This window comes from Larus michahellis, chromosome 13 (genome assembly GCF_964199755.1).
Source record: "Larus michahellis chromosome 13, bLarMic1.1, whole genome shotgun sequence".
NCBI classification, from domain to species: Eukaryota; Metazoa; Chordata; class Aves; order Charadriiformes; family Laridae; genus Larus; species Larus michahellis.
Window position 1 is genome coordinate 13,349,978 of NC_133908.1, and position 209,063 is coordinate 13,559,040.

The 209,063-nt window shown below is 54.1% G+C and overlaps 9 protein-coding genes and 1 long non-coding RNA gene across 28 annotated transcripts; 3 read left to right on the forward strand and 7 right to left on the reverse strand.

Annotated features, from left to right (window-relative positions):
• The first annotated feature begins 23,852 nt into the window (after positions 1-23,852).
• On the forward strand, positions 23,853-53,466 carry WSCD2 (WSC domain containing 2). Its single transcript, XM_074605943.1, has 9 exons — positions 23,853-23,989; positions 33,297-34,273; positions 40,185-40,299; positions 41,774-41,958; positions 43,475-43,596; positions 44,651-44,825; positions 45,768-45,932; positions 48,176-48,376; positions 51,342-53,466. The coding sequence occupies exons 2-9, from the start codon at positions 33,898-33,900 to the stop codon at positions 51,692-51,694; spliced, it is 1,692 nt and encodes a 563-aa protein (XP_074462044.1). The 5' UTR covers positions 23,853-23,989; positions 33,297-33,897; the 3' UTR covers positions 51,695-53,466.
• A 4,582-nt stretch (positions 53,467-58,048) lies between these two features.
• CMKLR1 (chemerin chemokine-like receptor 1) lies at positions 58,049-71,632 on the reverse strand. Of its 13 annotated transcripts, none has more exons than XM_074605944.1 (3): positions 71,074-71,632; positions 62,641-62,885; positions 58,049-62,194 (listed from the first exon to the last, which is right to left on the reverse strand). In XM_074605944.1, exon 3 carries the CDS (start codon positions 62,189-62,191, stop codon positions 61,106-61,108), a length of 1,086 nt encoding a protein of 361 aa, XP_074462045.1. In that variant the 5' UTR covers positions 62,192-62,194; positions 62,641-62,885; positions 71,074-71,632; the 3' UTR covers positions 58,049-61,105. The 13 variants fall into 13 exon arrangements, with proteins under 13 accessions (XP_074462045.1, XP_074462048.1, XP_074462055.1 ...); XM_074605947.1 differs by having other exon boundaries at positions 58,049-62,262; positions 71,074-71,617; XM_074605954.1 differs by having other exon boundaries at positions 58,049-62,262; positions 62,641-62,868; positions 71,074-71,601.
• A 32,949-nt stretch (positions 71,633-104,581) lies between these two features.
• On the reverse strand, positions 104,582-105,536 carry LOC141750936 (uncharacterized). Its single transcript, XR_012589823.1, has 3 exons — positions 105,491-105,536; positions 105,323-105,343; positions 104,582-104,853 (listed from the first exon to the last, which is right to left on the reverse strand). It is a non-coding gene; the product is annotated as an uncharacterized LOC141750936 (long non-coding RNA).
• A 770-nt stretch (positions 105,537-106,306) lies between these two features.
• Positions 106,307-110,886, forward strand: FICD (FIC domain protein adenylyltransferase). Its single transcript, XM_074605825.1, has 3 exons — positions 106,307-106,362; positions 106,916-107,257; positions 108,195-110,886. Exons 2-3 carry the CDS (start codon positions 106,966-106,968, stop codon positions 109,268-109,270), a joined length of 1,368 nt encoding a protein of 455 aa, XP_074461926.1. The 5' UTR covers positions 106,307-106,362; positions 106,916-106,965; the 3' UTR covers positions 109,271-110,886.
• A 441-nt stretch (positions 110,887-111,327) lies between these two features.
• On the reverse strand, positions 111,328-129,064 carry SART3 (spliceosome associated factor 3, U4/U6 recycling protein). Of its 4 annotated transcripts, XR_012589693.1 has the most exons (20): positions 128,788-129,064; positions 127,781-127,907; positions 126,597-126,701; positions 125,190-125,374; positions 124,045-124,150; positions 123,184-123,308; positions 122,578-122,733; positions 121,309-121,447; positions 120,795-120,902; positions 120,320-120,397; positions 120,043-120,101; positions 118,792-118,901; positions 118,393-118,505; positions 117,896-117,972; positions 117,314-117,482; positions 116,092-116,543; positions 115,159-115,384; positions 114,652-114,854; positions 113,366-113,553; positions 111,678-112,723 (listed from the first exon to the last, which is right to left on the reverse strand). XR_012589693.1 is itself a non-coding variant. In XM_074605823.1 (19 exons), exons 1-19 carry the CDS (start codon positions 128,962-128,964, stop codon positions 112,543-112,545), a joined length of 2,805 nt encoding a protein of 934 aa, XP_074461924.1. In that variant the 5' UTR covers positions 128,965-129,061; the 3' UTR covers positions 111,328-112,542. The 4 variants fall into 4 exon arrangements, 3 of the variants coding, with proteins under 3 accessions (XP_074461924.1, XP_074461923.1, XP_074461925.1); XM_074605823.1 differs by lacking the exon at positions 114,652-114,854 and having other exon boundaries at positions 111,328-112,723; positions 115,232-115,384; positions 116,092-116,540; positions 128,788-129,061; XM_074605822.1 differs by lacking the exon at positions 114,652-114,854 and having other exon boundaries at positions 111,328-112,723; positions 115,232-115,384; positions 128,788-129,060.
• Positions 129,065-129,267: 203 nt separating this feature from the next.
• On the forward strand, positions 129,268-131,860 carry ISCU (iron-sulfur cluster assembly enzyme). Its single transcript, XM_074605826.1, has 5 exons — positions 129,268-129,642; positions 129,721-129,834; positions 130,084-130,194; positions 130,831-130,909; positions 131,286-131,860. Exons 1-5 carry the CDS (start codon positions 129,559-129,561, stop codon positions 131,381-131,383), a joined length of 486 nt encoding a protein of 161 aa, XP_074461927.1. The 5' UTR covers positions 129,268-129,558; the 3' UTR covers positions 131,384-131,860.
• Positions 131,861-133,485: 1,625 nt separating this feature from the next.
• Positions 133,486-136,764, reverse strand: TMEM119 (transmembrane protein 119). The gene is made up of 2 exons (XM_074606888.1): positions 136,633-136,764; positions 133,486-135,056 (listed from the first exon to the last, which is right to left on the reverse strand). Exon 2 carries the CDS (start codon positions 135,028-135,030, stop codon positions 134,251-134,253), a length of 780 nt encoding a protein of 259 aa, XP_074462989.1. The 5' UTR covers positions 135,031-135,056; positions 136,633-136,764; the 3' UTR covers positions 133,486-134,250.
• Positions 136,765-141,307: 4,543 nt separating this feature from the next.
• Positions 141,308-144,093, reverse strand: SELPLG (selectin P ligand). Its single transcript, XM_074605929.1, has 2 exons — positions 143,628-144,093; positions 141,308-142,801 (listed from the first exon to the last, which is right to left on the reverse strand). The coding sequence occupies exons 1-2, from the start codon at positions 144,091-144,093 to the stop codon at positions 141,525-141,527; spliced, it is 1,743 nt and encodes a 580-aa protein (XP_074462030.1). The 3' UTR covers positions 141,308-141,524.
• Positions 144,094-147,737: 3,644 nt separating this feature from the next.
• On the reverse strand, positions 147,738-207,075 carry CORO1C (coronin 1C). Of its 4 annotated transcripts, XM_074606398.1 has the most exons (12): positions 186,873-187,058; positions 186,273-186,502; positions 174,890-175,089; positions 162,960-163,082; positions 155,644-155,773; positions 153,595-153,776; positions 152,891-153,010; positions 152,146-152,250; positions 150,796-150,941; positions 149,506-149,563; positions 149,169-149,414; positions 147,738-148,271 (listed from the first exon to the last, which is right to left on the reverse strand). In XM_074606398.1, the coding sequence occupies exons 3-12, from the start codon at positions 175,082-175,084 to the stop codon at positions 148,152-148,154; spliced, it is 1,425 nt and encodes a 474-aa protein (XP_074462499.1). In that variant the 5' UTR covers positions 175,085-175,089; positions 186,273-186,502; positions 186,873-187,058; the 3' UTR covers positions 147,738-148,151. The 4 variants fall into 4 exon arrangements, with proteins under 4 accessions (XP_074462499.1, XP_074462496.1, XP_074462497.1 ...); XM_074606395.1 differs by lacking the exons at positions 186,273-186,502; positions 186,873-187,058 and adding an exon at positions 206,652-207,075; XM_074606396.1 differs by lacking the exons at positions 186,273-186,502; positions 186,873-187,058 and adding an exon at positions 192,990-193,158.
• Positions 198,257-201,575, reverse strand: LOC141750736 (uncharacterized). Its single transcript, XM_074606393.1, has 2 exons — positions 200,031-201,575; positions 198,257-198,393 (listed from the first exon to the last, which is right to left on the reverse strand). The coding sequence occupies exons 1-2, from the start codon at positions 201,427-201,429 to the stop codon at positions 198,317-198,319; spliced, it is 1,476 nt and encodes a 491-aa protein (XP_074462494.1). The 5' UTR covers positions 201,430-201,575; the 3' UTR covers positions 198,257-198,316.
• Positions 207,076-209,063: the final 1,988 nt, after the last annotated feature.

Sequence of the window (209,063 nt, forward strand, 5' to 3'; positions counted from 1 at the left end):
CAGCAAAGTATCAGTTTACAACTATTAAGAGAAAAAGAAAATGTTACACAGGAACTAGAACTACTCCAGTCTTCCGCTGCATGCAGCACAACATCCTCTCTTGATGTGGTATCTAATAAAGTGAGACTATTGGAAAAGAAAAAAGAAAAAAAAAAAAAAAAAAAAAATGTGATTTTTTTTTGGCTTCTTTAATTCCCTGTGGGAATGTGAACCCCAGAGCACGGGCGCTGGTAGGGGTGGGCAGTTGTCCTGGTTGTGGGAAATTGTGGTGGGCTTGGGAGCGCTGGAAAGTTAGTTTGGGTTCAGGAGGTTGAGGAGGAGGTTGGGGTGGTGGGGTGCAGCCCCTTCTCTGCAGGGAGAGGGTCCATCCCTACTCTGCTTGGCTCTCCTGGGGATAATGGGGATGACACGGGTGTTGGGGAACCGCGTGGGTCAAAATCCTGGGTGCACCGTGGGCGTCATTCCGTTGTACACAGCCGAGACATCCGTGGGCTCCCGGGTGCAAGCGTGATGGGCGCACGCTGCCAGGGAAGACCACGGCGCACGTGACAGAGGTTGCTCCTTTGCGGCACTTCTGTGTGTCCCCTCGAAAAGCAAACCCACCCAGAAATGAACCTCTGGTGCCCTTCTTCACGTCCCAGCCCTTCTTCCCGGTTTCCCCATGTAGCTGCAGCTCCTGTACCACTGCAGGACAACACCTCCTCTGGCCGCTGCACCACCCGAGCAAAATTTTTCTCCTTTTTCTTTTTTTTTTGGGGGGCATTTTTAGGCTCATTTTCCAGCAGATCATCAGGTGCTGGCCCCAGCGAAGGGCACGCTGGGGTGGTGGGAGCCCCTGGGACGGCAGCGGCTGGTGGTTCCACGGGGGCCGTGCCCCAACCCTGGGCAGGGGGACACGGATGGTGGCCTCGCCTCTCGGGGGACACCCGCAGCCTCCGGGTAGCCGAGCCGTGGAGGGCGGCTGCGTGGCGGGTCCGGCGCCGATGCCCAGAGCCAGCAGCAGATGTCACTGATGCTCCAGGGATGTCACGGGAAGGACGGGCAGGAAGGATGCCCACGGCCGGGGCTGGTGTTCCCTCAAGCACTCTCCATCCTGGTGGTGGGACACCCTCAGTATCACCCATCTTGGTGGTGGTGGGACACCCCCCCCCCCAACACCTTCAGCAGCTCCCATTTTGGTGGTGGCCCCCCCAAACGCGGTCTCCACACAAGCTGTTGCTGAGCCTCGGCGGGTAACAGCCTTGGGGGGGTGGTGGAGCTGCCCCAGCCCCATGGCTGCTCCCACACGCCGCAGATTTCACCCGTGGCTTCCCCAAGGCCAGGCTGGTGGTGGTTCTTCAAGAGACGGCCGTGGGCAGTTAAAGCTCCCTGAGGTGCCTACGCTGGTGAGATGCCACCACAGTGCACTGCAGCTGGCTTGGAAATAATTGCCCAGGAGAGACTTACAGGCCAGGGTCCACCTTCCTCTCCTGAGGTGGTCAGCTTGACTCATCTTGGAGCAAAAAGGTCAAAATGGCACATTAGGTACCACTTTGTGGTAATTAGGTTGTACGTATAAGAGCAGCAGCAGTGACTGGTATAGAAAATTGCCCAGATATTTAAAATTGTCGTGTGGTGCTAACTGTATGTACTGCTCTTAATGAAGACCTTGAGCTGTCCCACCGGTCGGGAGAAGACCTCATGTTCTCATGCACGGTGGCAGGAAAACAACCAGAGGTTAAACATACACAGCAGTGACTGAACTGTCTGAGGTCATCTCCTCTTTGGGGTCAAGCTCCAAGGAAAAGGAGAAAAATCACACTAGCTCCCGGTGAGCTGCAGGATGCGTTGGCACGTCTTCAGAGGACAAGGAGAAGGGACGGCTTGTGAGGACAACGAGCACAAAGCTCTTTGGTTATGTCATGCTGGATGCTAAGAGTCTTGAGGAGAGAAAATGGGTCATTTTCCAGAAAGGGTGAAGCTATATGCGTGCTCCTTCCCGGTAACTGCCAGTGGTGGCATTTTAGGTGGGGTGGGTGGAAGAAGGAGCCGACCACCATGCCTGTAATCACCCGCTGCGCTGATAACAGCAGGGACAATTGCAGCCCCCTTTTTCTGCTGCGAAAGCTTGTTCTCTTCCAAACCTTTAGTGGCAGGAAATAGTTGGGGCTTTGTCCTCTGGAAAAATAGTTCCCAGAGATGTCTAGCAGCCTTAAAATTGAGCTTTAATTTCCTTTTATTAGTGTTTTTCAGCATGAGAGCTTCCCGTTGATTTTTCCTCCCTGCTGCTGCCTGATGTTGGTGCGGCGAGTGGCCAGCAGAGAGGTCCCAGCCAAGATGTCCCAGCAGAGAGGTCCCAGCAGAGAGGCCACCCAGCTATGGCTGAGCACCAGGAGCATCTCCCCTATCCCCTGCAATTAAGATGCCGCCTTGATTAATTGTGGGCGAGGCAGCACCAGCTGTGGTCGGCTGTGAAGTCCTGAATGGAAAGTGCTTCAAAAGAGAGAAAGAGGCATTTTGAGGGAACCCATGGGGATAAGAGAGGGTCCTTTGTTCCCCCTGATTGATATTTCTGCTCCCATTTTCTTCTCAGCCTCTCTGAAAAAGAAGCCCTTGGATTGCAAATTGCGCTTGATCAGGACCATTATTTGCATGTTCTGCTTTTGTAGGTAGCTTTACAGTTTTAATTACATCTCAGAACATCTGAATCGTTCTGCTGTTCCAACCAGTTTCCTTGCGTGCTAATTAGATTTAGACCCTCGGTGCAATCAATAGATTCCCATCTCGGTACTGGCCAAGCCAGTCATGACCAGTAATTTACAGCTCTAGTTGTTCTGAAATCAATACAGATTTGCTCTTCATTGAGAGGGCTGTAAAACACGGGTGACAGCAGGCACGCTAAGCAGTTGACATGGAAGCAGGTCCCTCGCTGGTCTTGGAGAGTGGCCAGTACAATCAGAGAGGAAAAGCTACGGGACTGGCGAGCGGAGCAGACCTCTCCCACTGAACGAGCACCGGGCTGAAGATGTTGACAAAGTGTTGGCCTCTTCCTCCTCTCCTGGAGCAGGAGATGCAAAATATGGCCAAATGGCTCCTCTCCAAGATGCACGTCACTCCAGAAGGTCATGGCAGCACCCAGTGACCCAACCCATGCCAGCATCGTACAGTGCCCTCTTCCAACCTCTCTCCTTGGGGTGTAATTCATAAAAAGAACATGTTATGGAGCTCTCATAACATGTCCTGCATGGTCCCAAGGTGTCAGGAGGGCACTGAGGCTTTCCTGCTGCACTGAGCAGGAGAGAAACCTTCCACAGCTTTCCATCTTCTGTGGAAAAAAAACCCCAAAATGAATAAAAGCAAACTTCTACTATTTAACATTTCACTTAAAAAATAGAGAAGCTCAACTAAATAAATCCCTCTTCTATCCGCTTTCAAGCCCAGCTTTTCAAAAAGCCTGCAGCTAGAAATCTCTTTATCTCGTAGGGAACAGATAACGATGTAATTATGAGCTCAGATCAATGGCTTTCATTCCATCGTTGCTCAGCCTAAAAATAAACTGTTATTCTTTCACTCAGATGCACCGAGCTGGGGCCAGCATCTCCTCTGGGCTACTGGCCCAATGCAGAACCATTTATGAGCGACGTGGGGCTGGAGACAGTCTGCGGTGGGGTCTGCAGAGTCCACAAAGCCTTTCCCTGGGGGAAACTGAGGTTTCGGCTTGTCTCATTTCTGCAGGGTAATGTTGGGCCTCCTGTGGGAGATGCCAACGAAGACGCCTGAGTGATGCTCACCTCCTCCCGGCCTCCTCAAGGGTCATCTCCACATCTCCACCGCGCTGTGGAGCCACGTTTTAGTGGTGGTGTGAGTTTCATCAACTTTCTTGGGAAAGAAAAATCCAGAGAATAAATATCAGCCTTTTTTATTGCATGCTGCATAATAGGAATGTAACTTATTGCCGTTGGAGAGCGGAGTGGTTGGCAGCTACCATAAATCCCCGATTCCAATAGACTCTGCTTGCACTTAAACAAAAGTAACGACGGATGTAGAGGCAAACAACGAGCGTAATTGGGACAGGGAGCGGAGTATTTTGATTAATCACAGCTTGAATATTAACAGGGCGTAATGCTGATTTTCTTGTACAGGCAGAAGCCCCAGAAGGTGCACCTGGCTCCAGCTGACAGCGTCGGAATAATGAAATGTTGGGGTATTTCTGCTAGGCTGGGATGGGGCGGTCTGGCACGGCACCCGCACCGCCGGCACGGGGGAACTGCATCGATGCCAGACTCAACCGTAATCAAATTGCGTACCTGCTAATTGCACGCCCAGCCCGCCTGCCCACCCTGGCCAACGTCACCCGGTTGGGAAGGAAAAGAGGCATTTAATTAGAAAGATGCAGGTCTGATCTTCACAGCACTCCCGCCGTCCCGTGGCTCTGCTGTTTTCCAACCAACGCCATTCGATCAACGCTTGGCTGTCCCGCTGAGCTCATCTCGGCTGCCGGCAGCCACAGCTTTCCCCCGGGGACCGCGTTTCCAATGAGCAGGATTTTCTGTGTGCTCCCGTGGGTGTTTGGGATGGGTCTCCTCCGGGTGGGATGCGGCCCAGCGGGATGGCCGGGAGTTGGAGATGGGATGCTGGGTACCCGAACCCGGCTGTGCCGGCTCCTGAAGTGGTGCTGGAAATGAAGCCACGGCTTTCAGCCCATCTTTCCTAAAAACATCCCTCTGCAAAGGCTGAGGTGGGCTGTCCTTACTCCGTCTTTGCCTTGGTGACACCTTCATTAAGCTAATCAATCCAGATTGAATTATATGACAGCTCAGATTAAAAAACCTCAAAGCTGGGACCAGATTTGGATTAAAACACACGGTTGCAAGTGGGCACGGCTTTGCGGAAAGCAAGCAAGCAAACACATAAGGGAAAAATCATGACTGAGAAGCCTCTGCAAGACTAAAATTGATGCTGCGGCACCGGAGCAGCCCACGGTCCCTGCGGGGGTGGGAAGGGGCTCGCCCCCGCCCCGGTCCCTGCCGTGCTGCTCCAGCCCCTCGCCTCAGGCAGCCGCACTCAGTCACAGGTGGGAAATTGTATCTGACTGTCATCCAGGTGGAGTTAATATTAGCCGGGAACAGTTTATTGCGGAACGTGGGCCCGGCAGGAAGGTTGATGGGAGCTGAGAAGCAGCGGGATGTCACGGAGGCTTTGCCAGGGTGTCACTGCTGCGGAGGGAAACGCAAACCCGTTTTTGCACCCTCAGCAACGTGACGTAGGCGGCACGCCGAGGGCATCTCTCGGGTACGTTTTGGGGATGCTGGGCAATGAGTCAAAGCCCCTCAACCGAGGGCCACGGGCAGAGCCGGCCGCCCGCGGTGCTGCCCCCTCCTCCAGCGGATCCGGCAGTGGGAGCCCAGCGCCTGCCTTCGGAGCTGAATTAAGTAGTTATGGAAACATGGGAACTGCAGTTATCTGCTTTGAGAGAGCCGAGCAGGTTTTCTGAATCCATTAGAGTTGCAGCGATAACTGATTTCTCAGGTTTTCTGGCAGCACTGTGGGGAAAAAAAAAAAAAAACAAAAAATAAAAAACAAACTAGCTCCTTCCAAAAACTGTCAGAGAAAAAAAGACTCGTGTTGATCGGGTCAAAACTGGAAAATAAAAGTGCTGGCACATGAAAAACGAAAAAAAAAAAAAAAATTTACTGTTGAGTCAAAGGGAATTGCCGTTGAGGAGAAGCATTCAGGGTATTTGTAAACATGATGGGCTGAATTTGAGAGAGAAGGAGCCTAAGAAATTCGTGGGTGTCTGTATCAGTCCTCTTTGTTCCCGGGATGAGGGTCAGCATTATTAATTAAGGGCCAGATAGGCAGAGCTGAATAGCTGATCGTTATCTACCTGATAAGGGCCCTGCCATGGAAACCCTGAGTGGCACAGCCGAGATCTCAAGAGCCTCAGCAAATCAGTGTTTTATTCAGCCGGCTAACAAAGAGTATTTTCCTTTTAAAATCCAGTTTATTCAGATATGCACAACTCCTACTCAGCTGTGAAAGGTAGGCGGGATCTCCAGGGGCTGAATTCGGCAGCGTCCCAGCGATGTGCCTTATCTCCAAAGCTCTGCCCGTCCCCAAGGACGGGGTGTTAATGAACCGAGCTCTGCCCTCACCTTGCTGGGGTTCATGCGCAGGCACCGCTTTCCTCCCCAGCCTTTTGCCGCTCCGCCTGTGTTATTTAATGGCCTGGCCTTGCAAACTTGCTGGGATCAAGTCGCTGGAAAGTTTTCAGACAAACAAACCTTTCGTGAGAGCCGGGCAGGAGAACTAGGCAGGGAAACCTGTCCAAGTGAAAGCCATTCTGCCCGTCCAGAGCAAAGTGGATCAAAACACGCTGTATATACTGAATAAACAGTATTTACACCTGAGGCTCCTGAATCCAGCCTGCCCCATGCAGCAGTTTCTAGCAAGTCCTGGACCACCAGTCTTGTTTCCATACATGCAGTGGTTTTAATGTACAAGCTGCTGCATCCCAGGCAGGAGGCTCAGAATTACCCCGAAATAGCCCTTTCCTCACGAGCAGCTCAGAAACATCCTCCCACCCCGCTGCAGAGGCTCTGCTGCCCAAATAAACCACTTCTCGGTGGAGATGCTGCGCTGAGTGATGCAGGGGAGGGGGGGATGCTTGGCAAAGCATGGGCAGCGGAGGGAGCTGGGGCTCGTCTCATGAGGGGGGGTCTCAGGAGAAGCTGGGACCCCGGTTTGCGTCTTCCCTTGCCAGGAAACCTCCCCACACCCAGAGTCTTGGCCTTGCTGTCTTCCCAAAACCAGCATTTCCCCCCAGGCTTGGCCTGTAGGTGGGCTCAAAATGGTCCCCGGATTTGGGGACCTTATTCCTGCCCTGTTTTTCATGACAAGACCTGGATCCACCTTCATTCTAAGGCTGGCCTGGGGGGCAGGTTTTGCAAGGCTGAGCTTGCAGGGTGATGCTCTTACCCTCTGACCTGCTGTGTTGGTCAACGCCGGGGCGTTCTGGTGTACCCTGGGCTGGTCCTCACCTTCCCTCTGCGCCCACCAGGAGAGAAGACGTGTTGGTAAGGACAAAGACAAGTGATGGAGGCAGCGGTGGCACAGGACACCCTTCCCATGCCATCCGTATTGTGTGTGTGCCCTGCGTGCACAAGGAGAAAGAGCTTCCGATGCTCTGGGGCCCCTTCCTTAGCCCTCCTCTTCCTCTCCCGCTCCCTCTGAGCTGCTTGGACACGAGGACCAGAAATAGCGAGCCCCAGCCTGCTCTTTGGTGAAGGGCTTGAGCAGAACCGTCTGGAACAAGGTCTGGGGGGGAAAAAAAAAAAGGAACAACGTTTCCCACAACGGCAGCTTTTTAATATTAGTGAAAACAGAGCCAAGCGTGAATAATTCACAGCGAGACGTGAGCTCAGTTTTCTTATGCAACGGGCAGACAGTTCGGTTTTTACGGCTGTGTTCGCTCAAAGCAGCAAGAGGGTGCGACGGGGGCTTGTACGGGGTCCCGACCACCCGGTGTGGGCTCGCCTCTGCTTGCTGTTGGCTGGACCACCCAAATGATGGCTTCTCTTCCCTGCCTGGGGAAACGCCTCTCCTCCCGGCCACGGAAACAAGTGCGAACTCCTAAAAACCCCAGTGGTCTCCTCATCATGCATCACCTTGACCCACAGGCTGCTCTGGGCTGCGGCCCCGCTGGGTGCAGCTCTCCTTAGAGAGCAGAAGCACAAAGCAAAGCCTGTTAACCCTCTGCCGAATTAAAAGGGAAAACAAAGCGCAGCATGTCCCCCGTGCGGGGGTGCGCTTGGGGGCTCCGGTGCTGAGCCCGCGGCTGCAGGTAACACGTCTCGGCGCGCGTGAAGCTCGTCCTGTGCCGGAGCGGCTCTCCCGGAGACAGAACATTATCGATTGCTTTTGTTTTACAAGCAAAGTCAACGTGATAATATTTGGCAGCAGCATTATCGCTGAAATATGAGCTGCACTTGGGCCTTTTTATATTTAATTGTTTGAAAAACGACACGGGGAAGGCGTTTGCGCCCTGGCAATCTGCATACCTGTCAGATGGCGCTGCCGGCGGCGCGGGGAGATGCTGATCAACAGGCTGGGGACCTGCCAGGCGCCGGGGGGGGGATGCTGCTGGCACCCCACAGCCCATGTGCTGCCCCGCACCTTCCTGGTCCCCAGCATCCCACGGTCCCGCAGCATCCGTGGAGCGAACAGGGGTACTGCAAAGTTTCCCATGTGCTCACGGAAGCGGCTGCTATCCCTGGGACAGTGTGATGGGGACAGTGCAGGGACGTGGGGGCAGGGGGTGCATCGGGGCCACCCATCCGCAGCAACAGCCGCTGGCAGTGGCGGGTGTAACGTTTATTCATCCCAGTTTATCTCCCGTGTCTTCTTTTCCTAATCAACTCGAAACACTTGGCATCATCCTACGTGGGGAGCTCGGGAGAAAGGCGGCGTGCAGAGGGAGGTGGAGCACGCTGGCATTTAATTCCAACAAGGACTTACACCGAAATAGAGTTAAAAATTACTGTCCCGGTGCCAAGCAGCTGCAGTCAAGAGTGTGGGAGAACCGCTGTCGGGGGGATGCTGGTCTGCCCCTGGGGTGTGGGGGGGATGTTCCCGCCAGGGGTACGGTACCCCCAGCCAGGACCTGCTTTCGGAAAGGCGTCTGGTGATGGGGGGAGTGAAAGGTGGCGTAGGTGGTGTGGTGTGGGTCAAGCCCAAAGCTTAATAAAAATCCTCATGTGCGTTTGCAGCCCCGGGGGTGGTGGTGGGGGGTGTGTTCCTCGTCGGAGCGTGCCCGGGGGCTAGCATGTGTCCACCTGCGCTGGAGCACCGGGCTGGCCCATGGCCAGCGCCTCCCGGCACGCGGCAGGACGGGGGCTGCGAGGGCTGTTGGCAGCGGGTTGGTTTTAATCATCAAAGTGCAGGGGAGAGGAGACGTGGTGGGTCACCTTGGCCGTTCAGCCGCCTGTCGCACATCTTTCCTCTCACCGAACCGAAACAGTCCATCTTGTACCGTCTCTGCTGCCCCCCCACCTCGCCCCCAGCGGCACAGCGAGGACCCCACCATCACCCCTACTCACACCCCCGACCCGACAGCTCTCTTCAGCCTCGGCTGCCACCAGCGCTTGAAGAGCAGCTCCCTTCCTCCACTTCATCTTTTTATTTTATTTTTTTTTTTTTTTTGCCCCCGAGATGGCCAATTCACGGTGGTTTTATTACGCTTGTTCGAAAACGCCTTGCCGCATAAATCAGAAACCACCGGTTCTTCTACTGCTCCCCGCTGACCTCCCTGCGCTCGCTCAGCCCTGTCCGGATGGCGGGAAGTCTGCAAAAGTAGGGGGGGGCTAAAACCAGCAGGAGCGCTTGGTGGCCCCCCGAGTTTTGGCAGATATTTGGAGGTGCAGTTTCCCTGGCATCGCCTGCGGTTTGGGGAGCAGCCCTGGCAGGCTGTCCCCATCCACATGCTGTCTCCATGGGTGGGAGGGGGACGATATTCCCAGGGTGACAGCGGAGGTCACAAACAGCTCAGGACCCTCCACAAGTGCAAACCCAGGAGCATTCATCCTACTTTCCAAAGAGTAAAGCAAAATGAGCCAGGAGCATCACCCTGGGCTTCTCCTGGGACAATGGGAATGGCCCGGGGACATGTCCTTGTGCGGAGGAACCGCCTTTTCCTGCAAGGCAGGGCTCCCCCGCCACCTCCAGGGACTCGGGGACGACCAGGGGGCCGGGGATACGTGTGCCCCAACGGGGACCGCTGCCCCTTCCAGGCACTTTAATAGCATTAGGCTGACAAAAATGGTTTTAAAAGCCACTCTTCCCAGCTGCAGCATTTCCAGCTCCGTCAGGCTGTCGTGATGTCCCCCCAGCACTTAAGCAATGGGGTGAATTAGCAGCTCAGGCCGGACGCCGGCAGATGCCTGGATAGATTTTCAGCCTTTTTGTGCCATTCATCATGGGCACATCCCAGTAAATCCCAGGGGATGGCTAAGAGCAGTTCTAGCGGTGCTGGGGCTTGGGGACCCGGCATGTGCCAAGATGCCACCAAGGCCACTTTGAACTTCATGGCTGCCACTTGAAATGTCACAGGAGTGGCAGAAAGCCAGCGCCGGTCCCTCTCCTCCGGGGAGCAGCAGGTCTGGGCTGCTGGGGTGAAGATGGTCTGTGTGGGGTTTGATTTGTGGCTGCTGCTCCTTCCCCTGGGGACCCCGGGGCCACGTGTCAGTCCCTAGATGCTGCAGCCCTTGGGTGATGCTGCTGTCGGCAGCGCTGGTGACAGACCCACGCCTTGCCTGGAGGGGGGACAGGACCTAGACGGGGTGGAAACCCATCACTCTGCTTTAGCACATGGAAAGGTCAGTCCTTGCCCGGTTGGGAATGCGGTGACCTAAAAGCACCCCTCCTTCCGTGCTGATGGATGAGTGAGAGGGAAGGAGGCACACATCTGCACCGGGGGGACTTTTTAAGCATTAGTGTGGAAAGAAGCATTTTTAAGCGTGCCAACTTATTTATGTCTTTTTTTCCTCAGCCTGGAAAGGGACATTTTTAAAGACAGCGATTCATTTATGCCTTTTTTTTTTTTTCCCCCCAGCTATTTATTTATTTTACTTTTTTTTTAGGCAGATACTTACCAGGGCGAGATGCGACTGGTCCCCTGCGCCTATTGCTGCTGAGATCATGACAGCAGTGTCCAGCCGGCAGATCAGGGGTTTCTCCCAGGTCGTGGGGGTGCCAGGGAGCAGCGGGGAGCCCAGGGAGCGGGATGGTGCCAGCCCGGCGGGGCGTGGGGAGGGAGGGAAGGAGACAGGGCGCTGCCGCAGGAGCTCGCCCGAGGAGCAGCTTCCCAGCACAGCCGAGCACTCGGTCCTGCTCACCAGTCCTCACTTGCTCCATCAGCAAATGGGCCCTGCTTGAGCTGAATAATTCAGGCTCTGCAGCGGCTGCCGGTCCCACCGGGCGCGCAGCACTGCCAGAGAATGCCAACGAGGCCAGCGCTGCGGAGCAGCAACAGCAGCCACTGTTTGTGCCCAGAAAGCTGAAAATTGAATCCTTCCCCCCACCCAACCAACGCCACCCTGGCCCCCGGGGCTTGTCCCCTTCCCAGGAGAACCAAACGGCATTTTGAAGCCCCGGGAACCAATTTGTACGGTCTGGGATGCGGCGCTGGCACAGCCAATCTGCTCCTGGCTGCCTACTACAATTGATGTTGTGGCCCCGGGGACACGAGTGATGACACGAGGTGGTTTCAAGACAAGGAGCCACCCAAGGGGCTGGTGGGCAAACAGACCTTGTCTCCAGGTCCTGGTCACTGTGGTCCAAGAGATGCCCTCGATGCTGGAGGAGAACTGAGCCACCCTGGGTTGTCCTTGCAGCATCCTTGCCCTTGGCTTCCTCCTGCTCTCCCGGGGCTCTTCCCAGGTCGGGTCTTTCCTGGGGGGGGATGCGCCGGGCATCCCGTGGTGCAGATGCAGGCGCCGCATCCCTGTGGAGAGGTGGCAGCCGTGGGCGGGCTGGAGAGTTGGCTCCCGGCCTGAGAAGATGAAGCGTGGAGGCTGCAGCTGAAGCAAAGCCGCTCCATGCCCCCCACTTCAAGGTGCCCCCCCATGTAGCAACGCTCCTATGAAGCCGGGGGGTGATGGGCTCACGAACCCTCGCTGCCAGCTCCAGCCATCCCCACAGCGTCAAACAGAGACGGATGCTTCCGAGTCTGATAAGCCATATGCCACAATAAAATGCCTGGTGCCAGGCTGGGATGGAGGAAGACAGAAACCACCCTTGCTCCTCAGCGGGACAAAGATGTGCTGATGGAGCCGGGATCGGGGTCCTGAGTGGCGCCGGGTGCGTTGCACACTGCGGGGTATCAAACGGGAGTGTGACGGTGCCGTGCACCCGCGGCTCGGGCAGCCATCCCTCCTGCAGCCGATTGAGCTGTCGACGTTCCTGCTCCATTTTCTGGATGAACCAGGCTGGGTATGAAATAATTTGCTGAGAATCATTAACCTAATGATGGAGGCTTTGGATAAACGGCTTAGCCTGGTTGTGGGGAAAATGGGCTTAATAACGGCTCTGGAGAGAGATACACCAAAAAAGAAAGTGGAAGGAGCAGTGGTGGGCTGGGGGGGGCACCGAGGGCAGTGCTGGGGTCTGCTACCAGCCCCCCAAACCCAGTGGCTCTCAGTTCCATCCCATCCTTCTCCTTCATCCCGGAGACGGGAGAGGAGCAGGAATGGGGGGTGAGCACCAGAATCCTGCCCAGCCATGGGATTCATGGATAAAATCCCAGGACCACATCCCAGCACTGCTCCAACGCCAATGGGGAAACTAAAAAGCAGCTCCCGGACAACAAATACTGGAGTTTGGGGAAAACTTTGTGCCAAAGAAAACGCGGAAGGTGTTTTTGGCAGAGCTGAGCGGTTTTCCCCGGCAGGTTTCACCTTGCCCTGAGAGCAAGGCTTGTGTGCACCCGGGATGGGGCAGCCCCAGAAAGATAGAATCACCCCAAAAAACAGTGCTGAGGTGTGGGGGAGGCCCTTCTCCCTCCACTGGGTAAATGGATGCTGAAAGCAGGGCCACGGGGACCCCCTCAATGGCACCGGTGGGAGCGGTGAATCCCAGCGGGGCTGCCCTGTGTGTCCTGCGAGTGGCAGTTTGCTGGGAAAAGGTGGTGTTTGGGACATCTGCTTCCTTCCCGATTTGCAGCGAAAACCCAAAAAAGCCCTCCCGTGGAAGAGCAGCAGGGGAAATGGTTTGCTTGGAGCCACCCCCCCTGCCCCGGGAGCACATCCCAGAGCGTGGCGGGTGCCACTGGGTGCCCTCGCCACCTCCCTGACCCAGCGTGACGGCAGTGATGCTGCAACGGGGTGAGAAATCACAGCCACGGCCCCCGCGGTCCTCTGCCCCCCTTCGAGGGAGAGCTTTGATAAAAGCCGCAGTGTCCCTGCTCCCACGCGGGGACCAAACCGAGCCCTCCGTCCCCCTGGGATGCGCAGCACCGCGGCTTTGCACCGTGGGGCACATTTTTGGGGACGCGGCTCCCTGGGGCGAGGGGAGCCTGGGGGATGTGGGTGTCCCCAGGCTTGGGGGGCACCGAGGGTCCCTCTGCTAGCCCCCAAAGGGAGACGTGGGCGAAGGCAGGACCTCAGCAGGCAGCTGCCCGCAGCCCTGGCGCCGACCCCAGCGTCTGCTTTCCATCCCGCCGGCACTAATGGCTCCGTGGTGAATGTGTCAGGGCTGGTTCGGGGACGGTGCCGCAAACACCGGCGGCTCCTGTCTCATCTCACACGGGGAGCTGGGGGCGGGATGGGATGGAGCTGGGAATGCTGATGGGGATGGGATGGAGCTGGGAATGCTGATGGAGCTGGGGGGAGCTGTCGAGCTGGACCCCCGGGATGCTCGGTGCTGGGAGCCGGCAGCATCAGCAAGGCTGCGGGAAGCCCAGCGATGCCGCAGGGAATTCCAATCACATCACGGTGGGAGTTGGCACTGGGCAGAAAGAAGTTTGGGGAGAAATATTCCCATGTATGTACAGAAATCGTGCCAGACAAGCAGGTTTTGACAAGAAGCTGTGAACAGGTAGAGGAAAGAGAAATGCCACCGGCTTTCATCTTTATGTCTTTTTGCAATTTTTGTGTCGGAAGCGGAATTATCTTTCGAGCTGGAAAAGCACCAACCGCTGATAATTAAGCCCAAAATGCATCGGTCTCAACGTTAGATGTCACCCACACACACACATTCAGTCCCCGGCCCTATTATTTTAAATTGATGCAATTATTCATCTTGCAGAGTAATATATTTTTTGTTCTCCGGTGCCCAGCAGACCTTAAAGCAGAACAAATGCTTTAATAAAACCGAGCTGGTGCTTCCTGGAAGCCAGAGCGCCGGGTTATTAAGAAGAGGAGCAGGTTTGGGAATCTTTAATAAATTATTGCCTAATATTTCTTTCTTGCAACATATCTATATGATTAGTAAATGTTTTCTGTTCACTGATTAACTTTGTTTATTTCTTAATTAGGTTTAGCACCGTCTGTCTCGTAGTTACAAAATAATTGTTTGATTAATGTGCTTGAATTTACATTTTCATTAAGCCCCCAAATCAGTTCTGTACCAATTAGCCACACCGTAACATGCAGATCTGGGATATTAGAATGACAATTTTAGCCCATTAAGTAATAACTGTTATATTGATTAGTGATAATGGAGCAGAGGCAGTAAATCCACGTTCGGCTGGGTTACAGCATCCCGGGGGGTGATGCTGGGGGGGTGATGGCTGCACCCAGCAGCACCCACAGGTGCAGCTCGCTTTTGCCACTGGTCGGTGATTAAGTGGCTTTAATTGATTCTTTCAATCTGGGCATCCAGGTGAGGGCGTTAGATTTAGATGCTGAGGTACATTTTCGGTTGATGTTTCAAGTCGGGGTGTGTGTGTGTGTGTGCGCGCGCGCGCGCGTGTGCGTGTGCGTGTTATTTGGGTGAGATGTGCCAAAACGTGAGTGCAGCCCGCCAGCGCCTTCCCGGGAGGCTCTGCTCCGAGTGAGCTGGGACTCTCAATTAGCAATTAGTAATGATGGTGAAATTAACACTTCCCTTTCAATGGCAATGAGCTGCGCCGGATGGGATGGGGATGGGGATGGGGATGGGGATGGGGATAGGGATAGGGATAGGGATAGGGATAGGGATAGGGATAGGGATAGGGATAGGGATAGGGATAGGGATAGGATGGGGATGGGATGAGGAGGGGATGGGGATGGGGATGGGGATGGGGATGGGGATGGGATGGGGATGGGATGAGGAGGGGATGGGGATGGGGATGGGGATAGGGGTGGGATGGGATGGGATTGGATGGGGATAGGGTGGGGATGGGGACTAGGACAGGAGAGCAAAGGGGGATGGGGAAACAGAGTGATGGAATATCAGACGAGGAACGGAAGCAGGAATGGGGATGAGGACAGGCAGGGGCACCAGGAGAGAGAGGGGGATGCTGCCAAGGGGACGGCTTGGCTGCTGACCCCGAAGGAGGTGAGACAACTGCCTGCTTGTGTCAGCCACTGCCAGGGACGTGTCTGGAGATGCTTTTCCACTGGGGAGGAGGAGGAGGTGGGGGACAAACAAACCATTTTTCCAGGGGACATGCCAGCCTGCGAGGATGTGACCCTGGTACAGCTTTATAGCTAGTAACACTCCGGAAGAGCTGGTGTGAGAATGAGTTACTATATTTGCTCTCACCACAACTATGGTGCTTTTTTTTTTGCTTTTTTTTTTTTTTTTTTTTTATGCTGGATTCTGCTCTCAAAAACTAGGACACAGCCATTACACGTGTCTGCTCCAAAGCTACAGTAATCTCCTGCCATCGGTCGGGGCCGGGGAGGCTGAGTGCCGGCAGCCCTGCAGCCGGAGAGCAGAGGGCACGGGTTTGCCGGGTGCCGGAGCGCTCTGTGGGCTCTGGATCCGGCACTGCCGGCAGCCCAGCCGCAATGAGGGGAGGCTGGAGGGGACGGCCACCCCCAGGGAACCCCTCGGACCTCGGCCTGTTTGTAGAGCTGGGGTTTTGCGGGACCCTGCAGCGATGCCACCCGTGCCTGGGGACCACCGGGCCGTGATGGCCACGTGTCCCTTCCTCCCTCCCACCCGCGATGCCACGGCTCTGGCCTTGGCCAGCCGGCTCAGCAGAGGGGCAGGCAGCTCTAAACCAGGGGTTTTTTCCACTGAAAGTAGGTGTGTAGGTAGGAAAGCAAGGCTGTGGCATGAGTCCAGCCCTTACTAGACATTGGGGAGTCACTTGGTGCCATCACTACGGGACTTCTGTCCCTCACACGTGTCTCTCTATATACACATATATAGAATATATACATACTTACAGCTAGGCGTTTCTTTCCCTTACAAGCCCTGTTTACACCAGTTGGTGGGCACTGCTTTGCCCGGGAAGTCCTTTCTCTTTTTCTTCCTTTTTTTTTTTTTTAAACCAGCAATTAATTCCCTCTTGCCGGAGAGGAGAAGCACGTCCAAACGACGGCGTGTGCTCAGCTCATCTGTGACACAGATGTAACACCAACGAGGAAAAGTGAACAGCAGAAAGGAATAATAACGGCAGATGACGGGGGGGGATGCTCGGGCTGTGATGGGCACTTGAAGAAGGTTGGTGTAAAAACAGGGTGGTGAGTGGCTCTGAGCTGTGCCGTGCGTCGGTCCAAAAAAAGCCTTCCAGCCCTAAAACCATGGAGTTTTTGGCTGCCCACAGTGTCCCCATCCCAGGGCTGCAGGTCTCTCATGGGGATGAGGTTTTTTCCATATCTCCAATGGGAATTGCCTGCTGCAATGCCTAGAGCTACTTCCCATGTGGGCTCCAGGGTGGGAGACCTGTGGGACTGGGACCAGGACTGGGATCAATACCAGGACCAGGACCAGGGCTGTGGCTGTGCTGGGTCTCGGGCAGGTCTGGGCAGTCTGCGTTTTACCGGTGGTTAATTTTCGATGTGTCATTGGCTTTCGTCACGCCGGGGAACGGCTGAAAGAGTCATTCTCTTCCGTACAGGAACAAGCAGACCTGGTGTCCGTGGGCTTTATTCTCCCTTTGATGCATTAACACTGGCGGGAATTATCTGCAGAAGTCTCCCAGGCATCATTCGGAGCAGGGCAGCCCTCGCCGAGCTCTGCTCCCAGCCAGGTGCATAGTAGTAGTAGTAATAATAATAATAATAAATAAAATACAATGGCCGCCTTCGGGATAAGGGGAATGGGTCTGGTGGGCACAGGCAAGGCTTGTTACTTTTGCAAGAACGGAGAGGAGAGCCGCACTTCTGCCGAGTGGCTGCTCCATCCCTCTGCCAGCTGTAATTCCCAAAATGGGGCTGGGTAAAGCCCCACGGGAGCCGTCCCCTTGCCTTTGCCCCAGCCCTTGGATGCTCCTTGCCAGCGAGGAGGAGGTCAGAACGAATCGCTCCGCTAGCAGCAATTGCCGATGGTTGCCATGCGGGAGCTGCCGGGGCAGGATGGTGGAACGGGGTGAAAATGTGGATTTTTGAAGATTGTCATGAGTTTCCGTATTCCGAGTGGGGCTCGCCTCACTGTGCCCCATCTTTTCCCCATCCAGCGGCTTCTGGAGTGCAAACCAGACCCAGGGAGGGCAAGGAGCATCTCCGGCTTCTGCTGCTCCGCCGCCGCAGCGCTCGGCACCGCCTGGCACAGCACGGGGGAGCAGCCGCCTCATTTATCAGCCGGCGCTAAATGAAGATGCCGAAATCCTGTTAGCAAAGCCACTCGAAGCGATTCGCCTCCGGAGCCGCTCCTCCGTTGAAGCGTCAGGACGAACCCGTGCGCGCAGATGGTTTCTCCGTTCTTCCCCCGGCGAAACACCTGCGCTGCCGCCCCTGCGGCGGCCCCCGCGTCGCCTCGCCTGACCCACGGTGGAGAAGCCACTGCCACGAGGACTTGGGGACCTGTTCAGCTTGGGGATGCCCCGAACCACCGGCCACCCTTGGGGATGGACCAAAACCACCCCCAAAGCCACGGCCAGGAGCAGCCACGTCCGCAGGCTGAGTCTCAGCGCTTCTGGAGGGGGGGACAAACTGGTCACCGGCAAATTTACAGCCTTGATGTACGCCCTTTCCATCCATAATTGAATATCTGCAGATCTGGCTGCTGCCTGGCCCGGGCTGGCCGCTGCCGTGGGGCGGAGGGCAGAGCATCAACCCTGCCCCTGCCCCAGCCCTTCCCCATATCCATCACTGCCCCCCCGCGAGGCGTTTAATCACGCATGACCCGTGCCAGAGACCCAGCGCTGCCCCAGGACTTGCTGCAGGCATGATTCAACCCTGACGATTTATTTCCCTGCATCCCAGCCGCTCCAGTCCCAGTCATGCTGCTGCCGTCCCCTCTGCGCAGAGCAGATCCCCCGGGGTGGGCGCTGCGGGGGGACCCGGGGCAGGTCCGTGCAGACCCTCCAACGGGCATGAAAATTCCCTCCCTCAAACACTTTTGACCGAAAAGCCAGAGGTTTGTGGGGCAGGAAGGAATTCTCACCCTGGAGAAGCTGCTCGCTGAGGGCCGCAAGAAAGGGTTTGGTGATGCCTGCTATGGCAGCCCCCCCCGGCACCACCGCGGCACAGCCCGGCACCCACGCCTGGGGCTCACCGGGCAGCTTGCAAGCTACCAAATGTGAAAGACAAAACCAGATCCATCCATTAATGGGAAGAAGTTAAAATAAAATCTCTTTTTGAACTTGAAGGGGTGGTGCTGCTCTGGCCTGTGCCGTCGCGCAGGCTGCGGGGACGTGGGCTGCGGTGCTGCTCTCAGGACGTCTCCCCGATACTCATGAAGCCTCGGGACGCCCCCCGGGAGGTATTTTCATCTGCATTTTAGACCGGACCGGCCCAGAAAAATGAAGCGCTGGGCCCAAGGTTGGGGGTGGCAGCCCCATCGACTGCAAAATGCCCCGTCCCGGTGAATTCCTGCACCGCTTCTTGCTTTGTATTTAGGGGACAAACGGCCCTCGCTGGGGATGCTTCGGGGTTGGGCTGCGTGAGGACAGTGCTGCCCCATGGGAGCCCTGTCGTGGTTCCCCCGTGGGGTGCGTCAGCTCAGCCTGTCCCTGAAGGAGGACGGGACGGCTGGTGTCGGCGCCCATCCCGCCGCCCATCCCACCTGGAGAGCCCGGATTCCCACATTTCCTCTCCTCCCTGGCGGCAGAGCTCCCCGGGGAAACCGCCAAAGCTGGCTCCCATTTGCCCAGCGCCTGCGTGGGTGAGATGGGGATGGTGCCCCCCCCCAGCTTCCCCGACTCTGCCCCGGCACTGGGGGGCAGCGGTCACCCCCACAGCCATAGCAGCGCTCGGGGCGGCATCTCCCACCCCCCCGCAGCCCCCCACCCACACCACCCAGATAAGCACTCCCGGGGCTATGGGGCTGTCAGCTCCCTCCCCTTTTCATGGATTGGGGGGACTTGGCAGGATCCGGCCAGAAATGCACGGCCTGCAGAGCCCCGCAATGCGGAGCTGCTGCCCGCACTCTCGCATGTGCCCCGAATCGTCCCCTCCTGCCCCAAACCATCCCCTTCTGCCCCAAAAATGTCCCCTCCTGCCCCAGGCCAGCGTGGCAGCACAGTCGCGGAGCGTTGGCTTTGGATAATTTATTAGTAGGGCAATCTGATTTATGCCCTGCTCCCCCGGGTCCTGCTGACAAATGAGATGTTGTATTTCAGGAGTTTATCCTGGGGAACAAATAAATAAACAAGAGAAATGGAAACCTCATGAATTTTTTTAAAGAGCTTATCAAAATCTTTTTCTTGCCCCTTTTTCCAAAGGGAGAATGGCTGAAAGGGGAAATATCCCCTCCATCTGCATTCTCTGCACTTCTTTTCCCTTCAATCTCTTAATCCTCTTCCTTCCAGCTTTAATCCACACGGTTGCCTCTTTCTTGTTTGGGTTTGCTTTGTTTTGTTTTGGTTTTTTTATTAATTCCTCCCCCTCCCCCCCCTCCAAATAATCAGAAAAACAACACCAAGACGCCAGAGGCGCGTGTCCATCCTCCTGGCCCCGTGGCTGCGGCGAGCGTCCCCAGAAGCCTGGCTCAGCGTTACAACATCCCCCTTCCTTTTTTTCACTTCTCTTACCCTAAAATGACACCATCCCCACCTCCCCCCAAATTTTGCAGCCACGGGGTATTTCTTGAGCTTGCAAACAGCAGGGCTTGGGCAGCCCTCGCTGCCTGCACCGGGAGAGCAGGTCCCTCCTGGGAGACTCACACCACCTTCGCTGGCATCCTAATGAGTTAATTAAGAAAAATCAGGACGAGAGAGGTGCGAGCCCTCAGGGGATGGTTACTGGGAGACGCATTCTCTGGGAGATGCTGGAAATGTTCCCGTCGGTCCCAGGGGAGTGTGGCCACGCAGCTGCTTCCCAGGGGGCCAGGGAGATGTCAGCATCGCGGGGGGGGGGACACCCTCGAGCATCTCCTGGCTGCTGGAGGGGGACCACATTTCGCATGGCTCCCCATGCAAAAAAGGCAGCAGAGCCGCTTCACAATATTTCCCCCCCCACCCCCCGCCCCCAGCTGCCAAGGGCTGCTCCATCCTTTCCAGTGCCCAGGATGGTGTCGGGGATGCGAGCGATGCTCAGGGTGCTGCGGCTCGCACACACCTCCTGCCTCCTGCCCCCCCCGCAGACCCCCAAACTCGCCCCCGCAAGCAGTTAAAAACCGCTGGGGCAACCCGGCCTTGCCCCCATTTCAGCTACTTCGGCTTGCTCCTGCCAAAGTCGTAACGACGGAAAATGTAAATGAAAAAGAAGCGGAGGAAAGGCATCCGCATTGCCAGCAGAAGCACATTAGTTTGCAGCGTTCGTTATTTCTGGGCTCGCGCTCTCTATTTTCCCCCCCACCTTGCTCAGGTTGGCCAAAGCGGAGACAAGCACCGAGAGCACGAGATTTTTCTGAATATTGACTTTTAATCAGCTGCTTCCCGACAAACCAGCCCAGCTCCCCCCGGCATTGAAACCTCCGGGAAAGCGGGGATTGCAGGCACATCTTCCACCCCCTGGGAGGTGGGACCCCCAGGAGGAGCACACTGGGGGGCTCAGTGTGGATATAAAGAAGTAAATGACTCAAATGAGGCTCCTTATCTTGCTGTTCCATGGATGCCACCACCTTAGTAGCCCAGTGCAAGCACCGGCTTCATCCTCGGGAGGAAGGCAGAGCCTTGTGCCACTGGCAGCTAGAGTGCCCCGGGTTTGGGATGCTGCTGCAGCATCACCCACCTGCAGACGCCTTGGGCTTGAGCATCCCCGTCCCAGCTGGATCCCTCCTGCTGCTGCCATGGGGATGCTGGAAACCAGGGGGAGAGAAAACCCTTTCAGCTGCACCCCTGCACACACACCCCCCTCCCCAGGTAAAAAATTGGCTGCTAAAAAGTTGACATTTCAAATCACAAAAGGACCAAAATGTGGCTTCAAAACCCAAACTTGTTTTTCTAGATCCCGGCTCATTAGTGGCTCAGAGCAAGAAGGCAACAAGCGACCCATTTAAATTGTAGATTCTGACCTTTATGCTTAAGATCTTTTCAGACATCCTCCTGTTTACAGCTTTTTTTGTGCTGGCACTTCATAATCCTCAAAATGAGATTTTAGGCAGCTTTTTTTACTATTATAATGCACCGCATCCTCTTCCCCCCCCCCCCCCCACAAGGCCCCGCTGCTGACGAGCCCTCCTGAGACAGCCTGGGTAATTAGAAGTTTCTGAGCAGACCCATAAACGAGGGCTGCAGCCTGCTGCCTTGGTGGGGAGGAGGGGGCAGCTGCTCCAGTGTCCCCACTGCAGTGGGGACCTGGCATTTGCCCCAAGCCCTTATGCAATGAAAGTCACCCTGGTGCCAGGGCACAGAGCGCCCTGGGCTGCGCTCCCCTGGATAAGGCTCTTTGCAGGAACCTCGGCAGCCGCTTCTGGCTCAAAACCCGACGTCCCTGACGTAGGGATTTATTTGGTGACACTGGCACTTGGAAACACTTAAGACCAATGTCAAAAGTCCCCTGGCGATAACCTCGATGCCCTTAGGGTGAAAAACACCCCGTAGAACCTTCTGGTTCAGCATCGCTGGGAGCAGCTCAGGCTGCTGGGTGCGATCTGGATGTTTGCATCAAGGTCAACAAGGAAAATCTAGTTGGTGTTTCAGGAGGGTCCCTGACCGCTCCCGGGGCAAGCCTAGCCCAGAACAAGCGAAATAAAACATTCTTTGAAAGTTATTTTTGCGAGCGCTATTTTAAACCAGTGACTCTAATTTTTCCCCCGCACCCGTCAAAATGGCTGTTGAGCAGCTAATCTGCCAGAGCCGGCCAAATTCTTGTTTCTGGGGCCTGCGTGCGCTGCAAGAACCCACAGGCATGTGCTGGCATTGCTCAGCTGCTTCCCTCCCTGTTCTCCCTCTCCTGCCTGCAGCACCCTCCATGCATATATCTGCTCTCCACGCACACTCCAGCCCCGAGCCCTCCAGGGCACGGGAGGAGCTTTAAAGAGAAGCCAACAAGGTATTTGCAGGAAGCAAACTTTGCTGTGATGGATGCTGGTCCAGGGGGAAGGCCCCGCGCATCCCATTAGGAGACATGGAATTGCAAACACCCCATTGGGCAGCTGCGGAGGAGACAAATCTGTTTTTATAAAATGCAAGAGAGGATTGCTGGTTTTGTGGGGAAAATGGCTCCGTTTGGAAGCAGAGAAAGCCCTCGGGTGGTGGGACCCACCGACCGACCCAGCGTGGGGCTCCCCGGGGAGGGCACTGCCTGGCTGCTGCTGCCGTCCCCAGCCGATGGCAGGTCTCATCTCCCCCCAGTGCCCCCCAGTCCCCTACAGCCTCGGCTGGAGGGAGGGAGCGCTGCCGGGGCGTTTGCATGACCAAACCCAAGAAACCTAGTAGCGGGAGGATAAAAATAGTACAAACGGTTCTTCAGCCCCCAGCCTGGAGCTGAGGCAGCGCTCGCCAGCCTGGTTTCCTATGGAAACGAGCGGCCTCGATCCATGCGCCTGCCTGCGCCTGCCTGCGCCTGCCTGGGGCAGTTTCGGATGGCTCCTTGCACATGGATGCTCTCGCTTCCCACATGGATGCTCTCGCTTCCCGCACGGACCGAGCTGAAGCTGCAGTTTCCCTCGGCGGGGACAGCAGCAGGATCCGTCTCTCCCCTCAGCTGCTGCTTTCCCGAAATTCCTGGCCTCCCCACGGTTGGCTTCGGGAGCAGAAGCTGCCAGTGGGATGCCAGGATGCAGGAACCCCAGGAAATCACAGCTTGGGCACATTGCTCGGGGTCCCCCTGCTCCCCTGGGGTCAGCTGGGTACGTCGCCTGGAAAAATGCCACCCTCTGAGCCTGTACCCCTGTCGGCACAAAGATGCTGGCGGGAGAAGGATCCATGGCCGCTGAAGGTTGCTGTCTTAATCACGTTAAGGCAGGGGTATTTTCTCTAGATCCTTTTTTAATTATCTCCTCCTGACCCAGAGGGACTCGGTGTGTGCCACGGCCTGGAGTGCCGGGAGAGCGGGAGGCAGCCGGGAACACTGCGGAGGCAGCACCGGGCAGGCGACGGAGCTTCCAGCTGCCACCAGCACACCCTAAAAATCTGCCTCCCCCCCTCAGTGCTTAAAATTGCCAAGAGAAGGGGGGGGGCGTGGAATCCTCTCTCACATTAATCACTATACGATCGTAATTTTTCCTATTCCCAGAGTCGGGAAGTTTTCATATTCATGGATATGACACAAATATATATAAAAATAAAAATTTATATATATAAAAAATATGTGCTTTTTTTTTTTTTTTTTTCCTTGCTAGCCCTGTTCAATGAATCTCTGGCTGGACCCTTGTGCCAGGGCTCGGGGCAGCGCTGGGGTCGGGACGGGGTCCCCGTGGCGTGTGGGGGGGGGGCGCTACAGCATCACCCTCCGCCCCCTCAGCATCCCTTGCCCTTGAGCGCACCGGCGGGGCCGGGGCTGGCCGGGAGCCGCTTTTCCGTCACCAACCTCATTCCCAAACAAGAGAAGAAAAAAAAAAAAAAAAAAGAAAAAAAAAGGGGGAAAAAAAACCAAAACGAAGCGGGGAGGCGGGATGAGACGCGGGGGGGGGGGGGGGCGGTTCGGGGGCTGGAGGGAGGCGGGAGGGAAGGGGTTAAGCGGCAGGCAGCGCTGCAGGCCGGCGGATGGAGCGGAGCCGCAGCGGAGCTGGATGGAGACGTTAAGTAACGGCGCCCGGGAGCGGCTCCCGGCAGAACCGAGGGGCAGCCGCCGGGCCGGGCCCCCCCCGCGGCCGGCAGCATGAGCGGAGCCCCGGCGGCGGGGCAGGGCCGGCGGCAAGGGGGCACGGCGGGGGCCGAGACGCAGTGAGACACCCCCCCACACCCCGGTGTGTCCGTCCCCCGTCCCCCCCCCCCCCCCCCCCCCAACCTCCACCGGCCCCGCCGCTCCCGGGGGCGGCCGGCGCATGGAGCGGCGGCGGCGGCCGGGCCGGCGTGGGAGAGCGCCCGGTGCGGGTAGGAAACGGCGGGGATGGAGGGGAGAGGGGGGGTCGGGGGGTTCCGCCGCGAAGTTGGGCTGCGGGGAGGAGGCATCCGCGCTGCGGGAGGCGGGGGACGGGTTAAAACCTGGGGAAATAAAGAAAAAAAAAAAAAAAAGGCGAAAAGCGCAACACATGAAGCGGCGGGGGCGGGGGGACGGGGACGACGGAGAGAGCCCCCAGCCCGGGGCGGGGGGACCCCGGCGGAGGACACCGAGCCGGGGGGCGGGGGGGGGGGTGTCGGCTCGGTGGGGATGTGCGTGGGAAGATGCGGGCTGCGTGTGCGGGGAAGTTCGGGAGGAGATGGGGGGAGCTTGCCGGCGCCCCGGAGGTTAAGGATGCTTTGCGGGAGTTGTTAATAATTCTCGCCTTGGCAGAGATTTTTCGCTCTGGGTTCTGCTGCTTTCCAGAGGGTTGCTCGCTTCGGAGGGGAGCGGGAGGCAGGCGGGGAGAGAGCCCTCCTCCTCCTCCCGAGACTTTGTGCAGGAACATCTCGGCTGGGGAAATGGGGAGAGATGGTAATCCCTCCAAATACACCTCCCCGATTTGTTTTCTTCTTTCGATATCCATGCTGGCAACCTATTGGAATATTTTAATATAAAATAAAAAAAAAAAATAATGCGTGCAGGAAAAGCAGAGGCAGTTGGAGAACCACATGAAGGTTACCTTGAGCTGAGCATTAGAAACCATTTTTTCCGTGAAGGCAGGATTAAATAAAGTTTCTCGGCAATCCGGAGCCGGGAAGTGTATTCTGGCAGCGGGGACCCTGGGGTGTCCCCACCCAGCCTGGCCCCCTCCCACCTGCTCCTTCTCACCCTGCGAGTGCTGTAACCTTCCCCTCTCCAGGGATTTTTCCCGAGTTATCCTTTATAACCGCTGTCCCTTCCCTGGGCTCAGGAAACCACTCGCCTGGCTGGGTGGTGAGTGCCGGCTGGCCCTTGTTCTGTCTGACACCGCTAAGCACAAGGGGCTCCTCCAAGCCGAGTTTCATTAGAAGTTATTATTATTTATTGTATGCACTGCTCGTCACAGGCCTGGCGGGGGGAGCAGTGTGCGGCCAGGGAGAATTCCCCATGGGGTTTTGCTCAGCTTTTGGATGGCTTTCCCAGAGCCCTGTGCCCGTGGAGGCGAGTCCAGCCTTGCGGCAGCAGGGTCTGGCACAGCTCATCCCTGCCCAAATCTCCCCCCTGGCTTTGGGTCCCTTTGCACCGGGTCTCATCGGTATCTCTTTGCAGCCTGGCCGGGCAGATGGGGAAGCTTTGCTTCTTCTAACCTCCCGTCCCCCGAGTCCTCAGTCACCTCGAGCCATGCAGGGACCTGGCTCTGCTTTGGGATAGAAATCTCTGTGCTCCGGTACCTCCTTTGTGATGTGCTGGTCCCCTCTGGAGCCCGGAGCTCAGCCTGGGACAGGGGGACGAGCATGGGGCAGGGGGACCTGCTGCTCAGTGCTGCTCAGTGAGGAGCGAGACATCCGCCTCGCTGCTGGGGACATCCATCACCCCAGTTGGGATGGAAATCTCCGGCGCCTGGGGGGAGCAGGGGCTGGCTCTCACTAGCACAATCCTAGGCCATGTGGGGGGACCCAGGGGAATACATCAGAGGGCCGGGATGCAATCTGCGGAGCCGATTGCTCTCTCTGGATTTGCAGTCTTCATGGGAAAGGCAGATCTCTTCCCAAACTGGGCCTCCGTCTCCCTCGTGCAGCAGGATGCAATGCTGCTGGGTGTGTGGGGAAAGAAAGAAATCAGCCCCCCCCCGCCCCGGGAAAGGAGGCTTTAAACCAAGGGCTGCAAGAAATAATCTTTCTCATTATATTAATTTAAATAGGCTGCAGAAGGCATTGTCTGCTGCTTGAAAAGCTGTTTTTCTTAATTGCCCCAGCGCTGCGTATAATCCCAGATTACCGAGGGCTGAGTGAAGTCTCCATGGCAGAGACCTGCAGGAGCTGAGCGTGGGCTTTACAGGCAAATTAGTTTTGGCTCTTCCCTGTCTGAAAGTCTCGTGGGGATTAATCGTGGACCAAACGAGCCTGGCCCTTCCGCAGCGCCCATGGAAGGTGTTTCAGTAGGGCTGAGCCACCCCCACGGTGGGGGCCACACATCCCAGCTCCCAACGGATGGCCCCCATGGACCTCATCGTGGTCTGTATGGGATTTATGCCGCTATGTGTACCACAAGGGGGGGGTCCTGTAGGTGCTGCTGGTGGGGTGCAGCAGGGTTTCCCCTGGGGCATCTCCCCTTGGCTTGTGGCAGCTGAGTCTCCTCACCTCCCGTGAATCCAAGAGCCAGGACTGGCTCTGCTGCACAAAACCTCAGGATAAAGCCACGCTACTTGGCTGCTCTGGTTTGACCGCGGGGCTGGTTCCTCATTGTTAAGGACAAGGAAGAAAAAACCAGCAGTGTCGCGACTTTCTCTGAAATGAGGAGTCCGTGGGCTCGGGCTGTGGTTCAGGGTTGCTTTGCCACCGTGACAGGGATGGTGCAGGTGTCTGCGCATGCCGAGGTGGCCGGGATGCTCGCAGGGCCAGCAGGTCCCCAGGCTGTGCCCACTGGGGCAGGATAGGGCCCAGCCGGCTGCAGGAGTGGCTGAAGGCTTTGGGGACGATGAGCAGTGCCTCCTCCAGAGCCACATTGCACCTGCAAGAGGCCAACCCTTATATCCTAAACCTCGTCCTCCCTAGCTGCTGGAGGCAGTGGAAGGCAGCATTTGGTCTGGGGGGGCCTTTGCTGAGCCAGCAGCTGGCTGGGATCCGGCTGTGTCTCCCTGGGGGACAGCCCCTGCCTTCTTCCCGCCCTCCTCCTCCTCCTCCTCGCCCAGTTGGGAGCAGCCCCGTGTGAGCGCGCATCCCCCCCGGTGCATGTCTCGGCTCGCTAAGTCTTATTGAAAACCGTAACTGGATTGTGCAGACAGGGCATAAAATACCTAGAACATAATACATATTAAAACTCATTAGGTTAAGCCCATTTACAGATACACAGCGTCGTCTGAATGAAGTTAAATCACCTTTTTCCCAGGGCTTAAGTGTCGGAAGGGTGCCGCGGGCAAGGATGGCGAGAAGGGGGAGAGGGAGCGCAGACCCTGTGGCAGTCCGAGGGGCATCCCTGAGTGTCACCAGGACCTCCCCGGGGTGACTTCTCCCAAATACCGCTGTATGTCACCACCGACACAGGCCTGACACTGTTCACATCCAAAAGGAGCTCCTATTCTGGTCTTGCGAGGAAAAACTTGGGAATAATGGGAAAATAGAGACTTGTCAGCATTGCACGTGGGGATGGGGCTGACGCCCGCAGCAGGGATGCTTGGGGAGGGATGTCGGGGGCTGGCGGGGATGCGGCAGGCGAGGGTTGCACTGGATTATTTGTTTCTATTGCTGAAGGCAAAGACGGCTCCTGCCTGGTCCCCGCTGCCCGCCCTGCGTGTGGCTCTCCAGATGCAATTAGCCACGGTAGCAAATGAGGGAGCTCCCCGCTCCTTCCACAAACAGGTTCCGGCCCTGCCAGAGGAAACCCAAGTACTGGCAGATGGGATAATGCTGATGGAGAGAGTCAGATAAGACACATGCGCTTGGGGTTGTTGCAGATTAATTAAAGTAATAATAATAATAATGCTGTAATACAAGGTGCATTTCAGCAGCTGGGACGGGGATACTGGCTACAATGGCTGCAGCATCTCTGCTGTGCCGGCTCATTTAAATCATCCCACAGATTCCCCGGTATCCTCTGCCTTCCTAAATCTCCGGAATGCACGGCTATTTCCTTCTCTGCCGGTGGCATCGTGGCGTGTGCTTTTTGAAATGATTCATGGCTTAAAACATTTTTCTTTATGAGCTGCTTTCACAGTTGCAAGGGGAATTCATCCTACAAGAGGCTGGAACGGGCTTTGATGTAATTGCATGTGGAGGAACAGGGCGCGAAGCAAAAAAACCAAAACAAAAAAAAAAAAAAACAAAAAAACCCAAAACAACACAAAACCAACCATTTTGGCTCCGCTTGGGCCATAAGCAAAATAACATGGGGAGGCGAGCGGAAGCAAGCGGAGCCCCGCAAGCTCCTGCCTGCTGCAGAGGTGGGATTACCTGGAAATCAGTCGCCTGAAGGCCACTGCGTTTCTTTGCTTTCAGGGGCTGCTGCGCTTTGGCTGGGATGTGATTCGGGAGCCCCTCGGCTGCCCCGTGGCAAATCCCTGCCCCCTGCCACCCGACGGCTGCAGGGTCTGGGTGGGATGCGCATCCCCTGGGCGCGGGTCTGGGGCCTTTGTGGGAGTTTGCAATCCCAGGTAGCTCAACAGCAAACATTCTAATATTTAAAAATGGGGTTAAAGTCGCTTAAATACGCTCGGTTAAATAAAATAGCCCTTCTGGGATGTGCTTCACGCCCTGGGCTTCTCTGGTCGTTTTTGGTGCGTTGACATAACCTGGGGCAGGATCCAGCCCGTCACCCCGGGGCTTATTTATAACTCAGCCCCTCGCAGAAACGGGGCTGGTGCGCGGCAGGTTTTCATCCTCTGGAGAGCGGAGGCGGCGGGAGCGCTAATAGGAGGCTCTGCAATTAGCACGGCCCCGTTTCTGTGGATCTCGAGGCCTTTTACAGACGTTAATCAATTAGTCTGGGGCAAATTTGTCCCCCTGGAGCGAAGGATTTGTGGTATCTCCGGAGCTTGGTGCCTCATTGCCCAGCTGGGCTTGGGGCTGCGGCTTCCCCTTGCCCTGGGCAAGTGCTGAGACTGTTGATAAATCTTCTCCAGAATACTTAAAAATCAGGTTTTGCCCCTAAGTGAGAAAGTCAGCCACCTAATTTCAGTCTAAACCCCTCCATTGATTCCCAGCGAGGAGGAATTTACAAACCTTTGGAAATCCTGCACAGAAATCTATCAGCGGGTGGGCAAGTCTCACTCTGGATTTACAAATCGGGCCAATAAATCCCAAATAGGAGTTTTTTCCTTTGCTTATCTTGGTGGTCTGGCCTATGGAAGGGATGTAAAATCTCCCCAGCGAAGTACATGCCTGGGGAGCATCTCACTGCTGAGGAAGAGGTGCCAGATCCCCAGGGAGAGCCGCGTCCCGGGGCAGGGACGGAGCAGCCACCGCTTGCTGTGACACCCCAAAGCTGCCGAGTCAGCTGTTTTTAAGCACACGTGAACCTTTCCTGCACACCCCTCCCGGCGGAGAGGATGCACTAACCTGTTTCTCAGCAGAGTTAAGAGAGGGAGCAGCTGAATAAATAAACTTGGCTTCAGTTTAAAGGCAGCCGACTGCTCGGTGTGCTCGGCTCGTCCCCGGAAGGGGCGGTCAGTGGGTGCTGGGTGCTCCGGGGGTGATGCATCAGATGGTCCAGACGTGCCCTGCTGCGATGGAAACCTTGATTTTCAACATCCCAGTTTAGCTCAGTTTTGTTCCCAGCAGTAGCGGTATTTAAATTCAGCCCGATGCAGCTCATTTGCTGCTTCTGTTTTTAATTTAAGAGTGAGGAAGGGTGAAAATGCATTTTCATGGGGCTGAAGAAGAAGATGGCAGGTTTGCCCGGCAGCTCGAGTTGCCCAGCTTCTCCCCAGGCAGCGATGCCGGGCTCCCGCTGCAGAACACTCTGAGGGATGGAGGCAGAAAGGCTGGAGGGATGCCAGCACCAAGGGTGCCCGGTGCCCCAGGGTATTCCTGCCGGTGTCACTGGTTGATGCCGTCACCCGCTGCCTGCACCGGGGAGGCGCAAGCGTGTGAATCTGCAGGAGCTGCTCCGCAGTGGCAGCAGTCACCCATTGCTGGCATCCCGTGGAGCCAAGGGCAGGGATGGAGGGGCTTTCTGAGAAGGCACGCGGTCCCCGCACCGAAGTGGGTGGCTTTTGGGTGAGAGCAGGTCCAGGGAGCGTGCCAGGCGCTGGATCTTGTACGCCATGCACTGGGTCCTGCAAAACTCTGCATTTCCAGACCCCAGCCGAGGCTTGTTGGGGAGAAGCTGTGCTGTGCACCCAAGGGTGCTCGGCAGGGTGCAGGACCATGCTGTCCCCCATGGGACCGAGGTGAGTGCCTGTGTCACAGCCCTCCGGCGGGACAGGGGCCCCCCGGGCACCTCGCCCTGTTGTGGTCATTAGACTCCATCCCATCCCTCCGTCTTTTAAAGCCCTATTCTTTCCCTGTCCCTCTGATAAGAAATGCTAATGAGGGGATGAAATTGGATAGTTCGGTCGCCTTCTCCTCCTAATGGAACTCTTGTGTTCGTTAATTTGCTGTTTTTAATGGGCCGATTGTTCTCCTGTGCTGGGGGAGCCACGTGAGCCCTTCAGTGTGTTTTGCCGTGGTCAGATGTGAGGTGGTGCTTGAAGGCAGCTGAACCTTGGCGCTCAATAATTGCAGAGCAATTTGGAGACAAGACCCAAATGTATAATTTATCGGCGCTTCATTCATCCCGGTCCCGAGCGGTGGCGGAGGTGCCTGCGCCGCTCGGCGGAGCCCGCCCGGGACCCGTGTCCACCTCCCCACGCACTGGCTCTGCGTGGGGTGTGTGTCGGGGGAGGGGGGAGAGAAACCTTGCAAATTAATGAGGATTTCCTTGGCCCCGCAGCAAGTAATTGCAGAGCCCCAGACTTGCCGAGCTCTCCTGCTTTCTGCCGGCCTCGGTACTGCTGCCACCGCAGAGGGAGGTGGGCCGGGCGCGGAGCGATGCTCAGACGGACATCCCGCTGCCGGGATGAGGATTTCGGTTCTTGGCAGGAGCGTGGTGAGGTAGGCGAGGAACCAGCTCCCCCCTCCGTTCCCCTCCATCCCAGCTGAACCCGCTGACTGCTTATAATGGTGCGAAGTGCCTGGGAGATGTCGTCCCCCCCTCCCCAACCTGGCTGTGCAGTGCTTTGGCTCTGGGTGCCAAGGGGGGCTGGGGGAGCAGGGAGGGATGTTCCAGCCCCGGCACTGCCAGCCCGGGGGAGCTTTCCAGCCACACAACTCCCCGGGGCTGGATCCATGCCCTGGCACTGGGGCAGAGGCAGAGCCCGAGCCCAGTCGGGCAGCGGGGGGGCAGGATGCGACCCCTGGGGGACACTGGCCGTTGCATGCTGCGCTGGGGATGGGGACCCGTGAGGTCCAGCCGAGGTGGCTGGTCCTTCCACCCCAATGCTGCTGCACCAGGGAGGTGAATCCATCCTTACAACCCGGGGAGGGATGGTGGGGTGCACGGAGCAGCGTTGTGGGGTGTTGCTGCCACCCCCCATCCTGGATGGCCACCAGCAGGGCAGGGACCCCCAGGCAGCCCCCCGATGTCCCAGGCCTCTGTCGATACGGGCAGCATTGGTGCCAGCTCTATTTGCCACACTTGTTGTTTGTAAACCCTAGCCAGCGAGGGAGCCGTAAGCCGAGCACATTATCTCCTCCGGACAATTAGCAGAAGCATTAATGGAATATATGCAAATGTGCAGTAATTGACCTGCGACTCCGCAGTTCATGATGGAGAAGGATGAGCTCCAGATGGCTTAATGATAGTAATTTAAGCCCCTTCTTTATATGCCGTGCTTCCTTGCCATAGCCTGGCAGGACCAAGCCCAGGCAGGGAGGAGGGTGGGTGGCAGCGGGGACACTGGGGACAGCCCTGAGGTGTCCCGTTTGCACCCCAGCAGCGTCCCAAACCGCCCCATATTCTGCGCCTGTATAAAGCCGTGGGAAGGTGGGTTGAACAGCAACTCGTGCTTGTGCCATGAGTTCCCGTGGGCTGCTGGCCAGGGAGCGTGGGAGAGTAGCCAAGCGCCAACAGGTTCGTGGGACCACCGGGCTGGGGGATGCTCGCCCACCTGGCTGTGCCAGGCTGCTGCCTGCACCTTCATCCTGCCACGGAGGTGCCTGCAGATGCAAAAGCCCGAATAGCAAGCAGTCTTCTTGCTCAGCTGCTGCTCCAAGTCTACTCAGCCTTTACTCAGGCTGCGTTGGCCGCAGTCGTGGTCGGGGAGGGGGCGGTTTGGGGGAGCCCGTGGGGCTCATGCCCCACCAGCAGTCTGCCCCACGCAGCCTGCCCAGCCCTGAGCTCCACTAAAGTTCACCCGGCGGAGCCAGAGGTATTTGAATAACCACTCTGGGAACCCAAATTAAAATATTTATGTATAATTCATGCCATATGTTCCACCAATATTTTTCATTTAATCAACTGAAGACAGATGGCAGGAACATAGAGGCCATTAAACTAATGGCACTTTGTCTTTCCATTTATTTTTGTCTCCTTTCCTAAAATAAGACAAATCCGTGACAGGCAGCACACCCCGGGCAGGGGGCCGTCCCCACCACTGCCCTTGTGCCAGCAGGCTGTGGTGGCAAGTGGCATTTCCCACACTGAAGCCAATCCCACCCCGAAGCCAATCCCACCCCATAACCTGGGGTGATGCTGTCCTGGGCAGGGCTGGGGTGAATCCTCCATAGGTGGGGGGTTTGGAGGAGAGAAATCCCCCCCGAGGGAAAAGCCCGTGGCGGGGCTGGAGGGGACCATCCCTTCCCCAGGCTCTGCTGGGGAGAAACCTGGCCGAGAGCCACCAGGGATGGCCTTGGGTAGCTCTGACTATGGCGTTCCGGGGGCAGCACCGTGTTTTCCTGGCTGTCAGGGTGTGAAAAGGGATGGTTGGCCCTTCGGTCCTGGCTGGAGAATAGAGGATGCCCTGGCCTCGGCGTCTGCAGAAGCCTCGCTGGGGGCACGATGGGCTGAAACGCAGCCACGGGGCTCTGTGGGAGAGCCGCGCTGGGGACGACGTGGGGACATCATCCTCCCGTGGGGCCTCCCAGCCCCGTGGGGTGCCCGGGTGCCGGAGCAGCCACTTGCAGTAGCCTCCCAGCCTGCAGCCCACCCGGCTCCCAGGGCTGGCGCTCACTTGCCACGGGCTTTGCTTGGGGCCGGCTGTTGCCTAGGGAGGGTCAGACCGAGGGGTGAAGTGTGTGTGTACGAGTGTGTGCGCGTGTGCGTGCACGAATGTGTGGGGGTGTGTGCGTGCGCACAGCTCATCCTCTTGTGGGTGAAACTGGGTGAAATCAGAAATCCCCCACGTGCCCCAGAGCCGTGCTGTAGCATCTCTCCCGCACGACGAGGCAGCGATGTGTCCCTGTCCCTAACCTCGGGCTGCTGGCGACCAACATCGTTCCCACTGCTCCTGTCTGTCCTGCGTCCCTGTGCCGGGGGGGTTTGGAGGTCGAACTGCCCTTCTAGGGGGCTGAAAGGCGAAGGAGAGCCCAAGCATCCTTCCTCGCCCCGGGGTGGGACGGGGACTGCCATCCTGCCCGCGTCCTGGGATGCTTTCCTAAGCGTGCCTTTCTCTTTGACTTGCAGGTGGAGATTTCTTGCCCGGGGAGTGAGATGAATGGGGCTCCCTTAGACAAAGGGTCCCGGTCAGCATTTCAGGCCCTGAGAGGCGTCCAGGGACTTTTCATTCTTTGTCTGAAAGGGCGACGGTGCCGTTTCCATTAGAGAGATGCTTGCGAGAGCCGGTGCTGCCGAGCGGAAAGGCGAGCGAGAAGAGCTGCGTCAGCTGATCAGCTTTCAAATCACCTTCAAACCCTCGATTTCCTTAACATGATCCCTCCATCAGCCGAGTCTCCGGGGCACGGCCGGGGGGCTTTGCTGGGAGGAGAATAAACCGGTGACCACGGTGACAGCCAGCGCTGGAGAAACCCCTCTGTGCACAGCTCGGGGGGGACTCAAAATCCACCTGCGCTGCCTTCCCCAGCCCTCCTGGACTTCTTAGGGTCGGACAATTTCACGGCTTCACCCTGCAGTTCCCGCTGAGCTTTGGGGGCACCCGTCTGCTCCCCCAGGACACTCCAGGAGCCACCTCCAGTCTTGGGGGGGGAAACCCCCCTTCGTGAGCATCCCTGGGGCCGGAGAGCAGCTCCCCCGCGGCGCCGGCTGCCGGGGAAGGGATGAAGACGCTATGGCCAAATTATTGGTAAAACTCCAGCGGTATTTTCGGCGAAAACCCGTGCGTTTCTTCACGCTGCTGGCTCTCTACCTGGCGGCCGGCAGCTTGGTGTTCCTGCACTCGGGCTTTGCCGGGGAGCCCACGGTGACGGGGACCCAGCGTGGCCCCGGGGCTGCCGAGGGACCAGGGCTGCCCTACCTGGGGGTGATGCAGCTGAGCCGCGGCTTCAAGGCAGCAGCGACGATGCCAGACGGGGGACGGCGGCACGGACCCTGGTTCAAAAGCACGTCCAAGGAACCGGCGGAGAGGGCTAAAGCCGGAGACTACGGCAGCACCCGGAGCCGGGCGCTCAGGGCCAGGAGCGGCCGCGAGAAGGAGGAGGACAGAGGTACGGGCTGGGGACACACATGTCCGGGCGGGGGGTCCCTCCTCTTGGCCTCTCCCAGGGAAAGCCTCGTGCGCTGGGGCAGTGGTCTTCGAGCTGGTTTGGTCGTGTACCCCTACCAGAAACAGATTTCTGAGTACAGACCCCAGTAAATGTGGTTTTATTTATTTATAAACCACATACGCGTGCTACTCGACCACTAAGATTTCCTTCCTGCACCCCAACGGACTGCCCTGCGCATCCCCTGGGGCGTCGCACCCCGCTTCGGAGGCCACTGGTCCAGACGATGTTCCCAGAAAGATCTTCTCCTCCCTCCTTCCCCACCTTCCTGCCTCCCCAGGTGCCAATAACCCACTTCCATTTTTCCATTTTCGCTCTTTCCCACTTGTGCACCCCCAGGCTCCCTGTTGCCCCTTGCTGGGACAGGCGCTTTCGGGGGTGCCGGGCGGGGAGAGGCCGCACCCCATCTTCATCCCATCCTTTGGCTGTGCTGCGGACCAAATTCAGTTTTTATTCTGTTGGCCCCAGTGAATGCCAAAACCTGATTTTTTTTTTTTTTTGGCCTGTTGTTGGCATTGCCGGGGAATTCAGGCAGGGGCTGAAGTGCAGGCAGGGCTGGGGTTTGGCTTTTCAAGCCGGGAGATCCCTGCCTGGGGTGTGCGGTGTATTGTCGAGCGGGACCGTTATTAATGAACAAGGATAAGCGAATGTAGTGGTTCCCATTGATTTTTAAAATGTCATCTATTTATCCTGAAGGCAGCCGTCTGCAGGCGGAGTCGCGCGCTCGCTCTGACTTCGGGTGGCTGAGAGCTGCCCGTCAGGGCTTTTGCATCCCAGGGGTTATTCAGCTCGTCGCCTCCCTCGCTGGCACCCGCGAGCACCCAGTGCCAGCAAACCTCACCCAGCAGCACCCCCCATCCCCTCTCTGCGGCTCCGCAGCCCCCCGCCCCCGGCAAAGGAGCATCTCGCACCTTCTTCAGCTGCTGGGGGAGCCGTTATGGTTTCTTGTCATTAATAAGCAGGCTGGCGCGAAGCAGCAATCGAGCTTATTGCTCCAGCGCCGCGCAGCTGCGGCAGCGGCGTGTTGGGTGCTGCGGTGTCGGGGCAGGAGCTGTAGCGTCGGCCGGTCGAGGAAATTCAGAAGGGAATTGGGAGTGGGAACTGCTGGAGAAGTGTCAGGATGCTGCCGGGCTCCTCTCTCTGCTCGCTCCCCTCTCCTGAGCCCCATGGTGGGTGAAATCTCTGGTGGGGGGATGCACATCTGTGGGACCCCCGGCGCCCATGAAGGCTGCTGTGTGTGGGCCAGCCTGTGCCCCAAAGCCGGGCTTGCTCAGCAGCTGCCCAGGGGGCTTGGCACTGCGATTCCCCGGGGCATCCCGCTGGGAGCCGCAGCTCCCCGGGCCCTTGGTGGAGCAGGGGGTGTGTGGTTTGGGGAGAAGCTGGAACCCCCAACGCCATGGCAAACTGGGAGTTTCACAGGGGGTCACCATGCTGAACCAGGCTTGGTCGCCCCAACCTAGGCTGCTCCCAGGGCACGGGGGCTCCTCCTCGGCCACCGGCCCCACGGCAGGTCTGTGCTCATGTTCACTACGGGCAAGACGCACGGTCCAGGCTTGGAAGCAGGAGGGAAAATGGCTTGTTGCGCTTAAGGGACTTTCTCATGCTAGAATGAGATGAGAGGGGGTTTCCCCGCCGTGCCCGCATGCGGAGGGGTCTCCGGGAGCATTTCTGAGGCGCTTGTGGCCGCATTGCTCCATTAATGTGAATTGACGTTTAGCGAATCCTCACCAGATGGTTCGCGAGCCCAAGCTGTCAGTCACCAGAAAAACCCCAAGCAGCGCTCCTGTCCCCGGCCATATGCAACGCGTCCACCATGATTAACCTTCACCGGCACCACCACCTCCCCGCGCCCGGCTGCGGCAGGGGCTGCGAGGGATGGCGAAGGGATGCCGGACTCGGACATCGCTGGCTTTAGCTGCCCGTAGGTGGTCTGGGAATATCATCTTGCCCCTTTATAATCTCGCGTGGGAAGGCTCGGCGTGGGCAGCGGTTAACGGGAGCCAGCGCAGACCTGGCAGCTGGAGGGGATGCGGTGCCACCGCAGGAGCATCTTGGCAGCTCCCGAGCAGGACGGTGTGGAGAAATTCTCCAGCTTGAGAAATCCCCCAAGCCCGGCGTGCCTGTGGGGCTGGCGGAGCCTCGGGGGATGGGCGCTGAGCACCCACCTCGCTCCCCTGCTCCTCTCCAAAGCACCCGCCGCTTCCCAGCCCGTCTGCCAGGCGCGGGCAGATTTTAATGGTGGTGGTAATTAAGCAGGGGACAGCTTAACAAGGCGGCTGTGGAGGCTCTGCCGCATGAAATCGTCCCAGAGGGAATACTGCTCCTAAAATCAGCCCTGGTTTAGCTAGCGTGATGTGCGGCTCTGGCTCGCTGGGGTGATGTGCATCCTTCTCCTCTTCCTCCTCCTCTCTCTCCTGGCCAAAGCGGCGGAGCCCCAGGGTCAGACCAAAGTGCGGGTCGAGGGCAGCCCCGTCTGCCAGGGAACAGCTTCGGCTCGTCTGCATGCCCGTGCGAAGGCGCATCTCCTGCCTCAAATCTGGGGGTGTTTCGGGAGGGTGAAGCCACGGGGAGCAAGCACCGGCCCCAGCCTGGCAATGCCCGGCATCGCTTCCGCGCTGCCACGTCCACCTCGGGTCCTTTGCTGGGTGTCTCCAGCCATTCCCAGCCGGGGCTGGGCTCCCCCCTGACACACGAGAAGAAATGGGGACCAGCCACCCCAGCCACGCAGCCAAAGACGTCCCTATATCCTCTGACACCGGCGCGGTTGTCCCAGGGGTGGCCGGCATGGGCCCCCCTTCCTGAAGGTGCCACCACCAATATCCATCTGCTCTTTCCCACGCTCACATGGAGCACGTCCCTTGCATTGACAGACCCCGTCGCCGTCGAGCCGTGGGTGCTCTGTGGGGCCGATGGCAGCGGAGGCAGCATCGGGGAGGGGGTGGAGCTGGGAGGGCTCAGTGCCCAAGCTCAGGCTTTTGATCAACCAGCCAGAAAATCAAGGGCAGATATTTGTTTCATGCATCGCCCTGCAGCGCAGCCCTGTGAAAAGACTTCTGTTCTGCCGTTCGCTTGCTAAACGGTGGCAGTGGGCGCCGGGGGAGCGCGGCGAGGGGCTGGGGCTGCTTGAGGATGGACGGACGGATGGGCGGACGGAGGTGTCACCCCCAGAGAGAGCAGCAGTGCCGGCTCCTGGCTCACAGGAGCTGGGATGGCACCGCTCTGGAGAGCGTGGCTGGGGGATTTGCTGGAATGCTCCGTGGGGCGGGGGGGGTCATTAGTGACCCAAAGTGATTTGCTGCAGGGGGGCGGCCCTGAGCGCACCCCGGGGGTTGGGACGGCATTGCAGGGACGTGACTCACTTCCCCATGCAAGCGGGGTCACTAGCTGGGGGTCCCTGCTCGCACCCCGTGTCCCCACCTGATGGGGACCCCAGTGCCAAAGCGGGTTGTGCGGATGTCCTGCACCACGGCTGATTGCTGCGGTGCTCTCTGGGAGACCAAGCTTTACGTTAAGCCTTACATTAAGATGTCAAACATGAATTTGCAATGCCAGCGGCCCCAGTGACCAGCCTAGCTCCTGGAGGAGTGAGACATTTGGGGAATTTAATGACTATTGCTGGGTGGATCTGTGTGTGTCTGTTCACAGACACGTTTGCAGCGTGCTCCGAAATTCCTCTTGGCCCCGTGAGAGCTGCGTGCCGGGGCAGGTCCCCCTCTCACCGCTCCGCACCCTCCTGCAAGCATCTCCCGCTGTTCGCTCCCCCTCCACGTAGTGTCCTCGTATCTCCCTAATTATTCCAGTTGCCTTCCATAATAAGTTGCAGCACGCGTATGTCAAGAGCAATGGATTGAAGGTAACGCGCATCAGTCACCGGCTCTGTGCAAAGGACCGGAGTAATCCCGCACCGGTTAGATCCGTCACGAGCAAAATGAGCTGACCTGCCGCAACCTGCTCAGCGCTGCGGAAATGCCACGTTACGCTGGGAGTAATTGGGAGCGATGAGTTATGACTCTTTGGTGGTTAAAGTTATATCGGGCACGTTTCTTGCAATCTTTCTCCTCCAGCCTCCTGCAGGCTGGCTGGGGGAAGCGGGTTTGCAGCGCTGCGCCGTGTGGGGTGGTGGGGGTCTACGTGTGGGGCACCCCGTCGATGGGGTGGTACTCGGGGAGCTGGTTCAGGGAACCCCCCCAACAGCTGCAAAGTGCAGGCAGGAGGTGAGAAGTGTTATCCCATAGTGTGGTTTGGTATTGGAGCGGCACATGTGGAGATGCTCCCCTATTAGAGGGATAATTTGGTGTGTGATGGAGACACGGAGATGGAAGGAGAGACAGAGGGTGGTGATCACGTATGGGGAGATGCACTTTGCTCGCCTAGAGCTTCACTCTTGACCAGAGCAGGGGAGCCCTCCCCTCCGCTCCTGCCCAGTCCTGTGCTGCTGGATGTCCCAGCGCTTTCCCAAAGCCCTCAGCCGGGGTGCTGGGGCCAGAGCCCTGGGTGGCACAGCTGGAGGGGTGTTTGGTGCTGTGAAAAACAACTGCTTGGCTTGGGAGCCAATGACCCTGAAGGGACAGGAGCATCTCCTTTTGTGTCCCCACGGTGGGACTCTGCAGCAGCAGCTCAAAGCCAGAGGCCAGTGGCCACCGCACGGGCTCCAGGATTTCTCCAGGACAGGGCTGTCCCATCCCAGCATCCTGCAGAAGATGCCCTGAGAGTGGAGCAGATATTTCAGGATAATGAAAAGCAAAAGGTTGCCGTTGCGTTCATTGAGGATGCGCACCTGGAACGGGGAGCGAGGTGACCCAGACCGGTTTTGGATTCCAGTCCAGCTCTGCCATTGCCCCCAGGCTGGTAAGACCCAGCCACTGGTCCTCAGGGCCACCCTCCCATTTCCCTGGGGCACCTGCACCAGGTGGGGTGGCTGACCTGCACGTCCGCTGCCAGAACACGTTAATGGACACCTCGTTAGCTGATTACCAGATGGCTAATCCCACCGGCTCCCGAAACCCCCACCCTCCTCCGGCAGCAGTGGCAGCGAGGATGCTGAGCATCGCTGCACCAGCGCCGCATCCCTGTGTCGATGGCAACACGTCTTCCCCGCAGCAAATGCGCAGGTGGGAGCAGGAGTGGGGCACTAATGAGTGCACTAACGAGGGCACAAATGAGGAGACCGAGTGGGGACAGGGCTCTCGTCCCTACCAAGAGCCCAGCGCCAACACGGAGCATCGCAGTGGGCGCACAGGCAAGGAGATGGCTGTTTGTTTTCATGTTATTGGGAAAGGCTACATTTGTCAAATAAATGATTTCATCGTAACTGTGTATTCAGCTCTATTCCCTGTCTACCAGCATCTTCATTTGCTCTCAGCACAGGCATCAGCCTTTACTTTGCCAAGTGTTAGCGGTCGGCAAATATCCTCTGCCTCGATGTCTGGGACTGGGGAAAATGAGCTGCTGGCTGAAGAAAAATTTTTTTAAAGTGTTATTTCTCCAGTCCTCCCACCCCTGCGCTCCTGGCGGGGCAGACTGAAGGGCATGGGGTATTTTACCACGTAACTCTTCTCTTTTTGGAGCCGCTTTGCTCAGTTTTGAGGCTGGCGGGAAGGAAGAGGATGGAGAGGAGAAGTCCCGGTGCAGAGCCACAGCATCCTTTCTACCCGTAGCATTTTCTGGGCTTTACCTACCTTTCCTTGCAGCTTTTGGAGGGGCGTGTTGTACCCAGAGCATGTGTTTCTAAAGCAAATGAACAGGGCGCATTGCTGAGCATCCCTATTTAGGGAAAAATCAAAAGAGGGGGGTGGGAGTCGGTGGGCTCAGCCCCAGCTGGTTCTTACCCCCCTCTCCTCTGCCCTTCCCCCAGCAAGATACATCGGCTGCTACGTGGACAACACTCGCCGGCGAACGCTGCGTGGCGTGTCCTTCTTTGACTACAAGAAGATGACAGTCTTCCGTTGCCAGGACAACTGTGCCGAACGGTAGGGCGGGAGACGGGCACCGCGTCTTCATCAATTCCCGCACACCGCCAGCGTCTCTGTGCTGTCACCGATCCCTGCCCCGGCTGCTCCCCTCCCCTTCCTCCTGCCTTCCTTCTTTTTTCTTTAGATTTATGTCTTTTTTTTTTGTCTTTTTTGTCTTTTTTTTTTTTTTTTTAATTCACTGGTGTTTTCACCCAGTTTCCTCCCCCGGAAAAAGGTTGTTGGGGAAATGGGCCCCATCCTCCTACAGGGCAGGGGTTGTAAGGGCTCCAATTCGGTGCTGGGGGAGCTTTGAGCGCTTCCATCTGCCCAGGGCTGGCCCCACCGAAGCGTTGTCCCCCACCAAATCACCCTTCTTATACCTTCCCAGCTGTCGAAGTGCATCCATGAGCAGCAGCTGGGGAGACACACGGATCCGTGTTGCAGAAATTGTCTCCTTCCACACGAAGGATGTGCCCCAAACGCGGTCCGTGCTGGCGGGGCGGGCGGCATCGCAGGCAGTTTGCTGCCTCCACACTCCCCCGGAGCCGAAGTCTGTGGGTGCAGCATCCCACGGCACCCGGGGACTGTGCTGCAAAGGTCCATCTCTGGTCGCTGGGGGTCCCCACCCTGGGGCTCATCCTCCTCAACAGGGTGCTCAGTATGATGGAGGCAAGCCGTGAGCTGAGCCGGATGCTGCGGCGCATCCTCGGCGATGCCGATGTGGGGCCGATCCACGCCAGAGCTCCCCTGCAGTGCTGGCAGCCCCATGGCGGGACTTGCTCCTCCGGCACTGCCCCTCTCCAGTGGGTTTCCAGCTCTGCTGGCACTTGGCAAGCACCCACCTGTGCTGCATTCCTCCCCCTTTCTGTACGGAGCAGCACAGCTCTCATGCTCTGAAGATGAGCAAAGTCCCCATCACTTATTCCTGCTGCGCCAACACCTGTTGCATCCTCCCTGCCTGTAAGAAATGTCACTCTCTCCTGCTTTATGATCTCTCTGGCCCATGGAGCCCTTTCCCGAATAGGATAGTGTAGGATAGGATAGAATGGAATGGAATGGAATAGAGTGGAATAAAATAGAATAGAATTGGATGGGATGGGATGGAATGGAATAAGATGGGATGTAATGGGATAGAATAGAATGGAATGGAATAGAATAGAATAGAATAGAATAGAATAGGATGGGATGAAATAGAATAGAATAGGATGGGATGGGATAGAATAGAATAGAATAGAATAGAATAGAATAGAATAGAATAGAATAGAATAGAATAGAATAGAATAGAATAGAATAGAATAGAATAGAATAGAATATTTTCAGTTGGAAGGGACCTCCAATGATCATTTAGTCCAACAAAGCATCCCTGGGATGCACTGCTGCTTCCAATGCTGGGTGTGAGCTGGCAGCAGCGGGGATGGATGGTCCTGCAATACCCCGTGGTGCCGGGGGGATGCGATGGGACATGCAGAAATCCCCGTCTCCCTCTCCCCAGGGGCTACCTCTACGCAGGGCTGGAGTTCGGTGCCGAGTGCTACTGCGGGCACAAGATCCAGGCGTCGAACGCCAGCGAGTCCGAGTGCAACATGGCGTGCAAGGGGGAGAGGAGCAACACCTGCGGTGGCGTCAACCGCCTCTCCATCTACCGCCTGGAGCTGGCCCAGGAGTCCGCCAGGAGGTGTAAGTTGGTGGCATTGATGCAGGTCCCAGTTTGGGAACCCCTTGTGGTGCCGGTACAGGCGAGCCGTGGTGTCCCCGTGCCTCGTAAGCAGTGTCGTGTCTCAAGAGAGGTGGTGTGAAAGCGGGTCAGGTCCGTGGCTGGGGTAGTTTTGCTCCTGCGAACCGCGGGGATCCCCCAGCAGGGATGGCCACTGGCCGGGGCTGGGTGGAATGGGGCCCCCCAGGGACCCGACTGGGAATTCAGGGCATTTTGATAGAATCATAGAATCGTTTATGTTGGAAAAGACCTTTAAGATCATCAAGTCCAACTGTTAACCCAGCACTGCCAGGTCCACCACTAAATATGTCCCTAAGTGCCACATCTACATGTCTTAAATACCTCCAGGGACGGCAACTCCACCACTTCCCTGGGCAGCCTGTTCCAGAGCTTGACAGCCCTTGTGATGAAGAAATTTTTCCTAATATCCAACCTAAACTTCCCCTGGTGCAACTTGAGGCCATTTCCTCTCGTCCTATCACATGCAACTTGTGAGAAGAGACTGACTCCCCCCCGGCTGCCCCCTCCTTTCAGGGAGCTGCAGAGAGCGAGAAGGTCTCCCCTCAGCCTCCTCTTCTCCAGGCTGACCACCCCCAGCTCCCTCAGCCGCTCCTCATCAGACTCGTGCTCCAGACCCCTCACCAGCTCTGTCGCCCTTCCCTGGACCCGCTCCAGCACCTCAATGTCCTTCCTGTAGTGAGGGGCCCAAAACTGAACATGGTATTCGAGTATTTTGAGGGACTTTGGATGAAGACCTCTTTCTTGGTGGCCAGACAGGATTGTTGTGATGTTCAACGTGTGCTGCCGGCAGAGCTGGCTGTGGGATGAAGGATGTGCGGAAACTGCAGGAAGAGCCAAGGAACTTCCGCTCCCCTGTCAGAAGCACTCCTCTGGCTCCCAATTAGCACGATAATTACCCACATTTGCTGCTTTTCTTTCCTTGTCCCCAATGAATGGGAAAGAGGGAGTTCCCACCACCAGGCACCCGGTGGAGCAGCATCCCCAGAGAAGGGCTGAGGGTGCCTGGATACTTCAGCAGTAGGCGAGGACCCGGGATGGGACCTCTTGGGGCACCGATGCCAGGGAAGGGGACCAGGCCAGCCCCGGCCCTGCCCTCCTCGCTGGCTCCATCCCTCCTGCACACCGGCATCACTGAGCTGGTAAAAATAGGGAGGAAAAAATAAGCCTGACGCTGCTGCTGGGGCTTTTGCTCTGATTTTGCACCGTAAGCAGCCGGGCGAGCTTGTTTGCAAACGTGGCTTCACAGCCGGAGGGTGACGAGAGCCGGGGACCAGCAGCCGCTGTGCCGATGGGCGGCTGGAGAGGAGCTGGGTAGGACGGGGATGGGGACGCTGGGGCACGCAGAGGCTCTTGCTCCCGGGCCTGGGGGGCGCAGGGTGGCAGCGGCATCGTTTTTGGGGTGCAGCCCCTGCTCCTCACGGCCGAGCCAGCACCGCTCTCAGCCTCTCTCCCTCGCAGACGGCAGCGCGATATTTCGGGGGTGCTTCCGCCAGCCGGACAACGTCTCCATCGCCCTGCCCGTCAGCCAGCTCATGCTGAACATGTCGGTGGACAAGTGCGTGGACTTCTGCACCGAGAAGGTACCGGGGAGGGGCAAGGGGGTGCAGGTCGAAAGCTTAACCGTCTAAATCATCATCAGAAAGGGTCACGCTGGGTAAATTTTAACCTGATTTAGTGTCATAATTACATGTATCCAAACTGCGAGGGATCAAATTGATCGTGTCTCTGCCACGGGGAGGGACTGGAGGGCAGCTCCCGGCAGGGGCAGCACCCGCTGCCTGCCCTGCCTGCTCCCTGCCGCTTTGCCGCGCCCCCCCCAGCAGGCAGCTGCCTCCCGGGGGGGGATTTGGGCAGGAGAATCACGGGGTCCCACCCTGGTTTAGGGATGCTGCAGTGCAGTTTGCTCCTGGGGCGCGATGCCTATAAGCAGGCAGGGGAAAGGCTGGCAGCTGGGCATTGCTGGAGTATTTATTAATTAAAATTAGGTAAATTATCAGGCGGAGGAAGAAAAGGACCTGCAGGTGGGGACAGTCGTGCCCTGCCTTTGTGACCTCCCCAGCAGAGGATGGTGGGGAATAAACAAGTTAAATACGAGCGTCTGCTCCGTCGCTGGCTCCACTTTCCCATCGCCACTGGGAGAGCTCGGGGCCGGGAGGTGTAAATAACCGGAGCCCCTCGATTAACCCGGCACTGTCGCAGCCTGGTGGTAAATCGCCTGTCAGCTGCTGAATGGGCTTCATAACTCCGGGCTTGGAAACGCCGGTGGGGCTGCCGTGGGGCCGTCTGATGGGTTTTAGTAACCTTGGTGCAGGTGGCAATCTCACAGATGATGTGCTGGAGCTCCGCCAGGAGCCAGCATTGCTGTCTGCACCACCAGGCAGCTTGGCTATGCCACGGGAAAGTTGGGGCTAGGGTGTTTTTGGGTGGCTGCAACAAGCTGCTTATGCGACTGGCTGGAGGGATGCTTCAGCTGGCTGGAAGGATGCTGCAGCCAGCTCGAAGGATGCTGCAAACTGCCCTGAGCTGCACAGTGGGGCCGGGGCAGCGATGACGGGTGTGGGGGACAGGAGAAGTGTCTGCTGCGGGGGCCAGTGCCGGTGCCACCATCTGCTATCCCTCCGCCCGTCCCCGCAGGAGTACCCGCTGTCGGCCCTGGCCGGGACCACCTGCCGCTGCGGCTTCCCCACCACGCTCTTCACCCTGCACGAGCGCGAGGATGAGCAGCTCTGCGCCCAGAAATGCGCCGGTGAGGAGTTCGAGAGCTGCGGCACCGCCGAATACCTCCTCGTCTACCAGACCCAAGTGCAAGGTGAGTGACACCGGGCTCATCCTGCCCACTGCCAGGCAGGGACCCCTCCGACGTGCGTGCCGGCACCGGTTTCCCAACCCCTTCCCGGGAACACCGGCAGAAAGTGTATGCGAGCTCACAGCATCTATTTGGCTTTCATTAAAAATTACCATTTATTTTAATTTCCTGGGAAATCAACCCTCCCCTGAACAAACAGCTTTAATTACTGCCTGACTCAGCTGCAGGGGAGAGCAGTTTGCCATCTGCCTCCAGCAGGATCCCTCCTTGCCGGCGCTTGTCCCTCCTTGTCACCGGCATATTGGTAAGCCAGAGCTTTGCCAGCCAGGGGGAACAGGCTCCGGGGAAAAATATGGGGGGAAAAAAGCGTTGATCAGGAAGAAATTCCCTGGGAGGCTGCGCAGAGAGGGCTCTTCTCTGCAGGTCCCCCACTGCCCTGCAGGTCCCAGCGGTGGGACCAGTGGGGACGGGGAAGCACAGGTCAAGGGGAAACCTGTTGCTGGGAGAGGAAAGGGCTGAATGGAGCAAGTGAGAACTTAAACTCAGGTGGTTTTGCTTCAGAGCAGTTCAGTCTCAACATGATCCCTGCTTCGGCTGGAAGCACTTGTGCGTTCATTGATAGATTGCAGGAGATTTGCATGGCAAATGCACCCGTGTTACTCAGTGTCTCCTAATCCTGCAGGCAGCAAGCGGCCGGTAATGAATGGCAGAGCACCTCCTGCCCTCTTCTTAGGACTTTTTGGGGTGTTTAGGACACTTCGGAGTGTTCAGGACTCTTTGGGGTGTCCCCATGTGGGTGCCTTCCCCTATAGCAGCCGCCTTCTCGCACCCTGCCCCAGCATCTTCCCGGGAGGCAGCAGCACGCCCTAAGGAAGAGAGATACCTCTAGGAAAAGCACGTTACGGTGCCACGGCCCTGACGTGCCTTGGCCGGTTCTCGCTGCAGACAACCGCTGCATGGACAGGAGGTTTCTCCCCACCCGTGCCAAGCAGCTGGTGGCCCTGGCCAGCTTCCCCGGCGCTGGCAACACCTGGGCACGCCACCTGATTGAGTTGGCCACCGGCTTCTACACCGGCAGCTACTACTTCGACGGGTCTCTCTACAACAAAGGTGAGAGGGGGGCTCATTGATGGGGGTGCACCGGTCCCACCTGAGCTGGGAGAAGGTCCTGGTGCCATCCCTCGGGTCTGCAGGAAGGAGAGGGCAGAGCTGGGTACCACTCATGGTGCTCCACGGGATGGTGTGTGCTGGTTCAAAGGGTATCAGAGAGACCCGACGTCGCATGTGTCCTGCCCCTAACCTGCCCATGCTGCCCACTAACCTTGGCCAGGACCAATTTGGGGCAGAACTGGAGATTCTTCATCCCACTGGTGGTTTCTAACCCGCTGTGAGGGTTCCTCCTTTCTAGAGGAGGAACCGGAGCAACTCCAACCCTGGCAAACAAGGCAATTCCTGCATGTTTTGCCCCAAGAAAAGGCCGATGGGGTTTTGTGACCGGATTTCCCCAGGAGCTGGTGTTCACGGGCTTGGCACTCTCATCCCGGGATTGCATAAAGTGAGAAGCAAATGAAAGTCACGGCTGCGTGGTGAGAAGGACTGATGCAGCCTTCCAGCTTCAGGAGTTGGAAGCGGGTGGCACCAGTATCCTGGAGGACAAGTGTCCCCATGTGTTTCCCGTGAAGCTGCGGATAAAAATAGCAACGTGTCAGGGCACCCGGGGAACACCAACACCCGAATGAATGAATATTCGCGGTGCAAAAAAGCACCGATGAGCTCAGAGGGGGATGGAGGAGGGAGCCGATCTCATTTGCCTGTTCTCCTTGGGCTGAAGGGTTTGGTGGAGATCCATCTTCCTCTCCTGGGTGATGCAGGTATTTGCCCAGTAAATATTTGATGGAGGGGGGATGCTGTCGCTCCCAGCTCTTGTGCCCTCCGGGGCAAAGCAGCAGCGCTGTGCCCACCGTATTGGTGCCAGGGCTGGTGGCACATGGGCTTTGGGGACCCCGAATTAAGCAGCGAGTTTCAAGCCAAAAATAAGCTTGAGACAGGCATGAAGCTTTTTCAGGCAGAAGCCACCTCCTCCCAATAACCCACCATATTGCAAGGGCGAGGGAAAAGATCAGTTCTCCCATTTTATAGCTGTTTATAATAGTTTTATTCATAGACCTTGAAGGTTTCTCCTGCTTTTCCTTCCCCTTCTGTGGCTCTGAGAGGAAATCCTCCTTCCCTTCTTGGCCATGGCGGAGCTGGGATCTGTACCCGGGGTACCCACATAGCTGGTGGGGTCTGTCCCCATGGTGCCCCTAAAACCCTGCTTGCACGACACCACAGGCAGCGATGCACCTTTTTTTTTTTCTCCCAAGATTTGCCCAATTCAGCCTTTCAGAGATGGAGATGCTCTGCCCCGGGAGAGGCATCCCAGACTGTATCATCCCCTGGCGCTGGCACCCACCGGGGTGCAGCCGGCGTCACGCGTCCCATGGAGGGGAGCGTCACTGGGTGAAAGCCTTGGCGAGGTTTTGCTCATCCGACCGAGCGCGGGTTTCGTGTTTATTCCGGGCTGAGCGCGTCGGAGGGCCCGGTGGTATCCAGGCAACTGGCAGATTAGCCACCACGTCCCTGCGTCGCACGGCGGGGCTGCCGAAAGCAAATTACACATCTATAATTGCTGTAAAACAGCTACTTACAGCTTATCTCCCCCCTCAGCTCCGCTCCACCGCCGACACGCTGTTCCCGGGCAGTTTGGGTTGTGCTATGCAGGGGCCGGGGGTGCAAAGGGGCTGGGAGCGATGCCAGGCTCAGCCCCGATCCTCCGTGCAGGGGACATGAGGGATGGCGGTCCCCTCTTTGGACCTCCCATGGCATCGCTGCAGCCCCTGGGCTCATCTGCAGCCCCACAAGCACAGGGGTTTTTACCCTTCTTAATTTATTGGGAGGGTTTAAATGCTGTGGCCAGGGAGATTATAGCTATAAAAATATGTTCTTGACCCCACCAATATAAGCGTAAGGTACATTAATGCCGTGTGCAGTTATTTAAGGCCAGTGTGCTGTGCTCTGCCCTGGAGAAAAGCTAGGCTGTGGCAGACCATCTCGCTGAGAAGAGCCGGGCACGGCTCGGTCCCCGTTCCCGCTACCCACCCTCTCCTGCATGAATTTTGCATCATGACTTGACACATAACTCGGGCAAATAAATGATTTCCATCTGCGAGAGGGATGCAAATCCTACTTCAAGTCCCAACTGCTTTTATCCAACTGTATTTTGCCACCTGATGTTCCCCTTTCGTTCCCTTTCCCCCGCTCGCTTTTATTATTTTTATTAACATCGGCACCGGCCGCTTGCTCTGTCCCGGCAGGGTTCAAGGGCGAGCGGGACCACTGGCGAAGTGGGAGGACGATTTGCATCAAAACCCACGAGAGCGGCCAGAAGGAGATCGAATCCTTCGATTCGGCCATCCTGCTCATCCGAAACCCCTACAAGGCCCTGATGGCGGAGTTCAACCGCAAATACGGGGGGCACATCGGCTTCGCGGCTCACGCCCACTGGAAGGGCAAAGGTACGGTGGGCTCAGCTGCCCCTGCCCCGCTCCCACGGGACCCGGCTGGGCGAGCGCCAAGCTGGCCACCAGAGCGATGTCGAAGCCCAGCAGAGCCCAAATCTGGTCCCCATGGAGGAAGCCCAGGCTGTGCCACCCCTTTGGGGTCCCCGTGTTCACCTTCTGGCGTGACCTGCAGCATCTCCTAGCATGGCCGAGGGCTCAGCGAGGGTGGGATGGGACGGGATGGCATGGGATGGGGAAGCAGAGATGCTCTGCTGTTCGATGCTGTGTTGGGCAGCAGCGGAGAGGTGGCAGTGCCCGGGGACACAAGTCCAACAGCAGCCTGGTGCCAGCAGGGAAGGAAAGGGTTGGATGGGCAGGAGCCTGAGGACCCAAACTCTGCCCATTCTTCAGAGCAGCTCTTCAAGGCCAAGGACAACTGGCCTGAACACTTGCCTGGGCAGGCGGAGAGCAAGGAGAGGTTAAAAAATATAACAGGATCCAGGGGACATCTCCACCCATCACCTGGTGGGCGCATGTGTCGCTGTGGGGCTGCAGCATCTCCACGCTGCCACCGAAGCCAGATTCCAGCAGGACCACCCTGCTAGGGGGGCGGGGGGGTCGGGAGAGGATGGGCAGCCCCAGCAGCCCCAGCCCTGGTGCAGGCAACGCCGTGGGGTGGAAACAAACCCCAGAAGTCACTAAGGCAATAGCGCCTTTAGGTTGCCCGGAGAAGCTGTGGCTGCCCCATCCCTGGAGGGGTTCAAGGCCAGGTTGGACGGGGCTTGGAGCAACCTGGGCTGGTGGGAGGTGTCCCTGCCCAGGGCAGGGGGTTGGAACTAGATGATCTTTAGGATCCCTTCCAACCCAAACCATTCTATGATTCTACCTGCAACAGGTCCTTCCCGACGCTGCCGTGTCACTCTCCTGCCTCCTTCCTCCTCCCGGCCGGCAGTGCCACCCCGGTGCTGCCTGTCCTGTGCACCTGGGTTTCTAATTAGCAGGAGGAAGGAGATTTCCTCCAAGCCCTGGTTATCCTGCCTTCCCCAGGGCAGAGGTGCAGGAGAAGGGGCGCAGGCGATGCCCAGGTTGGGGGCAGCCCCTTGCCCCTGTGCCACGCTCGCCCCTGGCCGGCAGCAGGAGCGGTGGCAGCCACCGGCCCATCCCTATGGACAAGGGGGTGGCAGGGTGTTATTCCCGTGCGCCCAGCTGCTCCGGAGACACCACCTTTCCCGCGCACAGGCGTATTGTGGAGGCTTGTTAATTATAGCAATTTACAAATTGCTGTTGTGGAATTGACTTCATTGGAAAGAGTTAAAATATTTAGCTTGATTGAACATCTGCTACCCTTAATTCAGAGTTTATTTAAGGGGAGCTTTTGCTGTTGTGGCTGTTATGTGCCTGGATTTCGTTATCGCCATGTGCTTGCAGCGCCGGAGATGGCCCAACCCTTCTCTCCCCATCCCGTAAAACCAGGGAAGAGAAATGTCCCACTGCTTCCTTGGTGGCTTTTCTCCCTGGGCATGTCCCTGGGCTGGCATCGCCCCCGCCGTGACACGGTACGAGCCTCTTGCTAGATTTTATCCCCATCTGCTGCACCCCCGAAGCACAACTGCGAATTGCAGATAGAGCCGGGAGGGAGAACGCAGGACGATCCCCCGGCTGCACCACGGGAACCCTCCTGAGCTTTCCCGGTCCCAAATCCCCCCCCACGCCTGTCCCACGCCTTGTGCCCCCAACAGGATGGGGGGCCAGGCAGAGGCGACCCTTCCCTCCACCCCAGCACAGTCCAACTTGGACACGCATCGAACTACATCACCAAATTCTTTCCAGAGCATGTACGGTGTAATTAGCTAATAGGTTAATTGTCAGGTTAATTAACCGTTGGAACAACTTGCCTGGAAATATGGAGTTTTTCCATCACTTGAGGACTTCAGTGGGGCTGGGAACGTTGCTGAGAGGATGGGCGCCGGGGAGGGCTTGGAGACCCCTGTTCCGCTGACCCTGTGGGGGGCCTCAGCCCATGGAGGACCCCAGCCGTAGGGCCTGTGGGGGGGCTCAGCCCATGGAGGACCCTGGCTGCGGAGCCTGTTGGGGGGCTCAGCCCATGGAGGACCCCGGCTGTGGAGCCTGGGGGGTCCCTGCGGGACCTTCCGCACCCACCCTCCCTCCCACCAGCCAACGCTCAACCGGGACAGCTCGTTTGTGCCAGGTTTGCAATTAAGCACTCGGGTGCGTGGTTAAATAAGTCATCCAGCGGACAAAAAAATAAGTGATTAAAGGTGAGTAATTAAGACAGGGCGTAGGGGTCCCATCCCCAGCCTTCCCTGCGGAAAGCCCCTTGCCGGGCTGGCTCTCCAAACCCTTTCCTTCTCCCAGGAACTAATTTTGGGGCAATTTTGGGAAAAAGCCGTGCCTTCTCGTAGCCTCGCCCACAGCTGCCAGTACTGGGGGGAAATTTTCCTTCCCCCGCCCCGCCCCTGCCATTCCCAGCCCTGCGTGGAGCCCGCAGAGGCCGCGGGCGCCGTGAAACCCCCGTTTGGTTCCGTGACATTAATTTTTACGATATCCCTGGAGCGGTTCCAAAGCAAAGTTTTATGTGATATGATTACACAAGGTGAATTGTCCTGGATCTGTTTAATGAAACAGATACTGTGTTTAATGATTCTTCGGGGAATTAAATACAGTTAAGCTATTAATCAGGCATTGGTTTCTGGGGGAGGACGTGAGGAAGAGGCAGATACCCAGAGCTTTTATGCATCATAAGATAGATGTGTACGGCACTGCCAGGAGAGTTGTGGCTTGTTATTGATGTTTCATTACCCCTTTTATCACCTGATTTTTATAGGAGGATCAATTAGCAAGAAGGATAATTGAAAGATTTCAGCAGGAGGCGCAGGCGGTGGCCCTGGGATGGGGGGGAATGCAGGGGACGTGGGGGACACGGGGGACACCCACTGACGGTGTCCTCTGCTCCTTCCAGAGTGGCCGGAGTTCGTGGCCAACTATGCGCCGTGGTGGGCGACCCACACCCTCGACTGGCTGCGCTACGGCAAGAAGGTGCTGGTGGTGCACTTCGAGGACCTGAAGCGGGACCTCTTCGTCCAGCTGCAGCGGATGGTGGGGCTGCTGGGCATCGCCGCCTGCGAGGACCGGCTGCTCTGCGTCGAGGGACAGAAGGACGGCAACTTCAAGCGATCCGGCTTGAGAAAATTAGAGTACGACCCTTACACCCCCGAGATGAGGAAGGTGATCAGCGGCTACATCAAAACGGTGGACACGGCTCTGAAACTCCGAAATCTGTCGGGGGTCCCGGATGACTACTACCCGAGATGATGGTGACGATGGCGGGGGGGACTTGACCCTGGGTGGTCTCCCCGGCCTCTGCCTACTTCCACCCAGTGGGTGGCTTTTCTTTTAATTCTCCATCTGCTGCTATTAGCTGTTAATCAACTCCCTGCATGAGCAACGAATGGTCCCCAGCCATCGCTGAGCTTGCTTGGCCGATGCCGATGTGGACCCAGGCGTCACCGCCAAGGGGATGCGGGTGCCCTCCCTGCGCAGGGTCCCTGCTCCATCCCGCTCCTGTTTTCGGCTCCCGCAGCCCTCCCGTGGCACCGCAGTGGGCTATTTGTGCCTGTCCCTCCGGCCTGGCTGGGGGGGACGCTGCTTTGCTCGTGCCGTGCCTGATGCACCCCCCTGGTGCCGGCAACGCTGCCACGGTGCTGCAGGAGCTGAGCTCCCCTGGGGGGGGGTATTCCCAAAGTCCCCTGGCTCCTTGGCCAGCCCTGGAAGGTCCCTGGATGGAGCCCATCAGCCGGAGAGACCAGGGAGGGTTGGCGCCGTGTGGGGGATGCTCCTCTGGATCCCTGTGGAAATCGGGAAGGCTGTGCTGGGGAGAGTGATGCTGTGTCCCCCCCTTGGCTCCACGGGGACCCTCCCTGAGCCTGGAGCCGGGGGGGGGGCGTCTCTGTCCCCCTTGGCTCCATGGGGACGCTCCCTGAGCCTGGTGACCGGGGGGGGGTGTCCCTGGGGTGAGGCTGGTGTCCCCAGCCACAGCAATGTCACTTCTCCAGCCCCGGTGCCTGGGGGGGGGGACCTGTGAGCCCCACCTGGGGGCTGCGGGTGGTGGGACTCACCCCGACGCGTGTGAATGATGCCCGAGAGGGGGACATTGTCCCCGGACAGAGGAGCTTACAGGACCCACGAGCTCGTCCGTGCCTCATTCCAAAAGCTCACGAGCCAGAACAGCCCCCCCAGAAGCAGTTTTGGGGGCTGCGAGCGGGGTCCGTGGGGACCAAATCTCGGGGCTGAGCTTTTAGGTGTGTGTGCCCCCCCCGCAACACACCGGCTGAATATAGTCCCGCAATGGGTCGTCCCCTCGCCGGGGCTCGCACCCTCTCCCGCTGCCTGCCGACGGGCAAGCTGAAACCAAAGGATCTCGGTGCGCGTTGGGAAGATGCCGTTCGCCAGGCTGGCTTTGTGCCGAGCTGCATGCTGTCCCCAGCCGTCCCCCTCCCCGCGCCACCCTCCCAGCCCGGCCCTGGCCCGGCTTTGCCGCAAAAGAGCTTCCCCCCACCCACCCCCGACTTCTCCTTCCAACCTGCAAGTCCCCTTTGGATGTAGGTGCAAAAGCCATATATATTGTACGCAGCCTTTTCTAGAGTTAGGTATTCGACGGTTGGCTTTTAACTCTTGATAGACGTACACGCACAGGTCGAAATCTAGAGACACCGCTCAGTCTATATTCAAAGAGAGAGAAGAAAACTCCCCAGTGGAAAAAGGAGAATTTAAATAAAATATATTTTTCTAATGTGCGTGCGGAGCGGACACGGGGCAGCGCTGCTAGGGTTGGGGGGGGAGGGGGGGCGCTCCTGGTCCCTGTTTCTTTGCACGGAGGTGGGTGAATGTGTTTATAAGGAGCAGCTGCCCCGTTTTTAACTCTTCCCTTGACAAATGGCTGGAGGTTTTCTAGGAGAGGGGGGTGAGCCCCATTCCTGGTGGGAATCGAGCTGACCCCACGCTCACAGCGGCCCGGGGGCTGCCTACCTCGGTCAGAACAAATCCTCAGGTCAATCCAGCTATTAAAGGAGAGGTTTTTTTGTTGCTGTTCTGCCTCCCCGTGTGTTCGTGGGGCTGCCTGAACATCCCGGTACCCACCCCCTCCCCGATCCCAGACCGGGGGCTGGATGTCCCCGGGACACGGGAGCAACACGGGGACACGGGCGGCTCCTCTACCCCCGGCTTTAATCACATGAATGCCATTCCCGCATTTAAACCACCGACAACACAACCAAAGTGGCTCCTTCTTGGGAGTTTTATTACTTTTATAGTGTCCTTAAAGACAGGTTTATTCCCGTCCGTGGTGGGAGCGGGGACAGTTACAGCGGGCTTTATTCCCGTTGCCTCCCGTCCTTCTTCGGCTCTGGAGCAAGAGCGGGCTCGGTGCAATTTATTCCTTTTCTCTTGGCCGATCGCCGCCTTATCTGGAGTTGGTGAAATCCCTTTTTTTTTTTTTAGTAGCGTTGGGTTTGCAGCGATGGAGACGCAGGCCGGGCAGGATTTGTTCTGACAGGCACCGTCTGCGGAAGAGGCAGCGTTCCCTTCCGCCCCTCGGAAGTAATTAAACCCCAAAAGCCAATTAATCTCCGAGATAAAACAATTAAGGGATGACATCGCGTGCAGGCAGCGCGCTCGGGGGCCTGGGCTGCAGCTTGTAAGGCGGCAGGGGAGGCGTGGGGAGCGGGGATGGGGGCTGCCCCCAGCACAGGGACCCCCATCCGCACAGCCCAGGGGACATCGGGGGCCATCGCTGTCTCCACCAAACCCCTTCAAAAGCACGGAGGGAACTCCCTGAGCACCAGCAGTATCAGCTTACCTCTATTTTTCACCCCCCCGCTGTGGCTTTAAGGATCACTGAAGTTTAATGCCTTTATTTCACTGCAATTGTTTGTTGGGGTTTTTTTTTGTTGGTTGGTTGGTTTTTTTTGTTTTTTAGTCATTACCTCCCCGTAAGTAAGTGTGTGCAGCGCATGTGGCTGCCCACACGCACCCCCGGCTTACGAAGGTCCGTGCCTTCGCCTCCATCCCGGCTAACGCAGGAGCAGCGATGGCCCTTCTGCTCTCCCCACGAGCAGAAGCCAAAGGTTTATGGTTTATTTTATTTTTATTTATTAAATGCCGGGCTGTTTATTTTTTTTACCACATGGGGCTGGCATGTAATAATAAAAGTTATATTCCCCCCGGAAAGAGACGCCAGCCATCCTTTCTGCATCGTTTTCATGTGCAAAGCTCTTGACATGTAATAGCCGCCCTGCTGGGCTTCCTCCATCGCGCCATTGTAGCCCGGCTCGTTGGCGAGCACCTGAATGTGCAGGCAGGGGAGGCAACCCTCAGCGTTTCCATGATGATTTTTTTAAAAGCAGCGAATCTTTCCGCTTGATTCAGCCTTGGCGAGCCCAGAGCATCCCTGGGCAGGACCAGCCGGCTCGCATGGCCTGGGGGCCACTGGGGGGGGGGGGGGGGGTTACCTTGACCACCTACCCCCCCAGCTTCCTGCTTTTAAAAAAAAAAAAAAAATCATCTTTTTTTTTCCTGCAATCTCTCATCCCTGGGAGCGTTTTCCTGCCTCCCCGGTCCTGCGCTGGTGGAGGCTGCAGCATCCTCCCTCCCGGGCTGGATGGGTTCCTCAGCCGTTGCCTTAGCAACGACGTCTGCACCAAAACTCCCTGCATTTCCCCCAATTCCGTGTGGGTTTTGCAATCGGCAGGCCGGTCCCTGCGATGGAGGAGATGATGCTGGAGGAGACGATGCCGGAGAGCAGCTCAGGCCCGGGCTCCCTTCCCTGGCCAAGGCAGCGAATGCCCCTCTGGGGCGAATTCAGAGGATTCTGGGCTGATGCAAATGATGTTGTGGGGGCTCAGAGCAGGTCGGAGGGAAGGGGCTCCCCTTCCTCACAAATTAAATCCCATACGAAGTTCATACTGCTGTTTAAATGAGAGGGAAATAACCCGCCCCAACAGCATAATGCAGAAGCCGCAACAGCACTTTCACAAAAGCTCTATAATGTGGGGGAGATGCGAGTTATAAATCTGAGCAGCAGTAATATTCATCCCCTACAAAAGAAGCATGTTTATTTATCGGTTTTACTATTTTCCGTAAAATTTACTGTTGACAATCTGCCTGAATGCAGCAGAGATAATTTAAACATGGCTCCAACCCGCCTGGCATCAAGGAAAGAGAAAGGGGAACATGTTTAATCTTTTTTTTTTTCCTTTTTTTCTTAATTCCAATTGTAAATAAAGGGCGTGATTTATCGGAGAAGGAAAGCACAGCTTTATTTCAGGGCCGTGACAGCTAATTGAGAAAGAACAGTCATTAAGGAGGGTTATGCGTTCCACAGAAATGATTTTGGAATATTCCGGAGTAATTTCCCAGCCGCGCGTGTGAAATGAGACCCAGCCCCAAAGATACGGGGGGAGGCGGCAGCGGGGAGGGGACATGGAGAGGCACAAAGTGGCTTTGGCACGTCAAGAGGATGTGCGGGGCGAGGACTGGTCCTGCCGCAGGCTCCCAGCACTGCGGCACCATCACCGGGATCCGGAGGTGCCGAGCCCCACAGCACATGGGGCACATGGGCCTGTGGGAGATGGGATGGCTGCGGCTGGGGAATGGGGTCCTGGGGTTGGGGAATGGGGTCCTGGGCTGGGAGTGGGAGTCCTGGGCTGGGGGACGGGGTCCCAGGGCTTGACAGGGGGGTCCTGGGCTGGGGTCGGGGTCCTAGGGATGGGGGCTAGAGTCCTAGGGATGGGGATGTGGGTCCTGGGCTGGGGTCGGGGTCCTAGGAATGGGGGCCAGAGTCCTAGGGATGGGAATGCGGGTCCTGGGCTGGGGGTCAGGGTCCCAGGGCTCAGCATGGGGGTCTTGTGCTGGGGGGAGGTCAGTCAGTGTCCCAACTGTCCCTCCTGCTCTTTTCTCCCAGCCATCCCCACCACAAAAATCACAATCCCCACACCACCCTCAATTGCAGGTCTTAATTGGGGGGGGGGTGGCTCTGGATCCCGTTCACCCCTTGACTCTCAGGTGCTAAACCCAGGTGCACTCCCCATTACCGATTTCACCCGCTTTTGCCCCAAAAGGAGCTGCAGACCCCCGCTGGGCAGCTGCCACCCCCTCCCGCTGCTGCGGCTCCCACCGAGCCCCTTCCCCGGACGCTAATTACATTTTTTGCACAGTGCCCTTGAATCGGCCGCGATGTCATTAGCCTCCTGCCGGCATTAATCAAGAGGACGGTGTTAATTCATAGCTAAGGACGTCTCCCAGCCGAGCGGCCAGTCTATCACATCCCCGCAGGAGTGGGATGGACCGGGGTCACCGGGACGCCTCCAGGAACCCACAATTTAATATATTTGGACCTTCCCGTCACCACTGGGGGTTGCAGCCACCACGGCGGGGCGAGCTTCCCTCCCCTGGACGAACAAAATCCCTGGCACTGCAAAAAAACAAAAAAAAAAAAAAGAAGAGCTGAAAGGCTGTATCTTTGCCTGCTCTATGAGGTGCCGGGGGATGCAATTTAGGCAGTAGCAGAGGAATTGGGGCAATACTGAGCTGCATTTCTTTGCCACGCTGCCGAAAGGGAAAGAAAAATCCGCCTGGGGAGGCTCCCGCGCACCGAGAGGTTCTGCTGGAGTTTTATTCTGAGTATTTCTACCCTGTGTCTGTTTTGTATATATGCATTTTTAATGCTCTCTGTTTGATCTGTTTGCTGCCTGCCTCCATGGGCGACATGGGAACAAAGTCACCGATATTCCCCGGGGAGGCTCATCCGATGCCTGGCGGGTTACAGGGCCCAGTGGGCAAAACTTGATTTGTTTTTTTTTGTTTTTTTTTTCCTTCTTTTCCCCATCCTTATCCCAAACCCTGCCGGGATGGGGGGAGCCAGCAGCGGGAGGGGACGGAGCAGCACCACGCTGCTTGTCCCGGGGTGTCCGGGTGGATGTTGGGGTTGTGGGGAGGCAGAGCCCGCTGGGGTGCAGGAGCCGGCCCCCTCCCCGCTGCCCCGTCCCCCCAAACCAGCTCGTGGGGGCTGCTGGGGTGCAGGAGGTGATGGGGGACCATCCTCCGCCGGGCAAGGGGGGGGCAGGTCCCCGGCAGAGACCCAGCTCGGCGCTGGCATTAATAATTCCTCTCTCAAAGCAGGATAACGGAGCATTTGCCAGATTTTATCTGACAGAGAACACGCCAGGATGACATGAAGCCGGAGGCGGGGGGAAGAGGCTGGTGGTGGCTCCGTGCACAGAGTAATGAAGCAGGGGAGGGGGGAGCAGACACCAGCCCCCACCCCCGGGCTCAGCGCCGCATGCGGGCACGGGGGAAAAGATGCCTTTTCAGCTGCCTTTTTTGCACAGATGCTTTTTTTCCCCTCTCCTAAAGAGCCGTTTGGCCTCTTCAGGGACAAACGAAAAGGGGAAATCCACGGAGAGCATCTTTGGAAGACGCTGGCTGCTGGCCGTAAACCCCCAGCCCCGCGTTCCCGTGCCCCCCTGCTCCCGGCTGCTTCTTTCCCGCCATCCGAAATTCAGTGCCAGGGATCAGGAATCCACACTAGGAAGCGGCCGCTTATTGAAAAGCCCTGGGATTCTTCCCTCTCCGTGCGACCAGCTTGAGCGTGTACCGGGGGTATTTGTATGTAAAACAGGTATTTTTATTAAATAGGCAAACACAGCTACAAAGATGAACTCAAATATTAGGTTTCCCGAGCTGTCATTATAATGATGATTTAACCCAAGGTTATGTACCAAGTCATAGCTTTTTTTTTTTTTTTTTTTTTGGAAAGCCGTTTGCGGCTTAATAATAGACGGGCTTGCAAAATCCAGCCAGGAAAATTAGCGAGGAGCATCCCCACTCCAGCGCGGCCTGGGAGCATCACATTGCCGGAGCGAGGGGCAATGGCACTAGGTCCTGGGGGGATAAGGGCTGCCCAGCTCCCCCCCGTCCCACGCTGCCCCCAAACCCATCCTGGTGCAGGGAAAAGCGAGCCCAGATGCATTGGCTGTTCCTGCCCCAGCTCTTCGGCTGCCCCGAACCCCGAGCCCAAAAAGCATCAGACTGCTGGCTCCAGGGTGCTCCCTGTCCCCCCTGTCCCCTAAGCGGGTCCTGGGCTCCTCCTCTGTGTGTCCCCCTCCCTCCTCTCTCCATCTGCCCTGTGCGTCCCGTCTGTCCTGTCCGACTAATAGGAGACCTGCGATCTCTCAGCAGGTAATTAAATAAGTGTAACGTGAGCGAGGGGAGCCACCAAAGCCTTCCTCCCCTGCAGCCTCCTCCCCTGCAGCCTCCTCGCTCACAGCATCTTCCAAGGCTACGGACCGTGCACAGGTTTTGGGGGAAAAACCCCACACGGACGGTCCCGGAAGGTGGCTCGGCACTGGGAGCAGCCATGGCTTGTCGTGCGGCCCAGGGACGGGGCATCGCTCCCCGGGGAAGCATCTGGCACTGCTCAGCCTGCCGGTTCCCAGCCCCCGGGGGGGATGCCTGCTGCTGGGTGCCGGGTGCCCTGCAGCTGCCCCGTGTTATTGAGAGCAGCACCCAACAGGTGGCAGTCACCAATCTGCCATTAATTTGCCTTATAATCCCCATCCCGCCGCTGCGTGCCCCTCAGGCTGGACAGCCTTTATTTTCAGGATAAATCCCCCACCCCTCTGCGCCCCACTTTTAGCAGACCGGATCTGCAGCATCCCCCGCAACACTGGTGAGGACGGGCACCTCCATGCCCCGGTGTGGGGGACAAAAACGCCCCAGCAAACACCATCCGGCAGCACGAAAACTGCAGCCAAACCCACCGGATCCATCGGCAGCCTCATCCCAGGGGCGATGCGGGCAGCACCGGGGGCTGGCAGGGCTGGGCAGGGATGCTGCGGGCAGGGATGCTACAACGTCCCTCTGCACCTGTGTGATGGGAGAGGAGCACCCCGACAGCTTCGCGGGGTGCTCCCCCTCTCTCCCCATCATGCCGACGCTAACGAGGTTATGCAGATCAAGGTGGATCCGCGAGGCAGTGCTGGGGGTGGAGGGGACGCCCGATAATCCGCCTGAAATCCAGCTCCCGCCACAGCGTCCGCTATTATCCACGGCATTCCCGCAGCTCAGGGCTGCGGCTCAATTACCGGGGCTTTGTGATTCGGTTTATATCTGTGTCTGGCAGGATCTGCTGTTGCGAGCCTGTAAATAGCTCCGTACCTTTTCCTAGGAGCTGCCTCTTCACTTTTTTTCACCATCTTTTATTTTTTTAAAAAAGCTATAAATAAATATCTCAGCCTTTGTGGGCACCTGTGAGCAGACTCTCAGTTCACAGTGTGCTGGCCCCTGCATGAAGCTCCCCCCAGCATCGCATGGGCTGAGGTCCCCAGGGACCCCCTGAAATGTCCCTGGTGCCACTGGGGACCGCCCAAACCCAGCTCCAGGGATCGGCTCTGCTCCGGCACCCGGCGCAGGTGGAGGACTCGGTCATTCCTCACTTCCCTGGGAGCGAGAGGCTGTGGGTGACACGGACAAACCAACACATAAATAAGTGTGACACCGGCGTCACAGTCAAGAAGCCCAATTGGTGACGGATCTCCCAAATTAACTGTGCATGAAATTGGACAGAGATGGTGGCTCGCCCCATCCTTCACCTCAGAGATTTGTGTGCGGCAGCAGAGTCTCCCACGGGCGATGGGCTTGCTGGTCAGGAAGAGGGAAAATCTTCCCATAGGACCGACTGACCACACCAGGGAGCAGCCATCAGTGTAGCCAGTCTCTGGGTCCACCTGGATCCAGGAGGGCACAGCAGGCCCTCCCCCAGGACTGTACCCTCCAGCCCATGGACCTGCTCCCTGGTGCCACCCGGGCACTTTGCAAGGACCCTCCGGTACTCACGGTCCCAAGCATCAAACCGATCTCCAAAATGTACCGTGTGAAACGCCCATCAAAGCAGGGCTTGTTCAAAAGATGCCTCAAATGAATTTTTCCCTCTTTTTTTTCCTTCGCCCAGTTTTCCATGTCAGCGACCTTGTGCGCGAGCCCAATTCCCCACTCCGGCAGGTGGCCCTGGGTCTGGATCACTTAGAAGACATGCAAGATTTCCCAGTTCATCAAGGCTGGGCTATTCACACCCCTCTTATGAAGACACTTGCCAGGGCCTCTCTGGGTGCAAAGTGCTCACAAAACAGTTAAGAACATATTGTGCTAGTACCAATATACTTTAGGACTTTAACATGAGTACTATATGCATACATAGGACATAGGAAGAGTGTCACCAGTTTTGCTGTAGCAGGTATCTTCCACGATGAGTGCCCACCCAGCCACCCATCTCGGGAGCCTGGCAGTGGAGGTGCCTTCCCAGACGAGTCCTCTGCCCAGTCTCCCCATAAAGATGTCTCTGGAAACAGCAGGAAGGGCCTTGCCAGGCCAGGCAATGCATAGATTGGACAGGAATGCCCTGAAATGTTTTCTTAAATAGTTTGGTGCAACCATCTTGGCAATCATAAAGACAGATTAAGGGCAGTTGTATCTTCTCCACAGGCACAGAGCGGTGGTCTCCAACACCTGCCAGCCCCCAGCCAGCAAGACCAGTCAAAGAATATGCTATAGGACAGCGTTGGACCATGCTTGTCCCAAACCAAGGGGCACTGCAAGGGTTGCCACCATCACAGCAGTGGGCATGGGCAACAGTGGAGGACTATGGCCCTCCTGCAGGCATCCAGGTTGAGTTTAGAGGACTGTCGTCTCCTTCTCAGTCATTGAAGACATCTTGGAGAAGCTCCTGTGAACTATGCTGGAGTGGCCCGTCTCCTCACTGAGGGCGTTCACCAATCTGGAAAGGATGGTCACCTTAAACTTCTTAAAGTCCTGGCCCATGAAGACGTAGAGGACGGGGTTCATGCAGCTGTTGGAGGCAGCGAGCGCTGTGGTTATGGGGATGCTGATCTCAAACACAGAGCGTGGGATCATGTCGGGCTTTGTTTCCAGGAGGTTCAGAAGGTGGTAGGGACTCCAGCAAAGGAAAAAGGTGACTATAATGCTGACAATGATCTTGAAGGGCTTTTTGGACTTGGCAAGGCGGTTTCGACGCAAGTTGAAGACGATGGCAATGTAGCAGAAAGTGATGATGGTTATGGGAAGGACGTACCCAGCGAGGAACCTGGTGATGTTCACTGTTCGGTGCCTCATTAGTGCCAGGGCTTGATAAGACTTATTCCTGGAGAGGGAAAAGTTGCTAAAACAAATCACAGAGTTGCGGGCTTGTGCCGTGTCTCGGAAGACAAGAGATGGGCAGCTCATAATGATGCCGATGGTCCAGATAATCAAGCAAACTAAATATGCTAGGTTGGTCGACCGATGGTTTTGAGACCAGACAGGAAAAACCACTGACACATAGCGATCAAAGCTGATGGTGGTGAGCAGAAGGACACTGGTGTACATGTTGAGGATCAGGAGGAAAGAGTTCAACTTGCACATGACTGTCCCAAAGATCCAGTTGTACCGCATGGCCGTGTAAGCAATGTTTATGGGCAGGAAGATGTTGAAGAGGAAGTCGGCAACGGCCAGGTTGAGGAACCAGATGGCATTGACCGACTTCTTCATCTTCAGGGTTATGATTGCAATGACGAGGCCATTCCCCAGGATGCCCAACACGCAGGACACAGTGTAGATGACGACGGAGAGGATCCTCGCAACGTCCTTCGGGTCGTGGGACGGGTCTGTCCACATGCTGCCGGTCTCCTCATAGGTGTAATCTGGGTAGTCACTGTAGTTATCCATATCATCCAAGTAATTGGACAAATTGGAAAGTGCCATTATCTGTGAACAAACTACAGCCTGGTCAGTCCCGGGCTCTCCAGCTGGTGGTGTTTCTCTGCGTGTCTCTACTGAGCAAACACATGGTATTAATCACAGGGAGCACAGCCCGCAGGAAGGACACCGGCCCCCCAACCCCTGTGGCCACGAGGGGCCGTGGAGAGAGGGGATGAAGCACGCGGGTATGGGGGATCCCGTGGGGACCCTGTCACTGTCCCCAGAGGCCACCAGCTCCTTATCAGGTTTCCAGCCCCCGACCAAGAGACATCATCTCCCTGAACCACAGGACATGATTCAGTCCCTCGACTCCACCAGGATGTGGCTGTAGCCTCATCCTGTGAAAAATGTCTGTTATCCGCCTACTTCCAGGGGGAAAACTAGGATGATGCTTATTAACAGCTCATTAACAGCTTTTGAGGCCTTCCAATCTGCAAAACATTACGGCTCACCTCTTTTTTTTTTTCTCCCGAGCACCCAGCAAGTCGGGCTGAAAATCCGTCAGGCGGCGGACCAGGCGCCCCACTGATGCCAGCCCCGGTGAAACGGGCGTTGCAGCCTCTCACCTCTCCTCTCCCGGGCGGCGCCGTGCTCCCGGTGCGGCCGGACGCCCGGCAGGACGCGGGGAGAGGCGGCGGTTCAGCGTCCCGGGGCACAACGGCAGCTCCCTCTGCGCAGATCTAGGGACGGGATGGAGCTGTAAATATTAAAGCTGAGATCAAACAAAGGCCATTCGCCCTCGGATGTGGGGTTCAGGGAGGAAACGGAGACTCAGCCGCCGACAGGATTTAACCCTGTGCAGCCTCACCGGGAGGCTGGTGCTGCCCCACGCCCCAGGGGGGCTGTGCTGGCCTGGGGGCCCCCCGTCACGATGCTGATAAAGTCAGGGTCTTGCCGTGGTCCCATCAGCTTTTGGGGTAACCCGGTAAGAAATCCTGTACCATACACTCGGTACAAGCATCCAACACGAGCCAGCATCAGCAGGTACACACAAAGAACCCTGCCATCGAGCCCACGGCAATGTTATTATAAATAAAGACATAGATATGCGTGAGGTGTCTGGACTCTCCTACGGTTATTTCTCTGATTAAATCGGTGCCCTGCATGTTTTAAAATGTTAATTGCGATAACTAACAGCGTCGTTTGCCGTAATCGGAAGCCGGTCTCCACCGTCCATTTAGAGCCCTGCGTTAAATAGGTTCAACCACTCCCCCGTGAACGGTCACGCTGGGTTTAAAGCCAAGAGCCACCAGAGGCAATTAGCAAAGCCCAAGCGTGCCGGAGAGAGCCATGGCAAGAGGGGCGAGATCCGTACGAACCCCAGCACGGGACATTGCATCCGACCTTGTCCTTGCAGGAAGGACGTGGCTCTGCCCATCCAGGCTGGACCCTCCTGTTTTCAGGGAGTTTCAGCTCAAAGGCCCCCCCAGAGCATCACCCTCCCCCCCAGCCCTGCTTTGAAATCCCCCGTGGTGTTTGTGCTCTAACCTATTGTTTCTCCCCGGGCTTTTCCTCCTGTTCCTTCCTGCGATTGCTGCTGCTCCCATCGCTGCAAAGTCCCCGGCCGGGGGCTTAAATCACAGCCCCGTCACCTCCCCGCCTTGCCGAGCTCCAGGAGACGACAAGCAGCCAGAATAAATAAGGTTTCAGCACAAAGCTCGTGAATTAGTTTGAGCTGGAAGGAGGCCTTGCCCCGGCAAAACCTTGATCGCCGAAAGGATGAATTGAAGTTGATGATCCGGTGGAAGTAACAGTATCAGCAGAACTGGCTCTTCGAGCGCTGACGGTTAATGTTCCTGGGTAATGAGCCGTCCTGACCGCTGCCTTCACGGACCAGCGGTTTTCCTGTCATCACCTTCCCAAAGGCAAAGCCGCAGAGAGGTGGGGGAGCCGAGAGCCCCATCTACATCCCAACCCATCCCATCCCATCCCATCCCATCCCCCTCAGCCAGAGAGCCCCAAGGCTCCTGGGACTCGCTCTGCCATTGGCGAAAAAAAAAAAACCAACCAAGAAACACCACCCGTCTGCCGTTCCCACGCTGGTGTCACCCGTGGGGTGAGCGAGGGACCCCCGGGGACAGCCCACCACCACGAGGTCAGCCAGACCCCGTATCGCCGCAGCGCCCGTCACCCCGGGGCGGGCAAGAGGGATCCCTGCAGCTTTACAGGCTCCCCTTCCAACTGCGCCCACCTGTATATTTTTAACGTAAAAATCTCCTCTTTATTATTATTTTTTAATTGCCGAGCCCAGCGAGCGTGATGACATTCAGCTTGACATTTCGGAGCTGTATTTAATGGATTATTTATTTGAATTGTCTGTTTATTTTGCACTCCCCCCCTTTCTTTTTTTCTTTTTTTTTTTTTTTGAAACATTTTCCCTTCTCAAGGCAGACAGAAAAGGCAGGCGATAGAAAAGAACTGCCCCCCCCTCCCGACTTCTGGAGGTTGGGCAGGGGGTGGTCCCGGTCCCCGCTCGGGGCAAGGGTGGCCGGAGAGCAGGAGGAGCATCAGGGCTCTGTTTCCCCGTGGGGTTTGGCAGATGATGGGTTGGTTTCCAGGGCTCCTGCAGAGCTACCACAAAGCCCAAGACAGGGGACAGGCAGCTGCCGAACCCACCGTGAACCTCCTGGGACGGCTCTGGGCACCAGGAGCTGGGAAATCATCCAGGAATTCCCACCTGCCTTCCCAAAACTCTCCCAAAAATGGACAGCCTGAGGGGCAGCTGCGTGAAACCTCCCCGTTTCTCACCGCCAAGAAAACCAAACCCCAAAGTTTGGAGAAAAAAAGCGCCACACAATCATAAGCGTGTTTCAATGCTTCTCTCTGGATTGAAAATACCCGGCTCGAGCCAAAACCACTTTGCTCCCCATTCGGTCTATTCATCTCTGTCCTCCTACCTCAACAAAAATGAGCACAGGATCTACCCAAAATAGCCTTTGAGCCCCGCCAGCCGCCGGCAGCCCCGTCATCCCACAGCTGTATTTGTCTTGGTACCCGGGGAAGGCTGAGTCCGGCCCGTGGGCGCCGGGGTGGGATTCCCGACGGGCGGCTCGCACATCGGCAGCATCCCAGCGCGCACCGGGGGAGGATGAGGTCAGGGATGTTGTTCTTGGGAAGGCAACAGGAAATGGAGAGAACAGCAGAAAATGTTCAAACCCAGCTTTTCTGGGCGAAAGCTTTTCCACGGCCAGGCCAGACGGGCGGAGGACGGATGTGACCGGGGTTACGGGGAAACAGGGGGATGTCAGCCGGATCCGCTGATGCGGCCGTGCCCAGGGAGGACAGGGGATGCTCAGACCCGCCCCGGGCAGCGGGTACCACTCGGGCACGGATGCTGCCCGCGCTCTCAGCTGCCCGCACCAGGCATTTACAGAGACAGGCAGGCTGCCAGCGCTGCCTTCCGCCTCCCCCGACGCCTGAGGGCAACGCTTTTACTGGAGGTACTGATACAGGTTGGGGGGGGGTGGGTGGGTGGAAATCAAATAGAAATCAAATAAAATCAAATAAAATAAGCAGACCAGCTTTTGAGCATGCAAGATCCTGCCTGTGCTGTCAAAGCTCATCACGCTTTTACCCACACGATGCTACAGAAGCGGGGTGGGGCCGGTATGTGCCTGCGGGGGGGATTCCTACAAGCACTCCGCTGGCACTGGGGAAACTGGGGGTGCCCGTGGGTTGGTGCTTGTTCCCCCACAGCACCCACAGATGCTAAAGATGCAAGTGACACTGAGGGACAGGACACATAGACCCCCTCCTCGGCAAGCAAACGGTTGACCAGGGTGGGCTCTGCTTGCCTCTGTCAGCCCCCGTGAGCTGCACCCCTGCCTGCACCTCTGCCTGCAGCCCTGCCTGCAGCTCTGCCTGCAGCCCTGCCTGCACCCCCGCCGGCACGGCTGCTGCCGCCCCCGGGCAGCTGCTCTGCCTTTTTCTCATTTGAGCATCCCCCATCCTCCTCCGTCCCAGCAGTGGTTTCCCAGGTCCCAGCACACCCCAAACCCGAAGCCGCTTCCTGCGGCACGCGTTGGGGGAGCACAGCCTGGCTGCCCACGCAGCCCCGGCACAGCCCCGCGCCGGGAGAGATGGGGATTGCAGGCAGATGTTCGGGGGAAAAGACGTGGTCGCACATCTGAGGAGCTTTGGGAAGGGCACGGGGCAAAGCAGCATCTCGACAGCCCCCTGGACCTGCTGCCAGCGGTCCGCTCTGAGCCCTGCCACAGCCCTGGACTCCCCACCCATGGCAGACACTGGTCCCAGTCCCGTGGGGGCTTGTTGCTCTGGTTGAGCTCGAGTCCCATCCCACAGACTGGATCCTGAGCTCAGCGAGCTCCCATTGCTGTCAGCGAGACTATGCCCTAGGGAAAGATGGATGCTTGCCCCATCCTGAGCTGGCATCTGAGGCCACCCCATCCATCCCACTGGCACCCACATTTTTCCAGCTCGTGGTTACATGGGAGATACATCTCCACCAGGATCCAGCATCCAGCAGCAGCAGCTCCCAGTCCCATGCAGGGAATTGCCAGTGCTTGGCGGGGGGAGCAAGAAAACAAAAGGAGTGGGAAAGCAGCTCTGGGTACCCAGCTCCAGTTCACCCTTATTTGAGCCAGCAATTGCCATGGCAACAGCTGCCACAGGGAAAGATGCTGCATCCCGGTCCCCACAAGGATGCCTGGGGATGGAGCCCCAGCCCTCGCTGTAAATTGGCCACCAGCCACATGGCCATCGAAAGGGAGCTCAGACCACGCCACTGCAAAACCCCGAGCCCCAGCCTGCCCAAAAGCTGTTCCCTGGTCACTGTCCCAGCCCTGCCACCCGTCCCCGAACCCTCTGAGGCTGAGAGGGGACCGGGAAGGAGACAGGGACGCTGGATGCCACGGGAGAGGCAGCAGCGTGCTGAGCATCCACAACAGCCCGACGCCGAGCACAGGGATTCCTGCCAGCGAGGATTCGGGCTGGCAGCCCCACCAAGTCACCGACGGCACGGGACCCCCAAAGCAGAGAGAATGGGCAAAGCCAGTCCCCACGGGAAACTGAGGCACCGAGCTCTGCCCCACGGCTGCTGCAGGACGGCAGGGAAGCCCGAGCCCTACCTGCATCCCCGGCACGCATCCCCGCCACGGAGCGGTCCTCGCCTCCTCGCTCCGCCGGGACCCTCGCGCCCGGCAGCCCTCGGCACCCCCGGCTGCTCCCCACAGCCAAGGCTTCATCCCCCTCCCGTGTGAACAGGGAGGAAAAAAAAAAAAAAAAAAAAAAAAAAAAAGGAATAGCTGGAAAAGGCAGCCTTAAAAAAAGCCAACTGTGCCCAGGGTGGGACGGAATAACAGCGTGAGTCAGTGTTTTTCTGGGCAGAGCCAGCCAGGCTGCGCGGGTCGGGACAGGTCTGGACGGGACGGGTCTCCACGACCTGCCCCCGGCCACAGCGTGGGGACACACCGACGGAGACCGCACCCCAATCCAGCCGGAAACTGGTCTTTAACCTCCAAACTCAAGGCTTTTCCCAGGGCAAAACTCCTGCGGGAGCCTGGCAAGGGAACCTGCCCTTCCCTGGCAGAAGGCGCCCGGGTTGTTAAGAGCCGCCCCGTCAGCAAGAGCCTGGCCCAGCCCTTCGCTCCCGGCCTCTCTGTTCTTGTGGAGGGCTGAGCATCAAACGGGAAAATCTTGGGCGTTCGTACCTACCCAGGCAAAGATTTTCTTTAAAAAGGGCAGTTTGTGTTTCTGTGCTGCTTAAAATGACTTGAGCTGCTTCTGAGATAATAAAAGTACTTTCATCTTCTCTTCTCTCTTGGTTGTTTATTTTTGTTTTTCCCTGATATATAGAGTTTGTTATTAATCCCAGGCTTTCCCGGCACTTTGCAGGCAATAAAAAGGCCGATAAAACTCCCTTTTTCTGAGCATCCTCCCCGCTGCATCCCACCAGCCCCGGCGGGAGGGATAGGGCATGGAACACTGCGATCCCAGGGGATTCGCATCTTGAGGGCTCCAGGACCTGCCTCAGCCCAGCGAGGGTGTCCCTAACCACGGCCCAAGGCTTTATGATGGCTTCTTGGGGACGAAGCCAGCCACACGCCTTGGGGACACCGTATAGAGGGCGAAAGGCGGCAGCTCGCGTGCCACCTGCGGGGGCTGCTCCCAACTGCTCGGAATTTCGAGGGTACAAAGAGGAAGGAAACCAAGCAAAAAAAAATTAAAAAAAAAAAAAAAAAAAAGGAAACTAACTGATCTGTCCCTCCTGCTGCCGGAGGGACGGACGTGACCGTGCAGGGGGAAGGTCAGGGCTGGCAGAAGTCAGCCCCCCGCCCCCCCAAAAAAAAAAAAAAAAGTGGGAAAGTCACCCCGGATCAACAGCAGCATCCTCCAGCTGCGCGCCGCGCTCCCAGCTGCATGCTGATCAGCGCGGCAAAGAAAAGCCCCCCTGTTCTCCCCGTTCCCACCGAGGGGACAGTGCCACGTTGCAAAAACAATCCCCCCCCGCCGCCACCCCCCAATAAATTCACCCCCGGTTCCTCTCCCCTCCCCGCAGCTTTTCCCACACGCAAAGCCACCGCTGGGTTGGGGGGGGGGGGGCGGGGGGGAGGTTCCCATCAGCGCAGGCTGCGAAGCCCAGCTCCAAAAAAAGGTGGGGATTTTATGGAAAATTGGGGAAAAAAAATAAATAAATAGGGGTTTAGGATGGCAGAGGATGCGGGGGGGCGACGGTGACCTCCGGGGGTCCCAACGCGCAGTGCACTGCGCGTTGGGACCCCCGGAGGTCACCGTCGCCCCCCCAATCCTCTGCCATCCCAAACCCAAAAAACCACTTTATAACAACAGGGGAGCAACAAAAAAAACCAAAACCAAACCCTCAACCAGCTGCAAATCCCTTGAGCAAAGCAGTGATTTTTTTTTCAGCCAGCTGCAGCAAAACCCTCCCCCCCAAATATATATATATAAATAAATACATACATATATGTATAAAAAAAGGTATTTACCTGAGATGGGTAAATTCCCATACGTTTGGGGCACGCAGAGGCGGGATCACACACCTCCGCTGCTTCTCCTTCTCCTATAACCTCATTAGGGCTCGCACGCAAACGACCCCGAGGTTACGTCGCTTCGGCATCCGAGCGGAGGGTGCCGCGGATATTTGCTGAGCTTTGGGAGGATGAGGCAAGAAAAAAAAACAAAAAAAAAAACCCAAACAACGCAAGAAACCAGCAGCCGGTGGCATAAACGAGCTGCCGGGCTCGGAGCGGGGATGGGCAGCGCCCGGGAAGGGGGAAGCGATGCTCGGCAGCAGGATGTGGGGACGCGGGACCTTACGTAGAGGCACTTGTCTTGCACGGTTCGGCTGGACACGGAGAGGGGACGGGGCAGCCGGCTGCCCTCGGTGCTGTGTCCCATCCAGCGTGGCCCCCGCGCTGCCCGCAGCCGGCTGGGGAGTCCCACGGGAACCCTCGGGCAGGGTTTGGGAATCCCTCACCAGCTCAAAAAAAAAAGCCGTGGTCTTGCTGGTCTTGGCGAGGGGAAGGACCCCTGCGATCCGGGATGGGGCATCTTCAACCTGGGCTGCCCCACATCCCTGCTCCCCAGGGTATCCATATCCCTGCCCCACTGCCCGGGATGCCCCTGGCCTGGCGCACGCAGGAGAGGGGTAACCCAAACCCGCCCCCAGGGCGCAGGCTACCAAGGGGAGCGTGTCCCCCTCTCCGGCATGCTCGCCAGGTCCTGCGTCTTCCCAGCTGCTTGTCCTGGACCCCACGCACCGAGGTGGGATCCCGCAGCGAGTTCCTGGCGATGACTCCACCTGTCCTGGTTGGCACTGGGACGCGGAGCAGAGCGGCAGCAGCCGAGCACCTGCCCGTCCCCATCCCCGTGCCCATGAGGAGGTGGCGATTGCCTGTGGTGTGCACGGTGCATTCGGCGATGCGGCACGGGCTGAGCCCGGGCAGCCACAAACCTCTGCCCAGAGCCAGGGAAACCCATCCAGAGGGAGATACCCACTAAAAATACAGGCTGGACCGAAACCCCACACCTCGCCGCTGTGCCGGGAGCGTGGCAGAGGTGCAGAGCCCCCACCCGCTCAGCATCACCAACGCCCACGTGTTTTCTGGCTCTTGGCTTGAGTTGTGCCCAAGGGAGAAATCCCAATTTCCCCAGAGCCGGCGGCACCTCAACCGGGAAACTGGCACCCAACTGTGACCAGGGGGACACTGGGTGTTGCCCAGCGAGGAGCGATGCCTTGGGGAGCTTGTGGCCACCACCACGTCCTCTGCAGGTGGGTGCATGAACCTCCCTCACACGTGGCCGAGCTCCCGCAGGAGCTGAGAAAGAGGAATTGGAGCCCGGGCCGATGCCCGCCTTTGCACAACGCAGCGTTGCAACATCCCCAGTGGCTGAATCAGGAGGAAACTTGCTGATGTGCCCGGATCGGCGGGTCCGACCCGGAGAAAGGAGAAGAGACGCAAAAAGGCCAGACGTCTGCATCAGGCAGGGACGCGCCAGCCCGGGGGGCTCGTGACCGGCACACTGGTGTCCTGCTCCCAGGTGCCTGGGGGATCCCCGGGACGGGGCGGCAGCTCCATGGGGAGCTGGGTGCCAGCAGCGATGGGGACGATGCCACGCGTGTGTCATTTGTGGCACGCGGCAGGTCCCCAGAGGGATGCAAACCCTTTGCACCCCAATGCACCCGAGCGAAGCAGTGTCCCCGCGGCAGCAGTAAATCCAGTTTACTCCCAAAATCAATTGAAAAACATGAGAAATGTGTTCCTGGGTTGCGTGGGGCAGGTTGCACGGGCTGGCTCTGCCCCATCGCCCTGCCGGCAGGACCCATCCTGTCCTCTCCCGCAGCAACACACCCCAGTCCCCCCCAGTATCCCCACCTCGAGCCTTCCAGTGACCTTTCCGAGTACCTCATGCGGTGCCACGCTCTCCCGCTGCTCCACGCTGGGGAGGATGAGGTCGGGGTGCCAGGGCCACCCTGTGCCCGGCGAGGAAGAAGCAGTGCCGAAGGCTGAAGGGGAGCGAGCAGGCTCTCATCCCCCCGCCGAGCCCAGCACGGCAGGACCAGGCGCAGGCACAGCGCCGCTCCCCGCCGGCTTTAAGGGCGAAGGGAGGGGGAAGGAGTGGCGGCAGCATCCATCGCCGGGGTTTTCTTGGCAGCACGATGCTCGGCGAGCAACAGCTGGGAGAGGGTGTGACGCCGGGAGCTGGGAACACTGGCCCGGATCCTGCCGCGACCCAGCACGAGGAAGCAACAAGCCGCTTCCCAAGGGGCCTCCTTTCCTGTGCCGTCCCCCCACCCCCAACCCGGCCGGGAGCACGCCGCCCTGACGATGGCTAACGAAGCACAGAGGGCTCCGGAGTGATGCCGGCCCCGGCTGGGGAGCCCAAGGGGAGGCAGGTGGCTGCCAGCCACCCCGCCGTGCTGTCCCCACCCTGGGTCACCCGCTGTCCTCCGCCGCCCTCCCCGCCGCCCCCAACTCCTTCCAAGACGTTGAGTCACTTCCCTTCGTCAAATCTGGCTCCCAAACGCTGCCGCTGCTGCTCGGGGGCTGGTTTCCCCGATGGCTTTCATTACCACCAGGATGCAGCAGCTGCTTCCAGGCGGCACCCCCAGCCTGCTCCGCGGTAGTGGCTCCATCACCCCCCCAGCCCTTTTAACACGGGAAAATAAATTCTTTTGGGGGAGCACAGGGGGGCTGCCAAAGGCACCAGGTTCCCCCAGGCAGGAGGGATGGACAAGGCTGGATGCAGGGATGGGGCTCAGAGGGAGCCTGGTCCCAAACGGGGAGGAGATCAGGAGGTTTTCCGGGGCAGCCCTCAGTTTGGGAGCACTGAGGAGCGCAGCCCCCACCCACGCAGAGCAGGAGGTTCGGATAACCCTGCTCTTGATGTGGCACCGAGAAAATCCCTTCCCTCCCCGCGCAGCCCCCGCGTTCCTCAGCCGTGGCGTTTAAACCAGCTGGGAGAAGAGCCAGCGCAGGGTTCGGAGCCTCGGAAGCACACGGAGGTTTTGGGGTGATGCCCCCACTTCACCCTCCTCCTGCGGCAGGACACGGCCCGGGGAAGGAGCAGGATTCGCCCCATCAGGACACACCAGCACCAGCTCGAGCGACACTGGCGCTGCCCTGGGTTTGCCACCAGCCAGTTCACCCATCTCCCTAGCAGACAGGAAGTTCATACATTAAGGGTAATTAATTAAGGTTAATTAATTATTCTCAGCTGTAAAGACAGCCCGCAAAGCATCCTGTGGACCACGCCAGCAAGGGGGGGTGAAAAATAACCACAAACTAATGTCAAACAGTGTGACTGCAGACCAGCTCCTGGATGCGGCCGAAGAAGATGCGCGGCCCAGGCAGCGCCAGGTGACACGCAGTCCGTGCATGGGACAGGAGCCAGAGGCTCCCAAAAACCACCCCGGGGCATGGCAGGGCTGGGGACGCTCCGCTACCGATGCTCCTGCAGGTGGCCTTGCCAAGGGCCGACCTCGGGGCACAGCGATGCCACACTGCGATGACAGAGGGGTCCTGAGCCGAGACCCAGCGCAGCCTCAGTTTCCCCAGCAAGGCTGAGCTCTGCAGACCCCACAGCACCGGGACGCGAGCCGAGCGATGTCCCTGGGCAGGATCAGTCCATCCCCTTCCCACTGAGTCCTTCCCAGGCACCTGCTGCTTCCACTGGGCAAAGCGGGATGCAGGATCCTGCTCCCAGGCACTTGTTGCTGTGCTTTGCAAGACGGTGAAGTTAAAAACACGCTGACTGGGGCCAAAGTGTCATACCCTGAGTGCCTGCCCTGCGCTGCGGTTTGGGGTTTCCCTCCGAGGTGCTCAGCATCGCCTGCTCAGCAAACCACGGCGAACAGCAGGACAAACACCCCGTTCCCAGGGATGGGGACGGTGCAGAAAGGCCACGGGGAACGGCTCGGGACACGGGGATGGCAGCTCCCGTGGTGATGCCGGGCACCAAAGCCAGAGCCTTTGGCATCGAGCACCTCCCTGGCGAGCACACTGAGTGCCACCCACACCGAGCAAAGCAATTCTAGCTCCAAATTCAGTGTATCGTGAACTGGTGGATTTAGGCTTATTATAACCTCCCAAGTGCCTCCCTGCCGAGCCCGGGGGAAGGACCGAGCCCTGTAGATCCGACCCAGCCCGTACGGACGCTTGCCCTCCTCTGTTCTCCTCCGCGGGTGGTGGGAACCCGCCTGAGTCATCCCAAAGCAGATGTCACACTTAATGTGGAAGAAATCGCATAACGCTTTTCCCTCTCCTAGGGAGCTTTCTCCGTCATCCAGCAGCGCTTTCCCTCGCCCTGCGCAGAGCTGCAGGGAAAACCCACACGAAATGGCTGGGAAGGGACGCGGGCTCAGCTGCGAGGACACGACTTGGGGCTCCCACCGCGTTTCCCAGCCCCGTTTCAGGGCTGGGTTTATCCCCACGGATAAGCATCACCCGCCTTTCCCACGGGCGGGCTGTGGGGAGCTCACTCCTCCCGCCCTTGGCTTCGTGACCCACCGCGGTAACGAGTTACGGCTCCCGTTACTGCCCCGCGATCCAAGTGGAAACGAGAACTCATCGCACAAATAGAAAGCCCACATATACAGGATGTCAAATAGACTGCTCGCTTTCCCCATTCCGCTGATTTGAAACAATCACTGGAAAAAAAAAAAAAAACCAAAAACCAACCCAGTCCCAACCTTGTGCAACTCGGGGCTTATAAATAGCCACGCGGCACGGGAACCCAGCAGGGCTCCGCACAGCCACGGCTGCGCTGGGACGACACTGCCGAAACCCGCCGCGGCCCCAGGGCTGTAAACGGCGCTGCTGGTTGCAGGAGGCACCATGTCCCACCGCGTCCCACCGCCGGGGTGGGCAGGACAGGGCATCCCCGCACCAGGCTGCCAGGTTCGCACACAGAGCTGCTGTTTCAGCCCCAAACCACCCTCTAGGTACCACTGCTCACAGCGCTTCTAGCGTCTTCCAAACCGCCGTTTGACTCCAATTTTGCAGTGTTTCCCCCCCCACCCTGCCCCAGGCTGTGCCTCCCTCTGCAGAGCACAGCCAGGTACTCCAGCCATGCTCGGGAACAGGAGCGGCACACGCAGGAGAGCGACAGACACCCCTGGGCTGGGGTACGGCTCCAGCACTGCCCCATCGCACCCCCCGGCACCCAAAAAAAAAGCCCCTTTGCAAGGCAGGGCTGATGCAGCAGGTTGCAAACGCTCCCGGTGCACAGCTCTGCTGCCAGCTGGACCCTGGCCCATCAACAGCCCCGTGCATCACCTACCACCAACCACCCCAAAATGGGCTGAGCCGCTGCTGTGGGTGCGGGATGACCCCTCATCCCTGGTGAGAGCGGCTGAGCCCGCCGGGATGGCAGGGGGATGACGGACGTGCCTGCGCTGGGCGATTTATTGGCAGTTTCTGATTTGCGCGGGAGCTGTCGAGGGCCACCGAGAGCTCCAGGCGCAGGGATGAGGGATTGCTGGGCGCAGGCACTTTGTTTTAGTGTTAAACACCAGCGTAGGACATCCTTTCCGGTATTATCAAGTCACTTGCTTCTTGCCTTCAAGCCCCCCAGCAGGCGACAGACAGGACGTCACCCAGGTGGGGATTTACAAGGAGATGCAGGTCTTCGCATCAAATCCCGGCTGAGGCCTCAGGCGGTTCCCAGAACATCGGTGCTTGGGATGGTCGGATCCAGCAGTACTCCGGGGTCTGTCTCTCCTCACCAGGAAGAGCTTTTTGTCCCCAAAAGAGCAAGGAAAGATTGGGATGAGTGGGATGCTGATCGCTCAGCAGGAACCGTCAACCAGCCTCACCCCTTTCCCACGGGACACCCTGCCTCTGCCCAGAGCCGTGCGAGACGGGGAGAGAACAAGAGTTTCCTACATCTTTCCACCAAAAAAAAAAAAAAAAATTATTTGGAGCAGTAAAACCCGAGGAGGAGTAACGATTGCCTTTGCAAAGGGAGAGGCAAGGAGCAGCACCAGGCTCCCGCACACAGTGCTTCGTCCCCCGGGGCTCGTTAGGGGCTCAGGGCACTCGAGAAGCTTCGGTGGGAATTGGAGGACATCGCAGCCGAGATGAAAAGCAGGAGATGAAGTGTCCCGAGCATCACAGGGCACCCTGCCCTGGGCTCCCTGCCTGCAGCCACAGCCAGCGCTTCCCCCACCCCGGGGAGCCAGCCCTGCTCCCCCCCCCGCCCCCCCCCGGCCTCCAACAGCTGCCATGGAAGCAATTAGTCTGGTAACGAGCATGTCATCAAAACGCCAGCCAGGCTCACCTCATCTGTCCCCCGGGGCAGAGCTGAAGGCTTTGGCGTGTCCGCACCAGGCATCTGCACAGCTTTAGGCTGCATTTCTCTCTCCTGCAGCTTGATTCATTACAAAACCGTGGGACGGGTTTGGCTTTTGCTTTTTCCCCCCTACAAAGGCCGTGGCTGCCCTGAGGGCAAGCGGTGACAGGGGCAGCGCTGGTGGCCCCGGCTGGCGCGTCCCCAGAGGCAGCAGGGGCTCTCGCCCCACGGCCTCCCGCAGAGCCCTGCTCGGGGGCACATCTCCCACGTGCCAGAGGTGCCTCATCGATCACGGAATGAAATCTTCCTTGGGCACCCACCCCCGCCTGCTTTTGCCCCCCCTCTGCAGGCGCTGCCCTTCCAGCGCTCAGAAACCAGCCCCCGCCACAAAGCGTGACACCTCCAACAGCCCTTGGGTGAGGAGCTGGAGAAACAAACCGAGAGCCTGGGGCTGATATTTGGGGACCATCCCGCTATTCCCAGGCTCTGACATGCAACAGGTTTCCCTGGGAGCCTCCTGGCCCTCTCCAGGCACAGGGATCCCACAGAGGCTCGTTCCTGGAGCTGATGGTCCAGGATGGGGAAATCACCAACAGCACCTGCCCCAGCAAAGCTCCTTGTGTCACGGCCTCACGGGCGCTCAGGGTCCCCGCCGCAGCCCCAGGCGTTGCCTCACGAGCTTTATGTAGAGCCAGAAACTTCAACCCAGCTCCGTTTCACCTCTGCTTTGCGGAGGACATTCCGGGAGGGTCTCTCCTACCTGGTTTCCAATCCAGCATCTCCAAGCTGCCTCCAGCTTGGGGGGAGCCGCGGTGGTCCCAGCCTCTGTCCCCAGCAAAGCCGGTGTGAGCCCCCACCACAGCATCCCCGCAGGGACCGTCCCAGGAGGGCGGCAGCTCCCCCCCAAGCCGAGAACCAAACCCCAGACTAACTTCATCCTAGGGCTAGAGAGAGCCTGCCCCCTTCTTATTAAGGTTGCAGGGTTAATTAGCACATGCTGGGGCTTTCTGGGGCGATCAGTTCCCGAGGGCACAGGGGGGTGAATTACTGCCCGGGCTGCAGCTGAGCTCCGGGGGGGATTTGCCTTCAACCAGCCCCGCCTGGGGAGAATAAACCTATTTAACGCATTTTGGATTTCACACCCCAGCCCCTGGATTTTTAAGGCTGATCTCACAGAAAAGATGCAGATCCTGGGGCATTATCCAAAAAGCCATCGCCCCCGCCCACGGGTTTCTCTGCCTTTCACTGCGGGGAGGCGGGGGGGGACACGCTCTGATGTCTTGTACTGGGGTTGAGCCTGCGTTGCATGGGGTGGGATGAGTGAGAGCCTTCCTCCTCCCTTGCCGGCACTGCCTCCGAGACTGCTCTTGCTCAGTATGGAAGAAGTTAAACTGAAAAAAGTCCGATGAGTTGGTGAAGAAGGAAAGCAAGATGGACAGGTACATATGCCCAGTGCTCCTCTCCGTAGGAGATCAGGATACCTTTAGGAGATCAGGCTAAAAAGTGCCTGAGCACTGGGCAGTGCTGGTTCCTGCAGGAGGATGCTGAGAGGGGCTTTGGAGAGACGCGTTTTGTCCCCGTGGTGGGGGTACGCTGGATATGGCCACGCCTGGGGATGGAGCAGCACAGGGAGAATTCGGGTTGCACATGTAGGTGTTACAGGTCATCACTGAGCAGACGCAACCACAGGGACGGGGCAGCAATGCCAGGTGATCCCACAGTCTGCTCCCAGGGAGGTGTCTCCACACCAGCATCATCCCAGCACAGCACCTACATCATCCCGGCACAGCATCTTAGAATCACAGAATCATAAATGGTTGGGGTGGAAGGGACCTCAAAGCCCACCCAGTGCCACCCCCTGCCCTGGGCAGGGACACCTCCCACCAGCCCAGGTTGCTCCAAGCCCCGTCCAACCTGGCCTTGAACCCCTCCAGGGATGGGGCAGCCACAGCTTCTCTGGGCAACCTGGGCCAGGGGCTCACCACCCTCAGAGTGAAAAATTTCTTCCTGAGATCTCATCTCAATCTCCCCTCTTTCAGTTTAGAACCATTCCCCCCTCATCCTATGGCTCCCTCCCTGATAAAGATCCCTCCCCATCTCTCCTGGAGCCCCTTTAGGGACTGGAAGGGGCTCGAAGGTCTCCCCGGAGCCTTCTCTTCTCCAGGCTGAACCCCCCCTTCATCCACCTTCACCTTCATCCACCCACCCCAGCACCCCGGAGCCACCTCACAGCCCACAGCTGCGCCGCAAGAGCCGGGCGTTTCTCTTTGCTCAGAGCGGCTGGAGAAATAAAATTATTTTTCTTTATCTTCTCAAAATTATTTTTTTTCTTGTCCCAGGACAGCATTTCCCCAGCGGTTCTCTAGTTCACTTGCTGCAAACCCAGCGCCTCCCAGCGATGCTGAGACACCCCCGGGCTCTGAAATACTCTGCCGGGCAGCAGATCGGAGCCCCTTTGCCATTTATTTTCTCCCTCGTGTTTCTAATCTCTGGAAACTCAATGGCGCGGCCGTGAGCTGTGGTAAGGACACAGCGGATCCACCCTTAATAAATCCCGAGCTGCGGGAGATGCTTCAGGATAAACCTTCAGCCGAGGAGACTCGTGAGCCGCTGGGTTTCGGTGTGGTCCCGGCCGGGCGTGTGGCACCGGGGCAGGAGACCTCCATCGCGCCCATCCGCAGGACGAGGTTTTAGGTTAAAAACACAAACATCTCAATGCGACCCTTTTTTTTTTAAAGAGGTTCCTTTAATTCTCCCTGTGGGTTCCTTCCTTTTTTTTTTTTTCTTTTTTTTTTTTTTTTAACAGCACGAGTGAAATTAAGAAACTCCGCGATTAAAACCCCTCACAGCAGAAAGAAAATCCCTCTGCCAGGGAACGGGTCTGGTTCTGGCTGGATTTCATTAAAAAAGGGGAAAAATGAAGTTATTTTCTTTCCCACCAAGGAAAGAGAGGCAGCAGGAGCCGGTGGGTCCTGTGAGCCCTTCATCCCGGCCATGGCCGTACGGATGCAGCGGGGACCGCGGAACGAGGGCATGAAACGAAGGTGGGTGAAGGGGGTGTTCAGTGAGGGACCACGACGACGACGACGATTTCGGCTCCTTTCTGCGAGTTACGCACCCGTTCCTACCCCCGCATCGATTCACCCGAACTCCCCACAGGATCCTCTCCCTGTGTTTTGTTGTACAAGACGAACGGTGAATATAAAATTACATTTTTCACCCCAGGACATCTCTATAAATGTGGAAAAAGCCTTTTCCCATAAGAGACTGAGGGTACGACCCAATCCTTTGGGATTCACGCTCCAAACCAGGTTTCCCCGGGGGGAACCTTTGCAGCCCAGCAAACTCCTCCCTGCTCTCCCCCACCCGGAGGGTGGTTTGGAAACGGAAAGTTGAATTTCCAAGTGCGATGCCGCACCTTCCTTTCACGGCCTTCATCTAATTTTCAGGATTTTTCTCCCCCAGCTGTTCGGCAGAGGCGGGAGGGAAGGGCCCCACGGCTCCCGAGGGGCAGAGCCAGCTGGCACGGGGAATGCCGTGCCCGGTGTGTGCCGTTGTTATCCTTAGCGCAGGTTTAGTGGCCAGGCAGCTTCTGATATCAGCACAGCGCTTCCCCCGCTCTGCTCTCCCAATTCACCCTACAATTGCTAATTTTGCCAGAAATGAGCGTTCTCTCTGGGTGCCGCGTCGCCCTGAAATCCTTTCCTGTGGAAAAATGAGGCGTTTGTCTCTTTTTCTCTGACTCAAAGTCGATTTTCTTTTTTTTTTTAATGCGACATCTTCTGTGGGAAACCACTTCAGGCCAGGTCTTGCTTGCGTCTGCATCTCGGAAGAGGGAAAAAAAAAAACCAACAAAGCCAACCACAAGCTCTGCGTTTGGGAAAGGTGAAGACTCGGGCATTTGCGATTGTGCAGAGCTCAGCCGCCTCCTCCGGCCTTCGGCGGGTGTGAGGATGCGGCTCGGTGCCAGCATCCCCGCCCTCCCCTCAGGTCCCCGCTCGCTTCGTTTGGTGGCACGGTGGCCACCAGCCCCTGGCCCTGGGGGAATTTGGGATGGAGAGGGGTCAAACACAGCCCTGCCAGGGCTCCAGCTGTGGATGCTGAGCATCCCCCTGGGGAGAGGGACGATGCCGACAGGTCTGTCGTGGCTGGCGTTGGCTGTGAAACTGCTGGAGCTTAATACGGGCTCATCTTTCACTCTTCAGCGTCACCCTGCAAACCCTCAGGTTGTCCTTGTCCCGCAGCCGGTGCCCTGTGTGCGGGGACGGCAGCCGCCCGATACAAAACACGGAGGGAGGCGAGCATTCCCGTAATCCCGCGGCAAACACAGAACCATCGGTGTGACACAGCTGATAAACCCCTCGGGAAATACCCAATTATTAAAGCCACCAGTTGGATTTCTCTTAATAACAGCAAAGGGCTTCAACCGCACAAACACCACTGAGAAAACGTACTTTTTTCTTTATGGTTTTTTTTTTTTTTTAATAAATAAATCCAGGTTTCCGTTTAATTGATCACTGCTCCATGGAGCAAGACTTCGCACAAATGTGTTTCGGCGGTCGGCCGACGTTCTCCGACTTTGCCGATGGCCCCGTCCCGCTTCCCAGCGCCGGCAGCGAAGGGTGCTGCTCCGTTCCGGGAAGGCTCAGCATCCCTGCCAGGTCCCGGCTGTTCTCCGAGGGAGCAATGCCATTTTTGGTCTCTTTTTGGCCGGGGGGGGTGGGGGTGGAGGGGGTGGCCTTGGTGCAGGTCCCCGGGGCTGCGCTTCCCCCCCCACCGTTAAAAATAACAGCAAAATACGTTTGATTCCTGAGCCCGTGCCAGAGGTGGGACTATTTCTGGAGCGATGAGAGAGTTGCTCGGCGGTGCAGGGGGAGCTGCTGGGACACCTGCGCCATCGCTGGGGTCCCCCCCCGCCGGCTTCTTCCCGCAGCCGGGCACGGCTCGAGCATCCTGATGTCCAAAGCTCAGCCCCGCGCTGGATGCGGTCCTCCCCCGGCACCGGCACGACGGAGAGAAGCCTGCTCCCCCAACGCACCTGTTATCTGAAAACCATTAAAAAAAAAAAATAAAATAAAAATGTTGGGATATATCGAAAGGGATTAATTAGCGCTGTTGATGGAAGCCAGATCCAGAATTTGCCTTGGAAAGAAAACAAATCAGAGCCCAAAAGCGAGCACGGGGAGGGAAAGCCGTGCCGCAGCGCTGCACGCAAATGTTCCGTGTCACATTACACAGAATTAATGCCTCGGCTTGTCTGCGCAGATGAAAAGGCTTTAACCTAAAGAATCAATTAAGTTTCCTTGCAGACAGCCTAATCTAACCCAGGGGGGACTTTGGGGGGAGCGAAGCCCCTCACCTCTCCTGATGGCAGCCGTAAATCCCTGTCTCCTTACGGCTCTGATCTTCAAAGCAGCAGGAGCCGTTTGCTGCTGCTCCAGCCAGGTGCGGAGTCGGCTCCATCCAGGTGGAAACCGCAGCCTGGAATAAAACCCACCATTTATTGCTAAGGAGATTTAGGGTAAGGAAGAGGAAACCTGTGGCCACCGTCACCTTTGCTGGCTCTGGCTGTCAGTGTCCTCTTCTGGCTCGTGCGCTTCAGCGTCACCCATCTCCTGTCTGTCCAAATGGCTCCAACGTGGTCCATCCCACTGGACCGCCCTGAACCCACTCGGACCCACCCTCCTGGCCGTGTACCCAATGCTGCCTGTCCATCCATCCATCCATCCATCCATCCATCCATCCATCCATCCATCCACCCATCCATCTGTCCGTCCGTCCATCCATCCATCCGTCCATCCCAACAACTCCAATCCTGACCCAACACCACCCATCCATCCATCTGTCCAGACCAGACAGGACCAACAAAACAAATGTGGTACCGCAGCCCCCTTCCCTGCATCCCGGAGGCTCACGTGTCCATTTTCCAGGCTGGAAAACACATCTCTTCCCCCTCTGACTCAGGGTGATGGCTTGAAATATCTTCTATGATCTCAGAGAGCTGCATCCTGTACTGAAGAAGCATCTTCAGGATTGTCCGGAACCGGCCGATCCCGCAGCGCCTGTAAATTTGGCACAGGAATAAGAGGCAAGAGCATTCCCGCAGCTGAGGGATCCGGGGAACCCCAGGGAGTGGGACAGGACGGCCACCAGCAGCGGGACCCCCTGGCACTCACAGCACTTGCTCGTGGAGCAGCGGCATGTAATGAATCATGGATTTTTAATCATGGGGGGAAAAAAAATAATTTCAGCTTTGTTCCCAAATGTGCAGCTCGTCCGGAGCGTGGCACCACCCCGGGAGCTGAGGGATGCCAGGGATGCACCGGGGCTGGGTCAGGAATGACCCTGGGGCTAGAGCAGGGGGCCGGAGGGGGGGTGCGGTGGGGAGCAGGGCCGGCAGCCCCCCCGGGAGCGGGACCGAATCGAGTCACCTCCACGGGCCGGCGATCACCGCCGGGCAGGACGCCATTTCTGGGCCACGGGCACAGGTCACCCAGCCTGTGGTGGCTCCCTGGGACGTGGAGGTGATGGCCGTGGCCTGGCTGGCTCTGCACACACACGTGTAACGAGATGAACAGGTCTCAGCTCAGACCCAGGAGTCTTGCACCCTTACGCGTCTCGCAGCGAGTGGCAGCGAGGTGGGGACATCCCGGATGGCAGCGAGATGGGGATATCCCCGCATCCCAACGGTGATGCTCCTACAAAGCAGGTTTGCCTGCCCGGTGCTGGGCCCCCCAGGGCAATGACGGGGCTGCATGAGCTGGGGGTGGGAAAATGTGAATTTTGGGGTATTAAAGAGGGTGTAAAGCGGGCAGCCAGCACACCTACCCTGCCCATCCACTGCCACGGACAATGCGTGCTCTCGCCAGCAACAGCCAGGCCAAATACGCATCCAGCCTGTGCCGTGATGACAAGGGGGCGTCGCACAAAACATTCATAAATTAACAACTCGCTCAAATACCGGAGAGTTTGTCGATGAGCTAATGGATGTTCCAGTTCGTAACCGCACCGGTGCCACTCTGGGCTCGCCGTCCCTCGCTGGAAGGAGCTCAGCGTCATTTCACCCAACCCCACGTGTGATTTCTCTCCACGTAGGAGACCGATATGAAGGCAAAAGAACCCAGCTTCGACTTTAATAGAAGCAAAAATACCCCTCTGCTAATTTTATCTCTGAGGCAGGCTATTATTAACGTGTCATTATTCTTCAGAAAAATTTGATCCCGCCCGGCCCAAGACACATAAAATCTCTATAAACTCCAGCGCGTGATTTACGGCTTGGCATCAGGGGACTGAAGTAATTCAGTCCTGTCAATTTTGTTCCTATTTAAAGGCGTGCCGCAATTAATGTTTACCCGCTGCGAGACCTGCGCTCAAATGGCATCTGCCAGGTGGGGAAATCACCGTTTATCATTTGACAGAGACGAATCCATCGTAAACGCATCCCCCGGCAGAGCGGGAAAGCCCCCCTGGCACGGGCGAGGACCAAGTCCGGGAGGCGCCGGCAGCGATGCCGACAGGAACGGGCAGCTCCGGCAGCGCCTCCCACTGCCCCCAACTCCGGGGAAGGGACATTTTCAGGTTTTTTTTTCCCCAGTTTCTCCCCGCGTAGGGCCCCCGGCAGCTGAGCAGCAGTGCCGAAGTGCGGGCGTGGGGTGGGCGATGTTGGGATTGCTGCTGCCTTCTCGCTGTCACCTGCCTAATTACATCGGGGACGGGGATAATGGATAACTGCTGGGGGTTTGGGCTCCCTTCGTCCTCCCCCCGCCTCTTTCTGCGATGCCAGGCCGGGGCGGTGGCGGGGAGGCTGCTGCCGCTGCTGCCGCCGAGTTAACTGGGAGCAAGAGGGACAAGGTAATTAAAGCATGATTAGAATCAGGCTATGAGCATCTCCCGCCAGGGAATCAGCGGGGTCGCACGCCGCAGCCCCCGACCGCAACCGGCACCTCGGCTCCTCTCCTGCCCGCCCTCGGCCAAGCGGAGCCACATCCCAGGGGGGACAGGGACCTACGGGGACCCTCGCCACCACCCGTACGGGCTTCACGAGGAGGATGAAGGAAGAGCACCGGAGCCTTCCTCACTGGTCCCCGAAGCCCCAGACTCCCAAAGCCAGAGGCTCGGAGCAGCTCCTCTCCATCCCAGCCGGCAAACCAACAGCTCGAGGCTCCCCGTGCCGAGAGAAACCCATCCTTCCTCCCAGGCCATTCCTGATGATCCTGGTCCCGCCGCCGCTGCCCCAGGATGCTGCCAACCCCGCCAGCAGCGGGGCTGCCCTCACCCTGCCCCACTCCCCCGGTGTAAATCCGCAGCGGCTCTGCTGGGCTCCCGGCACCGCTCCTGCCACAGACTTTTACTCTCAAACCTGCGTGCCTGAAAGGAGGAGCAAGGGAAGACACAGGGGAGCAGCAGGACGATCCTTGCTCGTGTGTTATCCCCCGCAGAAGGGATATTTTCTCTTGGGATTTTTTTTTTTTTTTTCATCGTAAGCAGCAGCTATTTCCCATCCTGCCAACGCCCTGGCCCAGCCGGGAGAGCTTGCCCTCATCCACCCGCTTGTCAAATCCTCACTTTAATTATGTGCCCTGCCAGAGGTCGTCTGCAATTACCCAGCTTTAATTTCCTGCAGCCACGTGTCCTCCGGAGCCTGGGAATCTCCCGGCCGGCAGCCCCGCGCTGGGCGAAGGGCCGCTCGCTGTGTCCTGCTCACACCTCTGCAGCTGGGCAGAAAATTAGCCAAGAGAAAATGTCAGGAGCTGGGCTCTTGGGATGTTTTCCCCCATCCCTCGTCAGAGCCGGCGGAGGTTCCTGCCCACGGATGCAGGGTTGGAAGCGCGAGGTTTGCAGCGGGCAACCTGCTCGCTCTTAATTAACCTGCAGATGCATCTGCATCACATCTTTTATCCGGGATGAGGTGTAATTCCCCGCTGCGTGCCGGTAGGAGCCCATGTAAAACAAACCGCTCTGGCCACATCGGGGACTGGGAGAGAAACTGGCTGCTGCCAAGCGTGGACATGGGATTTTTACGGGATTTTTCCTCCCTTCCTCTGCAGGGAGGGACCTCCAGCTTCCCACTGCATCGCTCGTACCCCACGGCGGGCACGGAGATGATCCAACAAGCCTGACTCCCCCCCTAAATATCACAGCTCGGAAAATGCAATGCCAGCTCCTGGGTTTGCCTGCGAGGAGACCGGTGGGAGGGTGCAGAAAGCAGCAGGAGAGAGAAAAATGGGGTGCCAGGGGCGACAGAGCGGGGCCGGGCGGGCACCGGAGGCAGCTCCATCCCCGCACGGGGCTCCCACCGCAGCCGGCCCCATTGCCCTGGGTGAGGGGCTGCCGGCCCCCCGAGCCCCCCGCTCGCTCCAGCCCCGGCGTGGCAGCGGGGCCGGGCACTTCTGCCATTTATAAGGGCCTGAAAGTGCACCAGGAGAGCCAATCAAGTCGTGCCGATTTGCATATTAATGACATGCCCTAAATAATCCATACCACACCAAACAGAGCTGGTGATAGCTGCTGGAACACCCACAGTATAAACTGTCTATTTAAATTACTTCAATTTTGCCTTTTTTTTTTTTTTGGAAGAAAGGGCTCTAACCTGAGCCCCCCGAGTAATAGGTATTAACCCGCAGCGGTGACTAACACATGAGCTACGTTCACTGTCTCCATCATCAGCTGGGGCAGAAAATGGGAATTCCATGTACGACTTTATTGCTCAGCTTCACAATTGCCCAAAAACATGGCTTATGGGGAATGTACCGTCAAAGAAAGCCAGCCCGCCACACTCAGCCCCGGGGCACCTCTCCGGGCAGGATCGGTCCCCTCGGGGGGCCCAAAGAGCAGGCGGAGCCCGGATGGATGGGGGGCGGTGGGGTGCCCCTGCACCCACCCTCACAGCCTGTGCACATCGGGTGCTGCGCAGGGAGACCCTGCTGTGGGTATATTGAGCTGATTTAAAAGAAAAAATAAATTAAAAAAAACACCAACTTTTATATATATATATATTTAAATGGCTGGAAATGTAGATTGAAAATGTCATTAGAGGTAAGGCAGAGGAGAGCACCCTCCAACACTCCTGCTTAGAGAAAAGGCATTTCATAAACCGAACACCCACCCGAGAGCCAGCGGAGATGCACCGGGCGCCCTCGGGGACAGGCTCTGGCCACGCAGCATCACCACGCTGGACGTGGTGGCCTTGGGCACCAAGATGCCGCTCCCCGGGGGAGCACAGGGCTTATCAGCCACTCACCCCACCGCCACCGCGCTTCCAGAGCCCTCGTCACAAGTTGTAATTGTACTCCTGGTACCCTCAGTGGGGTTTGGGGGTTAAAACTCCACCCCAGAGCATTTGGGATGGGGTCAGCGGAGCCGGCCGGACCCGGGCTGTGGGTCCCCTGTGTCACTGCTGCACCCCATCAGCCTGGGACCACAGGGACGAGCACCCGGCATGCCAGTGAGCCCGAGGCCAGCGCAGGGTGGCAGCCAGGCCATGTCTGTTCTGGCTCTCAAATGCATGAGGAAGGAGGATGCCGGGCAGGAAGGTCTGTCCCTGCATCCCCCCTGCAACGGGGAGCATCCCCTCTGAGAGGGAGCGCACATTTCTGCTTATAAGCAGATTTATTTCAATCACTCCTCACCTCGCCAGACAGCCCGGGCATCGCCAAGGGGATGGATATGGCACTCTCCCGAAGGACGCGGCGTGTTGTGCCATGGCCGCGGTGCCACTCTCATCTCCTGTGGCCAACGATGCACCCAACGCTGCCGAAGCGGCTGCCCCGGCACCACACCGGCGGGCGATGGCGGCTCGGCAAAGGCGTCTGGAAAGTCATCAGCCACATCGCCCCGGCCAGACCCAGCCGCGCTGCCCCCCTCCGCTCCCGGCCTGTCCCCAAACGGCAGGAAATCCTCAGCAAATTGCTGCCGGGGTTTTAGCAATAGGCCACATCAAAGGGACGCAAAGGTATTCTGAAAATAACCATCCCGGGTTATTTTTCTGGATTTTATTTATTTATTATATTTCCCGGATTATTATTCCCGGGATGGGGAAGCGGAGTCAGCAGCAGCAGCAGCGATGCTGCAGAGCAGGACTGTCCCCTCGCGCGAGCCCCCGGCCGCGTCCACGCCGGCGGAGGAAACCAGCTCTGCTGAGCTTGCAGGAACCTCAGCGTTTGCAGCCTGCTGCCTTTCCAGATTTTCCTTTAAATAGCACCAAAACCATCCCGCCCTCCCCCTGTCCTCATGGAGGCAACGACGGTTCCTCCCTCCTGTGGATGTCGTCACTATTAATTATGGACCTTAATAAATAAATCCGCCACGAGCATCACTTCCCTCCCTCCCCAGCTTCCCAGGGGCTGAACTGCGCTCCTTCCCCACGGCTCCGGGCAGCTCGGCTCCGGCTTTGGTGGGAGAAGAGCCGAGCCGAGTGATTCGGATCCCTTGCAAAGCTGGAGGGATCAACCGCCTCCCCCCTCGGCTTTGCTGGAGGGGCCGGCAATTTAATTCTCAGTAATGTAATTAGGTTTGTCTCTGCTTTATGTCCCGTGACATAGAGCCATAATGAAATTTTTTTAAATGCAGTAATTTTACACCAAAAGGTTATTCATACTCCAGCACTCACTCAGAAGAGAAAGTGAAAGGATCAGGCGTGGGCTGCTCTGGTTTTGGGTGGATTTCAGAGCTTTTTGGGCTCTGTCTTCCCCAGCCGGCAGCTCCCGTCTGAGAGCCACGAGGCAGCGGGGATGGCCCGAGCCCAGCAGCCAGGGGAGGTCCCTTCTTCTTAGCCACCTATTTTTTTCATCTCCAGCTCCCTCAGAAATCACCCAGCCACGTCCACGCAATAAAAAAATAAAATAAAAAAAAAAACAACAGAAAGAAGAAAATTTAATAAGATTTCAAATTGCCTTCTCCTGAATTCCAATTGCTTCATATATTGTGTTCATGACAACTCCTACACTTCCCATTTTCCTCTCGTCTTCTCTTCCTATAAGACAAGTTCTTGTGCTAATGAATTCCTGATTTTTTTTTTTATTTACTAAGTGTCGCAGAGGAAATCCTCGTTATTTGTGCCTCGGTCAGGCTGGAGCAGACGCAGCCGGTCGCCGCCGCAGCGCCCGGCCCCGTGGAGTATGAAGCTCACGTACAGCCACTCCGCACGCCGCCACCGAGAAGGATTCAGTAATTGAAAAGACCTTATAAATCAATAGAGCTAAATTGAAAACTCGGGCAGGACTCCACATAATTCACTCGCTCGCCCGTTAAGACTTCTCTTTACTTTTTTGGGGGGAAAAAAGAAAAAAGGGTTGGTAGAGGGGAACCTGGGCTACGCCGGCTCGACGCTGCTTCCCCGGCACGGCTGGCCGGGGAGATGATGTGCGAGCAATTAATCCCACACGGAGATCATCAGAATGTCAGGCGACCTCCGATTTATTCCCGTGTCCTTGGAGGCAGGAACGCCGGCCGCGGGGCCGAGCGACCGCAGTGAGCTGCTTTTGTCGCTAGCAGGGAGCACGAACCGCCGCGGCTCTTTTGAAGCTGCCTTCAAGGAGGAACGACGGGACTGTAATTCCCGAGGGAGAAGGTAAAGCATTTCCCTGGGCATCCCAGCCCCGAGCGCTTTTCCCTTGTGCCGCGGCATCCGCCGCCCCTGGCCCGGCATCTCCCCAGCCCTGACGAACCCCCAGGACCACTGGCCAGCACACGGTGCGGAGTTTTTGGACAATAATTTGCCAGCCATGGAAAACAGCGAGCTAAGGGGATTTAGGGGAAGGGGAACAAGCGGCTGGATGTAATCAGACCCAATTAGCGCATGGATCAATTAAGCAGTGGCAGAGCCCGGCGCTGGAGAGAGGGGCAGGCTGGCAGGAGGAGGAGAGGCGGTGGGATGACGGGCAGGGGACGGGGGGTGGCCCCCGAGCCCCAGCCGCGGGTGCTGCTCGCTCGGAGGAGCCCGGCGCTGACGCCTGGCTCGGCCCCCGTCGCTGCTTCCAGAAACTTTCACCAAGAACGGTTTAAATGAGTCGTTTATCAATGAAATGCGCGATTTCGCCGGGCAAATTAAAATCTGTCCTCTTGTTTAATTAATAGGGCAGCTTTATATTCGACAAATTAGGGAGACTCTTGATGAGCTAATTTGTTAATTAACGGAAGCCTGGAGGCTCTTGTTTCATTAGACATTGCCAAATCCTTTAATCTGACGCGTTGCTCCTCCTTCAGGACCCCCTTCTCCCTCGCACTCGGGTTCAGGCCCCGAAACAGCCCCGGCAGCGATGCTCACCGTGGGAGGGCTCCCGGCACGGCCATGGCTTCCCTGCACTGGGATTTAGGGCACCGGCTCGGCATCAGCGTATTTCTCCCTCCCCTTCCTTCAGGAGGATTTATATCCGCCGTCGAGGAAGAGCGGGAGATCCCTGCAGCCGAGCCGCCGGCTGCTGCTGCCGCCGAACAAAGTCCAAACCTGTCTCCAGGAAAGAAAGACGGGGGGGTGTCGAGGGGGGTGGAAATTGAAAAAAAAAAAAAAAAAAACAAAAAAGGAAAGAAAAGCTTTTGACCCAGTTCAGAGTGAAAATTTCGCTTTGCTTTATTTTTTAAGGCAAAGCTCCCTGCGCGTGGAGTTAATGAGTTGGTTGAGTTTAATAAGCAGGTTACGGTGCAGGGAGGCCGTGCTGCGGACAGGGGGGTGCAAATTAGCGATGCTGCTGCCGGCGGGTGGAGGATGCCGCACTCCTCATCCCGGCAGACCCGACCACCGAGGGTCCCCGCATGCTCCAGGGGACTGGGATTGTGCCAGCGCGGGGGCAGGCTGTGCCCAGCAGTGCCCACCTCGCTGATGGCCAAACCCCACGGCTCGGAGCAGAGTCCAGCCATCGACGTCCAGACCACTGCCACAGGAGCCTTCGGGGCAAATAAACCCTCCAGGTACATCCAAGCTCCTCGGGTCAGCCCTTTCCCCCGCCCAGGGTGACAATAGGCACAGCCACCCCCAGCAACCCCATCCCACTGCTTCCAGTACAGACCAGTAGGATGGTGCTGCAGCTGGGTGAGCACCGCCGACCTGCTCCAAGCGATGCCACGGCAAGAGGAATCACACCAACCCCAGGGAGCCCCAGACAAGCGTGATGGAACCAGAACCTCACCGAGAGCAGGACCAGCAACACCAGTAAGAGCAGCCGTGGTGGGACGCACACCCGCGCTGACCCGTGTGGAAAACCCCACCATGCGCCTTGTGATGAGTATCTCATTACGGCTGCTCATTTATACCGCAAATCCTACTTTACGTTAAAAAACCAGCAGTGCGGGTTCCTGAGCTTGCACGATGGACCATTTTCCCCCAAACCAGATTAACCCAGAGCCCGAAGGAACAGCTCCTTCATTTATTTTTAGATACCGGTGCCTGCTGCACTAGCCGTCACGTTATCAAGTAAATATGGAAAGCCAGATGACTGCCAGCAGAGAGGCACCCAGAGACTCTGTTATCTTTGTTTTTAATAGGCTGTCAGTTCCTGGGATGTATTTGCTTTCAGCCTTTAAAAAGAAACCCCCGCTTCACTTTATACCGCAGAAGTTTGCCAAGTTTCCAGCTTTCCCTGAAACTTATTTCGCTGCAGCAGGCCCGCAATAGGCAGAGAGCGCCTCGGGAGAGGGCACAGCTCGCTCGGACCGAGAAAGCGGCAATAAAAAAAGAAAATCACATTGACTGGCAAATGCCTGCTACAGTTTCCACAAATACTTGGCAAAAAAAAAAAAAACCACCCCGTTGCTGTTCAAGCCAAGCCTGTTTGGGTGCCTTTCGCACAAGGACGCTGATGGTTTGCACTTTGGTACTCCAGCGCTGGCTCCTGCTGCTGGCTACCTGCCGTGGTCAACGAGGATGGGCAAGCTGGAGCTCAAGCTGGGTAAAACCACACTTGGATAGGGAGCTATTTTCATTAATCACCGATTAATTGAGGCTGGAAGGGACCTTGGACACCATCTGGCCCGAGCCCTGCTCAAAGCAGAGCCAGCCTCCCAGTACATCAGGCAGCTCAAGACCTTCTCCAGGTGAGCTCTGGGCATCTCCAAGGATGGAGATCCCACCACCGCTCTGGCCCTCATCCCAAGGGTGATCCCCCCATACCAAAGGGGTTTTGTGTGCAGTGGAGCATCCCTCCTGCCATCTGCCTTGTGCCTTTCACTCCATGCCTCCAAGAAGAGCCTGGCTCCATCTTCTCTACCACCCAGCTCCCGGGGAATGACAGCATCTTCCAGAGGGAGATTTACTGCTGTGCCTGATGGAGCAGGGCACACCATCCCACAGCATCCCGCTCTTCTCCCAGGCCATTGCAGGCTGCCAAACCCAGGGAAGTCCCTCGGGCTTTTCCGCCTGCCCCGATGGGTCCATGGAAACCCCAAGCCCAGCAGCTCTGCCCCTCCATGCAGCTCAAAATGCTCCTCAAATCAAAGGGTTCGCCAAGAAATGGCTGCTCAATCCCCTTGTTTATTCAGTAAAAGAATCACGTGTGTTTGGGGATAAAGTGCCGTCAGTTATTTTTCCCCTCTATTTTCTAACACTCCAGCCTCAGATCAATAAATTAATTCAAAATCATCTAACGAGCACTCAGCCTGTAATTTATTTTTCATAAGTGTTAATCCAATTCCTTCCGAATGATATGCCTTTGGGACCCTCACAAATTAAGAAGCCATTCAAGACACTTCCCCGACATTACTTAGGCAGAAAACAACATTAGACTGAAAATAATAATAATGCCAAGCTCTTTCTAAAGATGGTTTTCAGAGACCCAAAACATGTTTCATTTTATTTGATCCTCTGCTTTCTCTATTTACTGATGCACCCTGGGGCCCATCCCCAAGCAGTTCGCTTCAGCCTTTAATAACCACTATAAAATGAGTCTTGCCAAAAGCCTTGATCTGATGCGGCTTTTACTGTGATCCAAAATAATGCTTATCGGGGGAACGGCTCCTGCATTAGCTGTCGCAGGCCCGTAAAATACACGCCGACTTCAATCCAGGGCTTTCAGTGGGTTTTAACTCCTATTTGCATCGTGGTGATGACTCTCGCTTAGGTTTGGAAGGCGAAGCAGACTCCAGGAAACACGAAGAGCCGATTCCAGGCTATTTTAAGCTTAAAAACAAGAAATACCACAGCTTCTCCAAAGGCTCCAGAAGCCAAGAGCCACCCAAACTCATGGCTTTGTCGGGAAAATCAAAACTGGAATGGGAAAGGGGCAGGAGGGTGGGAGGCCAGCGCAGTTTGAGGCCACGCTTCATCCCCCTCCCTGCCCCCAGGACAGCCAGCCCCACGCAGGGCACGCTGCCAGCTCCGGCTCTGCCAATGCCCCTCTCAACCCCCTGAAGTCATTTTAATCAGAGGCATTTCTCCAGCCTCAGGCTCCAGGCACAGCCCCAGCCCAGCCAAGCTTTCCCCGGCCGAGCGCGTTTTAAGCCGCTCCCCAGTGAAACCCACACGGAGGGGCAGCAGCGAGGGATGCTCCAACGCGGGCTGGTGGCACCCAGGGCACCCCAGCTCTGTTCTCCAGGACTGTCAGGCACGGGTAACTCAGCTGACACGGGGCCAACTCCCTAATTCCTGCTGCAGTGTGACCATCGAACACTTACTAAGGCTGATGCATCTTATGGGGGGATTTCACCCTGGTCCTGCCCTGGGCACCCAGCGAGCACCCCCCTGCCAACACCGAGGGTGCATTTCATAGAATCATGGAATGGTTTGGGTTGGAAGGGACCTCAAAGCCCACCCAGTGCCACCCCCTGCCCTGGGCAGGGACACCTCCCACTAGTCCAGGTTGCTCCAAGCTCCGTCCAACCTGGCCTTGAACCCCTCCAGGGATGGGGCAGCCACAGCTTCTCTGGGCAACCTGTTCCACTGCTCCACCACCCTCACAGCAAAGAATTTCTTCCTAGTATCTCATCTAAATCTCCGCTCTTTCAGTTTAAAACTGTTCCCCCTCATCCTATCGCTCCCCTCCCTGATAAAGATCCCTCCCCATCTCTCCTGTAGGCCCCCTTTAGGGACTGGAATTTCCCACCCTCTGCCATGGCTCCTGACATGTTTCATGCCTCAGCTGCACGGTCCTTCAGAAAAACTTCAATACTGACCCCTTAAAGCGTCTCTCTCTCTTCCCAACACGAAGAGGTACTTCTCAGAGCTGTGTCTTTTTTCCATTTAAGCGGCAGGTCGTGCTGGGAGCGGGAGAGAGGGAAACAGATGCTTTTCCCTCGTGGTTTGCATAATGCATTTCTCCTTCCACTTACTGTCTAACACGGTGCGCTTGGCCTAAAAAAGAGAGGAAAAAAAACAAACCTCGCAGTAATATTTACAAGCTAATTAGGCAGAGGACTGATTTCAACATCATCAGAAAAGAGCCAGTTGGGCTGGAAGGGTTTTTACCGATTTTCCTTGGAAATTAAAACTGCAACAGGCTGCTGCTGGCTACAGCAGGGAGCTGAAGCCGTCCCCGGGGAGCTCAGAGCTGCCAGCTCTGACCCCCTGCCCACCATCACCAACCTCACTGGAAGCGCTGGGGTTTACCTCCAATCCTCTGAAATGACTGCTGAAAGAGGCAGGGGGAACAGCATCTTCTTTCCCCGCAAAAGAACAGGATTTGAATGTCTGTGCCATGGGATTAGAGAAAAATTAAAGCTATGCTTGAAAGAAATAACAATTACCTTTTCTTTATATTTAGCAGCACTCCCTTGTACAAACCCCAGCCAAAATGCCATTTCCAGTAACACAACGAATTTTACAGTACATAAAACTCTGGGCGCCGAGGGGGGAGAAAACGCAGCATGGAATCGCTTGCTCCTTCCACGCGTCGCTTCGTAGCATCGCTATTTTCTGCCTTGCCAGACCTCGGCCCTGCGCCTCCGAGGCTCAGCAAGCCGCGACGGGTCCCAGGAGCGAAGGATGGAGGCATCCGAGGAGGTCTCTCCCCGCCGCCGCTGATTTACCGTGCGGCAGGCGGTGGGAGCGCTCTGTGCCAGCAGATCATCGTCCCCGCCGTCGCCCCCGTTATCCATCAGCCAGCAGCTCGCTTTTAGAGCGCCGGTCCCCTGTCACTCAGGAATTATAGATCTACCCAGCAAAGTCGCAGGGAAATAATTGTTTGTTCGCTGCTCGGCCCTCTGAAACTCAAGGAGAAAATGAGATTTCGCTTGCTTGCTTTAGATCATGGGGTTTTCTTCCCTGCTGGGCTTATTTCAAAATCCCCACTCCTCCCATTCAGCTGCCAAACAAGCGCAGGGAGCTGCCGGCGGCATTGCTGGCGGCATCACAACCAGTGCCCCAGGACCTGGGGGATCAGCCCGATGGCAGGTGGCTGCCGGCACGGCTACGGCTCTGCACCGGGAAAGGCTTCAATGAGCCCAAGGGGGAAATTCCGACCCCGCTTCGGACCAAAAGTTAAGAGATGGTGCCCACACCGAGGTGGATTTGCAGGGCCTCTCAACTTCAAACGTGGATTTAAATAGCACCTGAACAAGAAGCAGACTCCAGACAAATAGAGATGTTCCGCTGGATGCATTTAATCTCATTAACCCAGGAGCTGTTTGTGTGGTTTTGTTCCATCATCGCGGAGCAGGGAACGCAGCCGCAGCAGTGGCGATGCGCAGAAGCCGGCGGGGAAGCTGTATTCAAACACAGCCCAGATTAACCTGCCTGCTTTTACTGCCCCCCCCGCCCCCCGCCAAAAGCAGCAAAACCACTGCAAAATAAATCACCCCGAGCAAATTAGCGTTTCTTCGGAATGAGGCGAGGAGCTCTCAGAAGGGCCGGCTCCTCGAGCAGGCGATGCTCAGCGTGGCCAGGCGGCTGCTTCTGCAGAGCCTGGGTCACAGAGCCGCCCACGGTGGCAACACACAGCCCCACGTGGCTTTGTGAAAAACGCGATTTATCGGCTCTCCTTTGCTCTGCAATTCTTGCCCTGCCAACCTCCTCCTCTCCTCCTGGAGAAGAGCAGAAGCAAGGACAAGGGAAGGAGCTGGAAAAGAGCGCTGATTTCAGAGAAAAGGGGTAGACGGAACGCGCAGGGGCAGCTGCAGGGCTACAGAAAGCAGAGTTTACAGCCCTCTGCCAAAGCCTTTCACCCCCCATCACACCTCCGCCCAGCCCAGTGTAACTGAATTGATTTCTTCAAATCAGCAGCCGCCTGAGCCCAGAGCCTTATTTACGCCAGGGTCTTTGGAGCGACAGCACTAACAAACGCCAGCGGAGAGGATGTGTGCGTGACCCCACCACAGCCCAGGTGACACGAAGGCACAGCCCATCTCTGCTAGAATTTGCTCTGCCTCCACAAAGAAGATTTACCACCCCCTGACTGCCCTGGGCCTTTGCTGATGCCCCCGTGCAGCTCCCCCACCACATCCCTTCGGCCCTACCCCGGCGCGACACAGATGCCAGGGCTCAGACCCCACGTCGCCCGGGAACACTGAGTGACGGAGACGCCTCAAACCTGGGTCTGGCTCCTCGGTCAGCAAAAGGCAGACCTGGGTCCTTGGTGGCATCCCGCAAGGGTTGAGCGCAGCAGGGACAGGACGGAGCTGCCTCTGGACCCTGCTGACACTGAAGAGCAGGCAGGAGCCCTTTGGCTCCAATCTTGGCCATGCTGGGGAGGCTGTTCAGCAGCATCACAGCCTTTGCAAACGGCTCCTGGGCACGAGTCGTGGGCCTGCTGCTTTTCCTGCCCCTGCCTAATTCTTTATCCAGTCTCTAGATGTCTTGCCTGCTAAATAAAAGACACTTTAAAGTAAAAAAAAAAACCAAACAAACCAAAAAAAAGCAAAACCCCAAACCAACCCCAATCTCCATTCCAGATGGTCTGGAGGAAAACTCGTATCATTTGCCAAAAAGCTAGGATTTTGCTTTCTCAGTCCTGAATTTCAAGCTCAGAAAGGTCAGACCTCCCATAGAGACTACTGCAGTGCTCTCTACTCTTTTTTTCTCATCACTAGATTCACAAGGTTTGCAATTCCAGCTCATTACGCAGACCCGAGACTACTGTGCTCTTGTCAAACCCACTCCCTGCTTCTGCTTTCTGCCTCTTTTCAAGCAGAGACCACATACCCGGGGCAGGCGGGGAGGCCAGCTGGGGCAGGACGCTCCACGTCAGCTGGGTTCTGACCCAGCTTCATGGCTGGATGATGAGAGCTTGTCCTCTCACCTCCCCAGGCTGGTGAAGGAGAAGGAGACACATCCCAAGGAGCTGGTTAGCCGAAGTCTGAACGACGCCAAGATCTTTGGTGCAGAACATGAGAAAAGAGCAAGTCCAGTGCTCTCTTGAACTTCAACGTTATTGAATCCTGGTGGTGCTGGAGGGAGCCTGCTGGGATATATCTTGGCCAGTCCAGCCCAGTCCCACCCGTCTGTCTACAGCATCACTGTCCTGGCATCCCACTCCTCTGCTGTCTGGCTCTGATCTCCCCTTCAGCGCATGAACAAACCTGAGCCATTTCGGTCTGCGGAAGAATAACTGCTTGCAAGAGCTCGCTCCAGGGCCACAGCTGGATGGATGCTTCTTGAGACTCAGAATATTTTTCACTTCTCTCCCAACTGGAAATATTCGAGAACCTCCTTTCGGGTGCTCCATCTGCATTCCTGGATCCTCCAAGCACTGCTGGGCTGGAGACCTGGATGAGAAATGACATCTCACAAACACCAAATACTCCTGCCAGATGCTTTTGTCATCTTCTCCCAAAGCCAGGCACCACAAGCACGGCGTACTGGAAGGCCAGTCCACCAGCTCATTTACATTGAAGGAAACAGCTCCTACAAAGCATCTACATCCATCCAGCATTTTCTCCACCCTTAGAATACCAGTAAACAGCCCCGTTAGGTATGAGATAAGTCACTGGTTTGGCTTTAGCAGCTGCTCTGTTCTTTTGACCTCTCGTACATCACTCTTCCCTGCTGCCTCATCCCAGAGCCTCAAAACAGCACTGATGGGGCACGCTCTGATCGCAGGGACAGACTGGGAACGCCACGAGCTGCAGGACCTGCTACTCCAGGGCTCCCCACACCTGAGAAATTGTGTTTGTATTCCCCTGACGTAGACAAGGTCGAAGAGTAATTTCCCCGCCATACCCCGCGCTGGGCACAGCTGGTTTCCCCTCTTAACGCTTCGCACAAGAGGCAAACGAGAAAAGACGGAAGAGAAAGTGAAATAAATAGCGCAGCCCAGTTCTGAAGCCGGCTTCATGCTTTGAGGACAGGCAAAGGCTTAGAAGTAACTTTTGCACAGTCGAGGGGAGCAGGTCACAGAGGCGCTGGCTGGACGGAGCCTGCTGAGGGCTGCCATCGTGTAATCCCAGAGTACGTGGCCGAATGTGCCACGGCAGCAAGGGCTGGGGGAGCTTCTCGTGGCGGATCGCTGCTGGGAAGAGCCCTGCAGAAAGGCACACTGGAAACGCAAGAGATGTTCCTCAACGGCGAGGCAGAAGGCTTGCTGCACGCCCCGGAGGATCCCGAGCTCTGGTGTTAAAGCATTTACAAAAGATTGCAAAGATCTGCTCTAATTGTTCGTCCTGGTGAAATACAGGGAAAATAAACTTTTAGAAATCAAAGGCTAATGCACGAAGCAGATGTGCCAGCAATGATAAGGCAAAGCAAGGCTTTTAGAAACCAAATTTCAGCTTTGCACAGATTAGACATTAGAATGAACTCACTTAATTTCATGCCATATGCAAATCTTTACCAGCTGTCAGCTCTGTAGTCACTAGAGACGAAATGTAATAACTAAGCAAGAACAAAAACGCAGCGAAGATCGGGTTCTGCAGAAGCCCGGTTATTAGCAGATCCGTGCGTTGGGAAGTCGGGGAGCCTGCCCAGCCTGCCACCCACGGCTGGCGAGGCACAGAACCCACATGTCAGCAGGAGCCTCAATTAAACATCTGCAAATAGAGTAACTCTAAAAGATGAGGCTACTACTTACTCCTGACATTCAAGAGTTCCCAGGCGAGCTGCTGTTTTCTGCACAATCTGACCGTCACTGATTTGGTAGCTGGAGTAACGAGTGGCCCAGGTAATCACCAGGCGTCTTCCCAGACCACAGCTCGATGGGCCAGCAAAGGGCCACCTCCATCCTCAGGCTTTTCTCTTCCTCGGTAGCCCTGGATATATGACGCAGACGTGCCATCAGCCAGGAGTCCCTGAATGCAGAACATGGAGAATACATTCCTGTTTCCCTCTAGACCGAAAAGCCCTCAAAGGCTGATCCCCACCAAAGTAGAGAGCATCGTCCTGGCTTGCCCTCGTACTGAGCACACAGCTACGCTGTGCAGCACCGCTGGCCGAACTACGGCTCCGTCCCCAGAGGAGCTGCACTGAATTATGACCCAGCATTGGCCATTTACCGAAACATTCAGCAAGCATCAGCTCCACTGAAGAAATTCCACAGAGCTCTTAGCTCTTGCCTGAAGCCATTTGCCACGGCTGGGAGAACCAGCAATCTTAGAACTGCTTCCAAAATGGACAGACCTCTGAGGAAAGGGAGGCACCTCGCTGCTTCGCATGACGGCACGATGCTGGCCCAGCCAGCAAAAGCAACAGATGTGCCACTGCTTTCAGGACATGAACTGTGTCCAGCTGCCAGCACCGTGGGCTGGGGTTTAGGCTCACCTGGCAGTAGCTGACCGTTAGCTTACAAACAGCAAAAACGTGAGCTGCAGCTTCTGGAGATGGGCAAAAGGCAGGCGAGGGAGGGCAGCGAAGGAGGGCAGCAAGCCGGGGCTCAGCCCATGAGGGGCCGACACTCACTCATTGCTGGAAGAAGGAGGCATGCAGAGGGGCGCAGGCGAGAGACTCGAGTACCAGAAAGCAGGTAACAAGCTGGCTACGAGGCAAGAAACGATAACAGAAGTGCTCCATCAGAAAGGCTTCCTCACCGCTGAGACAGGATGCGGGCTTAGACAAATCACCTGAGCTGTCAGACACAGCAGGAGCCCGTGTGTGTGTGCCCTAGCCATGGTGTATTTATTTCCAGAGCATCTGCATTGCATTCCTGGGAAAAGGTGCAGCTCGGTCCTGCTCCACCAGCACACTGCACCCACATCCCACAGGGCAAGGCCGGGATGGAGCCGGCACCGGAGCATCAGCGCACCGCGCTCAGCTTTTCCCATCCCTTCAGTCATCCCAAGCAGGAGCCCGCTGCAGCCCACCCCAGCGTCGCCCCTTTGGGGAACAGGCAGCCAGCAGGGAGGGCTCAGGGACCGACGGGGTGAGCCCAGCGCAGTGCCTGGCATCGGCAGGGAAGAGCTGCACGCGTACGGCGCAGCAAGGGGCTTCCATGCGCTGCCGAGAGCTTGTGAAAGCGGTGCTTGCCCTACATACCAGCACAGAGAGAGATTTACACGCAGCTCCTGTTCCAGCTCAGCCTCGTCCTGTTGAAAGCCATAAAGCCCAACAGAGGAGATTTAACATTCCATCTCCAAAGTAATTAAATCCAGCCGTATAAAGTGAAATGTTTAACAACTCCAAGTTTTGCAGAGCGCTGGAGGAACCTGATAAAGATGGAGTTACACTGCTGGTAATAAACAGGGGCTGTTCTCTGCACTGTTACCGGCAGGGGGGAAAGGGGAGCCTAAGTTTTAACGTGGAGGAATTTCAGAGGATGCATTTTATTTAGCAGCATGCAGGAAAATTAAGAGAGAGCCATGGAAAGCTGTGAACTACACATGCTCTTTCTTTCTCCGTATTTCCAAGAGGGCTCTCAAGTCAGCATCTGAGCTCTGCTGAGAACAGCACAGATTGCTTTGCAAATCCATTTCTTCCAGCTCTTGCCTTCCTTCTTTCCGAGTGTAGGCGCTGAGATAACATTCAAGCAGAGTTCCTGAGATCAGATCTCCACACAACGTTACTAACGACAGAGGTGCTTTATGATTTACAAAGGATCATCCACCTGCTTGGGTTTGTATTTTTAACAATCAGCACATATAAAGAGCCATTTGAACATCCCAGGCTCCAGGAGCCTTTGGAAACTTAGATTCATGGAGAGGCAAAGTCAGAGCCGCCAGCAGTCACCAAGGTTTCTGCTCCAGAGCACCCACCTCACTTCCTGGGATTTAGGATCTTAAATAGCTCTTAAAAACTGCATTCTGGGAGCATCCCTGTTATCAAGGACTGCTCAGGGCAGTCCCAGCTGAGCAGAGACCCTCACACTGATCAAAAGACTGAAGTGTTGGAAATCAGCCCAGGCCCAGGACACGCTGGCCTCCAGCACCCAGCCCAGGCTGGAGCCGGCTCACTCGCAGCTCCCCCCACCCCGGCACCACTGCCAGGACACACCGCTGCCTCCCCAGCATCCCTGCGCGGCTGCAGTTGCCATGGTGACCGAGCATCATCCCCTCTTCCTGGCACCTTTAAGGAAAAACGTCCCCCTGTTCAGCAGCCACCCGTGACCCTCCATAGCTCACGGCTGTCCCCAGACCACCCTCAGATTCTGCCTCTTCCCCAGACGCATCCTGCGCCCAGGGCTCTGGCGGGCAGCAAAGGACACCCTGGTCCCCCAAACCAAAGCAGGTAGGACGGGGACAGCTGCCTGTGAGGAAGCGCCTCCAGCCTCCTGCAGCTGAACGTCAGCAAGGAAAAAAACAATAAAGGCAAGAGTAATGAGGATCAAGTCATTCCTGGCTATAAACACAGTGTGTTTTTTAAGTGAAGTCCAAGAAGGGAAGAGCTTGAGGGCACCCAAGACTAAAAGAGGATCCCTTGAGCACAGAGAGCCCAAGTGTGGTGCCCATGGCCACCAGGGCCACCACTGCCTTCAGCCCCACTACAGCTGATGGCACAGGCATCTCCCCGAGCACACCCCGGAGACCCCAGCGGTGCCAGCCTCACGCTCCCCACCTGCAGGACAGGCCACCTCCAGCCACGTCTGTCCCGCTGTTGCATTAGCGAGGAGAAGTGCCACCTCCGAGTCTGACAAGCTGTTGCCTTGCCCTCCCAAATCTCTGCAGGGACACCTGCTAAGCTCTGACAGCTGTCAGTACCTTAGCAGGGGGCGAGCTGAGAATCTTGCAAGGTAAAATAGCTCCTTTTGTAATCTGCTCCTACAAAACACCTACCGTCTTGCCTGTTTTAGCCCTCCTTGTCCTAGATTACAAGCCCTGGAGACAGCAAGCGTGCAGAGTTTTAACTATTAAAGGATGCATCTTGCAAATGAGTCCCCAGTAAGCGTGCCTGCTGGAGGAGAGGTCTCTGCTGCGGCACAGACGGCTCTTCGTCCTTCTCTGCCGGGCTGCACTGCGAGCGCTGCCCTGATCCAACTGCTCCTGGGGCACCTGGAAAGGATCGGGAGGTTGTTTTCACCCCCGCGTGGCTATCTGGAGGCTGCTCATCCTTGTGCTGTGTCCTAAGCAGGTTTCTTTGCTCCCTGATATTCAGTCAGAGACCGATTAAGCTCTGTGCAGCACGCCAGGAGGATGGACAGCAGGCGCCTACATAGACTTTGACACTAAATCCCTCTTAACGAGCGTCGCTTTTGTTGCATTTTTAGCTGCACCCCCCCCTTCACTCAGCCAGAGGAGCAGGGAGGTAAAAGCAAGAGATTAGCTGAGCATCTTACCCCAGAAGACCTCATTATACCAAGAGGTCTCCACTGCCTCCTGCAATCAATTAAATGGACTGGAGTTGGGGATACCTGGCACTTCACTGGATCAAAACCCAGAGAGGAGACTGTAGGAGGCAATTTCCCTTCCGTTATTGACATGCAAATCATCGCTGCAGTAGCTCACGGGTTTAATATATTTCCAGATTGCCTGGCGTGGAGTCACATTAGTCAAGTATATGTGGCAGTTGGTCCAAAATGACTCTTATTATAGAGTCAGCATTTCCACCTCAGCTTCAAGGACAGGCTGGAGACGAGCGTGCAGCCACTTGCCTTACCCCTCTCCCAGGTCCCCTCTGAGGCAGGACCCCCACGGAGTCTGGGGACTGCGAGTAAATGACCAAGAAGTCCCTAACGAGGCTTGGTGTTAGAAACAGACCGAGGTCCCCAAGAAATGTCCTCTTTTCAACCTTGGAAACATATATGACTGCGGCTTTCTACAGCGCTCAACTTCCATAAAGCTGATGTTTCTTACTCCAAGGCAGGGCAGCCAGAAAGAACAGGAACTGCCACAAGAAACAATGCGCGCTCTCACAAAATACGCTGGCTTTTTTCCCCAGAGTTTTCAGGTTTGCTCCCTGCTCTCCACAGCTCCCAGCACCATGACTGAGAACTCTTCACAAGTACAGGGAGCCATCCCAAGCGCTGCTGTTTCCACCTCTGTCCCTCCTGGGATCACCATCAGCCCAGCAGCATTCCCCGCTCCCTTTGGACGGTTACTTCTGTGCCCCACTACCTTCCAGACCTTCAAACCAGCAGCAATGTGTGGCTGATTGAAAATCCATGCTGACCACAAGTACAATAATGAAAGAGCTTTTCTTCCATGCAGATGGGACTCCTTATTCCCTTCTTCCCTCTAAATCGCATTCCTCATTATACCCAGACATCACAGAGTGGCTTTGCTTGTGACCTGCTGGTTGAAACAAGCTTACTGGTCTGATGTTAGAATGGCTCTGTCACAGCTTAGCTGAAATAACATCGTCGTGCTCAGCTGCAGTATTGCTTTGAAAGTTCTCCTTTTGTCCATTTATTCCCAGTGCCGCAAACCAATCTGTCTGAGAAGCTCATTCCTCATTATTCGTCAAGAGAGCCAACAAAGCCCTCTGTTCCTGCACCCTCTCAGAGCTTTGTTTTCAGCTATCTATTCAGTCTTCTGTTTGTGCTACTCAATGTTTGCATTAAGAGCTTTAAATCGTTCACTTAGCCTTGAACCCCCTTCACTCAGTGTCTTTGGTTTGCAGCTAGAAGAAGTAATCACCACAGTGCAATCTATCTCTTGCTTTTTGCTTACCCTTCTATTTTCTCTTTAATTAAAAATCCCTTTGGTCCTCCACTTGGATCCGGGACGTGATTTCCATTTGCCTTGCAAACAGCGCAGCTCGGAATGTCAAAACCGTTTTTCACAACAACCTTGCTTTGACCTGGGTGACAGCTTTACCACCAGGCATTTGATCTCTTACTTGCCCATCTGTTCATTGATTAAAATCCCACACTTCAATATGCAATTCTGTCTCTGCTTCCAGCAGCTTCTCCCGACAACAAGACCCTCATAAAGAGAAGGAGCCTTTCCCAAGTGATGCTCCTCAAGCAGATCACTGCCTCCTCGTTGCCTCAGTTTAACCCAACAACTCCAGGGCAACCAGTGGCCAGCAAGCCCCAGTGACACTGCCCAAGAGCACAGGAAATAAGAGAGATTAAACCCGCCTGGAGAGGGACAAGAAGAGACCACCAGCACCCCCAGCACAGCAAGGCTCCTGGGGAATGCTGGACCTGCAGCGCTCCACCTCCAGGCACTCTGCAGCACGGCCTTCAGACTGGAGGCTGGAAGGGGAGGACAGACAAGTCCTCCCTTTTCCAAAGATTTTTTTTTTTTTTTTTCCATTTAACGTGTGGGCCAGGAAAGCCAGATGGAAACAACACTAACATTTCTGCCTTATCACATCTTCCAAGTTGATGTCAGGTAAGACTATCACAAGGATCAACCTAACAGCCACCATCAGCCACGGCAGTGTGGAAGCTTCAGGGAAAGGCAAGGTCTGTGCTGCCAGCCACTGTTACACCTCGTCAGCAACAGATCCCCAAAACCTCCTTAGTGCACAGAAAGGCGATTTTTATCCCAATACAAACAGTTCCAAAAGGAAGCCAGAGCCTTACTCAACCTTAAAATATGTTTTTCATGATCACTGCCTCTAAAAGCAGAAGGTATAAAGGTCCAGGAGAGAGACTGCAGCACACTGGGAGGTTTCTATGGAGCAGTGAAATGAGTCAGTGCCATCTACCGGCTGCTGGGACCCGTCCGCTTCCACATTCACTGTATCCAGCCTCAAACGTTAAGAACCAGCCTCTTGCACGTCTTGTCTTCTCCCATGACACAACCGTAACGCTTCCAGTATCCCTCTGCAACGCCATAAGCAATGACACCATTTCAAACGCAAATCCCCCCTAGAGGTTAAGGGTCCAGATGGGATCCCTTTGGCACAACCGTGGCTCCAGATTCATCCATGTCCAACCATGCTGAGAGCTGCCAGGGAGCCCCAGCGAGCCAGCCCAGGGCTACAGCTCCAGCGTTCCACAGCCCTACTCTCTCCTACCATCTACATTGGGATCTCCCTTCGCTATCCCTGACAAAATCATAAATAATTGTGATGTACGATGTGCTGGCAATGGCAACCCTTGAGCTGGCCCGGGTCCGTGCTGAGGAAGAGCTGTGGAAATGCCAAGTATCAGTAGTAGTGCTGGCATCCCCGAGGGACAGTGTGGCTTCATCGGCTTCTAGCACAGCAGTCACAAAGAAGTACCGCTCCAAGGCTACCAAGAGGCGTCAAAGCTGGGATGAGATGCCAGGCATTCCTGGCTATCAGTGTTGTTCTCCTCTGTTGGATCAGATTTAATTGGTGAACAGATTCTAAATGTGCTTCTCACCATTTTTAAAAGGAAAATACACCATCGGTCTACAATCATCCCGTAATCAGGCTTAGGTGCCATATCACTGGCACTGAGGAAAATACACATTTCTCTCAAAGCTTCCTCTTGAAGGGCAGATAGATTTGCTCATCCTTCAAACGCTAATTATCCCCCAAACTTATCTTCCAGCATTAAAGGGCTCTGGCAGGCTCCAAATGGCTGGAGGACATGGTAATTTTGTGCTGCAGGAATCGCCTTGGGCTCCATTTGCTGCTGAGTGGTCTCAGAGCTGAGGTGCTGTCAGTCTCTTTTTAGGGATGCTGGTTGAAATGAGTTCATCAAGCTGTTTTTGTCAGTCCTGGTAAAATCAATAAACATCTGAGCGAGCTCTGGCACTGAGAGAGCGGTTACTGCCTTTCCCACTGAAAACAAGCAAGAAAAGGGAGACCGTTTCTGGAAACCTTAATGTAACACATCAGCCCAGTTCTCAGCTGTTTGTAGAGGAAGCAGAATGGCGTAGGAGCAGCACAAGGCTAACCTGGATGAGGATGTTGTGCAGAGACAGCATCCATACTATGGGACAGCACGTCCCATACTCTGCTCTTACTTAAGCGGTGGCAGTATGTTCCTTAATCATTCTGGCACAAAGGCAGCTTCTCCTCATTGTTGGAAGTCCACCATGCACAGAGACCACTGAACCAGCAGTTCCTCTGAGAGGTTTGGTTTCAAGACACTGTTCAGGCAAGGGAACCTTGGTGCATTCCCCACAGGCGTGGGAAACACAAGGCTGCGGGGAACAGTATCCGAGGAGAGGACACTGCCTTTTGTTTGCTCAAAACATCAGGATGGATCTCAGAGCCGGCTCCTCTCCGAGGCTTTGCAACGGACAGCCTGTGCAGAGGCATACACACAGGAAGGCATTAGGGCAGGCATATTTTGGGCCTGAATTCCTCTTCCTGAATGCAGTACTTGACTTTTTTTGAACTTCACGTTTAAGAACATTTGTTCACTTTACTAAAATAAACTAAATTTGCTCCTTTTCTCCAGTTCTTGACAACAAACTCAATCCAGTTATCACAAGCAAGTTTTAGACACGTTCTTTACTCCTTCACCCCAGCCACTGCTAGAATGGGAAGTAAAAGCAAAAAGGACAGATGCTGGTAACCACCACCCCTGAAATACCCTAAAGAGAGAGAAGCCATCGCAGCTGAGGAACGCTGTTAAAGTCACTGCTGCACAGAAGCGCAGTGTGCTCCGTCTGCAGAGATGCAATCCAGGCCCATCTCCTTCAGCATTCCCCTGGGCACCTCGTGGGGCACAGCTCCAAACCCTCACAAGCCAAGAGCTCTATTTACCGTACCTGCTTTTTCACTATTGTCAGCTACAAAGAAGAAAAACAGTTTAAATCACCACAATTTATTTCTGACAAACCAGGTTATTTTTCCCCTGCCAGTGATGATTTACTGTGCGAGCGTCTGGCAGAAAACTGTCTATCAGCCTGCTAGATACTGAAATTTGAGTGAGTTACCTGCAATTCCCTAAAACATTCTCTTTTCCTTCAGCTTTTGTCAAATCTCTCCCCATTCCTGGTCTCCAGCAGAGGGAGGGGAGAGGCACCTGCTGCAAAGCACCAATGTACATGTTTTACTGACACGCTCATACCTTAAGGCAAAAGAGAGTATTTTTCCAGAAAGGCCAACAGCTAGGTGACAAGAATGCCTTTATCAGACAGAAAAGGTGTTGCACTGTGCAAATAAACAAGCTGTGAGCGCAGAGGACAGTTTGCTGTGCTCCCCACACCACCTCGCCCCAACAGAGCCCCACTGGTGGAAGCTCCTGGGCCATCCCCAGCCTCTCCACAGAGAAGGCTGCACCGTGCAGGCAGCTGCCATCACCCGGCCCCGCACCCTCAAGCAGCCCAGCCGGGCTGGGCCTCCCCGGAGCCCTGCCCCGCGGCTGAGGGGAGCCATAGGGGCCGCGGCCCCCAGGGTCCCGCCCCGAGGCTGAGGGGAGCCATGGCGGCCTGCTCCCCGCCTAGGCCGCCGCCGTCGCATAGCAACCAGGGGGGCGGGCCCACCGGCTATTTAACAGCTGGGAGCCCGCCCCTCCTCCATATTCCCTTCTCATTGGCTGTCCCTCCTATGATTGGCGTGAGCGCTCACCAGCTCTTACCCTCCACGAGCCTCTCCCGCGCCGGGGGCGCGGCGCTACCCGGAAGACGCCACAGGAAGCCGAGGGCAGGAAGCGGGGGGCGGAACAAAAGAGAGAAGGATCGGCTGCGAGAGCCAATGGGAAACGAGAAGAGGGGCGGCTCAGCCAATGGCGGGGCGCGGAGGGCGGGGTTTAAGGGGGCGGGGCTACTGGAGCCGGCAGCCGGCGGCTCCCGGGGAGGCGGCAGAGGTGATGGGGGAACCCTGGGGCGGGGGGCACCTGGGGGTGAGAGAGGGGACCGGGGGGCGAGGGGGACGCGGGCCTGAGGGGGCCCTGCAGGCGGGGGGAGGCAGAGCCGTGGAGGGAAGGGCGCTGGGGGAGGAGAGGCTGAAGGGGAAGGTGGGGGGTTCTGGGGAGGGATTTCCATGGCGGGAGGACGCGCGGGAGCCTGTGGCTGCGGGGGTTGCAGGGCTGGGAGCGGGGGGAGGAGGAGATGGGCAGCTGGGCCCGTACGGGACAGAGCTCCTCCATCCCCGCAGAGCCCGGTGCCCGTGTGGGCACCAGTGTTTCCTCACGCTGCTGCTGTCACGTTAACCTACAGCAGTTCCCATATGGATTTGTGTTACGCTGAATGGCGCACGCCCCCTGCCCTGAGGTGCTTAGAGGTGGCAGGGAAAGGTGTGTGCCCCTAACAGCTGTGACAGAAACCCAGAGCACGTACACTGAAGTCCACTCAGGTGCCACGTCTCCAGCACACAACCCTGTGACACGGAGCTCTGGCTAAGGCTGTTTGTGTTCCCAGGTGGGAGCAGCGGGAAAGGAGATGTTCCTCGTGTCTGCGCTGGAAGCAGGATGAATCTCGTGTCTATGGCGACAGATCCCGAGTTGAAATGGATAACCCTATGGGCCCGCATCAGGTGGGCGGCCGTGCTAGTGCTCCTGCTGAGCTCGCTGGTGATGCTGCTGCTGCCGCTGGCTGCTGTGGAAGACCAGTGCCACGCAGTGCTCAAAGGGCTCTCCTTCCTGAAGAGTAAACTGGGCACGGGCTCCTCGGGGGTCACCAGATACACAGGACAAACCACTGGCCTAAGCGTGACCTCTAATGGGCTGGAGCTGCTGGTGCTGAAAGGCAAAGCCTCCCCAGGTAAGAGTGTCCCCGGGTGGGCACAGGGGAATAACTAAATTGGCTGTATAATAACAACCTGCACCTGGAGATCCGCACCCTCCACCTGATGATCTCCCATAATGGTAACAAACTCTCCCTGTCCAACTGCAAATTAACGTCTGCTGTAAATGACCCAGAGGTCAGATATGCCAGCAGCAGCCCGACTGCATTCCATTGCCCTGCGCAGCAGAAGGGCGACGCGCTGGCATTTTCTCAGAGCTGTTTTGTCTCTTAGAAGTTTTTCCTCATGCTTTCGGTACACCACTAAGTTCTGTTAAGGTAACTGGAATACGGAGTGGTGTTTTAATACACAGTAATCTGAGATACATGGCATTACTGCTGAAATCCTGGCTACCATAGAACAGCTTTTCCCGCAATGACAGGCTGTGGTCATTGCCTTTATTGTCCAGGACGTTAATTTGGAAAACATTCAAAGGAATCATTACAATTCCAGCACTGTATCTTTGTTCCCATTAAAGCTATTATTACTGGGAAGATGTTTGATAGTTCAGTGAAAAACAGATAGAAGTGGTGTTAGCAGCTGCGGGCTGTGCTTCTAGCAAGAGAACTGGCATTATTGCCAAGAGAATGTATTTAAGACGCTGTGTCCTCCCACACAAAGCCTGGTGGCCAAGGCGAGTGGCTACAGGCCTGTGGCCAGCTTGAGCCACGCTGCTCACAGATCCGGCCTCACCGTGCTTGCTGCCAGGAACAGCTCTGCTGCCGCGTACTCGGCCTGTAAACGTGGCATAAGCCTCTGCGCTTGTAGCCCGGCAAAGGCTGGAATCCAGGTTCTCTGTTACAGCTCTTATAGACTGACTTTGTGTGAATTTTGTATCGGTGAACAGGGATAGTTTCCAGAGGCTCTCAGTAAAATTCCCTCCCTTGTTCCCTAACTGTTATTGTTGCATTTCAGAAGTGAAGTTAGAAGCCAAAGCAGCTCTGAATCAAGCCCTCGAAATGAAGCGCCAAGGAAAGCGGGAGAAGGCCCACAAACTCTTTGTGTACGCCCTCAAAATGGACCCTGATTACGTGGATGCCCTGAACGAATTTGGTATTTTTTCTGAAGAGGAAAAAGACATTCTTCAAGCCGACTATTTATACTCCAAAGCACTAACCATTTCTCCCTGCAACGAGAAGGCCCTGATCAATCGGGACCGGACGCTACCTTTAGTTGAAGAGATAGATCAGAGGTATTTCAGTATTATTGACAGCAAGGTGAAAAAAGTGATGGCGATCCCCAAAGGCAATTCTGCCCTGCGCCGAGTGATGGAGGAGTCCTATTATCACCACATCTACCACACAGTTGCTATCGAAGGGAACACCCTGACGCTGTCCGAAATACGACACATCATTGAGACCAGATACGCTGTCCCTGGAAAAAGCCTGGTGGAGCAGAATGAGGTGATCGGCATGCATGCAGCTTTGAAATACGTCAATACCACACTGGTTTCACGGATAGGCTCCGTAACCATCAGTGACATCTTGGAGATACACCGGAGAGTGCTGGGCTACGCCGACCCGGTGGAGGCAGGGCGGTTCAGGACTACTCAGGTGTTTGTAGGACATCACATCCCACCACATCCCCAGGACGTTGAGAAACAGATGCAGGAGTTTGTGCAGTGGATTAACTCGGAAGATGCCATGAGCTTGCACCCTGTGGAATTTGCTGCGTTAGCCCACTACAAGTTGGTTTACATCCATCCATTTATAGATGGCAACGGAAGGACCTCGCGCCTGTTAATGAACCTCATACTAATGCAGGCAGGGTACCCGCCCATCACAATCCGCAAGGAGCAGCGGGCCGAGTATTATCATGTCTTAGAAGTAGCCAACGAGGGCGACGTGAGGCCTTTCATACGCTTTATCGCCAAGTGTACTGAGACAACTCTGGACATGTTGCTCATTGCCACCACAGAGTACTCCGTGGGCTTACCTGAAGCAGATGGCAGCACTGCTGGATGCAAACAAACTATCCCCGTCAAGACTTGAGGGTTGAGGACACGCAGGAGCCAACGAACGCGTGGGAGAACAGAACGGCAAGCCACTCAGTATTCCTGCTGGGAAATAACTCGACAGGAGGTGTCACTCTTTAGCATTTCATTTATTTAAAGTGTCTTACATTTGATTAAATTAATATAATTTATTTATATACATTATGCCAAGCTGAAATGTGAACTGTTGATGTTGACTGTGCACTATAACTTGCTTGTGCTACTGGAAGGAGGTGGGGAGAGGTGTTGGAGGGGCTCAACAAGCTGAAGTAGAATTTATTTTCTCCTTAAAATTAAGTTTTGAGAAGCTGCTTCAATCACAACCCTTCACATAGTCGGTCAACTGCATAGTCTTACCTTGTCAAGGAGCTGCCAGGCAAGACAAAGTCTTAATTCACTTGTTGCTTTTGTGTTACCTTTTCCCTGTTGTCCAGAAAAACCCCAAAACGCAACCCTCGCAGTAACAGCGCTCTCCCAGCTCTGTTAATCAGACTCTTTCCAGTCAGTTGTACAAGTTTGCCAGCGCTGAGCAGGAAGGAGACTAAACTCCAGTTCAGCAAAGGCATCTCTCCCCTCCCGTTTTGGTTTTCAGTAGCACTTTGCATGTTTACTTTCACTTGCCTTTCCTAGGGTGAGTTTTGTACAAGTGGGAAGTGTTTGGTGTAAGATTACAGATGACGTGACTGGAATAAGAGAAGAATCACTCTCTGACTTACTTCACTGAACTGGAAGGTGCTTTTGCTCTACTCCAGACAGAAGAAACTACCTAGTGCCGGGCCTCAGACCCCACTTAATCAAGCAGGAGCCCTGGGAAACTGCCGCTGTCCTTACACATTTCAGTTCAGGGTTTGAAAAGGGCTTGTTTCTGCAAAGCTGTGGCCACAAAAGGTTATTACACGTAACCATGAGAGAACCTTTATCAGTTGGGCCAGTTCAGTAAGCATGTGTACAGCAAGTTTGCCAAAAACTTAAGTTTCTTCGATCTACACAAGAGAAAACTTTTCTACAGTTAATTACTAGGTCACATTATTACTGTGATAAACCCGTGAAGAATCACACGAGGCCTCTTTGTGCTGCAGTGGCAGTTGTAGCACCTGGAAGCTGCTGCGGAATTCAAAGCAGCACCCTTTATCTTTGCTTTTAAATAAAAGCACCTGCAGCCTAACAGAAAAATAGCTCCCTACACCCCCGCCTGCCGGCCGTGTAACAGCATAATTGACCCCAACACCTTTAAGTTCAGAAAGGTTTGAGTCAATCCAGTTTAAAGTGCTGTTAAGCTTCAACTCTTTGCAAAACAGCATAAAGACTGGCCCAGGCCAGCGTTAAGTTTCATCCCTTCTAACTCTTTGTTACCTGCGAGGTAGTTGTGACACATTTTAAACGGGCAGGCAAGAGCCGGGGAGTTCCCTATGTTCTACAGCGCCACTCCACGCTTACGTACTGATTGCTGCTGACAGGGAAAGGAAAAAAATAAGTGAGGAAGGGTGTTCTGTCCTTACAAAGCATGCTTATTTTTGAAGTGCAAGGTGAGTATGAATGAAATCTGCACTTTAAAGCTCTGGGAAAAAAAATACATGTTATTTTAGTAACAGATTAATAAAGTATTTTAATATTAAAGTCTTTGTTTGGAATAGGCTGTTCTCAAAACGCTTTTCTGTGCAGTAAACTAGGAAGTGTTTACAGCTCAGTTTGTGGAGTAGCAATTTACATCAGCTGTTCACAGTACGCAATGGGGGGCTCTAAAGCCAAGTGAGGTGTAAATCACGGCTGGGGTTGTGTAGTGGCAAGCACCAGCTTCCCCATTCCTACCCACCGAATCAAAGCTTCACATTAAAGCGTTATTAGAATATTTCCAAGCCCCTTTTGAGATACAATCCTGCTGTAGCATCAGAGCAATACTGGACGGGAATCCCAAGCGCCTGGCCCAGAAGAGGCTGCGCACCACGCTGTGAACAAGCCCCAACACAACTTGGTCCCTGGCTGTATGACCACAGCTGCCGCCGTGCCCTGGTTCGAAGCATCGTTTCAAAGGAAAGCCAAGTCAAACCAGCACATAATGTAAGCACTGAAAATAGCGTTTATTTGCAGCAGTGCTTGTGTTGTACAAGTGAACTTGGTGCTAGGATCCCCCCCCTCACATTCAGCCCCCCCCATGTGTGTTGTCTTCCAGGCTTAGCAGCAGGTTTTAGTTGACAAGCAGTAATATTTCTATCCAGCATATTATTTAAAAAGCTCAGGTGATTACTAAAGTGGTTTCAGGATATTCACACTAGATGGAATAGGCTACTTAAAGGTATGTGGCATTACCTCAGTGCACCTAAGGGGCGAGGTACATCAGTATTACCCAGCTGCCGTAGGATAAGTGCAATTCCAAGACCCACATTTAAACAAAAGCAACAGTATTTATAGAAAACCTTTGAGAACTCGAGTTTAATAAACCAAGAAACATCAGCTTGCACTTCACATTTGTACAAAACCATACAGAAACCACCTGCAAAAGACACATGAGCTAGCTAGCAAAAACAACCGAACAAAAAATGGTCCTCAGCAATAGCATGTACAGCTTTTATGGGAAACAAAAATTACCAGATCTGAGTATTATGACACTTAAAAATAATAATTTGAATGTCTTTTACAAATACACAATATAAAAAACAGATCAACTCGAACAGAACATTAACTGAATACATATATATGTATATTTGTGTATATACATATACACACATATGTATAGAAACTCTCCCAATACTAAAATAGGCCATTGTGGTGAAGTTACTAGCATCTGCCACTGGACTCTTAATGGAAGGAGATGAATGTCCCTGCGTGTGTGTTTGGGTGTAAAATGGGTTCGTTGTCAGAGAGAATGACTGCAATCACAATCTGAACTGACCAGTGGAGCTCGACAAGGTTATCACTAAGCTTTCACAATGCATCTCATTCGTTAATGAAAGAGAAATATTTGTAAAGTATTCATAAAACTCGATGTGGCATCCGACCTGTACAGGAAATATTTCCCCCCTCGTTACCCTCAATATGAGGGATCATATAACGCCACTTTACCAGAACATAGTATAACTTTGCTCTTAGAAACAGAGGAAAAAACAACGGGATTTGTACCATCCTACACTGATCTCGATGAATGCAGCAGTCCAGAACAGTATTTACACATGATTGCGACTGGCGTTCTCTCCTTGCTAGCATAAGGACACAACATGGCTTCCATAAAGGCATTTCACATTTTACCAGACCCGCTGATTGCGGACTTCTTGCTCACTTTTTCAGTAGCATCTTGGCAAAATCAGCGTTGGACATCTTTTTAGGCTCCTCAGAGGGGTCGGATGAAGTTGCTGGTGAGTTCTGCACCATCCCATTCTCAGCCTTAGCCATAGGATTACTCTGGCGCTGTAACGCACGAGGCACCATTGAAAGCTGTGTCCTTCCCTTCCCTCGCCTGGAGAACAAAAAGCGACATTTAAAAATAACCCAGTGCTCTTTGAACACACCGTTTTAGCTTGGGGAAAACAAAGAGGACTTTGTTCACTATGAGGAACGCTCATTTAAATGTTATTCCTGTCATTTGTCTCAGTAATAACGAGTGCAAAGCTTTCAATGGGTGCCCTTTGAAACAGGATACCTAACCGCAGAAAGCAACTGCTCGACAGTCCCCAGAAACTGAAGCTTGTGTTTTTCTACAGGGCAGGTACAATACAAGGCCAATGAAACGCTAAGCAGCAGGAGCACTCTAACAGATGAAAGAGCAACCTTAGTGCTCACTGTGAGCAACGGCTGGTGCTCCAGAAGGAGAGGATGTGGAAGTTACAAGTGCTCAGGTGCTAACACCAGATCCACCAGGACGTCTAAAACCTGATACTCTCAGTCACTACAGACCCGTTTCTATTAGTAATGTAAAGAAGAAAAAAAAAAAAAAAAAAATCTGCTTTTCCTCATCAATCTAACAACGCAAATTTTTATGATTCAGCAGCTTTTAAACATTTTCTCATATTCTAGATGCGATTCCTACATTGTAGCATATACAGAAACCCAGTTTTTGCTTGTCAAGCATTGCCAGGCAGTCTCCCCCACTAATACTTACGCTCCATAAACCTGTCGTGGTACCGCAAATTGGGAGGCTCTGCCTGGCTCAGGCTTGTCTGGCAGCTTTCGCAGGGGCGGGTTACTGATGGCCACCTTGATGACGTGTTCCTTAACTGTCAGACCATCCATTTTCAGCACAGCCTGCGAAGCCTGAGCTTCATTTTCATATTCCACATAGGCAAGGCCCTAAATAAGGAAAAGAGGTCACCTACATTAGTTTTAGAGCTTCTTTCTCTGCATGACAGCTTTTGCTAATAATTTAGCCAACTGATAAGAAAACTGCACAGAAAACAGACCTAAACATGGCTGAGTCCCAGTATTCTTCAGCTAAAAACAATTCTTATCTACACAAATCTATAACCTGCACTTCTTGACTCTCATTCACAATGTCCTAATTTGTGGAAGAGATATAAAAAAAAAAAAAAAAAAAGAAGAAAACCAAGATCCCAGTAAAGTAAATATAATGAAGTACTGCATCAGTGGGAAGTCTTCACTTCTAAATATATATTATACATATATCTAGGCCAAATCTGGTATTGGACAGATTTGGATTCATAGTGGAAGAAAAGATAAAACGATCTATGGAGCTAGAACAGGAAGATCCACACAAACTCTCCTGGGATTCTTCACTAGGCTACAACCCGTACCTAAGGAATCAAGTCCCCTAACACAGGGCCATCGCGGCCACCTCGGTTTCAACACCCATCTTAAGCAGCTCTAATAGAACTGACGGGCACCATCTCTAAGGAGACCGGCATCGCTGCCCTGAGAACAGGGACTGGTGACAAAAGCCTTCTTTGCAGGAAGTGAATCCACGTTGACCTCATGAAGTCACAGCTGCTCAACCGCACCGGTAACCAGCTGCTAACTGTTGCTGGCGCACCTTCAGTAACGGGGTCTTATTTCCAGCAAGTGGACAAAAAGGCAACACCCGGCATCTGCTACAGCAGGCTCTTACAGCAAGTATAGTAATTGGGAGGCATCGCCTCCCTATTCTATTATTATTATTATCCTAAGTGACACTCAAACCCTTAAGCTGTATTTTTGGATTATCCAGTTTCACAGGAAAGACACATCAGATTATATGTAATATTCAAAAGTACATTTACTTGTGGTTTAGACAGAATCCCAGCTCAAACTAAGCCAAGAACACGGCTTGCAAGACTTAGGGTGCACATGGAGAGCACTCATTACAAAGCACGCAACAGGAACTGTACTGGAGATGTTGCCAAGAGCTAGAAAACACATTTTAAATATACATGCACACCACCACTAGGATATCACCTGTTAGAAGTGCCCAACATGCAGACATGGCTGAGGCGTCAGGTAGAATTTTGGCAGAGCAGCAGCTAGTTCAGAGTCTCTTATTTAACAAGGAGCCATTTATTCTGGGATGGAAATAATGAGCCCTGCCAGAAAGAGGGGGCTCATTTCTCACTGGCAGATCTATGACTGCAGCAGGTGTTACGAACAATAGCCTCAAGAAACTGAAGAGGGAGGAGGGGAATCAGTTATACCAGGTGAACCCTCTCTTGTCAGTTACTTTAAAAACAAATACTATTTGCAGACTTACTAATAGCTATTTTTATTATACTGAAAGTTCTGTAAACTCTTCCCCTTCATCCCATTTATATCACACATCCTTCTTGTGCAATTTAAGAAGTATTCTGGAAAAATTTCTCTTCCCTTCCTATTTGTTAGCACAAAGGCACACTAGGCTCTATAAATCCAAGCATTTCTACAAGTTTTATTGCAAAGCCAGGTTGGAAACTTTTAAATTACAAAGCTTACTTTTTGTATCCAAACCTCATGAAGATCTTTTTGAAGGGTTTCTTAAAATTAAGAGCACATTAAGGATGTCTACCTTGGGTTTTCCAGCTCGGTTGGTAACCAGCCGAATGTCTTTCACATTCCCATGTGCTTTACACACATCTTCCAGCTCTTCCTTAGTGCAGGAAAATGGCAAACCAGATATAAACAGTTTATGTTTCTCCAGTGTAGTGCTATACCTGAACACCTGAAGAAACGAAAAGGCTGTTAGACAGGAAACCAGTTGGAGAATCCAAAGATTTCAATCTATTACACCTCCAAAAGCTTATCAGAGTACTTCGTATTTGTGTGATAACAAAAGTACTTTCAAGTCATGAGTAGCATCTTGAAAGATATTTGCATATAAACATACAGGCATACCCGAAGGACTTGCAAGTAATTCTAAGAACCGAGACACTTCTAAAAAACTACACCTCATTCACAATGAGAAGGGCCATTGATAATATCTTCTCGCTCAGTTGTCACTATCTGAACCATTAAGTTTTTCTGGACAGTAACTCTGTAATGCAGAAAACCACTAATTATACAACTGATATCTAGTACAGACCATTAACAAGAAGCAGCAGGTTGTGTAATAAATGCCCGCACTGTATGACTCAACCAAAAAAGCACTTTACAGATTGAGATGCTCAACTAGGAATCTGGGTACCTCGCACCATTAACAACCTGCTCAGGTCAGCTTACTCAAGAGCTGCACAAATCTGCTAAGGGCAGAGTAACATAAGATGCAAGAACTCCCAGAAAACACTTTTTACTGCTAAGACATAACATTACCATTCCAAATTAGCCCAACCTGAATTTGTTAGATGCAAGCCCTCTGGAAGCAATGTATTCTGCTAGCTTTCCTATGCAGTCCCACTGCTCAACCTATTACTTGAAAGAATAAAAGTTTACCTTAAAGTCTGGATTCTTGTTCTTGTCAACACATGGAGAAACAAACATTGGTCTTCCCTCCACAACTTTACGATCCAAGCCAAGAGCTTGGAGAGCAGATTTTTCTTCCTTGAATTCTACGTAGCAGTAGCCCCGGAAAGTCCCCTTGTTGCTGAATACTGGACGGATTTCTGCTACCTCCCCACAGCTCTCAAAGAGCTCTTTCAGTTTCACTTCAGGATCTGCCATGGTGTAGGAAAGGTTGCTGACAAAGACGGTGACATTATCTTTACTGCTGTCATGTAAAACTTTGGGGATGTCCTTCCGACTGGTAGATGCTTTTTCCTTTTGGTTTCCTGGGTAATCTGGCTTTTCAGGTCCACTCCTTCCAAACAGTCCGGTTTCTACCTCCATGTCTTCTTCAAGATGTATGCCATCGCCATCCCCCTTGTGTCTCTTGCTGGGCTGCTCTGCTGATTAATCAAATTGAAAGCCTTACTAGAAAAAAATTGCACCATTTCATTTACCACTGAAACTAAGCTGTCCTCCATAACCACTATGGAGTCTGGAAAAGGCACATGAAACCACTAATACAAAAAAATAAAGAGTTCCCCCTCAGGTTTTTAAGAATGAGTAACAACAGATTATTTGACCAGGACAGCAAGTATTTAGACGAATGCAACAGGGATATTTTTCCCCTTTTTCTATCAGTTACAACTACTGACTCATGTTCTTTCTCTATGTCTAATGGGATGATTTTTTTTTTTTCTTTTTAAAGTAAGAAACACGAAAATGTAGGAGCTCTCAAAACTCCCTGGGACAGCAATCTATTAAAATCTGTTACCACCTTCAATGAGTCTGCTACAATGCTGAATAACCCAATTTAGACACATGCCGCAGTGTCATTTGATGACTCAGGAAAATGACTTTTTTTAAACAGTCATTTTTAAATAGTCATTTGAAAATGACTATTCCTCTGAAATAAGAAAAACCTAAAAAAAACCCTACAGAAGTTCTTATAAACATACACTATTTTTGATAAAAACAACATTTAGTCCTGCTTTCACATGATTACCACAAAGATCTCCTAGGAGAAAGAGACCCCAAATAGGCAGCAGCTTTGAAGATACCAACAATGGCACCTTCTCATCTGCCTCTAACCGAAGGGAGGCGACCAATAACCCTGTTGGCCAGAGGTCTGAAGTTTTAATTTGTGGGTTTTGTTGGTTTTATTGTTTTTTACCTTCTTCTTCTTGTCCCCATTCACCTTCATCATCATCATCTGCTTTGCGCTTGTCTCCAATCCTATTTTTTTTAGCCTTTTTGGAAGCTTTCTTTTCCGCCCGAGCCTGCTTTCGTTGTTCAGCTTTCTCCTCCTCTTGCTTTGCCAGAGCGGCTTCTTTCTCAGCAGCCTACAAATATGGAAGATTTTTAAATTTTTTTTTTTTGTTCTAGTGACTGCAGATTGCAGAGCATTCTTGCACGCTGTTTTCTAGAGCGCTGAACCTGGAGGGTTTTCTCCTAAGCCCCATGAAACACAGTGCTAATGGGATCACCATTTAAAGCACATCCCAATTGTTTGCTTTTACAGCTTTCCTGGAGTGCATGTTACTCTTGTACCCATCCAAGGGTCAAAAAGTGAAAGACAAAAAGCATCAAAAGACATTAACCATAATTTTAAACTAAAAATCAACAGTTTTGAGGCTTTAAGACAATTGAGGCTTATCTATGGGAACCAGCACTAGAAATCTGACATTCAGACAAGCGTGACCTTAATACAGGTATTTCCTACAAACTGCTTCGGTAGTTCACAGAAAGTTCTGACCTTTGCTCTTTGTTCATTAACTCGAGCTAATCTGATTTCTGTTTTTTGAACAGCTGCATCCCAGTCTTCCAGTGTTCCTAAAGGATAAAAAAAAGGAAAAAAAGAAAGCCTTGTATTTATCTTTCCCATAATTTGAAAATACAATTCTGGAAAAATAAGAGTCAACGAGTTCATGTAACTTGCTCTTCATATTAACATGAAAATTCAAAATATAACAAGTAGCCTTCAAAGAAAGAGAAAACAAAACCCAAGCAGAGCAGAAACCTCTCATTTACAATACAACACTCCAAAAAGGCACAGAAAAAAACAGTAATTTCAGCAGGCTCCACGTGAAGCCAGAAAAGAAGCAAAGAAAGAAAAAAGAGCTGCTTGTGTATAGTACAGTAGTGAAAAGAAAATAAGCTTTCACCAGAACACAAAACACTGTATCAAAATTCACCCCGTATCACTGTATGCTAACCAGACTGGGTAAAATGAGACGACGTGCCGTTAGTTACCTTCTATTCTCTCCAGCGTGAGCAGCACCTCGCAGACGTGCTCTGGATAGTCACTTGTGCACTGCACGGCTCGATGCAAGGCCTTCCTGCAGTGCTGAGTATCACCGTGAGCTCTGCAGGAGGGAAACATAGCAGTAAGGAGCCAATCCTCCGCATCAAGATTACAAGACAGGACAGTTAACCAGTCTGTGCAAACGCTTTCGCTCCTTCCCCAGTGAGCTTGCACTACACCTTGTTGCTGTAATTGTTCTGAAATACACTGTAGAGCTGCTGTGAGAACCTCAAAACCACACTATAAATCCTAGACGAAGCATACCCATGCTAAGAATCTACGTCTTGTCTCACACAGATGAGGAAATGAAAGTGTTAATTAACTCTTCCAACCAGCCAAGCTCTTACCTTTCTAGGTTGTAATACTCCAGCCACATGTTAGCATATTTGGCATTTCCTTTAGTCATAATGTTGTCCCAGAGTTCTCTGGCTTTCTGCATGTTGTTACATAAGCGGGCCTGAAACAGAGCAACCAAAACACTCAATATAATTTAGGATTATTTGTTCAACACCATTACCTGCCCCTGCCTGCCCCCCATCCCCACAAAAGAAGAAAACACCACAGACGATGCACACAGACCCAGGAAGACACATCTGCTCCTTAAAGCGACTGGAGTAAACACCTAATGCAATCCTACTCCCGAATAATACTTCCCTGCCCACCTCTTATATCAATCTTGGTTTCTGGCTTCCGCATACATTTTGTTTTGGTCATTATAAAAAAAAACAAATTAGATAGTTGCTTATGAACTTTTCCTTTTGTCATTATTTGTCAGTCTACCTAACAGAGCACTGAAACACAAAAGCAGTTCTCAGTCTAAGAAATGCTTAGGAAAGGGAGCAGAGAGAAGTGCTCGGGAAAGGGAGCAGGGGAAGAGAAGTGGGTTAAGACATTCAAGTGAGGTTCACCCGACCTAACTGTAGAGGTACACGAGTACACTACAGAGCTGACTTATTAGAGCTGCCTTAGCATAAGCTGAATTCCACCTGGATCTACCTGCTTTCTCCCTCTAATAAGCGGACAGAAAGCGAAAGTAATTAATTCAGATTCAGGTGGACCACAATACACAAGGCTTTGGCAAGACATCCCATGCATTATGACTGGAGAAATAACAGCGCAAACATAACATGATTTAACCCGATTCATATGAGCCTGTGGCAAAGGAAGGAAAGTAAAACATCCATTCACAGGCTGTGACTAGTTTGAAACTAGTTAGCATAGGCAGCACTAAATTAGGCAGGATTCAAGGCAGTTAGAGACTTAGGTCTTCAGTTCCAAGCCACTGTGGCCAGCCCGCTAACCAACCTACTCACAGATCTCTGTACATTCTGCAGTCACAGCAGTATAAACATCCCAACAGTCCTGACAACTTTTGCAAAGAGAACGCCATTTCTTTCCTGGGATGTCATGCTTCAAGCCTGAAGCTACGCTACGTGCTTGACCAGTCCACGTAGAGCAGGGGAAGAAGAAAGATTTACTCATTGAAGTTACCCAGACAAAATGCCAGAGTACAAGAGGATTGCATTCTGTTGCTGGAATATTAAAACAATCCATTTCCTCTAGTCTAGCAATTTAAACACAGCAGATAGAAACATCACCTCAACTCTTGCCCAGTTCTGCATGATGGTGCAGGATGGATCTCCGCTTTCACTGAATCCTGGGAATAAAAATAAGTACTGTTTGTGAATGGCTCCTGGAAATAAAGTATTTATTAAACAAGTTCTACATTCAAGATTAAATGTCTATCTATAGCTTTCTTAAAATGTTTGAGACACTTGAAGACAAGTTAAATACTGTTAAATACTGTGTGGAGAATTAGTCTTATAAAAATTATTTTGAACACGAGAAAACAATATATTGGATGGTTTAACTTACGCTCTTCCACTTCTTGTTTCAAATACTCCACAGCACGTGCAAATGCAGACCGCAGCTCTTCTAGTTCTTTACTCGAGTCTTCAGAAAAAAAAAAAGAAAGAATTGCCTTAAAATAATAATTTAATTTTCATCTCCCATCCATTAAAACTCTTCCATAACACCCACAATAACTCTACTGGGATGGGAAGCCAAAGTTTATTACTTCAGTAAAATTCACTACACACATAGCAAAAAAACCCATCAAGTACCTAAAATATAAGGCAGGGCATTTTTGCAACAGCACAATCTATTCTGTCAGCAAGGAGCTGCTTTAAACCAATTAGGTTCATATATTTTATAGACACTAACGGCTCAGAAAGTAGATTTTGTGAAAGATATGAAACTACTGCTATATTTTTTAAAAAGTAATACCGCTATTTCAGAGAGGTGCATAGAAAACAGTTTAAATATTTATTCACACATGTATCATATATACCTTGTGTAAAATCCACCCTTCTTCTCAGGTAATCAAGATACGCCTGCCAGATTTCTACATAGTCCGTTGCCTGAATAAAACCTGCGTTCAGAGCTTTTTCAAACATTTCTGAAAGAAACGGGGAAAACACACCCACACAAACATATTTACTTTTCAAATATTGACAAAATTAGCAAGCTACAGTGCATAGCACAAAGAAGTATATACACCTTGCATTTAGAGGAAGACAGGAAAAATACAAGCTATCCTACATATGCCAAACTGGTTTAGGACGCGAATGCAAAAGCCAGTTTAATTCAGTAATGTTCCTGCAATGTTGAAGTAAATTGCTCACTCGGAATTAAAGCTGCTCAACAAAAGCAGCTTTGCCCTAGAAGCACGCCTTGACGCTGTCACGCTAGGATGAAAACAAATGCTACAGCATCCTACAGGTCACCGTTTGTCACACATTATTCAGAGTAGAAAGAGTAGTTCTGTAGCATAAAGAAGTCTTGCCGAGACCATCTTTCTTTACCAGAAATAATGCCATGGTCAACTCTGTGCCTCTCCATCGCCAAAAGGTATCGAATCCACAACCCAACCGTCCAGGGACAGTTTCTAACAGCGCGGTCATGAGCTGACAAGACCAACTCTTTCACTTTCAGCTGCCGGTCCTGAAATAATCATACAAAGTTTTCAGTTCCTATTAGCCAGAGAGCCCATCTAAGACATATGAGCTTACAAAGAGCCAACACCTTAAAACAATACTTCCATTTTATATTTGAAAAGCTAAGAAAAGATGGATTTTAAATTCTGTAGTCCCCAAAACCTTGTGAACACTGTCAGAACAGACAGAATATGCTCAGGAGCAACACAAACAAGAATTCCATGCTGTGTTCAGCCTGCAATACCTAACTGTCTGCTTCCAACCAAGCCAGTTTGGTATTTTCTACCAATGAGATAAATATAATAAAAGCACTGAGTAAATTCCCAACTGTTCTTAGTATGTTTAGAGGAGCGGAGGAAAGGATACAAGAAAGAGGGTGCACATGCAGCCTACTCAAGGGAGGCAGACGCTGTTCCACCCACAACCTGCTGTCTCAAGCTGGTAAGATAAAGACATGATGAAGCAACTCAGCCCAGATAAGTCTCCTGTAGCGATTTACTTAATAGACTGACCTTCTGTCCACAGGAAAACCCTGCCTCTCAAGTTTGGTATGATTTTCCAAGCGCATTAACTAGCCCACATGTAAGTATAGACTAAACATCTGGGTTTGCTTTGGCTTGTTGGTAAATTAGGTGTTCTCTACTGTAAAACATTTAGGAGAGCACTGGCAGCCCTCAAACAAGCCCCGACATTAATTTATCTGTGTCCTGAAAGACAGGCAGGCTCCACAGTGATTCAAACACCACTGAACTGCTTTGCCGACAAAAGCTAGAAGAAAATGAGGGACATCCTCAGAAGCAATGGCTCTGGGTGACTAGCCAGAGACAACGTCAGGGCTTACAGCACAGCTGGTTACATCTAGTCAACTCTTTGCCAGGTAGACTGGGTGTGGGCTTCTAGGCTTGTGCTAATTCTGCAGAGAAGACACATAACTGGGGAAAAAGTGAGCAAATGCTCATTTGATCAATGCACACGCCACCAAAACCAGCAAGAAACCAAAGGTGAGGTGAAGAACAGTTCCTGAAGAAATTAAAGACTAAGGGACAGGACTGAGGTAGAACTTACTGGTTGCTCGTTTATCAGCCACTGAGATTTAAAAAAAATAAAAATCTGCAAACATCTGGGTTTTGTCCTTACCAAATACTGATTGTAGCGTGCCCAAAGATCTGGCACAAGGCAGTTCTCAGCCAAAGCCCTCTCATAGATCAACTGAATGCGAGCTGGATCACCTGCTTTCATTTCAAAATCAATGTAAGCTTGGTATTCTGCTAGCTTTGGTGTTTCAGCACCCAGCTACAAAACAAACAGAGATACAACAAATTAAGATCTTCTGAACAAAGCATGATTCAAACAGTTCAACTGTTACTCAGAGTACGTCTCATGCAAAATTTCACACAAGAGCTTGGCCTGCTAAGTATCAACAGCTTTTGATTTTCATGTATCTCCAAATACCACCCTGGTTCTGAAGCCATTCAGATCCCTTCTTTTTATTCCTCTAACCCAGCATGCTCATCAATGCTGGAAGAAACAGCCAGAGTACTCATGTGCACCTTAGGGTGGCCTGACACTTCCCAGTATACCCAGTTGCGAGGCATCTTACCTCACACTGCTCACAGCCGGAAGTCACCTACCAAGACACAGCTAATTTATCTCTGTGATTAGAAAAATAATATTTGAAAAAAAAGTCACCCCAAAGCAATTTAACTCTTAGTTTTTAAGCAAGGTGTGAGTTAACAGCAGTACCAGTGCCTCTTCATATGGTTTACACTTCTCCAATTGCTGTAGAGCTTTTTTGTAATTCTTTACTATTGTTTCTGGGATCGGATCTTCTGACCATTCCTCATATTCAGCATATGAAGCCTCCATATCTATTAAAACAGATACGAAACCCCATCAATGACATTGGGCTAAATAATCAACATTCAACCTATATTTGATTCTAACACATTTGTATTTCTGTTTACACTTTTGTATCTTAATTGTCACACTACTGCACATTTAGAGGGTTCAGACACTTCATCTCACATAGTGCACTACAGCATAAACTCAGGACAAGTTATATTAAAGCTGCTGATTTTGATTCAGAAAAGTCAGAGTGGCAAGGTTTTCCCAAGCCTTTAAGGAAAAACAATCAACCCAAATTCTCTCAATATGCAAATGGAGAAGTCAAAGAACGGTGTTTAACTTTCTCCTATAAGCAAAGCCACAAGGAAAAAGGACTCAAAGAGTTTAAAAAAAATGAAGCAGATACGGCAGAATTCTAACAATCCAGCTATCAGCATGTACTATTCCTGACCAACCAAGGTTCTTTTGTAGTGATCATCATAGCGGAATTTCAAGTTCCTAATGGTCATGTTTTGTGCTCAAATTATGTACTGAAGAAACAGATAAACCAAGTTTCAATGAGTATGAATATTTCTGAACAAAAGGGATCTGTGCATCATTCAAGAGGCCCTAAAGACAGACAAATGTCATTGATTAACAAATTCACAAGTATTACAGCTGCAGTTTGTGTGGCTCTACCAAAAGAATAATCATGACTAATGCCCGGATCCCCGTAACACAGCTTATCCATGCCATCTCTCCCAGCGCACTGGCTCTTACCTAACAGCGGGATCCCCAGCTGGCGCCTGAACAGCGTGTGGATCTTCTCAAGCTGGCTGCAGAGCATCTGCTGCTGCTCAGGCGATGGAATGCTGCCAGGAGCTGGCTACAAACAAAAGGATTGAAATTTAGTCAATTCCCTCAAGCCTGAGCTGATGAACACGACGGGGTACTGTTTATGGGTTGGGGGTCTGGGCTCCAAATGACTACATGATCCTTGAAGAACGGACACAGCCAACTCGCATTTCAGGTCACTGCTGTGAAAGCTAAAACTTGGAAATTGCTAGACTCAGAAGCTGGATGAATGTGAAAAGCATTCCTCACTGAAAGCTGACACATAGGGAAACGACAACCTGAAAAAACACAAGCTGCATGCGATCGCGCCATTTCACAAACCCACTGGGCTGCCAAGTAGTTTTTCAATAAATGCCTGGTGTGTGCACAGATGATTGAGATCTTCCAGCTTTCTTCCTGTTTGTGAATGAAAGGGTGTTCTGCCATTACTCCTTTGTTAGAGCATTTCATAGAATGGTTTGGGTTGGAAGGGACGTTTAAAGATCATCTAGTTCCAACCCCCTCCCACCCCTGCCATGGACAGGGACATATTTCAACTTCCGTATCTTATGTGGCAAAAGGCAAAAAAAAAAAATTCACGTTCTGGCCATCTTGTAAAGATATCTTTTCTACACATCAAACACTATGCTCCAGGGATAACATACTATCATCCAAAAGTCACAAAAACGGTGAAATAATGACTGAGTTAAAAGATGAAGTAGAAAACAGTCTAGAAATACAAACATGACTGAATATCTGCAAAAATATTTGCTGGCAAGAACACTGTTTCATAAGAAAGGTACTCAATTTAAAGCTAATCTTGTCAGCCCAAGCTGAAGTAGTAGAGTGAAACTTTGCTTCTGGATATGAGATTTTATGACCTTATTTAAGCACAAATCCATTACTTTATCAACTAAATACACAGAATGTTTTTCCCAAACCAAAGGGTCAGTTTCTACAGCTGAAGAGAAACAACTGCATGACATGACAGCCTCTTTTCTCAGAAGAGACTGATGAGGGTGCGGCGCAAGATGGCTTCAGAAACTACACCACAACGTGATTCTCACAAGAGCCCAGGAGACTGGCCTTACCTGTGCCGTTTCCAGTATGGCATTCTCAAACTCGCGGTATGCTTCCCATAAAGCTGTTCCTTTTGTCACATGCAGTCCAACCGCAGTTAATGCTCTCTCAAATATTGAGCGAACTTTCTCAATTCCTCCCTCCTGACCAATGCCACCAATTGAATACTGGGCATATTCCAGCCAAATTTCAGGACCTAAACAAAGTTATAAGAAATAGATGATCTAACCCCCTCAAAAATAAAAAAGGCATTTCTCTGTTTCCCAAACACCTACAAATAGACCAACATATGACAATTTTCTTTACCATCCAACGTAGTTAAGAAAAAATAAAATATTTTATTCTGTGCTCTTGGTTCAGTACCAGCTGCTAGAACTGTCTTCTGAAAGAATTAGCCCTTGTGGTCATTACTGACCCGGATTGACTCCTGTATGCCACCTTAGGTACACAAGCTACATCAGATGCATCAAGACCCGACCCGCCCCCCAGCAGCAACTTGACTTTTCTTGAGCATCTGTGCAGAGCTGGGACCACAAAGCTGTTGCACTCCTACAGAACTCAGATAAAAGTAGGTCCTTCTCTTTCCAGACTCCTACACTTGCCTCTTCAGCAACTGCTTAAGCAGCATAACTATGAAGGAGGAGGATCTGCTAGAAGAGCGTTCGCTGCCTGGCACCTCTCCCACCAACAGCAATATCTGAGCAAATCAGGTTCAGGGACCCCAGCAGAGACCATGCAACCCATGGATGTTAGACTGCACATCTCGGGCTCCAGAAGCCTCTCCAAACCCCAAGTGCAATCCATCCAGCAGATCCAGTTCCCTCTCAGTTCTTCATCTCTCCATTCCTTCTTCCTGAAGGATCACCAACACTCTGCAAGACTCATTATGCCAGTGCTGTAATGAGACATTCTGCAAGGGACTGCCTCGGTCCTACCAAGCCCTCTCTGCTTAGTCAGACTTCATGTTTTCAGCACCTCACCACAATACCCAAAGAGCACGCACTTACTAAAAGTTTTAAGCTACGGCTGCAGGCAGATCTTGAGAAACGGAAAGACAAGACACCAGGTACTTGCCTCACTTTTAATGAGGATGATCAGAGCCTGGTATCGCAGCTTGGGTTACCTAGCCTGAAAGCACTCACTAAGCGAGCGCGATACCTGCTGCTTTTAGAGATTAGACAGGTGCAAAGTATGCGTTTAAAACTTTTTACAACATTCATTTAGAGTACCTTAAAGACTGCAAGAGTACATAAAGCACTGCCTTTGAATGGCCTTTAACTCCAGTGCTTCAGAAAAAACTGAGGATCACTTCACACCTATATTTTTGATCCAATTTCTGCATTGTAACAGAAGAATCTTTCCTAGAAAAAGCCATAATCCGAGTGCAACACATTTTATAGCATGTATTAACAACTTACAGATGTAGTCTTTCACAGCTCTCTCAAACAGCTCATAAACTTTCTCTCGCTCAGAGCTTTCAGAAGCCATTTTTATCTCATCCTTCAACCAGTCCAGCCAAATTTCTGAAAGAAAGGAAGTTTAGAATACATCACCAACATTCAGAAAGAATAAGTTAAATCCACTTGTTGAAATTTTTATGAGAATTTTTAGTAACGGACTTAAAAGCAGGCAGAAGAAAGCAATTTTAGCCTCCACAACTACTCACAATTAATTTAAAAGAAAAGTCTGGTAGAGATCTTTTAAAATTAGTACTAAACAAACACACTTTTACTTAAAGAGAGCAGATGTTGCAAGCAGCAATTTATCAGTACTGTGGGCAGAGGATCAGTATGCACCAGAAACCAAAGACACATCTAGAGGCACACCTTTCCTCACAATTTTACAAAAAACAGTAAACGGCTTTAGAGGCTGCAGGTTTCGACATGCATAGAAGGAAACCTTCCCTTGCCCAGGCTAAAACCACACAGGCAGAACAGCCTCTGCAATATTTACATTACCTCTGTATTATGAATAGAAAAGAAACACTCACTTCAGGGGCTACACACAACTTCCACCAACAGCATTTTTTTTGCTGCTTGCCTGCAAAATTTAACTTTTGACAGGAGTTCATCTGGGCTCTGAGTCACATTCACTGACTAAGTGACTGGAGCCGTTTCAGTGCTGCCACTCCACAGCTGTATGTTACCAGCCCTACAGCAAAGGCAGCACAAGCAAACATACGCCTGTCCCTGGGCTATGTACAGCAGGTCGCATCCTGGCGGCAGCTTCCCCAGCTAACAGATGGGCAGAGCAGAGACTGGAGTAGCTGGGTGCACACAAACAGACCCCCACACCAGTTCCACCCTACCACAGCAGCCTCTGGCAGAAGACAGGTCAGGACAATGCAGTTGCAAGAAACAAGAACTCAAATTCCTGCAACAGGGTCACTACCCTGCATCTGCCAGAGGCCGAGCTCAATGCTGGCCATCAACACTTGCAGCATTCAGAGTTTAAGAAGTCCCACATCTGTTATTTTAGGTTTCTCCGGACCAGAACAACATTGCTGAAGCCTGGCACAAACATATTATTTCACTACTGAAATACGGGTGTTTTACATGGTTAAGCAGTACTGGCTGCAATGCGAGCAGAAGATGCTCTGTACCTTCAGTAAGTGGAAAGAGTTCACTCATCTTCTGACGTGCTCTTCTGAGCTTAACCAACTCTCCCTCCTGGCGCAGCAGCTTTATCAGATCCAAGTGACAGTTATAGTCAAAAGCATTGATTGAAAGCTTTAAAAAAAGATAGCATTTTTTAAAAGCACTGCTGAGTTACAGACATGAACAAATCAGAAAACATTTAGCAGAACAGAACATCACACTGTCTTTTTGGGCATACAAATCTCGTCACATGTCACACAGCCAAGACAACACCTACCTCTCCTGCACAGAGTTGCACCAAACTTCACTATTGTTTGCAAAATGCTTTCAGGTCACAAGCAGACATTTATAAAAAACTCGTCCAAGTTTAACATAGCTTTGAACTTAAGCTCAGGGCTTAGCCTACAGCTCTAAGATCTAAAGGTTACTGCTCAGCAGCACAAGCGCCAGCAGCAGGAGCACAGCAGCGACCAGCTACAGAAACCCCCGAGGGCGAAATGTGAAGAAAACCTCCTTCAACGGAGCCAAACGTGTTTTAATTTCTCTGAAGAAGAAACGCCTCTCCTCTCCAATTTCCCTCTCAAAAAAAAAAAAAAAAAACAAAACCCAAAAGGCCTAGTTGCCATTTCAGACTCCAAACATTCACGTCTTGACAGTTCCCTGCATCAAACTACACGAGCAGCCATGGATTTTTTCCCCATTACCACCGCAGCCGCTCCGGCAGACGCTCACCCAATGGAAGACCCCCATGAAAGCCGGATCTCACCCCACTCCGAGGATTCCCGGAGAAAAAGCCTCGGTTCTCCGGGACGAGGCTTCCCCATAGCACCGGGGCCGCTCCCGCGGGGCGCCCGGGGCCGGCACGTCTCTCACAGCACCGCAGGCGGACCACCGGCGCGGGGCCCGGCCTCCAGCAGCGCTTCCCCTAGGCCGGGAGCCGGGACCGGGCAGAGGCCGCAGTGCTGCCCCGCCACCCCCTCCCCACGCCACCGCCAGCCCAGGCGGGCCCCACCTGCTCCTCCAGACGCTGGATCTCGGCCTCATTCTCCTTCTCCTCGTCTTCACCGTCGCCAGACGAGTCTGAGTCCCCCTCATCCTCTGAGTCTCCCCCCGACTCGGGGTCACCCTCCGGCAACCGCTTCTCCTCCTCCGCCGCCACGGCAGCCGCCTCGGCTCCCGCCGCCGCCATCTTATGCAGCTCCCTTCGCAGCCAAGCCGCGCTCCGCCGCCTGCCGGGGCTGCCCCCGCCGCGCCTGTCCCGCCGCCGCGCCCTGCCGCCAGGCGAGCGCTGCGAGGACGGAAACGAGCCGCCTCACGCACGATCTCGCCCTCGGCCGCGCGGCGGGGCCGCGCTGCGGTGAGGCACACCGGGGCCGAAGCCCTTGTCTTCTCAGCCGAGACGCCGGCGAAGCCGTGGGCACCCCGGGGCCTAGCTGCCAGAGGGCCTCCGAGGAGGGCCGGGGCGCGCGCGGCGCCGCCCGCCCACCATATTGAGTGTGGCCGCCGCGGCCCGCACATGCGCTGGGTGTCGCGATAAAAGCGGGAACAGCGTTTATCGATCGTTTTAGCGACAGCGCAGGGTTGCTTTATTTTCGATTTCCACCCCCCCCCCCGGCAAGCGGCTTTCAGCGGTCGCCCCCTTTGCGCGGCGCACCCAGCCGCGGCCTGGGTACAACGTGGGGCCTGTGGCAGCGCGGGGGCGGAGGCGGGGCCGGGGGCGGGGCCTTCCCGCGCGAGGCTATAAAAGGGCAGTGAGGGGCCGCGCGCCCCCACCAGGCTCAAGATGGCGGCGCTGAGGGCGGCGGGGGCAGCGCTGCTGCGGCCCGGGCGTGGGGAGGCGGCGGCCAGGCTGGGCTACCACAAGAAGGTGAGGGGCTGCGGGGAGGTGGGCTGGGCTGGGCTGGGGGATGCGCGGTGGCCGTTGGTGACACGGTGTACCCGGCAGGTGGTGGATCACTACGAGAACCCGCGCAATGTTGGCTCCCTCGACCGTAATGCCAAGAACGTGGGCACCGGCCTTGTGGGTGCCCCGGCTTGCGGGGACGTCATGAAGCTGCAGGTGACCTTGGGGACCCGCTGGCACCGGGGGAGGGCTTCACCTGGGGCTGCTGCGAGGCCCAAACCTTCCCCTCAGGGCTCCAGGGTGGCCTTCCCTCACACACCCCTGCCCTGAAGTGTCCCCTGGGGCCTGGGCAGGCCCTGTCCCGGCCCTGTCCCGCTCCCCAGGGTGCGATGGGAGCCAGGGCCCTGCCTGGGCCTGAGGGGGTGCCTCTGGGGCACTGCTGAGGTGCCACTGACACTCTCGCAGGTGGAAGTGGATGAGAACGGGAGGATCGTCGATGCCCGTTTCAAAACCTTTGGCTGCGGGTCAGCGATCGCGTCGAGTTCGCTGGCGACGGAGTGGGTCAAAGGGAAAACGGTAAGGGTCCCTGCCGCAGTTGGAGGTGACACCACAGAAAGCCTTCAAAGCTTTAAACCTTCGTGTGTTTGATGTTGGGACTGCATAGGAAACAGTGGCCTAGGAATCCCAGTGCTCATTTTGTGCAGTGTGGTGGTTGTTTGTTTTGGTGGTCAGCCCAGGTGGCCAAACCAGCACAGCGGTACACTAGTTTAGAAAGCAGCAACTGTCAGCCCTGTTAGTGGCCTGATTTCTAGAGCAATATAGTTGCCTTTTCCAGGAACGTCCATTAATCTCCAGGGAAGTACTTTGTGTTTTATGCAGGAAGTGAAAACATGCTGATCGTGCGTTCTGAAAGAAAGTTTAGTTATGGAGCGTCTTTAGATTATTTATACTCTTTTTTTTCTGCCAGACAAGAAACGTGTTTCTATATTACGATAAAGGTAAGTGTAGAACAGTCCCCCAAGTGGCACTGTGACACTGGTTCATTCCCACAGCTGCTCAGTCTGAGACATTCCTTAATTCTGACATCTTTCACTGCCCCTGGCAGCTGAGATGTTCTTCCGCGTGGATTCTGTTGGCTTTGGAGCATTAAATGCCTTTGTAGCCAGTGTTGTAGCTCACATGACCAGTGACTACACGCTAACTGTGTTTCAGGTTGACGAAGCATTGAAAATCAAGAACACGGACATCGCTAAAGAGCTCTGCCTTCCTCCAGTCAAACTGCACTGCTCGAGTACGTAAAGGACGAAACTGTGAAAGTTCAAACACAAACTCGTATGTGAGAGGGAAACTTCTGGGAATAACGCAGATGCTTCTCAATGTTGTTTTCCAAATAAAGTTTCTGCACAAGGCACAGCTGAGGTTGGCCCACAAGAGAAACTTGCTTACAGTCAGATTTCGGGGTTGTTTTAAGAAGTTTTCAGATCTGTCTTATGTTTTGTACTCCGTAGCTCAGCAGACTGATATTAAGTGTTTGGATTCTGACATTCTGCTTCTAAGATGCTGACCTGCAGCGGTTGGTCACTGCTGTCTGCTCTTGTTTTTATGGTGTCTTTTGTTCGAAACGACTTTTCGTTGTCCTTGAAATACTTGTCTTGTTTTGTTTGTAGTGCTGGCTGAAGATGCGATCAAGGCTGCCTTGGCTGATTACAAGTTGAAGCAGGATCCGAACAAAGAAGAGTCAGAGAAGAAAGCAAACAATGCCTAAACTGACTGTAAAGCTTGTTTTCATTCCACTTAAATTTGCAGTGCAATTATTCTAGCTTTTAGTAGGATCCTGCGCACTACTAAATGAAGCTGTAAGATACGCACAACTTAACGCACAACGTGTCACTGTTCACGTGTGTACAGCCACTCTTGTAGTGCTCGCACGACGGGGCTGTGGGTGTTTTCAGCAGCCTGTGTCCTGTCACGACTGTCCTTGGAATGTTTGAGGGAAGAAGACCGCTCAGCTGCAGAGAACTCAGCGGCTTCTCTCGGGAGAGAAAATCCTGCTGTTCCGGTACTGGAAGGGCTGCACTTTTTTTTTTTTTTTTTGGAAGATGTATAGTTTTGCCTAATATTTTACAGAATTTAGTGGGAAACATTGCCTTGGTCATAATGTTTCTGTAAGAACTGCACATCGGTCTGTGTATCAATGCAGTATACAAATGCAGGGCGGCGTGTCTGCCCCCCCCCGCCCAAACTGTGTCTGTGTCGGAGTTTGATTTGGCAGCCGGCGTGCGGGTGTCTCCTCTCGGGGTGCTGGGACACTAGAGGGCACTGGCAGGACGCTGGTGGGAGATGGCGGCAGGGTGCTGGGTGCTCCAGGAGGCGCAGACCCAGGGCTTGCTTCTGCTCGCGTCCTGCCACCACTAACGCTTGTCTTTGAAGCTCCTGTTAGAGGAACAATCTTAATTTTGGAGTGTGTTATGTAAGAATCCAAGCTTTGGGTTGGCCAAAGGTTGGCTGACTCGGTTGCCGACTCTGTTGCCGACTCTGTTAAAAGGCAGTAAACGCACCCTGGGGTTTGAAGGCAGGAGGGGGATGGCGTAGTGGGGATGCAGAGCCGAGGGGGAGCTCCTAGGGGAGCAGGGGTCAGTCTGTGCCCTCTGGGGACACCTCTGTGTCCCGCAGGGCACAATTCGGCTGCGCTTTGCCAGAGGAATGGGCCGTGAGGAGAGCGTGGCTGGTGTTCACCTACTCGAGGGTTTGCACACTGAGTGTGAGCTGGCTCCTGGGAGGGGGGGACACTGGCACTGGAAAGGTGAATGTTTTGCGGTGATGTGGCACTGCTTGTCCCCTGTGCTCCGGGCCACCAGGCTCGCCTCTGCCTTCTGGTTGCTCTTTTCCAGGGGAGTATTTCCATAGATTTCCAAAACAAACACAAAACACATTTGAATGCTTTGCCTGCTCTTAAGATTTTTAAACCACCCAAGGAACCTTACTTGCCTTTTTTCATACCTAGGGTTTTTTAAAAACATTAAAAACCACATTTAAAAATAAATGCCTCATTCTGATGTATCTGTCTGCAACTTTTGTTTTTGTTCAAGGCCGAGCGGGCCACGTGTTCTTGCTGCTGTGGTTTGTCGCTCACAAGATGGCTCTTGCGGTGCCTCAGCTCGGCGCCACCCCACACGCTGGCCCTGGGCACGGGCTCTCCTGCTGCGAGGAATGTGCCTCGCTCCCTGGGATCCGTCCTGTGGTTTCCCACTTGCAAAAAAAATTAATAAAATAATCAGGGAAACTCCAGACGCCCACATCCGTTTTGGGGCAGAATTGGCTCATCGTGATTGCAAAAGGCTCTTGACAAAATGCAAGAGGGAGGTGAAAGCCAGCGCGCTCTTCCGAAGGGGAAGTTTGTCCTGATGCAGGGACATCTGGGGACATCGTGCCTGCCCCATGGCAGGGACGAAACAGTGTTACAGGGATACGAGGATGTAGGGATATGGGGATGTGCTGCCTTCCAGGTTTGCCCTCTGTCCCCACCGGGCGCAGCTCGTCCCCGTGCCGGGGTGTGCGGCAGCACCGCAGCCCCCCCCCCGCCCTCGCCTGTGGCGTGTGAGATAAAAATTTCCCAGAAACAGTGTGTCGACGTATGGATTTTGTGAATGATAAGCTCGTCCCCCAGCTCCCAGGGTTTCACCCACACAGAGAGCCTTCACCCCGAAGCTCAGCCAGGCTCTGGGGGCACCCGTGGACCCTGCGGGGCTGGAGCCCCGAAACCGGCTGTGCCCCAATGCCGGCGTGATGCAGGGAGGGGGCCCTGAAGATCTGGGGACTCTGCCTCGGCCACCCCACAAGCTGCAGAAACACACAGGAGAGGAGATCTGCGGAGGAAAAGTCTTTATTACGAGCTGAAGGGGTTCAGAAAATAAGGCAAAAAAAAAGTCCAGCTGGGCTCTGGGTCATGGCTTTGGGGCAGAAAATTGAGAGGACGGGTCCTTGCGACTAAATCCCCTAAATCCTGGGCAAGGATGGCCGAGGGCATCCCGTCCTCCTTTCCTCGGTGGTCCCAGTGATCAGAAAGGTGCCCGAGGTGGCCGCCAGCCCCTGTCCCACTCCCCGTGGCGGGGTGGGGGGTGGCTGCACAGACCCCCGGCTGCAACGCCGTGCCTCTGCCCGGAGGATGCAGCTCCCGGACGGGTGCCCGGCAGGGGCCAAGACGCTGCTAATTAGTAAAATTACATTTGGGAGAAAGCTGGCGGTGTGTGGCGGAGGGCAAGGAGTGCTGGGCACGGCACGGGGCGGCGGGGGGGGACACACCGACATAGCCGGAGCTGGGAAGGGAGCGCCCACAGAGTGCCTGGGGGTGGACAAATCCCTTTGGAGCCACGGGGCTGATGGGACTCCAGCACGGCCCCAAAAACACCATCTGCCGAAAAAAACCCCCATGGCTTTGCCACAGCATCCCACCGGTGTGAGGGGCAGTGGGCCCTGGAGGGGGCGGGGAGGGGGCAGGGGGGGCTTCATCGGGGCTTCCTTGAGCCGCCACGTACGTATGGAGCAACAACCGCCATGTCCATCGCGTGTCTGCAGGGCGTCCTCCTCCTGAGCCGGCGGCTCCTTGGGCTCGCCCAGGACCACGACCCTGCCCTAGACGCCGGGGGGGGCCGTGGGGCCGTCCTGGGCTGCACTGGGGGTTGCTCCCGTTGCACCCGCCGCTTCCTCGCCGCTCGGATTTTGGGGAGGGGGCTCAGTGGGTTGCTCATCACCCGACTTCTGGCTTCCTTCCTCCTCCTCCTTCTCCTTCTCCTTCTCCTCCTCCTCCTCCTCGGGGGGAGGTTTCTGCTCCCCCCGGGCTCCGTTGGCCAGCGACGCCTTGGGGGGGGATTTGAGGTTCTGGGCGGCGGCGAGGATGTCTGCCTGCAGCTGCCGCCCGCCGTCGAGGGGCTCCTCGGCGCCGGGGTCGGGGGCTTTCTCCGGCACCTCACTGAAAGCCCGGGCCCCCCCCACCTTGTCCCGCTCGTCCACGTACTTCTTCTTGGGGAAGGAGGAGGGGTAGTAGGCGGATGCCTTGTGCTTCTGCCGGACGATGACGGCGGCGCAGATGATGAAGAGGAGGACGAAGGCCAGCGAGCCCACCACCACCACCAGCAGCATGTACTCCTTGAAGAAGTCCACCAGCCCGTCCAGCACACCGCCCGGCGCCGAGCTGTTGGTGACGGTGGTCCCCGCCGCGTCCCCCACCGTCGGGCCGGTCCCGGGTGTCACGCGGCGGACGGGCGGTGCGGCCGAGACCTCCTCGCCGTCCCCGCTGCCCCCGCCGTCGGGCAGCACCGCGGCGTGCCGGGGCGCCGCCGAGCGCGCCAGGGTGGCCGCCACCATCAGCAGCAACATCAGCAGCCACGCACCCATCGCCGGCCGCACCGCCATCTCCCCTGGGGCTCGTGCACAGCGGCCTGCGGGATGCAGAGAGGAGGGAGAAGCATCAACACCCCTAAACGAAGCCCCCACGAGGGACAAGCGTCAAAACACCGATGGCTCCGGCGCTTGCTCCTTCACCCGGCTGAATATCCTTAAGAAAAGCCAAAAAAAAAAAAAAGCATCTCCGCTTTCCTTGCCCTGCCGCCAGAGCCAGGCTCTGCGTTTGTTTTGCAATGAAGTGCTGCAAAAAAAAAGAAATAGATGGAAAGCAGCTGAATGGAATTGCTCAAGCCTGGGGGACGCGGCGTGCACGGCGGAGGGGACCGGGGCCGCCGCCAAGAACCAGCTTCAGACAACGGTCATTTGGCCGATTAGAAAATTCCTGCAAAATTGAGGTTTCCAGTGGAAACTTTGACACAGGCGACGCCGCAGAAGGGCCGGCGCGAGCGGCATTTCCCAACCGCTTGTCCCGGCGCGGACCGTTACAAACGATTCCCAGCTTGAGGGCGGCTAAAAATAGGTTGGCGGCAGGATTTCACCCCGGTGCCGCTGCAATAGCCGGGAGATGCCAGGATGGGGTGCAGGACCCCCCCCCGAGCCTTTGCAAAGCCCGGAGGTGGGGTGCGGGGATCAGGGGGGTCCCGGCTGCCCGAGCATCCCCCCAGTGAAGGCGTTCCCGGGGGACGCAGCACATTTCGGCTGCGCCACGTTAACACCGTTGAGCCATTCCCAGAGCCCTCCCCAAACCCGCTCCGCGGCTCCATCGTCGGGGACCCCCTTGGGACAATCCCCTCGCCCTTGAGCCCCCCAAAATCCCAACCCGCCCCCCATTTCCCATCCCCGCCCCCCCCCAACCTAGCCCAGCAGCGCTGCAAAGCGGGAGGGACTCCAGCAGCAGGACTTGGCTTTCAGGCTCCTTCCCGGCTGCAAAATCTGGTTCGCATTAAACCAGAGCAAACAAACGGCGGCGGAGGCGGGAGGTGCCCCCAGACCCCCGACCCTCCCAGCTCACCGCAGGCATCACCACTGCCGTGGGGTCCGGTCTCACTGCGGTAATGGCGGCACCGCCAGGAGAAGGGGTTTTTTTGGGGGGATGGGATGAGCCCCTTCATCCTCCGCCTCCGACACCTTCGCCGCGGAGAGGGGCCCCTCGGCTGCAGCGGGGAGAAGGGTCCCGGGGAAGGCGAGGGCATTAACTTGCCTGATGAGCCGAGCTGACGAGCAGCCATAACAACGGTGGGGCCGAGAGCAGCCCAAATCTGTGCCAAGAGCAGGGCTCATTCCCATGGCCATCACCAGCCTTCCATCCCCATCCCACCGCCATCCCCACCCCCAGACCCACAGCACATCCCCGGATCCAGCCCAGCTGGGCACAGGCAAACCCCGCTCCGCTTCCCTCCGGCTCCCCAAACGCTCGGGAAAGTCACGATTTTGATGTTGTCCAGGCGCAGCATCCTCCGAACCGTGCCCGGGCGCGTGGCCGGCTCCATCCCACGTCCCGCCGCGGGGACCGTGCCCAGCCCTCGCCACATCCGTGGGGCAGCCTGAGCCCCATTTCAGAGCCACCCCAAAACCGGGGAGCTGGGCTGGCCTTGCCAGAGGGATCCTCACCTCGCCTGCAGCCGCCGCGTCGGTGGGAGGGAGCCGGGAGGATGGGGTCTGTCCCGCACACCTCGCCTCCTCGCGCCCCTTTCTGCCGCCTGCTGGGATGGAGCCTCCTCCTTCTCCCTCTCCTCCTCCTCCTCCTCCTCCTCCTTCTTCTCCTCCTCCTGCTCCGCAGCCTGGGACCAGCTTGTTCTCATTAGGGCCGGTTTGGGGAGGGAGCGTGGGAGGCCGGCGAGGGGCAAGCGGCCCCCAGCCCCCTCCCAGCCAAAATCCATCCAGGAGCTGGGGGGGGGGGCTTCCCGGCTTCTTGCCCCACCAGCAAAAGGGGGAGCCCCCAGTGCCCCCCCCCATCATCCCAGCAGCACCACTGGAAGGGGATGATTTTTGGGGTGCAAGGCGGGAAGGGGAGTTTGTTGCAAGGGTGTTTTTGTCCATGAGGACGGAGGTAAAACTCCATCCCACGGCCACGTGGCTGAGCCGCCGTGGTGGGACGGGGGTGCTGGCACCCCCAAAATGCCTCCCGGCGATGCCGTGCCAGGAACCCCCCACCCCAGCTGCCTTTCACTGCGTGCCTGGTCCCAGCACCCCAGCCCCGGAGCCTGTCCCCGTGCCCAGCCCTGCAAGAGCAAACCCTCCCGCCCTGCCTGGGGACACCAGCCGGTGGGACACGGCCACCGAGGCCACGCAGCGCCCAGGGGCAGGGGAGGGTGTTGGGCTCGGTACCCCGGCACTATTGGAGGCTGGCAGTGTGGCATGGGGGCAAACAGCCCTTGAGACCCCCCCCCCGCCTTCATTTCAGGAGACCGTTTCCTAAATGCCCCAGCCTGGAAATGGTCCGACGCAGGCACCTCTGCCTTGGGGTGCAGGCAGGGGTGCAGGCAGGGGTAGGGGTGCAGGCAGGGGTGCAGGCAGGGGTAGGGGTGCAGGCCCACCCCTGCCGTTCCCCAGGCCAATGGGGCAGCGGCGGCTGCACAGCTCCCCGGGTCATGGCATCCAGGTTGGGGGCCTGGGGGCTTCTCCTGGCCCCCCCCCCCAGCCATCAGTGCTCTGCCCAGCCCCCTGCGGTCCCCTCCGCCCGGGATGAAGTTGCTCAAGAGGCTGCAGCCGCCGGGGGTGACCTCATCCTCTTGCTATTTGCCTCCGCACGCCTCCCCGGGGGCGGGGGGGACCCAGCCAGAACCCCCCCAAAAAAGCCATCGATGGCGCCTGGGGACTGTGACCACCATGGGGCTGGGGGCAAGGGTGCCCGTCCCCATGGCCACTGTGAAGCCGGAGAGGAACCCGGCGCCGTTTGGGTTTCTCCCGGCGTCGCCAAACGTCATCGTGGCTCCCAGAAATAACGGGTCCGTCCGGCTGTCTGCAGCCGGCGGCTCCGCGCAGCTGCTGGGGCGGCTTTTCCCGGCCTTAAGTGATCAGCGCTGAAATCTTAGAGGGGAAGGGGGAAAGGTGAGGGGAGGCCAGGGGGGGAGCGAGGGTGGCCGCGCTGCCGAGCCAAGCCGGCCTGGAGGAGTGCCAGCGGCGTCTGGACTTGCTCCTGCAGCCCGTCCGGGGATGGGGCTGTGATTCCCTTCTGTGCGTGCATCCTGGCCGGTGTCCCCACCCCTCCTCATCCAGGGTCCCCACCACTCCTCATCCAGGGTCCCCATCTCTCCTTGGCCAGGGTCCACATCTCTCCTTGGCCATAGTCCCCATCACATCCTGGCCAGCATCCCCATCCTTCCTTAGCCAGGGTCCCCATCTCTCCTCGTACAGGGTCCCCATCCCTCCTTGTCCATGGTCCCCATCCCATCCTGGCCAGGATCCCCATCCCTCCCTGGCCAGCACCCCCATCCTTCCTTAGCCAGAGTCCCCTTCTCTCCTTGTCCAGGGTCCCCATCACTCCCCGGCCAGGGTCCCTGTCTCTTCCTGGCCAGCATCCCTATCCTTCCTTAGACAGAATCCCTGTCACTCCTCATCCAGGGTTCCCATCCCTCCCTGGCTAGGGTCCCCATCCCTCCTTGGCCAGGATCCCCGTCCCTCCCTGGCCAGCATCCCTATCTCTCCTCGCCCAGAGTCCCCATCCCTCCTTGTCCAGGATCCCCATCCCTCCCTGGCCAGCATCTCCATCCCTCCTCGTCCAGGGTCCCCACCCTTCCCCAAGCCATGGTCCCCACCGCCCCCGTCCGGGGTCCCCATCCCTGCCCTGGACTCTTCCCGGGGCGGCAGAGGCGCGGGGACGGGCAGCCCCGGGTGCCAGCGCCCACCGGCCATTACGATGCCGTTTTTGCCTGCGGCTGGGGAGGGCTCTGCCCCTCGGCGTTGGGCAGGGCTGCGCCGCCCCGGCCCCGCTTTGTAATTTGGGGCAGCTGGAACGCGGGGACCCGCAGGGCTCGGCTCCGTGGCGCAGCCGGCCCGGGGTAACCTGCAATTTGCTACATTTCGGCCCTGCTCTGCTTGTAATTTGCTTCACTGGGCTGCGCTTTGCTGTGCCAGCGAAATACGCGGGGCGGGGGGGGAACGGGCTGATCCTGCAGAGCTGCACCGGGGTGTGCAGAGCACCGTTGACAGCCCAGCACCGCGTCACCCACAGCCCCGCATCACCCACAGCCCCGTGTCACCCACAAGGACCGTGCACCCCACGCTCGCCGGGGCGGCGTGTCCCGAGGTCCCTGCTGTGACACCGCTCCGGCTTCCCGCAGATTCCTCTGCCGTGAGCTGGGAGATGGCAGCCCGACAGGACCCGCTGAGGATGCCAAATAGGGCGATTCCCGGCTCCCGGCAGCTGACACAGACTCCAGCGGTGGAGGAAAGTTTATCCTCGCCGCTCGCTGGGCTCCCGGGGCGGCAGGCGCAGGGCGGGCACGGGGCTGGGCAAGGGCAGGAGCGATCCCTCCAACCTGCACCCGTCGATTTTTTTGGGATCCACCATCCTCATCCTCACCTGGACTGGGGGCAGGGGCTGGACCAGCTGCCGTGGGATGAAGCCGGCTGATGGGAGCATCCCTCCGCCTCCGAGAGAAAGTGGGGCTGGGGCTGACAGTGGTCCCCATGGGCTCCCCTTCCCCAGCCTGGCCCCGAGAGCCTGGGGGCACACAATCCTCCGTGCCCACTAGAGCCATGAACTCCTGCGGCAACTTTTTGGCAGGGCAGGTGCTGGCATCTGCACGTGTGGGGACACAGTGGGGTCAGAGCAGGACGGCATCACCAGGGACCCCGCGGCCGCGGCGTCCCAGCTGGGGACCGGCCACCGCCGCCGGCTGCAGATCCCCTCGCCCACGCTGACTCACCCGTAAACATTTACATTCTCAGGCTGCTCGGCCCCAGATGGAAAATATCCGAAGTGGAGTGCGAATGTAAACAGGCGGCGGGGCCGGGGCGCAGGTGAAGCCACCGCGCTGCTAACCCGCCCGTGGGACGGCCACCGCTGAAAGCAGCTTTCGAGGTGGTGGCACACCCAGGGCTCGGTTGGGGACAGGGTGGCACAGCGATGTCTCGAGCGCCTGCCGAAACGCTTCACTGCCCGAGTGTGTGCTGCAAACATTGAGGGCGGCGTGAGCCGGCTGGTGGGGCAGGGATGGGGACGTGGGATGGGGATGCTGAACCTGGCAGGGTGCGGATGGAGGGATAGGGACGGTGAGCCTGGCCACAGCAGGGATGGGGATGGAGGGATGGGGACATTGAGTCCAACTGGGGCAGGGATGGGGATGTGGGATAGGGATGCTGAGCCTGGTGGGGCAGGGGTGGGGATGTGGGGACAGGGACACTGAGCATGGTGGGGCAGGGATGGGGATGTGGGATGGGGATGCTGAGCCTGGTGGGGCAGGGATAGGAACGTGGGGACATTGAGTCCAACTGGGGCAGGGATGGGGATGTGGGATAGGGATGCTGAGCCTGGTGGGGCAGGGGTGGGGATGTGGGATGAGGATGCTGAGCCTGGTGGGGCAGGGATAGGAACGTGGGGACACAGCCTTGGCAGGGCAGGGACACTCCTGGGCTATTTCTGCTCCCTTGGGTGTCTCTCCCAGGGGCCGGGCACAGGGAAGGGGTCAGGCTGGTGGCTCAAGGGAGGTGGGACCTGGGGGCAAATCTGAGCCCGCTTCAGTCCCCAGGTACAGGAGAGATGGTGGGACCCTTGGTGGCTGCTCATGGCCCTGCTCTTCCCCATCCTTCCTGGTCCCAGCCACAACCAGGCAGGGACAGCCCGGGGCCATCGCCACCCTACGCGGCCGAGAGCCTGCGACCACCATTTGCTCACTGGGGACTAGCTGTAGGCGCACCGGCAGCGCACGGGACCACCTCGAGAGGCAGTGACGGTCCCGGACGTGTCCCCTCGCCTCGCTGTGGGCGACCGCAAGGCAGGAACACGTTACACCACGAACATGCCCATCCCCGTCCCCCCTCCCCGGCGTTTCCGCCCCAGCACCGCCACCCTTTCCGCTCCCATGCCGCGGCACGAGGCCGAGCCCCACATGGGGAGGGGGTCCCGGGGGCTGCGGTCCCCAACCCCCCTGGGGTCTGGCTCCCTGCCTGGTGAGGGGTGGCCGCGGGTTTCATTTCTGCTCCCCCCAGGGATGCTGGGGCTGCTGCTGTGGGAGGAGGATGGAGAAGCGAAATTTCGGCAGGGGATGTGGGCAGGTGGTGGAGCGGGGAGGGGGCCGGGGGGCTGGTGGGTGCCATCGCCCCCAGGAAGAGACTCCCACATCCTGGTAACGCTTTAATGGGGTCAGCCTGGGGGGGCTGAGCTCACCCCGGGGGAAAGCACCTCCCCATCGCGCTGGTCCAAGTTAAAACATGAACCCAAGGGGATGGGGGTCCCCTGCCTGCGGCTCCGTGAGCAGCATCACCAGGGACCGGGCACCCTGCCCACCACGCCACCGGCCCTCCCGATGCTCTGGGATGCAGGACCCCGTCCCCGCGGCTCAGGAGTGCTCTGGCAGAAAGCTGCTGAGAGTCAGGTTGTCACCATCGGCCTCGGAGCCACCGTCGAGCAGCAGCTTCTGCCGCCGGACAGGGGCGGGCTTGGGGCCGTTGGTGGCCATGTCGCTGTCGGGCAGCAGGGAGGAGATGCAGACCATCTCGGTGGGGCTGAGGCGGTGGTGAGCCGTCCGCGCCCGCCGCCAGAGCAGGGCGCCCAGCACCCCCGTGCACACCATGAAGATGGCGGCCACCAGCGCCAGCAGCAGGATGGCCAGCAGGCACTTGTTCATCACCCTCATGGGGTCCCAGGGCACCGCGGTCCCCCTGGGCTTCGTGTCCCAAGGGGCTGAACGAGTCACTGCAGGAGGGTCTCCGGCTTTCCTGACTTTCTTGTATCCTGTGGTGGTGGGACCGAGGGCAGAGGTGCTGTTGTCCGTGCCGCCGGCCACCGTCCCCTCCTTGCTGGGCGACGTGAGCCAGCTGGGGACGGTGGTGATGCTCTTTTGGGGTGCTGCCTGTGTGCTGGCTTCTGCCGGCGGCGCAGAGCCCAGCAGCAGGTCAGGACTGGGGGAATCGGTTTCGTGCAGGGGATCGGCCGCGGCCGGCGTCGGGAGCGCCTGGTGCAGGATGGCGTCGGTGCTGGGAGCTGCCGGCAGCTCGGAGCTCAGCAGCGGGTCAGGGGGATTGGTCTCATCCAGGGGCTCGGCTGTGGTCGGTGCTGGGAATGCCTGGCGCAGGATGGCGTCGGTGCTGGGAGCTGCCGGCAGCTCGGAGCTCAGCAGCGGGTCAGGGGGATCGGTCTCATCCAGGGGCTCGGCTGTGGTCGGTGCTGGGAATGCCCGGCGCAGGATGGCGTCGGTGCTGGGAGCTGCCGGCAGCTCGGAGCTCAGCAGCGGGTCAGGGGGATCGGTCTCATCCAGGGGCTCGGCTGTGGTCGGTGCTGGGAATGCCCGGCGCAGGCTGGCGGAGGTGCTGGGTGCTGACGGTGGCGCAGAGCCCAGCAGCAGGTCGGGCTCGGGGGAATCGGTTTCCTTGCTGCCGGGCATCATGGTGGCGGCGTGGCCGTGCCCTGGCGCGCCGGTGGAGCCGGGCTTCTGCCCGCCATCGTCCCTCTTCCTGCGGGAGAGCGGCAGGGGCTCAGCCGGCGCCGGCCCGGCCGCCCCCCAGACCCACTGCTCGCCGTGGGGCTGCCCCAGCTCCGGCAGTGGCACGGCCCCGCACGCCCACAGGGTGCTCAGCACCAGCATCACCAGCACGGCCCAGCCCGGCGCCATGGGACCTGCGGGGGGGAACAGAGTGGGCGGATGAAATCGGGGTCCCCGCGCCAGGGTGCTGAGCTCCGTCGTTCAGGCTGAGCGTGGCCCCGGGGAAGGACGTGAGCGAAGCGTCCTCCTGCCCTCCCGGAGAGGGGCCCTGCGTTTTGGGGGGCTGGAGGATGTCAACGCCGGCCTCCTCCAGCCACGGCCGGCGGAGACGCGCTGCCTCCACCTGCGGGACCCCGGCCCCCCCGCCCCGGCTCTGCTTGAGAAGAAAGTTTTGAAAAGGAAGCTGTTTGTCTGGAAATGGGAAACGAGCCACGACGGAGACGGCTGCTGCGGGACGGGCAGTTGCAGGATGACTCCCCCCGTGCAGAAATGAAACCGCAGGGATGTCGCACACGTTTCAGTCGAACCCCCCCCCAGGGCACCCGTCCTCCCGCTCTGCCAGCCGGGCTGGCACGGGGCTGCCGGGCTGAGGCCACCATGTGCCTGGGCATCTGCGCCAGAGCAGGAGGAGAGGCAACCCCCACCCCAAAACACCCCAAATCCCCCCCCTCATTACACCGGCGGCCCCCCAGTGGCCCCGGTGGGTGGAGGCCAGCCAGGTCCCTGTGCCCAGCACCCGGAGCCGATACATGCTCCCCCAGCACCGAGCATCCCCGGGAGGCTCCCACATCCCCAGCGCACCCACCCACCTCCTAAAAACCCCAGGGACCAGCACTGCACGGAGCGTGGCCACCCCCTGGGGACCCGTGCACGCCCCACGGGGGGCCTCGAGCATCCCCTTGGCACCCACACCATCCCCGGGGCCGAGACCCGATCCGGCGTCCCCCCGCTGGGACTCACCTCTGCCGGGGGAAGCCGCGGGACCCTGAGCTGCAGCACGGTCAGGCATCACCAACAAGGGTCCGGCTGCGCCGGTGCGGGGGCTCCAGGGCGGCCGCGGGGCCGGGCAACCGCCGAAAGCCGAGAGGCGTCGCGGGCCGCCCTCCGCCTGCGCCTCCCGCCCGGGCAGGGAAGGGAAGGCGGGCGCGGAAGAGCGTCTGTGGTTTCGGGGAGCGCGGCGGGGGAAGGACGTCACGCCGGGAGAGGGGCCACTGAGGACCGGGGGCTGCCTGCACCCACCAGCGCCCCAAAAAGTGGCCTCCAGCCCCTCCCCGCTGCGCCGGGTGCCCTGTGGGAGCCCCGGGGCCCGCTCAGCCTCCCCCGGCGGCTCTGCCGATCTGTGTGCCAGGGCTCGCACCGCCCCGAAAGCAGAAGTGACGGCAAACACGGTGCCAGGGCTGCCAGCACCTCCCCCCCCGGGCACCATGTGGGCCCAGATGGGATGGGGGGCAGGTCCATGGAGGTACCCCAACACCGGGAAACAGCCTTCACACATGAGGAGGAGCAGGAGAGGGAGGGCCTGGCTCAATGCATTTGCAGAACCTTCGTGCCAGGGCCCTTCTCTGGCCGCTGATGTCCCCAGGATTGCAGCCTGCGGACAAGGAGCTCTCAGGGGGGGCTGGGGGGTCCGCTGGGCTGTGTCCCGGCTGCCCCAGCTGGGAAATACCCCACCCTCACGGCGAGCACTGGCGGAAGGTGCGGCCGCAGGAAGGATGCTGCAAGAGCGCATCCGCGGCAAACGCCCTGCGGCTGCTGCACGGGGCCGTAAACAACCCCACCGCCTCCGCCGGGCCCCGGCAGCACCCTGAACCCCCCGTACCGCGGGCTGGATTCACCCCATCCCTCCTGGAAACCTCCTGGCCACGGGGGCTGGAAGAGGGTCCCGGTTCCTGCCGCCCCCACATCACTGGTGGGCACGCACGCACAGAAAATGGGGTTCGGGGCTGCAGGAGCGGGTGCGGAGGGGGGGCGAGCATCCCCCGGGAGGGGTCCAGGGTGTGCGTGGGGAGCATCGGCTCTCCGAGAGCATCCCTGTCCCGTCCCCAGGCACGGCCGAGCCTTCGGGGCTGTGTCGACGGCATCTGAAGGCGGTTGTGAAACGCTGGGTGAAACGCCGCAGCCCCGGGGAGGTCGCGCCGGGGGAGGGCTCAGCCCTGGCCGGGGACCGAGCAGTGCCATTTCCAGCCCGGACACTCTTTGCCGTTGCAGAGTTTCCTGCACCCTCGAAGCAGGTTTCAGCCCCTGAAGAGCAGAACGAGCCCTCCCAGCTGCCGGGCAGCCCCCAGCCATGCTGTTCCTCCCCGAGACCACATCACCCCCATCCCCGCTACCCTGAGACCCCCCCAGCAAGTCCGTGCCATCAAGTCCCGCGTCCAGCCAAGCTCCTGGGTTTACTTGCAGGGAAATCACCCGCGAGTCCATGAGGACGCCAGGGGTGGGCCCCGGCTCTCCGGGGGCAGAGCAGATGGGAAGGGGAAGGGAGGGGTCCCGGAGGACAGACCCCGCTCAGCCGCAGCCCTACGCGCTCGGGTTCCTGTCCCTTACCCACGGATAAGGGTCGTGCCATCATTTAACACCCTGCTGATTGATAAAACCTAAAGCGCACGTGCTAATGGGCAGCAGCGGGCGCAGGACGCAGAGAGTCAAAGAAAAAGCAAACCAGAGGAAGTTTATAATCAATGACTTTTATCTTTTGAAAATGGAAGCAAATATTTGGACAGATACTATGGCCGCTCTATAAGAGCGCATCTTTCAGGACTTCACTGGTTCTCTTCTGGGATATCACGGCTACAAAAAGCTTCAGGCACTGACTCCGGTTGAGCCTGGCTAGGCATCAGTTCATTTAAATAAAATACAGGCTATAAACTAAAAACCAGGGCGGCCTTTCCTCCGCCCTCCTCGGACCATCTCCCACACACCCACCTCCTCTGGGCATTTCAATCCAGCGTCTCAGAAAACTGATTTCCCTCCAATTAGAAAAAAACCAAAAGATCCCCAAGCGCACAACCCTGAAGTCACACATACAAATCAACACAGAGATCACCGTTTGGGGGAGCATTACGTTTGGCTTTGTTTTCCAGGAGAAAAAAAAAAAAAAAAAAAAAAAAAAAATCGAAATAAAAATACACATCATCTCAGCCATTTACTGCAATACAAAAACGTCACCAAACATTCAAATAACCCGGAGCATCTGGACCACGAATCCAGCATCAGCGGTGACGGACACAGGGCAGGGGACGCTCGTCCCTCCTGCTGTGCTCGCCACTTAAAACAAAGCAAACCCACTTTTATGAAGCTTTCATGCTATGCAATTATAACACATCCGCTGTCTCTCCGCGTCCCGTTCTCGTGCCTCTCCAGCTACGTCGCCTGGCCGTCCCCACGCTGTGGTTTCGCCTTCACACACACAGACATCCCTCCAGAACAGAGAATCCTTAATCTGTAAATTCTGAACATGCAAACACTGGAAAAAACGGAGAATTTGAGGATTGCTAGCTAACCTAATGGGAAAAAAAAAAAAAAAATCAAAAAAAAAAAATCACTTCAGCCTGGATGAAGGGACGGGCTCCCCCCCCCCGCTGAGCGGCAGCCGCCGGGGATGCCCTGGGCGGGGGGACGCTGCTGCGGCGCGGCGGCTCCCAAGCACACACACGTGCACACACACCGGGGACGCAGTGAGCCGGGATCGATCCCAGCTGGGACAGGTACGGAGGCTCCTCAGCCCGAGAGCTCTCGGGCACCAGATAGTCTTTGCCCACCTTTGGATTGGACACGGGTTGCCGATGTTTCCCTGGCACCGCGGGGACGGGCGGCCCCAGCCCGGCCTGGCAGAGCTCGCGGGGGTGGCACGGAGCCTCTTCACGGCCAGGGACACAGCCCGCGAGCAGGGACAGGCGCCTGCCCCGTCCCCGACATGGGGGACACCTCACCCAAGCAGAGGTTTGCCGAGCTGAGGCATCCAAGAAATCCCACGAGGAGCTCGTGAGCCCGGGGCGCTCACGGGGGGTCTCTCCTCCAAGAATCTCAAAGGACCGTGTGAGAAACCAGTTCTCCAAACTGGGATCAAAACCGCCCTCCCCAGTCCCTTCCACTCCGAAGGCCTGGGAGTGCAGGGGGTCTGGGGACGGAGGTCACTCGTCTGATCCGGGAACAAGTAATTTCTTAATTTCTACAAAGTTTTACGGCGTGGTGGGGTGGTGAGGCAGGAACGATGGAGAGGGGGGAAAAAAAAATAAAAATAATAATAAAAAAAAAAAAAATAACGGAGGCATTTTGCTTGCGGAGACCCGTCATGATAAAGTCACCCAGCTACTGCTAATGCTGCTTTGGAAGCAGAGTCTAAATTTCTAACACCAGAACTAAGGCGAGGGGCCAGAGAATTGCAAGCTCGCGGATTTTCGAAAGCTTCTTAAAGCCAATGAGCCGAAGAGCGCGGTGGTGCAGAAACAGAAGTATTTACAGCAAGGCAGAGAGCTGAAGCAGACGCCAGCGAGAACCCGGTGACTGCCAACGTCCCACCGCTCGCGTCTCCCATGGCACACCTTAAACTTTGGACTCCACGGATAAAGGTAAAAACACTTCCTGCGTGAAAGTAAACTTCTGCCTCAAAATAAAAAGAAAACCGGCAAATAAAACACGCCCGGTTTGGACATGGGTAGAGGAATCCAAAACATGGGACTATTTTAAAAGGGCAGCGTGATGCTAGTTTAAAAATTCTGTAGGGTGTAAAAGGAGAAGAGGCATTTTGTGGCACGAATCACCTCATTCAGAAACGGTTTTGGTTTTGGTTTGGTTTTTTTTTTTTTTCCTTTAAACTGTCAGACAATGGAGAGGGAGGCAGGAAAGGCAGCTTGTACGATCTCTGAGGGGTCTCAGCAGCAGCCTGGGCCGCACTGCAAAAGAAACCGATCTGATTGTTCGAAATTGTCAGATTTATACAAAATAGCTTCAGTTTTGTTCTCTGAACAGTATAAACACCCACCCCGCGCACACACACACACACGCACACACACGCAGTGCTGTCCCTTTAGATTTAAAACACAAATACTGCAAAGTGGCAAATAAGAAAAATAAAAAGCAACTTCTTTTTTTTTTTTTTTTTTGGCAACTTTAAAAAAAATGGTTAAGAACAAGGTGGCATTGGTCCCTAAATCTAGAAAAAGATATTTGGGCACAACATTGAAAGTCAGAATGGATTTGTTTTTGAAGAATTCATAACATCTGGAAGAAAAAAAAAAATACTGTAAAAGTAGCACTTATTCTTTTTGACTTGTTTGACACAGTCACATAAATTCATTAAAACATCAGGGGGAAAAAAAAAAAAATCTTTTCACTAAAAAGCTTGGCTTTTAATCATCGGCTCTCGTTGACGTGAATTTAGGAGAACAGGAAAGCTCGTACTGGAATGCTGCACGCTGCTGCTTGCCGAACTGGGGAACTGGAATGTGCCTGGGCTGGCGGCGGGGCCAGCGCCGCTCGCCCCGCTCAGTCCGCGATCTTTGCCATCTGCTGCTCCAGCTTGGAAATGCGCTCGTCTTGGTTGGTGATCGTGTCTTTTATAGATTTCAGCTCTTTCAAGATCTCATCCAATTTGGCTTCGTTTTGCTGGAAGACAAGACAAGACACGTATTTGCTGGGAGAGCCGGCGGGACGCGCTCTGCGGACGGACGGGAGGTTTCAAAGCCAGGGGCTGCTCTGACCGGGATGCTCGCGAGCCGTACGCCTGCCCGGGGGCGCAGGCAAGCGGGGCAAGCGCGTACCACACGCCTGGCACGGGCACCGGGATGCTCAGGGCACGGACCAGCTTCAAGGGCATGCTTCAAGGCAGGGCAGGGGCTTCAAGGCTAGGGCAAGCTTCAAGGACATACTGGACCAATATCTGCTCTTTAACAGTGTTTAGGGACCTACTTGACCGACAGCCGTCACTCCCACATACGACTATACCCCACATTAGCTACAGCCCCCAACTACGGACTCGTACAACCTTCTTCTGCACCTGCACAGTCTGAGGTTCATTTGGCCCACTCCCTGTGTGCTGGGTTTTCACAGAATTCCAGACTGGCAGGGGTTGCAAGGGACCTTCAGAGATCACCTAGTCCAACCCCCCCCCGGCAACGCAGGGTCACCCAGAGCAGGTTGGACAGGAACGCATCGAGGTGGGTTTCGAATATCTCCAGGGAAGGAGACTCCACACCTCTCCAGGAAAAAAACAACCACCACAAAAAAAAGAGGTGCACAGCTCTCCCAAGCAGGCGGGTGGCTGGAACAAGTCAAGCTTTCCTTCGCTTCACAATTCCCAGTAATCTTCCACAACTACAGAAACCTTGCCTGAAACACCACAGCTAAAGTGCCACCCCAACTCCAGGTCTCCCACTGGCACCCAAGTCCCAGGGTACTCGAGTCAAACATGCTCGAGCTTTGTTGTGACTGTTTCTGAAGATGCAGCGCCCCGGTAATCGCATCTCGGGCCACTATCCCCCAAAGCCTGTGGATTTTACTCACAGAGTTTGAGGCATCGGCTGCTTTCTTTGGAGCATTTATGAGATCACTTTTCTTGTTCGCGGCAGGCTTGTTGTCCAGTATGTTCTTCTTGACCACCTTGAGATCCCTGTTCTTGCCTGGAATGTACCCATGCTTCAAGGAGATGAGAAGGGGATCGGCATTCTTCCCCTCAAACCACTCCTCTGCTTCCAGAGCTGCTTCTGGGCCAGCTGTATCAGGGTACAGGTCATCCTGAAAGAGGTCCGACTGCAAGCCAGAAGAGACAAATTGGTCAAGCGCTTTGGGGCTGGAAGGCACGAGCTGGCTTCAAACCACGTAACCAGCACATAGGGCTCACCTTTCGAGGAACCGTCATGATGATGGGCTCACACTTCCTCTCGTGAAGCTTGAAGAACCTTTGAAAGAAAAAGAAAAGGTGCGATTTAGACGTGAGGAGAGCCAACGCCGTGCAAAGGAGGCCTCGGCTCTGCCGCTCACGCACAGCAGCGTACAGGGAGACGGAGGTGAGGGAAAACGAGCCACCCTAAGGAGTCACAGCTGGGCTGCGCTAGGACTTGCAGCCCTGCGAGGGCTGGGGAAAACCACCTGGGTGCGTGCAAAGCTCCCCGCTTAGGTACTGGGTGACTTCAGGGGGTCACACTTTGGCTAGAAGGGGCTGTCAGCGAGGCACAGCCCCCTGCTCGGACCATTGAGGCAAGCGCTATACCAGCAATTTACAGGTACACACTAGCCAGCCTTCTGCTCATCGCTCACGTGCGTCTCCACGCTCCCGTCACCCCTCGCAGTCCTGCCTGGGGCCAGTGCCACTAACTCCAATGTCCTCAGCCTGGCCACCAGGCACTGCGGCTGAAACATTCACGTGCTTCAGGCAAGTGCGGGCTCTGCTCCCTTTCAGGGGCTCCTCCTTTCAGTAATAATCAAAGGAGCATCAAAAGGCTTCCAGGGGCAACATCCAGCATGCTCCCTACCAGTGGTGTGACACAAGCCATTGCAGTGACCCAAGCCTGCTTTCCCGAGGTGCCGCCTTCTTCCTTTGCCAGGGCTGCACTCTGGTCACTGCCCTGCTGCTGTAATTACTCCTTAAATTCCTGAAACCATCTCCCCACCCGCTTGCTGTGTACAAGCTGGAGGCTGACAGCAGATTTAGGCACCAAAAGTTCATCATCGGTATGTTGACAGCGTAGGCTGTAACCAACTTGGTGCAAAGTCTTCTGCAGACAATGTATTCTGCTAGGTATCACCCACTCGTTTATAACAGACTCAACCTAAGTCCCAGCATATTTTGAGGTTATATCATGTTATGCCCAGCACGAGTATCGCTTCACGTCACAGGTCCCGACAAAGCAGTAGTGTGGCCGGGAGGTCTTTCCAACGGCGGGGCCCTACGCCCAGCAGTGCTTGGTTTGCCGGCACACCAAGGGTGAAAACACAAAGGGTTTTACAGAAGGCTGCCGGCCCCTTCCCCTCCTGCCACACGCCTGCAGCAAGCTGGCTGACGTGCACTGTAGGAACGCGCCCGCACTGCCCAGGTGCAGTAGCAGGACTTTTCCATTTCTGAATGGTTGAGTTTGCCACGGGGGTGACTCGCTAAGATGACACCACCCTCCCCGACAGCCCCTCTCCTTACCTGGCAATCTCACACTTGTTCACATCAAGGCCCCTCTTTGGCATGAACCCCATGCCCCTCTGCGGCTCTTTGCTGCTGAAGGTGTTGAGGTAGTGAACGTAGGGGGATTCGTCCGTGATCTCAAAGTAGCGAATGCTGCTGTCACCCTGCAAGAGATGAGAGGAGGGCCACTCCAGAGGCTGGAGGGGCTCGTGCTCCCCGTGCCCACACGTCTGCTCCCTGCTAGGCTAGGCAGCCATTGGTCTCACCCCATAGCCTTTCCTTCCAGGAACGCCGCCACAGAGTAATACAGTTTACAGCTATTTTTTTTTTTTCAGGCTAAAACTTCCATTGCTTGCCAGTCGTACGTGTCTCATCTCAAGCTGCTCGCAGCAGTCGCTATCAGACAGCATGGCGCCGTGTTCTCGATATCCACACGGCATTAGCAGAACTGCCGTAGAGTGGATCCCTACCGTAACCAGTACATTAGGTTGAACAGCTTCTCAGTGAGAAGTGCTGTTCTTCAAACTCCTACGGTACAGGGACTTGAGCTCCTGCTTCAAGACTGGGGTGGTCAACTTCCACATTCTCCTCTTGTGAAAAAGCTAAACCTTCTGTCACAGTCGGGCAGAAAGGCTACAGAGCATTTTCTCTTTGATTCCAGGTGACTCTACTACACTAGCATCTCTGAAACAGCAGAAGAGGCAGCAGATATAAAACAATTATTTCTCATTAGCTGTTTACAAAGATGGGATTCTTGAATGTACTTGTATGGATCTTCTTTTGTAATGACTTGTTCATCTTGTCTTGTCTTTGGCTCCTGTTTGTAGGAAGTCCAAAGCGGCGGCATTCAGAAGTGGGCACTCTGGAGCACTTAATGCCTACAAATTGCTTTTAGAAAGGAGCACATGATTCCAGTTTTCTCTTATTTAACCCCACAAAATTACTGTAAGTGTTGCTACATGCTCCATCGTCTTTAAGCACAAGGAGGATAACATCTAAAATGTATCTTCCTCCCACACTAACGAACAATCATTCAGGTCAACACCAACAAAGGACGTTTTGATGATGGTATCTGACTTGCTGCAGTAAGAGCAGCTTTACCTAAGTAAATCCATCTCAAAGAAACATCCGATTACATACCAGACCCCCACAGGGCAGACTTCACAGGCTCTCTGTACGGTCCTGCAGAGCGAGGATCAAACCAATTTTGGAGCAGCCTGATTTGTCTGCAGCCCTGAGCATCGCTGCAGCGCTAACTTTTGGTTCTACCTTTCTCACTCGAGACACTCGGGGAACATTTCACAGGCATCCTTCATCTCACAGGAGTCTCCCTCTACACACCCAGTCATTCCGAAAGCTTCTCCTTACCTTGCCACACAAGTAAATAATGTTGGTATCTGGATCGTAGAATGGCAGCAGGACTCCATTGCTGGTGTCCATCTCATGAAGGGCTATTGGTTCCTCCATGTTTTTCTGGAAACAAAAAAACACCAGTGATGCTAATGAAGAATGGAAAAGCTCATGTTAAAATAAGAGCTAAACTATTAACAGTTCTTTGTAGCCAGTGAACATGCAGCGGTGTCTCCACCACCCCCGAAGGATCTGTGCGTCACAATAACAAATGCTGTCAACATTCACAAGCCTATTCATTCCCCAGGGACATTTTAATCACAAAATGCAACAAAAGCAGGACCCAAGAAAAGTCACAAAGTCAAGGGAAAGATGTGACACAGTCACATTAGCGAGTGTCTTGTGGCGAGTGTGGCGGGATTGTCGCCGTCTTGCTCTGCACGCGTAACGTACAGAACGAAGCGACCTCTGCTCTCTGCGTACACCCTCTCAGACACTGCAAACGTGCAGCTCCCAGCTTCACCGCCGCCCTTGGTAAAGCGGGGATGGATACAAGAGAACTCATTTCCTCTACTGATTGAACACCCAGCCTAAACGACGGCAATACCTTCCGGCACCGGACGCCTGCACAGGAGCAGGCAGCAGATGGAAGAGGGAACAGGCTCAAATAACGTGAGCTATGAAAGTAGTGTGTGGCTGCAGGTCTGGGCTAGTAACTCAGCAGACATTACGACAGCCAAGTAATAACGGGAGAGGAACCTACTGGATTCCAAAGAGCAAGCTGCCGTTCGCTCATGCGGCTGAAGCCAGTTGTGAAGATGTTTCCATCAGCGAGGAAAATGGCTCGCATGGGCCGGGCTCCTTCATGGGTTTTCTCTTTCTCCTGAAAGAGATTTACAGATCAGCCTCTAGCAAGGAACAGGACGCCCACCTGGCGGTGGCTCCTCTTCCAGCTGCACAGAATCCCTGGCAGGACACACTGCTCCTCCACGCAGGATGCCGACTACACGGAGCAACATCCAACTATCTTTACCTGACGCTTGAGGGAAGAAACCAATTACTAAACTACAAAAGAAGTGGTCATTCCTGGCTCATTTCAGCTTTGCCTATCAGACTCTCGCAAGGCTGAAGGAAGACTTCTTTGCAAGCTACGACACACATGCAGGCCTGCTAAATCTCCACTTCGCATACACAACTTTGGAACTGTAATTATACAGAAGGATTAGATGTGGAATTACACTCCTGCAGGTTTTAAAACCCAGCCCTAAAATCCTAGTTCAAACACTACTCTCAATAAACCCAGACAAATCTCAACCACTGCTATTCCTCCTGTAATTTTTTCCTCACTTTGAAAAACGTACCTAAACATGGTATAGACTAGGCGAAAAGGTTCTTTCTCTATACGGTCTTGCTAACTCTCTGCTGGAGTGAAACCCAGTTGCTTCTTTAACTATCACGCAAACTTACAGCAACAATTTCTTGTTTCCTGGGGTCAATAACTCGAACTTTTTTGTCTTTGGAAGCTGTACAGATTAGGCTGCCATTGCGATTCCAGCTCACATTGTAAATCATATCGACGTGCATGTCATCCAGGTTTATGAGGGCTTCACCTGTTCCCACATTCCAGATGATGATTGCATTATCACAACCTAAAAGAGAAAATAACAGCTAAAGTCACAACAACGGTGTATACAGAAGAAAAAAAAAACAGCTGTAGGGAACAAGGAATAAAATCTGTTGCAGCTCCAAAGCCTCAGCTGCTGACTCTTAAACACGCTCTGTGCACCATCACGTGCAGCCTCAGGCAGTGCATCCTCACTCAAATCCAGGCTCAGAGCGGGGACCAAGCAGCCAGAGGAGGCATGAAACTCCGCCTTTGAAAGCGGTGAGCACCTTCTCGGAGGTGCCGCAGCCGTCCCAGACAAAGGCAGTTTATGTGGGAGTGTTTGGGCACTGCTCCCACAGATGGCCACCAGCCCAGCCGAGGTGCTGCCTGCGTGCAGGGGGCAGGCAGGAGGGACAGGAGAGGTCCCCAGCAGAGAGGAAGCTGAAGGGAAAAGCAGGAGGTGGTGGCGCAGCTGAAGGAGGTCTGTGAAAGCGTGTCCTGGCCGCTGGTACTGCAGGAGCTCTGCGCAGGAGCTCTCGGGTCTCGGCTCAACTGCAGGACTACCGAGCAAGAGGTGCCAAGGGCAAAGAGGCGATGTTCTTACAACTCTACACATGAGAACGCTGGCTGGCAGCCAGTCATTGCTTCTCAGGTCAGAGAGATTTGTGGCAGAAGGGGTAAAAGTGGCACGGATGGAAAACAGGCAAGTGACAGCAGGAGAAACAGCAGAACAAAGAGAAAAAAGAATGGCAGGCAGCAAAAGCTGAGGTCAGCAGTTTCACGTGGACTACAACCATCAGGTGGGTGGTTTTGTTAAAGGACCAGACAGCAAGAAGACAAAGAATAAAGCCGAGGACAAGCAGAAAAGCAAAAGAAAGAACAGGACTGGAGGAGCAGGTAAGGGAAGGAGACACAATGTGTGACTGAGCAATTTCTCCTAAGGCTCCCAATGTAAAGAGGCAAAAGATAACAATCACTCTGAACTCCTAAGGGGCACGAAAGACATCCCAAATCAGTTTATTGTCACCGTGCAGCATCCGTTCTCCTCTGCATTTCTTAGGAGTAATCCTGGCTGGACTGGCTGGACACACAAATCTTGCTGCTTGTGAGTACAGGAGTCTAAGAGAAATCACCTTCTCCTTCTACATGTTCTCACACTGAGTTTCATCACATTAACTGCCACAAGGTCTGCCACTCCAAGCGTTTTTGGGGAAACCAGATCAAAACGGATACCTCAGAAGGCATTTATATTAAGAGAAAACACACTGCTCATCTGCCAGTCCAGCTGAAAGGACTGGCTTCTTTTATTGGGCTCTAACCTAAAGGTCACGCTATGAAAGCCTCAGACCATGCTAATGGATAATGACTTAGCCATTTAATTTCCATAATGATGGGACTGTTTTTCAGTGGTGAAAAGAATATCATTGCATAGACCTTACCAGTCAAGGAGACAATTTGGAAAATGCCGAAAATGAAAGCTTGTGGAAGGAACAGCCAAACTCTGGGACACCTTGCAGGGATCAGTGAAAAGGAGAAACAGTTGGACCTTTTATAAAAGTATATGAAAGCAGGGATGAGGAGAGTGCAGATGTAGCCATCAGCGGATGAAACCTGCAGATCAAATAAAGTCTGGAACAATTTTAATACTGTAATTCATGTCTCCAGACAATTTCTTGGTTCTCATCCCTGTCAACTGAACACAAGAAAAGGCCAAGATAAGGACGGGGCTGTGAGCCACGTGTCCCGGTGTTCCCAGGCACTGCCGTTAGTCTTGTGATTCACTGGCCCTAAGCAGCTGGGAGAGGAAAGAAGGAAAAGGGGTCAACGAGCTCTTCTCCAAAAGACTTGGGTGTGCAAGCAGAACGTGAGGGAGAGACGCTTGTTGACCCCAGAGCCCTGACGCAGCGTACCTGCACTGAGCAGCACGTTGCGTGCCGTCGGATGCCAAGCCACGATGCCGACTCTCTTGGAATGGCCTTCTAACACTACCACCGGCTCCGTCAGGGACAGGGTGAGTCCATTCTCGGGAATCTGCCACACCTGGAAAGGGGAAAGGAAAGACGGTTAGCCAAGGGCCATCCCCTCTGAAGAGCGCGTTACTCGTCTGCATCCTGCGCCATGCCACAGCAGAAGTCGGAGCTGTCACTTCTCAACACAAACAGGAAGACAGAAATGGGGAGGGAATCGTTCCCAGCCACCAATAAACCTTCGGCTGCTCTGTGCGTAACATCCTTCCTAGCTCACGCTGCCAGCACCCCTGGCTACTTACGCTGCAAACGCCCCATTAGCCCTGTGCCCAGAGATCCGTTTGTCTCAGATGCTGCCTGAGAAGGATTCAAAAAAATTTGCCTCGCAGCTCAAATTCCATCTGAACAAGCTGCTGTCTTTTCAAATCACACTTGCCCCTTCGAGGGACGATACTGCAGCTATACCGGTGCCTGCTTTTTATTCCTTCAGAAACGCCAGCAATTAAGAGTTTTCTCATTAGGTTTCGAGCCTCCTTTCAGATGCCGTTTATCTGGGGAAGAGCAGTTTAGTCCTGGCAAAGGTTAAAGCAGCCCAAGTCAGATTGCAGAAACTACCTTTGAATGCAGCAAACTGCCCGTTCGCGTCTTGCCTGCTTGGTTACACAACCCTTGTGTTGCAAGCGTCTTCAGGAAACCGCCCTCGGGAGGAGGAGCGGACCCCCAAGGATCGCAGAGCACTGGAATTCCAGCTGCGGAATCAGAGCGGGTTTACGCACCCGGAGGCGGCAGCTTCTGAAACTGGCAGGGACCAGGGGTGGGAGAGACAAAACCCGTCACCCGATTCCCCACTACAACGATTCCTGCCATTCAGCACTGGACAATCATCTTTGAACTGAATTTGACCTACATAGAGCGTATTAAAAAATTAAATAGAAAGCCCATCGGTGAGCAATTATAGCTACCTATAGATAGGTGGCAGCATTAGAACACATTTGCTTTGCCTTCTATTGTTTGCTTTTTCTGGAGGAAGAGAATAGGGCTTTCCAGACCCTGCCCACGATGCCCAAGCGAGCTGTCAGAGCCAGCAGATGGGAGCCCAGCGGATTTCGGAAGCGACGCAGACAGACATGCGTGAGGGCAACGCGGATTTTTGCGCTAATCCCAGCTCCTCCTTTCTCGCAGGGATGGCTGCTGCTTAAAGAAAACCCACCGAGATGCAAAAATTCTCAGCACGTACCAGCTCGCCTCTAAATAACCCTAAAATGATTTCACTTTTCACTAACGCAGCTCTCAGCACCGTCCCTCCCAGCACCTTCAGCATCCCAGGAAAAACGACCTGCGACGGGCACACAACCTCGGCAGAGGATTTCTCTGCAAGGGTTGAAAATCCCTTTTTTGTCTTCCTGCCTGATGGAACAGCGCTAGCAACGAGATGACATAAACCGGGGCCTTCCCCAGCAATCACGTTTTAAGAACGGGGTGGCAAACTGGAGCTGTTTGGCCTGGAGAAGGAGGCTGTCGTCCTGCTCACTTCCCGTCCCACGCCAGCTTCGCCAGCGGCTGCAGCCACAGCTCGCTCGCCGAGGACTGTGCTGAAACACAACACGCCTTGGGAACCGCAACAGATCACTTCACCTGCCCATCGCACGACACAACCGGGTTACAAAGCCGTCAATTTTTATAGAAGCAGCTCGCTCCTTGCCAGTCGGGGAGTAACAACCTGACAGTAGGAACACGTCTGCTGATGGGAGGACTTTAACATCAGTCTGCTAAAACCGGTACCTGCACTTAATGTCGTACCCGTATGCCGCTCTCTCAGATGAACCACCTCCAAAGCCCTCACAATTGTAAGCGCTGACATAATGCGGCAGAAAACAGGTATCACCCAAACCAGTAAAAGCTGGAAAGAGAATGTGAGAGCTGGGAGACCCCAGCAGGAGAGCCAGGGGCGTTAGGTGACACCAGTGCAGGGGATGCTCGACACGAGCAGCTCAGGTCCAACAGCTCTGCCTGGCAGGTGGGTGCTGGGACACAGCTGATGTGGGAATGAAAAACAGAAAAAAACCCGCCAAACCCACTTCTCCACTAGACGAAAAGGCCGTGACAGCCAAGACTGAGCTACGCAAGTCAACGTTACACCAAGGATTAAGCAGGGAGCCAGACACCTGGTTATTCCAGGGTCTTAAGAGCCTAAGGGCTCTTAAAATGGCAAGTCTTGATGAGCACAGCCATTTCTTCCCCTGAGAGAAATGGTGTGGCCGAGCGGCCTGCCCCACCTCACCCAGCCCCACTCTCTTTGCGGGGGAAGCTTTGAAAATTGAATTCATTCACAAAAAGAGCCAGAAGCATCGCAACCTCTGGTCTAAGTGTGACCTGGGGACAAGGCACGCAGGGACAGCAGCAGGGCCAGAGCAGCTTCTACGCCTGCAGCTGGAGCCAACCTCCCTCCCTGCCGAGGGGCAGCTGGAGCAAAGGGACCGGGTTCCCGAGAATCCCGTTCCTGGTTTGCGCTGTCTCAGCTGGGAACGGTGCAGGGATCCTTCTCTGCAAGATCAGCTCCACGGCAAAGGAACTTGCATGCCAAAAAACTCCAGGACCGAGTTTAAACACAAGCCAGCGAGTGCAGGGGGTGGGAGAGGAAAGGGAGGTATTAGAGGCAAAATACCAACGAAAAGGATTTTTTAAAAGCCTCTGGAGTACAGACAGATTTTTTTATTTTTTTTTCCTTGAAGGGAAAGCCCCTATAGTTTACAGCAGCTGCAGACCAGCGTAATCCTCTGCAGATTACAGAAACCATTGACCTAATAATCCTGCTTGGTATTGCAAAGAAGAAAAAAAAAAAGAAAAAGCTCGGAGTGTAAAAGGTCAGGGTACGCTCCCGAGCGACCTGGCCCCCTCATTCCTGCGCGGGGTGGGGTGTCTGTCTGCAGCGCGGGATGGAATGAGATTCATGGGGCAAACCGAGGAACTTTCACTTGGGACGCAGGACCCAGCCTGCTGAAGGTGAGGACTCGCGATGAGTGCACAAAGGAAACCTTAAAATCTTGCATGATAAATTGGATGTCAGTAGGTTTGTCAACCCTCCCACTTGTGAGGGTTTCGGGGTGTTGTTTTTCTTTTTTTTTTTTTTTTTAAAAAAGTTAACACGGCTGGTTTGTTTGCGATCGAGGAAGTGAAGTCACGTCACGGTGGTGTGTAGAGGTTTGGGTCTCAGAGGAAGAGCAGGAGGGGGGAAGGTTTTGCACAAACAGCACGTGAGAAGACAAAAAAAAAAAAAAAAAAGCAAGCTTTTTCAGCACTTTTTTTTATACCCTTTAAAGAGAATCAAAACCTGTGTCTTCTGGCTCTGCACCAACCTGCAGAGAAGATTAAGTCAATTTCTACATTTCAATATCCACATTTCATGAGGAAATAAGTTAGTCTGAGCTCTGGGTTTTATCTACATCCCCGCTCTCCTACCCCTGCAGGAAAAGGCACTTTGTCCATCCATTTTTTGTAGCTGCAAGACCTTCTCCGCAGCCGGCCGGTCCTGCTTCATCTTGTCCTGGTACCCCGTCTTAACTGTCTGCCATCAGGTTGGTGTCCCAGGTCATTGCAAGCTCTGGTTTAATTTTTAAAACAATTTGCTCAACCAAAGGAACTCTACTCTGGCCATTAGACGCAAACTCATTAGTATTCACCTTCTGATGAAGCAGATTTTTCCATATCTGAGAAAAGCCATCTGATAGCATCTACAAGCCTTTATATAACCAAACATTTTCCAGCCGCGTTAAAAAAAACAACCCTGCAGTACGTTACAGCCATCGAGCAGAATATCAAGCATGAATATTTAACTAATTCCTTATTTGTTGGCACAAGAAAATCATCCTTCAAAGAGAACACCCGAAGAGGCCACAGAAGGTATCTGCATGCCACAGGGTTGTAAAGGAAGTCTCTGGGAGCGACTTCTGCAAAAGAAGAGAGAAATTTGGCAAGAAACCAGCAAACGGGGCAGAGAGGCTACTGCCAGTACCTACACCGCATCGCTGGTCTCATTAGGGCTCTCACGCTACATCGGACATAGGAAATGGGCCACGTTCTGGAGAACTGAGAACAAGGCATAAAAAAAAGGAAATACTTACAGATTACAAGCATTTCACTGTATCTCAAGCCACTTCACGCGAGTTGTATTTGCCAGCTGACTCAAAAGGAATCTGTTGGCTTCGCGCTCAAACTGGCAAGGGCAGGAGGGGACAGAGGCCAACACGTGCCCCGAGGAATACCCGGCGTGGGACGAAGGAAGAGCGTCTGCTCCTCCACGAGCCCACGCTCCCACAGAGAAGAAAGCAGGCGCTGTTTTGGAGAGGTCCGTTCTACTTTTTCCTCCGCTGGGATCAGACAGTGATGGGCTTTATACCCACAGGCACGGCGGCTTGCACAGAGGCCGCCCGGCAAGGGGGAGCTCTCCTAAGCATTGTCCCCCACCATCTTTGTCTTCTCTACCTCCAAGTAATTTCTGAATGCGTCAGATGTGACAGCAAAATTAATGAGCGCATCACCTGAAACTGTCAGATCGCACCTGCCAAGCGCCTTTCACCAGAAAAATCTCGATGCAGCTACAAACAGTTAAACCTCTAAAGCTGTCCAAGCTACAAAGCCCAGCAGCATCAGAAAACGACGCCTTCTTTCCCAGTCCCTTATCTCCACCCTGAGCCTAACAATCTCAAATAGCATGCCTCTTCAAGGTTTTTTTACAGGCAGCTCACAGGGTATTGCCACCTTCTACAAATCTGAGGTTTTATTTTTATGAAAATGCCTCGAGCTTTTGAAAGGGCCAAGTTAACCTTCCTCGTGCAACACCAAGGCTGCAGGGAATCAGCCCTCTTCGTCCCGGAGACGTTGGTCAGAGAGCATCTCAAAGCCATGCTCTCTCCCTCAACTCGTATCTAGTTGATATCGATGAGATCTTTCGTAGCAGAGGGTAAGATCCTAAATCCTTGAGAGCCAAGGCACAGGCGGTCTTTAAAAACATACGGTATTTTTTTAAAAGCAGCCAGCACTTCTGCAGAAAGCCACGTGATTTCCTCTACCACGTCGCTTCTTCTCATTTCGCGTTGGCTAATGAAGAGCTCAGCGCTGATGAACAACCACATCTCCTTTAAAGTAACACGGGTTTATTCAGTGACAGGCTGTTCAGGAAGGACTCCAAAGCCTTTACTGAAGAAAAGCAAAGAAAACAGGATGCTAATTTACCCGTGCCAGGACAGAAAAGCAATTAGAAGTGGGAAGGCTCATTAGCTCATCCAGTTTGTTTCCAAACAGTGCAGGCCAGGGTTGCTCTTCACGCTACATACTCTAGCTCTGCCCAGCCCAGTTAACTGTCCCAGTGATCTGGGATCCATCGTTTCCAATCGGAAGTTATGTGATACTTAAGAGGAGAGGTCCCTTCCAACCCTGCCGTTCTGTGATTCTGTGAGATTCAGCTTAAGTCTTTAGCTAGTTCTCTTTGATTTCTTCATCGCTGCTGCTGGCACTCAGCTTCTCTGCATTGTAAACCTCCAGCTAACGCGTACCTAACATCTTGCAAATCAGGAGGTGCATATGCTCGTTCCTTCGAGGACTCATTTCAGCTGCTCGCTGCCTTCCGCCCAAGACGCGGTCACACCAGCAGGTACCGTACGTGAACCCAAGCGTGCAAACTCGCAGCCAGCGACACCGCCGTGTCTGTCCACGCGCGCGTTGCCTCCGGGGACGGAGGGGAAGCTCACTCACGCTTCAGTGTGTGCAGATAAGCAGCAACCACGGAGCAGACAACCTGCCGTGAACCCGCGCCCCACCGAGCTTCTTTGCAGCGAGCTGCAGGCTCGGGTTCTCGCAGACAGTTTGTGTCTATGTTAGGAGCATTTGGACAACTCGTAATTGAACAGTGTTGGTTTTTCTACATAATTCAATCCCTCTGGAGCCTCGCAACATACTTCTCATTGCACTTGGATTAGAGACTTATTTTGCCTCCAAGAAGGCAGCTATGGACCTCAGCTTCGCCTGCTCCTGTAGATGCTCATGTTTCAGAGACCGTTCCTTCTGCCTTGCAGCCCTTCTGGATCCCGGTTTCTGGAGGAACATTCCTGCATCCTTCAAAGCTTAGTCCTAGCCCAGTAGTGAACGTTACAAACACAGAAGCTTGTTGTTTTGTTTAATATTAAATATAGTACATTTTGTTAACATGCTTCAGCTTCCAAGACTGAGAGATCACAGGCAAGAGCTGTCCCAGGATAAGCCTCTTGGGATGAATCCCCTCCCAAACATTTTAACGACTAACAGAAGCAAAGGAATTTATCTGACATGATCTATAATAAGATTTCAATATAACATTCAGCCTACAGCATTTCTAAATATGGCCAAAGATCACTGAAGTTATTTGGCATTATTTCATCCTACAAGGATTTTCTTTCACTTATTCTGCTGTGTTTGCATACACGGTATTCCACATCCATCATGGAGCAAGGTCGTCTATTGTTCAGTGGGCTCTGACTGAGGTAAAATAGGTCTCAGGACCAAGGCTGGCAGGTGCAGAATTTGGATCGGTTTTTATTTATTTAAAAAAGCCCTTTTGACATCTACTCACAACCTGTAGGTACAAGAAAAAATTACAGCGTCACCCTTAAACCAAGGGCTGAAGCAATTCTGAAACCTGATGGGCTTGTTCCCTTCCAATCCCCACCTCTTCCCAACACAAACCACTGTATCCATTAGGATACTTGAGGTAAGGAACCACCTCTGTCTTCTGCAAAGCGCTACAAATCAGAACACCTCACCACTGACTGGCACCTTCTTCCCTTTCCTCTTCCCAAAGATCAGACAAATTCCAAGTGAAGGAAAAATGGAAGAGCAACTGAAGACAAAGGCAGGAAGACACAGGCCAAGTCCATTAGTTGAAGTGCCACTTCAGTGCTAACGAGATTCTTCTCAGAAGTCTGAGGTTGCACCTTCTCCAACATGACGCGAGAAGAAAGTGCCAGTTACGAGAGGCCAAATTCTGCTGTTACGCAAGTAATAAAGCTTGCTCTGCTATTTTTCCTCCAATTTTTAGCTAGGTCCTGCAGCCAAGGCAGCATCATTTCTTAAACCGAGACCAAACGCGATCTGCAGAATGCCCATGACCAGCAAGGGCTCTGCCCTCGGTGTCAGTGTAGATCTCTTCAGACATACAAGTGTCATTTGCAGCAGCATTTTGAGCGTGAAGCAAACGCTGCCCCGCAAGACAAATTAAATACACTTACCATGACGGTGCAGTCCTCAGAGCCACTGGCGATGACCTGGTCATTATGAGGACACCAGTCTATGTCCAGCACCGGTCCTGTGTGGCCACACACTGTTGGGTAGGACTTGTCAATTCTGCCTGTCTGAAGGAGGAAACAAAGAAGAGAGCTGTAGCAGACAGCCAGCACAGAGCACATCTCACACAGTGGAGGAAGATGCTTCCTAATTCTGCATTAACTCTTTGAGCATTCACAATTCCATGAAATTTGAATCATCTCATGGATCAGCAGAAGAAATGAACCAGCGACTCTTCTCCAGCACCAACTAGCTGCAAAGTCCTGACGGTGCGTGGCAAGGTTCAGAGGTTCGGCACCGAGGGCTCTGCTCCCCCTGGGATGCAGGGATGCTTTGCTGCCCGTATCTCAGCATTTGCTGTGACGCCATCCCTTGGTCCATCCCCAATGTTTCAGGAAGAAGTTTCTGCCCACCCGGTGAAGCTCTGGTTTTGTCTGTGCTTCACAACGGTAGCCAGCGACAGCTAAAGGTAACCAAGCTGAAATTTTAATTGCAGAGTGCTGCTGGTCATTGAATTTACCAAGTTTGCTTGTTTTCATCATAGAAGTATTTTGCTGTGATGGAGAGTTTTTAGGACACAGTTGTGCAGAGTAAAAGATTGTTTTCAGGAACAAATACTGCCGACGTAGACTGCCGCGGCCGCCCCTGACCTGTACCTGCCTCTCTATGACTGGAGGACAAAGGCCACCAGCACGCTGCCCAAGTCAAGCCCATTACACAGATAAACTTTCCAAGAAAACAAGCTAATGAGATGTTCCCGTTTGAACTGAGACAAACCTAGTGATGCCAACGCGGTTGTTGCAAAGAAACCAACTTTGCCAACCATTTTGCTGATGGAGCCCCTCAACAGCCTGAAGCACCTGACCCCCCCCAAACCGCTGATGCACCTAATGCCCCAGCTTCCTCCGTGTGAAAGGAAATAAAAATCACTCTAGCTCATCATCACTATCTCCCTTGGTCAAGTCTTGTACACACAAGAAGCAGTATTTAAAATACTGAAGACACACAATAGCAGCTGCAGGGTGAGCAGGAGACTCCTGCACTTCCAGGGCGAGAGCCCAGCTCCCGCTCCGGGGGGTTTTGTTTCCAGGGAATGCCGCGATGGCCTTTTCATGAGCGATGGGAGAAGTGAGACAGGAGGTCTGGGACGGGGCCATCTTCTTTCGTGCTTAAACATGCAGAAGAAATGGTTGGCATTTCACTTCCGCCATTCAGTGATAAGATTCCCCAACCTTGGAGGTGACATCTCTTAATATATGCCTCCTACCCATCTCCATGCGGAAGGCTGTTCCTATTCAACGCTGTCTTACGTACAAAGGATCGGAATAATGCTGGACACCAGCTTTTGAAGACTACTGACCTGAAGACCTCTACTAACAACAAAACAAGATACAGATCCAGACTAAGTTACAGGAACAAAACAACCACTATTTCTCAAGTGGCCAAATTTAGGTTTCAAAAAAAGAGACTTGTCTCAGTGATTCAAATCCTTTTGAATTTATTAAAAGTGAAAGTGTTGTAGATGAAAAGCCATAAACCAGACATTCAAAAATTAAAGTCTGTGTAATCCCTCTTGGATGCCACAATGTGAAATAGGATTTAAAAAATTAATACATCCAACTGACATGCATAGTCCATCTATTTTAATTTATCTAATTAAAAAAGAACCATGCAGAGCATATGCGCACGAACATATTTCAGAAGTCGCATTACAGGCTGAATACAAATATAGACCTAAATCAAAAGAAAAAATACGACTTAATACTGCAAGACGTCAGTGACTACCTGTTCTTGCTCCTGGGCAGGGCTCAGAGTAATCCTCTAAGAGGAGCCCAGGCTAATTATTTGCAGGCTGCACGAGTGCTTGTCGGTTTAGTTTAGAGTTTTTTTACAGTAATTTATTACTGGAGGGAGGAACAAAAATATTCAATTTGAACAAATTAAACCAGAAACTTCACCTTTCAGTTTTGATCACGATGAACCTGAACAGCACGAGCAGCAGCAGCCAACTGCCTGTGACAGCCGGCTGACCGCAGCGACCAGGCAACCCCACCGCCTGCTTTTGATCACCTAAAATGCAGCTCATTTTTTAAAAACAGCTATCTTGTACATCCATTAGCTCACTAATCGGCCCTGCTCCGAGGGCAGTGAGGAAAACAAGACGAGGGAGGCTCCGTGTGAGCTCCTGATGGCCGAAAGCAGAAGGGACCAGCGCAGCCATGGGCTTCCAGCTCCCCTGGGGGAGCGTGTCCCCTTCCCTCGGCAGGTGAAGCAGAAAACTAGCGTCAAGCTCCGTCTTGTCACCAAGATGAGGAATCTGAGATCAACACACAGGGGTGGCTTTTGGGGACAAGGACAGAAAACGTTTCGTGGGCCAGAGCCATCTGGATCAAGAAGAAGTTGAAGACGCACAAAGGGGAAGTTAAACCACACTGAGCAGAAATAGCTTTGCACCGTGTTACAGGTGAACAGGTGCTTATTACCTTCATCATCCAGAAAGTGGACACTTTTCCCGCCTGGATGTGGATAGTGACATACGAAAAGCATTTCTAAGAAGGGGACAGAAAGAGTAAGGATGGGGAAAATGAGATGTTATTTAGAAGCAGCATGGGAGATGCAATAACTTCAAGCAACCTCATGCGTATTGATTCACAAAAATTTACGAAGCCAAGCAAGCAGAGTACAAACAAGAGAAGGAGACGTCACACTGCCGGTAACACACCGGCTCCCCAGGGGCTGGCAGAGGAAGACAACGCCAGGGGAGATGCGCAGCCCAGCGGCACCAACTTCTGCATCTGGGCACGGCAATCCTGCCTGAGAGAACCAACCCAGCTGCTCACCAGGGTCCACAAAGGACGGCACCAAAACAGCAAAATAAGAATAAATAAGGATGCAGAGGGGCAGAATGGGTGACGCTGCTCCAAGCTGCAGTTCAGCCAGGAGAAGTCCAAGCGCTTTCAGAGAAGCCACTGACTTGTGGTCAGAGACACAAAAACACCTTTGGCAGGGCAGAGGAAACCACGGTGCTTCCCTGAACAGCTAGCAAAGAGCAAGAGCTCTCCTCGGCAACGCTTCTAGATGCACTTCATCTGCTCCACTTTAAAAAAAAAAAAAAAACAACACAAACAAACCAACACACTTTCATTAGAAAGCGTGACCCTTCAAAAGACAGTTACTCATGTCACCACCCCAGGGCGCGACCCAGCACACCTTCCCCTCAACCGCCCGGCAGGGTAAGAAATGAACTGGTTGTAACTCAGATGTGTGATTTTACCACCTCTTCTAAGCCAGTTTTGTAAATACCGTCCATGCAGGCTACGCCACAGGCTTCCTCCTCCCGGCAGCGCTCCCCTCTCCGGAGCAGGGGGACCCCTATTCCTGGCATCGTGTGGGATTAGCTGTGCACAAAACAGCTTTAAAAACAATATTTGGGGGGGGGGGGTTGCCAAAAGGGAAAGACCAGGAAACCTGCAGTAGGGTATTAAAAAAAAAAAAAAAAAAGCCAGCTTTTAAAATTACCAAATTTAATGTTTCTAAACACAACTCCTTTAAAAAGAGACGCCTCTGCCGCAAGAACCCCACGAGGTTTGCAACTTTGCTGCCAAACGGGTGCGTTTTCAGACTACCGTAATACTCCCAGGTTTGGGAAATTTATTTATTTCTTTATAAAATGTAAGCTTTTAATTAGTTAAGGATTTAAAATAAATCTCAAGTGCTGATACGCAGCTTAAAATTAACTCGGTATGACTTCAAGAAATTAAATCCTTCTCATAATCCATTACGACTCTGGTTGAGCAACACATCACAGTAACAACTTTTGAAACTCAGAGTGTATTTTACAAAAAGTTAGCCAAAAAGGTGAATTTGAGGATTAGCATTAATATGCTGGATGGCGTTGACTAGAAGCGCGCTCAATATTCAGGGTCCTTTAACAGTTGGTAAGTTGACCTTGCGAAATGAATTCATTTAGTGCTTTTATGTATCCCAGATCAGAAAAAACTGAGAGATGAGAAGAAAAAAAACAACCTGTTATTAAATCCAGAAGGGACAGATAAGCAGCACGGGAAAACCGTTCCAAAAAGTGGTAGTTTTATGAATTAATTTGACTCTCTCACAAACGCTTCTCTGCCAGAAAAGGGCAATTGCTTGCAGGAAACAAGTCATGGATTATGGTAAAAATATCGCGGAGAACAGCTGCTTCCCCCAACCCATGGTTGCGCTCACTAAGATCGCCATTTAAAATGGGGAAGTGGCATCGAGTTGCACAAGCAAAAGCAATCCCCCCACCCTTAGTTTGCAGAAGTTTGAGGAAGGAAATCAGGTCACAACTGCGAAGTTTGAAATACAAACCGACTAGTGCCTTTTCTCTGTTAAGAGAAAACGTTCCTCTTTTCTTAGCTAAACTGTGTATTTTCCTTACAACAAACTCAAGCTTCACAAAGTCCAGTCGAGTGAAGTTTCACGTGCTCCGTCCACCAAACCTCCACCTCTGGCTGCAGCAGCTGGTCAGGCAGGAGGCAGTTGGGAGAAAGTACTGCAGTAGGACGTAATGAAAGTGCATTGCTCTCTCCTGACCGTGACAAATAGACATTAGTCACCCAGCAAACCAATCAAGGCATCCATAACTAATTCGGAAGATTATGAAAAGTGTTGGTCCCAAAAAGGTCTACTGTAACGTCATGCAATAAGAGACTTTAAGGCATTCGTAACTACACACTGCTTTCGAAACGGACCACTAGAAACATTGCTTGTGCCCTCCAAATATTCCTCGGCAGCGCTCCTGTTCTCGTTTTATCACCTTGACAGCTGCAGGGCTGCGACATTACAGTAGACATTACAGGCTGCTACACAACGGAGACAAAGGTCCTTGTTCCGGAGAGCCCAGACCTAAATGGATGCAACAAAGAGGAAGGAAGACAAAGGTGGTGACAGACAGGAATCCTGCACAAAGCCAACCCTGCCCGAGCAGCGAGAGCAGGGCTTTAAAAACCACGGCACTGCAGGGCCCCGGCGCATTTGGCATCGCAGCTCAAAGCGGTTGGGAGGGTTTGGGGCGCGCGGGCGGCCGGGGGGAGCAGGCAGCCATGGCGAGGTTCCTCTCACGCCGCTGGCGAGGAGCCGCAGCAGCTGGGGGACTTCAGCGTTCACACCGGCACTTGCAGCTGGCCGGAGAACGGAAAGATAAGGGCTGGTTGCAACTGCGGGATGCTGGAAAAATGTACGTTTAGCCGAAGGATCCCTCACAACATTAGTTGCAGCAATCAGCGACTCACACGCTGCCTTTAAAAAAGGAGAAAAGCAACAGAAACAACCCCCCAAAACCCAACCTGGAATGCTAACCCCTATCACTCAGCTCCAGCATTTCAGCTAATGCCCATCCCAGTTTCTAGAGGAAAGCTCTAAACACACTTGGAAATTAAATTTCAGCCTCAGCTCACTCTTAGCAGAGGAAGCCCTTCAGGCAGAGATTCAAAACAAATTGCTGCTGCCCAGAAATGACACTACAATTAACAAGATACGGAGTCACTCTTTTGTTCTGTCCCCTAAAGTATGATTTCTGAAGCAGTTAGTAAAACGGGCGCACTACTTTTCCAACTGAAGGAAGAAACTAAACATTTAGGGTTCTGGGATAAAGTGGCAAAACCCCGCTGCAGTTCAGGGGGCGGTGGAAGAGAGCATCCATCCGGAGAGGGCTGAGCAAGGAGGCAGCGCCCGGAAAGGATCCACAGGGAATAACAGCCTCCTGTCACCCAAACACGCTCATCCCTGAGAGCTGGGAACAGACGATCCGGGACTTCCAGCATCAGCCACGGTGAAACAAACTGGGACCAGTAAAAACGCAGATGGGGAAGGAGGAGACAGAAGGAAAGTCTGGACAGAGCCCAGGGAAGACGCCGTTCTGTTCCAACCATTTCTGTTGAACTCGTTTTGTCCTTGGACATCCAAGATTTGAGTTTAGCTGGAAGTTTTAAACAGCAAAACCAGGATTTTACCCTCCATTTCAGGCCACCTGCAGCCCGGCTGTCAGTGTGCGTATGTACTGTTTGCACAGATATGTTTGTACCTACACAAACCAGTGACGTTGTGCCACACAGACAGCTCAGAAATTCGTGCTGCCGGTGGAGCAACGTTAATTTTTCATCTGAATATGAGGCAAATACACACGTTATGAGGACTCACCCCGCTCCTCACACTCCGTTTCAAGCGCTGCGTACGGACAAGGCGGCAGATGTGGAGCATGAGCAGGGCAATTTCATACTCGCTTGCAGACAAACCTATCAAGCGCAACTTCCATTTTCATTATTGGACAAGGCCTTAAAACTGCAGCAACATTTGCACAATTGACCGTTAAGACAGGGGACGGCATTTGCTGCTTGCTTTCCCAGAGAAGTGAGATTAATTAGCCACGCTGCCTGCCCTCTCTTCCCTCGTACACTAGAACCTGATGAGCCATTGCAATCAAACTGACAGTGATGAATATCTCACATTTTTTAAAGAAAAATCAGCTTAAGAGAAAAATCCAAGGTGAAATAAAAGAAGGAAATCCAAATTAGTGCCCCGCTAGGGAAGATGCAGTTATGACTCAAGCCCGTATCCCTCCTGAGTGCCACAGGCACCCCAGTTGGGCTACGGAGGGGAGGTGGGCACGTGCCGATGGCCAAGAGAGAAAGGACGTGGAAGGCAGCCGGGGAACATTTGCTCTATGCAGAGTGCACACAGGAAAAATTGGCAAGAAACCAGGTTTTAGCAGTTCCACTGGTCACAAGATGACTTGGATCTTTTAAAAACCACCAATATCTTGCTTTTTTTTTATTCAGCTGTTGCAGAGTTATCTTGAATTTTAATCTCCTCCACCCAACTTTCGAATCTACTTGGAGCTGCACGGAAGTCTGACCAAAACTTAGGGGGAAATACCCCTTCATAGTCTTCGACCTTTTAAACTCCTCTCACAGGGACCCTGCTATGAAAAAGATTTACAGCACCAGCACTGACGGGGGCTCCACAGCAGCCGAGGTCAAGACAACAGTAACTCATTTTAATTCGTACCCTTCCATCCACACTCCACCTAAAATTGCTGGAAGGCCTCAACGAACCCATCGCAGCAGTACCTCCTCATTTTATTTCACACGCAATTCAGAAAAGGATGATTTTCTTCCAGTCCTTCCTGGAGGAACGAGAATCTGGAACAGCTGATTAACAACTTACATATGCCAGGGTTGAACATTAAGGCATGTCACTTGCGGAACAACATATTCCTTCGAGAAGATCATTCCTGAGGTGTGCACTCACCCACCCACATGCTAATTGCCTCCCAGGGCACCCATCTGATCGCAGCTTCTGTAGGAATGCTGCCTATGGAAAGGCAGCGCAACAATAAGTCAGGCACACAAATGGAAAATCTAATAAGAGGTATATCCAAAGGGGACTGAAAAAGCCTCTTCTAAAGGCCTTATGTAACATGACTTTCAGCCGAAGGCATCTTTCTAGACGAACTGAAACAAAAAGGAACCCTTTGCAGCAGCTTTTTCCTTTGCGGATACAAACTGCAAAGATTTTTTCGAAGTGGGAGCAGGGGGCCGGGGGGGAACCCCTCGTATTCAGTTCTGCTGTAATGCAGACCCGGCCCCAGAACCACGCACCAAACCCAGGTATTTGCAAGTCACTTTCCTCAGCGCATCAAGAAACCCACAAAATTTTCATCTGGGCCATAAAACGGGGATCACCCATCGAGTCGGGCGAGTATATGCCCCACAACCCCTCTCCTTTGGCAGCGGAGGCAGGGAGCTCTCTGCTCTCTTGCTCCGGTCGCTGTATGAAGAGAGATGAGCACACGGAACACCGCGCAGCAGCGTTCCCTAAAAACAGTGACTACCCACCACGCTGGAGGTCAGCTCCATCTAAACCGGCAGCGCGTGCCCACCAGCAAGCCAAGGCTGAGTTTTACCCCAGGGTTCCCGCTCTCTGCACCCACTGCTTTGCCTGGGATAAGACTCCAAGAAAAAAAAAAAAAAAAAAAAATCAACTCTAAAAGCCTGCAAAGCTTCCAGTTTAATAGCGATATTCGGCACAAACGCTTTGCTCAGTACCAGCCGCCCATACGCCGGCAAGTTTTCAGTGTTTTTCCCTGGTGTGTACAGTTAATGGTGGTTAGCTCGACTCTTACCATCTCCACACCATTAATTGACATAAATTACATCTTTTTAAAAATATGCGGTTCGTTCCAACAGAGGCCATCTCTCTGCCGACCAACCAACCTGTGGGAATTGCAATTTTCAGCAGCTCAGAGAGCGGCCGCGGCTCTTGCTGGAGCCTGGGAATGGCGAGTTCCTGGCAAAGCCCCTGCACATGTGCAGGCAGGAAAACAGGAAGTTCAGACAAAGCGTGGCCACAGCCAGAAACCCCAGTGGCTGCTGCTGCTGCTCCGCACGTGGGGATGCGGGGAGACCCGGGGGACGGGGGGATGCGGGGATTAGAGGGGAGGGATGCAGGGATGGAGCGGGGGGGAGGGATGCAGGGAACTGCGGGGATGAAAAGGTGGAGGGATGTGGGGATGGAGAGGAAGAGGAGGGATGTGGGGACAGAAAAGGGGGGGGAGATGCGGGAGCAGAAAAGGGGGGGATGCGAGGAGATGTGGTGATGGAAAGGGGTGGACGCAGGCAGATGCAGTGACGGAAGGGGGGGATGCGGGGATGGAGGAGAGGAGGTGGGATGAGGGGAGATGTGGTGATGGAAAGGGGTGGACGCAGGGATGAAAAGGGGGGATGCAGGGACAGAGGAGGGGGGGATGCAGGGAGATGCGGTGATGGAAAGGGGGGGATGCGTGGATGGAGGGGGGGATGCGGGGATGGAGATGAGGAGGGCAGTGCGGGTAGATGTGGTGATGGAAAGCGGGGGATACAGGGATGGAAAGGGGGGTGTGCGGGGAGACGCGGTGATGGAAGTGGGGTGGAGGATGCAGAGAGATGCGGTGATGGAAAGGGGGGGGTGCAGAGAGACGCAGGAACGGAAAGGGAGGGGATGCGGGGCTGGAGGGAGGCAGCAGCCCCCTGGGTCTCTGCTCTCCCCTCCACGCTGCCGGCGGGACCCTCCTCACCCGCGGGGCCAGGGGGCGGAGAGGCGGGGCGGCCCGGCGGAGGGAGACGGGCGGGGGCGCGGCGGCCGCGCAGGGGTTAACGTGCCGCGCACTTGCCGCGCCCCCGCCCCCGCCAATCAGCGCGGCGGCGGCCGGCGGCCGCGAGCGCTGCCATGACCATATATGGTAAAAAGCCGCGGCCGCCGCAGTGCCGCTGCGGCGGGCGCGGGTGCGCGCGCGCGGAGGGGCGGGGCCGGGCAGCCCGGCGCCCTCCTCCCCCGCACGTGGGTGCGGGGTCCCGCCGGGCGCTCATTCCCCCCCCAAAATCGCCCCAAATCACCCACCCCCCCCCGACACCGACCCCCTGCCCGTGGCCGGGGAAGGAGCCGGGAGCCGCCCGCCTGGCAGCAAAAAGCCTCGGCCGCAACAAACCCCCTAATATCGGTGAAACTTGGGAAGGAAAAGGACGTTTAAAATGAGCGAAAACGGGTTTTTGGCCGTGACACCGGCCCTCGGACGCGCCGGCTCGGCTCAGCCCTCGCGGAAGGTCAAACCACATGAGAAGTAATTCACAGTGACCCCGCACAGCGCCGGGTTTGAGCGGACAGGAGGCAATTAACTTCTTGGAGGGCCATTTTCCCTGCTCCTCCCAAAGGCTCCGACATGCGGCAAGTGCATTTTTATGGCTCAATTTTAAAATCATACCAAAACCACGGCTTAAAATTGACCCCCACCCCCCCCCCCAAATATAACAGCGAGGATCTTGCTGCGGGAACTCGATGAATACCTCTCAAACAGAAATCAAAATGTTAGGGAGTTGAAGGCACCGAAGGAACAATTTCATCAGCCGAGGCTATAAAAATAAATGAGGAACACAGGAACTGGTTAGAGCGAAGCCAGCAACGTGTTGCATTGCAAAAGAACGTGTCAGGCTGGGGGGGTTGCGAGCAGAGCTGGCATGAAGCCTTCTCATATGTGAATATGAAATCAATACTCATTTATATCAATTATATATATCAATGAATAGTAAATAGCTGTATAAGGACAGGAACATCATCAAGGGCGCAAAGGTAATGACAAATACAGAGGAGGGCAGGAGGAATAACCGAATACAACCCCAGACACAAGATGGCACTGAAAAATGCAAAAGGCCAGATCACTCAGAATTGTCGGGAATTTCTGCCGGGGACTGAGAAAACATTGGGAAGTTAAGAGGGGAAAAAAAGAGGGGGGCGCGTCCCCCTGCCATCGGCGTCCGGCCGTGCCGTGATGCAACAGGGGTGCAACCGCGGGCTGTGTTGAGCAAGGAGCTTCCGACGGAGAGCTGCGGCACCGCGCGCGGCTTGGGCAAGAGCAGGACGCGTGGCCCGAAGATGGGCACAAAGCAGAAGACTTGCGAAGAGGGGCAGTTCGTAAGACGAGCGAAACGGGGAGCTATTTAAGGAGGGTTTGGCTCGCTTTGCTTAGCGCAACTGAGGCAAAAGCGAGAAGCCTCTGTTCCTGTAACGCACTCGCCACGTGGGATGCTGTATTCCATTCTGGTCACTACTTCTATATATAAAACAGGGCAGATCTGCAAACGGAGCTAGAAAAAAAGGACAGGGCTGATGACAGACTTGAGGATATCTTACGTGTATAATTGAGAGAGAAGCTTGAGGGTCACAAAGAAAATAACGTTACGGAAAAAGACTTTGATCACAAGAATGTGCTGGTGAAGCACCAGAACAGGAGACGAGAGCAGCGCTCTCCAAGGAGGCCGGGAGAAAGATGCTCTGCAGTTTTTTCCATGCGGTATCAGGGAGCAACAGGGATTTATTTCAGTCCGAGACACTGCTCCTGCTCATTCTTGAGCTTTTATAACACAGCACTGCAAGACACTGCCAGGAAGGCTTCCGCACCCATCTTTTCAGCCTCCCCCCCAACCTTTCATCCGGCCATTCTCACAGCTGATGGACAGGAATCTAATTTTTCTGTGTGTTTTGCAAAGCACACCCCTGGGGGCTCTACAAATAAAGTCGAAGCAGAAGGGAAAGAAGCAGAGTGCATGTACGGGCTCACTGAAAGATTATTTATTGGAGACTTAGCAGCGTGTTGCACAGTAGAGAACGCAAGGGGAGTTTTTCCCTGCCCAAGATCAGAGGAAGCCCCTCTCCTCGATACCTCGGGATAAGAAGATCTGGCTGAAGTATAATAAAGCCGAGACACAGCCCTGCGATCTGGAGAAGTGCAGGACAGCTGCGATGGTATTTGGAGGAGCCGTTTTCTTACCGAGATCATTCTTGTCTTACACCGTACAGAGAAAGCGTAACCGAAGGGGCTGGCAGCAGCCTAGACCAGCTCAGATGCCAGGGCCATGAGCCCTATGGAAAAGCCCTTCTTGGAACCAGCTCCTTCCTTTGCATCCATCTGATACGGGGCTGGAAGGAGTAATTAATTCAGGAATGCACCTGAACCTAAGTGATACTGGCAGAGCTCAAAAAGCTGAACCCCTGACAGTGGATAAACCTGACCACCGCCATCATAAATGAAGAGGCTTCATTAGGAGTGTGACTCTACGTAGAAACTTCTGTCATAAAGAACTGGCTCGGATTAGTCAAGCAAACCGCTTATTTACTGTGTGTAATGTACAGGAAGCATCAGGCTGATTACAGAGACATTAAATGGATTCTTACATGGCACTACTGAGCAGCATTTGTCACAACACAGCAAAGACTTCACAGCCTTAATGTTATTCGTAAACAAGTGCGGAAATGACAACAAAGCCGAGCATGTAATAGCGAGAAACTTTCAAAAAGCACTTACCTTGTGCAAAGGCAGCACCAGGAAGGCTCCGCCACCGCTAGCATCTACAATTATTGCAACAAATCGGGGGTTTACTGCACAAAAGGAGCTATCCCAAGTAACGCGGGAAACGCGGATGTCGTCGTAACACTGATCGTTTTTCACCGCTTGGCCAAACACGTGGCGAAATTTGCTCTGTCGTACCACTCGCCTCATTGTGTCTGCAGGGAAGAGGAACGTCAAAAGAAGGAGATCAGTTACAGGTGCAGGGACCTCCTGCTCGCCCAGAAGACGCCGGCCAAGGACCTCCATGGGACCTTCTCGTCTGCACCATCACCCCACTTCCAGCAACACAGAAACACGCTTTCACTCGCTGTTCCCACACCTTGCTTTAGACTTGCCAAGTTCTCACCTAGTTTTACCTTTTTTTTTTTTAAAAAAAAAAAGAAGATAAAGTTTCAGGTTGTTTTGTACCAAACACAACTGAACTGCACTTCCAAGGGTGTTTTACAGAAGGAATTTGCCAGTTAAGCATCATGCTTACATCAGTAAATGTATTCTCTTATTGCAGTAAAGGAAGTTCCTAATCCTAAAAAGCAGTTTTTAGACAAGTCTCCGCATATTTTCGGGGATAAATCTGGTCTCGGATTGAACTTGTTTACTTTCAAGTCAGACAGGGTCCAGAAGATGTAAATAAAAATGCAAGCTCTCAAAATCCGGTGTTCCTGTGAAGTGGTTCCACATGTTCACTAGCTTCCATTTCTTTCTTCTAACTCCAAAATCTCACTAAAAAATAATAAAATTAGTTTCCTAGGCAGAAAGGAGTAATGGAAACAAGCTAATGACTCAAATTAACTTTGTGTGTCTGTAGCACTTCTTCTCTTGAGAAGAATAATTTTCAAGGCGGCTTGAGTTAGAGGGAAAGGGACTGGCATGGAAATTTCCGGCACCCAAGCCCTGGAAGAAGGCACGGGCACAACACCGCATGCGAACACCAACCCTGGAAGCGAGCGACTGTCGTGCCCTCCGCGGACGCAACCTTACGGAGCCCTCACAGCTGGGAAGGCCTTTTCCCATCATACAAGGTTTTTCTCCCTCAGTCAGGGCTTGCAGGAGAACGAGGAGCCTCCATAGGACAGCATCTTGCTTTTACATATGAGAAAAATATTTCTGCCCCAGCCTCCAGGGAAAGCAAAAAAAAAAAAATAAAAAGTTTTTAAAAAATAAAAATAATCTGACTTCTCCTATCTTACTTCCCAGTAGGTCCCCAAGCACATGCAGAGGCTGGGAAAAACTGCTCAGATTCATGGATTCTTGCTCCAGACCCACCAGCCTGACGCTCCCGAGCGAGAGACTCTGAACGCGACTCCCTCTGCGCAGCCTGTCTGCAGCAAAAGTGATAAAAGGTTGTGCGTCTGTCTCCAACTGCAAAGGCTTCGCATGAAAGCGGAGCGAAAAAGAGACTTCAGAATGATCGCTGTTTTGTAGTCTCGGAGGTTAAAAAAAAAAAAAAAAATTTAACAGCAACAAAAAGCTGAATAACTGGAGGAAAGCACTCATCAGAGCTGGGAAATAAGCAGTCATGTAATATGTTTGAAGAGGAGAAAAATGTTACAATTAACATAACAGACAGCTATCGAGTGAAATACTCCAGTTTCCGCATAGATAAGAAAAAAGAATCGGAGTATTTGTTTTCCACCAGCTCCCCCCGATCACATCCAGCTGAAACATTCGGGAATTGGCACGGGCCATTTCCACAGCGTCTCTGCGTCCAGTCCGGGCAGCTCCTGTGGAGGTGCAAGTGCCACCGGTGTCACCAGCGTGACGGTAAGAGCAAAGGCCAGACTGAGGGTCACAGCCCAGGCAGCGAGTTACCCGTTCGGGGAAAAGCCTCACCAGCTTCTCTGCAGACACAGATAATAAACACATCGATTACGGGGCCGTTTCTGCGATGGGGACGTCTGTCCCCAGGTGTGGGGTGGAGGCCACCAACACAGGCCACGCAGCTGGCAATGGCTCTCAGCCACCGGTGACCTGACCGGTACGAGCTGGTGACACAGGCGTGAAGGGGGAGCGAAATACACTCTGCGTTTATCTCCAGCCATTGCGAGTAGGTGGGTTTTCCCCGCAGCGTTTCTCTCGGTGCCGCTTCTGTACTCACGCCCTGTTAAATCCCCCCGATTAACTCGGTCATTTCAGGGCGACGGGAGCGCCCCAAACACCATTTTTATTAAGAACTCATGCCGTTTAAGAAAAAACGGGCGTAGGTTTTTAAATGCAAGATTTGGTGAATGATTCCGACGCTTAAGATGTCCACAGGGAAAAAAACTATATATAAATTATTAATGATTACTATGACATTATAGATGAACTTAGGCTTCCTCCATACTTAACGTCAGTTCGTAGAATTGCATAATACACTTTCTGCCAACTATTTCGCATACGGCACAAATAAAAGGCCTGTTCTCTGTTGGGCACACCCAGTGACACCCCAGCGCAACGGGAAGCCATAAACCAGGAGCCACTTTCCAGCTCCGGGCAGCAGGTAAGGGTGCAAAATCCAGGCGTCCAGCTTCTTTATACACTCGCAACGCACAACACCGCCCCGGGAGCTCGGCTGCTCCATCCAGCTGTAGAGCGGAACATTAGGAGCAAACCAATGCGCGCACAGGACAGATAATTAATCACCTGGCAGTGAAGTGCACCCAGTTGGGGTTTTTTTGGGGGGGGGGGAAATACAACTGCTCCTCTCACAGCGCGATGCGGCTTTTTGTTTTGTTTTCAGGCAAAGGAAGAGATTAAGTTATCCAAAATGGACGGGGAGAAACTCTTGCCGAAGCAGATGGTACGTCGTGCCTTGGAGGTGGAGCGGTGCCAGCGCAGGCGGCCGGGCAGGCTCCCCGGGGACGCACCGCGTGGCCGTCCGTCCGTCCCCAGCGGGGAGGGAGGGCGGGAGGGTGGGTGGATGAGGCAGGGCACAGCTCCGTCCAGGCACACCGTCCCTATTTCCCAGGGTGGATTCAGAGCATAATCCCAGCCGAGCCCCAGCCCCACTGAATCACGCACAAAGAAAAGGTGAATTTCAACTCGGAGATCCCCGAAAGACAAGAAACGCGCTTGTACTATCAACCTGCCCCAGGCCCAATTAAGATACACCATAAAAAAATGCAGCTCCCCACCCAGTTACTAATTTATTGTGTAGACTCATTCAGAGACCTGTCAGACATTTTCATCCCAAGAGGGCTCCTCCCAGCCGTAAGCTGCTCGGGCGCTGCGCGGCAAGGCAGGGCTCTGCTGCCCGCGCTTCGGCATCCGCGGCTTCGACCCGAGAAGCATCGCCCCCTTCCTGCCTCCATCCCTCGCCGGCACGCCGGCTGACCCCAGGCCACCCTGAAGAAACGGGGACGTTCTTGCAAAGCCCAACGTGCCGCAACACCGCGGCGGGAAGCTCGCGAACGGCTCAGCCCTTTCCCTTCCGAAAACACACCTCGCAGGTCTTTTTTGCGGCAAAAAACCCGACTCACTCATCTGCCCGGGGCGTGCAACTCGTCGAGGAGAAGGGAAAAGTCCCCCCCCCCCCCGCTTTGCGCGCAGGCAATTTTCATGACTGTTCACCCACTGGCAATGTTCCCATCCCACTGTGCATCGAGATTAAAATCTGACGGCTTTGAAGGCGGCAAAGCGAGGGCTTAAACCTGCCTCGCTGAGTTAACGCGCGGCAAATTGCCCCGTGTCAACGTATCATATACCCCGGGGTTTTGCAATTTGTCCACTTTAATGCTGGGAATGTGGATATGATAGCTAAGAAGAAGGATTATTTGTATAGCTTGGATAGTTATATCTTTCCTTCGCTTGAGCAATACCAGAACACAACCAAAAAAACCCGCTTATCTCCAATATCAGGTACCAGGAGGTCTGCCACTCTAATGGAAGAGAAACACCCTTCATCCTTTGGTGAAATTCTACTACTTTATTTCCCTCATCGCTAGCATTTGACGGAAAGGGTAATTTTTTGGTTTTCTATAAATGACTTTTAAAAAAATGCAAAGAGTCAGATGTATCCAAAAATACCCTTATTTGTTCCAAGCGGATTTGTTCCGGCACACCTTCGCTGCCCTCTTCCCCACCTACAGCTCATCATCCTCAGCAGGAACTCTCCGATGAACACATGGCGAGCAGCCTCCGAGTCCTCATTTCCATAGCAAAGGGAGTGATTCTTGGCGTTGGATCGCAGCCATTTTGATCTGGCTGCTCTCCAAAGAGAAGTGGTGGGAGAGGCGGGGGGGGGGGGGGGGGGGGGGAGAGAAATTGTGCAGGCTGTAGTTATAAAGAGCAGCGAGCGTGGCTCTTCCAGCACGCCACAGAAAGCGAGCGGGTGAAAAAACAACACAGGGTTAGCTTGATCCTGAGTCCCACCCCCCCCCCCCCCAAAAAGTCATCTTCTCCCTACCCCGGTTAAAACGTGAAGAGAATTCAGCATCCTCATTTGTTTCTCAATGCTGCAGTGCAAAGGATCCCCTCCTCCACCGTCTGCAAGAAAACCACAGCTGAATTTGGTTGCCACAGGTTCTCTCCGCAGGGCCACGTGCGGCCATCGGTGCCGGCAGGAGCTCCCAGGTTGGCCACTTGTAGGATTATCAGGCGAGACGCCGATACCTGAGATGATTCGCCCTAAGGAAAGACTGATTCAGCCTCTATCACACATGCAAAAGTGTGACCTGGGACCCTCGGGAAGTGACTTTGGAAATACCCGAGCGGGCAAGAAAGCGCATCCGTGGTCAACAGGGCTGTGCTAGGGATTTGCCCTTAGGAAGTGGGCTTGGAGCAAGAGTTTTTTCAAAAGGAAGTCTAATTAGATCATTGTCTCTGCAGTTAAAGCTTAGCTAAGGAGCTGGAATGATCTCCATACACTTGCTAGACAGGAAATATTTTCTTTTTTTTTTTTTTTTGGTGAAGTACAAATTTGGAGAATTTAAAACCTCACGACTAGGAGCTGAAAGGAGTTTAAATTTTGCCAGAGTTACAGCCCTCAGCAAAATTAAAACAGAAGCATTAGACACCCTGCAAAGACCACTACAATAGAAGTGCTGACAGATCTACGACTGCGCTGATCTCCTGGATCCCGCTCCGCGACACACGGCATCTTACGCATCCCGGTGGGGACATAGGGAAGAGCCTTCAAAACTCTTCCTGTTTTTCCCCCCCAAATGTCAAGTGACTTCCAGCTGAATTTTACCAAACATTTAACTCCGTCTCCCGCCGCCTGTGCCCGCCGTACAGCTCAGCCGCCGGCCTTTGTGTCAGCATTTAAAAGGACCTTAGAAACGCAGGATGCCGTCAGCCGTGCTCGCACAGTGATACTTTTCATTCCATTTCTTTCTGATCTCCCATCATGATGTGTCACAAGAGTTACCATGAGTTTGCCCATTTTCCTGTTTATAAAAGATTTATCTGTCTCAAGAATCCAACAGATGTATTTCTGTGGCTTCGGAGGGTTTTCAGCCTGCTTATGCAAGAGGAAACGCATCCTGCTAGGGAACACTTACAGGAAAACCCCCCACTAATGGCAAAATCCTGCTCAGCCCATGTGATTGTGATCCCTTCTGGAAAGGGAGACATTTGAAATAAAAGGCCCAGTTTAAGTCACAGGCAGCCGTAGGCTACTGTTAAAGGGGGAGCACAGAGATACAAATCCACTGGAGAGGGAGAACAGCATTTATAAAAGGTTGGCACTTGGGACTGGAAAGACTCTTCCTTAAGTGGAAAACATCAAGATTAAGTTGCAACTGTTGATGGTGAGCCCCCAAACTCAGAAGCGGAGCCTTACTGAAGAGGTTGCATATGCTCCAATGGCAGTTTGGAATAAATGTACAGTCTCGGGTAACTATTAACAAACAAGAAGGAGATAAGGAGGAAAAAAAAAAAAAATCAAGATACACTATAGGCAATGCCACCAGCACCAATTATGAATGATGATTAATACCAGGGGGCACCTGCCTCGTTAGTTATGGGGTGGACAGGGTGCTGGGGCCAGCAGGGAGAGGGGTCAGTCCCACCTGTGACACAGCCCACAGCTTCCCTGGGAGATGGGACATCCCATGCCATGGGCGCCCGATGCAGGGGAGAGCCCAGAGGCTGTCGAGTACCGACGCACTGACTGTGCAGCCCCGGGTCTTTCTGAACACCCGGGCTGAGATGCTTGGGTCTCATCTGCAAAAGCAGTGAGTGCTCAGAGCTGAAACTTTTTTTTTTTTTTTTAGAAGAATAGTAGAAAGTATGTTACGATCTTAAGTCATGGATGTTTCAACCTGAGGCCTAAGTGCTCCCAGCATGGAGAAAACAGCCCGCCTCATAGCAGGGCTGAGCCACATCTGCAGAGCAGTTGGCCATCACACAGATAAGCACCAGAGAAGAGCCCACAAGGAATCTAGTAATTCACTCTTCAGGCACTTTGAACATCATATGGTAGATAAGGTACACGGCCACATCTGGAACGGAGGACAGAAGCATTCAGAGGTTTTAAGGCCATAAAGAGACCACCATCCCATTGCACCTCCTGCTCCACGCAGGCAAGGATGACCCTGTCCCACCGCCATGGCCGTCGCTGCGTGGCCAACAGAGCAAGGGGCCAGTGGAGCAGGGACCGCACTAAGAGCCATACCCCACCGCATGTGAAAAAGGGAACAAGTATTACCCAGGTTATTTCCTAATCGCTGACATTTCTTAACTCCAGAGCGCTTGGTTGTGCAACCTCCGTGGATCCTCTGTAACCGTGCACATGCACGGCATGTTGTACCGTAGCACAAAGACACACGTGTGCGCCTGTGGGCATACACTGCCTTGCGCTGAGTCTAGCTGTACACATATTCCACATAAATACTTTACAGCCTTACCATACCGCACAGGACAGTGCCTTACAAATGTCTCGGAAGACTCACTCATCTAGAAGAAAAGCCTGCCAGATGATTTTACGGACAGCATTTTTGAGCACACCTTCGGCAGAGGAAGGAAAGTGAGACACATCCGTGGGGGAGGCAAGCAGGCACGCGTTTGCTGCCGGCTCCACCAGCTGAGCCAGGCAGACAGCAAGGACAGTGAAGATCACCCATTCTTCGAAACCAAAAGAGCACAGACTGACGAGCCCCAAAGGAGCAAGCTGATCACCACGGGAGACCAAGGTGAGCACGTGTTCTACAGCCAGTTCAGGGCCTCGACTGGCATTAGACCACGAGAGCAGTAAATCGTTACCATTGTCACGGTGGAAAACCAGCATGCCACCAGCAAGGCTGAAGGAGGACTTCATCTCCCTCTCCAAGTATCAAGGGAATCAATGAACTCGGTCTCGTGATATTAAGTCTTGCAATATTTGGGCAAGGGAGGAAGCAGAGGGGGGAAAAGAAAAAAAAAAAAAGTCACAAGGCCACAAAAATTTCAGCTCGCCCTACGACTTCACATGAAACCTCTGGCAGAAAAAAGGAACAGCCACAAATACCTTGATGCAGTCGCCTACTTTTAAACATAATGCTATTCCCTCTATGGTGTACCATTTCAAATCAATTCATATTAAGTCCATTGCTGACAGAACTTTTGTTTTCAGATGTTCAGAGTTATTTAAACCAAGGGTGAACGCTACTACAGATGGTCACAATTCCAAAATACATCATATTTGTGCACAGATTATTTTCAGTCTTTGGTTACTTTAGTCTAGGTTGAGCAAGACCCTGCCATCTGATTTCACTTCATTTTAAAGACAAAAAGCTGGAATATGAACTTAATACTGAAATTTCCAGCTGTTATACCACTGGCGAGATTCTATTTTGGGATGGGAACCTAAACCACAGACTACCAGGGAATTCGATTATATCTCAACTGGGGAGCCCAGCACATTCAAAAATGTAACACAACCCAAACTTGAAATAAGCTGAAATTGCTGTTCTGGACAAAGTGCAAGGTGTTGGTTCTAACCTGTGAAATACTTGATACGATTCTGGTTTTCAGAACAGAACACTGAAACAATCACACTAAGACCATTCTAATATGAAGAACTCTAAGTCAGAAGTGCCTATAATACTTAAATCTTCCAGGCATCGTGAAGAAGCACGTAGTATTTCCTAAGAGTTTACCCTGTACGTGCTCACCTCGAGTGCACATCTCCTAGGCTGTGCCTGACACTGTTTCACGTGCACAGAGGGATGCAAAGGGTATTTTCACTTTTAAGATTTCAAGGTGTGCAATTCATCTTCTTGGGGGATCTTACTGCTCGTACCATTTTGTAGCTTGTATCTTTACAGTCTAACATTACATCATTTACCATAATTTACAGTGACAAAAGGACACTGCAGTTGAAAGTCATTACCCCGAACAGAGCTTTGTCTGTCTTCATTTAATCTGTGTCATCTACCATAAAGCTAGAGCAATGAATGCACGCAAAAATCATTACACAATTTATCGGGAGGCCATAATGGGATGGGTAACCAGCAAAGAGAAACACTGCAGCAGTTATACAAACCCTGGACCTGAAAAGGCGAGGCGGCTGAGGAGCAGGAAGGGGTGCCAGAGCAACAACCTCCAAACCAAGCTCCTCTTCTGGCTTTATATCTTTTATAGCATCTTCTGTCAGCTGGTGCTAAAGCTGCCAACCTCATAGGCGGTGATGTGTGATGTACTGGGGGATATTTGGATGATGGAAATTTAGCACACGCTGGGCAAAAAAGGTCAGTAAAATGTAAACGGAAGACAGAGAAAAGCAAAGTAGAAAAAAAAAAAAAAAGCAAAGCATTGAAATCCAGGACAAAACCTTGTAAATGCAAGTAACATACAGAATACATGGGGAAAAGAGGACTAGGGTACCTGTGGATTAAGCATCCCAGATGCCTCCGTGCATCTCTGCATTTCAGCTTCCACTTTTGCTGCCAGCAGAGACAGCTATACAGTCGGTGGGCACCAAACATGCTTTACTGGGTCAGGAACGGGAACCCTTGCACTGGAGTAGACAGACTCCCACCTTAAGACACCGCTGCTCCAGCAGCTGCCCGCAGAAGGCCATAGCCTTTCATATGACCCCATCCTTCGTTCTCCTCCACTTTCTCCACTGGAATAAACACCAGAGATGCGTCTTCCACGCTGTACCCTCATCCACTGCCAGGAGACGGAGCAACACACTTCCCGAGCTGAACAACAGCCCTATGAACTTCAGCCAGAGACATTACACCAGGGTGACGGAAGATGCTACTTACACCCCTGGGGACTGACTGCATCACCCCCACAGTAAAAGCAGCACATGCCACGGAAAGGAAAGCAACAGGGCTCCAGACCACACTTTGACCCCGAGGAAAACACGAGACGGAGAGCACAACCCCCTGTGCAGAGCTGCAAGTCAGCAAGCCTGTTACAGCAGCCAAGCGCCGGGATTCCAGTTAAGAGAAGTATGCAGATAAAATGCTTTCTCCATAGAGCTGACCTAGTTCTCTTATCAGTGCAACAGAGCCAACAAGGAGGTATCAATCTGTTCAGAGCTGCTACCCCAATTTGCTGAATTCTTCTGCTCTCTTGAAGGTTACGTGCAAGCTTCTTCCAGACCATACTCCTGAGACACATCGCAAGCTTTTTTTTTTTTTATATAACCTGGTTTTGGGCAAAAGCTTAGTGGTTGTGAATGGAGAAAGGGCTCTTCCCCACCATAGCTTCATTAATTTCTCACCAAATCCCCACCAGGTCCCACCTTTCCCAGCTAAGGCACATGCACTTTTTTTCTAAAATGACAGAGTGCTAACAGCAGAACGCAACTGTGTTTTCTCCTACAACTTGAAGCAATGAAACGTGCCCAAATGAAATAAACGGCAAACACAAGGTCTTTCTATGTGTGCAACAGAGGAGCTCACCAGTAGCCACTAGACCCGAAACTCAACTACGGATACAGGATGTAGTCTGTCCTCTTCAGTGGTGAACTTAAGCTAGAAGCCAAGGAGAGAGCAGCACCCAGGTGCTGGGAGCCTAAAGCAGAGAAAGAATAACACCTGCAGGATTTCCCATTCTGCAAAAGTCAAGAAGAGGTGCAGACATGAAGGTAATTTGATTAACAGAGTCTTTTCTAAGGTAAGCACTTTTCCTGTTAAACTCCAGTGGCTTTAAGACATTATTGGAAACAGTACCCTGCTGCTCCTTGCTTACAGTTAATTGGATCATTCCTTAAAAAAAATGACAAGAAGATTTATCCAAAGGCAAAATCTCCAAAGGACTTGATAAACTGTTTTCTATTCCTCCTCAATTACAATATGCCACGGTATCTACGGGAAGAAACTATAAATGTTACAGATGTTTTAAGGAGATAAACGGTCTTGGAGATAAAAGGTCCTAGTTCTTCAAGAGCACTGCAGCACTACAGCCTGAGAACCACCACCAGGAAACCAAGACCTGCAGAAAGCCTTCCGCTATAAACATGAAGTTAGCCGGGACACAAATTCCTCGCAACTTAGAAATAAAGCAGAAACAACAGATCAGCACAACCGAGGCTCACAAACAGACCAGCCAAGTGTGAGTCAGACTGACCAAGCGAGGATGCAGCATTCTCCAGATGGCCCTGCCTGACCACAAATGCTCCGCTGGTCTGCTGGATGGAGCGCAACACCCAGACCTGCCTCTGAGAAGACAGCGCTGCCTTGGGGGACGTGATCAGCGAGGAGCAGGACGGCCAGGCGTAATGGCAGCACCTCTTGGACCAGCGCTGCAGCCATACACCTCTGTTGTGGTGTCTGAAGTTTGTTTCCAGCCCTGTAACGAACGGCAGACGTGATGGGCCAGAGAGGTGGACAATGTCACGGATAGACTGCAGTTACAGCACAGACCAGCGTGGCCCATCAGGCTGCCGTTCTGAATGGAAACACTCCACTCTAAAAAGCAGTAATGGGCTTGGTTAGCACAGCCTAAGAAACACCTTCATCCAAACGCCAGCTAAACTGGAGCCAAATTTAGCGACTTTCACTCCTCAAGCTACTCAACAGCACCCATCCAAGAGGTGAGGCGCTCACGTTGAGCTTTTGATGTCCTCGAAATAAAACCAACAACGGTTAATTGTCAAAGACAATATCCTCAGCACAGAAGAACGCAGAAGGTTCAGACCGGACAACGCAAACGCGTTTCAGATTTTAATGCTGCACAAATAAGCTGCAAAATGAATCTCAATTCTCACAGTTGGAACTGGCCTGTATTTCTCCAGATTTCCATTTGCTGTCCTGCCAGCTCTTCTGGCCAAGCAGCCTATAATTCAAAGAGTACCATTGTCATTCTGTCCTGTTTCCGTAACATGCAATTTGAAATCAGGGCTGGGGGAGGGAGGAAGGGACTAGAGGAGGCTAAAACTCAAATCCAGATAGTTCAATCTGCTAACTTGATTTTAAATGCCTACCTTGTGGTACCAATTACAGCCCCTCAAATATCTGTTTTAGCAAAGGGTTCCAAGTTCAAGCACATTTCCTCTGTCCTACAGACGTTCTTTGTCGCTGATCCATTTCAGGCCAAGGCTGCTGTCCTTTGCTGCGGCAGAGCCCCGGCTGCTGCACGCCATAGCCGAGAGAGCAGCAACCTGGGCGAGCTGGTGTCAAACCAGGAGTGCAGCACGGAGCACCTTTCTCACCTCTCCAGGCAGGCAAGAAAAAAAGAAATTTACTTAGGAAAGTGTATTTAGTTTAGCAAGCGGCTTTAATAAACATCACTGCTACACTACAAAGAAAGATTTCAGATGCAAGAAGGAAAAACATCTTCCTACGCCCACAGGCTCCCTGTGCCAAGGACGAGGGACGTAGCTGCTGTCCCCGACACCCCCAGCACTCCCACGGCAGCTCTCTGCCTACCTGACGGGGAGAATCACACCCTGATACCTGCCAGGCAAAGGCTGATTTCTTGGGGAAGGGACCTGCAGCTGGCTGCTCTCAGCTGGGGAACCTGTTTTCAGTAAGAGGCACGAAGAATTACAGCCTGCGTCTAATGACCTTTAAGCTTTACTTACCTGTCAGCTTGACAGTCGTGTCACTGCACGTGCAACCCACACTTCCAGCCCTTGGAGAGTCCCCTGTGGCATTTACAGCAGTTCTGGAGGAGACCAGCCAAAACAAGAGGCAGTATTACGCTGAGATAAGCCCCAGCTGGTTTTTATGTGATCTTTCATAGTGCTTAAGAATCCCCCATGTAGACCAGATCAATGATGCAAGCACTACACATAAAGAGCACAAAGATAACCTTTACCCCCAAAGAAACACCGGGGAGCAAAAGGAAGTGCATGGAGGTAACATCCCTGCATCCAAGGCATGGCGAAACAGGAGGCCACACCAGGGTAGCCCCCTTTAAACCACAGCACCTTAAGACACCATGCAGAACTTTAACAAATTGCTGCAGAAAGCAGCAGCGGCCAGGAAAAAGATGCTGGAAGGCACGACGACACTCAGCTAGAAGTGTTTTGTGCCCACACTTCATGCTGTGCTAAAGCAGAAGTATATATCGCTGAAGTACGTCTGGCAACTCATTTTTGTCTAAGCTGGCTCAAGGTTTTTTTCCCTGCCTCGCAAACCGATCTCAGCAGATCCAAAAATGAAAATAAACCTTAAAAAAAAAAATATTCACCGAGAACTCAAAAAAATTTGATCCACCTCCTGTTCTGCACAAGATAGCTTTGTGCCTATTTACTCCATCCTCCACCACACAGTATAATTAATGTAAGTACTGCAGTAAGGAATTAACAGTTGGAAATCTAAGTGTAAGAATGGCCATTTATGCACACACACATCCCACTATGTGTGCTGGTGCAAATATACGAACCACCTTCGTTATATGGTGGAAGTATTCCCAGCCTAGTACCTACAAGACCCCGAGTGAAATGCTTAACCTCACATTTCCGATCGGGAAACAAGGATATCAATCTGTTTCACACGGGTAACTGCAAGAAACAACTGTAACGCTGCCTGGCCGCTGTATGATGAAAAATGTCAAGTGAATGCCAAGCATATACCCCCAAATCATTTGGGTTCCAGCATGGCTATCAAACCGTGAGGTTTTTAAGTATTTAAAGTGAAAGGAGGGGGAAAAAAAAAAAAAAAGCAATTTCAAGAGGTAATACTAGCGGTGAGCTGAGTCCCTCACCGTGGAGCCTTTGCTGATGACTATCTTCCATATCAAGTGATCATCTGCCCAGCACTGCCAGTTTGCCTGGCTCCCAAGGGACAGAGTGCTTACTATGGCTTGAATTTGTTACTGCCTGCTAATCCCTGGTGGTGCTAATTATACCCATTATCAGTTTGTCTGACTGTGCCTGACGCACGTCCAATATCCAAATCTGCAGTACTGGAGGATGCCGAGTCCCTATCAGATTTGCACGGGAAGGGGACACTTCAAAGTGCGATGTTTCAATACCGCAGGTTTATACATTTATGCGAGATAAACAATGGATTTTCAAGGACCCCAGAACACAGTCTCTATGGCAACTATATGCAGAACTACAGGGATGGAGGGGGAGGGAAGGGAAGTTCCTACATTTCTAAATACTTCAACCAGAATGATTTTAAGTCCATTTTCCAGGGACTACTTTTACCAGGAACTGCAGGTGAGATGTATTGCCTAGGTTCATACGTAGATAGTCTTAGTTTTAGACACACCACTCTCCTCTAGTTTTATGAAATCCGCTCAGGCATATTTGACAAGACTGCAGAAATGGTTGCCTTAATATTCGGCTAAGAACAATTGTACGTAGATTACATATATGCTTGTACACCCATAGATTACAGACAAAGATGCTATGGCCAGCCAAGATTTGCAGAGCCACAAGGAAACCGTGGCTAAAGGGAACACTTGGCCTTAAGCGCAGCTCAGCAATGCTCCAGACGAAAGCCGCGAGCTCATCCCAGCGCGCCTGACCGCAGCAGGCCGAACCTTAATCACTTTAAGTCAGATCCCACCGCTGTTTTATTTCCATTGCTTTTTCAAATCAAATTATTAAAAGGGAAAACAAGAAAAACCTAATTATGATGGATCGAGAGGCCCAGCTTAATGTTGAACAGAGTCACTATAACGGATCCAACCGCATGCAGCTTCTCCCACCGAGAGCCAGACCTCAACAGGCTCATTACATGCTTACAGCAAAAACCATATTATGTATCATTTATTGTTATCATCAACAAAACTGGGATAAGACAAAGCAAATAACGCTGAAGATGCAAAGTGATGATGTTGAAGAAATGCTATTGTCTTGTCTCCAATGCTGGTGATTCTACCTTGGTACCTAACTCATTAACGAAGAAGAAAAGCAGAGAGGAAAAATGGACAAAGAGCCCATGTTTTACTTTGTCACCTCTAAACCGAGGAGACCTCTTCTATCGACTGGCACCGTGAGAGCACCAGCAGGCCACCAGCCTTCGAAAGAACAACATGGGTTTTTTTTCCCCTTAGGAGGCAGTAGCAGATACCATTTTCTTTATTTCTCTGTCAAGCTCCTTGCCGGTTCCTGACCTTCGGGGCGGAACTTTAAAGCTTTTATGGTACCCCGTCACAAAAGCCTCCTCCATTTCAGGAGCACTTTGTGACTTTTTACGAAGATGTCTGCTGTAAAGAGATTGCATCTCTCTTACTGGCATGATGAACTGCATGGGAGAGGTGTAAAGTAAAATTACCTATTTGAAGGAGTGTGCAACAGTGCCCAAACAGTCACCTTCTGTTTTATAACTACACCGTTACCACCACTCACATCCACCCATTAAATCTGATCAGATTTGTATTCACTACAGGCACATACACAACTAATGGTTGGTAATACAACTAATGGCTGGTATATTCCATTAGGAACCTCTCCAGACATTTTGTTCCTCTGAGGACCATCAGCGCCAGACTCGGCATCAGAGAATCCTCCAGCACAAAGCCAGAGCTGCCGGTGGGACCCCTCGGGCTCGTCACTGCTATGCCGAGAAGCCACACGATTCTAGTGTCACCTGGTATTTTACCCGCCTGACGCTGTCATCTAAAAAACACATATAAAGTCAACTACTGAATAATTATAACCTCAAAAAGAAACAATTCCTTTTTAGTAGAGTTACTCACATGAGGAAAAACAGAACAAAGCAATCCTATTAGCAAATATAAAGAAAAGGCTCAGTAATCAATTCCCAACTATACTGGCATGTTCAACACATTTGGAATAATCAACTTTCACTGCTAGCTTTCCTGAGTCACTTCGGCTAACCGAAACCTTTCTGCTTTAGCTTTGACGTGACGTTCATCCCAGCAATGCCACCACCACCTGCATTCGGGCATATCGTGACAAAAAAATACCAGTTCACATCCTGTCAGCCTAAAGCTACCGACAATCTGACTTTTCACATGCGGCTACACAACCAGCGTGACTGTAAACTAAAGCTGTAAGCAGTTTCTAATCAGATTAATTTCAGAGTTAACAACCAGAATATAAGCAGACCAAAAATAATAGGTGGGGGAGACTACAGGGAAAGAGCTCAGAGAGAACACAGAGATTTTAACTCCTGTTCGTATGCCCTGTAAACGCTTAAACTGGGGCACTTCAAATCCTCAGCGAGTTTCTGTTCCAACGCATCCTTAGAGAAGGACTGAGATTATCACAAAAGCCTCAGTAAAACAAAATCAAAACAAACAAACCCATACTTTAAAAGTCAAGTGAAAATGTGCCTGTGAGTTTGCCTAAAAGGACATTCCTAGCCCTGGGAGTGGTGCGCTGATGACCTCACCAAGCTGCGAACTCAGGCCAGGAAGTGTTTTGCTCGTGTCTTGAAAATAGGAAGCTGGCATCCAAGTTATACTCCTCGGAATCGATAATCAAATTAAAACCCATAACATAAATTCTCTTACGGTCAAAACGCAACGCTGTGCTATAATGAGCCATTTTATGCAGCCGTCATTAAAGTCTAATATTAATCTTGAGCATGATGCATGGAATGGTTACTGAGGGCAGATCTCTCGGCATCCTTTGCTGCATCACTCAGGAAAGCTGATATTTTACCCTTCTGTGCATTCCTTCTCATTGCCGTTACACTGAATCTCTGCCTTTTGCTTGGAGTGAATCCCAGAAGTGACAGATGCAATAAGCATGAAGATTTAACTTGAAAAAATCCAATGATGTTTGAAAAGGCTGCTCACTCGAAGATAGAGCAATGCCAACAGAGAACATTAAGGGAGACACACAAATGCTGATTAAAGCAATCTGTATAAAAGGCTACAAGTGACCACTGAAAAATTACTATTATGAAGCACTATATTAAAACAAACACAAAGCAAATGCTCCCTGACATGTACCTGAGTGTCAGGTCTTACTATGACTACTGAAAATACTTAAAAAATATATATACAAAACAGACATGCATTGACTTTATCACAACAGTATTTGATCTTCTACCTTTGTGTACACAGTCTTTAGCAAACACGAATACTAGCTGCAATAAAACGTCTCGGTGAGCGCACAGCCATCTGTTTTTCCCCTTGAGCAGAAAAGATGATTCAATGCTTGTTATTCAAGTGAAAATCGAATATACCCTCTCCTGCCTCACGCAACAAGATACCCGCTGTTTTCTCTAGCCATCGCACATTCAGCACATACGAACACACTTCTTACAGGACGGGCTGTGCCAGTTCACACCATTTTCCCACACTTCCAGCAGGCACCGAGCATCTCTCCTGCATGGGCTTATGAAGGAGAGTGCCAGGTAATTCAGATACAGCCTGGCCTAAAATTAAACCAGAATCGGTATCAGCAAGCCGAAAAACCAGCCGCAGCCTAGTAGATTCAAAAATGTCACTCTTTCATTTTGCTACCATCCTTGGTCCTGCTTATACTAATCCACATGCACATCTGCATGAATAGGCTGAATAGACGCGCTCAAACAAACATGTACAGGACTAAAACTACAGCTATTAAAAAACCCTCAACACTAATGCATATCACTTATCTTTAACAATAAAACTGCATCAATCAGTTTTACTTTTGTTTCCAGTCAGCTTTCAGCCCCCCCCCTTTTTTTTTTTTAAAAAAAAAAAAAACCCTGTCTCCTGTGCAGTCACAGCATCACATTGTCTAGTCTGGGGTGCTACCGCTGAACGTTTGTGCGGTTGCGTGTCAGACGCCTTTCCGTGTATCGTGAGTGGAGAAGCACGGATAAGTACTAACCTTTAAATTCTGGCCTTTGACATATCGCCATTAAAACAATGTGGCTTTCTGCATAGAAAAACAAAGCCCGGGAGCATCTCGTACAACCCACGACTTTACGCATCCCCCAAACACACTCGGAAGGGACATTAATAAGGTGACATGAACCCGCTCAACACCAGCGTAAAGGAAAAATAAAAATAAAAATAAACCCTCTGGTCATCTTTTGTCCTCTGCAACGTTACAGGGTGGCAGCGGGGACGCGGCACTCCGGGGGCGACACGCACACGCCGCTGCCATCCAGCTGCTGCTGCATCGCCATGAAAATAAAAGGGAAAAAGGAAAAACAAAACAAAAGCACAAGAAAAGAAAAAAACCAACCAAACAAAAACAAAACCAAAAAAAAAAAAAAAACAAAAGGAAAAAAACCCCAAACCTGCCGAACAAAAGGAAAAACAACCCCTCGTTTTCTCCTCGCAGAAAGCAGCCGGGGCTGGCAGCCCGCATCAGGTGTGCGGGGGCTGCCCGAGGAGAGCCCGGCCCCGCCTGGGGCATGCCCTGCCGGCAACCTGCGAGCCCCGGCCGGATGCCGGAACCCGCGGCGACCCCGGGGCCGCTCCGCTACCTAATAAGGCGGAGAGCGGGGGAGAAGCCCCGGGCTGAGCGCGGCTCCCAACGGCCGGGGTGGGGAGGGCGCTTCCTCCCGCAGGCCCGGGCGCTGACAGCGGGCCGCCGCCGCAGGAAGGGCTCGGCGGCGGCGGCCCGGCCCCGCGCAGGAAGAGCCCGCCCGGCCGGACCCCCGCCCGCCCTGCCCAGCCCAGCCCAGCCCAGCCCTTGCCCGGCGCCCGCCGCCGCCCTCCCGCGGGCACCGCCACCTCCCCGCGGCGGGCCGGCCGCCCGCCCTACCCTCCCGCCCCGCCGAGCTGCCACCCCTTCCCGCTGCCGCCCCGCTGCCCCGGTTCTCCTCCGCACCGCGATCCCGAGCCGCCTCCCCGCGTCCGCTCCTCAGCCCGGCGGAGCCGCTCCGCCGCCGCCCGCCTGACTGACTGACTGACTGACTGACTGACCGCCGCGCGGCGGGGGCGGGCGGTGCCAGCGCCAGGCCACGCCCACGTGAGGCCACGCCCACTTTAAAACCACGCCCCCTGCAGAGACCTCCCGCCGCCTGCGCGCTCCCCTCCCGCCTTGCTCGGCAGGAGGGCGGGGCGGAGAGGTGAGTGGCGGCCCCTCTGGCCAATGGCGGCGCGGCGCTCGCCGCCACGCCTGGTCGCGCGCTGCCTCGCTTCCCCGCCCCTCCTCCCCGCCGCCGGCTGGTGTGGGCAGCGATGGCGGCCGCGCCGCGGCGGCGGTGGGGCGAGACCCTGCCTGAAGGGGACCGTCCCCTCGCCCCTTCACGGCCCTGGCAGCCCGGTTCCCCTCAGACGCGCAGCCGCTTGCCGCGTCGGCGCTCCCTGCCGCTCCCCAGCCTGCCTTAGGCCCCCTCCCTCACAGGCCCAGCCGCGGCTCTGGCCTCCTCCCTCACAGGCCCAGCCGCGGCTCCCTGCTGGCACGCCACCCTCCTCCTCTGCCTGAGGTACCCAGGGTGCCAGCAAAGGTGGGGACGCACCGGCAAAAAGGACAGGGTGGGTTTGGGCCGCTATGGCAACGAACCCCAAAATTCCAGGCGCTGGTATTTGAGGCACAACCCTGCGGATGTGGCTCCCTCTGCGAGGCCTGGGCCGAGCAGGGCACAGCTAGAGCCTGCCAGCGGCAAAAAGCAAGGGAACCAACAGTTCTGCAAGAAAAACAACTGCGTCGCCGCATTTTATCACGCTGACTTGCTGGGGCCAGTAGCTGCCATGGAAAACGGCACTGCCAGCAAGACGGGGACAAAAGGAGAGCTTAAGCCCCTGCTAAAAATCACACTTTAATTAGAAGCACAGGACAGTAGCTTGAAGGCTAAGATTCTCTCCGTTGCACTAAAAGTAAAGCCACTTCTGGCGGTGCTGGCTTATGTGGTTGTAAAGAGGGGGGGTTTGTCTGCTGTTGGATGAAAGAGGCTAACGGTTATTAATATAGTACACAGTAAACAGTAAGAAGGTGAGTACCTGTGCAGCAAACACCCCAAGGCACAGAGTAATACCAGTCCCAGAGCCTGCGTGTTTCTGTTCCTCCAGGGAACTTGAAGAGCAGACGAATGATGCTAGATCAGTGCCCACGTTGCACAGTGTTTACCATACATGGCCAAAACCAAAAGCTAGTCTAACTTCCTTATATGTTTTGGCCAATACTTGCAAATTCATTTGCATGTGGTTAGGTGCTTAAGGGGCCTAATTTTTCAGGGGAGCAACAAACCTGTAACTCCCTTTATAATCCTTCAGAATTTGGAGAAATATGTGTGTTGGGATGAGCTCAGCTGAGAACCCTCCTCTTCCCACATGAAACTGCTGCAGGACTGTGAGCTACCCCCTGGTAAGCCATAGCTGGGTGTTAAAACATGCAGAAAACCTCACAGAGATAAATTAGTTATGGTCTTGCTGGTTAACTGATTATGACTGATGGAAACATCAGATGCCACAGTAGCTACAAATTAAACAAGCAAATGTTCTCCAACATTTGTTAAACTTTGACACTAGCCACTGATTCAGTAAGCAGGAAAGTCTTTTACGTACTGAGCAATACCTTGATAAAAATATTATACACCCAAAGGTTAGAGTTGCAAGCCAGCATCCCTGCCCCGCACTGCCCGCGGCACCAATTACCGTGAAATTAATACCTTCCTTCTGAAAGCCAGCCCAGCGCACTTACTCTCCACCCTCCTCCCTCAAACAATCTCTTTAAAGCTAAAAAAGAAGAAAACAAAAGTAGTTTGGCAGCCTCGGAGCAGACCTGCAGGTAATCTGTAGTTTAGTGGGTTTAGATTGTGATTCATATTTTCCACGTAGGTACGTGACTTGCTGAAGGTCACACAATGAGTCAGTGATAGAGCCGAGTGTCTTGACTGCCAGTCCCACGGCCATTAATTTATTAGGAGTCTCGAACCTGTGCATGTGGGTTAAAACTTCATAAAAAAATGATACTTAAATATATTACATATATGTATCTAGCTCAAAAGAGTGGGCAAGCTTGAAATGATATTTTAAGCACGTAGCAGGCTTTATCCTGGACTGAAAAAACAGCGAAGGCAGCAGTACCCAGCCCTACCCAAAAGCTTGGAAAAACCAAGGAAGTTTTTTGGCATCCATCTGAAAAAAAAAAGAGAGGGATGCACAGAGGACACAAAGTGAAATCGGTCCTGAGAAATGTGATTGAAACCTCGTCCTCTCCATGACTGCCACCCGAACGGGTGGTTCCTGGTTGCCGTTGTCACTGCAGGGGTGGCCACTCCTGCGGCACAGCCTGCTCGACGCGGCCTTGGGAGAGTCACTAAGGATGGGCTCAGAAGGAAACAACACCTGTTGAATTTTCGCTAGTGCTTCCTTAAATGTCTGGATGGAAACGCTCCAAAGATCACTCAGATCCTGACCTGGTTTAACGAGCCATTGAGATCGTGACAGCTCACCCTACGAGGTGATGAAGAAAGGACACGCGTTTCAGGCTGAAATCTTCAACAACAGAAGGAACGGCTGAGGTTTTACACATGCTCTTTGGTTCCGCCGTAAACACTAATCTTCATCACTTCAGCTGAATAAAATCATTCTAACAAACAGTACTTAAATTATAGCCAGAGCGATGTAAGCTTAACAGCTTGTCAAAATATGTCACAAATTCTAATTTTTTTGAAGGCAAATATCCCATTACCAAATTCTTGCAGCTACAAGGAACCACACAACAAAGTTTGTCCTTCCATTTTATCAGTACCAACACCCCTGATCATTAAGCTTTGCAGAAAAGATTCAGAATGTATTCAAAAGTATTATTTCGCTAGTTTTGCCCATCCCACATATTTCACCGTCCGCTGCATCGGGGCGCGACTGCTGCAAACAGCCTATCTCACAGCCTTTATACGGAAACAGCGCCGTGTCTACAGACTCCACCTCTCAAACTTAAGTCAGCGGCTAAATTTAGCTTCCTTGCAAATATGCATCAATTCCATCGCTGCAATAAATCACGCCAGTTTGTTCCTACGGTGATCTTGACATGCCTTATAAGCAATGCCTTCAGTTTGCCCCCAGCCTCCTCTGCCAGTGCGGTGTTATTAGTTAAAAAAGGTGAAGACAGACAAAAACACCTCTTTCTAGGAGAAATTTTGGCGGTTTTGGCCTTCAGCTGATATCATGCAATTTGGTTTGGAGTCTCTGAGCAATACTTAGCCGGACGGCAAACCCAGTCATTCAGAACCACTAAAGTCACTTGAGGGATGAATTTGTCTCAAACATTTCAATTTCCTTAAATCCTCATCGCTAAATATATTCTGAATGAAGGAAAACAGCTTACAGAGGGTTTAGAGAGATCAGCAATTTAAACTCCTGTTATTTTGCAGCTTAACATCTAAGTCACGCCAGTGACTTAGCCGGACATGACAGTTTGTGTTTCAAACCTCAGCTTTGCAGATACCCAAGTTGAACAACTTTTGAAGGACGTTTGTGTCCTCTATCTATCTATCTATCTATCTATCTATCTATCTATCTATCTATCTATCTATCTATCTATCGATCGAAGCCTTTTGATTTCTTATTATATTTAAATAACTTTACAGGAAGCACTAGGTTCTCCCACCTGAAAGTTGCGTGTTTTTATGTTTCATCTTCTATGGCTCCCGTGATTTAGATTTAGGGCAGATTCAGCAGCGCTGAGAAGAGCTGCTCCCCTTGAAATCGGTGATGTGATCGTACACTTCACTTAACGTTACTGGAATGCGCTGGGGTTTTTATGCAGGGAAATCTGAACCGAGTGCAATGGAAAAAAATAACCCAAGCCCTTTTCTGTGCGTGGAATAGCATTGGATTTACTCTTTCTGCCTTGTTTTCTCAATGTCTGCTGGGCACGCATCGAACGGCGAGGGTAGCTTTATTACACTGCTTACGAGCCTGGTTTTTAAGGGGCATTTCAATGATCGTCAAACGTTGAGCGGCTGCCAAGACAAAATTGTACTAACAGCCACCACGTAACAGCTCTTGATTACAGCTAATCAATTCTGTCTCCTGGAAGGGATTACGTGTTCCGCCCAGGGAGGTGTTGCCCTGTGCCGATCTGTTCCCCGCAGCCAGCAAAGCGTCTGTCTGGAGAGAGAGAGAACAAAATCCACTTGGTTTGGCCTTATTCAATCCTCGGCCAGAAAGGGGAGCTGTAGAATTATGGAATGAAGATAAGGAGAGCCAATATGTTCCATCAGATTTTTCAAACAACAGCCAGGAAGGGAGAAGCGTGTGAGAGTGTGTCGGAGCATGTGGACGAGGAAGAAAGAGGAGGATGTGAATTAAAGCAGGGGGTTAGGAGTCAGCAGCCCTTGGTTTTATTCCCAGCCCTGCGTGACATCGAGGGGGTCCCTGCGCTATTTCCAGACCCAGTGAATTGGGTTTCAGATCGCAGCCCCCCCCTCTCCCCAAAGGGTAATGAAAACCCACGGCGGTGAGCGGGCGCTTGCATCGACACCATTTGTGTGCTGCTTGGTGAGGATGGGAGTGCCGGAGATGGACAAGTAATAGTAAGTGAACATTAGGTCAGGATGGGGATTAATAATTTATGCTATTGTTATTAATGATTTAAAATACATTTCGTAAAGCACCTCTCTTACTGCATATGCACACTCTCCTGCGTGTTATATGCAGGAGTACAGATGTCACACACCTCCCTACCAACCCCGCCATAGGAAGGGCATAGAGACACGCGCTGCCCCCCATTTTTACAGTGAAAGGAAATCTCCAAATTCATTTTGAGCCAGTCTATTTCCTCATGTATTTCTCTTCTCCATCACTGTACAGGATTGGGAAATATATTTTTCTTTATTCCCCCCCCCTCCCCCATTTTTGCCATAAAGGGGAGGTGGTCCCAATACCTAATTAAAATGTTGGGACGCCAAATAAAAACGAAGCAATTAGTTGCAACAGATGGGATTTTCTTTGTCGCTATCGCCACTACAGCAGATGATTAACTAGGGAGAGAGAGACAAGAAAGCAGAACGCCAAAAAAATGAATAAATAATGAAAAAAGCAAGCTGTATTTTATTTACAACATGAATATCCTGGGGTTGACACTTCCTATCATTCTGAACAGCGGAAAAAAAATCAGCCAGTGAGCGGTAACGCGAGGCTCGGTGCTGTGACTCCTGTAGCACTCCAGCTGACACTTAGCACATATCCTAGTCTCGTCCTCATTATTCAACCAGTTCTGAATCCTTTTGCCATCTTGTTCTCTTTCTCTCCCTGCTGTCTAGGATCAAGTTGGACCAAAGGTGCTGGAAAAATCAGAGGTATAAGAAAGGAATCATATAATGGTAAATATACGCGAGATGGTTGTGTTTGGTTAGGCAGTATGAGATTCGGGAAGATACAGGTTTAGAAACAGATTTTAAAAAAAAACCCAACCCCAAACAGACTATGTCACAGATGCAGCAAAATGAGAAGCTGTCCCTACTCTTCTTTATTGCGACGTTTTCACAGTTCAGCACTGAAAGAGATTGTCTTGACCCTCCCTCCCTATTTCTTCTGAAGCAGGAGCGGGTAAACATCTGTCAGGAGTGATTTAGCTGTAGCCGGTATCGCCTTAGGGATGGAGCGCGATTTCCCCTCGTCCCTTCTCATCCCCCTCTTCTGCAAGATCACCTACTGCATCCACCTGCTCCTCCCGTTCCCCGCAAAGGCAGCACGCCCCATCGCTGACGAAAACATCCCTCCGTCTGATCTGGCTGATGGAAACACGCCGTATCAGCTGTACCGTTTAATCAGACACATCTCCCACTCCAGGAGGAGCAGGGGGGGCTGCGGAGATCCAGCCACCCCCCTAGCGCCGGTGCCAGCACTGCTCCGCGTACGGAGCCTGCGTCTGTCCGACAGCAGGTAGTTTGCCGCAACAAATATTTCACAACCCTATTTCTTTACATCGTGAGACTGATAATATGTCTTCAGCTGCTTCCCGAGAGGATAGGATCTATTTTTCCTTGCTGTAGGCTTTTTGTTATCACTGACACGCACACAGTCTCTGTGGCAATGTTCGTATTCTGACTTGATTTCGTGACTTCTGTGAACGAGAGTAATTGACAGCACAATGTACCAAGCTCCATGGGATAATCACACCTATTTTTTAAGTAAACATGCTATTCAATTCAAAGCTAGCTTAGATTTCCTGTGCCTTAAAACATTTATTTTCCCTTATAAGGAAATCCACAATTCCAGATTGTCAATAAACAGACGATGTAAGTTAACCAGCACGGGTCTGATACCTCCTTGCAGGATCCAAACTCCCAACCAAACACTCGTTTCTAACCTCTCCCTATTTCTGCACAACTGCCCTTTTACCGGTAAAATTCCAACCAAGTTCATTTATCCATAATTTTCCAGTGAAAGGGTTGGTGAAAGTTGATGTTGTTCTCCCGAAAAGCTTATTCAGCCAAGTCACAGCGCAGGAGAAAAAGAACCTAAGGACAAAAATGCCTCCTTTTTATGCCATAGCTGAAATAAAGTGATATTGGCCCACCCAATGCTTTAGAGAGACAGAGGCAAATAATCCCACGTGACGGTGGGAGAAAATATCATATGGGCACTTCTGCCCTGTGTCTGTTTGTGAAAAGCTGTGTGAGAGTACTGGATATTGTACTTGTTCACGTACAGGAGAGTCTTAAAAAGCAAATCCCTTTCTCACAAAACGGTTTCACCGCAAAAAGTACTTTTACCAAACAAACAGCAGACGTGAATCAACACCTGATTTTCATCCCGTCTCGCTAGGACCGTAGATCACTAACCCTGCCCCGAGCGCATCCAGTCTATTGCTGGGCTACGACAAGGCAGGGATTTTCTCAAAAGCCCGGCGCCCGCCGTGTTCCCACCTCCCCTTGGCTCCGGATCCGCCCTGCGAGGCAGAGCCCTCGCACCTCACCTTTTCTGGGAACGCTGGCCGGTGGCGTGGCTGCCTTCCCCTCTGCCGCCTTGGGCTTTTCGAAGGTTTTCTTTGCGTCGGCAACTTTAAGCACATTCTCGTCCTCCTGGCTCTTCCTCCCCTTCCGCTCCGGCTCCTCCAAGCCCCCTCCTCCTGCCGTCCTGCCTCCAGCGAGCTGCTCCGCGCCTGCAGATGCCCACTGCTCCTTGGCAGGCTTCGCCGCATCCCTGAGGGGCTCCAGCAGCGCCTCGGTCATCGCCACGGTCTTGCTCATACTGAGAGCCAGGCTCTCTTTGCTGTGGGACCTGACAGGAGGGGCCGGTGGGGTTTTTTTCTGGCTGTATGAATCGAGTATCCCTACATCTGCTTCACCCCCGAGCTGTTCCCTGCTCTCGAGGAGCTGGCTGCTGCTCTGTCTCGGGAGCTTTTCAGCGTCTCTAGCCACCGAGGCATAATTTGCGACCCCAGAGACCATTCTCTCGAGGCTTTTGGCTACCTGCTTGTCTGGCTCGGGCTTCCTGGCCAGATCCTCCTCGCCGGTCTGGCCGTTCTGGCAAAGGTCCGGGGTGCCGTCAGGCTGGGGGGCGAAGCTCACCGCCTGCCTGAAGCTCTCGGCCGCCTTGCCGCTCTCTCTGGGGATGTAGGAAACAGATGTTGTCGCCTCCTGTTTGCTTTGCAAAATGTAATCCATGAGCATGGCGTTTCGCTCGAAGCTGTCCGACCTGATGGGCACACTCGGCTTGTTTCTCTCCGAGGGAGAGTTCAGGGTCAGTTTATTCACTTGCCTGCTCTCTGCACTGCTTTCGGAGTCCGAACGGCTTATCTGCCTCCTCAGGACTCCTTGGAAAGCGTTGAGCTGGTTTAGGTTCGGACTTGCCACCTTCCCGTCCCCTGGGTAGCCCTCCTGGACCATGGGTACCTTGTGCTCCGTCGCTTCCCATTCCTCCTCAGGTTCTGCTTCTGCCTCTTCGATCAGGCGCCTGTACTCGCTCTCCTCCAGCCTGTACACCACCGGCTTCACCGTCCTGCCCCTGCCCGCTCGCCCCTGCCCAACCTCCATCTCGTACACCTTCGGAGGGGCTTCTCCCTCCTCCCCTCTCCCGCACCCTCTCGACACGGGGTGCTCTTCCAAGCACGGGTCCCCTGCCAGCCCCCACGGCCCCCTCTGCCCGCCGCTCCTCATCTCAGACCTCTTGGCGGGGGCTTGCGTGTCGCTCCCAGCGTCGGGAATGTCCCCCCTCTCCAGGCTGTGCCCCAGGCCCTCCTGGCCCAGCTGCAGCAGAGTATAATCCTCGCGCGTCCCTGCAGAGGCTTCCCGGGAAGTCGGGCGGTCTCTCCCCCTCGCCTTACTTGTGTCATCCTGTAAATATCCATAGTGCTGCCAGGTGGAGGCTTCCATGGCGGGGAGCTCCGTCACTGTAATTCCTGGTCCAAATGCTTTGGAACTGGCCAGCCAAGATTTCTTCCCACCTTGGGTCTCGGCAGACTTTCAGCACCGCCTTCTCCTTCCTCCGCTACTGGGAGAGACGGAGGCAGCTTGGAAGCCTCCGTGCCTGGGTCATGTGAATCGGCATTTTTTAGCCTCATGGCCAGCAGAGATGAAAATGCACGTTGGCGCGATGGAGCCCGTCCTCTGCGGCAGGGCAGGAGGCTCTCTCCTAACACAACAGCTGTCAAAATTGACGCTGCACCGGTCCCTACCCAAATATATCCCACCTGAATAGCTGGAAAAGCACCCCCCAGCTTCTCATTTGCTGGTCCACAGCCCGTTACAGGCAGGACTTGCTGCCCATCGGCATCTTGCTTCAGGGACTCTCCTCTTTTCCCCAACCTGCCGCAGCAATAACTCCCCACGCTCCCGAGCAGCAACCCTCCCTGGCTTCCCTCCGATCTCGCCGCTTCCAGAGCGATTTACTGCCAGGTCATCTGCTGCGGCTCGTCTGGGCAGGATCACCTCCGTCAGCTCCTCCGTGGGTTTCACGGAGAGCTTGGAAACCCGCATCCCTGCCCCTGGCGCTCTTCCCTGCCTCCCTGCCCGGCGCCCGGCCGGCACAGAGCCTCTCCCCCCAGCGCTCCTTCCTTGGAAGCAGCGCACAGCCTTGGTCCGCGTCCCAGAGTTTTGGGGAGAGATACCGCCCGCACCGAGCACGCAGGGCAGAGACGGATCGGCTGGAGTGATCCGCGGGAATACGTTATTGCTAAGAGAATTGCTGCGACATAAAAAAGCCTGCCCGGGATAAACACAGAAGCCCGACAGCAGCCTCAGAAACAAGTTTCCCTTAGGAGACTCCGAAACATAGCTTATCAAAAATCCCTATTAACGCTCTGGGCATTTCTCTAAACAACCCTTCAAGCAGAAAGTTCCTCCCTTTGGATAATCCTTCTGCCAAGCGGGCTCCTGGAAGCTCTCCGGAAGGAGGGGGAGCGGGAGAGCTGGAGGGCTCTAATCCGTTTATACACAGCCGGGATGCCTGGCATTGCAGCGAGCGGCGGCCGCCACGGCTCCCAGCCCAGCGGCTCTTCCCCAGCGCTTTGCCTTTTATGGTGCAGGAGGTACCGGCTGCCGGAGCCCGATCCGGGGAAGCATCCCCAGGCGGGATGCAGGAAAACACCTAGATGGTCCCTAAAGAGACACAGGCGCAGCCGGCGCAGGCACCGCCGGGGCTGAGCTGGGTGCCGTTTCCCAGCAGGGGCTGAGTTACCCCAAAGTCGGCCCCAAGAGTTTGCCAACAGCCCCCAGCGACTGGCCCCAGGCTACAAGCATCCCGCTGGCACTCCGTGGGGCTGGAAAATCCTCATCCAGAGCCCCTGGCATCCCTCTGATGCTCCGTGGGGCTGGAAAATCCTCATCCAGAGCCCCTGGGGACACCAGCATCCCTCTAACACTCCATGGGGCTGGAAAATCCTCATGCAGAAGCCCCAGGGACCCCAGCATCCCTCTGATGCTCCGTGGGGCTGGAAAATCCTCATCCAGAGCCCCTGGCATCCCTCTGACACTCCGTGGGGCTGGAAAATCCTCATGCAGAGGCCCCGGCATCCCTCTGACACTCCGTGGGGCTGGAAAATCCTCATCCAGAGCTCCCAGGGACCCCAGCATCCCTCTGACACTCCGTGGGGCTGGAAAATCCTCATGCAGAGGCCCCGGCATCCCTCTGACACTCCGTGGGGCTGGAAAGTCCTCATCCAGAGCCCCCAGGGACCCCAGCATCCCTCTGACACTCCCTGGGGCTGGAAAATCCTCATCCAGAGCCCCCAGGGACCCCAGCATCCCTCTGACACTCCCTGGGGCTGGAAAATCCTCATCCAGAGGCCCTGGGGACCCCAGCATCCCTCTGACACTCCGTGGGGCTGGAAAATCCTCATCCAGAGCCCCTGGCATCCCACTGTCACCCCGTGGGGCTGGAAAATCCTCATCCAGAGGCCCCAGGGACCCCAGCATCCCTCTGACACTCCGTGGGGCTGGAAAATCCTCATCCAGAGCTCCCAGGGACCCCAGCATCCCTCTGACACTCCATGGGGCTGGAAAATCCTCATGCAGAAGCCCTGGCATCCCTCTGATGCTCCGTGGGGCTGGAAAATCCTCATCCAGAGCCCCTGGGGACACCAGCATCCCTCTAACACTCCATGGGGCTGGAAAATCCTCATGCAGAAGCCCCAGGGACCCCAGCATCCCTCTGATGCTCCGTGGGGCTGGAAAATCCTCATCCAGAGCCGCTGGCATCCCTCTGACACTCCGTGGGGCTGGAAAATCCTCATGCAGAAGCCCCGGCATCCCTCTGACGCTTCATGGGGCTGGAAAATCCTCATCCAGAGGCCCCAGGGACCCCAGCATCCCTCTGACACTCCCTGGGGCTGGAAAATCCTCATCCAGAGGCCCCAGGGACCCCAGCATCCCTCTGACACTCCCTGGGGCTGGAAAATCCTCATCCAGAGCCCCTGGCATCCCTCTGACACTCCCTGGGGCTGGAAAATCCTCATCCAGAGGCCCCGGGGACCCCAGCATCCCTCTGACACTCCGTGGGGCTGGAAAATCCTCATCCAGAGGCCCTGGCATCCCTCTGATGCTCCATGGGTCTGGAAAATCCTCATCCAGAGCCCCCAGGGACCCCAGCATCCCTCTGAGCGCAGCCACCACACTCACGCGGGCTGCGCGGGCGACACCTGGACCACGGTGTCTCATGATGCCACCACCTCATCCCCTGCTCCACGAGCCGGCGCAGGAGTGAGCGCCAGCCCCCGTCAGGGGGAAGGAGGGAGGGATGACATTTATCTCAGCCCTTATCAGCCCGGCAGCCAGCCAGGGGTAGTTTGGGTTTTTTTATCAATGCCCATTGCGGAGCTGCTCTGCAGCGAGACAAAACACCATTTGTTACCACTGGAAGTTTTAAATCCCTGCTGAGGCTGCCCAAAACAAACACAAGCGCTTCCCAGCAGGACCCGGGGGGGCGGCCGGGCTCCGGAGCAGCGCCAGGAGCAGACGATGCTCCCAGCTGATGCCGGCGGTGGGGGGGGGAACCTCGCAGCACCCAACCCACCAGGTAGAGAAATCGCTGCAGCAAGATTTGCTGAGGGGCGTGTGTGTGTGTGACAGATTTCAAAGCCAAGTCACCTTTCCATGGGATAAACTCACCAAATTGGAGCGGGCTTGACATCGGCACAATGACCTGATCAATAATTCGGGGTTCTTCCCCTTGGTCCCCCATGCCAAAGCCAAATGGATTCTAGGTTTCTTAAGAAATGTCACGATTTGGAGGTAGCATCTCAAAAAAACCATCATGATTTGGACATATCATCTTGATTTTTTTGGCTTGCCCCGTGTGGGGGTGGGAGGAGCCCAGGGCTGGCGCGGCAGCGGCGGAGCTGTGCCGTTGGACCAGGGTTTGCCCTGCCCTGGGGCGTTCGGCACCGCTCTCCTGCGAGCTGCTGCTGGAACTCTCGGGAAAGTCCGACCCGGCAGCGACGCCGTTTCTGCTCCTGAAGCCTCTGCATAAAAGGAAATGGCAGCTGCAGCAACGTCGCCGCTGCCCCATCCTTCAAACCAGAGAGGAAGAGACTTTTAGGGAATATGCAACACCCAGGGCCAGGGCCGAGGCCGGAGCAAACCCCACGGGCTCAGCAGGGCTGAGGTGACAGAGCTGCTGCCATCAAGACGAAACTCAAGCAACACAGCGAGGACCTGCCACCACAGGTTGTCCAAACAGCAGCCCATTGGCAATGGCTGGATGGAGAAGGAGCCCCACTGGTGCCTGCCACAGCCCCGCATCCATCCGTCCATCCATCCATCCATCCGTCCATCCATCCATCCGTCCATCGCAGGAACCAGCTCATCGCGCATGGGCAGCGCCAGCTCTCAACTTCTGCTTAGAAAAATATTGACATTTCTACCTCTTCGGGGGCCAGCGTGGCTGCCCACCACCCCCCAGCCTCAACAGACACAGAGGCACCATCCCGGGGCTGCGGGCAGCTGGGGACCTGCTGCCGGAGCAGCTTCTCCTCTTTCTGCAGGAGGCCGCTGGTGTCGAAGTGGCCCTTTGTGTCCCTCCTGTTGCTTCTCTGCGCGCATCGCTTCCTTCACTAAACCCAGCCTCGCTCACCTGCCAAACTTGATCTTTTCCCCCAATGACATCATTACGGTGTCTGCTGACGACCCCTGCGGGCACCCGACCCCAGGGTGAAACTGGGAATCACGGAATGGTTTGGGTTGGAAGGGACCTTAAAGATCACCCAGTGCCACCCCCTGCCCTGGGCAGGGACACCTCCCACCAGCCCAGGTTGCTCCAAGCCCCGTCCAACCTGGCCTTGAACCCCTCCAGGGATGGGGCAGCCACAGCTTCTCTGGGCAACCTGGGCCAGGGGCTCACCACCCTCAGAGTGAAAAATTTCTTCGTCAGATCTCATCTAAATCTCCCCTCTTTCAGTTTAAAACCATTCCCCCCTCGTCCCATGGCTCCCCTCCCTGCTCCAGAGTCCCTCCCCAGCTTTCCTGGAGCCCCTTTAGGGATTGGAAGGGGCTGGAAGGTCTCCCCGGAGCCTTCTCTTCTCCAGGCTGAACCCCCCCAGCTCTCTCAGCCTGTCCCACAGCAGAGGGGCTCCAGCCCTCGGATCATCTTCATGGCCCTCCTCTGGCCCCGCTCCAACAGCTCCGTGTCCTCCTTGTGCCAAGGACTCCAGAGCTGGAGGCAGCGCTCCAGGTGGGGTCTCACCAGAGCGGGGTGGAGGAAGTGCTGGTAGGGAACCGTCCTCCTCCCATTGCGGGTAAAGGACGGAGTCAAGCAGGTCCTTGAGGAGATCTGCTCCGTCCTGAGTACGGCTCCGTACCGCTTACGGGCTCCTCCACCCAACCTCGCGTCTTCCCACCGCCCTGGGACCCAACCGGGAGGGCACCCAGTGCCAGGCTGCCCCCACCATCCTCTGCTTCACGCTCAGGCGCCTCCTTTCGCCAGCGAGGCTATAAATAAACCCTCCGACGGTCGCCGGAGAGAACTCGTGTTGCTCCAGATGTTGCCTGGCTTCGCCATAGCAACATCACAACAGGATGTAACATTCGGCCATAACAAGAACCGCTCCGCAAAGAACCAACTTTCAATCATAACAAGAACAAAAAAAGACACACGAACTCACCAGTGGCCCCGGGGCCCCCACCGGCCATTTCACGGTCCCGTCCCGTGGTGCCTCTCACACGTGTCGCCTCTTAGAGGCAACTCTTGAGACGCAAACGGCGGCGGCGGGGAGATCTCCAGCTTTGGGAAGCCGAGATGAGCAGGGAGCGCCGTCTGGTGAACCAGCCAAGGGAAGCGTGAATTAAAGGAACTAACAGCAAACATCTGACCCCAAAATGGCGTTGGCTAAGGGACAGACTCTGTCCCAAGGACCTCAAAAGCACGAGACAGCGAGAAAGCTGCTGCTTCCCCAAGCGGGAGCCTGAGGAGCACAGGCTCTCCAGCTCCGCCGTGGCTCAGCGCTGGAGAGAGTTAACCCCAGGGTGTAAAAACTGTACGTGTACACACACACACACACTCGCTCCCACTGTTTTCCTTCGTGTGTCATCACGTAAGCATGTCTGGGCGACTCTGGGAAGGCCTTGACGCGAAGCCAAGCGCTCCGTGCCGGGGCGACTCAGCCCAGGAGGGTCTCCGTCCTCCGCCAGGGGAGGTTCATCCATCAGATGCCGGTTCCAGCTCCGGATGCTGCAGCTCCCGCAGCGGGTACCTGCCCGCGCCGCGACAGCCCACCTCCCGCAGCGGGGGAAGAGCCCCATTCCCACGGGAGATGTTCTCGGGTGTAAGGAGAAAAGCAAAACCCCTCACAAACCCACCCCAGGGAGCCCGGGGCGCTCTCCTCCGTCGTTTGCAGGTTATTTTCCCAGCTGGGGAACCGCCGCCTGCGCGCCAGTCCCTGCCAAGCTGCGAGCGCAGCCCAGAAATGCACGGGTGACGCGCAGCAGCATCAGCCAGCGCGTGCCACAGGTGGCTGCGGGGTGACACTCCGCCGCCGGGTGAAAGGAAGACGTTCCCCAGCCCCTCGCTCCCACGCAGCGCGTCGCTGCACCCTTATCACCCCCGCATCGACCCCCGCTGCCTCTGCGAAGGCTGCGGTAGGACTTAAAAGTCGTTTAGTTCACCCCGATGAGTTTGCGGCGTGGGCTCCGTGCGTTGGCAAACGTGGAGTCAGCGGCGAGTGCCGGCTCCTGCCCGGGTCCGGTGGAGCCGCAGCTCCTCGGTGCCGGGGCAGGGAGGGCAGGCACTAAATGCGGCTTTACCCCGCTTGACCAGCGGCCAACAGCAAGCCAAATCACCCCCCCCTCCCCTCCAAGAAAAAAAAACAAAAAAAACTCTAAAAAGCAAATATTTCTGGTGGGGGTTAACGACGCTTGGAGGCAATTAGCAAGCGTGCCAAAGCTGGAGAGCATCCCCAGCCTGCGCTTTGCTGCTCTGCCAAGGTAAACACTGACATGTTCCTCCCTGAAGCAGCTCGGAGAGCGAGAACAATCCCAGGCAGCGAGGAGGCTCCTCGCCGGCACAGGAGACAGATGCTCACTGTTCACCTTTAAAGGCAAAATTCGGTGAATGCCCGGGAAGGGCCGGTCCCACCTCGGGCGGACGCTGGGGCGGCAGCAGGAGAGGCTCAGGGCAGAAGAGCCGCATCCCGGGATTTCGCGCTGGGGAGTTGCTCTTCGGAGGAGGCTGCAGCGCAGGTCTGGGGGAATTAAACCCCCCCACGTCGCTGCGGTAGCACAAGCCCCTCTCCAAATAAGCACTTTTCCGCGTAGGGGGGGCTCGGCCCAGCGCAGGCGTCGCTGTGACACACACCATGGCCCCGCTGCCGGCATCCGCTCGGAGAAACACGAGGAGCTTCTCCTTAAACGCAGCCTGGGGTCTCTGAGAGAGGCTGGAGCGGAGAATTCCACTTTTCAGTTCTACTCCTGCCTCCAGGAATGAAGTATATCTCTATTTAATTCCTTTTTCCCCTTAAAAATCCTGCAAATGAGCCCGTGCCGCGGCTCGGGTGCGTTTCCGCAGCGCTCACCGTCCCGGCAGGGCAGCTGAAACACGGCCAGCGCTGCGAGGACACAACCCAGAGGGACAAAAGCATCTCCCAGCACGGCCTTCAGCGGCAGAAAACAGCCAGGACCCAAAAAAAAAAAAAAAAAAAAAAAAGAGGGAGCACAGACGGGAAGAGATAACACGGGACAAGGGACACAAGGGACTGCGGGAGCCGGCGGCAGCTGCTGCTCCCGTGATATTTGTCCGTCGCCTCCTTTTCTTTCCGCCCCCGCGGGGCCTGTTCCCCACGGCCGGGCTGATCCTTCCCCACCTCCTCCAAAAACGCTGCAGAGCCCATTTGTAAAAGGCAAACAAATCAAAAAAACAAAAAGTTTATTTTTTTTTTCTCACAAGAAGCACATAAAATATACAGTACATTTTTACAAACAAAAGTAAAAAAAAAAAAAAACAACAAAAAAACACAAACCCAAAAGTGCATTATGCGTCCCCTACCGCGAACGTACAGTACAAAAGATGCTGCATATTTAAA

Excerpts from the sequence above, each read along its gene's own strand:
- CORO1C (XM_074606395.1), bottom strand. The coding sequence starts at position 206,679 with ATGGCCGGTGGGGGCCCCGGGGCCACTG. Across the intron at positions 175,090-206,651 it reads TGGGGGCCCCGGGGCCACTG|ACACAATGAGGCGAGTGGTA; the intron begins GTGAGTTCGTGT and ends TCTTCCCTGCAG. Across the intron at positions 152,251-152,890 it reads AGCTTGCTCTTTGGAATCCA|AAAAACATGGAGGAACCAAT; the intron begins GTAGGTTCCTCT and ends TTTTGTTTCCAG.
- CMKLR1 (XM_074605944.1), bottom strand. The coding sequence starts at position 62,191 with ATGGCACTTTCCAATTTGTCCAATTACTTGGATGATATGGATAACTAC.
- WSCD2 (XM_074605943.1), top strand. The coding sequence starts at position 33,898 with ATGGCCAAATTATTGGTAAAACTCCAGCGGTATTTTCGGCGAAAACCC. Across the intron at positions 40,300-41,773 it reads CAGGACAACTGTGCCGAACG|GGGCTACCTCTACGCAGGGC; the intron begins GTAGGGCGGGAG and ends CCCTCTCCCCAG. Across the intron at positions 43,597-44,650 it reads TGGACTTCTGCACCGAGAAG|GAGTACCCGCTGTCGGCCCT; the intron begins GTACCGGGGAGG and ends CCGTCCCCGCAG.
- ISCU (XM_074605826.1), top strand. The coding sequence starts at position 129,559 with ATGGCGGCGCTGAGGGCGGCGGGGGCAGCGCTGCTGCGGCCCGGGCGT. Across the intron at positions 129,835-130,083 it reads GGGACGTCATGAAGCTGCAG|GTGGAAGTGGATGAGAACGG; the intron begins GTGACCTTGGGG and ends ACACTCTCGCAG. Across the intron at positions 130,910-131,285 it reads AGTCAAACTGCACTGCTCGA|TGCTGGCTGAAGATGCGATC; the intron begins GTACGTAAAGGA and ends TTTTGTTTGTAG.
- SELPLG (XM_074605929.1), bottom strand. The coding sequence starts at position 144,093 with ATGGTGCCCGGGGGGGGAGGTGCTGGCAGCCCTGGCACCGTGTTTGCC. Across the intron at positions 142,802-143,627 it reads CGCGGCTTCCCCCGGCAGAG|GTCCCATGGCGCCGGGCTGG; the intron begins GTGAGTCCCAGC and ends TCCCCCCCGCAG.
- FICD (XM_074605825.1), top strand. The coding sequence starts at position 106,966 with ATGAATCTCGTGTCTATGGCGACAGATCCCGAGTTGAAATGGATAACC. Across the intron at positions 107,258-108,194 it reads GAAAGGCAAAGCCTCCCCAG|AAGTGAAGTTAGAAGCCAAA; the intron begins GTAAGAGTGTCC and ends GTTGCATTTCAG.
- LOC141750736 (XM_074606393.1), bottom strand. The coding sequence starts at position 201,429 with ATGGAAGCCTCCACCTGGCAGCACTATGGATATTTACAGGATGACACA. Across the intron at positions 198,394-200,030 it reads GGCCAGCGTTCCCAGAAAAG|CACCTTTGGTCCAACTTGAT; the intron begins GTGAGGTGCGAG and ends TGATTTTTCCAG.
- TMEM119 (XM_074606888.1), bottom strand. The coding sequence starts at position 135,030 with ATGGCGGTGCGGCCGGCGATGGGTGCGTGGCTGCTGATGTTGCTGCTG.
- SART3 (XM_074605822.1), bottom strand. The coding sequence starts at position 128,964 with ATGGCGGCGGCGGGAGCCGAGGCGGCTGCCGTGGCGGCGGAGGAGGAG. Across the intron at positions 121,448-122,577 it reads CACGCTACAATCAGTATTTG|GACCGGCAGCTGAAAGTGAA; the intron begins GTAAGGACAAAA and ends TGATTATTTCAG. Across the intron at positions 117,483-117,895 it reads TTAATGAACAAAGAGCAAAG|GCTGCTGAGAAAGAAGCCGC; the intron begins GTCAGAACTTTC and ends CCATATTTGTAG.